Below are 205,880 nucleotides of genomic sequence, written 5' to 3'. Positions count from 1 at the left end.
AGATAAATATTATGGAATAAAAAGGAGATATTTTTTTAAATTATCGTTGTGCTTTACTTAAATCAAACTTTAACTAGATTGAGATTAGGGGTGACAAAATTAAATCTATCTTGCTTAACCCGTCCAACCCATTTAGCTTAACCCATTTCAATCTAACTCAATTCAATCCATTAAAAATGGGTGGATATGTAATTCAAATTGACTCAAAATCTTGTCAAAATATTTTTAGTTTTTTAATTTTTTTTGTATATGTTACATATAGCCACAGTAAAGAAAAAATAATAATTTTATTAGGTACTAAAATAATTAAAACTTAGTAAAATTTGGATTGGATCTTGACTTGTTTCATAATTTATTACCTAATTCATTTTGACCCGAGAAAAATTAGATTTGGGTTGGTTCTTGACTCATTTTTTGTGTCCTTCTTAGTGAGAGACTTAATGAACAAAACTAAATTGAATAAAATGAAGAAGCAGATTGTCACCCTTTTCTTCACGTTTATATTCCTCTTGACCGATGAGTTATCCACTCTATACTTGGATTGAATGAAGAAGTAAAATTGTGTTTCCTTACTGGTTCAATTGTCTCATCTTGATTGCCAAGGTATTCTTTTGAGAAATTAAATTGAAATAATGAAGAGAATGAGGATATCTCATTTTATAGTTTGCTTTTAGATTAAATTTTGTTTGCAAACTATAAGTACTCTCACCACACTTTTTGTGGAATTGAACCCCAACCTTATTGGGTTGCTATATTTTGACAACAACTACTAAATTCTCATTTGATGATATAATTTGGGCAATATCATCTTTTCAAAGTAACTGATTTTAATTTTATTCGATATTCTCCACATCTTCACATTCACACTAGTAGACTCCTCTATTCAAACAGTTCTCAAAAAGTTAATGAAGAGCAATCAAATTCAGGACTATTTAATTTAATAAGCACATATCTATAATTTATAGATTTTGACCAAATAATTTAAATAGTTCTCACAAAGTTAATGTGATACACTAAAAAAATTAAGTTGGCCATTAAGTTGAGAGGGTATTTATTAGTTTTCTTAGAAAAATAACAACGACTAATATACTTAATTAGTTTTGCTCTAATTTTTTTTGTTTATACACAAAAAAGATAAATTGAATTAAATGAAGCAATCTATAAATCAATTTTTCTCTCGTGTTTTTATTTTTTATTTTTTACAGTTGAGCTATTTTCTTGAACAACTGAGTTAGATATTCTAGCATGAGGAGTAAAAAAATAATCTAATATTTACAACTTTTAGGAAGATTAAAAAAAGTATAGATATGCAAAAATATTTATCTTATATATATTTGTGACGGTCCACCCCACTTGTGATATTGTCTACTCTGGCCCTAGGCCCGCGCGGCATTTTAACGTGTCACTAGTTGGTAAGGTCTGCTAACTTATATAACCAACACTCTATTATATTTTTTTGATGTGGGACTTTTTATCTTAAGCATGAGCGTCACATACACCCCTCTATTGACTCAACGTCCTCGGTGAGATTTGCCCAACCGAATGAGATTTGCCTAGACTCAACACTGAGGTTTGGTCTGCCCTACTGAGATTTGCCTAAACTCAGTTGAAATATGCCCACATAGACAAGGCTGACACATAAGTGATTCTGATACCATTTGTAAAGGCCTAGCTTGCTAGTGATATTGTCCGCTTTGGGCCTAGGCTCGCACGACTTTAAAACGCATCACTAGTTGGTAAGACCTCCTTACTTATATACCTAACATATATCCTGTGTTTTGTCTATGTGGGACTTCTAATCTAAAGATGGGGTATCACATACACCCCCTCTATGGACTCAACGACCTCGCTAAGATTTTCCCCACCTCACGGGATTCGCCTAGACTCAATACTGAGGTTTGCCCTACCTTATCGGGATTTGCCTCAACTCAGTTGCAATCTGGTTCGCATTGATAAGGATGACACATGAGTGACTTTAATACCTTTTGTAATTGACCAGCCGGCTAGTGATATTGTGCGTTTTAGGCCTAGGCCTGCACGACTTTACAACGCGTCACTAATTTGTAAGACCTACTTATATATATACCCAATATCTCTCCTGTGTTTTGTCGATATGTGACTTCTTATCTTAAGCTTGAACATCACAATATTATCACTTTTCAACAAAGGGAATCGATTGAACCACATCCTAATATATATAGGTATCCCCGCTACTGCCCTTGAAAACTACATTTGTTCAGTTTCAACAATCCAAGTTTACATTTTGTTATGATAATAATGATATTTAAGAGAAGAGAAAATAACCAAAATGATCCTTAATTTATGTGTAATGCTTTATTTTGGTCCTTAATATATTTTAGTTGATTGAAATGATCCTTATTGTATAACAAAGGTGTTCATTTTGATCTTTAATATATTTCACTTGTTTGAAATGGTCCTTTAATGTATACCAAAAGGTGTTCATTTTGGTGTTTTACCCTAAACCTAACATGTATATAAAAGATAACTTAAATGTAACTATTGACCCTACATGAATAACAAAATTCACCATTGTTGTCTTCTTTGCTAGCTCCAAAGAAAGAACTCCATAAAATCTAACACCATTTTCTCTACTTTCTCTAACAAATTTTACTATAATCTCTTTCCTAAAATATTATTCCATTGACCTAATACCCATTTCTGGTTTAAGTAAGAGAAAATAGTAAATTTTGATAGAGAAAGTAGAGAGAATGATGTTAGATTTCGTGGAGTTTGTCTTTAGAGTTACAAACAAGACAATAATGATGAATTTTGTTAGCCGTGTGAGATCTACAGTTAAATTTAACACTTTTTATATATATGAAAATTTATTATTTAAGTAGTAGGATTTAAAATAGAAAAAGCAAATATGTCCTCCATTTGAAGTGAAAGAGCTTGAATTGTGACACATGTTAGGATGCACCTGAATCTATTGTTTAAGTAGTAGGATGTAAAACAGAAAAAACATGAGAAAATATGTTTTAAGATTGTACCAGTCATTGATTTACATTAATTATAAGTCCTCCACTTGTGTTTGTTGCCTCTTTCCATCCACATTTGTTTGATCATGTGAGCCAATTGATTGTAATATTGCTCATTACTAAAGTTCTGATTGAAGGCAACAGTATCACCATAGTTGTTGTCTTCTTTATTTTCTTAAATTTCATGTCAAGTTAAACTAGACCAACGGAGGGAGTATTACCTAAAAGCAACACAACTTAACATGAAGTCCGTAATTTATTTATTGATTGATTAGACAATCTACATATGGACGTCATACAACCAACTTAACTAGTTTCAAATCACAATGAAAGTAGCATAGACAAAAAAAAAAAAAAGATACAACAAGAACATGAAAAGAACCTACAATTCCATCCAATTGTAGCAAATTCATGTTGAGATTTCATCGTCTAGATCATGATAGGGTGTTCGTTTCCTTAAAGGAAAATATACTGACCATTATGAAGAGCGCATGCACAATTTTGAGCACCAATATCATCTGCAACACAAGGAGGCTTAACGCTTCCATCTTGGTACCACATTTTTCTTTTTTGCACCAAATCAATGAAGAAATCGTCTAATGTTTCTCTTGTGATACTTGGCATAACAATAACATGTGCGATATCCCTCACGCAAGAGAGTTGCCAATGACGAGTAAATTCATGATCAAGAGGCCTCTCAAGTACAACTATAGTGCTCAACTCATTAAGCATGACACTGATATTTGCTTGCTGAAGACAATCTTTCAAATATCTAGCATTGTAGAGGCATCTCTTAACATCTTGTTGTATCCCAATTTGATTTTTTGAGCTTAAACTATACCACAAAAAAATTGGAGTTAAACCATTTCGACTTCCAGAAATTGTGGCATCCACAGAAGCAATGTATTCCACATTTCTCGAGAGATAAGCGATGTGACTTTTTCTTGTTATTTGAACTCCACAAGGAATTGGACATCCTAAGAACTTGTGACCTGATATTGTGACACTCCCAATTGGCTTCTTAAAGCTAATCACCTGTTTTCAATTAATTGAATTCCAAACAATCAAAATTTTACTTTTAATTGTAGTATATATCCTTAAAGTGTTTGCTGGACATGTGTTGGAAAACTCACATTTTTAATGAAAGGGACAATAAGTCCACTTAGTGCTGCATCACAATGGATGTAAAACTTATTATGGGAATAACCACAATCTTCAAGTGTTTGAAGAATAACATCAATGTCATCAACAGCCCCTTTGAATGTAGTTCCTACCATTAAGAAAAAGGCTAGGCTAGAGCTCTAATTAAGAGAATGAGATAATTAATTAAAGAATGAAATAAATATGAATATTTACCAATGTTAATATTTATAATTGCTGGTTTGTCCTTGTTATGAAGCAATTTTGCTCTCAAATCAGAATAATCCATTTCTCCATTTGTTGTTGTGTTGATCATTTCCAAATCTATTCTGTACAATCTTGCAGCTTTGAAGACTGAATAATGAGAATCTTTTGATGTGTATAAGATTCCATTAGGAAGTAATTCTCGCCTACAAAGAAAATATTATTGAGTTAATTTAAAAAAACTAAAAAATTAAGAACATTATTATATTTTACTTTCTGTCATATCAACTCTTAATATTACTAATTTGTCACCATTCACTACAAATTTTGATATTCCAAAATAGCTATAAAGTACGGAATTTTAAAAACTAAATTGGTGATCTTCTTTTTGCAATTTATTATAAATGTGCTAGCACAAACTTATATATGAATGCCTCACAAGACATGTTGGGACCACTAATTTAGCAATTGACACATCTTGATAATATGTAGGGAAATTAATCAAAGCACACAAGACTCAAGTAGATAGTTAGATGTGACTTTGGGCACAATATTATCCATGTGGTTACATATATAGTGTAGTTTTTGTACAAAGACGTATCAATTAACCTCTTTTGAATACATTAGTGTAGGTCCATTTAGGAATTGGAAATGCTAACAATGGTAGATATAGATATTGTAATAACTTAATTGCTGTTAAATATGTTTTTTTTAGAGGTAATTAATATTTTTTTTAAATGTTCCTAAAGTCTATAACAACATTGGATCCAATGACAATGTATTAACTAGTGTAGATAAAGACTTTAATACTCTTTGTTAATGTACATATTTATTGCCGGTAAAAATCGTTTTTATCATCGTGATAGTAGATACTTACCCTATCCAAATTCCATGAAGATTGCCTTCTGTGCCACCATGAGTAACATAACCCCAATATTCATCCTTCTCAATTTCCCATAATTTGGCAAACCAATCCAAAACAGCCACTTCAAAATCTTTTGAATGAAAATCCACAGGGTTTTCCGTGAAAGGATCACCACAATTATTTAAGTGAAATTGCAAAAGTGGAGCTAAAGCAACGTGGTGATCATAACATATGTTCTCTGGAAAACCTAGAGAGACAAAAGGATCAATTATATAATTCACAAATTAATCTTTAATTTTCACATTATAAATTAGTACTACATCTATAAGCCTTTCACGTATTGCATTCGTTTGTAAGGGAATCCCTACGTTTGCTTTCATTCAATGTTTTTGTGTCAAATTTATGAACTAGATAATAATTTACATGAAAGATAGAAGATCAAATGAAGGAGAATAGTAAAATATTACCAAGATGATATTTGACTCTTTGTGTAAGTGTCTTTAAATAATTATCCAATATATCGTCAGGTGAAGAAACACCACTTCCCAACCCAGGCTCTATCACTGCTAGTTGCAATTTCTTTCTTGGCCCTGGTGGTGTCACCTTTACTACTGTCTTGATGTTGCCATTGACAATATTCTCACTTGGAAGAGATGACACTATTTTGCTCATCATTTTAGTGCAAAACTTAGATCACCAAGAGAATGAAGAAATACACAAAAGAGTTTTTAAAGGAGGCTTTTGGATTGCTTGCAGATTGCTTGCTCTTGCTTTGTTCATTTACAAATGAATGCCCCTGTATTTATACTACACACTTTGGGGCTAAAGTTTAAATAAAAATTATACACAAGTCCCTATATATGTACTAGTAGCCCCTCTTTTAGAATTCTGTACAAGTCTAGAGATTTCTAAGGACTTCAAAGAATTCTTCTCGAGTATTCTAGAATCTTCTCCAAACCTCTCCAAGACTCTAAATTCTTCCATAGAGTCTTCATCTATGCTATTACCTGTTGAGATATAATATAAATACGCACATGGTAATATATATATATATATATATATATATAACATTTTGTTAAATAAGACGATCATTTAATTTGACATTACCAATTTCATGTGCTATACACTTTACAAGCTCAAACTCAATCTCAGAGGAAGCTGGAAAACCAGCCTCAATTACATCAACTCCAAGCTTGACTAGTTGACGTGCAATGTCCATCTTTTATGTAGCCGTCATGGAGGCACCAGGAGCCTGCTCTCCATCACGAAGCAGCGTGTCGAAAATTGAAACATAGTTAGGATCAGAGAATTTGTCCAAGCCATTAACAAGAGTGTTCTTAGAATTTGCGTAGAGAGAAGCCATTTTTTTTTCCTTAACTGTGTGCTTGGTGTGGGATTTTTTTATAGGCAAGAAAATAGCAAAACATTGATATCATGTTACAAATAATTTAAGATTATAAACTTTGAAAAAGGTTTGATAGGGTACAAGCGGGGTAAAATAAGCGTGTTGAGTTGAAACTTGAGATATTAAAATGAATTGAAATAGAAATCAGGTTATGTCATGCCCCGCTCAATCTCAATAATTTTATAACCACAATTTAAATTTCAACTCAAAAAATAGAAAAAACAAGTTATAAATAAATAGATAAAGCTTAGAAGATATAAAATAGACAGTAACTCATACCTTCAATATGAGAACACACACTACACGAATACAAATAAAGAGTCTTAAAATGAATTGAAATATGAGACTAAATTGAGCCCAATTGAATATTCTATAAAAATGAATTACGGCTTGAATGAGTTGATATTAGGGATGACAATGGATCAGATGGGGTGGAGGTTTGAGCTTAACCGTGAATAATTCAACCCACCCAGCTCTACCTCACATAGCAATTTTAAAAAAATTTAACCAACCTTTTTGGAGTTTCCCAGGTCTGTTTTTCTAAGCTAATCAATGCTCCCCTGGCTATAGAATTTATAAAAGTTAGAATTTCAGTTCTTTCCTTCTCATTTTGGTTTTCTTCTTTGTTTCAAAGAATCAATTTTGCTTTTTGATATTTATTCTAGTACATCCAATTTTATCTTATTTATCACCTCAATAACTAAACGTTTCTGATTAATCAAATCACTTTTGGCATAAATAATTAAAAGATTTGGACTTAAATCATAAAATGTTAATGAAATGGTAAGATTATGCTTTTTTAGGACTCAAAGGGAGTCATAGAAATGAGAAATTAAAATGATAAATGGTTTGTAATGATTCGGTTGGTCATTTTTGAAACTTTTTGTAAAATAACTATTTTATTTCCGATATCGATCCCGAGTATTTTTTGATTGAGTTTTGAAAGTTGGTTTCTAACTTTGAGTGAAAGTTGTGAATTTTGTAAGTTTTTTTGAGTCAAAAGGCTAAAATTGTTAAGAAGTGAGTTTTAGTGTCTTTTGGAGTTCCGAGTATCGGAATAGAATTCTATCGATTCCGTCAGTCCTGAAATATGGAAATTGGTCTAAGAGAGTTGTCGGTTTCAAATTCGGAGTCTTTTTTAAGGATTTGAGGTCCTAAGTTGGAAATTATTGAAATTTTAGCTCTTGGGTTGACTTTGGTCAACATTCGGGGTTCAAATACTTGGATCAGAATTTTGAGAGTTTCGTTATATTTAGGGGATAATTTTAGGCCTAAGTGAGGTCTTGCTTGAATTTTCAGAGGTTTCAATCTTGATTTAGGCTTTTTAGGCGTTATGTTCATTTTTTGTGACTAGCACAAGTTTCGGGTCAAGGAAATCTTAGATTCGTATTTTGATGGTTCCATTGAGTCCGAAACGTCAAGTTTAGTCAATTTGCATATTTTGTTTGTGTGTACGAGGTTCCAAACAAATCCCGAAGGTCCATTCGATATTTTGAGAGTTGACTAGTTTTTCTAGTGCCCGAATTCTGTATCCTTCACGTTTGCAATAAGCCTTCCGCTTTAGCAACCTTCGCTTCAATGAAGGCGTGATCAGAAAACTAAAGGCTAGCTTTTCTCTGGGTTCGCTTAAGCGGATCCTGGTTCCCAAAAGCGAGACACCCATTTTAAGCGGGGTTCGCTTAAGTGACATGTGAGAGGGTTTGACCTGTAATTTTAGGGTTTTATCCTATTTTCCCCATTTTTAGTTTTGGAAAACCCTTGGAGGTGATTCTGAAGAGATTTCTTGTGCTAAATCATTTGGGTAAGCCTTTGTGATCCTAAAACTTCATTTCATTTTATCATGTATAGATTTTATTATTTTAACATCAAAACTAGAGATTTTGATTGGCAAAGGGAAATGTTATCAAGAACTTAAGTTCTAAAATAAAATGGTGATTGTGAACTGATTTTAATTCTTTTTTTCGAAATGGCTTTCACCAATGAGTTCCAAATGCCTTGGATAAAATTTTCAAGTAAAGATTTTCGAAATTGAACCTCATTTTCGAAATTGAGTTTGTGAGTTGATTTGACCCATTTTTCAAAATATATGATTTGGTGTTGTTATTTCTGGAATCTTATTGTGATTACTTGATTGAACTAGATTGTGTAGCTTTGGACATTTTTCAGAAAGGGAAGACTCAAGTCTTGGATTGAATTTTGATTGAATTGAGGCAAGTGATCTTCTAAACCTTGTAAAACTTATAGAATCTTGTATTTCCCCTCATTGTGTGTGTTGGAGAGTAATGGAAAGGAGGTGATGGATTCATTTATTTCAGATGATTTATCTTAATGAATAAAATGAAATTACGAAAAAGACAGTGTGTTGATCATAATGCTTTGTGAATTGTTGTGGACTCAAATTTGTTGATTGATGAAAAACCTTGATGACATTATTGTTGACTTAAATTGCTTGATTTGTTGTCTTTTTCATATGGTGTGAAATTGCTTATTTGCATGGATTGTTGAACACCGTGATGAAACGTGTGATGATTATGCCAAAGGGAAATGATTTTGAAAAGTGATATTATATAAAGCCAAGGGAAATGGTTCCGACAAGCGACATTGTATAAAGCTGAAGGAAAATGATTTCAGCTAGTGATATTGTGTCGAAGAAAAATGGTTCCGACAAGTGACATTGTATAAAGTCGAAGGGAAATGATTTCGATTGGTGACATTGTATGCTTGTTGAGTACCGTGTTGTTTGCTCATTGCTCCTTGCTTCTATACTTGTGTAGATTCTGAGTCTAGACCCGTGTGATTTTCTTCTTCTTCCAAGGCTTTCAAAGGACTTTGAGAGGCACCTTCGTGTTATTCCGGCGGGTCCTCTTGTTCCTTATTTTATGTTTTGTTCTATTTTAGAGACAAAGACATTCGGAATTGTACTTATCTTTCAATTCTATATTTATATTAGTGGCTTGTACTCGTGACCATCAGGTTTTGAGGTTATGTTAGAATGACTAAGTTTTCCTTTCTTATGTTATTCCTGATTATTTTTTGCATTTATTTCGTATCGTTGGGTTGAGGCTGACTTGTCTTGGTCGAAATTGTAACTCCCCGAAATTTTTTAAGTTAAGACTGGAACCATTCTTCATTTACTTGTAGGATCATTTTGGGTGATTCTTAAATTGCCCATGTGTAAAAGTAAATGCTTTAGTGTGGGAATGATTTTGGATATCAATTAAGGTCACTAGAAACTCCTAGCACAAAGTTGAGTTGAAAGCTTCCTTACCGATTAAGTTTTGATGTAAGATTCAACTTAGGTCAACTTCAAACGACCATATCTCTTAGAATATAAAGAGTTATGTGGCCCATAACCTATCAAATTAAAGGTATTTGAATCTTCTTTCCAACGCCACCAATTTCGCATCAATCCAAATTTTGAGTAAAAAGTTATGACCATTTTTGTAACTGGATACAATGTTGTGATGAATTAGCCGACGGGAAAACATTAAAAAAGGTCATTTTTTGTCTTTTTACCTCTAAGAAAATCCTAAACGAACTTCTTGACTAATTAAAGACCCAAAACAATCTGATTTTAGTCTCTTAATTCATCATTCTCTTCTCTCTTAAACCCTAAGGCAAAACCCTAAGGAAAAATCAAAGTAGAAGACTCTATTCAAGATTGTTTCAATCTTTTTCAAGATTCTTCTTTAAGGTAAGTCTTTCTCCAAGAATTCCATTCTTTTCAACTCAAATTCCTCCATACAATTATGAATCACTAATGAAAATCATAATTCTTGGCCATAGAGTTTCAAGAAACTAATTGAAGAATCTCAAGAAAGGTTTTCTTGATTGTTTAACTTCAAGCTAGGGTTTCTAGGCTTCTAATCAAGTTTTTCTTCAAGATTCTTCAAGAACCTTGTTCTTTTCTTACAGGTATGTAAGGATATCATAGTGTTGGACTAGTTCATCCTCACATCCCACATCTACTTTCAAATCAGTAAAAGAGTAATCTAAAATTCTATCCCTAGATTTGAGTATTCTTCAGATAAGTTGATTTTGAGTTATTGAGTTCTTGATTCTTTTTTGAAATTCTATTCCTAATTATTGAAATGCTATATGTTATTCATTAAGATTCTTTAGTTGATTCGTTCATGTCTATATTTCAACATGAACCCAATGAATTGAGTGTTCATGAGATGAGTTTCGAGTTCTTAAGTCCTTGAGTTCTGAGTTTCCATATTGCTATTAAGATCCCTGATTTGAGTCGTTCATGTCCATGACTCCGCATGAACCCTATGAATTAAGTTATAAATTTTGAGAAGCTTTTTAAACTGAGTTTTGAGGAAGTAAAGATGAGTTTTGAGAAAGAGTTTCTAAAACATGATTAGTATGACAATGGAGTATGCCATCAATGTTTAAGCAATATGATATCTAGATATACCATCAATGTTTACACAGTATGACTTCCCAAGTCATCAATGATCATATTACAATATTATTTTGAAATATTTTTGAGAAAGAGTTTTCAAGTATGAGTATAAGGGGACTATGTATTCCACATACATCAATTTTTACATTGATAAAAGAGAAACTGAGATTTCTAAATGAGTTATGAGTTCAAAAGTTATTCCAAGAGCAGTTACCTCTTTTAAGAGGGTAGTTTGAGCAATTATCTCAATCCAAAGGAAGCGTTATGTTTTTTTTATCTTAAACATATGAGCATGAGTATATATTTTTGGGAATAGTATTGAGCACCGATATAAGAGAGTGTTCAGACAACTTACAACCCCCATAAATCGTGTATGCCAACATGGGTAAATGGTCATACTTTTTAGATGATATATTATTGCTTTTAAGCATAGCTTAGTGAATCCACTTAGTTGAGGTGTTCTATACCTCGACAAGGTATAAAACAGTTCTGGCAGCTTGGGTGAGACGTTGTATCATCACGTAGCTCATAGTGATGGTTGTCGGTTAGAGAATCTCCCAAATAAAGTTAAAGTGTATTTTTATATATCATTTATTATGTTGAGTTTAGAGATGAAAAAGTATTTTGTAAAGCTTTAAATGATTTAACTCATTTATTTCTTTCCATTCAACTTGAGTACATTGTTATCTAGTCCAACCCTTTCTTTCAGTTATTTGTTATTCAACTATATTACACACTCGTACATTCAATGTACTGATGTCATTCAACCTGCATCTTTTAATGATGCAGATACAAGTTATTAGGATCCTCAACAATAGTCTGTTGAGATCATTTCATCCACTCGTCTGCTTATGAGTGAGACCTCCTTGCTTTCGGAGTACTCCAGTTTTATGAGTTGTTAGTAGTAGTTCTCTTGAGGAGTCGTGGGTCTTGTTTCGACACTTATCTTTTAATAGTAGAGGCTTCATAGATAGACAATTTTGGAGAGTCTTTCAGTTTCAGATGAGGGTTCGCTTGGGGACTAGCAATGGTTTTGGAGTGCCGGCCACGTCCAGGGTGTAGGCTCGGGTCGTGACAGAAATAAATGAGTGTCATCAAGTCCATTTTTGGGTCGTGATATTTTCAAACCCACTCCGCCCTGCACTCGCTCTAGACTTTAAGAAGTTAGTTTTAACTTACCCCTCCCTACCCCGCTCTGCCCCTGCATATGTCTAAATCCGCCCTGCCCTAAATATGTCTAAACCCGGCCTGCCCTGCCCCATCCTTAGTTGAGATTGGCCCAATTTAAGTGGTTTGGGTTCTTTAAAACATATCCCCTTCCCGACCCCACTCTAGACTTTAAAAAGTTAGTTTTAACCCGCCCCGCCCCACCCCTTCCCACCTCGTTTCCCCCCGCACATGTCTGAATCTTCTCTGCCTCACATATGTCTAACTCCGCCCCACCCTATCCCATTGTCATTCCTAGTTGGGATTGATTAAATTTAAATTATTTTGAGCTCAACCCATAAAATTCTAGACAAAGTGGATAAATAACCTATATTTAAGTTCATTTTGACACCCCTAGACTAATTTTCCATTGCTCTCCACATAAAGGAAATGATAATACTCCTCCTATATATATGTTTAAAAAAAGAAGAAGTTAAAACTAGACAAATAAAATAAAATAGAGCCGAAAGAAGGGAGTAGTATATGCAACCTATCTAATTAGTTAAAAATACTTACATATTGTCTCATTAATTACAATTTCATATCAGATTTCAAGTCAAATACACCAAGATATATGTATTTTTGCTACCAGTACACTAAAATAGGGAGAGAGGTGACAGAGAGAAAGAGAGAGATGGGCAAGATAGGAGGGCAGCAAGCAAGATAGTATCACAGATACATGTGAATCGCACTACATACATGAATACCAATCAAAGAGAGAAAAGCGGACGAGAGAGGAGAGTTGCGAATGAGACAGGAGAGAGGCCAACGAGAGAGTCATATACATGCAAATTACTTGGATACGATGTATCTATAACAAATTACACTTAATTTTTATATATAGGTTGCCATGATAGTGATTTTGTTAAAAAAAGGAAGAAGAAGTTAAAACTAGACAAACAAAATAAAATAGAGCCGGAAGAAGGGAGAAGTATATGCAACCTATCTAATTAGATAAACATTTCTATCATATTTACTAATTCTCCCTATAGTTCAAAATACTTACATATTGTCTCATTACTTAATAATTTCATACCAGATTTTAAGTCAAATACACCTAGTTATATGTATTTTTGCTACCAGTACACTAAAATATGGAGAGAGGTAGCCGAGAGAAGGAGAGAGACGAGCGAGATAGGAGAGCAGCAAGCAAGATAGTCTATGTATGCACAAATACATATGAATCACACTACATACATATAACTGGAATACTAGTTACAGAGAGAGAAGCGAGCGACAGAGAAGAGTTGCGAATGAGATCGGAGATAGGCCAACAAAGAGAGTCATATATATGCGAATTACTTGGATACGATCTATTTATAACAAATTACACCTAATTTTAACTCCATATAATAGAAAAGCGCAAGATATATGTATTTGAAGTCCAAATTCTCATAAGTTTCAAAATGATAAAAAATGAAGAAAAAAAAGATAGTTAATTACTAAATTAGATCGAGAAATTTCTCTAACCTATCTAACAATACGGATCCACTTTCATGAGAAAAAACATTAGCACCGACGATGGCTTATATATATGCATATGTGGCTGCAGTTTAAGCTTACTATACTCCTCTATCGGCGTATATATATGCATAATTTCAATTAGTATTTAACCAAAAATAAGATAGGATTGAGTTCTCGTATAATCACTCAATTAATACTATTATCTTAGATAATCATATTTTCGTGTTATTCCAATTTTTTAAAATTAAAAAATGACTTTCTGAAATAATAAATGTTAATTAAGTGATCATATGTAAAATTAACTCAATTTTTTTTAATAAGTAAAATATGTTAGCAAGAAGAATTATGAGAGAGATATTGTTACTCGAATTGTGCATCGCATTTCATGCAATTATGATCAAGTGTGCATTCTGAACAATTTCACTTTATGTGGCACCGTTAGATTAAACATGAAATAAAAAAAAAGTAAGACATTTTTGAAATTTTTGGTCTAAAACAATCTTTAGGTATTTGTCTAATTGTAAATCATTTCATTAAGGGTAAAAATGATATTTCAAAGTTAACTCACTACCTTCTTAATGAGTTATCGATTCAACCAATAACTCAATATTAAAATCAAAACCAACCGATAAATTAATTATATTTTTTTTTACAAAATTATTAAAAATTCGTTAATCTAACAATCCAATAATAATAAATCTATAGCATTTTTATCAGTTCAATTTGATTTTCGCTAGAGCCGTCAATATGGGCTAGGGACGTTGGGCAGGTGTGGCCTAACCCGTGATTTGATAGGGCTGAGTTACGACTTTTGGTGCCCATTTAAGAAAAGGGCTTTTTAGCCCAGCCTGAATAAGCATGTCGATTTGTGGGGCTTGAGAAAATAGATAGGGCCGGCCCGTGGGCCAATAAAAATAATCAAAAAATAAAAATAAAATAGAATATTAAAAATAACAAGAGTCTGCACTCAAAATCTGTTTAAAATTTGAAATATTACAATTTAAGTACAAATTATGTTTATAAAATATGTACTACATAAAATAAAAAATTCCTAAAATTTCTAGGGAATCACTAATATTGTCATAGTTTTTGTGTTTTATTATGATCGTTGGAAAATAATTAGGTTAATATTTCAATTTACCTATTTATGTTTGACTTGAAATCAAACTTAATAAATATTATATAGATAATTTTATTTGTATATTTGATGAACACGTAATAACACTAACCTCATGTAATATTATCTTGTCGATATTTATGATAATATTTTAAAATTATAATTTAATTTAAAACATTATAAAATATTTACTTTTAAGAAAAAAGGACTGGCCCGACAAAGCTCGTAGCCCACGTACTTATAGACTGAGCCGACCATTTTCTGGCCCACACAAAAAATAAACTAGCCCGTCAAATTACAAAGCATGTATGATTTAGCTCGAACGGAGTGGATCAGCCATATTTACAAGCTCTATTTTCCGCACACCACTAATTGCACTACGGAAATATCACGAGAATCTCCAAAAAATCATAAAAGACAAAAAATGGCAACAAGCTCTAATTTCCGCGCGCACACCACTAATTGCACTACGGAAATATCACGAGAATCTCCAAAAAATCATAAAAGACAAAAAATGGCAACAAGCTCTAATTTCCGCACACCACTAATTGCACTATGGAAATATCACGAGAATCTCCAAAAAATCATAAAAGACAAAAAATGGCAATGAACCTCTGATGTATGTAGGTCACATGCATGGTTGATATCTCTGATTCTGAATAGTCAATTCCAATGGCCTTATTATATGCGTATATTCCAAAATTTTAAAAAGACATTTTAATTATACGGACATCTTATTACATATTTAATTAATTTTGAATTGATATTATTACATCATATTTCAATTAGTTTAAGATTTTAAAAAGCAAGTGTTACCACACATCAATCATTATGTGAGACGTGTTAATTTAATTTTAAATATATATTTTTTTCATTTTAAGTTTTTCTTTATCTTTTTCTCTCTTACTTTTTGATTTATTTTATTTTTATTACATTAATTTTGATTTCATTTTAAATTCTACTTCATGTTCCACCCTCACTTTCATGCTACCTCCTCCCTCCATTTTCTTTCTTTCTTCTTCTTCACCTCCCACCTTCACCCCACCCCCACGTCAACTTGAATCCCTCCTTCATTGTTTTTCCTTTTCTTCTTGTTCAATCAAATTCCTTTCTTTCGATGACTTTTTATTTAAAAAATCATACTATTTGCTAGACTTTGTTGAGTTATTGATAACAAAACAATCAAAATTTTGATGGTATCATCAATTAATTTAGATTCTTTTCATATAACTTCAAAATTAGAAATGATGATTTTAAAAGAATCAACGAATTTCCCGAAAATTAAAAAAGCTTAATTGAAAAACTCAATGATACCTACTAATTATCTTGAAATCTATTGGGTTTATCAAATTGTTTGAAATGTAAAAAAATACTTAGATATAATTTTAAAATTGAAGAGAGTTAAACTATTAGTAGTAATAAAGGGAGGTAGAGTTGTGGTAAAAAGTGACATTGAAAGTGAGAAGGTTCAGCAGAGATGACAATGATTTTTTGAAGAAAGAAGAAAAAAAAAAGAAAAAAAAAAAAGAAAAACAAGAAAATAAATTTTATAACAAAATAATTGTAAAAATATAATTATATTCGTTATTTTAGTTTGTTCACACTCTTTAAGAGAGAACATACACTCTCTATGCCAGGTGGACAAAAAATAATGTAATAATATCAATTCAAGGTTATTTAGAGAATAATAAGATGCTTACATAATTAAGATATGTTTTTGAAAATTTGAGACAACTTCATGTATCATTTTGTCTTTTCTAAAAATAATAATACAATCTCAGTGCAACACAAAAATAATTGTACACGTTTTCAATACTTAGATTGATTTGGTATAACTAGCATACCATATAACTAGCATACCATGTGAAGGTAGTGAGCAAGGGACCAAACATAGTACATATAGATAAGAGGTAAAAAGTTCTACATATAAAAATACTTCTATTGATTTGCTTTTTTCATATTTTACCTTTTTACATAGTTTCTTAAAAAAACTGGTTCTTTAAGATAGTAGGTTGCCATCAAAATACCACTATATATGTATATATATATATTTAAAATATGACTTATGAGGTATATATAGCTACTTGATTTGCGCATCACATTCCATGCGACATGATAAAGTCAGTGTTTGATTCTAAATTTTCAAATATTCTTGACAAATTAGTTTTGGCTGAAAACAGAATGGATAAAAGGAAGTGAAAAAATTACACAAAAATTAGAAAATATAAAAGAAGAAGACCCTAAAATAGAATTAATTATATTCTCTATAGATAAAGTAAAAATAATTCAAGATAAGTTAGAACTATTATATAGTGAGGATCCTTTACAAGGATGGGAAAAACATAAAACCAAAGTAAAAATTTCGTTAAAAAATAACCTTATAACATAACTGATAACGATCAACAACAATAAAATAACAATATGGGCAAGAACAATATATTAATCGCATACTCAAACATGTCACTAATTCAAGATATGAGTTATAACCCATTAAAAATAAATTATTCTTTTTTACCACGTTCTATATATATAGCTAGAGGAATAATTATTAGTTATTAATGAAGTAATTTGGTATACAAATATTAGTTGAAATTAATAAAGGGTAGGTGTTTTTTGTCACACCCCGAGCCTACACCTGTGGCGGGACTGACACTCGAGAACCATTGCTGGCCCCAAGTGAACCCTTGGCCTGACTAGACTCTCAGCGGAATACTTTAAGCATTAAGAAGAGAATTAAAATACAAGATAACTCAGCTGTCTCAAACTAAACTCAGAATGTTTTAAAAATAAGCATTTAACTTAGCCAAAGTGACAACTCAAATCTGAACATAATCCAATAACAAGATAATGACAATTGAACTAACTAACTGTCGATGAAGCCTCTAAGATGGACGTCGGGACAAGATCCACGACATCCTAATGAACTAACTAATCAAAGCAATAAAAAGGGAATCCTCCAGAAAGTAAGAAGGCTCACCAACTGACTCTGAGTGCTCAGCTGGATCAACGAGGCGCTGGGTGCTGATCCTGGTTACCTGTATCTGCATCATAAAATGATGCAGGCCAAATGGTTTCAGTACATTGAATGTACAAGCATGCGAGGGGAAATCTAAATAACATTTAAGCTTGAACTTGAATCTGAAAGAAACACTTACCTCAACTTTTCTCAACCCATGGATACTCAACTCAATGCAGAAATAAACAACGACAAAGATGCAGTTTATATAAAACATTTAAAAAGTAAGAAATAACTCAATATACATATATACAATAAAGTAATATAACTTTGTGGGAGTTTCTCTAAACGACAACCATCACTATGAGCTATGTGATGATACAACATCTCGCCCACGCTGCGGGAACTGTCCAATAACTTGCCGAGATATAGAACGCCTCAACTAAGTGGCTCTACTATTCTATGCTAAAAAGCACTAAGGAATCATCTAAAAAGTATGAACCTTTTCTACCCAAGTTGCCTACATGGTTTATGGAGACATTAAATTGTTATGAACTCGACCCCACATCGGTGCTCAATACTACTCCCAAAATACTCAGCTCATATGTTTAAAAACAAAAATCTTTCTGTGGTTTGAGGTAATTACTCAAAAACTAGCTCAAAGGCTCTCTTGGAAATCGGTGTTTCCTCTCTTGTTTAAAATGTGAAAACATTTACTCATGTGAGAATATTTAGTCCCCATATACTCTTTTGAAGAAAAGAACTTCTTTTGTTACTCTTACTCAACCCAAACTCAAGTCTTAAAACAAGTTTAAAATATTTGCAAAAGACTTCTTGAAACTCTATGAACTTTCTAGACTTGGCTCTTAACTTTCCTTGAATTTGAATTTACGGATTCAAGGTTGGGATTCATGTTTCTAGATGATTTCTAGATGTTTAGAAGTCATTTGGAGTAGTTAGAATCAATACACTTTAGAAGGACTTAGATGGGCTAAACAATGAAAAACGAGTGGGGGCAGACGACCCATGCGCATTCCTGGCACGCCGCGCTAGCCCTTAAGTTACTGGGGATCATTTCTGGCGCACTGCTAGAGCGTAGCCCCAGCCTTTTTGGTGCAACGGGGCCGCGTCGTGCCAACCTTCCTAGTGCAACGGGGGCATGTCGCGCCAGCATTGCCCCAGGCAAAACTGACGAACTTTTCCCCTCATTTTCTGACCTTAATTCGATTAATTTAGATTCTTTTTCTCAATATCTCTTTGGATTCAGGTACCCAAATCATATACACAAGAATCTAGCTCAAAGTAACTCTAATAATTGACATTAAACTCTCAAGAACTCCTCAATCTCAACCCAAATTCAAGAACGAAAGCAATTCAAGTACACCCATCAAGAACATGCAAACTTCCAATCTTTTTAGGATGAATTCACGCTGAAATAAACATGTTTGGCATGTGGGTAAACGAACCCAGCGTTATGAAACTCTCACATACCTCGTAGGATCAATTCCTTGACGAAATCCTTTATCAATTCGTTACGAAGACGACAAAATCTTGATTTTCCTCTCCTTTCTCCTCTTGAGTTCTTTCTCCAAAAACACTAGCATGAATTTTGAATTGTGCAAACTGAACCAATTTAGTTTTGGCCCTAATTAATTCAGTAAAAGTGAATTAAATCAAGTGTGTATGGTAAAGACCAAAATGCCTCTTAAAATCCAATTTTGACTTTCCTTATCTAGACAACCCGACTTTCAATGGGCCTATCTTCCTCATACGAATTTGAAATTGAGCAAACTCGATGGCGTTGGAAAGATAATCCAAAGATATTTCCTACGGTATCTTATAGATTACATAACTCATCTTGAAATATGAGTTATGGTCGTTTGAAGTTGACCCAAAACTCCAACTTAACATAACTTTTCCAGATTTTTTATTCTTTCCAAAAATGGCTCTCTTATTCTAGCTCTTTCACTTAGCGAGGTTTTACAATATCTCCCCCTCGGGAACATTCGTCCTCGAATGAGATCACTTTAAGCAGACTAAGGGTGTGACATCTAACATCTAGCTCAAACACCTAACAAGCAAAATGTAAATACAACATGCCAACTTAAAATAAAAGCCAAGAAAATGATTAGTACCTTAATTTGGAACTTATCCGGATTCGAAGAGATGTGGGTATCTCTTCTTCATATCCTGCTCAGCTTCCCAAATGGCTTCCTCAACAAATTATTTCTCCACAGAACTTTGATTGGTGCTACCTCTTTTATTCTTAACTTGCAAACTTGGCGATCTAGAATCTGAACAGGAATATCCTCATAAGATAAGCTATCGTTGATACCAATATCTTCAGTAGGTATGATACGTGAAGGATCTCCCATGCATTTCTTCAACATGGAAATATGAAATACTGGATGGACCGCTGCTAACTCTTGTGGTATCTCTAACTCATAAGCTATATTGCCAATCTTATTGGATATTCTGTAAGGACCAATATACCGGAGACTAAACTTCTCCTTCTTACCAAATCTCATAACATCCTTCATGGGTGAAACCTTCAAGTATACCCAATCATCTACTTCAAACTCTAAGTCCTTCCTCCTAACATCAGTGTAAAATTTCTGATGACTCTGCACTGTTTTCAACCTCTCTTAAATAACTTTCACTTTCTCCATAGCTTGATGAACTAAGTCTGGTCCTATCAACCCAGCTTTACCAACCTCAAAACATCTAATATGAGATCTGCATCTTCTCCCATAAAGAGCATCATAAGGAGCCATCTGAATGCTACAATGGTAAATCTTGTTATAAGCAAACCCCATCAGAGGTAGGTGATCATCCTAATTACCCTTGAAATAAATCACACATGCCGTCAACATATCTTATAAAGTCAGAATAGTGCGCTCTGTTTGATCATCTGTCTGAGGATGAAAAGCAATACTTAAGTTCACCTTTGAACCCAAGCCTTTCTTAAAAAAATTATAGAACTGTGCAGTAAATTGTGCACCTCTATATGATATAATTGAAAGAGGGACTCCATGAAGTCTTACTACCTCTTGAATGTTTAACTTGGCATAATCCTCTGCTGAATGGGTAGTCTTTATCGGCAAAAAGTGGGCTGATTTGGTCATTCGATTCACAATCACCCAAATATAATCATGTTGTCTGCGAGACCTTGGTAAACCTGTGCTGAAATTCATATTGATCATCTCCCACTTCCATTTTGGAAGTTCTATATTCTGAGCCATACCACCGGGCCTTTGGTTCTCTACTTTAACTTGTTGACAATTTGGGCATTTAGCAACGAACTTAGCAATACCTTTCTTCATACTATTCTACCAATAAACCTCTCTCAAGTCACAATACATCTTTGTGAAACCCGGATGAATGGAATATCTGGAGCTATGAGCTTCCCCATGATCCTCTCTTAGAGTTCATCCACCCTTGGTACACACAATTTACCTTGATATCTCAATACACCATCTCTCCCTTGTTCAAAAGTCATTACTTTTTGCTTATAGACATTTGCCTTCAATTTAAGCAGAATAGGATCTTGGTCTTGTGTCTCTTTAACTTCAGACACTAATGATGATTCAGCCTCATTCATTACCACCACTACTCCTTCTGTGGAATCCATTAGTCGAACTACTAATTGTACAAGTCTGTGCATATCTTTCGCTAACTCTCCCTTTTTTTCCTCAACATGGGCGATACTACCCATAGACAACCTGCTCAAGGCATCAGCAACAATATTAGCCTTACCTAGGTGATAGAGGATACTCTTGTCATAATCCTTGAGTAACTCTAACCACCTTCTTTGTCTCAAATTAAGCTCTTTCTGACTAAACACGTACTGAAGACTCTTGAGATCAGTGAACACATCCACATGAACACCATAAAGATAATGGCGCCATATTTTCAAAGCAAATACTACAACAACCAACTCTAGATCACGGGTTGAGTAATTCTTCTCGTGAACTTTCAGTTGTCTGGAGGCATAAGCTATAACTTTACCATTCTGCATTAACACACAACCCAAACCAACTCTGGACGCATCACAATATACAACAAAGCCTTGTGCACTCTCTGGTAAGGTCAATACCGGGCAGTAGTCAACCTCTTTTTCAATTCCTAAAAGCTTTTCTCACAAGCTTCAGACCATTGGAACTTCACTATTTTCTGAGTCAATTTGGTCAAAAAGGATGAAATAGATGAGAACCCCTCCACGAACCTTCTATAATATTCAGCCAACCCCAAGAAACTCCTAATATCAATCAGAGATGTGGGTCTAGGACAATTCTGCACTACCTTTATTTTTTGAGTGTCAACTCAAATACCATCACCGGAAACAATGTGGCCTAAGAATGCCACAGACTCAAGCCAAAACTCACATTTGGATAACTTAGCATACAACTCTCTATCCTTTAGAGTTTGGAGGACTATTCTGAGATGGCTAGCATGATAATAGATTAGAATGTCATCAATGAACATGATAACAAACATATCTAAATAAGGCTTGAATACTTTATTCATAAGGTTCATGAACGTTGTAGGCGCATTAGTTAAACTGAACGACATGACCAGAAACTCATAATGACCATAACGGGTCTTGAAAACTGTCTTTGGAATATCATATTCCTTCCCTTTTAATTGATGGTAGCCATATCTAATGTCTATCTTGGAAAAATGGGTGGCACCCTGAAGTTGATCGAAAAGATCATCAATTCTCGAAAGAGGATACTTATTCTTGATGGTAACCTTGTTCAACTGACAGTAATCTATACACATCCTAAGGGAACCATCCTTCTCCCTAACAAATAAGACCAGAGCGCCCCAATGTGAGACACTTGGTCGAATAAAGCCCTTCTCAAGGAGATTTTTCAACTTCTCTTTTAATCTTTCAACTCTGCTGGAGCCATTCTATATGGCGGAATAGATATTGGACGAGTATCGGGAAGAATATCTATACCGAAGTCTATTTCTCTCTTAGGAGGGACTCCGGGAAGATCATCTGGAAAGACTTCTAGAAACTCACTCACAATATGAACTGATCCAATATGAGGTGTCTCAACACTAGAATCATTAACTCAGACTAAGTGATAGACATAACCCTTGGAAACTAACTTTCTCGCCTTAAGATACGAAATAAAACGACCCTTAGGCACTACTAAACTGCTACTCCACTCTATAACTGGCTCATTAGGAAATGGAACTTGACAACTCGAGTTCTACAATCAATGGAGGCATAACAGGCATGAAGCCAGTCCATACCAAGAATAACATCAAAATCAACCATATTTAACTTAACTAAATCAGCCATGGTGCTCTTGTGATTGACGAAAATGGTACAATCACGATAGACTCGCTCAGCTAGAATAGACTCCCTAACAGTGTAGTAACACTGAAGGGCTCAATAAGTTGCTCATGAAGAACATCAAAATTCATCGCAACATAAAGAGTCACAAAAGATGAACTCGCCCCTGGATCTAGCGAAGCATAAACATCAAAGTTAAAGACTTGGATCATACCAGTGACAAAATCTGGCAAATCCTTTTGCTCTTGGCAACTAGTGATAGCATAAAGTCAGTTTGATCCTCCGCCTTCCCCTGAAGTAGCTCCTCTAGATGTGGCTCTGTCTGGTGGAGCAACTGAAGAAGACTGGACTTTATTGCCCCTATTACCATTACCCTGCTTGTTCTTAGGACACTCTCTCATAAAATGACCGTTCTGACCACACTTGAAACATCCAGTGGAGCCATCATGACACATCCCTTTGTGGCTCCTACCACACTTAGCACATGCAAGAGTCTTAGTACCGCCTTGTGCCATACTACCTTGAGAATGCGCAGGTCTAGCTCTGTACTCACTTGCTCTTTGGTACATGTTCACTAGTAGATGATGAAACAGGTCCCTTTTGTTTATGTTGAAAGGAAGACCGGTTCACATTATCCTTTTGCAGCCCGCACTCGTTTCCTAATGTCTTAGCCCTCTTATTCTTAAACTCTTCTCTATCCCTCAGCTTGTCCTCCTCAGCTTTTTGCACATGGATCATTAGCCTTGCTATGTCCATATCCCCTATCAGCATAACTTCCTTGCTTTCCTTGCTTGAAAGACGAGACAACCTAGCAACGATAAACTTATCATGCTCTTTATGTCAACAACCTTCTCTGGAGCATAGCGGAAAAGTTGTGTGAACTTCAAACTGTACTCATAAACACTCATAGACTCATGCTTAAGGGTGAAAAACTCTCGTACCTTTACTTCTCTCAGTTCACGGGGAAAGAAACGCTCCAAGAAAGCCTCCTCAAATATAGCCTAACTCAAAATTGGTGCACCCCAAGCTCTACCCTTCTTCCACTGGTCAAACCAAGTCCTAGCAATACTCTTTAGTTGATATGTAGCTAGTTCCACTCGCTCAACATCGACAACGTGAATAACCTCAAACAGCTTCTGCAGTTCTTCAACAAATTTTTTTGGATCCTGAGTAGTGCTTAAACCAATGAAGCTTGGTGGATTCATCCTCAAGAACTCACGAGTCCCCGAATCAGCCTCTTCATGTTAAGCCTATCTTTGTTTCCCAACTTGGTTGGTCACAACCTGACTTAGCATTCAGATTGCTTCCCGAAATTCAACATTGGTGACCTCTCCTTGGGGTTTCACTTTTGGTGCATTAGGTACCCCTTTCTTCTCAATGTTCCTCCCAGCAGGTTGACCTCAGACAGCTCTTCGTGGAGGCATGATCAACTGAAAGACACGCACAAGAACGAGTTAGAAAGAAACTTTATAGATATTAACTCTATCGCTTGGCATGAATATGAAAGAAGTGAGATAGTTCCTAAATGGTGCAGTCTTTTAATTATAGATGTGACGCGCTTCACACCGATAAGTAGGACTCTACAAACATAGCTTCATAGACTCCCTAGGACTCTTGAACTCTTTCTATGATACCAAGTTTGTCATGCCCCTAGCCAACACCTTGGGCGGGACTGACACTCGAGAACCATTGCTGGACCCAAGCGAACCCTTAGCCTGGCTACACTCTCAGCAGAAGACTTTAAGCATTAAGAAGAGAATTCAAATACAAGATAACTCAACTGTCTCAAACTAAACTCAGAATGTTTTAGAAATAAGTATTTAACTTAGCCAAAGTGGCAACTCAAATCTTAAGATACGCCAATAACAAGATAATGACAATTAAACTAACTAACTGTCTATAAAGCCTCTAACAACTGAGATGGACGTCAGGACAAGATCCACGACATCCTAATGAACTAATTAATCAAAGTAATAAAAAGGGAATCCTCCGAAAAGCAAGGAGGCTCACTAACTTACTCTGAGGGCTTAACTAGATTAACAAGGCGCTGGGTGCTGATCCTGGTTACCTGTATCTGCATCATAAAACGATGTAGGCCAAATGGCGTCAGTTCATTGAATGTACGAGCATACGAGGGGAAATCTAAACAACACTTAAGCTTGAACTGGAATTTGAAAAAAGCACTTACCTCAACTTTACTCAACTCATGGATACTCAACTCAATGCAGAAATAAACAATAGTAAAGATGAAGTTTATATAAAGAATTTAAAACAGTAAAAAATAACTCAATATACATATATACAATAAAGTAATATAACTTTGTGGGAGTTTCTCTAATCGACAACCATCACTATAAGCTATGTGATAAAGAAACGTCTCGCCCACGCTGCCAGAACCGTCCTATAACTTGCCAGGATATAGAACGCCTCAACTAAGTGGATCCACTATTTTATGCTAAAAAACACTAAGGAATCATCTAAAAAGTATGACCCTTTTCTACCCACATTGGCTACATGGTTTATGAAGACAATGAGTTGTTATGAACTCGTCCCCACATCGGTGCTCAATACTACTCCCAAAATACTCAGCTCATATGTTTAAAAACAAAAAACTCTTTCTATGGTTTGAGGTAATTACTCAAAAACTAGCTGAAGGCTCTCTTGGAAATCGGTGTTTCCTCTCTTGTTTAATATGTGAAAACATTTACTCATTTGAGAATACTTAGTCTCCATATACTCTTTTGAAGAAAAGAACTTCATTTGTTACTCTTACTTAACTCAAATTCAAGTCTTAAAACAAGTTTAAAATATTTGCAAAAAACTTCTTGAAAAGTCTCTATGAAGTTTCTAGACTTGGCTCTTAACTTTCCTTTAACTTCAATTTTTGGATTCAAGGTTAGGATTCATGTTTCTGGATGATTTCTAGATGTTTAGAAATCATTTGAAGTAGTTAGAATCAATAGGAAGTGTTAGTACACTTTAGAAGGACTTAGACGGGCTAAACGATGAAAAACGCGTGGGGGAAGATGACCCGGGCGCATTCCTGGCGCGCCGCGCTTGCCCGTAAGTTATTGGGGCTCATTTCTGGTGCACTGCTGGTGCGTCGCCCTAGTCTTCCTAGTGCAATGGGGGCGCGTAACGCGAGCCTTCCTGGCACGACGAGGGCGGTCACGCCAGCAATGCCCCAGGCAAAATTGACAAAAATTTTCTCTCATTTTCTTTCCTTAATTCGATTAAATTTGATTCTTTTTCTCAATTTCTCTTTAGATTCAGGTACCCAAAACATATACATATGAATCTAACCTAAAGTAACTCTAATAATCGACATTAAACTCTCAAGAACTCCTCAATCCCAATCCAAATGTAAGAACGAAGATAAGCAATCCAAACCTTAATCAATAAAGGAAGTACACTTCACACACCGGAACCTACACTATGCAAAAATGTAGAAGAAATAGGAGTTAGCACAAATATGTACCAAGTATGGAAGCCATGCAATAAAATCCTTAAAACATGCTAAAAAAGACAATTTAGTTGAAACACATGCATTTCCCAAGTTTGAGAATCACCATGCACTTTCAATGTAAAAGACAAGTCATAACATATTCATCATATAAATCCTCATAACATAGTAGAACCATTGCTTTAGTAACCCTAAGGTATACATGTGCAATATATGGTTGGCATCTCATAATACCAACCATACTAAGTACCCCTTTGAGGCCACCTTAGTCATACATACCATCCTTATACCTCATTATAGTCAATAGTCATAGATAAGGAATTAGTCATGTACATTAACTTGAACATAAGGAAAGTCATCCATAGCAACAATCCATTCAACATACATGCATACATCATACGTTTTCATAGTATTAGAAACCATCTTTCAAAGTCTACTTATGCAATGTAAAAGTGATGTTCCATACCCCCACTCCTACTAAGTAAAGCTCATTAAGAAGTCATGAGTATAGTTTGTGTTATATTCATAATCTTTTCATGTAAGGAAAAATAGCCTTAATCGACATACATCTAAGCTATATGGAATCCGGTGTCGTGTAACCCCATACCGAAAGAAGGTGTCCTACTTGCCTAAGGTAGAACTAAATGTATAGCTTTTAGGTGGATCCACTAGCTAAATACCTATGTGGGCACATAGTTACGGGATAAGAAGATTGTTTCTAGAAACCCGACCTATTGTATTGGTGGAGGAGCTTTCATCTCATGAGAATAATTTAGATGACCTGGCCTATTGTATAGACGGGAGGGCCTTTACCCCATTTTCCATATCCACTCGGTGCTAAGCATTATTTCCCAAATTATACATAATTAGTCTTTGAATTGCATTTACATGTGTGAAGGAGTATCTTACCCTTCATTCAACACAACCCATAAAATAGCTCATAGATTCATTTAGGTGAGAATAGACTTTCAACCTTAGAATCACCATTAACATGTGAGTAAACCTTTCATATTATGTTCATAGTGTTTTATGAGAATAACCTTTCAATCAACACAACAACATTATCATTATCCTAGACAATTCATACGTAGTCATGTGTAAGGGTAAGGGGAGAATGATCTTTCAACAATACCACAATTTACACAATAGTCATAGGATCTTCAATTTCTAAGTGAATCATAAGTTCGTACTCAATTATCATCAACATGTACAAACCCTCATAATTTATCCTTCAAGGGCCATGAGTCATGTCCCACAATCACACCTAGAACTGCTACAATAGGCATGAATAATAGCATGATTTTAATAACTAAAAGACAATCGACACAATTCATAGTATTCATCTTGCATCAATACACCCAACATAATTCATGAAATTGGGTCATGGGGATATTCATGGATGATGGGGGATTTTATCATAAAACCACCAATAAACAAAAATTTAATCATAATAATAGACAATTAACTCATTGAAATCATTTTTAGGAAGAACCCATGACATAGATTGAAAATCCTAGATTAGAAAAATTTACTAATTTGAAATTGAGAGATTTAGGGCTTCATGGAAGAAAGATTTACATGGATCAAGACCCCCATACCTTGATTGAAGATTTCCTCACGAATTGGAGTTGAGAAGATGAGTTCTTGAGCCCTAGCCTTCAAGTTCTTTGTTCTTCTTCAATGGAGGATTTCTTGTTAGAGAAATATTGTGAGGGAGAGGATTTTGGATATATTTGGGTGTTGTGAATTAATGACTTGAATTGGGTGAATTTGACTTAAAATCAACTTATATAGTACCCCTAAAAATACCCAAAACAGCCTCACTTTAATTGGACTTAAATAGGAAAAGACTTAAATGACCCTCACTTAGTGAATCTGTCCAGGCCTCACGAGCTCCTTCATGAGTCATGGTGAGGACCATGATCCGTGGTCCCCCTCGTGAAGGTTTGGAAGTGGCTAGCCATTTGGTACCTTAGGCTCACAAGCCCAGGGCATTACCACGAGGGGCTCCATGAGTTGTGGTCCCTCTCGTAGTCCTTGAGCCAGTAGCTAGGCTACTTTGTGCCATAAGCTACTTGCTCAAGTCATCTTCACGAAGGGCTCCACAAGCCATGGTCAAGACCACGAGTCGTGGTCCCTTCCGTGAAGTTAATGCAGTAACCAGGATTTTTGGTAGCCATTTTTCCATGGCTAAGGAAGGTTCACGAGCCACCTTCACGATTCGTGGTTCCACTCGTGAAGGTGGGGTAGTGTGTTTCAAGCTAGGGGCAGCCTTGTACTTTGGCTTTGGCTTGGCCCCTTTGCCTTGGCACTTGCCTTTTTGCCTTGACTCTTATTACCCTCGTACTTGACGTTTACCCTCACGTTTAGGCTCTAGTTTACCCTATCATTTTTCGGAGTGTTACAGTTGGCTAGAGATGTTCATAGGTTAGCTAACAGTCTTGTTCGGTTATAGATTTCTGAGGAGAGTGGTCGTTTGATTTCTTTCATAGGGGCCCATTCTTCCTTAGTTGAGCATATCCGTGAGGGCGTTTGATGATGAGAAGTTGTGTCACATTCGAGACAAAGTGTTGAGTGGGGAAGCCAAGGAGGTTGTCCTTGATGCTGATGGTGTCTTGAGGATTAGAGGTAGGATTTGTGTGCCCAAGGTAGGTGAGTTGATTAGACTGTTTCTATAAAAGTACAATTGTTCTCGATATTCTATTCATTTGGGAGATGACGATGTATCATGATTTGAATCAACATTACTAGTGGTGTGGCATGAAGAGGGATATTGCAGATTTGTACCTAGATACTTGACTTGCCAACACGTCAAATTTTAGCACCAACGACCCAAGGGTGTATCTTAGAGGATGTCTATTCCTACTTGGAAGTTGGAATGGATCAGTATGAGCTTTGTTGTGGGTCTAGCTACCACCGTTGGTTGTTTTTGATAGGTTGATCAAGTCCATCCATTTCATCCCGATTTAGTGAAGTATACGACAGAGAAGTTAGCCTAGCTTTATATTAGTCAGATTATGTGACTTCACGGGGTGTCTATTTCTATTCTCTTCGACCGAGGAATATTATTCACTTCTCACTTTAGGAAGGCTTTGCAGCATAGTTTGGATACTTGGTTAGATATGAGTAGAACCTTTCACCCTTAGAAAGATGGTCAGTCTGAGCGGATGATTTAGGTGTTGGAGGATATGCTCCAAACTTGTGTGATTGATTTTATGCTCGATGGGATCAACACTTGCCCTTAGCAGAGTTGACCTACAACAAAAGTTATCACTTCAATATTCAGATGGCCTCATTTGAGGCGTTGTATGGAAGACAGCGTAGATCTCTGACCGGTTGGTTAAATTCGGTTGAGATGGATTCTTTAGATACAAAATTGCTTAGAGATGATATGAAGTAGATTCATATGATTCAGGGTAGGTTGTTGATAGCCTAGAGTCGATAGAAGAGTTATGCAGATCGAAGAGTTCGAGTCGTAGTTTTTATGTAGGATGATCATGTTTGGCTATGAGTGTTAACCCATGAAGGGTGTGATGAGGTTTGGGAAGAAGTAAAAGCTCAGTTCTAGATTCATTGGACCTTTTGAGAGATTGAGCCGAGTGGGAGAGGTGGCCTATTAGTTGGCCTTACCACCTAGCTTGTTAATTTTGCAGCCTGTGTTTCATGTCTCCATGCTTTGGAAGTACGTGCCGAATGAGTCACATATGTTTTTGCTTGCTTGGTTATGTTGGGTCAAGACTTGTCTTTTGAAGAGGAGCCTATAACCATATTGGATAGGCCGGTAGCTTAAGACCAAGGAAATTGCTTCAATGAAGATGTAGTGGAAGCACCATTCAGTTGTTGAGGCAACTTAGTTAGAAGACAGAGTCTAATATGCGTGTCAGATATCCTAGCATTTTGAGTCTTCAGATACTTCCTTTTTACCTTATGTTCGAAGACGAACATAGTTTTTAGTGGTGGATAATGTAATGACTCAATTGGTCATTATTTATTTATTTTTTCATAAAATTACCATTTTACCCCTCCCAGTCTTTTCTGATTGAGTTTTGAAAGTTGATTTCAAACTTTGAGTGAAAGTTGTGAATTTTGTACGTTTTTGATATTCAAAAGGCTATAATTGTTAGAAAGTAATTTTGGTGTTTTTAGGAGTTTCGATTGTCGGAATGAAATTTTGTCAATTTCATTAGTCCCAAAATATGGATTTTTTATAAGAAAGTTGTCGGTTTCATATTAAGAGTTTATTGAGGATTTGAGGTCCTAAGTTGGAAATTTTTGAGATTTTAGTCTTTGGGTTGACTTTGGTCAATATTGGGGGTTCACATGCTCAAATAAAATTTTTGAGAGTTCTGTTAGATTCGGGGGATGATTTTAGGCCTAAGTGAGGTCTTGGTTGAGTTTTTAGAGGCTCTAAGTTAGTCAATTTGAATATTTGGTTTGTGTATACGTGGTTTCAAATGTATCCTGAAGGTTCATTCGATATTTTCAGATTTAACTGATTTTTCTGTGCCTGAGTTTTGTACCCTTTACATTTGCGATAATCCTTCTACTTTAGCGAAGGCGTGATCGCTAAAGCGAAGGCCAGACTTTTGTTGGGTTTGTTTAAGCTAACCAGGACTCACTTTAGTAATGATCGCTTAAGTGGAGCCTGGTTCACAAAAGTGAGGCCCCCATTTTAAGCAGGGTTCGCTTAAGCGACATCTAAGGGGTTTTTAGACTTGTCAATTGAGGGTTTTACCCCCATTTACCCTTGGAGGAAATTTTGAAGAGATTTCTTGTGCTAAATCATTTGGGTAAGGCTTTGCGACCCTAAAACTTCATTTCCTTTTATAATTTATGGATTTTAACATCAAAACTTGATATTTTTATTGGCAAATGGCAATGTTTTTCAAGAACTTGTGTCCTAAAGTAAAATACTAACTGTGAACTGATTTTAATTCCTTTATCAAAATGGTTATCACCAATGAGTTCCAAATGCCTTGGGTAATACTTTCACGTAAAGATTTTTTTGATTCAAACCTCATTTTCCGAATTGAATTGTTGAATTTATTTGACCCATTTTTCAAAATGTATGATTTGGGTGTTGTTATTTATGGAATCATATTGTGATTACTTGATTGAACTTGATTGTGTGACTTGGAAAGGGAAGACTCAAGTCTTGGATTGACCTTTGATTGAATTGAGGCAAGTGATCTTCTCAACCTTGTAGAATCTTGTGTTTTCCTTCACTGTGTGTGTTGTGGACTAATGAGGTGATGGGTTCATTTATTCCAATTGATTGATCTTAATGAATACAAAAGAGATTAATGAAAAAAGGCAATGTGTTGATCATAATGCTTTGTGAATTAGCTCTTTGTGGACCCAAAAATTTGTGGATTCATGAAAAGCCTTGATGGCCTCATTGTGGACTTGAATTGCTTGAATTGTTGTGTCTTTATTATGGTGTGAACTTGGTTATTTGCATTGATTTTTGTGCATCGTGATGGGATGTGTGATGATTATGCCAAAGGGAAATGGTTCTGACAAGTGATATGATATAAAGCCTAAAGGAAATGGTTCCAGCTAGTGATATTGTGCCGAAGAAAAATGGCTCCGGTAAGTGACATTGTATAAAGCTGAAGAAAAATAGTTTCAACTACTGATATCTTGGCGAAGTGAAATGGTTCCGACAAGTGACATTGTATAAACCTGAAGGAAATCGGTTCCGGCTAGTGATATTGTGCCGAAGGGAAATGGTTTCGGCAAGTGATACTACATAAAGCCGATGGAAAATGGTTATGACTAGTGATATTGTACTGATGGGATATGGTTCCAACATGTATTTGATTATTGTGATTTGATGAACTTGATACTTGAGATTGATTACTTGTGATTGGTTTACTTGTTATTTGTGATTTATCTACTTGATACTTGTGATTGACATACTTGAACTTGTTGGTTTTTGAATCGTGGCTATTAGACTCTGATTGTTAAGCGTTGTGATTTATGCATTGTAAAATTGTTAGGTAGGGTTGATTTATGTGCAAGTTGTAGTTTGAGGAGGTTCTGTTGGGATGAAAGGAGTACTCGTATTCAAGCTAGTTTTTCTTTGTTTAGCAGATTGCTTGTTGAGTACCGTGTTTTTTGGTACTTGCTCCTTTCTTCTACACTTGTGTAGGTTCTGAGTTCGGACCCATGTGAGCTTCTTCTTCTATTTCTGAGGCTTTTAAAGGACTTTGAGAGACAGATGCTTGTCATCCCAACGGGCCCTCTTATTCCTTATTTTATACTTTATTCTATTTTAGAGACAAAGACATTGAGACTTGTACTTATCTTTCAATTATATATTTATATTATTAGCCCTTACTTGTGACAACTAGATTTTGAGGTTATATTAGAATGACTAAGTTTTCCGCTATTATGTTATTCCTAATTACTTTTCACAGTTATTTTGTATAGTTGGGTTGAAGCTGACTTGTTTTGGTGGAAATAAACGAGTGTCATCATGTCCATTTTTGGGTCGTGACACTTTCAAACCCACTCCACCCTGCACCCGCTCTAGACTTTAAGAAGTTAGTTTTAACCTGCCCCGCTCCGCCCTACCGTGCTCTGCCCCTGCATATGTCTAAATCCGCCCTGCCTTACATATGTCTAAGTCCGCCCTGCTTGCACCATCCCTAGTTGAGATTGGCCCAATTTAAGTTGTTTGGGTTCTTTAAGACCTATCCTCGTCCCGCCACCACTTGAGACTTTAAAAGGTTAGTTTTAACCCGACCCTCCCTTCCCCTCCCCAACCCGCTTCGCCCCTGCACATGTCTAAATCCGCTCTGCCTCACATATGTATAACTCTGTCCCACCCCACCCCCTTGTCATCCCTAGTTGAGATTGATTAAATTTTAATTTTTTGAGTTCAACCCATAAAAATCTTGGCAAAATGGATAGATAACCTATATTTGGGTTCATTTGGACACCCCTGGACCTACTTATCCATTACTCTCCACATAAAGGCAAGCATAATACTTCTCCTAATTGTATCTCTCTCTTCATAGTATATATATATATATATATATATATATATATATATACTAGAGGAGCATGGCCGTGCCCAACATTTAAGTCATTGAAATTGAACATAATGGCTTGCCCTATGATAAATTATTCCTACTTTTAACATGTATCTTACTTTAGGCTAAATTGAGGACTTTGGAGGTTTGGCAAAAGTTGCAAAGATAAAATATCAAAACTAATGACATTCAATTCATCTGTAAGTAAGAAAAACGGATGTATCAAAGCTAATTCAATCAAATTGAATCAACTATGATAAGGATGAAAAACTTTATATATTGACATGTACTTGCTAAACTCTTGGATGTGAATCGCCAACAAATAAGAGCGGATGTTACAAATTATCAGATTCTTCTACTACTTTTTTTTCACTTCTTCTATGACCACCATTTTGTTAATTTACTAACTCCCAATAACAAAGTTGAACGCCTAAGTTAATTGAGCAAAAGATCACTGCAGTATATGCTAAAAATAACATACTAGTATTACATATTTTAACAATATGTACAACGTATATATACAACTATATGTTGCCTAGTTAAATACTCTACAAGCATTGCTAATAGACATAATAACATACTCAAATCATAACTGCTAATATCTTCAAGTACATCATAGGAATATCCTAATTCAACAGCCACGGTGGTGTGCTGGAGTTGCGCATAGGGGGATCTTGGAAAAACATGGAAATATCAGTCAATTAATCTAACATTTTGAAAGAAGAAAGAAGAATCTAGAAAATATAGTAGCGTAATGACCAAGATACTAAAACAGAATGTTAAAACTATTTTTCTGCCAGATACTTGCTCGAGTAATCAATCTGGAAGTGTCAATTACAAAGGAGAACATATATTCAAATCTTTGAACTGTATATTAAATTGAAGGATGTGTATAATTAAAAAGGTAACATCAGGGAAACTCTGAAATTAATATAAATCTCCGAAATAAATTTTTGCACTTCATCAAAGGCTGGAGAAACAGTAATAGTGAAATAAATTAGTGATATATATTTCGATCAAGCTCACATTTAAAATTTACCATGATCTTTTTCAAATAGCCTGCAAATCAAGGAGCAACCAGAAATAAATGAAGATTCAGATGATATAATCACAAACTCTAATTTTCGTGCACAAGTACAGCACTCGACTCAGATAAGAAGACAAAAAACATTACATGGAGTAAGTTGAAACACCAAAAGTTAAAAGTTTTCTTGCTTGGAAAATTCTGTGACACGGTAAAAGCACAAAAGGAGTCCCGACTTGAAACGTAAAGCTCAAGCTAAAATATGAAATTAAACTAAATATATAACAATTACCTCACTTTCTAAGATTTCGAACTAAGTTTGGGCGGAGAGATTGCAAACGTAGTTATTATACTTCAATATGTTGATTAATTTCAAAAGGAAGAAGCAAAGATTAGGGGGTGAAGCTTTAACATTTGTCAGTCCTTGTAACTGAAACTATTCTAATCGCAATTTGTAAATCATGCATAACAAGTTCATAACAACTTTAAAAGCAACTCATGGGCCTATTATAATATCATCATCATTAGGAGGGAAGATGGTTCAAAACAAATTGAATATTACGGCTACTTAGTGCGAGAGAAGTTATTAGCGAAAAATTAAGAATTACTGGGCCATCTAAATAAAAAAGAACTTCCTATATGTATACTTGCTTGCATCAGTTACAAAGATGAAATGTAAAATGTAAGCTGATATCAACATATACTAAAATTAGAAAACAACAATCTTTAGAACTTGCTAGTTTTTATGTCAAAAAAATTTATTGTTCGTTTAAGACTCGGGGGATTGCACACATTAAGAACCCATTAATTGAATATAGTATTTGTAGGAATGATTCCTCTTTATTTATAATCAACAAATTTGAAAATTCCAATCAAGTCTTTACTCCTAATAAAGATTCAGCATAAATAATGTTAAAATTATCACATATATATGTATAATTTGTTGGGGAAATTTTTTAACTCCAAAAGAAAAAAAAAATGAAAAAAAAAAGATCAAACATGTTACAACCAAACAAAGACACCGTTGCGACCGAGAAAAGTACATACAACCTTAACACAATCTCTATTGTAGTAAAAGAGTATATAAAGCAACACTAACCTGTTAATCTGAAACACTGAAGCACAATTTAGAAATTGCACAAAAAGGAAACAGAAGGACATAAAACCTTCAAGGAGAAGAACTGCAGAAGCTGAAACATCAAAGAAGAAACAAAAAAGAAGTGTGCATAAGCAGACCAAACAAAAGAGATGATTCAAAAAAGTACAATGAACAAACAATTGCAGAAAAAGAAAACAAATCGATGAAAACAACAAAGGAAAAATGAAAAACCTGCCAATTTGAAGCTTGAAGAATCTGAGTTGTAGAAGTTAGCTAAGAGAAGGCGATGGTTCACTTTTGATTTGTCTGATTTCAGTATATATGTAATGGCAATAGTACATACATGCAAATATAAAACCCTCCATGTGTTGAACGACCAATAAAGAGGGCCAGAAAGAGTCCTATAGGAAGTCTCAACTCCCCAATCCCCCAGGGTGAGGGGTGAACTTTCTGTCTGATTCAATCTCATCTATTAGGAAAGGAAAAATAGAGTTTTGTGTGTGACAATTTCCTTAACTGAACTCAAACAGCGAGAATATGTCCTGGACATGGTTAATGTGCATGAGGTTGGTTCTGCAAACAGAATGAGTTACTACATTCAAAATATCTCATAATTTTTTTTTATATAGATGGTGTATTGCATTATAAAAATGATTTTCGTCGCATAACTTTGATGGAAATAGAAAATTAAAATTATTTATATAATATACTTACTAATATGTGTTAATAATTGGTAACCTTAATGCAAGTTGTGTCGAATATGTCTTCTGCTTCCATGGAGATCATTTCTGTAATGATATATGTACATCTTCAAAAGGAAAATAAGAGTATTTGACTGACTGATTGTCGACAACGGTGATAAAGTTAGGTAGGGTCGAGGGATTCATCCAAACTACATACAACAGAAATTTATACTTCATACATGATAAAAAAAAGTTATACATATATAGTAGATGTTCAACACACCTTCTTCATGTTTTGAAGCACTTATTGGAAATCGTAGCAGAAAAATCTTGGCTCTGTCACGATCAATCAATAGCATTAAAAAGAAGAATCAACTACCAACTCTCACACGCACAAGCTTTCCCGAAACAATCGAGCTCCAAAATTCGCATTAATCACAAAGCAAACTAAAGAATATAACTTTCAAAGCAAAAATAATTAGAATTTTATTTTAAAAAAGAAAGTCTAAAATTTACCAAGAACACAACTTTTCATTTTAAGAATATGAACTAACATGTGTGTGCTTTAAAATATACCAAGTCGATCTCGTTTGCAACTACAAATGTAAACATATGCTTTCTCATTAGACTATTTCTGATATGCCTCTTCACAAAAGGCTAACTACATATAAATATCATAAATTTCCTATTCATTTTCATTACCTGCAAGTTTCATTGAATATTTGTTGAACTATAATCATTATTATTAGTTGGAATACTTTCCGATATGAAGCTTGAAAGTTACTTATCTATGTCCATGATAGGAAAATAAATTAAAATAATTTCAAGCAAGAAAACTCAACTGTGCAATCTCTGCTCCAACATGAGACCTCAACCTTAATACACAACAAAATGGGGATTTATGAGTTTAGAAGCAACTATTTCCCCTGCAATGCTAGGTCTAGCACTCAATGCGGGTTGCAATGACTTACAACATAAATTTGGTGCGTCCAACTTTCAGAAATTTTTGAATAAAATTTGAGCAAGAATTGTCGAAACACTCACCTGCAGTAATTTCGAATAGCTATTTCACAATCCCATGTCTCCTGGCAAATATAAAGTTCGAAAAACTTCAAACGATAATAAAGAGACATGCATGAAAAATGATGTGCAAACTATGAATACAAATCAATGAGAGAAGTACTAAATTAGTAATACAAAATAAGCTATGAAACTTTATGCACATTACCCTCCCTGATTCAATCTTCTCAATATAAAAGATCCATAAAATTTTTGAAAAAACCAACTAATTAAAATGAAAAAATCTAACATGTACAAAGATAATGATGAAGAGCTATCCGACCAACGTTGAAGAAGAACAGAGTTGGAGTGAAGAAATACATCAATTTTACATGAAAAACATATAACATACTGAGAGAAAAGAGAGAGAAGTCTAAGAAAAGATGAAATTGTGTTTTGAGTGGAAACTAAATGGCTTTCACAAAGACAAAGATGTAATATGCGGCAAAAGGAAAAGGAAGATGATGAAATAAAATTCATACACGTGGTTGAGAAAGAATATGAAGGAACAAAATGGGCCCAAATTTGTAGTACAATTTACTTTACTTTTGGTACAATTGGTTGATGCTGTGATAGTCTTTTTCTTTGTTCACTTATAAACAAGGGTAATATATGGGTTGTGGTCTGCCTGACCCCTCACCATGATGGTGGTTTTGTTAAAAAAGAAAAGAAAAAAGAATTTAAAGCTAGACAAATAAAATGAAATAGTGCCGGAAGAAGAGAGTAGTATATGCAACCTATCTAATTAGATAAAAATTTCTATCATATTTACTAATTCTCCCTATAGTTTGAAATACTTACATATTGTCTCGTTAATTAATAATTCATACCAAATTTCAAGTCAAATACACCTAGATATATGTACTTTTGCTACCAGTACACTAAAATAGAGAGAGAGGTGAAAGAAGGAGAGAGACGAGCGAGATAGGAGTGAAGCAAGATAAACATTGTATCATAGATACGTGTGAATCACACTACATACATGTATCTGGAATACTAATTACAGAGAGAGAAGCGAGCGAGAGAGGAGAGTTGCGAATGAGACAGAAGAGAGGCCAACGAGAGAGGCATATACATGCGAATTACTTGGATACGATGTATCTATGGCAAATTACACCTAATTTTGATAAATAGGTCGGGGTCTGCCCGACTCCTCACCATGATTGTGGTTTTGTTAAAAAAAGAAAAAGAAAAAGAAAAGAAGTTAAAACTAGACAAATAATATAAAATAGAGCCGGAAGAAGTGAGTAGTATATGCAACTTATTTAATTAGATAAAACATTTATATCATATTTACGAATTCTCCTTGTAGTTCGAAATACTTATGTATTGTATCATTAATTAATAATTTCATACCAGATTTTAAGTCAAATACACCTAGATATATGTATTTTTGCTACCAGTACACTAAAATATGAGAGAGGTGACCGAGAGAAGGAGAGAGACGAGCGAGATAGGAGGACAGCAAGCAAGATAGTCTATGTATCATAGATACATATGAATCACACTACATACATATTTCTGGAATACCAGTTATAGAGAGAAGCGAGCGAGAGAGGAGAGTTGCGAATGAGACAGGAGAGAGGCCAACAAGAGAGTCATATACATGCGAGTTACTTGGATACGATGTACCTATAACAAATTACACCTAATTTTGACTCAGTATATTCAAAATACATATATTTGGCACGCCAAATATATATGTATTTGAAGTCCAAATTCTCATAAGTTTCATAATGATGAAAAATGAAGGGAAAAAAAGATAATTAGGTACTAAATTAGATCGAGAAATTTCCGTGACCTATCTAACAAAATAGGGATCCACTTTCATGAGAAAAGCATTAGCACCGACGATGGCTTATATATGCATATGTGGCTGCAACTTAAGCTCACTATACTCCTCTGAGTATATATATGTATAATTTCAATTAATATTTAACTAAATATAAGATAGGATTGATTTCTCGTGTAATCACTCAATTAATAGTTATTATCTTAGATAATCATATTTTCATGTTATTCCAATTTTTTTAATTAAAAAATAACTTTCTGAAATATTAAATATTTAAACATGATTTTGTAGCCTAATTCATTATATATGTATTTTATCAATGAATCAGGTAAAATACTTCCATTAGCTTTTGCTGTAGTTGATTCAAAGAATGATGCATCATGGAAATGGTTTTTCGAAAGGATCCGAGAGACCTATGGCACAAGAGAAGGTATGTGTATCGTATCTGATAGGCATGAAAGCATTCTGAACGCAACTTCTGTTGTGTATCCAGGGGTGCCTCATTGTGTATGCTTATACCACCTTTGGGGCAATATTAAGAAAAATTTCAGGAAGCACCACAAGGTCCTGAGAAAAATATTTTTTGCAATGGCTAATGCATAAACAATAGAGGAATTCAATCAATACATGGCTGAGACTTATAGCATTGACGAGAGGGTGAAAGAATACTTATTCGATATTGGATATCACAGATGGTCTATTGCACACTCAAATGTTAATAGATTTATGGTGATGACTTCAAATATTGCCGAATCTGTGAATGCAGCTGATAAGGAGGCCAGAGATCTTCTTATATATGATTTGCTGGATTACTTGATGAAGATGATTGGTCGCTGGAACAATACAAATAGAAATGAAGCAATTGCAACAGGCACAACACTCAGCACAAAATATGAACACCTAATGAGGGAGAAAATGAAGGAATCACTGGGAATGATGGTATGTAATTTGTTTGTGATATATCATTTTTTATACATTGCATAAAAGTTGGTGTACTACCTCTAAAAATTATTTTTAAAATGTAGGTTGTCCCATCAACGGAATACTTGTATACAGTTTATGATGGAGGTAAACGTCATATAGTCAATATGCGTGAAAGGATATGCACATGTAGGCAATTTCAAATGGATGTTATGCCGTGTAAGCATGCTTTGGCTATTGTGAGAAAATACTACATGAGTGAATATGAATATTGCTCTGTATATTACAAGAAAGATAACCTATTAAACACATATGAAGTTCCAGTGTATCCAATTCCTGACGAGAGTATATGGGAAATTCCTCCGGATGTTGCAGCGGATATTGTCCTACCACCCAAAGGAAAAATCAAACCTGGCAGGCCACAAAAGATAAGGTACAAAAATGGTGGTGAATCAAGACCAAAGAAGTCAAGAATATGAAAAAATAAAATTAATATCAGTTCATCACTTAATTAAAATAAACAAAGAAATGTACTATTTCAAAAGTTAATCCATAATACCAACTTAACTATAAAAGATCAGTGACTCAGACACTCACAATGGTCAAGACTTAATTCCAATTCCTCTTAATTTCATAAGATATAAGCTAATTATTATAATGCTTTACATGATCAATTTTTTTCATTATTTCCGACGATTTAGATTCACTGGAAATATGTTTCTCTAGTTTCATCTTGCCATAATTCCACAGCAACGATCCAAACTTGATGCGATGTGTATTGACATCAAATTCATTGTCAAACACATTACTACCACATATGAATCTTTCCGCAAACAGAGCAATTTAGATTTTTGTGGTGCAACTTCAATAAATTTTCTCCTTTTGACGTTGACACTCCGACCTTGATCTTCAGGATCAAATGCAATAGATTTTCCTTTTTTGATCTCGTCCAACTTTCTCCTTCTTAGGTACTCCTTTGACCTCTCCTCCTTCAGTCGATTAACAACACTATGATCAACTGTCGGTAGTGGCAAAACACTACGACTTTGAATGTTACAACAGTTTGAATGGGACATAGGTGTTGGAGACAACAAACGAAAGTTAGGCTCACCAACGGGTGTTACCGTCTCGACAAATTCATCGTGTAGTTCCATTTCAGTTGATGAATCTTCCTTCGCCATTTCTAACTACTGTGTATAAAATAAACAATGTACATCAATTACTACCAAATATGAAGCTTACCGAAACTACGTACAAAAATAATCAAATGAAACTCAATAACATTGTCCCTATAAAATTCCTACCTGAACTATGTGAAAAAACAATAATGTAAGTTTATATCAGAAGAAATGCAAAATTTGATACCCAATAGTGGGAACCAACCGTACAAAATTTGATAACTACCCAATAGTGGGAACCAACCGTACTCTATTTTATTTAATAATTAATATATCTATATATATTAATAATAATTATTATTATTATCTTTTCAACTTCTTTTAACTGCTATATATGTGAAAAAAACTTTCATATTTGTAATATTGAAAAAGTACTATTATTTATGTAGTTAAGTCTTAAGGATGGTCTTTCCATGTAATTTTCCCATAAATGAATAGCAATTTTATCAATTCATTTTGAATTTTGCCAAAAAATCATAAAAGCCAAAAAAATGGCAATGAATCTCTGACATCTCTGATTCTGAATAGTCAATTCCGATGGCCTTATTATATGCACTAGACACAATGAGGCAGTGCAAGCACCGATCCAATATTTGCTACTTCGTTTGTCTCAATTTATGTAGGTAATTTATATAATTTTTAAATAATATATGTTATTTTTTTTGTTTCAATTTATGTAGCACATGTGAAATTTCAAGAGTTAATCACATTTTAATATGTTTTTCAAATATTTTAAGTTGTTAATTATTGTGATTTATAGAACTTTTAATGTAATTTTCAAATAATATATATTACTCACTCAATCTCAATACATATGAAATTTCGAGAGTTGATTGAATTCTTAGTACTATTTACATAATTTTCAAATAATATATGTTACTCACACAATTCTAATTACGCAATACATGTGAAATTTTGAGAATTAATCGAATTTTTAATATAATTTTGAATTTTGAATTATAATAATTTTAATATTTTTTTTAAAAAAAATTCAACATTAATTAGAGGTAGTTTTTGTGTTTTATCTTTATTTATATTTTCAGGATATAAGCTCTCTTCATTAAATATTTACCTACTCTATTGAGGTATTTATAATCTTCAAAAAAAATTACTATTAAAACTAAAATAGAAGAAACATAATTAATTTAATCTTGAACATCCAAAATGAAACAAAAAAATAAAAATAATTATTTTATAAACTACGATAGATAATTTGAGATGGAAAGAGATTATTAATATAATATTTAAATGTTTTTTTTTTATAGAACGTCTAAAGCACATGACCTGAAATAAATTTACTAATTATATGACAAAAATATGTTTTCAATTAATAGAATTAGCCTATAAAATTTCTTTTCCTTCTATATATGTACAACATATTTTTGTTTCCAATAGCCTTATTATATGCTTATATGTGTGAAGAAACCGCAGAAAAATAATTCAATCTCAGTACCACAGAAATATAATTGAAGTTCTTTCACCTATGCCACAAATAGAATTCATTTGGTACAACTAGCACAAGTGACCATTATTTATAAATATCTTACCCAAAATTTAAAAAAAAAACATCAAAACTTATAGCTAAAAATCGTACTCCCTTTGTCTCAATTTTTATGTGACACTTTTCATTTTTTGAGACTCAAACAGTTTAAGTTTGATCAGAAATTTGTGCGTGAAATCTGAATTTTTTTGAATGAAATTTATATATTTGTAAACTAGGTAAAAAATAGTATGAGTCACAATAATTGGCAATTCAAAATAATTGAAAATATATAAAAAATTAACAATCAAAAATAAATTTATTTGAATCTCAAAATCCAAAAAGATGCCACATAAACTGAGACGGAGGGACACTGAGGCGTAAGAAATGTTATGTTACTATCATGGAGTTTAAATTTTATGTCTGTAATTACTTGTGCATACAACAATATCATGGTTCCAATAACTTTTCTAATTTTTAAAAAATTTCAGATATTAGAACTTGATCCAAATACTAGTTTTTTCAGTCTTTGGGAACTTGGGATATATATTTGGCAATATATTTGCCAATTAGTGGTAAGTTGTATGTCCAAACAACATTTGTCAAGCTTTTCCCAAATATGTTTGGGGCTAAACAAGTTGTAACACATTACGAATGTGCTAGTACTCCCTTTATGCATTTTATGTGACATCATTTAACTTAAAATGAAATTTAAGAAAAAAAAATTAATATATTTCAAGTCACTTTTTCTATACCATATAAATTATTAGAAATATAGATGTTTACAAAATAAAAAGATGGCTCTTACTCAAAGGCAGATGCAACATGCATGCAATATCTTATTTATTTGAACTATATACTTTTAATGCGGGATATAAATTTATATAATTTTAAAAATTAAAATAACAACATATAGCCGAAAATCACGATTTTGAAAGTACATGAGATTCAATACTAAAGACCTTAAAAATTAAGTTTATACTCACTTTGTCTCTAAATACTTGTCTAATTTTCTTTTTTTTATTTGTCCCTTTTTACTTGTTCATTTTGACAAATCAAGAAAAAACAGTTTTTTTACATATAATACCCGCAATTAATTAATGAAAAAGGTAGAACTTCTTGAAAATCTTAAATTTTTAATGCATCCACTTCATAATTAATAGGGTAAAATGGAAAACTCACTATGTCAATCATTGTTTTTTTAATAGGTGTGTTAATTCAAAAGTGGACAAGTAATCAGGGACAGAGGGAGTACAATTTAAATAAGAAAAACTACCTAACTAGATATACATTACTACCATATATACTTACTTTACCTTTAGTTTAAAAAAATTACACATATTACCATTTTTAATATTTATACCATATATTTTAAAAGATTTAATCATATACAAAAATTTCTTAAATATAGTATTGAATAATTATCTTAAAATTTAAACTCCTTAATTAATGATCCATTAACAATTCTAATTATTTCTATCACATCAGGGTTTCCTTCTCCCAATCCCATTACTCGACTAAATCTTTCACCCCTACCCCCCTACCCACGGCCCACGTCCTTCACTCACCTCCACCATCTTTCCCTCTTTCTTCATCCTCTCAATACATGTTTGCATATCCAAATTTGAAATCTGAATCTTGACAATCAACATTATACATAGAGATTTGTTACGCTTGTTTCATTATTCGCATGTAACTTGATTTTCATCCCTTTCATGTATCTGAGATAGAGTTCTTATTGTTATAAAGTTCAATTTTAAGAAGTTTGACAAATCTGATTTTACATTGTTTGATGTTGTTGTTTCTCAAACTACTTTTATGGCTGACCATTCACAAAATAGGATGTTTTTTGTTAAAGTTATAAAATTCAATTTTAATTTTTTTTACAAAATAGGTTTTACATTGTTTGATTTGTTGTTTCACAAACTACTTTAATGGCTGACCATTCACAAAATCGGATGATTTTTGTTAAAGTTATAAAGTTCAATTTTAATTTTTTTTACAAAATAGGTTTTACATTGTTTGATTTTGTTGTCTCACAAACTACTTTAATGGTTGGCCATTCACAAAATCGGATGATTCTTGTTAAATATACAATACATTAATAATAATATACCAAATGAAACACCTTTTATTTATTTATTTTCTTTCATGAATTTGTCATTACATGGTCTGACTCTACATCCGCCAACATTCAAGTCAAGAATAAAACTAAGTATAGGAACGAACTAATCATAATGGAAGAATTATGTCAAGCTTTACTTAACAAAATAGATACACTATTACACCCAGCTACACATCAAGTGCAACAATATCGATATATATTATTGTCTGAGATACACTCTATAAAACTAATATACATGATAAAAACGTCATTACTCTTACATCTAATTTCATTACTATTAAGAAGATATACATTATATATGTTTCTGAGATACATGATAACAACATTAAGGTACATGTCAACAAAATCATTAATCGTAAATCTAAGATCATTAATCTTAAAAAGATACTACAAAGAAGATAAAGTTTACAATTAGAGAATTATTATGGTTTATGATTTCGTTATTTTACGAAACTTTATTAGAGGTGTTACTGAAAAGATGATGTAACTCCATTTGAATTATTAATTATTCATCAATACTCCTTTCTTTAAGGAAATAAGTTACGCTCCTTAATTAAAACTAATAAATAATGTATCTCGACTTTTAAAACGGACAGATACATATATCTGGTGAGTAATGATACATATATCCAAAATTTAAAAATACAGTATAGAAAATAATATTCCAAACCATCAAAAAGAGAAATATAGTAGCCACTAACAGATCTGCGTGAATCTGGATAGGTACCCCAGTCGGAATCGCAGAAGGCTGTTAAGTTGAAAGAGGAAGAGGAAGAGAAAAATAGTCAAGACTTGGATTATTCAGCAAATAACGCAATACTCGCAAAGCAGCAGTTAAATGTGGTTCACGAGGGTCTTGCTTGTATTGACTGAGATGCTGCACCGTGAAGGAAAGATCAGGCCTTGTGTGAGTCAGGTAATTCAATTTCCCCAATAAATGATGATAAAAAGTTGGATCTGTGATAGGCTTTCCATGATTGGCTAATAACTTGATGGTTGGATCCAAAGGACAAGAGACAGGTTGAAGACGTAAAGAATCAAATTCTCTTAAAAAATCCAAAGTGAATTTCCTTTGAGTAATAATCATGCCTTGAGGTTCTCTAACAACCTCCATTCCAAGGAAAAAATGTAAAAGACCTAGGTCCTTAATCTTGAACTCTGTGTCTAAAAAATTCTTCTAACTATGTAATTCTCCCTCATTATTTCCTGTCAAGACAGCGTCATCCACATATACAACAACACTGGAGATAGATGAACCTGATTTTTTAAAGAAAAGAGAACAACCATTCAAAGAATGACTAAATCCTTTAAAATTGAGGGCAACAGTTAACTTAGCATATCATTATTTGGATGCTTGTTTAAGTCCATAAATGGATTTTTTGAGCAAACAGACATGGTTCGAAGTAGGAGGGGAAACACTAGGAGAAAACTTCATATACACCTCTTCATTTAAATCACCATGAAAAAAGGCATTGTTGACATTTGAAAAATACCCCAATTATACTTCACAGCTGTAGATAATAGACACCTGATGGTGGTCATCTTGACCACAAGTGAAAAAGTTTCATTATAATCCACACCTTCTCTTTGAACATATCCTTTGATCACCAATCTAGCCTTTAGTCTTTCTATACTGCCATCAACATGCTGCTTTACTTTATAAACTGATTTAGAAGGTAATGCTCTCTTACCATCAGGTAATACAACAATCTCCCAAGTTTTGTTAAGTTCTAAAGCTGAAAGCTCTTTGTCCGTTGCTTCTTGCCAACCTGGATGATGAGCAGCCTGCATATAATTGATAGATTCTTGTATATTGGAAGTGGAGTTTAGCATTGCTTGATTGGTGGAAAATAAAGCACTAAAAGAAAAAGACTCAACAGTAACAGGACTCAAGAAACAACTAGAAGAAACATCTGTAAAATGAATAGCAATGCCGACATATGATTCTAAATAAGCAGGTTTATTGTGAGTCCTACTGGATTTTCTTAGAAGAGTCTCAACAATTGGTGAGGGTGCAGAGTTCATAGGAGGAATAATGGAAGTATCATCTGAAAAGGGACTCTAAGACTCAGACACAGGAGAATTAGAAGACATAACCTCAATAGAAAAATCACAACTAGGATCAGAAACTACAACATCATCATCACTAAGATCAGAATAAAGAGTAACAAAAGAAGGATCATACAATTAGGTAAATGATTGGAAGAAGGGAATATCTGTCAGATGATACATGCTTAGCACAAGGAAAAAACTCTTCATGAAAAATTACATCCTTGGAGACAAATATTTTCTTAGTTTGAAGATTTTGAACTTTGTAACCCTTTTTCCATAAGGATATCTAATAAAAACACAAGGACAAGCTTTGGGATCAAATTTAGTTCTATGAGTAGGTAAGGTAGACACAAAACAAAGACAACCAAAATATTTTAAGTGAGAATAGATGGATTTAGTGTTAAACAGAATTTCAAAAGGTGTTTTAGAGTTTAAGACACTAGAAGGGAATCTGTTTATAAGATAAATTGTTGTTAATAAACTTTCACCCCAATAGCTAATAGGAAGATGAGATTGATATAAGAGAGCCCTTGAGGTTTCCAACAAATGCTTGTGTTTTCTTTCTACAATACCATTTTGTTGAGGAGTGTGGACACACGTAGTTTGATGGATGATTCTTTTGGAAATAAAAAAATCAGATTGCAATCTTATACTTCCCAACTCAAAAGCATTATCAATTCTAATTATTTTGACTTTTGTATTGAACTGTCTGTCTACCATCTATATAAAAGATTGAAGGATAGTAAATGAATTAGACTTAGTGCTAAGAAGATATGTCCATGTTGCCCTACTAAAATCATCAACAATGGTAAGAAAATATCTAAAACCATTATGACTAGTGTGTTTATAGGGTCCCCAAGTGTCAACGTGAATTAATTCAAAAACAGAATTAGTAGATATATTTCTTGAAGGAAAAGGTAGCTTAGATTGTCTAGCCATAGGACAAATGATACAAGGAGAAGAAAATTTGGAACAAGATGTAGAATTAGGAAAAAATTTCTTCATATTACTCATTGGCATTTGGCCAAATCTATAGTGTCATAGCTGTTCTTTTACATTGAAATCAAAACAACTAGAACAAGAAGTAAAGACATCTCCTAAAAAAAAGTATAAAAAGAGAAACTATGAAGCTTGGAACTGATAGGACTGTTTGTACTGTTTGTAGAGACTGTTGCCTCACTGGTCTTGAGAATATAGAGACCTTCTTGTTTCTTACCAATCACACTGAAGGGCCCTGCAAAAGCAAACAAGAGTTAGGGGTAAAAAGAATGGACTTTTGAAACTGTTTGCATAACTTGTGAATGGATATGAGATTGAACTTAAAAGAGGGAATATAAAGCACATTTTCTAAAATAAGATGTGAATTTTTTTTCACAGAACCAGAATAAGTTACTCTGACTTTGTAAGAATTTGGAAAGTGACTATTATAGGTTTAGTAAGAGGTGCAATGCTAATAAATAAATTTTATCATAAGTAATATGCTCTGAAGCTCCACTATCTAGTATCCAAGAATATTTATCAATTTTAAGTACACATACATGAGATTTAAGCTTGGCCATACCAGAAGATATCATATTGACAGATGAATCTCCTTGATCCTTTTGATTCATCTTCTGCAACAGTCCTAATAGTTGAGCAACATTCTCTGAAGAGAGACTTTTCACACTTGCAACATATGAATTTCCTTGTTGTGAAGCTTCCCCTGTATTGAAAACATTTCCAGCAATAGGTCCCTTTTGGTACTAAACTTGAAGTCAGCAGGAAAACCATGGATCTTGTAACATTGGTCAATGGTATGCCTTATTTTCTTACACTAATTACACACCAAAGAAGATTCCTTAGAATAGTTTCCTTGATTAAACTTATATTCATTATTTCTCCTTTCCCCTCAATTACTGACTAGAAATGATGCTGAATCTCCTGGATAAGCAGGAGCAAAATGGATCTCTCTTTGTTTTTCATCCTAAATTATAAGAGAGTAGGCCAGTCCAATAGTGGGAAGAGGTGCATATAACAAGATGTTGCTTCTAACACCTAAGAAAGTGTCATTCAAACCCATTAAAAACTGAAGCAACCTTTCAACTTGATGAACCTTAAATCATTTTTCCTTTGCACCACATGTACAATTACAAGAACAAGCAGAGAAAGTGCTTAAAGCATCTAATTCATCCCACAAACTTTTCATTTTAGTAAAATAGGCAAAAATACTAAAATTTCCCCGAACAACAACAATAATATCCTTTTGAAGTTGAAATAACTTAGCACCATTTGCCTGCCAAAATCTATCCTTTTGATCTGACCACAAAACTCTTGCACTTTGAGAGCATAAAACTGATTCAACAATTTCTTTTGAAAGAGAATTTAGTAACCAAGATAAGACCATATCATTGCATCTTATCTAAGCCTTTTTCATTTTCAGTCTGTATCAACTGGAACATCTAGAGATCCATCAATAAATCCTAGTTTGTTCTTTGCTAAGAGAGCAATAATAACAACCTTTCTCCAGCTACCATAGTTTCTACCGTCAAAATCAGTAGAAACAAGGTTTATTCCTGTAACATCCAAAGGGTGAATATAGAAAGCATGTAAAACATCTATTGTTTTGTTAACAACAGATCCTTCAGAACTTTCAGTGATTAGAGTTAGAGGTTGATTTTGAACATTCGGAGCATCAATCATCTTTCAGAAAGCTAAAGAAAAGAAATGAAGACTCAAGAGTTGGAAAGCAAAAGAAAGGATCAGCAGTGCTCTGATACCATGAGAAAATTAAGGCTTATGAGGTATAAAGTTTTCTAATAAATTCTTCACTGTACAATGGCATATTTATACAAGAATGAAAAGCATCTTTTTGTAACTAACTATACAACTGTCTATTCCTAATTGAATGAAGACTAACAAAATAAAAAAAGAAAAAAGAAAAAAGATGTTATGTTGTATCATCAATGAGGCCACACTTGTACACCAATGGGGCCAAATCCATTTGTTCCAAAATTATTTTATATCAATCGGCCCAAATCCTTTATATCCTTTATCTGATCCTTACCTGATATAATCGACATGAAAACATCAACAATTTAATTCACCTTGTTTCTCTCGGCCATTGACTTGAATTTCCAAAAGAGGTCCTCAAGTTGTTTTCCCTTAAAATTATATCCAAGCTATGACAAAATGAAATGAGTGTAGATGCACATTCATATATAATTATCTCATAATTTAATTTGTCCAAGCACTTTGATTTTAAATGCATGATGGCCACTGCACAAAATATTTACCATGTTATCAAATTTATAAATTGTTTGAAATAATAGTATTAGTGTATGATTTGTCTGAAGTTATGAAGTACTCCCTTCATTCTTTTCATTTTATGTCATAATATTTGACCGGACATAAAACTTAAGAGAGAAACATATCTTGAATGTATTGAAAATATACTTGTAATTTGTGATCTTAAACATGTAAGAGTATTTTATGATTATAATAGGGCATCAAAGGTAAAATGAAAAATTAAAAAGTAAAAAATCTCTAATATAGAAGTAATAATAATTCTCTCTCTGAAATAAATAGAAAAAAGTCAATTGCATAGAATAAAATGAAAGGAGCATATAATATCAAACTAAAAATTTATAAAGTAGTATATCTAGAAGGTAAAAACTCAAAAGCCTTATAAATAGTGAAATGGATTTCTCTTTCGACCGTTTTTTATGTTCAATTGATTCACTCACCTTTAAAATAGTAAAAATGTATTCAAAACTTTTGTTAAAGTCCAATAAATGCAAGTACATTGTAACAACCTCCCACACCATTATAGGTAAACTATTAGTGATTGAGACAATTTTTGGAGTAGTGAGTTAAAAAATTTAGGCTAGGCTAGGCTTGGACGAAATCCGAGTGAGGTAAGATCTATGGAAATTCGGGGAAAGGATTGGGGTAGATGTCTAGGTAAAGTCTAAATTCCTTGTTTCTAAGACGTCAAGGAGTCCGTAGGACTTTTCAAAAGGGAATTCAGGTGAATAGAACTCCCAAATCAAACTTGACATGAAGGGGTTAGTTTAGAACGTTAAGGTTTGAAGGTGTGTTGCGAAATAGGCTAATTTTGGAGGATTTCCTAGCCTCTATCCCCGGGAATACTACTATAGCGGGCAACACACCTCTATAGAAAGGGAATTAAGTCCCGCTATAGTGGAAGATCTCGCTACAACGTTGCCGCTATAGTGGGATTAGGCAGCTATGGTGGGGTTAGTCGCAGTTAATATAGAAAATCTTCCAAAATCGCTCATTATTTGACAATTATGTTTTGGAGAAGAGCAGAGAAGACCTTGGCCAAATTTCACCTATTTTCCATCGTTATCATCGGTAAAGGTAAGTAATCACTCCTCTAGCTTCATAATTCGATTCTTAGGTCTTATAAACTATGGTCATTACTTTTGGGGAGGGTTAGGGTTGGTTTAATGGTGTAAAAACCTTGACTTGGGTAGAATTATCATGAAATTGGCCCTGGGATTGAGATTAGGATACAATCCTGGTGTTTTTAGGCCATTTGGGGTTGTTCATGTGGTTATATTGATTGTTCTAGACCAAGAACAAGCTTTTATCATAACAAGGGAAAATCTCAGGTTCAATAAAGCATTCATGTCTTGATTTAGGTAGGTGATAATTTTTTTATTCCTATTTATGTTATATATGCTTGCTAACTGCTTTGTTAGTATTACCTGTATAATGTATGGCTAGAGAAATGGAAGAAGTACAAACTAAAATGTTGTATTGTTCTCAATCTCATGCAATAAATGTGTTTACTTGGTTGTGCAAGTGTGTCACGACTCAGACCGTTGTGATTGGCACCCATACTAACCCTCCGGTAGGAGAACCACTACTACAACCCAACTAAGAAACTTAAAGAAACTAAAGCATTTAAAGATACGGAAGAAGGTTTAAATGACGAATTACTATGGAGTTCCCATAAACTCCGAAAGTTAAAATAAACAACCAAACATAACTATTGCGGAAATTCAACCCCTAGAACCTTAAAGTCATTGTACCAAAACTCTACTAATCAGCAAGTCTAAGAAAAAAAGGGAGTACATCCCCGAAACTAAACATACGAATAAGTCTAATGATGTAGTCTGAGTCCGAAAAAAATTAACTAAACACATAGAGGATCCATGGCAGTCTGAAAGAACTAGCTCACCCTAAAATCCAGTCTCGATCAATGATCCCCTAGCTGAGGTCTATCAGTAGCCGCCTGAATATGCCTTGTACTCAACAAAGAATGAGCAAGTGCAATATCAGTACCGAAACCACAGTGAACTGGTAGGATCACACGGCTACTCCAGTAAGTGAAATACAAGCAAGTAATTACCACACAGTAAACACACATATACCGAATGCATAATTCATTTATAATTTAGAAGCAATATACCATTTCCCAATATCAATGATAGGTAGATACGAATGTATTAATCGCAAGTGGTCCTCTCATGGAACCCACACCCAAACTGTTAGTGTGTCGGAACGTGACACCCAATCCAATATACATGTGTCAGAACGTGACACCCGGTCCAATATGTGTGTCCGAACGTGACACCTCATCCAATATATGTGTCGGAACGTGACACCTCATCCAGTCAACACAACCACAGTCACAATCACAGCCATAGTGAACAGTGCTCATAGTCATACAATCAAGTAATAGGTTCATGACATGCAATAATTCATACATAATCATTTCATTAGATTCAATTCACATTTCCCTATTCACATGCATGCATACATACAATGAAGCAATTAACCGGCATATATCATACAAACAGGAAATCGAACCATCACCTACCTCGAAACCAAGTCTGATTACTCCTAACATACTTGAGCCTTCCCTTTACAGAGTAATTACTCGGATAATAATCAAACTGTCAATTCAAGGACAAACCCAAGATCCTAATACTCATCTAGGGCTTTTCCCACAGTTAAATTCATGCCAAAACCCTCCCCCAACAATAATTACCCAAGATTCTAAGTTCTAAGAATCAAAATATGGATTAGGGGAGTAATAATCTTACCTTTAGCACTAGAAATCATGGGACTTTGTCAAGAAACTGCCCTGGGTTGTCTCTTACCTCTCAAGAACTAAGTTTTGCAGAAAATAATGGAATTAGGGTTTTTCCCTGACTTAAGTCACGACTGGCCCGCCACGTCATGCCCCATCCCGCCCTGGTGGGATTAATCTAGCTCCGGTGGCTTGCACGGAGACAGAACCTCGCCATTTGAGTTCCAAGCTCCCATTTCGCAACGCACCTTCAACCCTTGACGTTCTAAAACTACTCTTTCACGCCAAGATCAGTTTGAGGAGTTCTACTCGCCCGAATTTGATTCCGTAAAGCCGTACATGCTCTGTAACGTCTTGGTTATCCACTTATGTGATCAAATTCATAATTACATCCCCCATTCATTACCAAATTTCCCTAGATCTCACCTGGCTCATATTTCGTCCAAGTCTGGCCTAGGCTAGAAATTTCCAAGTCGCTACTCAAAAGTTTTCTGGCCCAAATTCTTTCCTCATTAACTTTTCCATAACGACGAGAACATGCTGTTACAATAGATACCAATTTACTCATCACTCGTCCCCGATTGATAACCTAGCAAAAACTAACTAAGGTAAGAGTAGAGTAGTACCTGAATTGTTAAATAACTGTTGATACTTGTCTCGCATGTCGTTCTCGATTTCCCAAGTAGCTTCCTCAACCAGACGATGCTTCTATTGAACTTTCACGGACTTCATCTCATTGGTCCTCAGCTTCTGAACATCGCGATCAAGAATTGCAATTGGTTCTTCCTCTTACTAAAGGTCTTTGACTAACAAAACTGAGTCTCACTTGATGATGTAATCTCCGTCACTATGATACTTCTTCAACATGGACACATGAAACACTGGATGGACCCCAGATAGGCTAGGCGGTAAAGCAAACATGTAAACCACTGGCCCTACACAGTCAAAAATCTCAAATAGTCCGATGTATTGAGGACTAAGCTCGCCCTTTTTGCCAAATCTCATCACCCCCTTCATGGGTGACACCTTAAGCAGAACTTGCTCACCAGCCTAAAATGTCATGTCCTTACCTTATGGTCTACATACTTTTTCTGTCGACTCTGGGCTGCTAGAAGCTTAGCTTGGATGCTCATCACCTTATCCTGCGCATCTTTCAGCAAATTAACACCCAAAGGTTTCACATCTCCAGCCTCAAACCACCCTATGGGTGATCTACATCCCCTCCCATAAAGTGCCTCGAACGGTACCATGTCAATGTTGGAGTGGTAACTGTTATTATAGGAGAACTCACACAGAGGTAAGAACCTGTCCCAATGCCCTCCAAAGTCAATCACACATTCCCTCAACATGTCTTCTAACAATTGAATAGTCCTTTCTGACTGCCCGTCCGTCTGTGGATGGAAGGATGTGCTAAAAGTGAGCTGAGTGCCCAACTCTTCATGCAATTTCCCCAAAACTTTGATATGAACTGCGTACCACGGTTCGAGATGATAAAAATGGGCACTCCATGCAGGCTCACTATCTCCTTCACATAAACCTTAACCAACTACTGAGCATTATAGTCTACTCTGACTGGAATGAAGTGGGTTGACTTAGTCAATCTGTCAACCACTACCCAAATGGAATCAAACTTCCCCAAGGTCTTGGGAAGAACAACCACGAAATACATAGCTATATTTTCCCATTTTCATTCTGGAATTGGCATTCACTAAAGAAAACTGGCAGGCCTTTGGTGCTCATACTTTACTTGCGGATAGTTTTGGCACTTTGCCACAAATTCAACTATGTCTTTCTTCATGCCAGGCCACCAATAAAGTCATTTCAAATCTCGGTACATCTTGGTCACACCCGAATGAATGGAATACTGCAAACCATGGGGTTCTGTCAACATCTTCTGAGTCAAGTCATCCACTCGGGGAACACAAATCCTTCCCTTAAAACTGAGCACACCACCAGTGTCAAGAGTCACATCTTATGCTTTGCCATACGTTGTCTTTTTTCAGAGCTCATTCAAACTCTCATATTTAAACTGCTTGGCCTTGATCTCCTCAATGAATGTGGGACTAACCTCAATGCTGGCTAACACCGCACTTTTTTTTTAGATCCCCAACTGCATGAACTTAGACTCCAAGGTTTGAATCTTCTTGGCCAAAGGTCGCTTGGATACACCCAAGCAAGCTAGACTACCCATACTCATCGCCTTCCGGCTTAATGCATCTGCAACCACGTTAACCTTACCTTGATGATATTAGATGGTAATATCATAAATTTGAGTAACTCCATCCACCTTCGCTGTCTCAAATTCTGGTCCTTCTGAGTGAAATGTTGTAGACTACAGTGGTTAGTAAACACCTCACACTTGACACCATAAAGGTAATACCGCTAGATCTTAAGAGCAAACACTACTGATAACGACTCCAAGTCATGTGTCGGGTAATTTCTCTCATGCACATTCAGCTGCCGCGATGCATACTCATCGCCTTCCGGATTAATGCATCTGCAACCACGTTAACCTTACCCAGATGATATTAGATGGTAATATCATAAATTTGAGTAACTCCATCCACCTTCGCTGTCTCAAATTCTGGTCCTTCTGAGTGAAATGTTGTAGACTACAGTGGTTAGTAAACACCTCACACTTGACACCATAAAGGTAATACCGCTAGATCTTAAGAGCAAACACTACTGATAACGACTCCAAGTCATGTGTCGGGTAATTTCTCTCATGCACATTCAGCTGCCGCAATGCATAAGCTATGAAATTATTATACTGCATCAACACAGCACCCAAACCCGAATGTGAAGCATCACATTAAACAATGAAATCTTTACTTTTCACCAGCAGTGCTATAATAAGTGTTGTGGTCAGAAGGGTTTTGAGCTTTTGGAAGCTCTCCTCACACTTGTCAGTCCACTCGAAAGACACCTCCTTTTTGGTCAGCCTTGTCAGATGTGTGGCGATAGAAGCAAATTTTTTCACAAATCGTCAATAGTAGTAGGCGAGCCCTACAAAACTCATAACTTCAGTTACAAAGCTAGGTCGGATCCAGTTCTTGACTGCTTCAATCTCTTGGGGATCTACCATTACCCCTTCTCTTGAAACCACATGCCCCAAAAAGGCAACCGAAGTCAACAGAACTCACACTTGGAAAATATGGCATACAAGGTCTGTTTCCCAAGGACCTCCAAAACAATACGAAGATGGTCGGCATACTTTTCCTTACTCTTCGAATAAACCAAAATGTCATCAATAAAATAACAAAATAATCTAGGAATGGTTTGAACACACCATTAATTAAACTCATGAAGGCGGCAGGCGCATTGGTCAACCCAAACGACATCACTAAGAACTCATAATGCCCGTAACGTGCCTTGAATGCCGTTTTTGGTATATCCTCGGGCCTAATCTTTAACTGATGGTAACCAAACCTTAGATCAATTTTAGAGAAGACTAATGCACCCTCCAACTGGTCAAAGAGATCATCTATCCGAGGCAACGAATGCTTCTTTCAAATGGTGACCCTATTCAACTGTCGATAGTCTATACACATCCTCATACTACCATCCTTGTTTTTAACAAACAAAACCGGAGCACCCCACGGGGAAGCACTAGGGCAGATGAAACTTTTATCAAGAAGCTCCTGGATTTAAGCTTTAAGCTCTCTCAATTCTACCGGAGCCATGCGATAAAAAGGAATGGAGATGGGGTGAGTGCCCAGCTCCAAGTCAATGCAGAAATCTATGTCCCTCTCTGGAGGCATATCATGCACATCAGTAGGAAAAACACTTTCTTGAACTCAGACACTACCGAAATAGACTCAATAGAGGGAGACTCAGCATCAACATCCTGAATATGTGCTAAATATGCCATACACCCCTGCCCCACCAGTTTCCTAGCCTGAACTAAAGATATGACCTTAGCTGGCTTAGGTTTTTACACCTCTTCCCACTCTAACCTTTCCCTACCCGGATCTCTAGAGTTATAGACTTAGCATTACAATTAAGCACAACATAATAGGGGGACAACCAAGTTATGCTTAAGATTATATCAAACTCAGTCATATCTAGATTAACCAAATCAACCCAAGTCTGAAAACTCATAAACAGTACAGAACAAGAACGATAGACATGGGTGACTATGGCAGACTCTCCAACTGGGTAGAAACATGGATGGGGGAATCAAGCACATAACAAACCGCATCATATCCCAAGGCAAACTAAACAGACAATACCTATAACTCGGGGTTCAATCCCTTGATGAATAGACGAATCCTCTCCTTCTCTATAGTCACCAACTGTGTAGCACATCTGGACAAGGAATGAAACTTAGCCTCATAAGCAGCTACAGTCATACCACCCTGCTTTAAGGCCATGAATTCATCTTTCTTGTGATCCCTCAAAGTCTGGGGCACATACTTCTCCAGGAACAAAGCATGGAACTACTTCCAAGTAAGTGATGGCAAGACTGGCGAGCTACATTCCACCTAGGCCCTCCACCACTGCTTAGCCTCACATTGAAGCTGGAAGGTCACGAACTCCACCCCATGCTGATGCATAATGCCTAACTTGTGAAGCCTCTCATAGCAATCTAGAATGAACTCATAGGCATCCTCACTCTCAGAACCATGTAACACATGCGACTTCAGTTTTAGGAACTTAGTCAACATCTCATGCTTAGTACCAGTCATTACATGACCCAATAGGGGACGGAAAAAGTCATTCATACCTAATGCTCCATCCACCTTGGGATCAATAGCATAAATGGGGAGGTTGACTAGAGCTTGAGCCGCCTACACTGTGGGAAGGATTCTAGGGCCGACCAACCCCTTCAATAAAGTCATGATCTGCTGAGTTATCACTGGGTCTAGGGGAGGAAGACATGTAGTCTCATCATGTACATCCTCCTCTGGTCCAACATCCTTCTCGTTTTTTATCTCCACATTCTCTTCTACCTCTTCTTAGGGTGCAGGAGGGGCTTCTTCCCTGGGAACATTCTCAACTGGGGCTTCACCCCTGGCGGGTGCTACCATTTCTCGGACAGAAGAGTGAAAGAGATTAGATACCAATTTGGACACTAGATACCAATTGGAATCAAGTTATAGTACGAATAGAGAAGAAGACAGAGATATTTCCTAAAGTCATGTAGCCTCTCGAAGAAAAGTACAGACGTCTCTGTACCGTTCTGCAAGACTCTACTAGACTCATTTTGGTACAATGAGATCAACGAACCTAGGGTTCTGATATCAACTTTGTCACGACCAAGACCGCTGTGATTGGCACCCTAACTAACCCTCCCGTGGGAGAACCACTACTACAACCCAACTAAGCAACTTAAAGAAACTAAAACATTTAAAGATACGAAAACAAGTTTAAATGACGAATTACTATGGAGTTCCCATAAACTCCGAAGGTTTAAATAAACAACCAAACATAACTATTGTGGAAATTCAACCCCAAGAAACTGATAGTCATTGTACCAAAACTCTACTAATCAGCAAGTCTAAGAAAAAAGGGTTACAACCCCCAAACTAAACATATGAATAAGTCCAACTATTTTGTCTGAGTCCGAAAAGAATGGACTAAACAAATAGAGGGTTTATGACAACCTGAAAGAACTGGCTCACCCTAAAATCTGGTCTCGGTCAATGATCCCCTAACAGAGGTCTATTAGTAGCCACCTGAAGATACCCTGTACTCAACAAAGAACGAGCAAGTGCAGTATCAGTATACAAACCACACTGTACTGGTAGCATCATGCAGCTACTCCAGTAAGTGAAATACAAGCAAGTAATTACCACACAGTAAGCATACATATATCGAATGCATAATTCAATTATAATTTAAAAGCAACATACCATTTACAAATATCAATGATAGGTAGATACAAATGTATTAATCACAAGTGATCCTCTCATGGAATCCACACCCAAACTGTTAGTGTGTCAGAATGTGACACCCAATCCAATATACATGTGTCGGAACGTGACACCCGATCCAGTCAGCACAACCACAGTCACAATTACACCCATAATGAATAGTGCTCATGGTCATACAATCAAGTAATAGGTTCATGACATGTAATGGTTCACACATAATCATTTCATTAGATTCGATTCACATTTCCCTATTCACAAACATGCGTGCATACAATGAAGCAATCAACCGACATATAACACACAAATAGGAAATCGAACCATCACGTACCTCGAAACCAAGCCTGATTACTCGTAAGATACTTGAGCCTTCCCTTTTCGGAATCTTTTAGCTTGTCTTGGTCTAAAACAAGTAATTAACGCAAGGATCAATAAACAAAGCCTAATTTACCCGGATAATAATCAAACTATCAATCTAAGGCCAAACCCAAGATCCTAATACTCAACTAGGGCTTTTCCCACCATTAACTTAGCGAAAACCCTACTCCAATGATAGTTACCCAAGATTCTAAGTTCTAGGAATCAAAATATGGATTAGGGGAGTAATAATCTTACCTTTAGCGCTAGAAACCGTGGGACTCTGTTAAGAAACTACCCAGGTCGTCTCTTAGCTCTCAGGAATGAAGTTTTGTAGAAAAATAACGAAATTGGGGTTTTTCCCCGACTTAAGTCGCAACTGGCCCGCCACGGTAGGCCTTATCCGGCTACAACAGCCCCGCCCTGAACTGGATTAATCCCGCTCCGGTGGCTTGCACTAAGACAGAACCTCATAATTTGAGTTCCAAGCTCCCATTTCGTAACACACCTTCAACCCTTGACATTCTAAAACTATCCTTTCACACTAAGATCAGATTCAGGAGTTCTACTCGTCCGAATTCGATTCCATAAAATTGTACAGGCTCCTTAACGTCTTGGATATCCACTCATATGATCAAATTTATAATTACATCCCCATTCATTACCAGATTTCCCTAGACCTCACCTGACTCAGATTTCGTCCAAGTCTGGCCTAGTCTAGAAATTTTCAAGTCGCTACTCAAAAGTTTTCTGGCCCAAATTATTTCCCATTGGCTTTTCCATAATGACGGGAACATGTCGTTACAAAGTGTGGTTTATATTCATTGTGATTGTGATGTGTGATTGTTGGTTGGCTTGGATACTACGTCTGGCACATACTAATGGTTGGCTCGAGTACCACGCCTGGTACATACTAACGGTTGGCTGGGGTACCATGCATGGTACATGATATATCTTTATTGGCTCATGTACTACGCTTGATACATATTCAGTTGGCTCAAATACCATGCTTGATATGAGATATCTATATGGTTGGCTCGGGTATATATCACGTTTGTACATATTACAAACGGGTGGCTCAGGTATCACGTTAGTACAAATTACTAATGGGTGGCTTGGGCATCACACCTTTTATATTGATTGTTTGTGTGTGAGTGTCGTGAGTGAACTGGATTGGCTTGTTGTGAAACACTTGATCATGTTTGTTACATATGTTATCTGTTTTACAAAGTTGTAGTTACTTGTTACATATGTTATCTGTTTTACTTGTTGTGAAACACTTGTTCATGCATGTTTTGGTACACGACTTTTAGCTTTTAGGGGGTTACTTCTGCGAAAGTTTTGTGATAATGACTTTTATTTATGAAACTTGTTTGAAGGTTTTGAAAATTATTTCCTTTTTGGTGTTGGTTGTATTGTGTGTTAGTAGATAGTTGGATAGTTGGTTCTCCCACAGTGGTTTAGTGTGGGTACCTCTCACGGAGGGTTGAGTCTGAACATACACATTGTAACATATTATAACCTTTACTTGTGACTCCTACATGATATTAGTTTTATAAAGTATAAAAAAATAATCAAATCGAAGCAACATATTCAGTGTAATCTCATAAGTGGAGTTTGGGGAGGATAGAGTATATACATATCTTATCCTTATCTCGTAGAGATAGAGAAGTTATTTCCGATAGATCATCAACTTAAGTAAAGAATTTCAAAGCAACATGAAAAAGAGACTATAGAAATAAAACAGTAACAACAAATAAAGCGAAATGAAGAGCAATACACAAGAGAGAACACTAATGGCAATGCAATAATTGAAGTGTACCGGAATCAATAAAAAATTGAAACCAATATTGATACGATTTCGAAAATTGTAATTTTGATATATGAAATCGAATAACTGAAAAAATTATATGAGATAATTTTTTATAAAATAATCGATTGAACTGAACCATTATCATTTTCAAGAGCATAAGGAATATGCCATTCGAACAAACCAAGAAAAATTCAACCATACCTGAGTTTTCCCAATCTAATACCATCATGTTCACTAGGACGAATTAACCCAACATCTTTAGGAGATATAAACTAGTATGTACCTTTGTTCTTTAATACGCCATCCTAAATTAAGTACATAAAATAACAAAAATGAAGAATGAATTTTATTTAGTCGAGAACATAATGATATTTAAAAGGTAGAAACTTTGTAGTAATATCTAGTAGATTAACAGAATGACCATCTTAAATAACAACAAAACATTGTGTTCAACGATAACAATATCAATTAAAAACACAGAATTCAGTTGTTTGGCTGATAAATAGTTATGCATAAAATGTAAAATAAAAATTAGTATTATAGAGCTTTTTATAGAGAAATTATTAATATTTAGTTATCCATATATTATGTACCTTTATGTTCTATACTTAACAAAATTGAGATGAAGATAAATTTGAGGAAAAGATAAAAGGTAATTTTCTCTTTTATTATTTAAAACTCCCTGCATGTATAGATTTTTTTGCATAAAAATTATAATATTAGTACTACAATTAAACGTTTCTTTTTATAAGTGTTTGTCTTGATATTTTTTAGTTTCTATAGCAAAAATACTATGAAAGAGAACATAAAAAAAAAAAAAGAAGAAAAAAAGGCATCATTAGTTATTACTAGGGGTGTCCAAAATGAGCTCAACTATAAGTAACCCGTCCAGAATTTTAAGGGTTGAGCTCAAGATTCAATCTCAAGTTCTCAACCCATTTAAGTCTTACCTCATTTTAAGAGAATCTTCAATTGAGCCTAATTTAATCTTCAATTTCAACCCATTTTAACACTCTTTATTTGCATTGATATATGTATTTCCTATATTGAATGCATGAATTACTATCTACTTTTTTTTTTAATCTTTTAGGATTTATCTATCCGTTTGTAATTTCTTTTTTAAAAATTTTCTTGAGTTGAAATTCAAATTGTTGTTATAAAAGTTAGATAATAATATGTTTAAATTATTGAGATCAAGTATGTCAAATTGGGCAGGTCATGACCCAACCCAATTTTTAGCCCATTTGAGTCCAACTCATTTTAGTCCAAAGTAAACTTGGGCGGGTTATGATCCAACACAATTTCTATTTCAACTCATTCTAATATATCCGATTTCAACCCAACACAACCAACCCAGCCAACCGCCCATTTGACACCCTAATTATTACCCTGAAATGTTAGTATAGAACTTTATTGTTATATGTTATATTTTACTATATTAGATAAGTGACTTCTTAAAGTTGTTGCATCTTTGATACTTCGATTAGGACTTGTTCCTATTGAATACCTATACTATTTGAAACGTATGGGTATAAACATTTTGTTAATATGGGGTGGGGTGTGTGATACACTGTAACACAAATCAGAAAATCAGCCAACACAAAATTCTCCGAATGTTGATCAAAGTCAATTCAAAGATTAAAATTTCACAAATTTTCAACTTAGGTTCTCAAATCCTCAAAGAGACTCTGAATCTAAAATCGACAATTCTCTTAGGCAAAATTTCACATTTCGGGACTGATGAAATCAATAAAATCTCATTCCGACACTAGAAACTTCAAAAGACACCGAAAATCACTTTTTAACAACTTTGCCTTTCAAACTCAGATCTTACGAAAACCCATAATGTAACTTTTTACTCAAAGTTATAAACCAACTTTCACAGCTTAATCAGAAATAACTCGGGGTCAATATCGAGTGGGAGAAAATAGTAAACTATCAAAAATGACTAACCGGGTCATTACTATAACACCCCCGAAATTTTTTGAGCTAAGAATCGAACCATCCTTCGTAGTGAGTAAGTTTTTACCACGGAATTTAAATTTTTCCCAAGTGTTAAGGTCACTAGATGTAGCACCTTGAGTTCCAAAAAGAACTAAATTGGAAATAGCAAAATCTGAAATTTAGCAAGTTATGTTTAAGTTATGAGTTTTGGGTCCACTTAAAACGACCATAATCCTTAGTACATGATGACTTAGGTGAGCTACAAGATAGCTAATGAAATATCTTTGAGTTCTCTTTCCAATGCCACCGAGTTTGATAAATTTCGAGCTCTGAGGAAAAAGTTATGACTGATTTACTAACGACGCACAAACCTGGCAGCAGCTCTGCGTTACGGAGCCAATACAGACCTCACTGCCTAATGAAAAATTATTCCGACTCCCAGCTCGTTTTATTTATTTCTTAAAGGGTATTTTGGTCCTAAAAACCCTTAGGAAGTCATCTAAATTGCCCTAAACGTATAGAAAAATCAGATTTCATAAATCAAACCCTCTCATCCACTCCAAAACTTCTACACTTAAGGAATTCAAGAAAATCTAAGGCTAGGGTACTTCTTCCAAGATTTCCCTTCAAGTTCTTCAAGAAGATGGTTCTTTCAGGTATGTAAACTATCATAGTGTTGGGTTTGTTCGCCTTCACACCAATCATATTTAATTATATCTGTGAATTCATTTTTGAGATTGAATTATTAAGTTCTTGAGTTTTAGCCATTATTAAATAATTGAGTTCTTGAGGTGTGAGTATTGCAAACAAGTTGAGTTTCTTGATAGATTTTATATGGGCTTCATTGAAATCGTTCTGGGTTTGTTAATTTTTGTGAACTTGATAGATAAAACTACTTCGGGTGCGAGTTGAGTCGACTTTGGGGGAGGCAGAAAAGATCGAGTAAATAATTGCACCTAGGTCTGCATCGCGGAGGCGCTTAAATTTTCAGCATCCAGTCGGTCACCCCCTCTCCATGTCGCGGAGAGGATATGGAGTCCTCTGCCTCAAAAATATTTTAGCAACCAAAAATTTAATTTCATCTCTGCGTCATGCCAGTGTTCTTTAAGTTGGGTCTTCACTCGTTCTTGTGATCAACTATCTTAACCCTCCTAAATCATTGATAGGTCCTACATTCCAAAGCATAACCCTTGAATCCATAATTCAAATTCAAGGTAGAGTTAAAAGTTAGGTCTTGAGAGTTCTTTCGAACATTTTGAGAAAGTCCCTTTGAGTCTTTTTAGGAGTCTTCTTCAACTTCTAGTAACTAGTTTCAAGACTCGAGCAAGTGACTATGAGGAAGAGGAGAATGTATTCATGAGTCCACTTTGTCATCATGAGATCCTTCATATCATGAGCCATAACTCTTGAATTTATAATTCACATTCAAGAGAGAGTTAAGAGTAGAATTCAAGAAAGTCTTTAAGTTCAATTGTGAATCCTTTGAGATAAACTATCGATTTGAGCTAAGTTTTGAGTAAGTAAGTATGAGAATGAGAAGATTCGTATACAGGAGTTCCTTATTGATATTTTGACCCTTGAGTCAAGTCGTTCATGCCCATAACTTCTGCATGAACTCCATCAGTTGAGTACCTTTGAGATGAGTAGTATTTTCAAGTTCTAAGTCTTGAGTATTGAGTTCCTAATCCCCTTTGATATTATATTTCTAATCATGGGACTAATACCTGTTACCCATGAAGTCCTTAAGTTGAATTGTTCATGCCCATAATTCTGCATAAACCCTATAAGTCGACAGTATTGAGATGAGAAGTATCTTTGAGTCCTTGAGTCCTTGAGTCCTTGAGTTGAGTAATTCATGCTCATAATTCCGCATCAACCCTCTAAGTTGAGCATTCTTGAAATAAGTTGTATCAGTGAAGTTCTTGAGTCCTATCTATGGTTATTGAAAATCTTCCATTAGTCTTTCACGTCCATAATTCGGCATGAACCATATTTTAAGAAGTCTTTTACAAACGTTTTAACTTTGTTTTAAGACTTAAGCTTTGATTTGAGTAAAGAGTAAGAGTAAAGTTCATTTCTTCAAAGATTATACGGGAACTAAGTATTCTCAAGAGTTAAAATGTTTTCACATTTGAGCAAGAAAGGAAACATCGATTTCCAAGAGAGACTTTGAGCTAGTTTTTGAGTAATTATCTCTAACCACATAAAAAGTTATGTTTTTAAACATATGAGCTGAGTATATTTTGGGAGTAGTATTGAGCACCGATATGGGGACGCGAATTCAAATAACTCAAGTCTCCATAAACCATGTAGTCTTCATGGGTAGAAAGGATCATACTTTTTAGATGAATCCTTAGTGCTTTTTAGCATAGACTAGTGGATCCACTTAGTTAAGGCATTCTCTATGACGGAAAATTATAGGACAGTCCTGGCAGTGTGGGCAAGATGTTGTATCATCACTTAGGCTCATAGTGGTGGTTGTCGGTTAGAGAAACTCCCACAGAGTTATATTGTATTTTTACATACACACTGAGTATTATTGTATTTTTCAATACATTGAGTTGCTATCTACCGTTTTATAACTTTCCATATATATTGCATCTTTTACTATTGCTTTATCCTCAGTTGCATATTCGAGTTGAGTATCTTGAGTTGATTTGTGCTTCATTGTGTCGAGTACCTTATTGTTGAGTTTCACAGAGTTGAGAACCTTATTTCTGAGTTGAGTATCTTATCATTGAGTACTTCTGAGTTGAGTAAGTTTGAGTAGTTTTGTGTATCCTTGAGTATTCCTTGAGTTGAGTAAGTTTGAAAAAAGGTAAGTATCTTTTCTTTTTATCATGTTCAAGCCTATGTTATGCTTTAGAATTCCCCTTACATGCTCGTACATTCCACGTACCGATCCATTTGGCCTGCATTTTTCATGATGCAGATCCAGATATTTAGGATCATCAACAGGAGCTTCGTTGATACCACATGGAGTTCGAGTTAGCTATGGTGAGCCTCCTTGCTTCCGGAGGGTTCCACTTTTACTTTCAGTTATATCATTAGGTCATGGGTCTTGTCCCAACTTCTATCTTTGTCATTTAGAGGCTTCATAGATAGACAGTAGAGTTTCAGAAGTCTGTTCATTTATTTTGTTAAATGTCTTAAAGACTTAAGTTGCCTATTTTGGGGCGAGTTGAATATAATATATTGTTTAGGGTTTTGTTTTGAGTTAAAGCTTTGTATTTAAGTTTCAGGAATTTTTATTCAAGTTTTAAGCTTTTGCATGCTTAAGTTAGTCTTCTGCTTGTAGTCAGCCAGGATAAGGGTTCGCTTGGGGACCAACAATGGTTCTTGAGTGCCGGCCACGTCCAGGGTGTAGACTCGGGTTGTGACAATTACATTCACTTGGGACCAACAATGATTTTTGAATGTCGAACATGTCAAGGTATGTAGTCTTGGAGCGTGTGTTAGCAACAAATTTTCTTAAGCGTTAAAAATTAACTGCAAGCAAAATAAATAAAAGAAAATGTGATTTTTATTGATGAATCTTGTGAGTACAATTCTATTGTTTTGTTGATTCTTCTCTTCAAAGCTTCTCTGTGATTCGAGGGCCTTCAGTAGTGTATTTCTCAAATGTAGGATGATGTAGACCTCCTTGAGATGTATTTGATCTCCGGGAACGTTGGGAAGCACTTCGTTATTGTAAGTCGATCTCCTGGAAGAACTCCGTTGACCATTCCTTCGAAAAGCTATATAGAAGCTGTTGTAGCTTTCTCCAATTGCAGAATGCTTGTTGAAGAGTTTTTCTTCCCTCTTAGAATATCATGTTCATCCCCTATTTATAGTTTTAAGGGGTGGCCAAGGTTGCTTATGATTGGCCAAATGATGTCATTTTGACTCTTGGCAGATTGTAATTGGTTCTTGCATTTGACTAGGACCACCACCTCATTTGGACACACGGCGTCACCTCGTTGGTCTTAGATGCCTAGTCACTATGACACGTGGCATGGGTTTGAGCTTCAAGGTAAAATGGACCTTGGACTTGAATTTAATAAAAATGGATTGATTTATTTGTAAAGCCCAAATTAATCATCCAACCCAAATAAACATGGATTTAATTCATATGAATTTCATATGAATTAAATCCAATAAAATTTGTGTGTCTATAGTTGCCTCCTACTTCAAGCCTTGTTGAAGTGTAGGGTTTGCCGACGCTTGATTGCGAGACTTGAAGTATTACAAATCCAACAATATCACTCTTAAGGCATTTGCTTGACTTCGTTTCTTGTGATGAAATAAGTTGCATGGTACGGTCATGTGCAATCCCATTTCGATGTGCTCCTAAGGACTTTTGTTATTTCAATCCACTTGAGGAACGATATGAAGGATTCTCGAGAGAGAGATATGCAAATCAATGTGACAAAGTTGTATGAATTTTAAATTCAAAAAACTTTCACCATAGACTTGAATACGAATTTGGACACCAATACTTAGACTGTCACACAATAAGTCCCCAAAGTTGAATTTCAAATAAAAGATCATAACTTGATTTGCTTCTTTTTTGCAAACCTTCAACTTGGAAACAATTGGTAATTAATAATCACACTAAGTTTTCTTTCCTTTGCTTGATTTTGTAAGAATCATTCTTGAAATCTCAAGACTTATTGCTTTCCTTTTGAGTACTAGCAACTTCCATTTAGATGGGTAAGAATTGATATGATTTGCTTCTTCCAATTTTACCAAAGCTGTCCTTGTACAAGAAATAAATATTGTTCAAAGGAACTTCTATATGATTGATCAAAGAATCATTGGAAAAAAATAATTATCCTAACCAAATCAAGGTGTAACTCCAAATTTGGTGTGTTCTTTTCTCAATTTCATGCAGTCCCACCAAAATGTTCTTTTCATGGTGTAAAAGAATTCAAACAATTAACGACTTGATTCTGGAAAAACTAGACTTATAGTACTACGACATTTCCAAAAATCAACATCAAAAACCTTTTGTATTGACAGAAATTGATTCTTTGAAGTTGGTCTTCAAATCTGGAAGTTCTCCTCACAGTTATGCGCAATCTCGCCAAACGTCCCGTTCTCAGTGTAAGAGCAGTCAAAGGATGAGCGACTTGATTCTAGAGAAACTAGACTTGTAGTACCACGACATATCCAAACATCAACATCAAAAACCTTTCGTATTGACGGGAATTGATTTTTGAAGTTGGTCATCAAATCTGGAAGTTTTCCTCACAGTTATGCGCAATCTCGCCAAAATGTCCTTTTCTCGGTGTAAGAGCATTCAAACGACAATCGGTTTGATTCTGGAGAAACTAGACTTTTAGTACTATGACAGATCGAAAAACCAATATGAAAAACCTCTCACATTGATGGGCATTGATTTTTGAAATCAGTCTCCAAATATGGAAGTTCTCCTCACAGTTATGCGCAATCTCGCTAAAATGCCCTTTTCTTGGTGTAGGAGCATTCAAACGACGATCATCTTGCTTCTGGAGAAACAAAATCTTTATTACTACAACATAGCCAAAAATCAACATAAAAAACCTTTCATGTTGACAGGAATTGATTTTTGAAGTTTGTTTCCAAATCTGGAAGTTCTCACGGTTATGTGCAATCTCGCCAAAACGTACTTTTCTTGGTGTGGGAGCTTTCAAACGACAATTGGATTGATTCTGGAGAAACTAGACTTTTAGTAATACGACATATCCAATAATAAACATCAAAACCATCTCACATTGACGGTGCATTGATTTTTGAAATTTGTCTCTAAATCTGGAAGTTCTCCTCATAGTTATGCGCAATCTCGCTAAAATGCCCTTTTCTTGGTGTAGGAGCATTTCAAACGACGAGAGGCTTTATTCTGGAGAAACTAGACTTTTAGTACTATGTAATATCCAAAATTCAATGTCAAAAACCTTCCGTATTGACGGGAATTGTTTTTTGAAATTGGTTTACAAATTTTGCCGTTTTCCTCACAGATTTGTGTCTTTTAGATTTTCTTGTTTCTCTTTCTTGCCGGTAATGGTTGTGGTTGCATATTTATTTATGCATTGACATGTTTCTTAAACATGGGATATTGACGTTCAAGATCCAATTTGGCTGCAATTGAAAGCTTCGTGTTATTGGCAACACCATGTCGAACAAGATTGTTGTGGTGCTGCTCATGTTTATCATGCCATATTGAAGAGTCATGTACTTACTACGTAAATTATCGGAAGTAGATCAACCAAGAAAAATTAAAAACTTTGTGCACTTGGCACCGATGGCTCCAATATTTTTTTCTTTTCATGTTTCCAAAAGAGCCTAAACACCTAGAAGATGCACGAGTTTTTCACACGATCGACGTGGAACCAATCGTCTCATCCTTGCAGTATTGACAGAAAACTTACTCGAGGCATTCACTTTTCTTGAAGCCTTGGTAGAGACAGCTTGCCATCTCCATCTTCATCCCCCTATTCGGCTCCACAAGAGAAACATTTGGAGCGTTTTCATTTCATTTATGGCGAGAAAGCAGATGGCGTGAGCATGGTGAAAAAAACACTTGGTGTAGCCCCTCAAACAACAACGAACTAGATTACGGATAATCTTATGCTTCAAGCTTCAGTGTGGATTGACATCTTCCTTTCAGTTTGTAGAAAATCTTAGACCATTCTTATGACTTCTTCAGAAGTACATGGAGCTCTCATTCCTCACAACTTGCGATTCTGACTTTGCACACCTTTGCATGTATATTTATTTTCAAATGTAGGGGCAATGAAATTGCAAGACACTTGATCTAGCAGAAATAAAACTCAATGTAGATCGATGTTGAACCATTTGATGTATCACTTCCTAAAGGAGCTTGGAGCGGTCAGACCCCCTCTTTGGCAACACTAGAGGTAGTCCTTCAAACTTCAACGAGTAAGTAGTTGGTGGCCATCATCACTGCCTTGTGAAAAAAAAGTTGAGCGTAAACATTCCATTCTTGGCGAGCAAGCACGTGGTGCATCTTATCCCTGAGTCTTGGCAATAAAGAGGCTAAGAGTGACCGCATCCCATCTGGCTTGGAGAGTGATTACTCCTAGCGCCTACGTACCTTGGTGAAGAGGATCAAGTCATATCGTAGTTCAAGATGATGAGTTTATTTTTTTGGGCAGTACATAGTTTATACTCTTGCGGGCCAGGAGTAACATGCAGTTTATGCTCATACCTTAAGGAGTGTTATAACTTGCAGTTTAGGCTCGTACGTCGAGGAGCATTTCAACTTGCAATTTAGGCTCATACGTCGAGGAGCATTTCAACTTGCAGTTTAGACTCGTACGTCGAGGAGCATTTCCACTTGTAGTTTAGGCTCATATGTCAAGGAGTATTTGAACTTGCAGTTTAGGCTCGTACATCGAGGTGCATCTTTTAGTTTGGCTCGTACATTGAGGAGCGTTTCAACTTGTAGTTTAGGCTTGTACATCAAAAAGCATTCCAACTTGTAGTTTAGGCTCGTACATCGAGGAGCGTTTCAACTATCAAGAAGTTAACCTTTGTTGAAATTGAAGAATCCGCTGAATTCTTAGATTCACCAAAGTTGAAGGCAGAGTGAGAAAGTTAGATGCAATGTTGCCCTCAAAGATTGCACTTTTGAGTGTCATTTGAGACTTGCTCTTTCTTGCCATCTCCAAGGAGATGAAATATTTAGATCCATTCAAGGCACTTGTCTTGAACTTGTGTCGAGTGATTGGATCAACATCACTAAAATCAACAAATGTGAAAATAGTAGAGTCCTTGCATGAAACATCATTGATCTTCTTGAAGGCCATTGCAAAGTTGAACTTGTTGTTTTTTTATTTGAAGGAGGAAGTGATGAAGAGCAAAATTGGTCACTGAGCGTGCCAAATTTGTTTGCAACAAATTTTCTTAAGCGCTGAAAATTAACTGCAAGCAAAATAAATAAAAGAAAAATGTGATTTTTATTGATGAATCTTGTGAGTACAATTTTGTTGTTCTCTTGATTCTTCTCTCCTAAACTTCTTCGTGATTCGAGGGCCTTCAATAGCGTATTTCTCGAATGTAGGATGATGTAGACTTCCTTGAGATGTATTTGATCTCTGGGAACATCGGGAAGCACTTCGTCGTTGCAAGTCGATCTCTGGGAAGAACTTTGTTGACCACTCCTTTAAAGAGCTATGTAGCTGGTGTTGTAGCTTTCTCCAATTGCAGAATGCTTATTGAAGAATTTTTCTTCCCCCTTAGAATATCATGTTCATCTCCTATTTATAGTTGTAGGGGGTGGACAAGGTTGCTTATGATTGGCCAAAGGATGTCATTTTGACACTTGACAGATTGTAATTGATTCTTGCATTTGACTAGGACTACCACCTCATTTGGACAGATGGCGTCAGCTCGTTGGTATTAGATGCCTAGTCACTATGACACATGGCATGGCTTTGAGCTTCAAGATAAAATGGACCTTGGACTTGAATTTAATAAAAAGGGATTGATTTATTTGTAAAGCCCAAATTAATAGACGAGAGGGAGTTGCTCGGATGATAAGCACCCCTCACTTCCAACCCGAAGATTGCAAGTTCGAGTCACCAAGGGAGCAAAAAGGGGTGGGAGCTCCTTGGGAGGGTAAAAAAAAAGCCCAAATTAATCATCCAACCCAAATAAACATGGATTTAATCCAAATTTTGTATGAATTAAATCTAATAAAATTTGCGTGTCTACAATGTGACACATACTTTATTCCATCATTTCTACAACATATATACATCTCACTAATAAATTTTTATTCTCAAGTAATCCATAACCTGCCTCAGCGCCAGGCTACTGCCTAAATATAGATGTTTATAAAAAAAAAAAGATGGTTCTTACTCAAGCCTCTTTAGGCTTCTATATAGGCTCCTACCCTAACTGCAATTGTGGAAGCAACATGCAAATATCATATTTTTCTTTAACTCAATCAAGTAACAATTATGACTAATCTCAAGTGTCACATAGATCAATTAAAGGTATCAAGTTCATCAAAGTGCAATAATCAAGAACACTGGACATAAATCCATAGATTTATCACGCACAATATCAATTGGAACTCATGGGAACCGCCCATATTTTACAAACTCACCGAATATGACTTCGACATCAATAACACTCACCGGCAATGACATCAGCAGCAATAACACTCATTGACAATGACCTCGGTTCCAATAACACTCGCTGGCAATGACTTCGGTACCAATAACACTCTTGTTGACAATGACCTCGGCATCAATAACACTCGTCGGCAATAACCTCGACATCAATAAACATCACAAGTCTCATCACGGTGCTCAAAAATCAATAAAAGTAAGCAATTTCACACCATAAGGAAGAGACAATCACCTTAGCAAATCAAGTCCACAATAATGTCATCAAAACATTTCATCAATAATCACATCAGGGTTCATAACAAGACAAATTCACAAAGTATTATGATCAACACATTGCCTTTTCATTTAACCCCTTTTATTCATTAAGATTTATCAAGTGGAACAATGAACCCATCACCCCATTCTCATTACGATCGAACACACACAATGTAGGGAAATACACGATTTTACTAGATTTATAAGGTTTAGGAGATCACTTGCCTTAATTCAATCGACTAGTCAACCCAACACTTGAGTCTTACCCGTCTTACCCTTCCGAACAACGTCCAAAACCATACAATCTAATTCAATCACGTATTCATAATAAGATTTTAGAAATAATAATACCTAATTCAAACACTTTGAAAAAACGGGTCAACACAACTCAAAAACCAAATTCTAAAATTGATATTTAAATCCAAAAACCTTTACTTGAAAACATTACCCAAGGCATTTGGAATTCATTGGTGAAAATCATTTCGAAAAAGGACTAAAAATGAGTCCATAATCACCATTTCACTAAATTCTTGGATTCTTGAAGAAAATCTCAATTAATCATTTCAAACCTTGATTTGAACACTTAAATTCATAAATAATAATGGGTAAACGAAGATTTAAGATTAGGAATCGTCACCCAAATAGCTCTTCTCAAACATCTTGTTCAAAGGCTACAACAAAGCTCCCAAAACTCAAAAATGGTGAAATGGGATTGAAACCTCGATTTTTGGAAGATATTTTGGCTAGGGGCCCTCCGCGAACACGGACCCTGTCTGCGAAAGCAGACGAACATCTCATAACAGAGCTCCGCGAACGCACCCCTACCTCTACGGCCATGGAGGTCAACACATTGACCTCCCGCGAACACGACCAAGTCTCCGCGAACGTGGGGTCCCAATACACTACCCTCCGCAAACGTGGTCAGAAGCTCCACAAACGTGGCGGGTTGACATCGGCAACACAGATCAGCAAATCAACCAACACAAAATCCTCCGAATGTTGATCAAAGTCAATCTAAAGGCTAAAATTTCACAAATTTTCAACTTAGGTTCTCAAATCCTCAAAAAAACTCCTAATCTGAAATCGATGACTCTCTTAGACCAAATTCCACATTTGGGGACGGTTGAAATCGACAGAATTTCATTCCGATACTAGAAACTCCAAAAGACACCAAAAATCACTTTTGAACAACTTTAACCTTTCAAACTCAGAACTTATGAAAACCCACAACTTTTTACTCAAAGTTCCAAACCAACTTTCACAAATTAATCAGAAATAACTCATGATCAACATCGGGAGGGGGGAAATAGTAAACTATCAAAATGACCAATCGAATCATTACATTCACTTGGGACCAACAATGGTTTTTGAATGTCGAAAATGTCCAGAATGTAGGCTTGGAGCGTGACACATACTTTATTCCATCATTTCTATAACATATATACGTCTCACTAATCAAATATTATCCTCAAGTAATCCATAACCTGCCTTAGCGCCAGGCTACAACCTTAATATAGATGCTTATAAAAAGATATGGTTCTTACTCAAGCCTCTTTAGGCTTCTATAAAGGCTCCTACCCTAACTGCAATGGTGGAAGCAACATGAATATATCATATTTTTCTTTAATTCAATCCTCTTAACGCAGAACATAAATTTATTTATAAAAAATTATTAAAACCACAACAAACCTAAGTCTAAACTCGCAGTTTAGAAAGTACAAGGAGTTCAATACTAAGAACTTAAAAGATTGAATCCACCTTAGAGTGTTCAAGAAAATTTAATACATCTATTACTGTAGCACAAAACCCTCGGCCCTTGGCATGTATCTCCAAGTTGTCAAGCAATTTGAGGTTGGATAGTTTCATTTAATATGAATGTTCTTAAATCATCATCGGTTATATTCTGAAAAATTTGTTGTAGAGAAAGATAAATAGGTATAAAACAAACATATAACAACAACAATATATATCGAGTGTGATTTCATAAATGAGATCTCTGGTATTTTTGTGGAGTAAAAAGGTTATTTTTGATAGATACTCAGCTCGTCAAAAAGGAAAAGAATTCAAACTATGAAAATAAGAATATCCAGTAATAAAAAAAAAAATAAGTGTTGCACTATGAAAACATCAACAATTTAATTCACCTTTTTCCTCCCAGCCATTGACTTGAATCTCCAAAAGAGATCCTCAAGTTGTTTTTCCTCAAAATTATATCCAAGCTATGACATAATAAAATGAGTGTTAATGCACATTCATATATAATAATATCATAATTTAATTAGAAGGAAGAATTGCAGTAATATTTTTAGTAGATTTTGTTATTTTAGCTAGAAGTTAAATTATGATTTATTTATTTTTTTATCAAATACCACATGTTCTTATTTAATTCATTATTTATGTTGTGTCATTCATAATTTTAATTAAATACTCCCTCTGTCCCAATTTATACAACTTACTTTCCTTTTTAGTATATATAACAATATTATTATATGCATAATTAATTTTTAACAAGTATAATATATATATACATATCATGTTGCTTGTTGTGAATATATGTTTTGTATTAATCCCAGTATAGACACCACCTAGTACTTCCTCTCCACGACATTTTATGGCCATTACTATCTATATAAAATAGAAATAACAATAATATTAATTAGCTAGAGATAGATTAATATTTTCATAGATATAAATATATTAAAGATTATTCTCCCTCACCTCTTCTAGAGTAGCATTTCCAGCTCTTTCACCAATACCATTGATGGTTAAATCTACTTGTCTTACCCCTACACAAATTCCCTGTATTTCATCGAGGTATGAGAGTCAAACTAACGATATGTATTTGTGGAAATAAAGTACTTTCTCCATTCATTTTTAATTGTCATGTTGTGTTTTTCGAAAGTCAATTTGACAAATTTTTAAAATACATCGTAGAATTTGATTCTAAAAAAGAAAACCATGACAATTAAAATTGGACAAGGGGATTAGTTAGAAGCTAACAAATACATACAGCTAAGGTGTTGGCAGTAGCAAGTCCAAGATCATTGTGAAAATGTACTGCAAGGATAGGAAGTAATTGTGTTGTGTCTTCCATTATGGAAGAGGAAGTGTATGATAGGAAGTAATGGATAACACAAATTTGGAAAATTTTGGACTAATGAATAGGAGAAGAGTATATTATAGACAACGCTTTGTGATATATGAATTCTTGATAAGTTGAGGTTGATATTTCAAAGGATGGTAATGTATATAAGAACCAGTATCAGGAGGGGACTGTAAATCATTTTTTTCTCTATTAGCTGCACAATGCATTTCTATTAATGGTGAGATGCATGGTTTAATTAATGAGGAAAATCGAATATACAATAGTTATGTTGGAATTCCTCTTCATTTGTGATGCACAGAAGGTTTTTCAGTATCTACAAATTTGAGGATATGGAATTGAACTTGGCCAATCTAGAGGACAAGTTAAGATTCAAATAGTTATGTTTTTAGTGGAAAAATATTTTGGAGCTATGTAATTGAAGAACTGTTTTATTTTTGCACCTGATTCGTAGGAAACAGAACACAAAGACGCCTAGAAAAGTTCGTCAGTTGTGATTCGGTTAGCAAGCAGTCTTATTGTTTGAAAGAAATCACAACACAAAGTAGGAGAGTTTGACTGCAAAAACAGTATACTCATACCCCAGGAATAAGGTATACTTTTAGTGCATTATCTAAATGCATTTTAATTTTTTATACGGCATATGAACCGATTCTTATATTTGAAAATTCCAAACTCTATTGGAAACCTTTCCCAAGTTGTTCTAATGCATCTGAACTGTCAATCCCCGAGCCTACACCTTGGGCGGGATTGGTACTCGAGAACCATTGTTGGCCCCAAGCGAACCCTTGACCTGACTTACTTACTCATCGGAAGACTATATGCAATAAGAAAGGAATTCAAATGCTAAACAACTTAACTATCTCAAACTGAACTCATAATGTTTTGAAAATAAACATTTAACTTAGCCAAAATGGCAACTCAAATCTGAATATAAGTCAATAACAAAATGATGACGAATGATCTAACATATGACTGACTATGAAGCCTCTAAAACAACTGAGATGGATGTCGGGATAGGCCCACGACATCCTAATGAACTATCTAATACTGAAAGTAAACAAAAGGGATCCTCTGGAATGCAAAGAGGCTCACCAACAGACTCTGAACTGCTCACTGGATCAACGATACGCTGGATGCCGATCCTAGTTACGTGTGTCTGCATCATAATATGATGCAGGCAAACTGGCATCAGTACATTGAATGTACGAGTATGCGAGTTGGAATGTTAAAAAAACATAGGCTTGAAAAGAATATGAAAGGAACTGAAGAACTTACCTGGCTCAACTCAACTCAACATAACTGAACTCATTTCAATATAAAGCAGTTTAAAACAAGTGCAATATAAAGAAAAATTGTTTAAAACATGATGTCAACTCTGTGTGTATGCAAAGATACAAATAAACTGATGTATATAAAAATACAAAGTACTACTGTGGGAGTTTCTCTAACCGACAACCATCACATAAGAGCTATTGTGATGATACAACGATCTCCCTCAAGCTGCCAGCGCATCCTATACCTTGCAACAGGTATAGGACCTGAACTACTAAGTGGATCCACTAGTCTATGCGAAAAGGATTTATCTAAAAAGTATGACCCTTTTCTACTTATGATGGCTACATGGTTTATGGGGTTGTGAGTTGTCTGACTCTCCCCCATATCGGTGCTCAATACTACTCCCAAAAATATAATAATATTAGCTCTTATGTTTAAAAACATACTTCTTCTGTGATTTGAGATTAGTGCTCAAAACCTTAGCTCAAAGGCTATCTTGGAAATCAAAGTTTCCCCTCTTACTTCATTTAGAAAGCGATTACTTTTTTCTGAAAAACTATCTCGAAGGCCCTTGGGAAATCGAGGTTTCCTTTCTTGTTTAAATGTGAAAAATATTTTAAACTATTTGGGAATACATAGTCCCCATATACTTTTGAAGAAATGGACTTCAAACTTTACTCTTTACTCGTTACTCAACTTGAACTTTGAGTCTTAAAACAAAGTTAAAACATTTGGAAAAACTTTTGGAAAACTCTAAGATCTTCTCTTGACTTTGATCTTAACTGCTCTTGACTTGACTCTTAACTGGTCCTTGAATTGAATTATGGATTCAAGGATTGTGATTTGTGATTGGAAAGATCCCATGATGTTTAGGAATGATTTTAGACAGCTAAACATGAGAAAAGACCAAAAATCGATATCTGAGGGTGGGTCCGCTATGCGGAGAAGCTTTTAAAATTTAGTTTTGAAAACGACTTTTGAGGCAGAACGCTCCGTGACAGTTCCGCAACGCGAAATGAAAATTCTCAGATCTGGGGAATGGCTCCGCGATGCGGAGGCAGTGCCAAATTTTGACCGACGAAATTTCTTCTTCATTTTCCAGCTCTAAACCCCATGGGTTCTTTCACCCATTACATAGAGTCGATTAAATGTTCAAAGTACATCAGATTTTACTCAAAATCGAACCTAAAACTACAGATTCGGATCAATCAACTCCTCAACAAATTCAACGAAACAAGAATTTAATGGAACTTCAACAAATCCATCAAGAACTCAATTTCTAAGCTTTCAAGAACTTAAATTCGCTGAAATAATCATGATTGGCGCGTGGGCGAATTAACCCAACGCTATGTGATTTCACATACCTTGTAGGGATCACCCCAACAAAATCCACAAGCCAAACTCGACGATCTTGACGAATCTTGAACGTTCTTCTCCTTTCTCCTCTTTTCTCGTTTTCTTTTCTCTTCTCTCAAAACCCTAACTCTTTTTCCAAAAGCGTAAACTGACTAAGTTCAGTTTAGACCCTAAGTAATTACCAAAAATGAATTAAAATAAAAGGGTAAGGAAAATACCAAACTACCCTTCAAAAATCCGGATTTGGACTTTCCTTAATCCAACAGCCCAACTTCCCATGGGCATAGCTTACTCATACAAACTCGGAATCGCACAAACTTGGAGGCGTTGGAAAGATCATTCCAAGAAATACACACTCATCCTGATCTAGGAGTTATGGCCATTTGAAGTTAACCAAAAACTCTTTTCCTAACTTAAACAATTTTCCAGATTTTTCATTCTTTCCAAAAAATGACTATTTCCAGTTCATAGTTTCTTCCTAGCTATTTCAATTTGCGAGATGTTACATGAACCAAATCCAACTGAGAGGAAAACTCTATCATAAATATTTGGTTTTAGCTCATTAGTGTTCTGTAATTTTTCGCAAAACCAACTGAGTTGAAGTATGCCACTTTCTATTGGAAATCTCCCAAAGGCAAATATTTGAGAACATCAAGTTTAGTGAAAAACTGCTCGCAACGCTTGGTCATCTTGCAGCTGATCGAGATGTACTTTTCTAACAATCTTTTTACAGGCAAATCCCATCTTGTTTTGGTAATTTACAGTTCCTACAGACACTAGATTAGTCAAAAAAAAACTCAGCGGATAATTATCTTAAAATTTACCTCATATTTGTTGGATAGTTATCTTTAAATTTTAAAGTAATGCAGAACTCTTGTATTTATCTCTAAATGTGGCTCAAGTAGTCTAAATTTATTTTTCTACCGGAAGAAAAACCTTATATTTTGTAGATTATTGTCAAGAAAATTAAAAGAAGGTTCTATTTTCTTAAAAAAAACTTGTATGAGTTCATGAGTACATGTTTATCATTCATCTGCTCTTAACCTTTTATTTTTCTTAAGCTAGTAGTCCTTTATTTCATTTATGCAATATCATAGAAAAATGTTTGTGTTAACTTTAAAACGAATTGCGATTTTGCAGCTTTAAATATATATGAAGATTCCCATAACTTTCGGCAGTAACTTGTATTGGATCTGTTCCAGGTCCTAGAAATGGGTCTTATTGTTATCTTTTAGCAGTTTTATAGGAACTTCTTAACAACTTCAGTTATTTGATTTATTTATCTTTTTGGTAGATTAAATTTTTTTCATAGTTGTGTTGTTTCTTTTGAGAATCAGCTAAGAAATAAAAGCTGAAAGTTGCCATTAATTAGCTCTTAAATGGTTTTTGTTTAAGTTTAAGTTGTTAGAGATGACACCACTTGTATTTGTTTAATCATATCTTCAACAAACCTCCTCACATGCAATTTTAGAATTTTAGAATTGAATTTGCATTGCCTGCATTAATCGATTATAAACTGATAGAGATGTACTTTCTGTCCTCTCTAAATGAAATCTATCAATTAGTTTTGCTTTTCATAGTTAATGACTGAGCTGGTGACCTCACGACAACAAACTGCATGCTTGGAACTGTCTGAGTAGATCAGTCATATATGACGCTACTTTCTATATATTGTTTTTAATGACTATAAATGTATTTTGCTAAGGTGAGCGAGCAGCTCCCCAGTTTCAAGAGTTAGTTGCTTCATTCCACATTGTTTTTGCTCAGGTTTGCTCTATGTCTTTTTCCCTGTACGTCTTCTAGGTTTACTGATAGAAGTGCTGATGGTTTGATCTGGAATTCTGTTTCTGTGTTTGATCTTGCCTCTTAGTTTGATTTATTTCACTTATGTGCAATTTGGCGCGTAATTGGGATAATAGCGTATGTTCTATATGTATGTGTGTGAACTGAGTTTGGGACTTTTTTGTTTCTTATGCACTGCAGGAATTTGCGGTAGTGAGGTTTTCTGTGTGAAGATCAGCTCTCCTCCATGGGCTGGACACAAATTAGATTTGAATTTACTCGAAATGGTTGCTGGACCTGACTCTTAAAACACGGGAACTGCTAACTGTTGGTTCTGGAATTCAAAGAGCCTAAGCAGATAAACTAATAGGACATGATCATTTACATTAATATTATTTGATAGAGGATGTTAATTTTTTCTTCTTTATTTTCATGAAATTGATGTCCAAACAATAACGTGACTGATTTATTATATACACGAAAGCAGATTATTGGTTTTCTGTATAAGTGTTTGATTATTGCCTAATTAATTGTATTGAAATTGCAAATATAGAAAATTAAGAAGCACATATCTATACAAAAAGACATTAAGGACCAGCAAAACTAGTCCTTAAAACCTTTAAGCACCAATTGGTCTTATATGGAAGGACCAGTGAATCTAGTCCCTGAAAATCCAGATTCTTAATAGTCGCAAAATCTCTTAAATCAGGGACCAAAATTTATGGTCCCTAAAAGCATTTTGAGGACCAGTTCAAGGCTGGTCGCAAAATAAAATTAAGGACCAGCTTAGCTATTCGACCACACGTCGTCCTAAATGACTTTTAGCGATGGAGGCTATAGGGACGGGGTGGCGACCAGAATTTCCGATCGCTAATGACTCTTAAGGACCAGAATCTCAGTTTTAGGGCCCAGTTTTCCCTTCATTATTGACCATTTTTCTTGTAGTATATATATTTGTATCACTAATCAAATTTTATTCTCAAGTAATCCATAACCTGCCGCCTCAGCACCAGGCTACTATCTTAATACTCGTTCAACTTCGCTTCTTGTCCTCGAGACAGAGTTTTAATGGAGAATCCGCAAGGGAAATTAATGATGTAACCGTTTCTTTAAGAGCATAAATTTATTTAAAATACAACAAACAAAAGATTAAAAAGTACAAGGGGTTCAATACTAAGAACTTAAAAGATTGAATTCACCTAAGAGTGTTCAAGAAAATTTAATACATCAATTAATTAATGTAGCACAAAACCCTGGGCTTGCTACTGCAACATTAGATAAGCTCTTCCATCAATACGTGACATTTATCTTCAAGTTGTCAAGCAATTTGAGGCTGGATAGTTTCGTCTAATATGAGTGCTCTTAAATCATCATCTGTTATATTCTGAAAACATAAATATATGTAGAGAAAGATAAATAGGTAAAAACAAACATATAACAACAAAAATATATACCGAGTGTAATTTCATAAATGAAATTTATGAAGTGTAAACATATAACCTTATTCCTACTTTTGTGGAGTTAGAAAAATATTTTTGATAAATACTTAGCTTCGCCAAAAAGGAAGAAAATAAGAAAATATGACAACAATATAGGAAGAAAACAAAGCAAATGTGAGCAACAGATAATAATACATATTTAAAAAAAATGTGATACCTAAATAATACTATTTTAATAAGGAGAAGCATAGTGGAGGCCATATTCTCCCTACCTTTCCCATACACATAATACGACAACACTCGTAAATTATTAGTATTACTAGACACAAGTGCCCGTGATATATGTTATTTTTTGTCTCACTTTATGTGACATTGATTGAATTTAGATAGTCAATTAAATTTTAATATGATTTTCAAATATTTTAAGTTGTTAATTATTGTAATTTATAATATTTTTACGTAATTTTTAAATAGTATATATTACTTATCTTGTCCCAATGTATGTAGCACAGATAGAATTTCAAAAGTCAATCAAATGTTGTTAATTATTGAGATTTACAATACTTTCTACGTAGTTTCCAAATTAAATATTACATGTTACTTCTTTTGATTATTGTAATTTATAGTACTTTTTACGTAAATTTTTAATAATATATGTTACTTCTCTTATCCCAATGTAGGTAGCACAAATAAAATTTCAAGAGTCAATCAAATGTTGTTAATTATTGAGATTTACAATATTTCTACGTAGTTTTCAAAATTAAATAATACATGTTACCTTTTTTTATCCCATTTTATGTGACACAGATAGATTAGTTTTATGAATCAATCGATTTTTTTATATGTTTTATTAAATATATTTTAGGGATAAGGGTCTGAAAAATACCCCAACTTTGGTCGGATTTGTTGTTGCGATACTAAACTTTCATAAGGACCTATTACCTCCCTAGACTATTTAATACCGTATTTTAAACATATATATTTGTCCACGTGGACATAAAAAATAATTCAAAATTATAGATAGTAATGTGTCCTTTTGAAATGACTCTAAGAATTCTCTAGACTTGGCTCTTAACTTTCCTTGAATTTGAATTTATGGATTCAAGGATTGTGATTTGTGATAGGAAGGATCTCATGATGTTTAGGAATGTTTAAGATAGTTAAACATGTGAAACGATCAAGAAATCATTGCCTGGAAACAAGTCCGCGACACGGAGATGCATTTAAATATTTGGTCGCGAAATAAATTTTGAGGCAGAACGGTCCGTGACTGCTCCGCGACGCGGGGAAGAATTTTGGGAAAAGGTAGGGCAGGTCCGCGATGCGGACTGGGACACCAGTTTTTCCCGACTTTTTCCTTCTTCGTTTTCGAATCCCAATTCGCCTAAATTCGATTCTTTTTCTCAAATCCTCTTTAGTTTCAGATACTAGTACATGAACCTAAGAATCTAATCAAACATCGCTATAAAATCGACAGGGTTCCATCAAGAACTCAACAATCCCATCAAATCGCAATAACTAAAGCCAATTTCAAGAACATATATCAAGAACATCAAACTTTCAACCTTTTGGAACCAATTCACGCTAAAATAAACATGTTTGGCGTGTGGGTGAACGAATTCAATGCTATGAAAGTCTCACATACCTCGTAGGATAGTATCCTTGGCGAAATCCACTAACAAATCGCAAGAACTTGATGAATCTTGAACTTTTCTTCTCTTGAGTTCTTTCTCCAAAAATCCTAGAGTAATTTGGTAAAGCGTAAACTGATCTAATTCTGTTTATACCCCAATTAAACTTCTAAAAACGAAAATAAAAAAAATTGGGCATGGAAAAGACCAAAATACCCCTTAAAATCCGATTTTTACTTTACTTATCTAGACAGCCCAACTTCCAATGGGCATATCTCCCTCATACAAATTCTAAATCGAGAAAACTCAGTGGCGTTGAAAAGATAATTCAAAGATCTTTCCTACGGTATTTGGTAGCACACCTAACTCATCCTGAGCTAGGAGTTATGGTCGTTTGAAGTTGACCCAAAACTCAAACTTAACCTAACTTAAACAATTTTCCAGATTTTTCATTCTTTCCAAAAATGACTCTTTCTAAATCCAGCTCTTTCACTTAGCGAGGTGTTACGTTCGCTCTTCTTAGGCGTTTCATTTGTAACATATTTTTCTTTAGGCTTTTATATAGGTTCGTACCCTAACTGCAGTGGTGGAAGCAACATATTTTTCTTTAAGAGCATATATTTATTAAAAAATACAACAAACATAAGTTTAAACTCAGGGTTTAGAAAGTACAAGGGGTTCAATACTAAGAACTTAAAAGAGTGTTCAAGAAAATTTAATACATCAATTAATTAATGTAGCACAAAACCCTGGGCTAGCTACTGCAACATTAGATAAGCTCTTCCATCAATAGGTGAAAAGTTCCTGTATCATATAATACGTTCATTTAACAGTAAATCCTTTGCATAAACAGAAATTATAGAACTATCGTTTTTCAATCTGAGCTAATTAATAAAAGAAAACCAACAAAAAAGAAAGAAAGTAGTAGTATTTACATGCATATCTCCAAGTTGTCAAGCCAATTTGAGGCTGGATAGTTTCGTCTAATATGAGCGCTCTTAAATCATCATTTGTTATATTCTGAAAAGATAGATGTAGAGAAGATAAATAGGTAAAAAAACAAACATGTAACAATATATACCGAGTGTAATTTCATAATGAAATCTATGGAGATTGGAGGGTAGGATATAAGTAGACCTTGTTCCTACTTTTATGGAGTAGAAAAGTTATTTTTGACACATACTTAGCTCATCAAAAAAGAAAATAATTCAAAGTATGAAAAAAGAAAATATGACAACAATATAGGAAGAAACAAAGCAAATGTGAGCAACAGATAATAATACATATAAAAAAAACAATGTGATACCTAAATAATACTATTAATAAGGAGAAGCGTAGTGGAGGCCATCTCCCTACCTCTCCGATACACATAATACGGCAACACTCGTAATTTTATTTTTTTAAGTAAGTGTGTATGTATGATGGAAAATATTTTCTACTAGAAAAAAATTTCTTAGAAAATAAGTGAATTTCTAACGTATTTTCTCATGTTTTGTTGGTGAGTAGAAAATACTTCTTAATGTTTGGTTGGTGAATGAAAAATATTTTCCATAACATATCTTTCATTTTTGACTTGAGACTAGAAAATACTCTTTAGGAGGGAGGTGGGGGGTGGCGGTTTGGGGGATGGCTAGGGTAGGGGTAGGGGGTAAGGGTGGCATAAAATTGAAAACATTTAAACCAACCAAACATGAAAACATTGAAAAATGTTTTCCTTCGCACCAAACACACCCTAAGTCTCATCAATAAAACAAAATTGAGTGTTGCACTATAAAAACATCAATAATTTAATTCACCTTTTTCCTCTCAGCCAATGACTTGAATCGCCAAAAGAGGTCCCCAAGTTGTTTTTCCTCAAAATTATATCCAAGCTATGACAAAATAAAATGAGTGTTGTTGATGCACATTCATATATAATAATACTATCATAATTTAATTTATTGAAATCTTAGTATATGTATCATACCTCAAGCATTTTAATTTTCAATGCATGACGTCCACTGCACAAAATATAAGAATGCATGATATTTATTTTAGAAAAAACAAACAAATATCTATTGAATCATATCAATAACAACAAATTCAGTGTAATTCCTCAAGTGGAGTTTGTAGAAGGTAGAGTGTACACAGACCTTACCCCTACCTAGTAGAGTTAGAGAGGTTGATTTCGATAGACTATTGATTTAAGTAAAGCATTTCAAAGCAATTTGACAATAACAACAATGAAATAAAGCGAAAAGAATAGTAATAACAATAATGCATCGTACCGATATCAATAAAAAATCAAAACTATTGAGACGGTTTCAGAAAATGTAATTTTGATTATATAAAATTGGATAACAAAAAAAATAATATGACATAAATTTTATAAAATAATTGACCGAACTGAATCACAACATCATCATGATAAAACAGTGTGTACCTGAGTTTTCCCAATTTAATACCGTGTTCAGTAGCACGAATAAATCCAACATCTTCAGCAGGTATAAATTCATATGTGCCTCTGTTCTTTAATATTCCATCCTAAATTAAGTACGTAGAATAAATTCAAATACCTTTTTAATTAGTTAAATAGGTTTTACATAGTTTTCTTTGCTTTTTATTTTTACAATTAAATTTGGCGCAAATACCATGTGTTCTTATTTAATTCGTCATTTTTGTAGTGTCATCCATAATTTTATTACATACATTTTAAAATTTTGGCAGCCGATTGTTAAAACAAATCTAAAATAAGTAAATTTCTTGAATAGGAACAAGTCTAAAATAAAAAAATTCAATGAAATTTGAAGGACCGCTTTTGTTTGTAGCTAGCGTAGTTCAAAAATGGGGAAGAAGATGGCTCTTAACTAGATCAAAAATTGACATTTGATACCTTTTTAAAATGTCTTACGAACCTTGAAATATGGATGTCGTAGATTCATATTTATTTCTTAGTCTATCTGTTCGGACTCACACTTTTTAGACTTTGTTTCCTCGTTTTGTTAAATAAATATGTCACACTAGGATGATGGGTTAAAAAAAAAAAGAGTTTTGAAATATTGAGTTGATAAATATATATAGTATTAACTAAATAAAATTGACCTGATGAATTCCACTTTCATGAGTAAAAGCATTAACTCCAACAATGACCTTATGTGGTTGTAGCTTAAGCCCATTATACTCCTCTACCTGCATATAACAATATTATTATTATATGCATGATTAATTTTAACAAGTAATATATATATATATATATATATATATATATATATATATATATTAAATAGGTGACACCGCTTAAGATAAATTTTGCGTACGCCACTTTATATATACATACCATGTTGCTTGTGGTGAATATATGTTTTGTATTAATCCCAGTATAGAGACCACTTAGTACTTCCTTTCCACGACATTTTATGGCCATTACTATCTATATAGAAAAAGTACGAATTTATAAGTATAGATATTAATATAATTTGTCCTTATAATTAAAGTTTATTCTCTCCCACCTCTTCTAGAGAAGCATTTACAGCTCTTTCACCAATACCATTGATGGTTACATCTACTTGTCTTACCCCTGCACAAATTCCCTAAATTCCATCGAGGTATGAGAGTCAAACTAACTATATATTATATTCTTATAAATGAAGTACTCCCTCCATCCACTTTTAATTGTCATGTTGCGCTTTTCGAATGTCAAATTGACTAATTTTCAAAATACATCGTAGAATTTTAGTCAATTCTTATCGTTTGACTCTAAAAGAGGAAACTGTGACAATTAAAAGTGGACGGAGGGAGTAGTTACAAGCTAACAAATACATACAACTAATGTGTTGGCAGTAGCAAGTCCAATATCATTGTGACAATGTACTGCAAGGATCACATTTTGGATACCTAATGTATTGGCTTTTATGTCAACAATTAGTTGTGCAAATTCATTTGGTAAATTGCATCCAACAGTATCAGCAACACAAATGCATGTTGCACCAGCTTTAATAACTTCTCCAATAATATGATAAACAAACTCCTTATCAGATCTGACAAAAATAATACATATTCAATTATATACACACCATATGGTAAAAATATAAATATGACAAATATTACAAACCTTGTAGCATCTTCCAAGCTAAACCTAACATGCTCGAACCCGAGACTTCTGGCATAAGCCACCATGCTCCTAGCTCTCTTCACAACTTGTTCTCTACTCATATTCAATTTATACTTCATATGTATATCGCTTGTCGCGATAAACATATGAATCATCGGTGTCTTTGCATACTTCAAACTCTCCCAAGCTCTATCGATATCTTCCTTAGTAGATCTCGCCAAACCACAAATCATCGGTACATAGCCCTCTTCATCCATGTTATTACCTTTTTAGACATAGTATAATTCAATAATTAGACATAATTCACTATCATAGATATATACTATTATTACCTAGACTTTCAAAGTATTACATATTTTATCACTAAATAAGAGTTACTAACGTGTCTTACACTTAGATACATGTACTTTTGCTACCAGATACACTAAAATAGGGAGAGAGGCGAGCTAGATTGGGGAGGGAGGTGAGTGAGATTCATATATGTATTCTAGATACATCTGAATCACACTAGATACATGTATCTAGAGTGATTTGCATGTATCTGGGATACCAAATACATGAGAGAGTGGCGAGGGACATGGGACAGAGGCGAGCGAAATTTGTTATGTATCCCAAATACATGCGAATCCACTTAGATACAATATAATAGTACTATTAAATTTTAAATAAGATGGAGACATAATTCAAGATTACCAATTTTTTGTGCTACCAACTTTACAAGGTCAAACTCAGCCTGAGAGGCAGCTGGAAAACCAACCTCAATAACATCAACACCAAGCTTAGCTAGCTGACATGCAATGTCCATCTTTTGTTTGGCAGTCATGGATGCACCAGGGGCCTGCTCTCCGTCACGAAGCGTCGTATCGAAAATCGTAACATAGTTAGGGTCAGATAATTGAATATTTGAGCAACGGATAGTATATGGGGAATAAACATTATTCCTTTTGATTGGAGGCATAAAATTGAAGACACTAATGTTTTTAGAATGTAATGAAATGTTACTGTTAAAGGAATATATTGTAGAATTTGCGCAGAGAGAAGTCATTTAAAAAAAAAAAAAAAAAAAAATTTGGCTGAGTGCATAGATATTTGGGCTGGTTGTGGGTTTTATAGAAATTTGCAGCCAGTCGCATCTCCAACCTTAAAAATTTATTTTATTCTCTAAATATAGAGTTCTCTATTTTTTTAAGACAATCAACTTCAATTCAATTCTCTATTTTATTTTCTATTAAAAAAAAAAAAATTCCTCCTCAATATTATATTATTATTATTTCTATTTCATTCTTATTTTCTTATTTCATAATATAAATCTTTTCTTTCTTTTTCCCAAATAATTACTTTATATAATTTTTATGTGATATAAATTTTATTTTTGCAAAATTTTTTATTTAATATAAAATATTAGTTTTATTCTAAATTCCTAAATAACATAACCACAATCGACAACAATTATCTGGATCATACCCTAATTCCATTCTTATTTCAGTTGCATGTGATTACATGCAACAAGAACAACGAATAATTGAAAAAAGAATCGACAATCAAAACTGCAATCACAACTACAATCGCAGCAATTCTCTGGATCATACCCTAATTTTTTTTCGAATAGTGCTAAATTTGGAAACGGCCTACCGGATTACTAAATTATTGTTTTGATAAATTAATTATTATGTTATGTATTGTATTGTATTTTATCTTATATTTAAATTATTATTGTATTGTTATCTTGTATTTAAATTATCATCTCATGTATTGTAGTTTTAAATTAAATTTTTCATCTTATCATTTTAATTTTGTGTATTTTTATAGTGAAAATTAATAATAAAATCAAATTGTATTGTTGACAAAAATTAGAAAAAAAATTAAAATACTATTAATTAGGGATGAAAGTAGTATATGTGAAATAATATATTTTTTAAATATTATTTTACATTTAAAAGGAATTATGAATATTAGATATTTAAATAATGACATTATATGTAAAATAATATATGTTAATAATAAAATATTGAAAAAGTGAAATAGAGAGTGTAAATATATAGTAGTTCTCCAAATTTGGAGAACTACTATTCAACTCTCTAAATATGAAGAATAGAGAGTGATATAGAGGGGGGTTGGAGTGCCCATTCTCTATTTTACTCTCCAAATATAGAGAATGGAGAGTAAAATAGAGATAGATTAGAGATGGTCTAAGGGTTACATGGAACAAGGCTAAGATAAACTATAAAATGTCAAAACTAAAAATGAGGGCAAGTTTGAGGAACTGTGTATATGTTTGGCCAATTTTTTAATAGAGTTGTGTTTGGTGTGAAAGAGAGAGTGGGCAAGGGGGTATTAATTTGAGTAGAAAAGATTGGAGCCTAAAATAGACTAACAGAATTATTGTTATATGTATATACGTATTGTAACAATCCATTTCATCCTTACTCCAAATAATTGATTTAAAAAAACATATTTATCTTTTTGAGTGCAACTTGGTGTCCAGGTAGGCAATTGTTTATGAGTAGTGGACTATGGTTAGAAAAACATGTACATAATATAAATTTGACGGAAGAATCATGATTAAGCATGCAGATACGACGTTTGGATGAATAAAATATGAAATTTAGGTAAAAGAGATTGGATTATGTATTAATATGTTATTGTATGACTTCTTTGATAAGTGTTTTAGGTTGATATGACTTACTTGATGAATTACCAATGAATATGTAAATGTGGGTAAAGATAAAGGATTTTCATGAACTTGTAATCTAAGTTTTGGTCATAATTACAATTAGTAGGGATATGGAGTTTTCATTATGAGGGAATGAGGGTGTGGGTGATGTTACATATGTAACATCCCGCCTTAGAAAGAGCTAGAAATAGAAAGAATCAATTTGGAAAGAGCCAATTTGAGAATTTTGCTAAGTTATGAGTTTTGGGTCAACTTCAAACGACCATAACTTGATGATTTAGGTGACCCATAAGATATCAAATGAAAGGACTTGAAATCCTCTTTCCAACGCCACCGAGTTTGCTAATTTTCGAGTTCGGATGTGGGAGATATGACCATTTGAAAATCTGGCTGTTTAGTTAAGGAAAGTTACCCGGATTTAAGAGAGGTATTTTGGTCTTTTCCTTAACCTATCAACTTAAAATGATTTTTGGTATTATTTTGGGGTCAAATCTGATTTGGATCGGTTTTACAAATCCCATATACGCTTAGGGTTTTGAGAAGAGTTCAAGAAGAGGAGAAAAGGCGAAAAGTCAAGGCGTTCATCAAGTTTTCTTGTGAATCGAATGTTGTTTTGCCATGGGTTTAATCCCTAAGAGGTATGTGAGTTCTCATAGTTTTGGGTTCGTTTACCCACACGCCAATCATGTTATTTTCAGCGAAATTTCGTTCTTGAAGTTGAAGAGTTTCAGTTCTTGATTAGTTTCTTGAAGTATTGTTTCCATTCTTCAATTATGATGGATTTGATGATTTCATGAGATAATTGTTGGAGTTTAAGAGTTGTTTTTAAGTAGATTCTTGTGTACTTTTGATGGGTATTCGAATTTAAGCGATTGAGGAAGAAACCATTCGATTCTAGGTGAATTAGGGTTAGAAAACGAGTAAGAAAATTCGTCGAGAGATCTGGACAGAGTGTGGCGCGCCACCCCACCATTGCGTCAGAGAAGTGTGTCTGTAGGTTGGGGCATGGCGCCTTGCACCAGCCAGTGCGTCCCAACTACTACTTTGTAGCTCAAGGGTTGGCCCCCTACGCCACTCAGTGCGCCAAGGTCGTCTGCCCCCACCCTTTCTCCCTCATTTAGTTCGTCCGAGTTCTTTCAAAATGTACCTTTACTCCCCTTTGATTCTAACTATTCTAAATTATTTCTAAACAATTAGAAATCACGCATAACATGAATCATAACCTTGAATCCATAATTCAAATTCAAGGAAAGAGCTAAGAGTCAAGTCTTGAGAGTTCTTTCGAGTCTTTTAAGAAGTCTTTCGCAAATCTTTTAAAACTTATTTTAAGACTTGAGCTGATATATGAGAACTAAGTATTCCCAATACAACATGTTTTTACATTTAAGCAAAGAGGAAACACCGATTTCCAAAAGAGTTTTTGAGCAGTTTTGAGTACCATCTCAATTAAGAGAAAGATTTTTGAGTAATAATCTCAAACCACAGAAAAAGTTATGTTTTAAACATATGAGCTAGTTACATTTTTGGAGTAGTATTGAGCACCAATATGGGGACGAGTTCAGATAACTCAAAGTCTTCATAAACAATGTAGCCAACGTGGGTAGAAAGGGTCATACTTTTTAGATGATTCCTTATTGCTTTTTAGCATAGACTAGTGGATCCACTTAGTTAGTAGGTCCTATACCCCCGACAAAGTATAGGACAATTCTGGCAACGTGGGCTAGACGTTGTATCATCACATAGCTCATAGTGATGGTTGTCGGTTAGAGAATCTCCCACAGAGTTATTTTGTATTTTTATATACAAACTAAGTTACATTGTATTTTTCAATACATTGAGTTGTTATCTACTGTTTTAAAACATTTTCTTATACTTGCATTACTATTATTGCTTTTATATTGAAATGAGTTGAAATTGAGTTGAGTTGTGCAACACCCCGATATTCGAAAGAACTAGAATTAGAAGGAAACCGTTTTTGGAAATAATCAAATTTGGAAAGTTTGACAAAGTTAAGCTAAGTATGAGTTTTGGGTCATATTCAAACGACCATAACTCCTATCTCATGATGAGTTAGGCATGCTACAAGATACCGTAGGAAATATCTTTGAATTATCTTTTCAACGTTGTTGAGTTTGCTCAGTTTCGAGTTCATATGACGGAGATATGTCCATTTGAAGTTGGGTTGTCTAGATAAGGAAAGTCAAAACCGGATTTTAGAAAGGTATTTTGGTCTTTTCATTATCCAATTAATTAAATTCATTTTTGGTAATTAAGTTGGGGTCTAAACTGATTGGATTCAGTTTACGCTTCATAAAAAAATAAGTTAGGGTTTTGAGAGAAGATGAGAAAAGAGGAGAAGAAGTTTAGAATCGTCGTGTTCTTGAAGATTTGCTTGTGGATTTCACCAAGGTTTGATCCCTACGAGGTATGTGAGATCTCATAGCGTTGGGTTAGTTCACCCGTGCGACAATCATGATTTTATTCGGCGAAATAATGTTCTTGAAAGTATAGAAATTGAGTTCTTGATGGATTTGTTGGAAGTTTTTATTGGGTTCTTGATTGTTGAAGTCGTTGAGAAGTTCTTGATATAAATTCATGAAATTAGATGTCGTTTTGAGTATATTCTTGCAGATTTTGGTTATGTAGTTGAATCTAAGTGTTTGGGGAGAAAACCAATTGAATCTAGAGGGTTTAGAGTTGAAAAACGAGCAAGAAAAATTGGGGATTTTCTGGGCAAGGGTCTAGGGTGTCGCGCCAGCCACAACGCCCAACTTGGGGTTCTGATGTTTGGGATCTGGGGCGCCGCGCCAGCCAGTGCGCCCCATCCTCAGTTTTGTAGTTTTGGGTCTAGCGCCCCGCGCCACTCAAAGCGCCAGGGACGCCGGGTCTTCTACCCTTTTCCACTTCTTTCCGTACGAGTTCCCTTGAAACGTACCTATGTTTTCTAGTTGATTTCTACACTCTAAGGTACGTCTAAGCAACATGAAATCATCCATAACATGAGATCATGAGCCTTGAATCCATAATTCAATTCAAGGAAAGTTAAGACTTGAGTTTTCCAAAAGTCTTTTACAAATGTTTTAACTTTATTTTAAGACTTGAGTTTTGAGTTGAGTAAAGAGTAAAGATTGAAGTTCATTTCTTCAAAAGAGTATATGTGGACTATGTATTCCCACAAAGTAAAATGTTTTCACATTTAAGCAAGAAAGGAAACTTTGATTTCCAAAAGAGCCTTTGAGCTAGTTTTCCAATAAAGAGTAAATGTTTTCACTTTTAAGCAAGAAAGGAAATTTTGATTTCCAAAAGAGACTTTGAGATAGTTTTTCAGTAAAGAGTAAAATATTTTCACATTTAAGCAAGAAAGGAAACTTTGATTTCCAAAAGAACCTTTGAGCTAGTTTTTCAGTAAAAAGTAAATGCTTTCACAATTAAGCAAGAGAGGAAACTTTGATTTCCAAGATAGCCTTTGAGCTAAGTTTTGAGCAATTATCTCAAACCACAGAAATAAGTTACATTTTTAAACATAAAAGCTAGTATTATATTTTGGGAGTAGTATTGAGCACCGATATGGGGGAGAGTTTAGACAACTCCCAGCCCCCATAAACCATGTAACCATCATGGGTATAAAAGGGTCATACTTTTTAGATGATTCCTTAGTACTTTTTAGCATAGACTAGTAGATCCACTTAGTAGTCAGGTTCTATACCCTCGACAAGGTATAAGACGACCCTGGCAGCGTGAGGCAAAATGATGTATCATCACAATAGCTTTTAAGTGATGGTTGTCGATTAGAGAAACTCCCATAGAAGTATTTTATATTATTATATACACAGATTTACTTGTATTTTTATATACATCCAGAGTTTATATTGTATCTTTGCATACATACAAATTTACTATTATATTTCTTAATACACATAGTTGATATCAATGTTTTAAAGTTTTTCTTTATAATGCATTTATTTATTGTTGCTTTATATTGAAATGAGTTAAGTTGAGCTAGGTGTGTTCATTCAGTTCCTTTCAAGTTTATGTCTTGTTTAGTATTCCCATCGCATGCTCATACATTCAATGTAATGATGCTAGTTGGCCTGCATCTTTTTATGATGCAGATTCAGGTAGCCAGGATCAGCGCATCGATTATCCGATTGAGCTTCAGAGTTGTTGGTGAGCCTTCTTGCTTTCGGAGGATCCCCTTTTTCATTACTTTATCATTTTAGTTCATTAGGATGTCGTGGGTCTTGTCCTGATATCCATCTCAGTTGTTAGAGGTTTCATAGGCAATTAGTTTATGTTAATTCTTGAGTCTTCCCATTTCAGTTATGTTTGAGACTTGAGTTGCCACTTTGGCCAGTGAATGTTTTTTTTATAATACGTTCTCAGTTATTTTTGAGCTTTTAGTTTACTTTTAAAGTACAATTATGCTGAATTAAGTCTTCCGCTAGTTGTTAAGCCAGGCCAAGAATTCGCTTGGGGCTAGCAATGGTTCTCGAGTGCCAGTCCCGCCTAGGTGTAGGCTCGGGGCATGACAAGTTGAGATGAACTAAGTTGTTTCTTCAGTTCCAATTCAAGCTTAAGACATGTTTAGATTTCTCCTCACATTCTCGTACATTCCATGTACTGACACCATTTGGCATGCATATTTTATGATCCAGATACAGGTAACCATGATCAGCATCCAACGTTTCGTTGATCCAGTTGAGTCCAGAGTTGTTGGTAAGTCTCCTTGCTTCCGGAGGATCCCTTCTTTATTGTCCAGTTATTTTAATTTGTTAGGATGATCGGGGGTCTTGTCCCGACATACATCATAGTATTAGAGGTTTCATAGATAGATAGACAGTTGTTCATGAGTCTTTTTATTTCATTTATTGATGTCTGAGACCTGAGTTGTCATTTTGTCCGGTGAATGTTTTATTTCTAAATTATTCTAAGTTTACTTTTGAGACAGTTGAGTAAAGTTTATCTTTTGAGTTTATCCTCTATTGAGTGAGTCTTCCGCTGATAGTTGAGTCAGGTCAAGGGTTCGCTCCCAGGGTGTAGGTTTGGGGCGTGACAACTTAGTCATTGCTTAGCTATTGAATATGATAAGGGAATAGGGATGTGTATGGTTATTTGGAGTAAGACTTGACTTAGAGTCACACTTATGCTTAAATTGAATGTTTGTTGATTGGTCTTCGAATGTGATTGAACTTGATGATATGAATTTGGATGTTGGAAATTGAATGTGTTACCACTTGGCAAGATCCTTAAATTTCTTGAGATGCAAGTATACTTAGAATTGATCATTGTTTAGTGGATCAAGTATTGTATCAGTGTAGATACTATAATTTTTATAATTATAGAGCGTGTATCACGCTGGTATAATACATGGATGAAGCTGGTTCCTGCAGGTCATGACTATAGACTGAGCATACTAAATTTTTTAGTGTATGTATACACTTTAGTGTTGTTATGTGAGTTAATATTGAGTTTTCTGAGTTATGTGATATGTTGTGTTACTTGATGGTTGTGTGACCTGTAATTTGACATGTTTTAATATGTTGTTGCTATGTGTTGTAGGTCAAAAATATAATAAATGGGTTAATCACTACATATTTGATCTTGTAAAATAAAGGTCGAAGGGTAAGAATGTTCAGTTTGATAAGTGAGAGTGAATGGGGTGGTATAGCTACTTCATGTCAAACTTGTAATTTTTATGTTATGTTGCATAATTTAATCTTGGTGGATTGATGATTCTTACTAATACGTACATTGTACTGATATTACTCTTACTACATTTTTTTGGGCATAAGTGCATTGCAGATTGACTTAAAGTCTCTCATATGAAGCAGCGAGTAATCATCCACTCAACTTATGTGTCTCTCTTTCTGGTGAAAGTATGTCTTCTTGTATTGTTCTATTTAGAGGCTTTTATACATGTCTAGATTAGGTATTGGGAGTTGTTTAGTTAGTCATATTTACTTATCAATGTTTTGGGGTTTCATGAATTTTTGCATTATAAATTTATATGTTATTATTTAAAAGATCTGCTACTAATATTATAGCATATTCTTGATCAGGTGGTAAAAGTTCATCTATCTAGTTAGAAATAGGATAGGTGTTTGTTAGATCATGAGATCGTATAAATTTTGTATTTTGAAGACTGACAAAGCTGCATGGAACAGTTAGTGGTAACGTGATTTTTATTTACCAAGTTTGACTGGGACAAGGACAAAGAAAATAAAAAGAGTATCCGCAATAAAGTAGGAGTTCTACGCGTGAGCTTCTAAGTTCCAAGCGGAAGAGGAAGTCGAGTACAAGGGAGTCTGAGTTGAAATAGGGTTTGGATTCAAGTCCAAATCTATAAATAAGGCAATAACTTCTTCGAGAAAGAGCGCGCATTTACATAGAGAGTCAATCAAAACATTGCCAAAGAGAGTTTGAGAGAGTTTTGAAATTTACTTGGGGTGCTGCGAGTTGTGAGGTAAAGTTGTAAATTGTAGTTAATTACTATTGACTGCAAATTGAGTGTTGAGCGTAGGACGAGTCTAACAAGTTGAAGCAACTTGGAAGACTTTAGAAGACTTAAATCGGACTTTTTTTGTCTTGGGTAGTTAGGAATTAGAGTTTATAATTCTTTAGATTACACAGGTGTGTATTCATTGTGTTATTTGAAGATTGTGATAAATAATACAAAGTTGTGAACTGTTTATTATTTTATAGATTGTTTACTACAACCTTCAAAACAGTAAAGAACAAGTAGTAAGTATATGTTCCTTTACAGAATTAAGGAGGTCATAATTCCAACAAGTGGTATCAGAGCAGGTTATCTTAATCAAGAGTCTAATAACTCAAGATAAATATCACTATGAATTTTGCACCTCCTCTCAGACATGGTCAAGGGCAACATATCAACAACCACCATTATTTAATGATCAATACTACTCATCGTGAAAGACAAGGATGGAGGACTTTATCCAAGCCGAAGACTATGAACTATGGGTTAGAATCATTGATGGGCCTTTAGCCCCTACTGTTAAGGATAATGAAGGAAATAATGTTCCAAAACCTAAGGAACAATACGGAGAAGCTGACTACAAGAAGTTGGGAAAAAATGCAAAGTCCAAATGCATTCTTGTATGGGACTAGGACCTGATGAGTTTAATCGCATCTCAAGTTGTACCTCCACGAAATAAATATGGTATACTCTATAGAATGCTTATGAAGGCACTACTCAAGTTCAAAAATTCAGAATTGCTAAGCTATGCTCTGAATATGAAGCCTTCAAGATGAAATCTGGAGGATCACTTCAAGACATGATCAACAGATTCACTACTGTAGTAAACGAGTTAATTTCCTTGGGGAAAATATACACCACTGAGGAACAGGCAAACAGAGTTCTTAGAACCTTGCCTAGATCATAGGAAATAAAAGTTACTGCAATTAGAGAAGCCAAGGATCTAACCAATATGACCTTGGATGAACTGGTAGGAAATCTCAAAACTTATGAGATGAATGTTGACAAAAGAAGTGAGGGAAACAAAGAAAAATATCTTGGATTCAAAGCAATTGAAAGTGATGAATCAGATATAGATGATGAAGATTTAGCACTGATCAACAGAAACTTCAAGAAACTCTTCAAAAGGGGCTTGAACTCTGGTAAAAAGGCACTACCCACCAAAGAGAAGAGTACAGAGAAACCATAAAGTGGAGGATGCTTCAAGTGTGGTAAAATTGATCATCAAATTAAGGATTTTCCTATGTGGGAAGTAGAATGGAGAAAAGAAAGGGATAAAAGAGAGAAGAGGGAACTCTCAACCAAAAGAAAAAACAAAGAGAAGGAACAAGCTATGTATGCAGCCTGGGGAACATGTTGAGATATGTATGAAAAAGATGATGATGACATTGCCTTGATGGCCATAGAAGAATCAGAACCTGAACCTGACTCAAACTCTGAAGAAATGAGGTAAACCTTTTTTATCTCAAAGATAAGCTAATGAAGTTCTCTAAGAAAATATTATCTTTTTAATGCTCACATCTATAGTCACAATTCAAGAACTAGTTAAAACCAAGAATCAAATGCTTGCCTCCCTAACCAGTTTAAAATTTGAGTATATAGATTCGGAAACACTCAATGCTGATCTAACAAAAAAAAAAGCTTTTGTCACAGAAAGTTCAGCAACTAGAGTCTTGGAATCTGTCCAATAAAACTGAAATTTTAAAACTCAAAGAAGTAGGTAAGGACAAAATTTGTCATAAATCAAAAGATGAACATGAAGTTAAAAGGCTCAAAAGTGAATTATGTTCTGAAAGAGAAAACTTAACAAAAATGAGACTTGAACTAACTAGGACTAAATATGAGCTTGAACAAGCAAATAAGTGGACCAAATCATCTATGATAGTATCACACTTGGGAAATCACAATCGAAATAAAAAAACTGGAATAGGCTTTGATCAACCCATAATTGATAATCCTTTGTATGCATCATTTGTGGTAACTCATGTCACTCTAAGATCAATTGCCCAAAATCCAAAGTCTCCATTAACAATAAAACAAAAAGCACATATAAGACACCTCAAAGGAAAAGGTACACTAAAAAGAAATCTAATCTACCTAAATGGATACATAGAGATCTCATTCATTCTTTTGATTTTAGTAAAGGACTCAAGTTAATCTGGGTGCCTAAAACAACCTTTAAAATTCTTTCAGGAAAAAGTGAGAGAAAGCAAGCAACATTGGTACATGGACAGTGCTTGTTCGAGACATATGACTGGAGATACATCACAATTTTTCTCACTTGAAGAAGGAAGAGGTGGAATGGTAGCTTTTGGTGGTGGAAAAAATGGTCAAATCAAAGGTATCGAAAAGATATGAAGATTGGATGAACATTCAATAGACAAAGTATATCATGTAGAAGGTTTGAAGCACAACTTGCTAAGTATATCTTAACTATGTGACAAGGGGAACGAGGTAATATTTTCATCAACTGATGTTAAAGTTATTAATCTTAAAACAAAGAACGTTGTTTAATAGGGAAACGAGATAAACATGTATACACAGTAGACACCTCAAGGATTTCTGATGAACACTTAGTATGCTTACGTGTGATGGACAGGGATCCCTTACTGTGGCATAAACATCTAGGTCACGCAAGCCGTGTACAACTAAACAAACTTATCTCTAACGAATTGGTAATAGGACTTCCCAAAACTAAGTTCAAGGATGAGAGAGTTTGCTAGGCTTGTACTCTAGGAAAACAAGTTAAACCATCATTTAAAACCAAATATGCTATAAGCTCAACCAAGTCCCTTGAGCTAATACACATGGATTTATGTGGACCTATGAGGGTTAAAAGCAGAGAGGGAAAATATATGTGTTTGTTTTGGTTGATGATTACTCTAGGTACGTTTGGACACTCTTTCTAGCTTCTAAAGATGATTCATTTGAAGCCTTTTGCTCCCTTATAAGAAAACACCAAAATAAGTTTGAAAAACAATTGATCTCAATTAGGTCTGATCATGGTACTGAATTTAAAAACTCAAAATTTTCTCAGTATTGTGACCTTCATGGAGTTGATCATAATTTCTCCGCTCCTAGAACCCTACAACAGAATGGTATAGTTGAAAGAAAAAATAGAACCCTCCAAGAAATGGCTAGAACAATAATGATTGCTAACAAAATCACTAACCAGTTCTGGGCTGAAGCCATCAATGCTACATGCTACACTATATATAGATGTATGTCTCGACCCTTGCAAGATAAAACCCCTTACGAACTATTAAAAGGTAGAAAACCCAACATCTCACATCTAAGAATATTTGGATGTAAATTCTTTATTCATAATAATGGAAAGAATCTATTAGAAAATTCAATGCAAGAAGCGATGAAGGGATTTTTCTAAGTTACTCCACACATAGCAAACGAACCATGTGTGTAGAAGAGAGTATCCATGTTGTATTTGATGAGTACAATGCTATGTCCAATCTGAACCTGAAGGAAAATGATGAACCATCAGAAACCCTTCCCACGAGAATAATGAAATCATCACCCACTCCCATAATGACTAAGATGAGAACTCAAAAAGGGTACCAGAAAGAGATCAAACAGAGCTGAATGATGGTCAAGATGTAGGACAATCGAACTTGGTCCTAAAAGATTACAAATACCAAGGATCACACCCTTTGGAAAACATACTTATTGATCTCACTTCCGGAATAACCACTAGATCAGGTCTGAAAAACCATTGTGCCTTTAACGAATTCTTATCCATGGTGGAACCAAAGAAGATAAGCGAGTCTCTTCAAGATACAGACTGGATAATAGCCATGGAAGAAGAACTAAACCAATTTGAAAGAAGTAAAGTTTGGCATCTTGTGCCTAAACCGTTGAACAGAACCATAATTGGAACAAAATGGGTATTTAGAAACAAATTAGATAAACATGGTACAATAACAAGAAACAAAGTTAGGTTAGTAGTTCAAGGGTACAATCAAGAAGAAGGGATAGACTACGATGAGACATTCGCACTTGTGGCAAGACTAGAGGCAATAAGACTGCTCATAGCATTTGCAGCTCACATGGAGTTCACCTTGTATCAGATGGACGTAAAAAGTGCATTCCTCAATTGGTTACTAAAAGAAGAAGTGTTAACCCCTTGGCTTTGATAACATTGACTATCCTGACTATGTCTACAAACTTGATAAGGCTCTTTATGGGTTAAAACAAACCCAAGGGCATGGTATGATAGATTGTCAAAAATTCTCCTAAGCCATGGATATTCAAGAGGTAAAATTGACAATACACTTTTTCTCAGAAACAAAGAAAAGGATTTACTGATTGTACAAGTGTATGTTGACGGCATCATCTTTCGAGCCACAAATAAGGCACTCACTAACGAATTTGCCAATCTTATTAGCAATGAGTTTGAGATGAGCATGATTGGAGAGTTGAACTACTTTCTGGGCCTCTAAATAAAGCAAACACCTACAGGTACATTAATTCACCAACAAAAGTATGTCAACAAACTGCTTAAAAGATTCAAAATGAAAGATCCTAAACAAATAGATACCCCAATAGCTACAACAACAAAATTAGACCTGGAAGGAACATGATCTATTGTGGAGCAAAAATTGTATAGAGGTATAATTGGGTCATTACTGTATCTTACAGCCAGCAGGCCTGATATTGTGTTTAGTGTGGGATTATGTGCTCGGTTTCAAACCAACCCTAAAGAATCTCATCTCCAAGCAGTTAAAAGAATTCTTCGATACTTAAAAGGAACCACTGATTTAGGACTATGGTACCCAAAAGGGACTAATTTTGGATTGGTAGGGTATGTCGAGCCTGATTATACTGGTTATCTAGTAGACATGAAAAGTACGACTGGTATGGCTCACTTCTTAGGTTCGTGTCTAATCTCATAGGAATCAAAGAAACAAAATTTTGTTGCATTATCTACTGCAGAAGCTGAATACGTAGCAGTTGCCTCATGTTGTGCTCAACTACTATGGATCAAACAACAGTTTAGTGATTTTGGTCTTAGCATTGAGTGTGTCCCAATCTTTTGTGATAACACAAGCACAATTAACATTACAAAGAATCATGTCCAACATAAGAGAACAAAACATATAGGTATACGTCATCACTTTCTAAGGGACAATGTAGAAAAAGGTCAAATTTCCATGAATTTATGTACTACTGAGCAACAAATTGCTGACATCTTTACTAAGGCTTTAGTAAGGGAACACTTTGAAAGGAATAGGTTGGAACTAGGGATGATGAAGATCAATTAACTATATCACAAAGGAAGGACTCATTATAAGATCATAATCACCATATTATGTTGAAAGTATAAAAACTCATAAACTATAAAATATGTTTTACAATTATTCAGGTAAGAAGGAGTATTTGGAGCAAAAACGAACATGCACACCAAGGAAATATTGTTCAGGTATGTACACTAACTATTGCTTTACAACTTAAGAAAAATTGAAAAAAAAGAATCGCACATACCTATTCCTTTCCCACGTGCCAAATAGACAATTATGCCTAATCTATCAAAAAAGCCGCCAAAACTTCAAATCAGGTCCCATCCCCAAGAAAACTCTTCAACTTCCTTCCCATAGATAAAAAAGGCAGAAATCCTACCATCTTCCTAAACCTTCTTTCATAAAGAAACCCATTCCCAAACCCTGCTCCTACTCGAAAAAATGGCCTCACCATCTCAAACAAACCTCGAGTTTGCAATTGTTCCCTTTCAAGAACTACCCTACTATGTTTACTCTTCAGAAGTACTGTACATTGATGATCTGGGTATCTCATACAATGCAAGCCTCATACAGGAAATCAACAGTACTATAGGGGTTTCATCGAGTAAGGGGAACGAACTCTAAATTTGTCTAAGGTAGTGTGTAGGGGGAACACTCGAAATCGACTCATTTAACTGATGATGATACCCCTATCGCTCATTTTATCCCCAAACAACTAAGGTCATGTCTTCGCAAAATCACGAGAAAACACGCTGCTCACTCCATGAAAGAAAACACTGACGATGTTCAATCCACATCTTCTGAAGTGTTTCCTGTACGGTTGACTAGGTTGGTGAAACGAACTTTGGAAGAGCAATTCATTCTTTTATCGGCCAAGAAACCATGAATCTCTAAAAGTAAGTCTTCTTCTCAGACTAAGACTATTGACATCCCTGATGACCCATCCGAATCTGAGAAAACCAAAAAAGGTAAAAAGAAAGTATCTTCAAATGCTCATAAGAAACAGGTTCGAAAGGGTAAGGTAAAACAGAGTCATAACTCAGTGGATAAAATTAACAAGAAATTGGGAAAAAAGAATAGGGAAGTGTCTTTTGTTTCTGAATGGGAAAATCAGTCTGGGAATGAGGGGTCCAAGCAAACATGGGGGAGGGTGAGGTATTTGAAAACATTGATGATAATCTTGACAGTCGTACAAAAAGAATTCTAAATTTCACAAGACGAAGTATGATAAGGGGTAGGGTGATTACTAGTTTTGGAGGTGCTAAAATGAGGGAATTACTGAGTATCTTACACGCTCAAGGGTGGATTGACTTGTTCCCTCAGGGTAACATAAGAAGGAAGATGGGTAAAGATGAAACTAAGTAGTTTTACATTAATGCCACTAGGTCACCCTCGTCTATTTCTAGTGTAGTTAGGGGGAAGCACATAAATCTTACTCCTGATATTGTTGCTCAGATGTTGGGGGTTCCTAATACAAGGTGGTGTCGTTACGTTAAACGAATCTAGCCCTCTTTAGATGGTCTACCTAGTGCTCTTGATATTGTTCGCAAGTTTTTCAATGACCCTACCGTGGAAGATTACTCTAGAGTTGACAAAAGGGCTATGCTTCCTTTACATAGGTTGTTGTTTGATGTGGTGCATAAGATCATTTTACCTAGGAAACAAAAACTTACTTAGATCTCACTTTGATGGAACTCTTGCTTTCGAGGCATCCCATTAACCTGCCGCAGTTGATGTTATTTCACATACATTCTATCTGTGTTGAGGACAACAAGTTGCACGCATTAGGATATGGATTTTGGTTAGGCGAGATCTTTGAGTATCTTAAAGTCCCTGTTAAGGTGTGGGAGGTGCAAACAACAAAGGATGTTCTTGGTACTGTAAATCATGTTGATGTACATGCTCCTTAGAGGGGTGCAAATGCTCCTATGCAGAGGTTACGAGCTCAGCTAACACTGAAAGATGAGGAAATTACTGCACTCAGAGTATCTCATAATGTTGCTATGGATCAGCTGCATGTCTCCTATGGACTCAAGCATGCCAGGTTGGTGGAAGAAAATGCAAAGTTGAAAGAGGATTTGGCTAAGTCTTAAGCTGCCCTTGAAGCTGAGAAATCCACAAATTCTGCAAATCTAAAAGGCCTTTTAGATCTATTCAAGTCTACTCCTCTGTCTGCCTCTCCATTAGCTACTTCTTCCTAGACTCCTTAACTACTCAACTCCTTATAGTCATGTGTGGTTTTTGCTTTTCAGTTTTTTTTTAATGTGGTTTTAGCAGGGTTTGTACATTTCTGACTTTATCTCCCTAATGTGGGATGGCTTGTTTTGCTGTGGAACTGCCTAAATTCTGAATAGTTGTATTTCCATTTTTAGCTAACTGTGTTTTTATGCTTCTATGGTTGATTATCACTTGGATACTATAGTTCTTTATATGCAGGATTGATTGATGCCAAAAGGGGAAAGTGTTTTGAACTCAACTGTGACTTTGTGTTCCATGCTTTATCTTTAAACTAACTGGTTCAAATAGGTGTTTCTCATCATCAAAAAGGGGAAAGTTGTTAGATCATGAGATCGTATAATTTTTGTATTTTGAAGATTGACAAAGCTGCATGAAACAGTTAGTAGTAACGTGATTTTTATTTACCAAGTCTTACTGGGACAAGGACAAGGAAAATAAAAAGAGCATCCGCAATAAAGTAGGAGTTCTACATGAAGCAGGAGTTCTACACGAAGTAGGAAGACTACGCGTGAGCTTCTAAGTTCCAAGCGGAAGAGGAAGCCAAGTACAAGTAGAAGTCTGAGTTGAAATAGGTTTTGGATTCAAATCCAAATCTATAAATAGGGCAATAACTTCTTCGAGAAAGAGCGCGCACTTACATAGAGAGTCAATCAAAACGTTGTCAAAGAGAGTTTGAGAGAGTTTTGAAATTTACTTGGGGTGCTACGAGTTTGTGAGGTAAAGTTGTAAATTGTAGTTAATTGTTATTGACTGCAAATTGAGTGTTGAGCGTAGGACGAGTCTAACAAGTTGAAGCAACTTGGAAGACTTAAATCGGGGTTTTTTGTCTTGAGTAGTTAGGAATTAGAGTTTATAATTTCTTAGATTACATAGGTGTGTAACCATTGTGTTATTTGAAGATTGTGATAAATAATACAAAGTTGTGAACTATTTATTATTTTACGAGATTGTTTACTACAACCTTCAAAACAATAAAGAACAAGTAGTGAGTACGTGTTCCTTTACAGAATTAAGGAGGTCATAATTCCAACAGTGTTCACACGATTCTATAATTTTAATCATGACACCTACACACATATATTATAAATAAAATTATTTATATCTTATCATCTTTTAGAATTGTGCAGAGCGCACTAATGTAAAATATAGTTCAAATTCATAAAGTTATCCAGTTATATAAAAGTCAAGAAGTTGAAATATAGAACTGTTGCTTTGTTCCTTTGCTGTTGAGAATAGGAAATAGAAATTAGGAATTAGAATTATGGCAACTAAAACTAATAGAGTTGTGTGCTAGAATGAAAATGTCATGATTTTGGATCTCGAAATTTTTTTGGCCAAAATAAAAGTTATATGTATTTTAGTATATTTTTATTATTTGATGCATCAGAGAATTGTGTCCTTAAATTGAACATCAAATTAAAGAACTTAACTTAGGAAAAAAAATGAAAACGAATAAAATTGTTTCAATCAAATTTTTCAATATTTATGTCCATCTCTAACTAAATCTACTCGTAATTGATTATTACAAGACTCGAACGCGATATTATTTTTTTTGTGTGTTTTGAGATGGTAACACTAACTAATTTTAACCAAATTACATATGAACCCTTCTAAGGTTTAATTAACAATTGAATGTGAAAAAGTTCATTCATGCTATTCTTTTTCCCTCATAATTAACTTACGTTCCCATAAGAAAAATATTTGACAAATAAAATTTTGTTTTAAATATATTCTTTTTAGTATTAAAGAATGTTATTAATTATCTGAGAAAAATACAAAATCTCAGAGAACAAGAAACAGAGTAACAAGCTACCCATTAATCAAAACAAATTCTATTTTTTCTCTGATTATAAAATGTCAAAAACATAATGGTTATATTCATCTTACAATCTAATTTAAGTCTGTACAAATACTAATTAGCTCTATTGAAGCACTAGGAAAGAAACACATACACATTTTTAATTGTAGTAAGGGGTTATTGAAGGGGACTATATAATAATCCCCCTGTCCCTAATTACTTGTCCACTTTTGAATTAACACACCTATTAAGAAATCAATAATTGACATAGTGAGTTTACCATTTTATCCCTATTAATTATGAAGTGGATGAATTAAAAACTTAATATTTTCAAGAAGTTCTACCTTTTTCAAAGTAATCAATTGAGGGTATAATAAGTAAACAAAATTGTTCTTTCTTGGTTTGTCAAAATGGACAAGTAATTACGGATAACTAAAAAAGAAAATGTGGACAAGTAATTAAGGACAGAGGGAGTAGATTTGTGCTTTAAATATAGTTAAATCCTATGAGAAGTGAGCCTTATTCTAAATCAAATTATTCTTTCCATGCCTAATCAATTAAACCTAACTTGTTGAAAATTTTACCACTCACTTAATAGGATAAGAAGGACAACTGGTTTACCCAGGGATGCCAGTACCAAATTTTTCCACACCTCCACCATTAACAGAAGGAGAAGAAACGAAATATGTAATCTTAAAGGATGATTTTCACGACCGAAAGTACATCTTAGACGTGACATGATGTATAAGACTCTGAGAGGCCCTATACAAGTCATTTGACATATATATACACAATATAATAGACAAAAGTATTAAATCTCATATGAATAGAAGAGTTTGACATCTAAAAGCGGAAATCTCATAGTCATGAAAAGTCATCTAGTACATCAAAAGAAGTGTTCGGGACGTAACCCACCCATCACGTATATCATTAGAAAAGTAAAGACATAAGAAAACAATAAAGGCCGCATGATCCTGGAGTATGTGGACTCATCACGTCTTCAAATCCTCAAGAAATCACCAACTAGCCACAAGCGGAGGGAGAGGAAGCGTCACACCCTAGCTACATTAGTGAAATAATGTAGGCACACATATGCATTAGTACATGAAATGTATTAAGTATGATGAGGGACATGCATAAAAATACAAAATATGATCATAATGGGACATAATCGAAAATATAATGTTCATGTAGTGATCTAGTGGCAAAACCGTACCCCACTCACGATATTTATAACCTGGATTGTATTTTTGAAATGATGCATTTTATAATTGTGTAATTTAAGAAAATTCATGAATTGAACTTTTTCATTTTTACAAAATGGATCGAATTCGTTGGTTTTAATATTTTCCCTCGCCAATTAACTAAAGGACTTTGTCTATTTCTTATGAAGCACTTATATTATTCTTTTTGTAAGTTGTCACTTGTAATTATGAACAATTGTAGCCAAAAAAATTGTATTTAGCTATGAATTTTTTTCGTAGCAAATAGTTCAATTATTCACTACAAATTTTAAGTCGTTTTGGGTCCAAAAATCAATAAATTGTAAGACAAAAAATAATTTGTCATGAATTAGATACATTATTAATGACGAAATAATGTGTCATCGATAACTTTAAATTCGTGACTAACACTACTTAACAAATGGTGCCAATTAATTTTTTGGTGGAAAACTTTAGTAGACGAAACTTTACTACGGATTTTTATGTTTCGTCACTAAAAGTATGTGTCTCATATATTTAAGCACGAAAAGTAAATTTTGTCAATAAAGCGAATAATTAGTGACGAATTTGATATCGTAGCTAATAATTTTGTAGCTATATATCATATTTGTTGTAGTGTGACCAAGCTAAACATATATAAGCCTTTAAATAAACATCATAAAACTTGAACATGGTCGATGTATCTTAGATCATAAGGAAAGCTTCATAAAACCTTTGAAAATAACTTAGTTCGTTTAGAGGGATATTAGTTTTAATCAACAATAGACCATGTGAGCTATACCATGAAATTCGATGTAACTTCCATATCGAGAAGGGAGAGTCTACTTGTCAAGGTAGAACTCCGTATAATATCATATGTTATATGTGGATCCACTAGCTAGTCCACTTAAGGCATTCCTACGGGGGCAAGTCGTTTGGAACTAGAGGTTGCTACTAGACACTACCATGTTTGATCATCCACCTTAAAGTTCTCTCGGTGCTAAGTTAGATCTCAACGGAATAGTAATTTTCATAAACATATCATCATACATTGGAAAACACAATTGCATTATCAATCCAAGCTTAAAACATCATAGATTAGCTCATTAAATCTTGAATCAAGCATATATGACAAAACCTCTCACCAAACCATGTTTCCTTAATATGTGAGAAAATCCTTTCACAATTTCTTTGTTGCTTATATTCTAGCAAGTAGCAACCTGGATCATTTTATGTATATGATTATGGAAGGCTACTGAAAAATACTCAACTATATGTATATGTGCTTTTGATAAGAGATTTTAATGATACTTATTCATGGACTCCAACGGTTAACCCTTAAGATCTTTTACTATGCATATGATCTTGAAAATCTTTTACTAGGTGGTGTCCTTTACTTACTCAGTACATTCCACGTGCTAACGCATACTTTTCTCTGTATTGCATTTTTTTATGATGTAGATTATGATGCATGTTCTCAAACTCGTGGCTAGTGGGGTGCATCAATTTCCATCAATAGATGGTAAGCCTTCATTCTTCGAGGAAAATTTATTCATAGTTCATAGTTTATATTATTTCTTACCAGTTGTGTAGAGTAGCTTGGGGATTTGTCTCAGTTGCTCATTGGTATTTGTAGAGGCTTCATAAATAGTCAGTCAATCTGTCGTATTTAGTTTTCAAATAAATGTATATTTTAGTCACAATATCTTTTAGTATTTGTTTATGCTATATGAGTTCACATATGTATTAGCTTTCACATTTTCTATAAGTTTGAGTTGTATGTTTTATGTCAGGTCAAAAGTTAACTTGGAGAAAATTAGTAGTTTCAGGTACCGTGTTACGTTTAGAGTGTAGACCTTGGGTATGACACTGATTCTGTGTAAGCCGTTATGGCGACCGACATTTCGCTATAGTGGGGCATTTGAGCATCCATTATAGCGGTTGTGCAGGTGTTATACCGATTGTGCATGCGCTATAGCGCTTGTGTAGGTGCTATAACGGGGTAAGTCGGGGTCTTATGTAGAAAAGTCCCAAAAATTCTTATTTTTTGCAACTTCAATCTTGTGCTCGAGAGAAGTGATTTAGGGTGGTTCCTACTTGATTTTCCCCAAATTCATCGGTAAAGGTAAGTTCAGTACTCCCCATCTTGTAAAATGATTCTTAAGCCTTAGAATATAGGATATTGCTCTTGGAGAGGGTTTGACTTGATCTAATGGTGGGAAAAGCTTTGGATTGGGTAGAATGATCATAAACTGATCAGGGTTAGGATTTGTGTATAATTCAGTTATTGTTAGGATAATTTTGATTACTTGCGGTGTTTTATTATTTGTTCAGACCAAGGACAAGTCAAGGCATTGAAAAAGGGGAAGCTTGGGTTCTTTAGAGTTTCAAGAATTGATTCAAGGTAGGTGATGATTGTGCGTTTTTCAAGTTATGTATGTATGCATGTCTAATACTTTATAGTTTCACTCATGTGATGCATGTTGGGGAAAACATAGGGAAGGATATGAAATGACATCAAGTTGATAATCTCATGCATTTACTTAGGGTTTCAAGTGTTACTATTCATTGTGAGTGTGATTGTGCATGCTTTTTGTGATTGTCGGTTGGCTTGGGTACCACACTAGTGTAGGAATACTAACTGTTTTATTTAAAAAATAGATTTAGACTGGTTTCGAGTCGTCACTTAATTTTTTAAAAAAATCAAGAAAACTATTATTTCAAAAGATTAAAACAGAAATCAATTGAAATTATTTAAAGGAGTTCAGGATTCATATTAGCCTTTCGGGAAGGATTTGAAAGCACCCGAAATGTCCGCTAACACGCGATTATCCGATAATTAACTATTTGACTAAACGGTTTTTAAAAAAAAGGCATGCTTAAACGAGTTTAAGAGATAGACAAATTTTAAGACAAAATCATTTATAGGTGAAAGGAAATGATATAAGGGATATATTAAGTAAAATATTTCAAAGTAAATCAAGTAATAAAATAAGTAAAATTATTTTGCCTTTAGAAAATCTCGAAATGACTATCTTTTGGGGAAATCGAATTAGGAAAATCTTAAAATTGACTAGCAAATAAACAATTAGACAAATATGAAACAGATAAAATAATGAGAGTGAGTTTTGGGCCCAAGTTTGATTTTCTGTTCGCCTGGGCCAGTACTTGGGCCTAATTTTTATTTTGGGCCTCTTAGCCCATTTGCACATGTCCTAAAACTAGCATATGATACTAAAAATAAATAGGCCTTTGGCCCAATTATAATACAACACAAAACTGGAATTTCGGGAGGACTTTTGGCCCATTTTCGTGACTGTATACAGTGTATACTGCTGCTGTATATCACTGTATATTCTGCGTATTTCACGTATACGGAGTGTATACAGCCTTTAATTTCGCTCCGAACACTTGCATTTTCTGTTTTCCAGCTTTGTTCAGCTTTCCTTTCAACCCCTTGATCCACTGATGAAAGGTTGACTTGAGAGGAGAGTAGATTGGGCCTCTGTGGCCCACTTTGAAATGCAAAAGAGATTGAAAAAGAGTCCGGTGGATTCACACGAAAGAGCATGCAATAAAGACAAATATGAAAATTAGCAAATCGATACTACATTTAGAATTGAAGTAAAGGAAAGAAAAATGAGATGTAACAGTGCTATTACTAACAAAGGCAAATACAAGAAACAAGACCAAACCACCTGATGAAGCTACCCCTTTTGATATATTTAGAATGAAACAAATTAGAAGGCAAACAAGGACTAACTACAAATGTTAACTTAAACAAAACTTTCAAATGGCATTTCAAGACAAACATTCGTTCCATTAATTCTTGATCAAGAGGAAATAAAGAAAGATACATCTATTTGGCCAGAGCGGAAAGCAACAACAATCGAGACTCTAAGCCAAAACAGTGACGATCCAAGAGATGTGCATTAGTATTATGCAACACATGTACGGCTTTATATTTGAGCTAAACTAAGCACCTTAACTTCTTAACCCAAGCAGCAGCTGCACTTTAAGCAAGATACGGAAATTTATGTCATTAAACTGATAATTAATACATGATTAAGAACGTCTAAACGACTAAACTCAAGAGCAATACTAATTATGGACAAATATGGACCAAGGCAGACTGACAACAGTTGAAACCCCAAAACAGAGGAAAGAGCAATCAGCGAACATAATCAGATAAACACAAGAAATAAGGTAACTTTGCTGGAAGATTTCAACATTTTAAAGAATCACATGAGAATTAGCAGTAATCAAAGAAAAGGAACAGAATACTAAACTACCCATCCAAATTTCAGCGAACAAGCAACGAACAAGGATTTCTATCGATTTAAACGCATAACCAAAAAATAAAGAATGATTAGAGGTTAACGAGGCAGAGCTAAGAGGAGAGATTTTACCTTCTTCCAGGCAGTGAACTGAGACGACGAGTTGAAAAGCTTTCCACCACCACGTGAAAGGAACTCCAATGGAAGTTCCGGCGAAAAAGAACAGAGAGCTTAGGACGAGAGCTCCAGATTCGAAGCTCTTAACTCAATGACTATAGAAGTCGAAATTTCTCTTGAGAGCATATATCACTGCATTTTGCCCCTGTTCTAATGAGTGCCCTCTTTTTTTTTTAACGAATCTATTCCTATATGTAATTCTAGTCACTGTTTCTTAGATGAAATCCAAAGAAAATGAAACTTAAAAAATGAAATTTCCCCCCTATGAATTATCTCCAACCTTTTTTTTTTTTTTTTTGTCTACCAGCAAAAAACCCGCCCAAATAAAGAAGAAGAAAGACGCTTAAATAGAGGAGATTTTAGGCTGGAAAAAGGGGGGGAAACGAAGGGGAATTGGGGTCCATTCCAAATTTTCAAATTCGAATTTCTCCCTGGAGGACAAGGTTGCTGCTGGACCAGTACCAATTTCATAACGGAACTTTGAGGGGGAGTCGTCCGAGAGAACAAGGGAGACGCACGAGCAAGGCTGAGGCTGCTGGGTCGTTTTTCTGGACTGGTTTTTGCAGCGTACTGCTGCTGCATTTTTTGGGTTATTCGCAAGGAAGAAGAAGATGCTGGCAGTGGGTCGGTTGGGTATTGGTGTTGTAATGTATTTGTTGTTGTATGTAATGGATTGGAATTGGATTATTGTTGAAAAATTAAGGGAAATGGGCTGCTTAATATGAGGAAATGGCATTGGGCTACTGAATAATGGGCCTGATTTAAATAGGCCCAAAATGGGTTTGAAAATGGGTTTGAGGCAAGGTGAAAAGGGTTATATCTTGGAGTTTAAGAAATAGCCAAATTGAGTTAAATTAACAAATTTGGCTAATAATTAAATATGACAAATTAATATAATTAATTAATGAACTTCTTGATCTTAAAGAAATAAAATAATTAACTTAAAAAATAATTAATTTAAAAAATATTAACTACAATTTAAACTAAGCTAATTTAATTAAATACTTACTAAAATTAAAATAATTTTGAGATGATTTTCGAAATATTTATAAAATATACTAATTATATACAAAATTATATAAAACATATATATTACTTAAAAATTATAAAAATGATAAAATCAATTAAAAGTAACTTGAAAAATATTTTGAATTTTATAAAGTCAATTATTTCAATTCGTTTGGAATTTAAGAAGTTCGAAAATTAATTTATATCGGGGAGGGTCAAAATTGGGTGTCAACACTAACGGTTTCCTCGAATACCATGCCTAGTAAGAATACTAACACTAGTTGGTTTGGGTACCACGCTGGTACACTTACAATTTGTGTGTGGATTCCGTGGGAGGATTGGGTATAAGTATTTATGGTTCCATGAAAGGACTGGTATGTGTAATTGTGATCATATGGAAAATCTTCCAATTATTGGTTGATTCATGAGGATATTGTGACTAGGAGTCTATGTGTTCGTGATTGTTGTTATAAGTGTTGACCCATGTTTACTATGTTGTAGTTGTTTGCTTACATTCGTAGTTTGGAACTGGCTGTGTGATCCTACCAGTACATTATTGTTGTGTACTAATATTGCACTTGCTCTTTTCTTATTGAGTATAAGACATGCGCAGTTGATACGAGGCCACAGTTGAGACACTTGACTTCGAATCCAAGGGCGAGCTATTCTTCTAGGATGTCATGGGTTTCTCTACATCTTCTTGTCCATTTTTCGGACACTGATTTTAGACTATTAATTTTATGTTTCCTAGCATTTGGGGTTGCAACCCCATTATTAACTAATTAGAGTTTGGGTACTACCACTTTCAGTTTCTAGGGGTTGATTCATAAATGTTTTGACTTTTGATTGAGTTTATAGAAACTCGATCCTTTATCAAATTTTAAATTTCTTAGTTGTTTTTTTTCATAATTTAGTTTTCATAACTTATCTTGATGAATTAAGTTGGGTTAGTAGTTGATTCTTCCACCGAAAGGTTAGTGGAAGATATGCATATATGTGGCTGCAGCTTAACGTCAGTTCCTCACAATATATAACCTCAAAAAAATAATAAAAGTTTATCCTCCCTCACCATTTTCACCAATGCCACAAATAGAACACGTTTTCAATACTTAGAATTGGTACATCTAGTAAGTAAGGGACCATTATAATTAGCTTACCAAAATATCCTAAGAGCTTTTGGATTGTGGTCTTATTTTAGCAGTTTTATACTCCCTCCGTCCTGTTTTATGTGGCACTTTTTAAATTTCGAGGTTCAAATAAATCTATCTTTAACCGTAAATTTTTCATAGATCTTTTAAACATTTTGAATTATAAATCATTGTGAATTATAGTACTTTTTACGTAGTTTACAAATATATAAATTTCATTTAAAAAAAATTGAAGATTCTATGCGCAAATTCCCGGTCAAACTTAAACTGTTTGACTCTCGAAAAACGAATAGTGTCACATAAATTGGGACATAGGGAGTAGTATTTATTTTTATTTTCAAGTTAAAATAACAAAATAAATCAGAAGTCACAATTTAAAAATCCTACTAACTTTTATGATTAAGTGTGCATTATGAACATATATATGCTAGCTGCTATTTTTTCTGTTTCATTTTATGTGGCACTATTTAACTTGATATAAATTTATTTTTTAAAATTAATATATTTCAAGTTACTTTTGCTATAATGTAGAAATTATTAAAATATAGATATTTACGTTAAAAAGATGGCTCTTACTCAAGACTCTTTAGGATATATCTTAACTCAATTCTTCTAACACGGATCATAAATTTATTAAAATTACAACAAATAAAAGTCTAAACTCATGGTTTAGAAAGTACAAGAAGATCAATACTAAAAAGTAAAAACTTTAAAAGATTGAACTTATAAAATTAAAATGTTGAATCCACACCTTAGAGCCTTTAAGTAAATTTAATACATCGATTAATGTAGCACAAAACCCTTGGCTGTTGCAACATTAGATAAGCTCTGCCATCAATAGGTGAGAAGCTCCTGTATCAAATAATATTTCCATTTAACAGCAATCCTTTGCATAAATAAATATTATAAAACTAAGTTAATTAATTAAAGAAGACCAGTAAAAATAAAGAAAGTATTATTTACATGTATTTGTGTAGTCATCTCCAAGTTTTCAAGCAATTTGAGTCTGGATAGCTTCATTTGATATAAGTGCTCTTAAATCATCATTTGTTATATTCTGAAGAAAAACATAGATGTAAGAAAAGATAAATAGGTGAAAAACATACAATAACAACAATATATACCTAGTAGAATTTTATAAGGTTTATGTAGGATAGGATATACGTAATCCTTACCAGGGTGGAGCTACACTACTGTTAAGGTGTCATACTTTGTCTCTACACTTCTCCACGTTAGTAGTATTATTTGGTAATCGCGTTATTGTACGTTCTTCTATATATATTACTATATGTTTCTCACATTTGCTTAGTTTCTTAAACCTCAAATCTTTAATTTCTCAAGTAAACTTCATCGATATAAAAAGGGATAAGGCACAAGTACCCCCTAGACTATGACCGAAATCCCAGAGACACACCTTAACTATTCTAAGGTCCTATTACCCCCCCCCCCCCCCCCCCCCCTAAACTCATTTTTTGTGTAATTTTGTACACCTTTTGACTTATGTGGCACACTCCGTGACTCCACTTCAGTGAGGCGCGTGGGAGATGTTTGGAGGCCACGTAGGACAAAAAGGTGTACACAATTACAAAAAAATAAGTTCAGAGGGGTAATAGGACCTTAATTTAGTTAAGATGTGTCTCTGGGATTTCAGTCATAGTCTAGGGGTACTAGTGCCTTATCCCATGCATAAAAAATCACCAACAATATAATTTACCTTTTTACTACCAGCCATTGACTTAAATCTCCAAAAGAGGTCTTCAAGTACTTTTTCCTCAAAATTATATCCAAGCTATGACAAAATAAATTGAGTATTAATACATATCGATATAAAAATATCATAATTTAATTGTTGAACTCTTAGAATATGTATGTTACCACAAGCATTTTGGCTTTCAATGCATGACGCCCACTGCACAAAATATTCACCATGTTATCAAATTTGTCAAAGGTAGAATACAAAATTCAAAATTTAAAAGATTTCAAATATAAATGAAATAATCATTCTCCCTTAAATACTTTCTAAAAAAAATATTATCAAATAAAATAAAATGGAAGGAGTATAATAAATATGTAAGTCGACAAGAAAAAACATGAACAACTTGTGTCACAATATGCCAATGTCACTGCAATAAAAGAATTATTAGATTTAGATTGAATATCTTTTCTCTTATACGATTTAAATTTATCTTATTGAATTCTTTATTAGATTCATTTTTTTGAGTTTTATCTTATTTGATATCTTTACACATATGTGATTTTTTTTTTTTTTGTCTTTAGTTAATTTTCTTTACATTATTACTATAGAAGAGTTGAATGAATTTCTCTTTTGATCATTTTTCATGTTCTTTTAATTTCATCACTTTTTAAATAGTAAAAACATCTTGAAAGCTTTTGTCAAAATTCAGTATATGCAAGTATGCATTGTAACATGTTCTTAACTTTTACTTGTGACTCTTACATAATATACTTTTTTTTAAAAATTAATCCAACAATATCAGGAACAACATACATCGTGTAATTTCACAAGTGGATTCTGTAAAAAATAGAGTGTACACAAATTTTATCATTAACTACCTTATAAAGATGAAGAGGTTGATTTCGATATCGACTATCGACTTTAAGTAAAACATTTCAAAATAACTCAAAAAAGAGACTACATAAATGAAAGCAGCAACAACAACTAAATAAAGTGAAATAGAGAGTAGCACACATGCAAAAAAGAACTAAAATGATAATGCAATAATCGAAGATCAGACTCTTATTATTGACTTTTCATTATTTGCACGTAATAGCTCATTCTCTATATTTTTTTATGCTCAATCTTTTCGTCGGTAGCTGGGCTCCGGGGCATTACTACCACGGCTACTAACGACCCAAGCCCAAAGAAGGAAAAGAATGGACTAAGGCGAGGAGTTCATTAGCCATACATAGTTAAGGAGGATGGGGGTCGTTCAACCACTTGACTGTAAGGAGAGGGTCGTTTTCGAAAGGCTAGAAAGTGGTCACCGGTGGCCAATACCTTCTCGAGACTATCGAACCTGAAATCTACGACATTATCACAGAAAGAAAACATGGCTAGTAGATAACTATTTTCTTATTGTAGAAAGCGAACCGTACCAATATATATTAATAAAAAAATAAAACCACTGAGACGATATATTTCGAAAAAATGTATATAAATTTTGTAAAATAATCGATTGAAATGAATCATTGAGAACTTTAGGAGCATAATAAATACATAATCGAACAAACAAACAAAGAAATCCAACAATTGTATCACAACATCATCATAATAAAACAATGATTGTATGAAAATAAATAAATCAATGCGTACCTGAGTTTTCCCAATTTAATACCATGTTCACTTGCACGAATAAATCCAATATCTTCAGGAGATATAAACTCATATGTACTTCTGTTCTTTAATATTCCATCCTAAATTAAATACGTATAATTTAATAAAAAAAGAAGAATGAAACTTTTTAAATTGAGAACATAATGTTATTTAGAAGGTAGATTTTACTCACTCTATCACAATTTATATGACTTATTTTCATTTTTAGTCGGTTAAAAAAAAATGACACATTTTTATATAAGGTAACAATTTAACTTTAAAATGTTCATTTTACCCCTAATGAATTGATTTATATCCACACAAATTTCTATCATTCATTTTAGACCACAAGTTTAAAAAGTCTTTCTTTTTTTCTTAAACTTCGTGTCGAGTCAAACTACCTCACATAAAATGGGACGGAGGGAGTAGTAGATTTTCTTATTTTAACTTACTCAAATTATGAATATTGTTAATGACTAAAATAGACATTGTAAGGCCGGGTAGTTTAGTCATTGCTGCCTAAGGTTGTTAATTAGGCTAGTGTCCAATAGTTAGGATTAAAAATTAGTTATAATTAACTATCTCCTAACTACTAAAATGTATATAAATACACATGTACTCCAAATATTAAAATAGATTTTATAAAATTTGATTTCATCATCTTCTTTCATCTCTTTATGAATTCTCTTGGGTTCTTACCTAGATATTTTAGGGGTCGTTTGGTAGGAAGTATTAGGAGAAATAGTCCATGTATTATGTATGGTATTATATAGTACTATGTATGGTAAGAGTTTGGGCCTATGTATAACTAATTCATGGATTAGCTATACACCCTATATGGTATTAGAGGATGTATTACTAATACCTTCTATTTGGAGGTATTAGTAATAAATAGAATTTAATACCATGGGATAAGTCTATGTAAAGACAAAAATATCCCTCAAATCATTTTAATCATTTTGTTTATTTTCTTGATTTTATGTTTTATATTTGTATTAGTAAATTAATTTAAATAAATTAGCATATAAATTATTAGAGAGAGTTGTTTGTTACTAAATAAATTCAATACAATTTTTGAAATGTGAATTTAACATATACTAATTAAAAGGTAAATATATCACCACATGATGTTTCTTAATTGAATGTATAATAAATGTGTGTGTGGTTTTCTAATTATTTGTATTTTGAACAATTTATAAAATTGCATACATATTAAACTATAACTTGCAATTTTTATGTGTAAATGTAGATGGTTTACTCAATTTTACTAAGTATTGTTTACCGTCTTATCGGTTTTAAAAGTAGATGATTTATCTTTTTTAAATTGAAAAAGGTCATTTTGTGAGTGCTAAATTTATTAAAATGACAATTATTTATCCTCAAATAATTCAAGTGAAAAATAGCAATCATGACAACAAAATTGTTCATCACCTAGCTAGTTAGAAGGTCATAAAAAAAATAACATTGTCCGGCAATTATCTACCTTGACCCAATTACATAATAATACAAGGGTATAATTGGAAAGAAGATTTTTATAGAGTTTTAATCCAAACACAAGATGAAGTAGGAAACAATGAACCAAACACTTGATAAAAATAAACTCTGCATTACTAATCCCTGCATTACTAACCCCTGTGTTATTAATCTTTGTACCAATTGTGTGTCTTTGCAGCAGTTTCTAAGGTACATAGATACTCAATTTAATCAAAAGGTGAAAATTATCAGGTCTGATAATGGAACTGAGTTTGTTAACTCAGCCTATGAGATGATCTTTAAAACTTTAATTAGGCATAATACACCATAACTACTAAGTGTATATAAATATAAATCACGTTGATGTACATTATCTATTCACTCATCCAATTTTAGAAAGAAAAAAAATGACGAATGTGATTTATTTTTTTCAACGACAAATCAATTAAATCAAATGATAACTTAATTTTTATTTTTTTTATCAATTTGATTTGATTCGTTGACTTGACAGATTAACATTAACTTGCACTCTACCTTCACATGGTATGTTGGCCTATAAAACTTGACAGATTAACAAAGTCTGGCACAATTGAGATTTAATTTAAGGCTGTTGGTCGATCTTCACCTGATGAATTCCACTTTCATGAGAGAAAGCATTAACACCCACAATGGCCTTATGTGGTTGCAGCTTAAGCCCACTATACTCCTCTACCTGCATATATATGTATAACAATATTATTATATGCATAATTAATTTTAACAACTAAAAAATATATGCATACCATGTTGCTTGTGGTGAATATATGTTTTGTATTAATCCCAGTATAGACACCACCTAGTACTTCCTCTCCACGACATTTTATGGCCATTACTATCTATATAAAATAGAAATAATAATATTAATTAGCTAGAGATAGATTAACATTTTATATATATAAAAATAATTAAAGGTTATTCTCCCTCACCTCTTCTAGAGAAGCATTTCCAGCTCTTTCACCAATACCATTGATGGTTACATCAACTTGTCTTACTCCTGCACAAATTCCCTGAATTTCATCGAGGTATGAGAGTCAAACTAACGATATGTATTTTTAGAAATAAAGTACTTTCTCCGTTCATTTTTAATTGTTATGTTGCATTTTTCGAAAGTCAATTTGACTAATTTTCAAAAGGGAAAAGGGTCAAATATGCCCCTAAATTATTCGAAAAGGTCTAGATATACCCCCGTTTAAAGTTTGGCTCACTCGTGCCCTCGCCGTCCAACTTTTCGTCTAGATATGCCCTTATGGGCGTTAAATGCCAAATGGAATTGTCACGTCATTTTTACATTACCACGTGGCATTGGAAAAGGGTCAAATATACCCCTAAACTATTTGAAAAGGTCTAGATATACCCCACCCCCCCTTTTAAATAAACTACCCGACCTGTTTTCAACAATTTTTAAATTTTTTTTATTTTTTTGCGGTAAATCCCGAAAATGAGTAATTGACTAATAAAAAATAGGAAAAATATGAAAAAAATATATAAAATTAACGCCAAAAATTCGCAAATAAATATAATAACCTTAAATTCAACAATTTCAACAATTTTTTTCAATAAATCACGAAAATGAGTAATTGATTAATAAAAAATATGAAAATGACTTTATGCTGAATTTTTAGGTGATATTTTTCATATTTTTTATTAATCAATTACTCATTTTCGTGATTTATCGAAAAAAATAAAAATTTAAAAAAATTGTTGAATTTGTTACTATATTTATTTGTGAATTTTTGGCGTTAATTTTATATACTTTTCCTATTTTTTATTAGTCAATTACTCATTTTCGTGATTTACTAAAAAAAATAAAAATTTAAATTTTTTTGTTGAAAACGGGTCGGGTAGTTTATTTAAGGGGGGGTATATCTAGACCTTTTCAAATAGTTTAGGGGTATATTTGACCCTTTTCCAATGCCACGTGGTAATGTAAAAATGACGTGGCGATTCCATTTGGTGTTTAAAGCCCATAAGGGCATATCTAGACGAAAAGTTGGACGGCGAGGGAACGAGTGAGCCAAACTTTAAACGGGGGATATATCTAGACCTTTTCGAATAGTTTAGGAGCATATTTGACCCTTTTCCCTTTTCAAAATACATCATAGAATTTAATTGTAAAAAAGAAAACCATGACAATTAAAATTGGACAGAGGGAGTGGTTGGAAGCTAACAAATACATACAGCTAACGTGTTGGCAGTAGCAAGTCCAAGATCATTGTGACAATGTACTGCAAGGATCACATTTTGGATACCTAATGTATTGGCTTTTATGTCAACAATTAGTTGTGCAAATTCATTTGGCAAATTGCATCCAACAGTATCAGCAACACAAATGCATGTTGCCCCAGCTTTAATAACTTCTCCAATAATATGATAAACAAACTCCTTATCAGATCTGACAAAAATAATAATAAGTGTATATACACCATATGGTAAAAGTATAAATATGACAAATATTACAAACCTTGTAGCATCTTCCAAGCCAAACCTAACATGCTCGAACCCAAGACTTCTGGCATAAGCCACCATGCTCCTTGCTCTCTCCACAACTTCTTCTCTACCCATATTCAATTTATATTTCATATGTATATCGCTTGTCGCGATAAACGTACAAATCATAGGTGTCTTTGCATACTTCAAGCTCTCCCAAGCTCTAGCGATATCTTCCTTAGTAGATCTCGCCAAACCACAAATCATTGGTACATAGCCCTCTTCATCTACGCTATTACCTGCTGAGATATAATATAAATACGCATGGTAATATATATATATATATATAACATTTTGTTAAATAAGACGATCATTTAATTTAACATTACCAATTTCATGTGCTATACACTTTACAAGCTCAAACTCAACCTCAGAGGAAGATGGAAAACCAGCCTCAATAACATCAACACCAAGCTTGACTAGCTGATGTGCAATGTCCATTTTTTGTTTAGCGGTCATGGCAGCACCAGGAGCTTGCTCTCCGTCACGAAGCGTCGTGTCGAAAATTGAAACATAGTTAGGGTCTGAGAATTTGTTCAAACCATTAACAAGAGTGTTTTTAGAAGTCATTTCTTTTCCTTTCTAAAATTGAATGAATGATGAATACATAATTGGGCTTAGCTTTTATAGGCCAACTTACCATGTGAAGTTAGTGTACAAGTTAATATTAATCTATCAAAGTCAACTTGCACTGACCAATCAAATGAAACCTCTGTTAAGTTGGTTTTATAACAGTAATTTTGATAATTGCACTTATAGCTATAATTTTGTTTGCTTAATAGGATAAGTATATACAAATTTGTATTTATACATTTTAAATTTTTTCAAAACTCCGTTTATATATTTCGCTTATTAATATACGAATAATATAATTTATTATTATTTTGGAAGAGTAGTTGCTTAGCAAGAAATGTGATATTGAGAGATTTGGTCACATGTATGGTTGATGTCTGATTCAGATCAAATGAACTCCAAATTGATTTGGCGTTGAAAAAATAAATCACGTTGGACAGAGGGAGTATTCATTATTCTTTTCTGGAATTGACACACCCCCACTCTCATGTCTATTTTTGTATACCATGTGTAGGAGGGATTGATATGGTATTATATATATCGAATTATTATATTATATTAAATTTTTTAATATTGTGATTTTGAAATTATGATATTTGGTGTGGTATATATATATACTAACAAATATGCAACTTAGTATTAGTATAAACTAAATGTTTAAAATTTAAAAAATTGACTACGATATTTTGATTGAAATATATTTGAATTGTAATTGATTAAAAAAATGAGTTGTTTGTACTTTATTTTGCATATATATTTCTACATATGTAATGTGTTAGTATGATACAATTGAAACATTTTTATTTATTATCGAAGTCATAATATTCTGTTATACGAGTATATTATAGTTGAAACTGAACAAATTATGATTACCAATTTACCATATCGTTGAATAACGAAATCGAACTTCAATATATCGAATCATACCAAAGTATAGTAATGATATAATATTTTAAAAATTGAATACTAAAATTATGATATCAAAACTTTCAAATATTGTACCGTATCATACCATGTCCACCCCTAACCACGTGTGTGTAGATTTGCATCTTAAGCAAAAGTCATATCCTAATATTTATAACTCTTGGCTTAGGGATTCTTATGTAACTATACTGCCAACAAAAATCGTTGTATATATGTGTAATATATCGATATTATATAAATAGTGTATCATCGGGTATATATGATATATAATTATATATCAAATATAAATATAATATATTACCACAGTTCAATGTAAAATAAATATAGATCATTAATAAAGTATCATATGTATATCACTTGTCGAGATGAACATATGAATCATCGGTGTCTTTGCATACTTCAAGCTCTCCCAAGCTCTATCGATATCTTCCTTAGTAGATCTCGCCAAACCACAAATCATTGGTACATAGTCCTCTTCATCTACGCTATTACCTATTGAGATATAATATAAATACGCATGGTAATATATATATAATATATATATAAAAAAAAATATATAATATATATATATATAACATTTTGTTAAATAAGACGATCATTTAATTTAACATTACCAATTTCATGTGCTATACACTTTACAAGCTCAAACTCAACCTCAGAGGAAGCTGGAAAACCAGCCTCAATTACATCAACACCAAGCTTGACTAGGTGACGTGCAATGTCCATCTTTTGTGTAGCCGTCATGGAAGCACCAGGAGCTTGCTCTCCATCACGAAGCGTCGTGTCGAAAATTGAAACATAGTTAGGATCAGAGAATTTGTCCAAACCATTAACAAGAGTGTTCTTAAAATATGGGGAGAGGTAGCCGAGAGAAGGAGAGAGACGAGCGAGATAGGAGAGCAGCAAGCAAGATAGTCTATGTATGCACAAATACATATGAATCACACTACATACATATAACTGGAATGCTAGTTACAGAGAGAGAAGCGAGCGAGAGAGAAGAGTTGCGAATAAGATCGGAGATAGGCCAACAGAGAGAGTCATATATATGCGAATTACTTGGATACGATCTATTTATAACAAATTACACCTAATTTTAACTCCATCTAATAGAAAAGCGCCAGATATATGTATTTGAAGTCCAAATTCTCATAAGTTTCAAAATGATAAAAAATGAAGAAAAAAAAGATAATTAATTACTAAATTAGATCGAGAAATTTCTGTAACCTATCTAACAATAGGGATCCACTTTCATGAGAAAAAACATTAGCACCGACGATGGCTTATATAAATGCATATGTGGCTGCAGTTTAAGCTTACTATACTCCTCTACCGGCGTATATATATGCATAATTTCAATTAGTATTTAACCAAAAATAAGATAGGATTGAGTTCTCGTGTAATCACTCAATTAATACTATTATCTTGGATAATCATATTTTCGTGTTATTCCAATTTTTTAAAATTTAAAAATGACTTTCTGAAACAATAAATGTTAATTAAGTGATCATATGTAAAATTAACTCAATTTTTTTAAATAAGTAAAATATGTTAGCAAGAAGAATTATGAGAGAGATATTGTTACTCGAATTGTGCATCGCATTTCATGCAATTATGATCAAGTGTGCATTCCGAACAATTTCACTTTATGTGGCACCGTTAGATTAAACATGAAATAAAAAAAAAGTAAGATATTTTTGAAATTTTTGGTCTAAAACAATCTTTAGGTATTTGTCTAATTGTAAATCATTTCATTAAGGGTAAAAATGATATTTCAAAGTTAACTCACTACCTTCTTAATGAGTTATCGATTCAACCAATAACTCAATATTAAAAATCAAAACCAACCGATAAATTAATTATATATTTTTTTTTACAAAATTATTAAAAATTCGTTAATCTAACAATCCAATAATAATAAATCTATAGCATTTTTATCAGTTCAATTTGATTTTTGCTAGAGCCATCAATATGGGCTAGGGCCGTTGGGCAGGCGTGGCCTAACCCGTGATTTGATAGGGCTGAGCTACGACTTTTGGTGCCCATTTAAGAAAAGGGCTTTTTAGCCCGGCCTGAATAAGCCTGTCGATTTATGAGGCTTGAGAAAATAGATAGGGCCGGCCCGTGGGCCAATAAAAATTAATCAAAAAATAAAAATAAAATAGAATATTAAAAATAACAAGAGTCTGCACTCAAAATATGTTTAAAATTTGAAATATTACAATTTAAATACAAATTATGTTTATAAAATATGTACTACATAAAATAAAAAATTCCTAAAATTTCTAGGGAATCACTAATATTATCATAGTTTTTGTGTTTTATTATGATCGTTGGAAAATAATTAGGTTAATATTTCAATTTAGCTATTTATGTTTGACTTGAAATCAAACTTAATAAATATTATATAGATAATTTTATTTGTATATTTGATTAACACGTAATAACACTAACCTCATGTAATATTGTCTTGTCGATATTTATGAAAATATTTTTAAATTATAATTTAATTTAAAAAATTATAAAATATATACTTTTAAGAAAAAAAGACTGGCCCGATAAAGCTCGTAGCCCACGTACTTATAGATTGAACCGACCATTTTCTGGTCCACACAAAAAATAAACTAACCCGTTAAATTACAAAACATGTATAAATTAGCTCGAATGGAGTGGATCAGCCGTATTGACAGCTCTAATTTCCGCACACCACTAATTGCACTACGGAAATATCACGTGAATCTCCAAAAAATGGTAATGAACCTCTGATGTAAGTAGGTCACATGCATGGTTGATATCTCTAATTCTGAATAGTCAATTCCAATGGCCTTATTATATGCGTATATAAAAGACATGTGACACCTCAAGTTATTCCAAAATTTTAAAAACACATTTTAATTATACGGACATCTTATTACACATTTAAATAATTTTGAACTGATATTATTACATCATATTTCAATTAGTTTAAGATTTTAAAAAGCAAGTGTTACCACACATCAATCATTATGTGAGACGTGTTAATTTAATTTAAAATATATTTTTTTTCATTTTAAGTTTTTCTTTATCTTTTTCTCTCTTACCTTTTGACTTATTTTATTTTTATTACATTAATTTTGATTTCATTTTAAATTCTACTTCATGTTCCACCCTCACTTTCATGGTACCTCCTCCCTCCATTTTCTTTCTTTCTTCTTCTTCACCTCCCACCTTCACCCCACCCCCCACGTCAACTTGAATCCCTCCTTCATTGTTTTTCCTTTTCTTCTTCTTCAATCAAATTCCTTTCTTTTGATGACTTTTTTATTTAAAAAAATCATACTATTTGCTAGACTTTGTTGAGTTATTGATAACAAAACAATCAAAATTTTGATGGTATCGTCAATTAATTTTGATTCTTTTCATATAACTTCAAAATTAGAAATGATGATTTTAAAAGAATCAACGAATTTCCCGAAAATTAAAAAAGCTTAATTGAAAAACTCAATGATACCTACTAATTATCTTGAAATCTATTGGGTTTATCAAATTGTTTGAAATGTAAAAAAATACTTAGATATAATTTTAAAATTGAAGAGAGTTAAACTATTAGTAGTAATAAAGGGAGGTAGAGTTGTGGTAAAAAGTGACATTGAAAGTGAGAAGGTTCAACAGAGATGACAATGATTTTTTGAAGAAAGAAGAAAAAAAAAATAAGAAAAACAAGAAAATAAATTTTATAACAAAATAATTGTAAAAATATAATTGTATTCGTTATTTTAGTTTGTTCACACTCTTTAAGAGAGAACATACACTCTCTATGCCAGGTGGACAAAAAATAATGTAATATTATCAATTCAAGATTATTTAGAGGATAATAAGATGCTTACATAATTAAGATATGTTTTTGAAAATTTGAGACAGCTTCATGTATCATTTTGTCTTTTCTAAAGATAATAATACAATCTCAGTGCAACACAAAAATAATTGTACACATTTTCAATACTTAGATTGATTTGGTATAACTAGCATACCATATAACTAGCATACCATGTGAACACGTTTTCAATACTTAGATTAATTTGGTATAACTAGCATACCATGTGAAGGTAGTGAGCATACCATGTGAACACGTTTTCAATACTTAGATTAATTTGGTATAACTAGCATACCATATAACTAGCATACCATGTGAAGGTAGTGAGCAAGGGATCAAACATAGTACATATAGATAAGAGGTAAAAAGTTCTACATATAAAAATACTTCTATTGATTTGCTTTTTTCATATTTTACCTTTTTACATAGTTTCTTAAAAAAACTGGTTCTTTAAGATAGTAGGTTGCCATCAAAATACCACTATATATATATAAAATATGACTTATGAGGTATATATAGCTACTTGATTTGCGCATCACATTCCATGCGACATGATAAAGTCAGTGTTTGATTCTAAATTTTCAAATATTCTTGGCAAATTATTTTTGGCTGATGTTTTACCATGCATTTGACTGTAAATTTTGGGAGAAATATTTGACTATTTAAAAAAACTGATTTATACCCATAAATTATAAAAATGATTAAAAATATCTTTAAGTTTGTATTGTCATTTTATAATGAACATGTTTCGTTAAAAAATAACCTTATAACATAACTGATAACGATCAACAACAATAAAATAACAATATGGGCAAGAACAATATATTAATCACATACTCAAACATGTCACTAATTCAAGATATGAGTTATAACCCATTCAAAATAAATTATTCTTTTTTACCACGTTCTATATATATAGCTAGAGGAATAATTATTAGTTATTAATGAAGTAATTTGGTATACAATATTAGTTGAAATTAATAAAGGGTAGGTTTTTTTGTCACGCCCCGAGCCTACACCTGTGGCGGGACTGACACTCGAGAACCATTGCTGGCCTCAAGTAAACCCTTGGCCTGACTAGACTCTCAACGGAAGACTTTAAGCATTAAGAAGAGAATTCAAATACAAGATAACTCAGCTGTCTCAAACTAAACTCAGAATGTTTTAAAAATAAGCATTTAACTTAGCCAAAGTGACAACTCAAATCTGAACATAATCCAACAACAAGATAATGCCAATTGAACTAACTAACTGTCTATGAAGCCTCTAACAACTTAGATGGACGTCGGGACAAGATCCACGACATCCTAATGAACTAACTAATCAAAGCAATAAAAAGGGAATCCTCCAGAAAGTAAAGAGGCTCACCAACTGACTCTGAGTGCTCAGCTGGATCAACGAGGCGCTGGGTGCTGATCCTGGTTACCTGTATTTGCATCATAAAATGATGCAGGCCAAATGGTGTCAGTACATTGAATGTACAAGAATGTGAGGGGAAATCTAAACAACACTTAAGCTTGAACTTGAATCTGAAAGAAACACTTACCTCAACTTTTCTCAACCCATGGATACTCAACTCAATGCAGAAATAAACAACGACAAAAATGCAGTTTATATAAAGCATTTAAAAAGTAAGAAATAACTCAATATACATATATACAATAAAGTAATATAACTTTGTGGGAGTTTCTCTAAACGACAACCATCACTATAAGCTATGTGATGATACAACATCTCGCTTACGCTGCGGGAACTGTCCTATAACTTGCCGAGATATAGAACGCCTCAACTAAGTGGCTCTACTATTCAATGCTAAAATGCACTAAGGAATCATCTAAAAAGTATGAACCTTTTCTACCCAAGTTGGCTACATGGTTTATGGAGACATTGAATTGTTATGAACTCGACCCCACATTGGTGCTCAATACTACTCCCAAAATACTTAGCTCATATGTTTAAAAACAAAAATCTTTCTGTGGTTTGAGGTAATTACTCAAAAACTAGCTCAAAGGCTCTCTTGGAAATCGGTGTTTCCTCTTTTGTTTAAAATGTGAAAACATTTACTCATTTGAGAATATTTAGTCCCCATATACTCTTTTGAAGAAAAGAACTTCTTTTGTTACTCTTACTCAACCCAAACTCAAGTCTTAAAACAAGTTTAAAATATTTGCAAAAGACTTCTTGAAACTCTATGAACTTTCTAGACTTGGCTCTTAACTTTCCTTGAATTTGAATTTACGGATTCAAGGTTGGGATTCATGTTTCTAGATGATTTCTAGATGTTTAGAAGTCATTTAGAATAGTTAGAATCAATAGGAAGTGTTAGTACACTTTAGAAGGACTTAGATGGGCAAAACAATGAAAAATGAGTGGGGGCAGACAACCCAGGCACATTCCTGGCACGCCGCGCTAGCCCTTAAGTTACTGGGGCTCATTTCTGGCGCACTGCTGGAGCGTCGCCCCAGCCTTTCTGGTGCAATGGGACCGCGTCGTGCCAACCTTCCTAGTGCAACGGGGGCATGTCGCGCCAGCATTGCCCCAGGCAAAACTGACGAACTTTTCCCCTTATTTTCTGACCTTAATTCGATTAATTTTGATTCTTTTTCTCAATATCTCTTTAGATTCAGGTACCCAAATCATATACACAAGAATCTAACTCAAAGTAACTCTAATAATTGACATTAAACTCTCAATAACTCCTCAATCTCAACCCAAATTCAAGAACGAAAGCAATTCAAGAACACCCATCAAGAACATGCAAACTTCCAATCTTTTTAGGATGAATTCACGCTGAAATAAACATGTTTGGCACGTGGGTAAACGAACCCAACGTTATGAAACTCTCACATACCTCGTAGGATCAAATCCTTGACGAAATCCTTTATCAATTCGTTACGAAGACGACAAAATCTTGATTTTCCTCTCCTTTCTCCTCTTGAGTTCTTTCTCCAAAAACACTAGCATGAATTTTCAATTGTGCAAACTGAACCAATTCAGTTTCGACCCTAATTAATTCAGTAAAAGTGGATTAAATCAAGTGTGTATGGTAAAGACCAAAATACCCCTTAAAATCTAATTTTGACTTTCCTTATCTAGGCAACCCGACTTTCAATGGGCATATCTTCCTCATACGAATTTGAAATTGAGCAAACTCGATGGCGTTGGAAAGATAATCCAAAGATATTTCCTACGGTATCTTATAGATTACATAACTCATCCTGAAATATGAGTTATGGTCGTTTGAAGTTGACCCAAAACTCCAACTTAATATAACTTAAACAAATTTCCAGATTTTTCATTCTTTCCAAAAATGGCTCTGTTATTCTAGCTCTTTCACTTAGCGAGGTTTTACAATATCTCCTCCTCGGGAACATTCATCCTCGAATGAGATCACTTTAAGCAGACTAAGGGTGTGACATCTAACATCTAGCTCAAACACCTAACAAGCAAAATGTAAATATAACATGCTAACTTAAAATAAAAGCCAAGAAAAGGATTAGTACCTTAATTTGGAACTTATCCGGATTCGAAGAGATGTGGGTATCTCTTCTTCATATCTTTCTCAGCTTCCCAAATGGCTTCCTCAACAAACTTATTTCTCCATAGAACTTTGACTGATGCTACCTCTTTTGTTCTTAACTTGCGAACTTGGCGATCTAGAATCTGAACAGGAATATCCTCATAAGATAAGCTATCGTTGATACCAATATCTTCAGTAGGTATGATACGTGAAGGATCTCCCATGCATTTCTTCAACATGGAAATATGAAATACTGGATGGACCACTGCTAACTCTTGTGGTATCTCTAACTCATAAGCTATATTGCCAATCCTATTGGATATTCTGTAAGGACCAATATATCGGGGACTAAATTTCCCCTTCTTACCAAATCTCATAACACCCTTCATGGGTGAAACCTTCAAGTATACCCAATCATCTACTTCAAACTCTAAGTCCTTCCTCCTAACATCAGTGTAAAATTTCTGATGACTCTGCACTGTTTTCAACCTCTCTTGAATAACTTTCACTTTCTTCATAGCTTGATGAACTAAGTCTGGTCCTATCAACCCAGCTTTACCAACCTCAAAACATCTAATATGAGATCTGCATCTTCTCCCATAAAGAGCATCATAAGGAGCCATCTGAATGCTACAATGGTAAATCTTGTTATAAGCAAACCCAATCAGAGGTAGGTGATCATCCTAATTACCCTTGAAATAAATCACACATGCCGTCAACATATCTTCTAAAGTCAGAATAGTGTGCTCTGTTTGATCATTTGTCTGAGGATGAAAAAGTCGTACTTAAGTTCACCTTTGAACCCAAGCGTTTCTTAAAAAAATTATAGAACTGTGCAGTAAATTGTGCACCTCTATATGATATAATTGAAAGAGGGACTCCATGAAGTCTTACTACCTCTTGAATGTTTAACTTGGCATAATCCTCTGCTGAATGGGTAGTCTTTACCGGCAAAAAAGTGGGCTGATTTGGTCATTCGATTCACAATCACCCAAATATAATCATGTTGTCTGTGAGACCTTGGTAAATCTGTGCTGAAATCCATATTGATCATCTCCCACTTCCATTTCGGAAGTTCTATATTCTGAGCCATACCACCGGGCCCTTGGCTCTCTACTTTAACTTGTTGAGAATTTGGGCATTTAGCAACGAACTTAGCAATACCTTTCTTCATACTATTCTACCAATAAACCTCTCTCAAGTCACGATACATCTTTGTGGAACCCGGATGAATGGAATATCTAGAGCTATGAGCTTCCCCATGATCCTCTCTTAGAGTTCATCCACCCTTGGTACACACAATCTACCTTGACATCTCAATACGCCATCTCTCCCTTGTTCAAAAGCCATTACTTTTTGCTTATAGACATTTGCCTTCAATTCAAGCAGAAAAGGATCTTGGTCTTGTGTCACTTTAACTTCAGACACTAATGATAATTCAGCCTCATTCATTACCACCACTACTCCTTCTGTGGAATCTATTAGTCGAACTGCTAATTGTACAAGTCTGTGCATATCTTTCGCTAACTCTCCCTTTTCTTCCTCAACATGGGCGATACTACCCATAGACAACCTGCTCAAGGCATCAACAACAATATTAGCCTTACCTAGGTGATAGAGGATACTCATGTCATAATCCTTGAGTAACTCTAACCACCTTCGTTGTCTCAAATTAAGCTCTTTCTGACTAAACACGTACTGAGGACTCTTGAGATCGGTGAACACATCCACATGAACAGCATAAAGATAATGGCGCCATATTTTCAAAGCAAATACTACAACAACCAACTCTAGATCACGGGTTGAGTAATTCTTCTCGTGAACTTTCAGTTGTCTGGAGGCGTAAGCTATAACTTTACCATTCTGCATTAACACACAACCCAAACCAACTCTGGACGCATCACAATATACAACAAAGCCTTGTATAATCTCTGGTAAGGTCAATATCGGGCAGTAGTTTGCCTCTTTTTCAATTCCTGAAAGCTTTTCTCACAAGCTTCAGACCATTGGAACTTCACTGTTTTCTAAGTCATTTGGTCAAAGGGGATGAAATAGATGAGAACCCCTCCACGAACCTTCTATAATATTCAACCAACCCCAAGAAACTCCTAATATCAGTCAGAGATGTGGGTCTAGGCCAATTTGCACTACCTTTATTTTTTGAGTGTCAACTCAAATACCATCACCGGAAACAATGTGGCCTAAGAATGCCACAGACTCAAGCCAAAACTCACATTTAGATAAGTTAGCATACAACTCTCTATCCTTTAGAGTTTGGAGAACTATTCTGAGATGGCTATCATGATAATAGATTAGAATGTCATCAATGAACATGATAACAAACATATCTAAATAAGGCTTGAATACTTTATTCATAAGGTCCATGACGTTGTAGGCGCATTAGTTAAACCGAACGACATGACCAAAAACTCATAATGACCATAACGGGTCCTGAAAACTATCTTAGGAATATCATATTCCTTCCCTTTTAATTGATGGTAGCCATATCTAATGTCTATCTTGGAAAAACGAGTGGCACCCTGAAGTTGATCGAAGAGATCATCAATTCTCGAAAGAGGATACTTATTCTTGATGGTAACCTTGTTCAACTGACAGTAATCTATACACATCCTAAGGGAACCATCCTTCTCTCTAACAAATATGACCAGAGCGCCCCAAGGTTAGACACTTGGTCGAATAAAGCCCTTCTCAAGGAGATTTTTCAACTTCTCTTTTAATCTTTCAACTCTGCTGGAGCCATTCTATATGGCGGAATAGATATTGGACGAGTATCGGGAAGAATATCTATACCGAAGTCTATTTCTCTCTCAGGAGGGACTCCGGGAAGATCATCTGGAAAGACTTCTAGAAACTCACTCACAACAGGAACTGACCCAATATGAGGTGTCTCAACACTAGAATCATTAACTCGGACTAAGTGATAGACACAACCCTTGGAAACTAACTTTCTCGCCTTAAGATACGAAATAAAACGACCCTTAGGCACTACTGAACTACTATTCCACTCTATAACTGGCTAATGAGGAAACTGGAACTTGACAACTCGAGTTCTACAATCAATGAAGGCATTACAGGCATGAAGCCAGTCCATACCAAGAATAACATCAAAATCAACCATATTTAACTTAACTAAATCAGTCATGGTGCTCTTGTGATTGACGAAAATGGTACAATCACGATAGACTCGCTCAACTATAATAGACTCCCCAACAGTGTAGTAACACTGAAGGACTCAATAAGTTGCTTATGAAGAACATCAAAATTCATCGCAACATAAAGAGTCACAAAAGATAAACTCGCCCCTGGATCTAGCAAATCATAAACATCAAAGTTAAAGACTTGGATCATACCAGTGACAAAATCTGGCAAATCCTCTTGCTCTTGGCAACTAGTGATAGCATAAAGTCAGTTTGATCCTCCGCCTTCCCCTGAAGTAGGTCCTCTAGATGTGGCTCTATTTGGTGGAGCAACTGAAGAAGACTGGGCTTTATTGCCCCCATTACCATTACCCTGCTTGTTCTTAGGACACTCTCTCATAAAATGACCGTTCTGACCACACTTGAAGCATACAGTGGAGCCATCATGACATACCCCTTTGTGGCTCCTACCATACTTAGCACATGTAGGAGTCTTAGTACCCCCTTGTGCCATACTACCTTGAGAATGCGCATGTCTAGCTCTGTACTCACTTTTACTCATTGGTATAGGTTCACTAGTAGATGATGGAGCAGGTCCTTTTTGTTTCTGTTGAAAAAAGACCGGTTCACATTATGCTTTTGCAGCCCGCAGTCTTTTCCTAATGTCTTAGCCCTCTTATTCTTAAACTCTTCTCTATCCCTCAGCTTGTCCTCTTCAACTTGTTGTACATGGATCATTAGCCTTGCTATGTCCATATCCCCTATCGGCATAGCTTCCTTGCTTTCCTTGCTTGAAAGACGAGACAACCTAGCAGCGATAAACTTATAATGCTCCTCATGTCAACAACCTTCTCTGGAGCATAACGTAAAAGTTGTGTGAACTTCAAACTGTACTCATAAACACTCATAGACTCATGCTTAAGGGTGAAAAACTCTCGTACCTTTACTTCTCTCAGTTCACGGGGAAAGAAACGCCCTAAGAAAGCCTCCTCAAATATAGCCTAACTCAAAATTGGTGCACCCCAAGCTCTACCCTTCTCCCACTGGTCAAACCAAGTCCTAGAAACACTTTTTAGTTGATATGTAGCTAGTTCCACTTGCTCAACATCGACAACGTGAATAACCTCAAACACCTTATGCAGTTCTTCAACAAAATTTTTTGGATCCTGAGTAGTGCTTAAACCAATGAAGCTTGGTGGATTCATCCTCAAGAACTCACGAGTCCCCGAATCAACCTCTTCCTGTTGAGCCTATCTTTGTTTCCTAACTTGGTTGGTCACAACCTGACTTAGCATTCAGATTGCTTCCCGAAATTCAACATTGGTGTCCACTCCTTGAGGTTTCACTTTTGGTGCATTAGGTACCCCTTGCTTCTCAACGTTCCTCCCAGCAGGTTGACCTCAGACAGCTCTTCGTGGAGGCATGATCAACTGAAAGATACGCACAAGCACGAGTTAGAAAGAAACTTTATGGATATTAACTCTATCGCTTGACATGAGTATGAAAGAAGTGAGATAGTTCCTAAATGTTGCAGCCTCTTAATTATAGATGTGACGCGCATCACACCGATAAGTAGGACTCTAGAAACACAACTTCATAGACTCCCTAGGACTCTTGAACTCTTTCTATGATACCAAGTTTGTCATGCCCCGAGCCTACACTTTGGGCGGGACTGACACTCAAGAACCATTGCTGGCCCCAAGCGAACCCTTAGCCTGGCTACACTCTCAGCAGAAGACTTTAAGCATTAAGAAGAGAATTCAAATACAAGATAACTCAACTGTCTCAAACTAAACTCGGAATGTTTTAGAAATAAGCATTTAACTTAGCCAAAGTGGCAACTCAAATCTTAAGATACGCCAATAAAAAGATAATGACAATTAAACTAACTAACTGTCTATAAAGCCTCTAACAACTGAGATGGACGTCAGGACAAGATCCACGACATCCTAATGAACTAATTAATCAAAGTAATAAAAAGGGAATCCTCCGAAAAGCAAGGAGGCTCACCAACTTACTCTGAGGGCTTAACTGGATCAACGAGGCGCTGGGTGCTGATCCTGGTTACCTGTATCTGTATCATAAAATGATGTAGGCCAAATGGTGTCTGTTCATTGAATGTACGAGCATGCGAGGGGAAATCTTAACAACACTTAAGCTTGAACTGGAATTTGAAAGAAATACTTACCTCAACTTTACTCAACTCATGGATACTCAACTCAATGCAGAAATAAACAATAGTAAAGATGAAGTTTATATAAAGAATTTAAAACAATAAAAAACAACTCAATATACATATATACAATAAAGTAATATAACTTTGTGGGAGTTTCTCTAATCGATAACCATCACTATGAGCTATGTGATGATAAAATGTCTCGCCTACGCTGCCAAAACCGTCCTATAACTTTCCAGGATATAGAACGCCTCAACTAAGTGGATCCACTATTTTATGCTAAAAAGCACTAAGTAATCATCTAAAAAGTATGACCCTTTTCTACCCACATTGGCTACATGGTTTATGAAGACAATGAGTTGTTATAACTCGTCCCCACATCGGTGCTCAATACTACTCCCAAAATACTCAGCTCATATGTTTAAAAACAAAAAACTCTTTCTATGGTTTGAGGTAATTACTCAAAAACTAGCTGAAGGCTCTCTTGGAAATCGATGTTTCCTCTCTTGTTTAATATGTGAAAACATTTACTCATTTGAGAATACTTAGTCTCCATATACTCTTTTGAAGAAAAGAACTTCATTTGTTACTCTTACTCAACTCAAATTCAAGTCTTAAAACAAGTTTAAAATATTTGCAAAAAACTTCTTGAAAAGACTCTATGAAGTTTCTAGACTTGGCTCTTAACTTTCCTTTAATTTCAATTTTTGGATTCAAGGTTAGGATTCATGTTTCTGGATGATTTCTAGATGTTTAGAAATCATTTGGAGTAGTTAGAATCAATAGGAAGTGTTAGTACACTTTAGAAGGACTTAGACGGGCTAAACGATGAAAAACGCATGGGGGAAGATGACCCGGGTGCATTCCTGGCGCGTCGTGCTTGCCCCTAAGTTACTGGGCTCATTTCTGGTGCACTGCTGGCGCGTTGCCCTAGCCTTCCTAGTGCAATGGGGGCACGTAATGCCAGCCTTCCTGGCACAACGAGGGCGGTCACGCCAGCAATGCCCCAGGCAAAACTGACAAACTTTTTCTCTCATTTTCTTTCCTTAATTCGATTAAATTAGATTCTTTTTCTCAATTTCTCTTTAGATTCAGGTACCCACAACATATACATAAGAATTTAACCTAAAGTAACTCTAATAATCGACATTAAACTCTCAAGAACTCCTCAATCCCAATCCAAATTTAAGAACGGAGATAAGCAATCCAAACCTTAATCAATAAAGGAAGTACACTTCACACGCCGAAACCTACACTATATAAAAATGTAGAAGAAATAGGGGTTAGCACAAATATGTACCAAGTATGGAAGCCATGCAATAAAATCCTTAAAACATGGTAAAAAGGACAATTTAGTTGAAACACATGCATTTCCCAAGTTTGAGAATCTGAAATGACCCAAAAAGTTCTTAAAAATGTGCTTCGGAAGTTACCGGAAACTTGTTTAGCTATATAAAAAAATCCGTTTCATTTTTCGAAAATACGACTTCATATTCTTGTTTAGGGGGTCAAATTGAGTGGGAAATGGGTCTAACCCTAATTTTAGAGCAACCGTATCAAGATCCGAAATTTCCAAGTGAAGCCTTTTTCGAGGGTCTACTTTGGAGGGTCATATCTCCTAACACACAAATGATTGGGTGGCCCATAACATATCCATGGAAAGCCCTTTGAGTTAGCTACCTAACGCACTTCGTTTCACCTCATTCGGAGTTCGGACGAAGAAGTTATGCCCATTTTCGTAAAATCTATCCGGCAGAAAATGCAATTTCCAGTGAGCGTTTTTACTGTTCACCCGTCTCATTTTTTTTCTAAGTGTTGGATCATTTTTTCCAAAGGGCATATGTTATTTCTTATATACCATTAGTTCAATTACCATCTCTAAAACATTTCCCAAAACACCTCTCCCATATTTAGACACATTTTCTCTCAAGATTCTCTCAAGAACCCTAATCCAAAACCTTCCTCAAGATTGAAGAGACTCTTGCTCCAAGTTCCAAGCTTCCATTGAAGACACTCTCAAGACCTTCATAAGAACTCAAGGTATGTGGTGTTGAACTCATGGGTCCTTCCACCCATAGTGCCTAGACTCTATTCTACTCACTAATTCATGGTTTAAGTTAAGATTCATAAATTAGTCTTGTTCTTTGTAATAATTTCCTGCACATTGAATTTTAAACATGAAAAGTGATTGTTTTGAGCATGTTGTGACTCTAGAACTTGAATCTAAATTTGGAATGGATGTGGAGATTTTCATGTGGTATTGTGGGTGTTAAAAGGTGTTGTTGTAGGTTGTTCACTGGTTTGGCTGCATAATTACTACCCTATTTACCATGCTCTTTGATTCCATTACATGCCTTCAAGGTGTTTGACAAAATGTCCAACTATGGAGAATTGATGAATCGATGCTTTAAAGCTTGAGTTATGAGATGTATGGCAATCCAGAGATGTGTTGATGACAAACTAAGCTTGTGTATATGTTCATTCCATACGTGAGATTGCATTAGAGCCTAATGGGAATTTCTTATATAAAGTGTTGCATGACCATGCCCGGTCCGGGGGAAAAGAACCGGACAACCATGTGAGAGGTTTATATCTCACCACCTAGGATGCTTGGGGTGTGACCAACATCAACCATGTGAGAGGTTTATATCTCACCACCTAGGATGATTGGGGTGTGACCAACATCAACCATGTGAGAGGTTTATATCTCATCACCTAGGATGCTTGGGGTGTGACCAACATCAACCATGTGAGGGGTTTATACCTTGCCACCAGGGTGTCCGGGTGTGAACGGCATCCCCCATCCTAAGTTGGGGTTATAGATTGGTTGGATCATGCATACACATATGATATCTACTATTAGTATAGATTTACTTAAACATGTTTTGACTTCACTTTGATCATGCATCCTCATATTGTTATTCATAATGCCTATGAAACTATTTCTTGTATTTCGATTGTGTCTTTGTCTATTGTTGTGTTGCACCCCCCATACTTAGTGCATTCCAAGTACTAACACATATTTTGCCTACATGATGTCACCATGTAGGGACCGGAGCTACTCTTGAACCTTCTCTCCATTCACGTGGCTAGTACGGTGCTTATCCGAGTTTGTTGGTGAGTCCTCAATGATTCGAGGGCTATGTTATGTTTCCTACTCCTATGTTTTGAGACTTTAGCTTGCAATTGTATTTTGACTATGAGGGGAGCCGGTAGTATGTCATGGCCCCCGTCCTATCTATGTATGTAGAGGTGTGCGTTGGACAAGAATTTTGTAAATGAGCTTGACTCTTGTTTTATGATGTCATTTTGAAATGGTTTGCCCTTAGTCCCTATTTCCCGTTAATTAATGTTGAATGTGCTTTCGCGACCGATGAAGTGTGATGACAAGTTTGAGAGGCTTGTTTGGGGTTCCTTCGGGTTCCTCATTCGCCATGTCACATCTAGGCCCTAGGCCTGGGTCGTGACAGAATCACCATGCACTTTCAATGTAAAAGACAAGTCATAACATATTCATCATATAAATCCTCATAACATAGTATAACCATTGCTTTAGTAACCCTAAGGTATACATGTGCAATGTATGGTTGGCATCTCAAAATACCAACCATACTAAGTACCCCTTTGAGGCCACCTTAGTCATACATACCATCCTTATACCTCATTATAGTCAATAGTCATAGATAAGGAATTAGTCATGTACATTAACTTGAACATAAGGAAAGTCATTCATAGCAACAATACATTCAACATACATGCATACATTCATACATTCATACCTTTTCATAGCATTAGAAACCACCTTTCAAAGTCTACTTGTGCAATGTAAACGTGATGTTCCGTACCCCCACTCCTACTAAGTAAAGCTCATTAAGAAGTCATGAGTATAGTTCGTGTCATATTCATAATCTTTTCTTGTAAGGAAAAATAGCCTTAACCGACATACACCTAAGCTATATGGAATCCGGTGTCGTGTAACCCCATACCGAAAGAAGGTGTCCTACTTGCCTAAGGTAGAACTAAATGTATAGCTTTTAGGTGGATCCACTAGCTAAATATCTATGTATGCACATAGTTACGGGATAAGAATATTGTTTCTAGAAACCCGACCTATTGTATTGGTGGAGGAGCTTTCATCTCATGAGAATAATTTAGATGACCTGGCCTATTGTATAGACGGGAGGGCTTCTACCTCATTTTCCATATCCACTCGGTGCTAAGCATTATTTTCCAACTTATACATAATTAGTCTTTGAATTGCATCTACATGTGTGAAGAGTATCTTACCCTTCATTCAACACAACCCATAAAATAGCTCATAGATTCATTTGGGTGAGAATAAACTTTCAACCTTAGAATCACCATTAACATGTGAGTAAACCTTTCATATTATGTTCATAGTGATTTATGAGAATAGCCTTTCAATCAACACAACAACATTATCATCATCCTAGATAATTCATACGTAGTCATGTATAAGGGTAAGGGGAGAATGATCTTTCAACAATACCACAATTTATACAATAGTCATAGGATCTTCAATTTCTAAGTGAATCATAAGTTCGTACTCAATTATCATCAACATGTATAAACCCTCATAATTTATCCTTCAAGGGTCATGAGTCATGTCCCACAATCACACCTAGAACTGCTACAATAGGCATGAATAATAGCATGATTTTAATAACTAAAATACCATCGACACAATTCATAGTGTTCATCTTGCATCAATACACCCAGCACAATTCATGAAATTGGGTCATGGGAAAATTCATGGGTGATGGGGGATTTTATCATAAACCACCAATAAACAAAAATTTAATCATAATAATAGACAATTAACTCATTGAAATTGTTTTTAGGAAGAACCCATGACATAGATTGAAAATCCTAGATTTGAAAAATTTACTAATTTGAAATTGAGAGATTTAGGGCTTAATGGAAGAAAGATTTACATGGATCAAGACCCCCATACCTTGATTGAAGATTTCCTCACGAATTGGAGTTGAGAAGATGAGTTCTTGAGCCCTAGCCTTCAAGTTCTTTGTTCTTCTTCAATGGAGGATTTATTGTGAGAGAAATATTGTGAGGGAAAGGATTTTGGATATATTTGGGTGTTGTGAATTAATGACTTGAATTGGGTGAATTTGACTTAAAATCAACTTAGATAGTACCCCTAAAAATACCCAAAACGGCCTCACTTTAATTGGACTTAAATAGGAAAAGACTTAAATGACCCTCACTTAGTGAATCCGTCCAGGCCTCATGAGCTCCTTCATGAGTCATGGTGAGGACCACGATCCGTGGTCCCCCTCGTGAAGGTTGGGAAGTGGCTAGCCACTTGGTGCCTTAGGCTCACAAGCCCAGGGCATTACCACGAGGGGCTCCATGAGCCGTGGTCAAGACCACGAGCCTTGGTCCCTCTCGTAGTCCTTGAGGCAGTAGCTAGGCTACTTTTGTGCCATAAGCCACTTACCCAAGTCATCTTCACGAAGGGCTTCACGAGCCATGGTCAAGACCACGAGTCGTGGTCCCTTCCGTGAAGTTAACGCAGTAGCTAGGACTTTTGGTAGCCATTTTTCCATGGCTAAGGAAGGTTCACGAGCCACCTTCACGAGCCGTGGTATGGACCACAATTCGTGGTTCCACTCGTGAAGGTGGGGCAGTGTGTTTCAAGCTAGGTGCAGCCTTGGATTTTGGCTTTGGCTTGGCCCATTTGCCTTGGCACTTGACCCTTTGCCTTGACTCTTATTAGCCTCGTACTTGACGTTTACCCTCACGTTTAGGCTCTAGTTTACCCTATCATTTTTCGGAGTGTTACAGTTGGCTAGAGATGTTCATAGGTTAGCCAACAATCTTGTTCGGTTATAGATTTCTGAGGAGAGTGGTCGTTTGATTTCTTTCATAGGGGCCCATTCTTCCTTAGTTGAGCATATCAGTGAAGGCGTTTGATGATGAGAAGTTGCGTCACATTCGAGACAAAGTGTTGAGTGGGGAAGCCAAGGAGGTTGTCCTTGATGCTGACGGTGTCTTGAGGATTAGAGGTAGGATTTGTGTGCCCAAGGTAGGTGAGTTGATTAGACTATTTCTATAGAAGTACAATTGTTCTCGATATTCTATTCATTTGGGAGATGAAGATGTATCATGATTTGAATCAACATTACTAGTGGTGTGGCATGAAGAGGGATATTGCAGATTTGTACCTAGATACTTGACTTGCCAACACGTCAAATTTTAGCACCAACGACCCAAGGGTGTATCTTAGAGGATGTCTATTCCTACTTGGAAGTTGGAATGGATCACTATGAACTTTGTTGTGGGTCTAGCTACCACCGTGGGTTGTTTTTGATAGGTTGATCAAGTCCATCCATTTCATCCCGATTTAGTGAAGTATACGATAGAGAAGTTAGCCTAGCTTTATATTAGTCAGATTGTGCGACTTCACGGGGTGTCTATTTTTATTCTCTCCGACCGAGGAATATTATTCACTTCTCACTTTAGGAAGGCTTTGCAACATAGTTTGGATACGTGGTTAGATATGAGTAGAACCTTTCACCCTTAGAAAGATGGTCAGTCTGAGCGGATGATTTAGGTGTTGGAGGATATGCTCCAAACTTGTGTGATTGATTTTATGCTCGATGGGATCAACACTTGCCCTTAGCAAAGTTGACCTACAACAAAAGTTATCACTTCAATATTCAGATGGCCTCATTTGAGGCGTTGTATGGAAGACAGTGTAGATCTCCGATCGGTTGGTTAAATTCGGTTGAGATGGATTCTTTAGATACAAACTTACTTAGAGATGATATGAAGTAGATTCATATGATTCAGGGTAGGTTGTTGACAACCTAGAGTCGATAGAAGAGTTATGCAGATCGAAGAGTTCGAGTCGTAGTTTTTATAGAGGATGATCATGTTTGGCTATGAGTGTTAACCTAGGAAGGGTGTGATGAGGTTTGGGAAGAGGTGCAAGCTCAGTCCTAGATTCATTGGACCTTTTGAGATTTTGAGCCGAGTGGGAGAGGTGGCCTATTAGTTGGCCTTACCACCTAGCTTGTTAATTTTGCAGCCTGTGTTTCATGTCTCCATGCTTTGGAAGTACGTGCCGAATGAGTCACATATGCTTTTGCTTGCTTGGTTATGTTGGGTCAAGACTTGTCTTTTGAAGAGGAGCCTATAACCATATTGGATAGGCAGGTAGCTTAAGACCAAGGAAATTGCTTCAATGAAGATGTAGTGGAAGCACCATTCAGTTGGTGAGGCAACTTAGTTAGAAGTAGGGGTGTGCATCGATCAATTAGGTTCGGTTTTATGTATTATCGGTTCGGTTTATCGATTTTCGATTTTTAAATACGCTAAACCAATAACGAACCAATAAGATAATTTTTTATCAATTTTTGATTTATCGGTTTTGGTCCTTAACGGTTCAGTTTTCGGTTTAACCAATAAGAAAATGCTTATAAAACAAATATATGGTTTCTCTAATAAATTTGACACGACAAGACAATAATGTAACTTTACAAAAGCTCATAAAATAGCAATAATAATAACAAACATGAAAAGAACTCTACATGTGTAAGACAAAGAGAAATCAAGAGGAATATGGTTCTTACTTTAGGTTTTGACGATTTGTATAATGTAAAGTTGTGAATTCAAAGTCACAACGAAGTATGAATTGATGGTTAAATGACAAAGACATAACTATTAAGATATTGAGATTAATATTTACTAATATGTATGTATATGTAAAAGTAGTAAATTACTATAGTCTTAACTCTTAATGGGTTATCGGTTTACCCAATAACCCAATATTAAAAACCAATACCGAACCGATAACCCAATAATTTTTTTTATAAAACCATTAAGAAACCGTTAACCCAATAACCCAATAATAATAAACCAATAACACTTTTCTCGGTTCGGTTTATCGGTCGGTTCGGTTTTTGCACACCCCTAGTTAGAAGACAGAGTCCAATATGTGTGTCAGATATCCTAGCATTTTGAGTCTTCAGATACTTCCTTTTTACCTTATGTTCGAAGACGAACATAGTTTTTAGTGGTGGATAATGTAATGACTCAATTGGTCATTTTTTATTTATTTTTTCATAAAATTACCATTTTACCCCTCCCAATATCGACCCCGAGTCTTTTCTGATTGAGTTTTGAAAGTTGATTTCAAACTTTGAGTGAAAGTTGTGAATTTTGTAAGTTTTTGATATTCAAAAGGCTATAATTGTTAAAAAGTAATTTTGGTGTTTTTAGGAGTTTCGACTGTCGGAATGAAATTTTGTCAATTTCATTAGTCCCAAAATATGGATTTTTTTATAAGAAAGTTGTCGATTTCATATTAAGAGTTTATTGAGGATTTGAGGTCCTAAGTTGGAAATTTTTGAGATTTTAGTCTTTGGGTTGACTTTGGTCAATATTGGGGGTTCACATGCTCGGATAGAAATTTTGAGAGTTCTATTAGATTCGGGGGATGATTTTAGGCCTAAGTGAGGTCTTGGTTGAGTTTTTAGAGGTTCTAAGTTAGTCAATTTGAATATTTGGTTTGTGTATACGTGGTTTCAAATGTATCCTCAAGGTTCATTCGATATTTTGAGATTTAACTGATTTTTCTGTGCCTGAGTTTTGTACCCTTTACATTTGCGATAATCTTTCTACTTTAGCGAAGGCGTGATCGCTAAAGCGAAGGCCAGACTTTCGCTGGGTTTCTTTAAGATAACCAAGGCTCACTTTAGTAATGATCGCTTAAGCGGGGCCTGGTTCACAAAAGTGAGGCCCCCATTTTAAGCAGGGTTCGCTTAAGCAACATCTGAGGGGTTTTTAGACTTGTCAATTGAGGGTTTTACCCCCATTTATCCCATTTTGAGTTTTGAAAAACCCTTGGAGGAAATTTTGAAGAGATTTCTTATGCTAAATCATTTGGGTAAGGCTTTGTGACCCTAAAACTTCATTTCCTTTTATAATTTATGGATTTCAACATCAAAACTTGATATTATTATTGGCAAATGGCAATGTTTTTCAAGAACTTGTGTCCTAAAGTAAAATACTGACTGCAAACTGATTTTAATTCCTTTATCGAAATGGTTATCACCAATGAGTTCCAAATGCCTTGGGTAATACTTTCACGTAAAGATTTTTTTGATTCAAACCTCATTTTCCGAATTGAATTGTTGAATTTATTTGACCCATTTTTCAAAATGTATGATTTGGGTGTTGTTATTTATGGAATCATATTGTGATTACTTGATTGAACTTGATTTTGTGACTTGGAAAGGGAAGACTTAAGTCTTGGATTGACCTTTGATTGAACTGAGGCAAGTGATCTTCTCAACCTTGTAGAATCTTGTGTTTTCCTTCACTGTGTGTTGGGGAGTAATGAGAATGAGGTGATGGGTTCATTTATTCCAATTGATTGATCTTAATGAATACAAAAGAGATTAATGAAAAAAGGCAATGTGTTGATCATAATGCTTTGTGAATTAGCTCTTTGTGGACCCAAAAATTTGTGGATTCATGAAAAGAAAAGCCTTGATGGAAAGCCTTGATGGCCACATTGTGGACTTGAATTGCTTGAATTGTTGTGTCTTTCTTATGGTGTGAACTTGGTTATTTGCATTGATTTTTGTGCATCGTGATGAGATGTGTGATGATTATGCCAAAGGGAAATGGTTCTGACAAGTGATATGATATAAAGCCGAAGGGAAATGGTTCCAGCTAGTGATATTGTGCCGAAGAAAAATGGCTTCGGTAAGTGACATTGTATAAAGCCGAAGAAAAATGGTTTCAACTATTGATATCTTGGCGAAGTGAAATGGTTCCGATATGTGACATTGTATAAACCTGAAGGGAATCGGTTCCGGCTAGTGATATTGTGCCGAAGGGAAATGGTTTCGGCAAGTGATACTACATAAAGCCGATGGAAAATGGTTATGACTAGTGATATTGTGCTGATGGGATATGGTTCCAACATGTATTTGATTATTGTGATTTGATGAACTTGATACTTGAGATTGATTACTTGTGATTGGTTTACTTGTTATTTGTGATTTATCTACTTGATACTTGTGATTGACATACTTGAACTTGTTGGTTTTTGAATCGTGGCTATTAGACTCTGATTGTTAAGCGTTGTGATTTATGCATTGTAAAATTGTTAGGTAGGGTTGATTTATGTGCAAGTTGTAGTTTGAGGAGGTTCTGTTGGGATGAAAGGAGTACTCGTATTCAAGCTAGTTTTTCTTTGTTTTGCAGATTGCTTGTTGAGTACCGTGTTTTTTGGTGCTTGCTCCTTTCTTCTACACTTGTGTATGTTCCGAGTTCGGACCCGTGTAAGCTTCTTCTTCTATTTCTGAGGCTTTTAAAGGACTTTGAGAGGTAGATGCTTGTCATCCCAACAGTCCCTCTTATTCCTTATTTTATACTTTATTCTATTTTAGAGACTAAGACATTGAGACTTGTACTTATCTTTCAATTCTATATTTATATTATTAGCCCTTACTTGTGACAACTAGATTTTGAGGTTATATTAGAATGACTAAGTTTTCCGCTATTATGTTATTCCTAATTACTTTTCACAGTTATTTTGTATAGTTGGGTTGAATCTGACTTGTTTTGGTGGAAATAAATGAGTGTCATCATGTCCATTTTTGGGTTGTGACACTTTCAAACCCACTCCACCCTGCACCCGCTCTAGACTTTAAGAAGTTAGTTTTAACCTGCCCCGCCCCGCCCTACCCTGCTCTGCCCCTGCTTATGTCTAAATCCGCCCTGCCTTACATATGTCTAAGTCCGCCCTGCCTGCACCATCCCTAGTTGAGATTGGCCCAATTTAAGTGGTTTGGGTTCTTTAAGACCTATCCTCGTCCCGCCACCACTTGAGACTTTAAAAGGTTAGTTTTAACCCGACCCTCCCTTCCCCTCCCCAACCCGCTCCGTCCCTGCACATGTCTAAATCCGCTCTGCCTCACATATGTATAACTCTGTCCCGCCCCACCCCCTTGTCATCCCTAGTTGAGATTGATTAAATTTAAATTTTTTGAGTTCAACCCATAAAAATCTTGGCAAAATGGATAGATAACCTATATTTGGGTTCATTTGGACACCCCTGTACCTACTTATCCATTACTCTCCACATACAGGCAAGCATAATACTCCTCCTAATTGTATCAGAACCAAATGGTATCAGAGCCAAGTAACTAAATCTAATAATGGTGCTAGATAGAAATCTAGTAAAACCTTTATGGTATGTAGAATATGAAACCTTAATAACAATATTAAAAGTCATGAATAATTTAGAAGAAGACCTAAAAAGAAAATAGTCTCTATAATTGCTCTTAGAATTAAAAAAGAGGAAGAGAGACAAGAATTAATATATAATTCATATAGTTTTCATAGCGAAACTAATATGATGGATACTTCTGATTATTACTTTTCAGAATAAAAATGAGTTTAAAAGAAATTTCAGAATTACTAAAAGATCTAATAGAGAGTAATAAACAATTAACCTTACGGTTAAAAATGATAGAAATAGAAATTACCTATATTAAAGATAATCTTCCAGGAAGAATAACCAATATTATAGAAAAAACAAAAAAATTTGACAAAAAGGTAAGTCAAAAATACATTAAAGAATTACTATCTAAAAAACAAGCAAGTGGAAACACTTATCAAAAAGGAAGTATGGATGAAATATTAATCCAAAGATTTCTTGAAAAACAGAAGCTAAAAGAAAAAGATTTATATGATCTAGAAACAAATCTAGAAAGTAATTCAGAAGAAATAAATTCCAGATTGGAAGAAAAGGAAGAACAAAATGCTGAATGAACTAGATGAATTAGTTTATTCAATGGAAGATCTAAGTCTTTCAGAAGAATTAAAAATATTCATGAATAAAGGGGAAACAGGAGGACCCCAAGGAAAATTTGAAGCATCTACTTCAATGAAACAAGAATGGCAAGAGCCAGAAAAGGATAATAGAAATTTTGCTAATAAAGCAAAAAAGGAAAATGATTTTTCAAAACATTTTCATAATAATGATAAAGCAAGATTTATGCCAAATAGACTCCCAACAGGAGATATTGGAGCACAATTCTTAGATCTCGAATGCAAAAGAGATCCAGAAGATAGCTTAGACCTTTGGTCTCAAAACATGCTCCTATACTTCCTATTAGGAAAAGGAAATTATACAGATGAAGAAAAATATATCATCATGATAAATACTTTCATAGGAAAGGTAAATGACTGGTTTTCAGGATTAACTGAAGATGCAGAAAAAATAAACAAAAATGATACCTTAGAAGGATTAAAAAATTCAGTACAAGAAGGTATATCAAACCTAAAACAATACATAGCAAATGAATTCTTTGGTGGACAGGGAAATACAAAAGAAAATAAAGAAATAATAAGAACTATTGCAAAAGAACAATTAGAAAAATTACAAATCTGTAAAATGAGTTATATTCAAGAATACACTTGTGAATTCGAAGAATATTACTATAAATTATTTGATAGTGGTAAGGAAATGGTACCTTATCTAGAAAAATACTATCAAAAACTACCAGGCTTCTGGGCAAAATACTTTAGAGAAGAATATGAAAAAGAAAATAAAAAAGGAGACACTCTTGGTCAAAGAATAAGTTTCTTAAAAAATAGACTTAGTCAACTTTGTATGTCTCATAACATCCAAAGAAAAGCTAAAAGAATAAATACACAAATTTACTGTAATGACACAAAAGCATCTACCCAATGGGGATGTGATGATAAACCATATAAGAAAAGAAAACAACCCAAAAAAGGGTTAATAAAAAGGAAAAACTTCTCTAAACAGAAGTATATACCTAGAAAAAAATATTATAAAAAGAAGAAAGAATTTTCCAAAACCAAACCAGCAGATAAATGCAAATGCTATAATTGTGGAGAAGAAGGCCACAAAAGTTACGAATGTAACAAAAGAAGAGTGAAAATCTCAAAAATAGACAGAATAGAGATTGATTCAGACCTTGAATCAATAAAATCTATAGAAAGCGAAGATTTCTTTGAAGAAATCTATGAAGAATATTCAACCAGTTCAGAAGAATCTGATTAAATGAATAAAGAAATAAAAGAAAGAGATGATTCTGTTCAAATTCTAGAAACAGAAGAAGATCATCGAGGTTATGCTTTAAAAGCAACCTTTGATGGAGAAACATTTAAAAGAATCCAAGGATTAAAACTAAATCTTAAAGTAGAAGATAATCTACTAAGCAGAATGCAAAGAATGTTTGCAAGAGATAAAATCTCTTATCATGAATATAAGGAGATAGAAAAGGTAATAGAAATTACCCAAACAACAGGAAAACATAAATTAAACCTGTTAACTAAACCTATGATAGATCAAATTCTAAGAAAAATTTCTGAAAGATAAAGAAAAAAAATGAATTATGTTCATTTAGGAGGAATCCAAATATTAGTCAAATCGACTTTTAAAGAAGGAATCAACTGTCCGATAGTAATAAATCTGTCAGATGAAAGATTCATAAATGCAAGAGAAGGAAATCTTGGTATAGTAGAGGGAAACCTAGCCTATACAAAACTCCTATTCACATACTATCCAAAGTATTGTATATCACTCAAAGATGCTGATTTTAATGACGCATTGAATTTACATTTTCAGATCAAAAGAAATGATCTATTCAAGCCAGGTAATCATATAATGAGTATATATTACCAAGCATTGTACACAGTTACGAATTCAAACTATGGAAAAGTGTACAAAAATAAAGGAATGATTGAGATAGATCAAGAATGTGCAGGAATTGCAAGAATAGTTGAAGCAGAAGTTCAACAAGCCCATATTCCAGACGAATATGAAATTCGATTTGGAAAAACGCAAGAAGTAGGAAGTACTAGTACCCCTAGACTTTCAATAGAATATGGAAGAAATTCTATTAGAAAAAGTATATCTAATAGATATTCTTTAAAAATTGAAACTCCAAATATAACAAAAATAAAAGGAAGAATCTTCAATGGAACAGAATGGAAACATCAAGGAACCTTGATACAAACAGGAGCAACTGCTAATCATGTAAAAGGTATCCTAATAGATGGATTACGGGTATACGAAGGTGACATTATACCTATCAGACCTTTGAAGGTAATAACTTTAGTTGTAAAAATATGGTAGATTTACCAGTACAACTAGAAACTATAAGGATAACAGTTCCTTGTTACATTACCAACCACGAAAGTGATCAAGAATGAATACTAGGAAACTTATTCCTAAATAAATTAGAAGATTATAGCATTGGGAAAAATGGAATAGAAATGTTATATAAAGGTGAAACTTGTTTCATACCAAAAATATAAATGCCAAAAGAAACAATTTTCAAAGTATCAGTTTTCATAGAAATAACATTCTATGATACAAAATTAACTACATGTTGACAAATAGACAATGGATCTGAAGCAAGTCTAGCAAAATCTTTTTTACTAAAAGATTGGGACATAAATAAAAATAATATCTCTATGATTGGCATCACAGGAGATAAAGAAAAACTTTCAAAATCAAAAGAGAAAGTAGAAATAATCTTAGGATCAAAGATTGTCTCTATAAATAAATTATTTGCTTATGATAAACTGGAAACAGATTTATTATTAGGAAATGATTTTATACAACAATTTCAGGACTATCATCAAACTATATATATGATAAGCCTAAAAACTCCTTGCGGACATTTCATCAAAGTCCCAAGAAAGCAAAATCCATATAATCTTGAAAAAGATAATGGAAGTTTTAAAAGAAAATACTTAGAGAATCTAAGAAAAATTACTTGTAAGTGTCTTAATCTAGAAAAGATTAAAGAAAATTTACAAAAATCATATGGAGAAAATCCATTAGAAAAATGGGAACAAAATCATAAAAGAGCAATATTAACTCTAAAAGATCCAGTATAATTATCAGAGTTAAACCCATGCTCTACAATGAAGATGATAAAGTTGAATTTAAAATTCAAATAAAAGAATTACTCAATCTAAAATTAATAAGAATGAGTAAAAGTCCTCACAGTAGTCCAGCATTTATGGTAAGAAACCATGCTGAAATAAAAAGAGGAAAAGCTCGAATGGTAATAAACTATAAAGAGCTAAATAAAAATTGCATATTTGATGGATATTTTATCCCAAATAAAAATAATCTAATTAACCTTGCAAAAGGAAAAACATATTTTTCAAACTTTGACTGTAAAAGTGGATTTTGGCAAACAAAACTAGCAGAAGACTCAATACAGTTAACTGCTTTTAGTATTCCTAATGGACATTATGAGTGGTTAGTCATGCCTTTTGGATTAAAAAATGCACCACAAATATTTCAAAGAAAAATGGATAAAATATTTTCTGAAAAGGAATTTCTCATTGTCTATATAGATGATATTCTAATATGTTCTAAAACATATGAAGAGCATTTAAAACATCTAAAAGAATTTTCAGAAATTTGTTTAAATAATGGAATTGTGTTAAGCCAAAAGAAAGCTGACATCAATAAAAATGAAATAGAATTCTTAGGAATGATTATTTCAAAAAATGGAATTGAACTCCAATCACACATATCTAGAAAGATAGTGGAGTTTCCTGATAAGTTAACAACAAAACAAGAAATTCAAAAATTTCTAGGTTGTTTAAATTATGCAGGAGAATTTATTCCGGATTTAGCGAAAAAACGGAACATTCTGCAAAAATTAATTAGAAAATCCAATAGACTTGGATGGACAGAAGAACACACTCAGTGTATTAAAAGTCTAAAAGAAGAATGTGCTAAATTACCAAAACTCAGATTACCAGAAGATAGTGATAATCTAGTTTTACAAACAGACGCATCTGATTATCATTGGGGAGCACTTTTGCAAACCGATTTAAATGAAATTTGCAGGTACACAAGTGGTACTTTTAATGATGCAGAAACAAGATATTCCACTAATGAAAAGGAATTATTAGCAATTGTTAGAGGAATCCGAAAATTTTCCGCTTTTCTCTTACCAAAACAATTTGTTATTAGAACTGATAATACGCAGGTTTCAGGGCTAATATTTAATAAGCTACCTTCCGAACCACAATACAGAAGATTGCACAGATGGCAGGTGTTATTATCTTTCTATTCATTTTCAATAGAATACATCAAAGGAAATGATAGTTTTCTTGCAGACTTCATTTCAAGAAATGTCCAATATGGACAATCAGACAAAAATCCTGGTAAACAGGATATATGAAGGAATGAAGAAAGTGGAGGAGTCCATTGATGAAAAAAGCCAAAAGCTTTTTAAAATAAGAGATGAGCTATCAAGGCTGTCTGAACAATCTCGGATGTTACAATCTGAAATAAATCAGCTTAGTACAGCTCAAGCTGAAAACATGAGAGAATTTCTACTCCTATGTGAGCACCTGGACTCACGTCCTTCACAGAATTCAAATCTGAAAGGGAATATTAATCCCAACAAAGTGGCAGGAGATGTCCCACTAGCGCCTAGCGCCAAAAACATCTCAATGGTAAGCACGGATATGCCATCTACATCTAAGGATGAAGAAAAAAGCCGAGCAAATGAAGCTACATGCTCATCATCAGCGAAAGCTGAAAGAATTATATCTGGAAAACCAGAAAATAAAACTAACCAAGTTCCATCTGGAACAAAAGTTTTTTCTTCTTTTCGGGTTGGAAAGCAACACCTGAAGGAAGAAGAGTATCTAGCCTTTACTAGATATATCTATAATCTCCCAGAAGAAAGTGGAGAAACGTACGGTGTTTTAGGAACAACAAGTTTGTTTCCTAGAATATCAACTTTTCCTAATGGAATTCCGGGCTTTACAGCTCAATTATTCGAGTTTGGGTATTTAGATAGGGTATACACAAAACCAGATCTAAAAGAACTATCCCAACTACCATCAAAATTGTTTGAAGCAATTAAAAATTTCGCCCAAGGCAATGGAGTTTATTGCAGGTTCTTCAGCATATCAATGGAATGCCAGGATTTGCAAGCATACTATCCTACTCTCAATTACATTTCAATTGAGAAAATTAAAGATTTTAATGTTAAGGCAGCTGGAGTTGATAGGAAACTTCCCCACCTTAATAAAAAATGGATTCAAACAAGAAGAGCATTAGGGATAAAAGCCTTATACGCTATTCTAACCAGATTTTACAAAGAAGATTGTAGAGTCATTGATCAAGACAGTGATTGGGTCTTGATTACTAAAGGCAAAACTAAGTCCAAAGAACTCAAGGAGAGAATATTGGACATCGAACTTCATAGGCTTGGAGCCACTGAAGAAACTTGGAAACTAGCATGCAAAATGCTAGATCATGATCATGTCTGATGTAGCATAAAGAAGGAAGACAAAGAAGATGACGTAAGCATTTACGTCAAAGAGCAGAAAAGAAAAGAAATCCTCAAAAACAAAAAGAAGGGCCCATATGTCGGCCAATAATTCAAAAGAAGACAATGGAGCGTCCATTCTCTTATCAGAAGGAATCTTTGGTCCCCAGCAATCAAATAAAGCTAAGGACTAAAAGATAAATATGTAATAATTTAGGGAAGTCCCTAAATAATTTCTTTTTGTATTAAGTCCCTCCTTATATCTATAAAAGGAGAGGAACTTCATACGGAAGAAGGAGACTAGATTTTTCCAAGAGAAACCCATCTTAGAAAACATGTTAGGTACCTTCCGAGAGATGAAGTGTTGTGAGTAGTACTTCTCCTGCCAGGGAAAAGTATTTTCTTATTATGTTGTAAGTATAGTATGAGTATGTATGGGGTGTATGTAAAAATTATAATATGAAATAAACAGTTGGTTTTTATACCTCTCCTCTTATAATTCTATAAATAGTCTTAAGTGAAGGTTGCGATCTTCAGCCTTAAGGAGGGACAGTGTTGAAGTAACCAAAGACTGAGGTCATTAGGGTGAAAAACTGTTCATGGCCTGGAGGGAGAACTTCTGAGGAAGTGATTGGACTATTCACCGAAGAAAGAAAAGAAAGGTATACACGCAAACTTTTTATTCTTGTTGTAAGTTTTACGTACATACTATATGGTGCATATACTTTACGTAGACATAAAGGAAAATACTTAGTACCTATAGGGAATTAAAATAATATTGAATATCTCATGATTAATTTTATACATGCTATTTGCATATCATGTTAAAACATAATTTTAAAATCATGCTATTTGCATAATGAAAAATATTCAACAACCTTTGCATAGCATAAGAAAAAGAGCATGGAAGCATAAAAAAGCCTTATTTCACATGAATAAAGCAATCAAAGAAATGGAATTAGTATATGAAAATGCTAGTCATCCATATGAAACTTTAATATTTTCTATAAGAGAAATGAAAGCATATAGAGCTCAAGAGTATTTTGAATATCAAAATGCTCTATCTATTTTAAAAAATTATAGAATCTTCACTGCTTAAAAGCAGTATTTACATTCCACTACCCTGTTTAGATAAACAGCGAGAACCAAATGGTATATGGCCATGTCCAACATTTAAGTCATTGAAATTGAACATAATGGCTTGCCCTATGATAAATTATTCCTACTTTTAACATGTATCTTACTTTAGGCTAAATTGAGGACTTTGGAGGTTTGGCAAAAGTTGCAAAGATAAAGGGTGTGTTTGGTAAGAAGGAAAACATTTTCCGGAAAATGTTTTCCAATTTTCTCATGTTTGGTTGAGCTAAATGTTTTGGAAATTGTTTTCCAAATCAACTCACTTTCCTCAAATTTAAGGAAAATGACTTCCCTTCTAAACTTAAGGAAAACATTTTCCAAAACTCTCTTCCAACTTCAAATTACAATTATTTTTTTGTTGAAAAAATCAATTTATTTTGTCCCTACCCTCAAACCACCCCCCAAAAAAAATAAAATTTTAAAGCTTGTTTTTAAATTCAATTTTTTACCCCACCCTCACCCCTACCCCCACTCCCTCCCAAAAAATATTTAAAATTGTTTTTAAAAGATATTTCTAATTTCAATTTTTTATTTTTTTACCCCCCACCCACTACCCTGCCCCCCCCCCCATCAACCCCCAACCCCCTTCAAAAAGAAAAAAATTTAAGTTTGTTTTTAAAAAATATTTTCAACTTCAAATTTTTATTTTTTCATCCCGATCCTCAATCACCCACCCCCCTCTCCGGTCACCCTCCCCCCCCCCCCCAAAAAAAAAATTGAGTTTGTTTTTAAAAAATATTTACAAATTCAAAATTTCATTTTTTCACCCTACCCTCGACCCCCCATCCACCTCCTACCCCGCACCCACCCACCCCTAACCCCCTACCCCCCAAAAAGAAAACAGAAGGACATAAAACCTTCAAGGAGAAGAACTGCAGAAGCTGAAACATCAAAGAAGAAACAAAAAAGAAGTGTGCATAAGCAGACCAAACAAAAGAGTTGATTCATAAAAGTACAATGAACAAACAATTGCAGAAAAAGAAAACAAATTGATGAAAACAACAAAGGGAAAACGAAAAACCTGCCAATTTGAAGCTTGAAGAATCTGAGCTGTAGAAGTTAGCTGAGAGAAGGCGATGGTTCACTTTTGATTTGTCTGATTTCAGTATATATGTAATGGCAATAGTACATACATGCAAATATAAAACCCTCCATGTGTTGAACGACCAATAAAGAGGGCCAGAAAAAGTCCTATAGGAAGTCTCAACTCCCCAATCCCCCAGGGTGAGGGGTGAACCTTCTGTCTGATTCAATCTCATCTATTAGGAAAGGAAAAATAGAGTTTTGTGTGTGACATTAGAGCTGCTTCAGGACAATTTCCTTAACTGAACTCAAACAGCGAGAATATGTCCTGGACATGGTTAATGTGCATGAGGTTGGTTCTGCAAACAGAATGAGTTACTACATTCAAAATATCTCATAATTCTTTTTATATAGATGGTGTATAGCATTATAAAAATGATTTTCGTCGCATAACTTTGATGGAAATAGAAAATGAAAATTATTTATATAATATACTTACTAATATGTGTTAATAATTGGTAACCTTAATGCAAGTTGTGTCGAATATGTCTTCTGCTTCCATGGAGATCATTTCTGTAATGATATATGTACATCTTCAAAAGGAAAATAAGAGTATTTGACTTACTGATTGTCGACAACGGTGGTAAAGTTAGGTAGGGTTGAGGGATTTATCCAAACTACATACAACGGAAATTTATACTTCATACATGGTAAAAAAAAGTTGTACATATATAGTAGATGTTGAACACACCTTCTTCATGTTTTGAAGCACTTATTCTGTCACGATCAATCAATAGCATTAAAAAGAAGAATCAACTACCAACTCTCTCACACACAAGCTTTCCCGAAACAATTGAGCTCCAAAATTCGCATTAATCACAAAACAGACTAAAGAATATAACTTTCAAAGAAAAAATAATTAGAACTTTATTTTAAAAAAGAAAGTGTAAAATTTACCAAGAATACAACTTTTCATTTTAAGAATATGAACTAACATGTGTGTGCTTTAAAATATACCAAGTCGATCTCGTTTGCAACTACAAATGTAAACATATGCTTTCTCATTAGACTATTTCTGATATGCCTCTTCACAAAAAGCTAACTACATATAAATATCATAAATTTCCTATTCATTTTCATTACCTGCAATACAGAATGGCAGTGCACTCAAAGTTTCATTGAATATTTGTTGAACTATAATCATTATTATTAGTTGGAATACTTTCCGATATGAAGCTTGAAAGTTACTTATCTATGTCCATGATAGGAAAATAAATTAAAATAATTTCAAGCAAGAAAACTCAACTGTGCAATCTCTGCTCCAACATGAGACCTCAACCTTAATACACAACAAAATGGGGATTTATGAGTTTAGAAGCAACTATTTCCCCTGCAATGCTAGGTCTAGCACTCAATGCGGGTTGCAATGACTTACAACATAAATTTGGTGCGACCAACTTTCAGAAATTTTTGAATAAAATTTGAGCAAGAATTGTCGAAACACTCACCTGCAGTAATTTCGAATAGCTATTTCACAATCCCATGTCTCCTGGCAAATATAAAGTTCGAAAAACTTCAAACGATAATAAAGAGACATGCATGAAAAATGATGTGCAAACTATGAATACAAATCAATGAGAGAAGTACTAAATTAGTAATACAAAATAAGCTATGAAACTTTATGCACATTACCCTCCCTGATTCAATCTTCTCAATATAAAAGATCCATAAAAATTTTGAAAAAATCAACTAATTAAAATGAAAAAATCTAACATGTACAAAGATAATGATGAAGAGCTATCCGACCAACGTTGAAGAAGAACAGAGTTGGAGTGAAGAAATACATCAATTTTACATGAAAACCATATAACATATTGAGAGTAAAGAGAGAGAAGTCTAAGAAAAGATGAAATTGTGTTTTGAGTGGAAACTAAATGGCTGTCACAAAGACAAAGATGTAATATGCGGCAAAAGGAAAAGGAAGATGATGAAATAAAATTCATACACGTGGTTGAGAAAGAATATGAAGGAACAAAATGGGCCCAAATTTGTAGTACAATTTACTTTACTTTTGGTACAATTGGTTGATGCTGTGATAGTCTTTTTCTTTGTTCACTTATAAACAAGGGTAATATATGGGTTGTGGTCTGCCTGACCCCTCACCATGATGGTGGTTTTGTTAAAAAAGAAGAGAAAAAAGAAGTTAAAGCTAGACAAATAAAATGAAATAGAGCCGGAAGAAGAGAGTAGTATATGCAACCTATCTAATTAGATAAAAAATTCTATCATATTTACTAATTCTCCCTATAGTTCGAATACTTACATATTGTCTCGTTAATTAATAATTCATACCAAATTTCAAGTCAAATACACCTAGATATATGTACTTTTGCTACCAGTACACTAAAATAGAGAGAGAGGTGAAAGAAGGAGAGAGACGAGCGAGATAGGAGTGAAGCAAGATAAACATTGTATCATAGATATGTGTGAATCACACTACATACATGTATCTAGAATACTAATTACAGAGAGAGAAGCGAGCGAGAGAGGAGAGTTGCGAATGAGACAGAAGAGAGGCCAACGAGAGAGGCATATACATGTGAATTACTTGGATACGATGTATCTATAGCAAATTACACCTAATTTTGATAAATAGGTCGGGGTCTGCTCGACTCCTCACCATGATTGTGGTTTTGTTAAAAAAAGAAAAAGAAAAGAAGAAGTTAAAACTAGACAAATAAAATAAAATAGAGCCGGAAGAAGTGAGTAGTATATGCAACTTATTTAATTAGATAAAACATTTATATCATATTTACTAATTCTCCCTGTAGTTCAAAATACTTATGTATTGTCTCATTAATTAATAATTTCATACCAGATTTTAAGTCAAATACACCTAGATATATGTATTTTTGCTACCAGTACACTAAATTATGAGAGAGGTGACCGAGAGAAGGAGAGAGACGAGCGAGATAGGAGGGCAGCAAGCAAGATAGTCTATGTATCATAGATACATGTGAATCACACTACATACATATTTCTGGAATACCAGTTACAGAGAGAAGCGAGCGAGAGAGGAGAGTTGCGAATGAGCAAGGAGAGAGGCCAACAAGAGAGTCATATACATGCGAGTTACTTAGATACGATGTACCTATAACAAATTATACCTAATTTTGACTCAGTATATTCAAAATACATATATTTGGCACGCCAAATATATATGTATTTGAAGTCCAAATTCTCATAAGTTTCATAATGATGAAAAATGAAGGGAAAGAAAGATAATTAGGTACTAAATTAGATCGAGAAATTTCTGTGACCTATCTAACAAAATAGGGATCCACTTTCATGAGAAAAAGCATTAGCACCGACGATGGCTTATATATGCATATGTGGCTGCAACTTAAGCTCACTATACTCCTCTGAGTATATATATGTATAATTTCAATTAATATTTAACTAAATATAAGATAGGATTGATTTCTCGTGTAATCACTCAATTAATAGTTATTATCTTAGATAATCATATTTTCATGTTATTCCAATTTTTTTAATTAAAAAATAACTTTCTGAAATATTAAATGTTAATTAAGTGATCATATGAAAAATTAACTCTAATTTTTTTAAATAAGTAAAATATGTTAGCAAACAGAATTATGAGAGAGGTATTGTTACTCAATTTGTGCATCACATTTCATGCAATTATGATTAAGTGTGTATTGTGAAAATATGGTTCAGTAATATATCAATAGCATTTTTGTCAGTTTAGTTTATTGATTGATTGAATTTTTCACACCCCTAATTATGATTAAGCGTGCATTATGAGCATGCCTAGCATTCCTTTTGTTTCATTTTATGTGACACCATTAGATTTGACATGAAGTTTTTAAAAAAAAAGCAAGATAATTTGTGATCTAAAACAATCTTTAAATATATTGTACATCATTTCATTAAGGATAAAAAGAAAACTTCAAAATTAATCACTACCTTCTTAATGAGTTATTGATTCAACCAATAACTCAATTTTAAAAATCAAAACTGAACCGATAATTCGATAATATATTTTTTTTTTTTATAAAATCATTAAAAAAATTGTTAATTTAACAACCCAATAGCAATAAATCAATAGCAATTTTATCAATTCATTTTGAATTTTGCACACCACTAATTGAATCTCCAAAAAATCATAAAAGCCAAAAAAAATGGCAATGAATCTCTGATGTCAGTAGGTCACATGCATGGTTGATATCTCCGATTCTGAATAGTCAATTCCGATGGCCTTATTATATGCACTAGACACAATGAGGCCGTGCAAGCACCGACCCAATATTTGCTATTTCGTTTGTCTCAATTTATGTAGGTAATTTATATAATTTTTAAATAATATATGTTTTTTTTTTGTTTCAATTTATGTAGCACATGTAAAATTTCGAGAGTTAATCACATTTTAATATATTTTTCAAATATTTGAAGTTGTTAATTATTGTGACTTATAGAACTTTTAATGTAATTTTCAAATAATATATATTACTCATTCAATCTCAATACATATGAAATTTCGAGAGTTGATTGAATTCTTAGTACTATTTACATAATTTTCAAATAATATATGTTACTCACACAATTCTAATTACGCAATACATGTGAAATTTTGAGAATTGATCGAATTTTTAATATAATTTTGAATTTTGAATTATAATAATTTTAATAGTTTTTTTTTTGTAAATTTCAATATTAATTAGAGGTAGTTTTTGTGTTTTATCTTTATTTATATTTTCAGCATATAAGCTCTCTTCATTAAATATTTACCTACTCTATTGAGGTATTTATAATCTTCAAAAACAATTACTATTAAAACTAAAATAGAAGAAACATAATTAATTTAATCTTGAACATCCAAAATGAAACAAAAAAATAAAAATAATTATTTTATAAACTACGATAGATAATTTGAGATGGAAAGAGATTATTAATATAATATTTAATTATTTTTTTTGATAGAACGTCTAAAGCACATGACCTGAAATAAATGTACTAATTATATGACAAAAATATGTTTTCAATTAATAGAATTAGCCTATAAAATTTCGTTTCCTTCTATATATGTACAACATATTTTTGTTTCCAATAGCCTTATTATATGATTATGTGTGAAGAAACCGCAGAAAAATAATTCAATCTCAGTACCACAGAAAAATAATTGAAGTTCTTTGGTACAACTAGCACAAGGGACCATTATATATAAATATCTTACCCAAAATAAAAATAAAAACATCAAAAGTTATAAGTTAAAAATCATACTCCCTCTGTCTCAATTTTTACGTGACACTTTTCGTTTTTTGAGAGTCAAATAATTTAAGTTTGATCGGAAATTTGTGCGTGGAATCTTAATTTTTTTTAATGAAATTTATATATTTGTAAACTAGGTAAAAAGTAGTATGAGTCACAATAATTGACAAATTCAAAATAATTGAAAATATATGAAAAATTAACAGTCAAAAATAAATTTATTTGAATCTCAAAATCCAAAAAGATTCCACATAAACTAAGATGGAGGGACACTGAGGCGTAAGAAATGTTATGTTACTATCATGGAGTTTAAATTTTATGTTTGGGGCTAAACAAGTTGTAACACATTACGAACGTGCTAGTACTCCCTTTATGCATTTTAGGTGACATCATTTAACTTAAAATGCAATTTAAGAAAAAAAAGTAATATATTTCAAGTCACTTTTTCTATACCATATAAATTATTAGAAATATAGATGTTTACAAAATAAAAAGACGGCTCTTACTCAAAGGCAGATGCAACATGCATGCAATATCATATTTATTTGAACTATATACTTTTAATGCGGAATATAAATTTATATAATTTTAAAAATTAAAATAACAACATATAGCCGAAAATCACGATTTTGAAAGTACATGAAATTCAATACTAAAGACCTTAAAAATTAAGTTTATACTCCCTTTGTCTCTAAATACTTGTCTAATTTTCCTTTTTTTGTTTGTCCCTTTTTACTTGTTCATTTTGACAAATCAAGAAAAAATATTATTTTTTTTACATATAATACCCGCAATTAATTAATGAAAAAGGTAGAACTTCTTGAAAATATTAAATTTTTAATGCATCCACTTCATAATTAATAGGGTAAAATAGAAAACTCACTATGTCAATCATGGGAAAAAGGACGAATTTACCCCCGAACTTTAATAAATGGTACGTATATGCCCTCCGTTATACTTTGTGTTCACATAAGTCCCTGCCGTCCAATTATAGGTACACATATACCCCTCTCACTAACGGTTCCTAATTTTTTACACGTGTCTTAATCCTATTGAACTACCCGTTTGACCCTTTTTTTTAACCCATAACCCAACTATCCGCCCCATAACCCAATACCTACCCAATTTCCTCCAAAAGGAATCCTAATTAAAACATCCAAATCTACGGCATCAACGTAAAAACAAGTGCCGTCTCTCCGCAACGTTTTCGGCCCTTTATAAAATAGAGTTGGCATCTTTTGGAAACGCAGCCAAATAGCTTACAATTGTACATTTTCCGTCAAAACCAAAGAAAACCTCATTTTGTTGTTCTTGTGGTGAGAGAAACCCATACATAAATCATGTGTGGTGGTTCTATAATCTCTGATTACATAGACCCTAGCCGGACTTCACGCCGGCTCACCGCCGAATTGCTATGGGGTCGTTTCGATCTCAGTAAGAAGCAAAAAAATCCCAACAATTATCACTCTAAGCATTTGCGATCTGAAGTTGTTGACGACTTTGAGGCAGATTTTCAGGACTTCAAAGAGTTATCTGATGATGAGGATGTTGAAGTCGATGTCAAGCCATTTGCCTTCCTCTGCTTCCAAACACTCAAAGAGTTCTCTTCTAGTTTTTTTTCTGGCTTGAATTGAGATTTTGTGTCTGCTAGTGAAGTTATTGTTGTATTATTTTGAATTTATTCAAGTGGACAAAATGGTTAACTTTGGAAATGAGGGATCTAAGATGCTATTTTACTTAATTAGCTAAAAAGAAAAGAAAATTAAACTAATAGGTCTGATTTGAGGGAGACGACAGATAGATGAAAAATTGACTACGAAATTACGACCAACACACGATAGATTCGACGAAGACAAGGTGGAATCGACCAACAAACTGAAATCGACGAAAGAACTAGGCTAGGTTGTGAGAAACGGGACCTTTAGATTTGGGTGTTTTAATTAGGATTCCTTTTAGAGGAAATTGGGTGGGTATTGGGTTATGGGGCGGATAGTTAGGTTATGGGTTAAAAAAAATGATCAAACGGGTAGTTCAATAGGATTAAGACACGTGTAAAAAATTAGAGATCCGTTAGTGAGAGGGGTATATGTGTACCTATAATTGGACGGCAGGGACTTATGTGAATGCAAAGTATAACGGAGGGCATATATGTACCATTTATTAAAGTTCGGGGGTAAATCCGTCCTTTATCCCTTGTTTTTTTAATAGGTGTGTCAATTCAAAAGTGGACAAGTAATCAGGAAACAGAGGGAGTACAATTTAAATAAGAAAAACTAACTAGATATACATTACTACCATATATACTTACTTTACCTTTAGTTTAAAAAAATTACACATATTACCATTTTAAATATTTATACCATATATTTTAAAAGATTTAATCATATACAAAAATTCCTTAAATATAGTATTGAATAATTATCTTAAAATTTAAACTCCTTAATTAATGCTCCATTAACAATTCTAATTATTTCTATCACATCAGGGTTTCCTTCTCATCCCATTACTCGACTAAATCTTTCACCCCTACCCCCCCCCCCACGCCCCACGTCCTTCACTCACCTCCACCATCTTTCCCTCTTTCTTCACCCTCTCAATACATGTTTGCATATCCAAATTTGAAATCTGAATCTTGACAATCAACATTATATATAGAGATTTGTTATGCTTGTTTCGTTATTCTCATGTATCTTGATTTTCATCCCTTTCATGTATCTGAGATAGAGTTCTTATTGTTATAAAGTTCAATTTTAAAAAGTTTGACAAATCAGATTTTACATTGTTTGATGTTGTTGTTTCTCAAACTACTTTTATGGCTGACCATTCACAAAATTGGATGATTTTTGTTAAAGTTATAAAATTCAATTTTAAATTTTTTTACAAAATAAGTTTTACATTGTTTGATTTTTTGTTTCACAAACTACTTTAATGGCTGACCATTCACAAAATCGGATGATTTTTGTTAAAGTTATAAAGTTCAATTTTAATTTTTTTTACAAAATAGGTTTTACATTGTTTGATTTTGTTGTCTCACAAACTACTTTAATGGCTGGCCATTCACAAAATCGGATGATTCTTGTTAAAGATACAATACATTAATAATAATATACCAAATGAAACACCTTTTATTTATTTATTTTCTTTCATGAATTTGTCATTACATGGTCTGACTCTACATCCGCCAACATTCAAGTCAAGAATAAATCTAAGTATAGGAACGAACTAATCATAATGGAAGAACTATGTCAAGCTTTACTTAACAGAATAGATACACTATTACACCTAGCTACATATCAAGTGCAACAATATCGATATATATATTATTGTCTGAGATACACTCTATAAAACTAATATACATGATAAAAACGTCATTACTCTTACATCTAATTTCATTACTATTAAGAAGATATACATTATATATGTTTCTGAGATGCATGATAACAACATTAAGGTACATGTCAACAAAATCATTAATCGTTAATCTAAGATCATTAATCTTAAAAAAATACTACAAAGAAGATAAAGTTTACAATTAGAGAATTATTATGGTTTATGATTTCGTTATTTTACGAAACTTTATTAGAGTTGATACCGAAAAGATGATGTAAATCCATTTGAATTATTAATTATTCATCAATTACTCCTTTATTTGAGGAAATAAGTTACGCTCCTTAATTAAAACTAATAAATCATGTATCTCGACTTTTAAAATGGACAGATACATATATCTGGTGAGGAATGATACATGTATCCAAAATTTAAAAATATAGTATAGAGAATAATATTCCAAACCATCAAAAAGAGAAATATAGTAGCCACTAACAGATCTGCGTGAATCTGGACAGGTACCCCAGTCGGAATCGCAGAAAACTGTTAAGTTGAAAGAGGAAGAGAAAAATAGTCAAGACTTGGATCATTCAGCAAATAACGCAATACTCGCAAAACAGCAGTTAAATGTGGTTCACGAGGGCCCTGCTTGTATTGACTGAGATGTTGTACCGTGAAGGAAAGATCAGGCCTTGTGTGAGTCAGGTAATCAATTTCCCCAATAAATGATGATAAAAAGTTGGATCTGTGATAAGCTTTCCATGATTAGCTAATAACTTGATGGTTGGATACAAAGGACAAGAGACAGGTTGAAGACGTAAAGAATCAAATTCTCTTAAAAGATCCAAAGTGAATTTCCTTTGAGTAATAATCAAGCCTTGAGGTTCTCTAACAACCTCCATTCCAAGGAAAAATGTAAAAGACCTAGGTCCTTAATCTTGAACTCTGTGTCTAAAAAATTCTTCTAACTCTGTAATTCTCCCTCATTATTTCCTGTCAAGACAGTGTCATCCATATATACAACAACACTGGAGATAGATGAACATGATTTTTTAAAGAAAAGAGAACAACCATTCAAAGAATGACTAAATCCTTTAAAATTGAGGGCAACAGTTAACTTAGCATACCATTATTGGATGCTTGTTTAAGTCTATAAATGGATTTTTTGAGCAAACAGACATGGTTCGAAGTAGGAGGGGAAACACCAGGAGGAAACTTCATATACACCTCTTCATTTAAGTCACCATGCAAAAATGCATTGTTGACATTTGAAAAATACCCCAATTATACTTCACAGTTGTAGATAATAGACACCTGATGGTGGTCATCTTGACCACAAGTGAAAAAGTTTCATTATAATCCACACCTTCTCTTTGAATGTATCCTCTGATCACCAATCTAGCCTTTAATATTTCTATACTGCCATCAACATGTTGCTTTACTTTATAAACTCATTTAGAAGGTAGTGCTTTCTTACCATCAGGTAATACAACAATCTCCCAAGTTTTGTTAAGTTCTAAAGCTGAAAGCTCTTTGTTCATTGCTTCTTGCCAACCTGGATGATGAGCAGCCTGCATATAATTGATAGATTCTTGTATATTGGAAATGAAGTTTAGCATTGCTTGATTGGTGGAAAATAAAGCACTAAAAGAAAAAGACTCAACAGTAACAAGACTCAAGAAACAACTAGAAGAAACATCTGTAAAATGAATAACAATGCTGACATATGATTCTAAATAAGCATGTTTATTGTGAGTCCTACTGGATTTTCTTAGAAGAGTCTCAACAATTGGTGAGGGTGTAGAGTTCATAGGAGGAATAATGGAAGTATCATCTGAAAAGGGACTCTAAGACTCAGACGCAGGAGAATTAGAAGACATAACCTCAATAGGAAGATCACAACTAGGATCAGAAACTACAACATCATCATCACTAAGATTAGAATAAATAGTAACAAAAGAAGGATCACACAATTAGGTAAATGATTGGAAGAAGGGAATATCTGTCAGATGATACATGCTTAGCACAAGGAAAAAACTCTTCATGAAATATTACATCCCTGGAGACAAATATTTTCTTAGTTTGAAGATTCAGAACTTTGTAACCCCTTTTCCATAAGGATATCTAATAAAAACACAAGGACAAGCTTTGGGATCAAATTTAGTTCTATGAGTAGGTAAGGTAGACACAAAACAAAGACAACCAAAATATTTTAAGTGAGAATAGATGGGTTTAGTGTTAAACAGAATTTCAAAAGGTGTTTTAGAGTCTAAGACACTAGAAGGGAATCTGTTTATAAGATAAGTTGTTGTTAATAAACATTCACCCCAATAGCTAATAGGAAGATGAGATTGATATAAGAGCCCTTGAGGTTTCCAACAAATGCTTGTGTTTTCTTTCTACAATACCATTTTGTTGAAGAGTGTGGACACAAGTAGTTTAATGAATGATTCTTTTGGAAATAAAAAAATCAGATTGCAATCTTATACTTCCCAACTCAAAAGCATTATCAATTCTAATTATTTTGACTTTTGTATTGAACTGTCTGTCTACCATCTGGATGAAAGATTGAAGGGTAGTAAAGGAATTAGACTTAGTGCTAAGAAGATATGTCCATGTTGCCTTACTAAAATCATCAACAATGGTAAAAAAATATCTAAAACCATTATGACTAGTGTGTTTATAGGGTCCCCAAGTGTCAACATGAATTAATTCAAAAACAGAATTAGTAGATATATTTCTTGAAGGAATAGGTAGCTTAGATTGTCTAGCCATAAGGCAAATGATACAAGGAGAATAAAATTTGGAACAAGATGTAGAATTAGGAAAAAATTTCTTCATATTACTCATTGGCATTTGGCCAAATCTGTAGTGCCATAACTGTTCTTTTACATTGAAATCAAAACAACTAGAACAAGAAGTAAAGACATCTCCTAAAAAAAGTAGAAAAAGAGAAACTATGAAGCTTGGAACTGATAGGACTGTTTGTAGAGACTGTTGCCTCACTGGTCTTGAGAATATAGAGACCTTCTTGTTTTTTACCAATCACACTGAAGGGCCCTGCAAAAGCAAACAAGAGTTAGGGGTAAAAAGAATGGACTTCTGAAACTGTTTGCATAACTTGTGAATGTATATGAGATTGAACTTAAAAGAGGGAATATAAAGCACATTTTCTAAAATAAGATGTGAATTTTTTTTTCACAGAACCAGAATAAGTTACTCTGACTTTGTAAGAATTTGGAAAGTGACTATTATAGGTTTAGTAAGAGGTGCAATGCTAATAAATAAACTTTTATCATAAGTAATATGCTCTGAAGCTCCACTATCTAGTATTCAAGAATATTTATCAATTTTAAGTACACAGACATGCGATTTAAGCTTGGCCATACCAGAAGATATCATATTGACAAATGAATCTCCTTGATCCTTTTGATTCATCTTCTGCAACAGTCCTAATAGTTGAGCAACATTCTCTGAAGAGAGACTTTTCACACTTGCAACATCTGAATTTCCTTGTTGTGAAGCTTCCCCTGTATTGAAAACATTTCCAGCAATAGGTCCCTTTTGATACTTCTTAGGTTTAGTAAACTTGAAGTCAGCAGGAAAACCATGGATCTTGTAACATTGGTCAATGGTATGCCTTATTTTCTTACACTAATTACACACCAAAGAAGATTCCTTAGAATAGTTTCCTTGATTAAACTTATATTCATTATTTCTCCTTTCCCCTCAATTACTGACTAGAAATGATGCTGAATCTCCTGAATAAGCAGGAGCAAAATGGATCTCTCTTTGTTTTTCATCCTGAATTATAAGAGAGTAGGCGCCTGTCCAATAGTGGAAAGAGGTGCATATAACAAGATGTTGCTTCTAACACCTAAGAAAGTGTGATTCAAACCCATTAAAAACTGAAACAACCTTTCAACTTGATGAACCTTAAATCATTTTTCCTTTGCACCACATGTACAATTACAAGAACAAGCAGAGAAAGTGCTTAAAACATCTAATTCATCCCACAAACTTTTCATTTTAGTAAAATAGGCAGAAATACTAAAATTTCCCTGAACAACAACAATAATATCCTTTTGAATTGAAATAACTTAGCACTATTTGCCTGCCAAAATTTATCCTCTTGATCTGACCACAAAACTCTTGCACTTTGAGAGCATAAAACGGATTCAACAATTTCTTTTGAAAGAGAATTTAGTAACCAAGATAAGACCATATCATTGCATCTTATCTAAGCCTTTTTCATTTTCAGGTCTGTATCAACTGGAACATCTAGGGATCCATCAATAAATCCTAGTTTGTTCTTTGCTGAGAGAGCAATAATAATAGCCTTTCTCCAGCCACCATAGTTTCTACCGTCAAAATCAGTAGAAACAAGGTTCATTCCTGGAACATCCAAAAGGTGAATATAGAAAGCATGTGAAACATCTGTTGATTTGTTAACAACAGATCCTTCAGAACTTTCAGTGATTAGAGTTAGAGGTTGATTTTGAACATTCTGAGCATCAATCATCTTTCAGAAAGCTAAAGAAAAGAAGTGAAGACTCAAGAGTTGGAAAGCAGAAGAAAGGATCAGCAGTGCTCTAATACCATGAGAAAATTAAGGCTTATGATGTATAAAATTTCCTAATAAATTCTTCACTGTACAATGACAATATTTATACAAGAATGAAAAGCATCTTTTTGTAACTAACTATACAACTGTCTATTCCTAATTGAATGAAGACTAACAAAATAAAAAAAGAAAATAAAAATAAAGATGTTGTGTTATATCATCAATGGCCACACTTGTACACCAATGGGGCCAAATCCATTTGTTCCAAAATTATTTTATATCAATCGGCCCAAATCCTTTATATCCTTATTTGATATAATCGTCATGAAAACATCAACAATTTAATTCACCTTGTTTCTCTCAGCCATTGACTTGAATCTCCAAAAGAGGTCCTCAAGTTGTTTTCCCATAAAATTATATCCAAGCTATGACAAAATGAAATGAGTGTAGATGCACATTCATATATAATTATATCATAATTTAATTTGTCCAAGCACTTTGATTTTAAATGCATGATGGCCACTGCACAAAATATTTACCATGTTATCAAATTTATAAATTGTTTGAAATAATAGTATTAGTGTATGATTTGTCTGAAGTTTTGAAGTACTCCCTTCATTTTATTTTCATTTTATGTCATAATATTTGACCGGAAATAAAACTTAAGAGAGAAGCATATCTTGAATGTATTGAAAATATACTTGTAATTTGTGATCTTAAGAGTATTTTTATGATTATAACAGGGCATCAAAGGTAAAATGAAAAATTAAAAAGTAAAAAATCTCTAATATAGAAGTAATAATAATTCTCTCTCTGAAATAAACAGAAAAAAAGTCAATTGCATAGAATAAAATGGAAGGAGCATATAATATCAAAATAAAAGTTTATAAAGTAGTATATCTAGAAGGTCAAAACTCAAAAGCCTTAAATATAGTGAAATGGATTTCTCTTTCGACTGTTTTTTATGTTCAATTGATTCATTCACCTTTAAAATAGTAAAAATGTATTCAAAACTTCTTTTAAAGTCCAATATATGCAAGTACATTGTAACAACCTCCCTCACCATTATAGGCAAACTATTAGTGATTGAGACAATTTTTGGAGTAGTGAGTTAAAAAAATTTAGGCTAGGCTAGGCTTGGACGAAATCCAACTGAGGTAAGATCTATGGAAATTCGGGGAAAGGATTGGGGTAGATGTCTAGGTAAAGTCTAAATTCCTTGTTTCTAAGACGTCAAGGAGTTCGTAGGACTTTTCAAAAGGGAATTCAGGTGAATAGAACTCCCAAATCAAACTTGACATGAAGGGGTTAGTTTAGAACGTTAAGGTTTGAAGGTGTGTTGCGAAATAGGCTAATTTTTGAGGATTTCCTAGCCTCTATCCCCGTGAATACTACCATAGCGGGCAACACACCTCTATAGAAATGGAATTAAGTCCCGCTATAGTGGAAGATCTCGCTACAACGTTGCCGCTATAGTGGGATTAGGCAGCTATGGTGGGGTTAGTCGCAGTTAATGTAGAAAATCTTCCAAAATCGCTCATTATTTGACAATTATGTTTTGGAGAAGAGCATAGAAGACCTTGGCCAAATTTCACCCATTTTCCATCATTATCATCGGTAAAGGTTAGTAATCACTCCTCTAGCTTGATAATTCGATTCTTAGGTATTATAACATGTGGTCATTACTTTTGGGGAGGGTTAGGGTTGGTTTAATGGTGTAAAAACCTTGACTTGGGTAGAATTATCATGAAATTGGCCCTGGGATTGGGATTAGGATACAATCCAGGTGTTTTTAGGCCATTTGGGGTTGTTCATGTGGTTATATTGATTGTTCTAGACCAAGAACAAGCTTTTATCATAACAAGGGAAAATCTTAGGTTCAATAGAGCATTCATGTCTTGATTTAGGTAGGTGATAATTTTTTTTATTCCTATTTATGTTATATGTGCTTGCTAACTGCTTTGTTAGTATTACCTGTATAATGTATGGCTAGAGAAATGGAAGAAGTACAAACTGAAATGTTATATTGTTCTCAATCACATGCCATAAATGTGTTTACTTGGTTGTGCAAGTGTGTCACGATTCAGACCGCTGTGATTGGCACCTATACTAACCCTCCGGTGGGAGAACCACTACTACAACCCAACTAAGCAACTTAAAGAAACTAAAGCATTTAAAGATACGGAAGAAGGTTTAAATGATGAATTACTATGGAGTTCCCATAAACTCCGAAAGTTAAAATAAACAACCAAACATAACTATTGCGGAAATTCAACCCCTAGAACCTTAAAGTCATTGTACCAAAACTCTACTAATCAGCAAGTCTAAGAAAAATGGGGTACATCCCCGAAACTAAACATACGAATAAGTCTAATGATGTAGTCTAAGTTCGAAAAAAATTGACTAAACAAATAGAGGATCCATGGCAGTCTGAAAGAACTGGCTCACCAGAAAATCCGGTCTCGATCCCCTAACTGAGGTCTATCAGTAGCTGCCTGAATATGCCCTGTACTCAACAAAGAATGAGCAAGTGCAGTATCAGTACCGAAACCACAGTGTACTGGTAGGATCACACGGCTACTCCAGTAAATGAAATACAAGCAAGTAATTACCACACAGTAAACACACATATACCGAATGCATAATTCAATTATAATTTAGAAGCAGCATACCATTTCCCAATATCAATGATAGGTAGATACGAATGTATTAATCGCAAGTGGTCCTCTCATGGAACCCACACCCAAACTGTTAGTGTGTCGGAACGTGACACCCGATCAAATATACATGTGTCGGAACGTGACACCTGATCTAATATATGTGTCGGAATGTGACACCTTATCCAGTCAACACAACCACAGTCACAATCACACCCATAATGAACAGTGCTCATAGTCATACAATCAAGTAATAGGTTCATGACATGCAATGATTCATACATAATCATTTCATTAGATTCAATTCACATTTCCCTATTCACATACATGCATACATACAATAAAGCAATTAACCGGCATATATCACACAAGCAGGAAATCGAACCATCACCTACCTCGAAATCAAGTCTGATTACTCCTAAGATACTTGAGCCTTCCCTTTACAGAGTCTTTCAGCTTATTCTTGGTCTAAAATAAGTAATTAACGCAAGGATCAATAAACAAGGCCTAATTTACTCGGATAATAATCAAACTGTCAATTCAAGGACAAACCCAAGATCCTAATACTCAACTAGGGATTTTCCCACAGTTAAATTCAAGACAAAACCCTCCCCCAACGATAATTACCCAAGATTTTAAGTTATAAGAATCAAAATATGGATTAGGGGAGTAATAATCTTACCTTTAGCACTAGAAATCATGGGACTCTGTCAAGAAACTACCCTGGGTCGTCTCTAACCTCTCAAGAACTAAGTTTTGCAGAAAATAATGAAATTGGGGTTTTTCCCCGACTTAAGTTGCGACTGTCCCGCCACGTCATGCCTCATCCCGCTCCGGTGGCTTGCACGGAGACAGAACCTCGCCATTTTGAGTTCCAAGCTCCCATTTCGCAACACACCTACAACCCTTGATGTTCTAAAACTACTCTTTCACGCCAAGATCAGTTTCAGGAGTTCTACTCGCCCGAATTTTATTCCGTAAAGCCGTACATGCTCCGTAACGTCTTGGTTATCCACTTATGTGATCAAATTCATCATTACATCCCCCATTCATTACCAGATTTCCCTAGACCTCACCTGGCTCATATTTCGTCCAAGTCTGGCCTAGGCTAGAAATTTCTAAGTCAAGACTCAAAAGTTTTCTGGCCCAAAAATCTTTCCTCATTAACTTTTCCATAACGACGGGAACATGTTGTTACAATAGATACCAATTTACTCATCACTCGTCCCTGATTGATAAACTAGGAAAACCTAACTAAGGCAAGAGTGGAGTAGTACCTGAATCGTTGAATAACTGTTGATACTCGTCTCACATGTCCTTCTCGATTTCCCAAGTAGCTTCCTCAACCGGACGATGCTTCTATTGAAATTTCACAGACTTTATCCCCTTGGTCCTCAGCTTCTGAACATCACGATCAAGAATTGCAATTGGTTCTTCCTCTTACTGAAGGTCTTTTTCTAACAAAACTGAGTTTCACTTGCGGACAATTTTGGCACTTTACCACAAACTCAACTATGTCTTTCTTCATGCCAGGCCACCAATAAAGTCATTTCAAATCTCGGTACATCTTGGTCACACCCGAATGAATGGAATACCGCAAACCATGGGGTTCTGTCAACATCTTCTGAGTCAAGTCATCCACTCGGGGAACACAAATCCTTCCCTTAAAACTGAGCACACCACCCGTGTCAAGAGTCACATCTTATGCTTTGCCATACGCTGTCTTCTTTCAGAGCTCATTCAAACTCTCATATTTAAATTGCTTGGCCTTGATCTCCTCAATGAATGTGGGACTAACCTCAAAGCTGGCTAACACCGCACCTTTTTTTTAGATGCCCAACTGCATGAACTTAGACTCCAAGGTTGAATCTTCTTGGCCAAAAGTCGCTTGGATACACCCAAGCAAGCTAGACTACCCATACTCATCGCCTTCCGGCTTAATGCGTCTGCAACCACGTTAACCTTACCCAGATGATACAGGATGGTAACATCATAAATTTGAGTAACTCCATCCACCTTCGCTGTCTCAGATTCTGGTCCTTCTGAGTGAATTTATGTTGTAGACTACAATGGTTAGTAAACACCTCACACTTGACACCATAAAGGTAATGCCGCCAGATCTTAAGAGCAAACACTACCGATGCCGACTCCAAGTCATGCGTCGGGTAATTTCTCTCATGTACATTCAGCTGCCGTGATGCATAAGCTATGAAATTATTATATTGCATCAACACAATACCCAAACCCGAATGTGAAGCATCACAATAAACAATGAAATATTTACCTTCCACCAGCAGTGCTAGAATATGTGTTGTGGTCAGAAGGGTTTTGAGCTTTTGGAAGCTCTCCTCACACTTGTCGGTCCACTCGAAAGGCACCTCCTTTTTGGTTAGCCTTGTCAGATGTTTGGCGATAAAAGCAATATTTTTCACAAATCGTCGATAGTAGTAGGTGAGCCCTACAAAACTCTTAACTTCAGTTACAAAGCTAGGTCGCAATTCTTGACTGCTTCGATCTTTTGGGGATCTACCATTACCCCTTCTCTTAAACCACATGCCCTAAAAAGGCAACCGAAGTCAACCAGAACTCACACTTGGAAAATATGGCATACAAGGTTTGTTTCCCAAGGACCCCCAAAACAATGAGAAGATGGTCGGCATGCTCTTCCTTACTCTTCGAATAAACCAAAATGTCATCAATAAAAAACGATAACAAAATAATCTAGGAATGGTTTGAACACACCATTAATTAAACTCATGAGGGCGGCAGGCGCATTGGTCAACCCAAACGACATCACTAAGAACTCATAATGCCCATAACGTGTCTTGAATGCCGTTTTTGGTATATCCTCGGGCCTAATCTTTAACTGATGGTAACTAAACCTTAGATCAATTATAGAGAAGACTAATGCACCCTCCAACTGGTCAAAGAGATCATCTATCCGAGGCAACACATGCTTCTTTCAAATGGTGACCTTATTCAACTGTCGATAGTCTATACACATCCTCATACTACCATCCTTGTTTTTAACAAACAAAATCGGAGCACCCCACGGGGAAGCACTAGGGTAGATGAAACCTTTATCAAGAAGCTCTTGCATTTAAGCTTTAAGCTCTCTCAACTCTGCCGGAGCCATGCGATAAGGAGGAATTGAGATGGGGCGAGTGCCCGGCTCCAAGTCAATACAGAAATCTATATCCCTCTTCGGAGGCATATCATGCAAATCAGTAGGAAACACTTTCTTGAACTCAGACACTACCGAAATAGACTCAATAGAGGGAGACTCAGCATCAACATCCCGAATATATGCTAAATATGCCATACACCCCTGCCCCACCAGTTTCCTAGCCCGAACAAAAGATATGACCTTAGCTATCTTAGGCTTTTACACCTCTTCCCACTCTAACCTTTCCCTACCCGGATCTCTAGAGTTATAGACTTAGCATTACAATTAAGCACAATATAATAGTGGGACAACCAAGTCATGCTTAAGATTATATCAAAGTCAGTCATATCCAGAATAACCAAATCAACCCAAGTCTGAAAACCCATAAACAGTACAGAACAAGAACGATAGACATGAGTGACTATGACAGACTCTCCAACTGGGTAGAAACATGGATGGGGGAATCAAGCACATCACAAACCGCATTATATCCCAAGGCAAACTGAACAGACAATACCTGGAACTCGGGGTTCAATCCCTTGACGAATAGACAAATCCTCTCATTCTCTATAGTCACCAACTGTGTAGCATGTCTGGACAAGGAATGAAACTTAGCCTCATAAGCAGCTACAATCATACCACCCTGCTTTAAGGCCATGAATTCATCCTTCTTGTGATCCCTCAAAGTCTGGGGCACATACTTCTCCAGGAACAAAGCATGGAACTGCGTCTAAGTAAGTGAGGGTAAGACTGGCGATCTACATTCCACCTAGGCCCTCCACCACTGCTTAGCCTCACATTGAAGCTGGAAGGTCACGAACTCTACCTCATGCACAATGCCTAACTTGTGAAGCCTCTCATAGCAATCCAGAATGAACTCATAGGCATCCTCACTCTCAGAACCATGTAACACAGGCGACTTCAATTTCAGGAACTTAGTCAACATCTCATGCTTAGTACCAGTCATCACAAGACCTAATAGAGGACGAAAAAAGTCATTCATACCTAATGCTCCATCCACCTTGGGAACAGTAGCATAAATGGGGAGGTTGACTAGAGCTTGAGCCGCCTACACTGTGGGAAGTATTCTAGGGCCGACCAACCCCAACAGTAAAGTCATGATCTGGTGAGCTATCATTGGGTCTAGGGGAGGAAGACATATAGTCTCATCATGTACATCCTCCTCTGGTCCAACATCCTTTTTTATCTCCACATTCTCTTCTACCTCTTCTTGGGGTACATGAGGGGCATCTTCCCTGGGAACATTCTCAACTGGGGCTTCACCCCTGGCGGGGTGCTACCCTTTCTCAGACAGAAGAGTGAAAGAGATTAGATACCAATTCGGATCACCAGATACTAATTGGAATCAAGTCATAGCGCGAAAGGAGAAGAAGACAGAGATATTTCCTAAAGTCATGTAGCCTCTCGAAGAAAAGTACAGACGTCTCTGTACCGTTCTGCAAGACTCTACTAGACTCATTTTGGTACAATAAGATCAACGAACCTAGGGTTCTGATATCAACTTTGTCACGACCAAGACCGCTGTGATTGGCACCCAAACTAACCCTCCCGTGCGAGAACCACTACTACAACCCAACTAAGCAACTTAAAGAAACTAAAGCATTTAAAGATACGAAAACAAGTTTAAATGACGAATTACTATCGAGTTCCCATAAACTCCGAAGGTTTAAATAAACAACCAAACATAACTATTGTGGAAATTCAACCCCAAGAACCTGATAGTCATTGTACCAAAACTCTACTAATCAGCAAGTCTAAGAAAAAGGGGGTACAACCCCCAAACTAAACATACGAATAAGTCTAACTATTTTTTCTGAGTCCGAAAAGAATGGACTAAACAAATAGAGGATTTATGGCAACCTGAAAGAATTGTTCACCCTCAAATCTGGTCTCGGTCAATGATCCCCTAACAGAGGTCTATTAGTAGCCGCCTGAAGATACCATGTACTCAACAAAGAACGAGCAAGTGCAATATCAGTATACAAACCACACTGTACTGGTAGCATCATGCGGCTACTCCAGTAAGCGAAATATAAGCAAGTAATTACCACACAGTAAACATACATATACCGAATGAATAATTCAATTATAATTTAAAATCAACATACCATTTACAAATATCAATGATAGGTAGATACGAATATATTAATCACAAGTGGTCCTCTCATGGAATCCACACCCAAACTGTTAGTGTGTCGGAATGTGACACCCAATCCAATATACATGTGTCGGAACGTGACACCTGGTCCAATATGTGTGTCCGAATGTGACACCCGATCCAATATATGTGTCGAAACGTGACACCCGATCCAGTCAGCACAACCACGATCACAATCACACCCATAATGAACAGTGCTCATGGTCATACAATCAAGTAATTGGTTCATGACGTGTAATGGTTCACACATAATCATTTCATTAGATTCGATTCACATTTCCCTATTCACAAACATGCGTGCATACAATGAAGCAATTAACCTGCATATAACACACAAATAGGAAATAGAACCATCACCTACCTCGAAACCAAGCTTGATTATTCCTAAGATACTTGAGCCTTCCATTTTCGGAATCTTTCAGCTTGTCTTGGTCTAAAACAAGTAGTTAACGCAAGGATCAATAAACAAGGCCTAATTTACCCGGATAATAATCAAACTATCAATCCAAGGCCAAACCCAAGATCATAATACTCTACTAGGGCTTTTCCCACCATTAACTTAGCGAAAACCCTACTCCAACAATAGTTACCTAAGATTCTAAGTTCTAAGAATCGAAATATGGATTAGGGGATTAATAATATTACCTTTAGCGCTAGAAACCGTGGGACACTGTAAAGAAACTACCCAGGTCATCTCTTAGCTCTCAAGAATGAAGTTTTGTAGAAAATAATGAAATTGGGGTTTTCCCTCGACTTAAGTCGCAACTGGCCCGCCACGGTAGGCCCTATCCCGCTACAACAGCCCCGCCCTGATAGGATTAATCTTGCTCCCGTGGCTTGCACGGAGACAGAACCTCAGAATTTGAGTTCCAAGCTCCCATTTCGTAACACACCTTCAACCCTTGACATTCTAAAACTACCCTTTCACGCCAAGATGAGTTTTGGGAGTTCTACTCGTCCGAATTCGATTCCATAAAGTTGTATAGGCTCCTCAACGTCTTGGATATCCACTCATATGATCAAATTTATAATTACATCCCCATTCATTACCAGATTTCCGTAGACCTCACTTGACTCAGATTTCATCCAAGTCTGGTTTAGTCTAGAAATTTTCAAGTCGCTACTCAAAAGTTTTCTGGCCCAAATTATTTCCCCATTGGCTTTTCCATAATGACGGGAACATGTTGTTACAATGTGTGGTTTATATTCATTGTGATTGTTGGTTGGCTTGGATACCACGTCTGGCACATACTAATGGTTGTCTCGGGTACCACGCCTGGTACATAATAACGGTTGGCTCTAGTACCATGCATGGTACATGATATATCTTTATTGGCTCATGTACTACGCTTGATACATATTCAGTTGGCTCAAATACCATGCTTGATACGAGATATCTATATGGTTGGCTCGGGTATATATCACGTTTGTACATATTACAAACGGGTGGCTTAGGTATCACGTTAGTACAAATTACTAACGGGTGGCTTGGGCACCACACCTTTTATATTGATTGTTTGTGTGTGAGTGTCGTGAGTGAACTGGATTGGCTTGTTGTGGAACACTTGATCATGTTTGTTACATATGTTATATGTTTTACAAAGTTGTAGTTACTTGTTCATATTTTGTATAACTAGTGAGTTGGCCGATGATCCTACCAGTTCACTGTGGATTTTGTGTATTGATACTGCACTTGCTCTTTCTTTGTTGAGTACATAACATATTCCAGTGGCTCCTTTGCGACCACAGTTGTGACTCTAGCGTTTTCTAAATTCAAGGGTGAGCTGCTTCTTTCGGGCTGCTATGGATTCCTCTGTTTTCTCTGGTCCCTTTTCCGAACTTTGACTCTTTTTGTTTTGGGGTTGCATCCTCGTATTCTAAATTAAGAATGCATGTTTTGGTACACGACTTTCAGCTTTTAGGGGGTTACTTCTGTGAAAGTTTGGTGATAATGACTTTTATTTATGAAACTTGTTTGAAGGTTTTGAAAATTATTTCCTTTTTAGTGTTGGTTGTATTGCTTGTTAGTAGATAGTTGGTTCTCCCACAGTGGTTTAGTGTGGGTACCTCTCACAGAGGGTTGAGTCTGAACATACACATTGTAACATAGTATAGCCTTTACTTGTGACTCTTACATGATATTAGTTTTATAAAGTATAAAAAAATAATCAAATCGAAGCAACATATTCAGTGTAATCTCGTAAGTGGAGTTTGGGGAGGATAGAGTATACACATATCTTATCCTTATCTCGTAGAGATAGAGAAGTTATTTCCGATAGATCATCAACTTAAGTAAAGCATTTCAAAGCAACTTGAAAAAGAGACTATAGAAATAAAAACAGTAACAACAAATAAAGCGAAATGAAGAGCAGTACACAAGAGAGAACACTAATGACAATGCAATAATTGAAGTGTACCGGAATCAATAAAAAATTGAAACCAATATTGATACGATTTCGAAAATTGTAATTTTGATATATGAAATCGAATAACTGAAAAAATTATCTGAGATAATTTTTTATAAAATAATCGATTGAACTGAACCATTAACATTTTCAAGAGCATTAGGAATATGCCATTCGAACAAACCAAGAAAAATTCAACCATACCTGAGTTTTCCCAATCTAATACCATCATGTTCACTAGGACGAATTAACCCAACATCAGGAGATATAAACTAGTATGTACCTTTGTTCTTTAATACGCCATCCTAAATTAAGTACATAAAATAACAAAAAAGAAGAATGAATTTTATTTAGTCGAGAACATAATGATATTTAAAAGGTAGAAATTTTGCAGTAATATCTAGTAGATTAACAGAATGACCATCTTAAATAACGACAAAACATTGTGTTCAACGATAACAATATCAATTAAAAACACAGAATTCAGTTGTTTGGCTGATAAATAGTTATGCATAAAATGTAAAATAAAAATTAGTATTATAGAGATTTTTATAGAGAAATTAGTAATATTTAGTTATCCATATATTATGTACCTTTATGTTCTATACTTAATAAAATTGAGATGAAGATAAATTTGAGGAAAAGATAAAAGGTAATTTTCTCTTTTATTATTTAAAACTCCCTGCATGTATAGATTTTTTTGCTTAAAAATTATAATATTAGTGCTACAATTAAACGTTTCTTTTTATAAGTGTTTGTCTTGATATTTTTTAGTTTCTATAGCAAAAATACTATGAAAGAGAACATAAAAAAAAGAAGGCATCATTAGTTATTACTAGGGGTGTCAAAAATGAGCTCAACTATAAGTAACCCGTCCAGAATTTTAAGGGTTGAGCTCAAGATACAATCTCAAGTTCTCAACCCATTTAAGTCTTACCTCATTTTAAGAGAATCCTCAATTGAGCCTAATTTAATCTTCAATTTCAACCCATTTTAACACTCTTTATTTGCATTGATATAATGTATTTCCTATATTGGAGCGTGTGTTAGCAACAAATTTTCTTAAGCGCTGAAAATTAACTGCAAGCAAAATAAATAAAAGAAAATGTGATTTTTATTGATGAATCTTGTGAGTACAATTCTGTTGTTCTGTTGATTCTTCTCTCCAAAGCTTCTCTGTGATTCGAGGGCCTTCAGTAGTGTATTTCTCAAATGTAGGATGATGTAGACCTCCTTGAGATGTATTTGATCTCCGGGAACGTTGGGAAGCACTTCGTTGTTGTAAGTCGATCTCCGGGAAGAACTCCGTTGACCATTCCTTCGAAAAGCTATATAGATGGTGTTGTAGCTTTCTCCAATTGCAGAATGCTTGTTGAAGAGTTTTTCTTCCCTCTTAGAATATCATGTTCACCCCCTATTTATAGTTGTAAGGGGTGGACAAGGTTGCTTATGATTGGCCAAATGATGTCATTTTGACTCTTGGCAGATTGTAATTGGTTCTTGCATTTGACTAGGACTACCACCTCATTTGGACACACGGCGTCACCTCGTTGGTCTTAGATGCCTAGTCACTATGACACATGGCATGGGTTTGAGCTTCAAGGTAAAATGGACCTTGGACTTGAATCTAATAAAAATGGACTGATTTATTTGTAAAGCCCAAATTAATCATCCAACCCAAATAAACATGGATTTAATCCAAATTTCATATGAATTAAATCCAATAAAATTTGTATGTCTACAGTTGCCTCCTACTTCAAGCCTTGTTGAAGTGTAGGGTTTGCCGACACTTGATTGCGAGACTTGAAGTATTACAAATCCAAAAATATCACTCTTAAGGCATTTGCTTGACTTCGTTTCTTGTGATGAAATAAGTTGCATGGTACGGACATGTGCAATCCCATTTCGATGTGCTCCTAAGGACTTGTTATTTCAATCCACTCGAGGAACGATATGAAGGATTCTCTCGAGAGAGATAAGCAAATCAATGTGACAAAGTTGTATGAATTTTAAATTCAAAAAACTTTCACCATAGACTTGAATACGAATTTGGACACCAATACTTAGACTGTCACACAATAAGTCCCCAAAGTTGAATTTCAAATAAAAGATCATAACTTGATTTGCTTCTTTTTTGCAAACCTTCAACTTGGAAACAATTGGTAATTTAATAATCACACTAAGTTTTCTTTCCTTTGCTTGATTTTGTAAGAATCATTCTTGAAATCTCAAGACTTATTGCTTTCCTTTTGAGTACTAGCAACTTCCATTTAGATGGGTAAGAATTGATATGATTTGCTTCTTCCAATTTTACCAAAGCTTTCCTTGTACAAGAAATAAATATTGTTCAAAGGAACTTCTATATGATTGATCAAAGAATCATTGGAAAAAAATAATTATCCTAACCAAATCAAGGTGTAACTCCAAATTTGGTGTGTTCTTTTCTCAATTTCATGCAGTCCCGCCAAAATGTTCTTTTCATGGTGTAAAAGAATTCAAACGATTATCGACTTGATTCTGGAAAAACTAGACTTATAGTACTACGACATTTCCAAAAATCAACATCAAAAACCTTTTGTATTGACGGAAATTGATTCTTTGAAGTTGGTCTCCAAATCTGGAAGTTCTCCTCACAGTTATGCGCAATCTCGCCAAACGTCCCGTTCTCGGTGTAAGAGCATTCAAAGGATGAGCGACTTGATTCTAGAGAAACTAGACTTGTAGTACTACGACATATCCAAACATCAACATCAAAAACCTTTCGTATTGACGGGAATTGATTTTTGAAGTTGGTCATCAAATCTGGAAGTTTTCCTCACAGTTATGCGCAATCTCGCCAAAATGTCCTTTTCTCGGTGTAAGAGCATTCAAACGACAATCGGTTTCATTCTGGAGAAACTAGACTTTTAGTACTACGACAGATCCAAAAATCAACATGAAAAACCTCTCACATTGATGGGCATTGATTTTTGAAATCAGTCTCCAAATATGGAAGTTCTCCTCACAGTTATGCGCAATCTCGCTAAAATGCCCTTTCCTTGGTGTAGGACCATTCAAACGACGATCAGCTTGCTTCTGGAGAAACAAGATCTTTATTACTACAACATATCCAAAAATCAACATAAAAACCTTTCGTGTTGACAGGAATTGATTTTTGAAGTTTGTTTCCAAATCTGGAAGTTCTCCTCACGGTTATGTGCAATCTCGCCAAAACGTCCTTTTCTTGATGTGGGAGCTTTCAAACGACAATTGGATTGATTCTGGAGAAACTAAACTTTTAGTACTACGACATATCCAATAATAAACATCAAAACCATCTCACATTGACGGGGCATTGATTTTTGAAGTTGGTCTCTAAATCTGGAAGTTCTCCTCATAGTTATGCGGAATCTCGCTAAAACGCCCTTTTCTTGGTGTAGGAGCATTTCAAACGACGAGAGGCTTTATTCTGGAGAAACTAGACTTTTAGTACTATGTAATATCCAAAATCAATGTCAAAAACCTTCCATATTGACGGGAATTGTTTTTTGAAATTGGTTTACAAATTTTGCCGTTTTCCTCACAGATTTGTGTCTTTTAGATTTTCTTGTTTCTCTTTCTTGCCGGTAATGGTTGTGGTTGCATATTTATTTATGCATTGACATGTTTCTTAAACATGGGATATTGACGTTCAAGATCCAATTTGGCTGCAATTGAAAGCTTCATGTTATTGGCAACACCATGTCGAACAAGATTGTTGTGGTGCTGCTCATGTTTATCATGACATATTGAATACTCATGTACTTACTACGTAAATTATCGGAAGTAGATCAACCAAGAAAAATTAAAAACTTTGTGCAGTTGGCACCGATGGCTCCAATATTTTTTTCTTTTCATGTTTCCAAAAGAGCCTAAACACCTAGAAGATGCACGAGTTTTTCACACGATCGACATGGAACCATTCGTCTCATCCTTGCAGTATTGACAGAAAACTTACTCGAGGCATTCACTTTTCTTGAAGCCTTGGTAGAGACAACTTTCCATCTCCATCTTCATCCCCCTATTCGGCTCCACAAGAGAAACATTTGGAGCGTTTTCATTTCATTTCTGGCGAGAAAGCAGATGGCGTGAGCATGGTGAAAAAAACACTTGGTGTAGCCCCTCAAACAACAACGAACTAGATTACGGATAATCTTATGTTTCAAGCTTCAGTGTGGATTGATATCTTCCTTTCAGTTTGTAGAAAATTTTAGACCATTCTTATGACTTCTTCAGAAGTAAATGGAGCTCTCATTCCTCACAACTTGCGATTCTGACTTTGCACACCTTTGCACGTATATTTATTTTCAAATGTAGGGGCAATGAAATTGCAAGACACTTGATCCAGCAGAAATATAACTCAATGTAGATCGATGTTGAACCATTTGATGTATCACTTCCTAAAGGAGCTTGGAGCGGTCAGACCCCCTCTTTGGCAACACTAGAGGTAGTCCTTCAAACTTCAACGAGTAAGTAGTTGGTGGCCTTCATCGTTGCCTAGTGAAAAAAAAGTTGAGCGTAAACATTCCATTCTTGGCGATCAAGCACGTGGTGCATCTTATCCCTGAGTCTTGGCAATAAAGAGGGTAAGAGTGACCACATCCCATCTGGCTTGGAGAGTGATTAATCCTAGCGCCTACGTACCTTGGTGAAGAGGATCAAGTCATATCGTAGTTCAAGATGATGAGTTTAATTTTTTGGGCAGTACATAGTTTATACTCTTGCGGGCTAGGAGTAACATGCAGCTTATGCTCATACCTTAAGGAGCATTATAACTTGCAGTTTAGGCTCGCACATCGAGGAGCATTTCAACTTGCAATTTAGGCTCATACGTGGAGGAGCATTTCAACTTGCAGTTTAGGCTCGTACGTCAAGGAGCATTTCCACTTGTAGTTTAGGCTCATATGTCAAGGAGTATTTGAACTTGCAGTTTAGGCTCGTACATCGAGGTGCATCTTTTAGTTTAGGCTCGTACATCGAGGTGCGTCTTTTAGTTTAGGCTCGTACATCGAGGAGCGTTTCAACTTGTAGTTTAGGCTTGTACATCAAAAAGTATTCCAACTTGTAGTTTAGGCTCTTACATCGAGGAGCATTTCAACTATCAAGGAGTTAACCTTTGTTGAAATTGAAGAATCCGCTGAATTCTTAGATTCACCAAAGTTGAAGGCAAAGTGAGAAAGTTAGATGCAATGTTGCCCTCAAGGATTGCACTTTTGAGTGTCATTTGAGACTTGCTCTTTCTTGCCATCTCCAAGGAGATGAAATATTTAGATCCATTCAAGGCACTTGTCTTGAACTTGTGTCGAGTGATTGGATCAACATCACTAAAATCAACAAATGTGGAAATAGTAGAGTCTTTGCATGAAACGTCATTGATCTTCTTGAAGGCCATTACAAAGTTGAACTTGTTGTTTTTTGATTTGTAGGAGGGAGTGATGAAGAGCAAAATTGGTCACTGAGCGTGCCAAATTTGTTCACAACAAATTTTCTTAAGCGCTGAAAATTAACTGCAAGCAAAATAAATAAAAGAAAATGTGATTTTTATTGATGAATCTTGTGAGTACAATTATGTTCTTCTCTTGATTCTTCTCTCCTAAACTTCTTCGTGATTCGAGGGCCTTCAATAGCGTATTTCTCGAATGTAGGATGATGTAGACTTCCTTGAGATGTATTTGATCTCTGGGAACATCGGGAAGCACTTCGTCGTTGCAAGTCGATCTCCGAGAAGAACTTCGTTGACCACTCCTTTAAAGAGCTATGTAGCTGGTGTTGTAGCTTTCTCCAATTGTAGAATGCTTGTTGAAGAATTTTTCTTCCCCCTTAGAATATCATGTTCATCTCCTATTTATAGTTGTAGGGGGTGGACAAGGTTGCTTATGATTGGCCAAAGGATGTCATTTTGACACTTGGCGAATTGTAACTGGTTCTTGCATTTGACTAGGACTACCACTTCATTTGGACACATGGCATCACCTCGTTGGTATTAGATGCCTAGTCACTATGACACATGGCATGGGTTTGAGCTTCAAGATAAAATGGACCTTGGACTTGAATTTAATAAAAAAGGATTGATTTATTTGTAAAGCCCAAATTAATAGACGAGAGGGAGTTGTTTGGATGATAAGCACCCCTCACTTCCAACCCGAAGGTTGCGAGTTCGAGTCACCAAGGGAGCAAAAAGGGGTGGGAGCTCCTTGGGAGGGTAAAAAAAAAAGCCCAAATTAATCATCCAACCCAAATAAACATGGATTTAATCCAAATTTCGTATGAATTAAATCTAATAAAATTTGTGTGTCTACAATGTGACACATACTTTATTCCATCATTTCTACAACATATATACATCTCACTAATAAATTTTTATTCTCAAGTAATCTATAACCTGCTTCAGCGCCAGGCTACTACCATAATATAGATGTTTATAAAAAAAAGACGGTTCTTACTCAAGCCTCGTTAGGCTTCTATATAGGCTTCTACCCTAACTGCAATTGTGGAGGCAACATGCAAATATCATATTTTTCTTTAACTCAATCAAGTAACAATATATTATGACTAATCTCAAGTGTCACATAGATCAATCAAAAGTATCTAGTTCATCAAAGTGCAATAATCAAGAACACTGTAAATCCATAGATTTATCACGCACAATAACAATTGGAACTCATGGGAACCGCCCATATTTTACAAACTCACCGAATATGACTTCGACATCAATAACACTCACCGGCAATGACATCAGCATCAATAACACTCATTGGCAATGACCTCGGTTCCAATAACACTCACTGGCAATGACTTCGGTACCAATAACACTCTTGTCGACAATGACCTCGGCAACAATAACACTCGTCGGTAATAACCCCAGCATCAATAACACTCGTCGGCAATAACCTCGACATCAATAAACATCACAAGTCTCATCACGGCTCAAAAATCAATAAAAGTAAGCAATTTCACACCATAAGGAAGAGACAATCACCTAAGCAAATCAAGTCCACAATAATGTCATCAAAACATTTCATCAATAATCACATCAGGGTTCATAACAAGACAAATTCACAAAGTATTATGATCAACACATTGCCTTTTCATTTAACCCCTTTTATTCATTAAGATTTATCAAGTGGAACAATGAACCCATCACCTCATTCTCATTACGATCGAACACACACAATGTAGGGAAATACACGATTTTACTAGATTTATAAGGTTTAGGAGATCACTTGCCTTAATTCAATCGACTAGTCAAACCAACACTTGAGTCTTACCCATCTTACCCTTCCGAACAACGTCCAAAACCATACAATCTAATTCAATCAAGTATCCATAATAAGATTTCGAAAATAATAATATAATACCTAATTCAAACACTTTGAAAAAACGGGTCAACACAAACCAAAAACCAAATTCTAAAATTGATATTTAAATCCAAAAACATTTACTTGAAAACATTACCCAAGGCATTTGGAATTCATTGGTGAAAATCATTTCGAAAAAGGACTAAAAATGAGTCCATAATCACCATTTCACTAAATTCTTGGATTCTTGAAGAAAATCTCAATTAATCATTTCAAACCTTGATTTGAACACTTAAATTCATAAATAATAATGGGTAAATGAAGATTTAAGATTAGGAATCGTCACCCAAATAGTTCTTCTCAAACATCTTGTTCAAAGGCTACAACAAAGCTCCCAAAACTCAAAAATGGTGAAATGGGATTGAAACCTCGATGTTTGAAAGATATTTTGGCTAGGGGCCCTCCGCGAACACATACCCCTGTCTGCGAAAGCAGATGAACATCTCATAACAGAGCTCCGCGAACGCACCCCTACCTCTACGGCCACGGAGGTCAACACATTGACCTCCCGCGAACACGACCAAGTCTCCGCGAACGTGGGGTCCCAATACACTACCCTCCGCAAACGTGGTCACAAGCTCCACAAACGTGGCGGGTTGACATCGGCAACACAGATCAGCAAATCAGCCAACACAAAATCCTCCGAATGTTGATCAAAGTCAATCCAAAGGCTAAAATTTCACAAATTTTCAACTTAGGTTCTCAAATCCTCAAAAAGACTCCTAATCTGAAATCGATGACTCTCTTAGACCAAATTCCACATTTGGGGACTGATGAAATCGACAGAATTTCATTCCGATACTAGAAACTCCAAAAGACATCAAAAATCACTTTCTAACAACTTTATCCTTTCAAACTCAGAACTTATGAAAACCCACAACTTTTTACTCAAAGTTCCAAACCAACTTTCACAAATTAATCAGAAATAACTCAGGATCAACATCGGGAGGGGGGAAATAGTAAACTATCAAAAATGACCAATCAAATCATTACATTCACTTGGGACCAACAATGGTTTTTGAATGTCGAACATGTCCAGAATGTAGGCTTGGAGCGTGACACATACTTTATTCCATCATTTCTATAACATATATACGTCTCACTAATCAAATATTATCCTCAAGTAATCCATAACCTGCCTCAGCACCAGGCTACAGCCTTAATATAGATGCTTATAAAAGGAGATGGTTCTTACTCAAGCCTCTTTAGGCTTCTATAAAGGTTCCTACCCTAACTGCAATGGTGGAAGCAACATGAATATATCATATTTTTCTTTAATTCAATCCTCTTAACGCAGAACATAAATTTTTTTATAAAAAATTATTAAAAACACAACAAACCTAAGTCTAAACTCGTGGTTTAGGAGTTCAATACTAAGAACTTAAAAGATTGAATCCACCTTAGAGTGTTCAAGAAAATTTAATACATCTATTACTGTAGCACAAAACCCTCGGTCCTTGGCATGTATCTCCAAGTTGTCAAGCAATTTGAGGTTGGATAGTTTCATTTAATATGAGTGTTCTTAAATCATCATCGGTTATATTCTGAAAAATTTGATGTAGAGAAAGATAAATAGGTATAAAACAAACATATAACAACAACAATATATATAGAGTGTGATTTCATAAATGAGATCTTTGGTATTTTTGTGGAGTAAAAAGGTTATTTTTGATAGATACTCAGCTCGTCAAAAAAGAAAAGAATTCAAAGTATGAAAATAAGAATATCCAGTAATAAAAAAAAATTAAGTGTTGCACTATGAAAACATCAACAATTTAATTCACCTTTCTCCTCCCAGCCATTGACTTGTCTCCAAAAGAGGTCCTCAAGTTGTTTTTCCTCAAAATTATATCCAAGCTATGACATAATAAAATGAGTGTTAATGCACATTCATATATAACAATATCATAATTTAATTTGTTGAAATATTAGGATATGTATTATACCTCAAGCATTTTGATTTTCAATGCATAACGTCCACTGCACATAATATCAACCATAGTATCAAATTCCTAATTGAACCGTACCAACAATAACATATCCAGTGCAATTCCGTAAATGAAGTATATGGAAGGTAGAGTGTATACACAGATCTTATCCCTACCTCGTAGAGACCTTCGACTTAAGTGAAGCATTTCAAAGCAACATGTAAAAAGAAGACTGATAATAAAATAATGTGTACCTGAGTTTTCCCAATCTAATATCGTGTTCACTACCACGAATAAATCCAACATATTCAGCAGATACAAATTCATATGTACCTTTGTTCTTTAATATTCCATCCTAAATTAAGTACATAGAATAACACACACAAAAAATAAAAAAATATGAAACTTATTTAGTTGAGAACATAAAGCTATTTAATTAGAAGGAAGAATTGCAGTAATATTTTTAGTAGATTTTCTTATTTTAGGTAGAAGTTAAATTATGATTTATTTTTTTTATCAAATACTGCATGTTCTTATTTAATTCGTTATTTTTGTTGTGTCATCCATAGTTTTAATTAAATACTCCCTCTGTCCCAATTTATACGACTTACTTTTCTTTTTAGTATATATAACAATATTATTATATGCATAATTAATTTTTAACAAGTATTATATATATATACATATCATGTTTCTTGTTGTGAATATACGTTTTGTATTAATCCCAGTATAGACACCACCTAGTACTTCCTCTCCACGACATTTTATGGCCATTACTATCTATATAAAATAGAAATAACAATAATATTAATTAGCTAGAGATAGATTAATAATTTCATAGATATAAATATATTAAAGATTATTCTCCCTCACCTCTTCTAGAGAAGCATTTCCAGCTCTTTCACCAATACCATTGATGGTTACATCTACTTGTCTTACCCCTACACAAATTCCCTGTATTTCATCGAGGTATGAGAGTCAAACTAACGATATGTATTTTTAGAAATAAAGTACTTCCTCCATCCATTTTTAATTGTCATGTTGTGTTTTTCGAAAGTCAATTTGACAAATTTTCAAAATACATCGTAGAATTTGATTCTAAAAAAGAAAACCATGACAGTTAAAATTGGACAAGGGGATTAGTTAGAAGCTAACAAATACATACAGCTAAGGTGTTGGCAGTAGCAAGTCCAAGATCATTGTGAAAATGTACTGCAAGGATAGGAAGTAATTGTGTTGTGACTTCCATTATGGTAGAGGAAGTGTATGATAGGAAGTAATGGATAACACAAATTTGGAAAATTTTGGACTGATGAATAGGAGAAGAGTATATTATGGACAACGCTTTGTGATATATGAATTCTTGATAAGTTGAGGTTGATATTTCAAAGGGATAGTAATTTATATAAGAACCAGTATCAGGAGGGGACTGTAAATCATTTTTTCTCTATTATCTGCACAATGCATTTCTATTAATGGTGAGATGCATGGTTTAATTAATGAGGAAAATCAAATCTATAATAGTTATGTTGGAATTCCTCTTCATTTGTGATGCACGGAAGGTTTTTCAGTATCTACAAATTTGAGGATATGGAATTGAACTTGGCCAATCTAGAGGACATGTTAAGATTCAAATAGTTATGTTTTTAGTGGAAAAATATTTTGGAGCTATGTAATTGAAGAACTGTTTTATTTTTGCACCTGATTCGTAGGAAACAGAACACAAAGACGCCTAGAAAAGTTCGTCAGCTGTGATTCGGTTAGCAAGCAATCTTATTGTTTGAAAGAAATCACAACACAAAGTAGGAGAGTTTGACTGCAAAAACAGTGTACTCATACCCTAGGAATAAGGTATATTTTAGTGCATTATCTAAATGCATTTTAATTTTTTATACGGCATATGAACCAATTCTTATATTTGAAAATTCCAAACTCTATTGGAAACATTTCCCAAGTTGTTCTAATGTATCTGAACTGTCAAGCCCCGAGCTTACACCTTGGGCGGGATTGGCACTCGAGAACCATTGATGGCCCCAAGCGAACCCTTGGCCTGACTTACTTACTCAGCGGAAGACTATATGCAATAAGAAAGGAATTCAAATGCTAAACAACTTAACTGTCTCAAACTGAAATCATAATGTTTTGAAAATAAACATTTAACTTAGCCAAAATGGCAACTCAAATCTGAATATAAGTTAATAACAAAATGATGACGAATGATCTAACATCTGACTTACTATCTATGAAGCCTCTAAAACAACTGAGATGGATGTCGGGATAGGCCCACGACATCCTAATGAACTATCTAATACTGAAAGTAAACAAAAGGGATCCTCTGGAATGCAAAGAGGCTCACCAACAGACTCTGAACTGCTCACTGGATCAACGATACGCTGGATGCCGATCCTGGTTACGTGTGTCTGCATCATAATATGATGCAGGCAAACTGGCATCAGTACATTGAATGTACGAGTATGCGAGTTGGAATGTTAAAAAAACATAGGCTTGAAAAGAATATGAAAGGAACTGAAGAACTTACCTGGCTCAACTCAACTCAACATAACTGAACTCATTTCAATATAAAGCAGTTTAAAACAAGTGCAATATAAAGAAAAATTGTTTAAAACATGATGTCAACTCTGTGTGTATGCAAAGATACAAATAAACTGATGTATATAAAAATACAAAGTACTACTGTGGGAGTTTCTCTAACCGACAACCATCACATAAGAGCTATTGTGATGATACAACGATCTCCCTCAAGCTGCCAGCGCATCCTATACCTTGCAACAGGTATAGGACCTGAACTACTAAGTGGATCCACTAGTCTATGCGAAAAGGATTTATCTAAAAAGTATGACCCTTTTCTACTTATGATGGCTACATGGTTTATGGGGTTGTGAGTTGTCTGACTCTCCCCCATATCGGTGCTCAATACTACTCCCAAAAATATAATAATATTAGCTCTTATGTTTAAAAACATACTTCTTCTGTGATTTGAGATTAGTGCTCAAAACCTTAGCTCAAAGGCTATCTTGGAAATCAAAGTTTCCCCTCTTACTTCATTTAGAAAGCGATTACTTTTTTCTGAAAAACTATCTCGAAGGCCCTTGGGAAATCGAGGTTTCCTTTCTTGTTTAAATGTGAAAAATATTTTAAACTATTTGGGAATACATAGTCCCCATATACTTTTGAAGAAATGGACTTCAAACTTTACTCTTTACTCGTTACTCAACTTGAACTTTGAGTCTTAAAACAAAGTTAAAACATTTGGAAAAACTTTTGGAAAACTCTAAGATCTTCTCTTGACTTTGATCTTAACTGCTCTTGACTTGACTCTTAACTGGTCCTTGAATTGAATTATGGATTCAAGGATTGTGATTTGTGATTGGAAAGATCCCATGATGTTTAGGAATGATTTTAGACAGCTAAACATGAGAAAAGACCAAAAATCGATATCTGAGGGTGGGTCCGCTATGCGGAGAAGCTTTTAAAATTTAGTTTTGAAAACGACTTTTGAGGCAGAACGCTCCGTGACAGTTCCGCAACGCGAAATGAAAATTCTCAGATCTGGGGAATGGCTCCGCGATGCGGAGGCAGTGCCAAATTTTGACCGACGAAATTTCTTCTTCATTTTCCAGCTCTAAACCCCATGGGTTCTTTCACCCATTACATAGAGTCGATTAAATGTTCAAAGTACATCAGATTTTACTCAAAATCGAACCTAAAACTACAGATTCGGATCAATCAACTCCTCAACAAATTCAACGAAACAAGAATTTAATGGAACTTCAACAAATCCATCAAGAACTCAATTTCTAAGCTTTCAAGAACTTAAATTCGCTGAAATAATCATGATTGGCGCGTGGGCGAATTAACCCAACGCTATGTGATTTCACATACCTTGTAGGGATCACCCCAACAAAATCCACAAGCCAAACTCGACGATCTTGACGAATCTTGAACGTTCTTCTCCTTTCTCCTCTTTTCTCGTTTTCTTTTCTCTTCTCTCAAAACCCTAACTCTTTTTCCAAAAGCGTAAACTGACTAAGTTCAGTTTAGACCCTAAGTAATTACCAAAAATGAATTAAAATAAAAGGGTAAGGAAAATACCAAACTACCCTTCAAAAATCCGGATTTGGACTTTCCTTAATCCAACAGCCCAACTTCCAATGGGCATAGCTTACTCATACAAACTCGGAATCGCACAAACTTGGAGGCGTTGGAAAGATCATTCCAAGAAATACACACTCATCCTGATCTAGGAGTTATGGCCATTTGAAGTTAACCAAAAACTCTTTTCCTAACTTAAACAATTTTCCAGATTTTTCATTCTTTCCAAAAATGACTCTTTCTAATTCCAGCTCTTTCACTTAGCGAGGTGTTACGTTCGCTCTTCTTAGGCGTTTCATTTGTAACATATTTTTCTTTAGGCTTTTATATAGGTTCGTACCCTAACTGCAGTGGTGGAAGCAACATATTTTTCTTTAAGAGCATATAGTTATTAAAATATACAACAAACATAAGTTTAAACTCAGGGTTTAGAAAGTACAAGGGGTTCAATACTAAGAACTTAAAAGAGTGTTCAAGAAAATTTAATACATCAATTAATTAATGTAGCACAAAACCCTGGGCTAGCTACTGCAACATTAGATAAGCTCTTCCATCAATAGGTGAAAAGTTCCTGTATCATATAATACGTTCATTTAACAGTAAATCCTTTGCATAAACAGAAATTATAGAACTATCGTTTTTCAATCTGAGCTAATTAATAAAAGAAAACCAACAAAAAAGAAAGAAAGTAGTAGTATTTACATGCATATCTCCAAGTTGTCAAGCCAATTTGAGGCTGGATAGTTTCGTCTAATATGAGCGCTCTTAAATCATCATTTGTTATATTCTGAAAAGATAGATGTAGAGAAGATAAATAGGTAAAAAAACAAACATGTAACAATATATACCGAGTGTAATTTCATAATGAAATCTATGGAGATTGGAGGGTAGGATATAAGTAGACCTTGTTCCTACTTTTATGGAGTAGAAAAGTTATTTTTGACACATACTTAGCTCATCAAAAAAGAAAATAATTCAAAGTATGAAAAAAAGAAAATATGACAACAATATAGGAAGAAACAAAGCAAATGTGAGCAACAGATAATAATACATATAAAAAAAACAATGTGATACCTAAATAATACTATTAATAAGGAGAAGCGTAGTGGAGGCCATCTCCCTACCTCTCCGATACACATAATACGGCAACACTCGTAATTTTATTTTTTTAAGTAAGTGTGTATGTATGATGGAAAATATTTTCTACTAGAAAAAAATTTCTTAGAAAATAAGTGAATTTCTAACGTATTTTCTCATGTTTTGTTGGTGAGTAGAAAATACTTCTTAATGTTTGGTTGGTGAATGAAAAATATTTTCCATAACATATCTTTCATTTTTGACTTGAGACTAGAAAATACTCTTTAGGAGGGAGGTGGGGGGTGGCGGTTTGGGGGATGGCTAGGGTAGGGGTAGGGGGTAAGGGTGGCATAAAATTGAAAACATTTAAACCAACCAAACATGAAAACATTGAAAAATGTTTTCCTTCGCACCAAACACACCCTAAGTCTCATCAATAAAACAAAATTGAGTGTTGCACTATAAAAACATCAATAATTTAATTCACCTTTTTCCTCTCAGCCAATGACTTGAATCGCCAAAAGAGGTCCCCAAGTTGTTTTTCCTCAAAATTATATCCAAGCTATGACAAAATAAAATGAGTGTTGTTGATGCACATTCATATATAATAATACTATCATAATTTAATTTATTGAAATCTTAGTATATGTATCATACCTCAAGCATTTTAATTTTCAATGCATGACGTCCACTGCACAAAATATAAGAATGCATGATATTTATTTTAGAAAAAACAAACAAATATCTATTGAATCATATCAATAACAACAAATTCAGTGTAATTCCTCAAGTGGAGTTTGTAGAAGGTAGAGTGTACACAGACCTTACCCCTACCTAGTAGAGTTAGAGAGGTTGATTTCGATAGACTATTGATTTAAGTAAAGCATTTCAAAGCAATTTGACAATAACAACAATGAAATAAAGCGAAAAGAATAGTAATAACAATAATGCATCGTACCGATATCAATAAAAAATCAAAACTATTGAGACGGTTTCAGAAAATGTAATTTTGATTATATAAAATTGGATAACAAAAAAAATAATATGACATAAATTTTATAAAATAATTGACCGAACTGAATCACAACATCATCATGATAAAACAGTGTGTACCTGAGTTTTCCCAATTTAATACCGTGTTCAGTAGCACGAATAAATCCAACATCTTCAGCAGGTATAAATTCATATGTGCCTCTGTTCTTTAATATTCCATCCTAAATTAAGTACGTAGAATAAATTCAAATACCTTTTTAATTAGTTAAATAGGTTTTACATAGTTTTCTTTGCTTTTTATTTTTACAATTAAATTTGGCGCAAATACCATGTGTTCTTATTTAATTCGTCATTTTTGTAGTGTCATCCATAATTTTATTACATACATTTTAAAATTTTGGCAGCCGATTGTTAAAACAAATCTAAAATAAGTAAATTTCTTGAATAGGAACAAGTCTAAAATAAAAAAATTCAATGAAATTTGAAGGACCGCTTTTGTTTGTAGCTAGCGTAGTTCAAAAATGGGGAAGAAGATGGCTCTTAACTAGATCAAAAATTGACATTTGATACCTTTTTAAAATGTCTTACGAACCTTGAAATATGGATGTCGTAGATTCATATTTATTTCTTAGTCTATCTGTTCGGACTCACACTTTTTAGACTTTGTTTCCTCGTTTTGTTAAATAAATATGTCACACTAGGATGATGGGTTAAAAAAAAAAAGAGTTTTGAAATATTGAGTTGATAAATATATATAGTATTAACTAAATAAAATTGACCTGATGAATTCCACTTTCATGAGTAAAAGCATTAACTCCAACAATGACCTTATGTGGTTGTAGCTTAAGCCCATTATACTCCTCTACCTGCATATAACAATATTATTATTATATGCATGATTAATTTTAACAAGTAATATATATATATTAAATAGGTGACACCGCTTAAGATAAATTTTGCGTACGCCACTTTATATATACATACCATGTTGCTTGTGGTGAATATATGTTTTGTATTAATCCCAGTATAGAGACCACTTAGTACTTCCTTTCCACGACATTTTATGGCCATTACTATCTATATAGAAAAAGTACGAATTTATAAGTATAGATATTAATATAATTTGTCCTTATAATTAAAGTTTATTCTCTCCCACCTCTTCTAGAGAAGCATTTACAGCTCTTTCACCAATACCATTGATGGTTACATCTACTTGTCTTACCCCTGCACAAATTCCCTAAATTCCATCGAGGTATGAGAGTCAAACTAACTATATATTATATTCTTATAAATGAAGTACTCCCTCCATCCACTTTTAATTGTCATGTTGCGCTTTTCGAATGTCAAATTGACTAATTTTCAAAATACATCGTAGAATTTTAGTCAATTCTTATCGTTTGACTCTAAAAGAGGAAACTGTGACAATTAAAAGTGGACGGAGGGAGTAGTTAAAAGCTAACAAATACATACAACTAATGTGTTGGCAGTAGCAAGTCCAATATCATTGTGACAATGTACTGCAAGGATCACATTTTGGATACCTAATGTATTGGCTTTTATGTCAACAATTAGTTGTGCAAATTCATTTGGTAAATTGCATCCAACAGTATCAGCAACACAAATGCATGTTGCACCAGCTTTAATAACTTCTCCAATAATATGATAAACAAACTCCTTATCAGATCTGACAAAAATAATACATATTCAATTATATACACACCATATGGTAAAAATATAAATATGACAAATATTACAAACCTTGTAGCATCTTCCAAGCTAAACCTAACATGCTCGAACCCGAGACTTCTGGCATAAGCCACCATGCTCCTAGCTCTCTTCACAACTTGTTCTCTACTCATATTCAATTTATACTTCATATGTATATCGCTTGTCGCGATAAACATATGAATCATCGGTGTCTTTGCATACTTCAAACTCTCCCAAGCTCTATCGATATCTTCCTTAGTAGATCTCGCCAAACCACAAATCATCGGTACATAGCCCTCTTCATCCATGTTATTACCTTTTTAGACATAGTATAATTCAATAATTAGACATAATTCACTATCATAGATATATACTATTATTACCTAGACTTTCAAAGTATTACATATTTTATCACTAAATAAGAGTTACTAACGTGTCTTACACTTAGATACATGTACTTTTGCTACCAGATACACTAAAATAGGGAGAGAGGCGAGCTAGATTGGGGAGGGAGGTGAGTGAGATTCATATATGTATTCTAGATACATCTGAATCACACTAGATACATGTATCTAGAGTGATTTGCATGTATCTGGGATACCAAATACATGAGAGAGTGGCGAGGGACATGGGACAGAGGCGAGCGAAATTTGTTATGTATCCCAAATACATGCGAATCCACTTAGATACAATATAATAGTACTATTAAATTTTAAATAAGATGGAGACATAATTCAAGATTACCAATTTTTTGTGCTACCAACTTTACAAGGTCAAACTCAGCCTGAGAGGCAGCTGGAAAACCAACCTCAATAACATCAACACCAAGCTTAGCTAGCTGACATGCAATGTCCATCTTTTGTTTGGCAGTCATGGATGCACCAGGGGCCTGCTCTCCGTCACGAAGCGTCGTATCGAAAATCGTAACATAGTTAGGGTCAGATAATTGAATATTTGAGCAACGGATAGTATATGGGGAATAAACATTATTCCTTTTGATTGGAGGCATAAAATTGAAGACACTAATGTTTTTAGAATGTAATGAAATGTTACTGTTAAAGGAATATATTGTAGAATTTGCGCAGAGAGAAGTCATTTAAAAAAAAAAAAAAAAAAATTTGGCTGAGTGCATAGATATTTGGGCTGGTTGTGGGTTTTATAGAAATTTGCAGCCAGTCGCATCTCCAACCTTAAAAATTTATTTTATTCTCTAAATATAGAGTTCTCTATTTTTTTAAGACAATCAACTTCAATTCAATTCTCTATTTTATTTTCTATTAAAAAAAAAAAAATTCCTCCTCAATATTATATTATTATTATTTCTATTTCATTCTTATTTTCTTATTTCATAATATAAATCTTTTCTTTCTTTTTCCCAAATAATTACTTTATATAATTTTTATGTGATATAAATTTTATTTTTGCAAAATTTTTTATTTAATATAAAATATTAGTTTTATTCTAAATTCCTAAATAACATAACCACAATCGACAACAATTATCTGGATCATACCCTAATTCCATTCTTATTTCAGTTGCATGTGATTACATGCAACAAGAACAACGAATAATTGAAAAAAGAATCGACAATCAAAACTGCAATCACAACTACAATCGCAGCAATTCTCTGGATCATACCCTAATTTTTTTTCGAATAGTGCTAAATTTGGAAACGGCCTACCGGATTACTAAATTATTGTTTTGATAAATTAATTATTATGTTATGTATTGTATTGTATTTTATCTTATATTTAAATTATTATTGTATTGTTATCTTGTATTTAAATTATCATCTCATGTATTGTAGTTTTAAATTAAATTTTTCATCTTATCATTTTAATTTTGTGTATTTTTATAGTGAAAATTAATAATAAAATCAAATTGTATTGTTGACAAAAATTAGAAAAAAAATTAAAATACTATTAATTAGGGATGAAAGTAGTATATGTGAAATAATATATTTTTTAAATATTATTTTACATTTAAAAGGAATTATGAATATTAGATATTTAAATAATGACATTATATGTAAAATAATATATGTTAATAATAAAATATTGAAAAAGTGAAATAGAGAGTGTAAATATATAGTAGTTCTCCAAATTTGGAGAACTACTATTCAACTCTCTAAATATGAAGAATAGAGAGTGATATAGAGGGGGGTTGGAGTGCCCATTCTCTATTTTACTCTCCAAATATAGAGAATGGAGAGTAAAATAGAGATAGATTAGAGATGGTCTAAGGGTTACATGGAACAAGGCTAAGATAAACTATAAAATGTCAAAACTAAAAATGAGGGCAAGTTTGAGGAACTGTGTATATGTTTGGCCAATTTTTTAATAGAGTTGTGTTTGGTGTGAAAGAGAGAGTGGGCAAGGGGGTATTAATTTGAGTAGAAAAGATTGGAGCCTAAAATAGACTAACAGAATTATTGTTATATGTATATACGTATTGTAACAATCCATTTCATCCTTACTCCAAATAATTGATTTAAAAAAACATATTTATCTTTTTGAGTGCAACTTGGTGTCCAGGTAGGCAATTGTTTATGAGTAGTGGACTATGGTTAGAAAAACATATACATAATATAAATTTGACGGAAGAATCATGATTAAGCATGCAGATACGACGTTTGGATGAATAAAATATGAAATTTAGGTAAAAGAGATTGGATTATGTATTAATATGTTATTGTATGACTTCTTTGATAAGTGTTTTAGGTTGATATGACTTACTTGATGAATTACCAATGAATATGTAAATGTGGGTAAAGATAAAGGATTTTCATGAACTTGTAATCTAAGTTTTGGTCATAATTACAATTAGTAGGGATATGGAGTTTTCATTATGAGGGAATGAGGGTGTGGGTGATGTTACATATGTAACATCCCGCCTTAGAAAGAGCTAGAAATAGAAAGAATCAATTTGGAAAGAGCCAATTTGAGAATTTTGCTAAGTTATGAGTTTTGGGTCAACTTCAAACGACCATAACTTGATGATTTAGGTGACCCATAAGATATCAAATGAAAGGACTTGAAATCCTCTTTCCAACGCCACCGAGTTTGCTAATTTTCGAGTTCGGATGTGGGAGATATGACCATTTGAAAATCTGGCTGTTTAGTTAAGGAAAGTTACCCGGATTTAAGAGAGGTATTTTGGTTTTTTCCTTAACCTATCAACTTAAAATGATTTTTGGTATTATTTTGGGGTCAAATCTGATTTGGATCGGTTTTACAAATCCCATATACGCTTAGGGTTTTGAGAAGAGTTCAAGAAGAGGAGAAAAGGCGAAAAGTCAAGGCGTTCATCAAGTTTTCTTGTGAATCGAATGTTGTTTTGCCACGGGTTTAATCCCTAAGAGGTATGTGAGTTCTCATAGTTTTGGGTTCGTTTACCCACACGCCAATCATGTTATTTTCAGCGAAATTTCGTTCTTGAAGTTGAAGAGTTTCAGTTCTTGATTAGTTTCTTGAAGTATTGTTTCCATTCTTCAATTATGATGGATTTGATGATTTCATGAGATAATTGTTGGAGTTTAAGAGTTGTTTTTAAGTAGATTCTTGTGTACTTTTGATGGGTATTCGAATTTAAGCGATTGAGGAAGAAACCATTCGATTCTAGGTGAATTAGGGTTAGAAAACGAGTAAGAAAATTCGTCGAGAGATCTGGACAGAGTGTGGCGCGCCACCCCACCATTGCGTCAGAGAAGTGTGTCTGTAGGTTGGGGCATGGCGCCTTGCACCAGCCAGTGCGTCCCAACTACTACTTTGTAGCTCAAGGGTTGGCCCCCTACGCCACTCAGTGCGCCAAGGTCGTCTGCCCCCACCCTTTCTCCCTCATTTAGTTCGTCCGAGTTCTTTCAAAATGTACCTTTACTCCCCTTTGATTCTAACTATTCTAAATTATTTCTAAACAATTAGAAATCACGCATAACATGAATCATAACCTTGAATCCATAATTCAAATTCAAGGAAAGAGCTAAGAGTCAAGTCTTGAGAGTTCTTTCGAGTCTTTTAAGAAGTCTTTCGCAAATCTTTTAAAACTTATTTTAAGACTTGAGCTGATATATGAGAACTAAGTATTCCCAATACAACATGTTTTTACATTTAAGCAAAGAGGAAACACCGATTTCCAAAAGAGTTTTTGAGCAGTTTTGAGTACCATCTCAATTAAGAGAAAGATTTTTGAGTAATAATCTCAAACCACAGAAAAAGTTATGTTTTAAACATATGAGCTAGTTACATTTTTGGAGTAGTATTGAGCACCAATATGGGGACGAGTTCAGATAACTCAAAGTCTTCATAAACAATGTAGCCAACGTGGGTAGAAAGGGTCATACTTTTTAGATGATTCCTTATTGCTTTTTAGCATAGACTAGTGGATCCACTTAGTTAGTAGGTCCTATACCCCGACAAAGTATAGGACAATTCTGGCAACGTGGGCTAGACGTTGTATCATCACATAGCTCATAGTGATGGTTGTCGGTTAGAGAATCTCCCACAGAGTTATTTTGTATTTTTATATACAAACTAAGTTACATTGTATTTTTCAATACATTGAGTTGTTATCTACTGTTTTAAAACATTTTCTTATACTTGCATTACTATTATTGCTTTTATATTGAAATGAGTTGAAATTGAGTTGAGTTGTGCAACACCCCGATATTCGAAAGAACTAGAATTAGAAGGAAACCGTTTTTGGAAATAATCAAATTTGGAAAGTTTGACAAAGTTAAGCTAAGTATGAGTTTTGGGTCATATTCAAACGACCATAACTCCTATCTCATGATGAGTTAGGCATGCTACAAGATACCGTAGGAAATATCTTTGAATTATCTTTTCAACGTTGTTGAGTTTGCTCAGTTTCGAGTTCATATGACGGAGATATGTCCATTTGAAGTTGGGTTGTCTAGATAAGGAAAGTCAAAACCGGATTTTAGAAAGGTATTTTGGTCTTTTCATTATCCAATTAATTAAATTCATTTTTGGTAATTAAGTTGGGGTCTAAACTGATTGGATTCAGTTTACGCTTCATAAAAAAATAAGTTAGGGTTTTGAGAGAAGATGAGAAAAGAGGAGAAGAAGTTTAGAATCGTCGTGTTCTTGAAGATTTGCTTGTGGATTTCACCAAGGTTTGATCCCTACGAGGTATGTGAGATCTCATAGCGTTGGGTTAGTTCACCCGTGCGACAATCATGATTTTATTCGGCGAAATAATGTTCTTGAAAGTATAGAAATTGAGTTCTTGATGGATTTGTTGGAAGTTTTTATTGGGTTCTTGATTGTTGAAGTCGTTGAGAAGTTCTTGATATAAATTCATGAAATTAGATGTCGTTTTGAGTATATTCTTGCAGATTTTGGTTATGTAGTTGAATCTAAGTGTTTGGGGAGAAAACCAATTGAATCTAGAGGGTTTAGAGTTGAAAAACGAGCAAGAAAAATTGGGGATTTTCTGGGCAAGGGTCTAGGGTGTCGCGCCAGCCACAACGCCCAACTTGGGGTTCTGATGTTTGGGATCTGGGGCGCCGCGCCAGCCAGTGCGCCCCATCCTCAGTTTTGTAGTTTTGGGTCTAGCGCCCCGCGCCACTCAAAGCGCCAGGGACGCCGGGTCTTCTACCCTTTTCCACTTCTTTCCGTACGAGTTCCCTTGAAACGTACCTATGTTTTCTAGTTGATTTCTACACTCTAAGGTACGTCTAAGCAACATGAAATCATCCATAACATGAGATCATGAGCCTTGAATCCATAATTCAATTCAAGGAAAGTTAAGACTTGAGTTTTCCAAAAGTCTTTTACAAATGTTTTAACTTTATTTTAAGACTTGAGTTTTGAGTTGAGTAAAGAGTAAAGATTGAAGTTCATTTCTTCAAAAGAGTATATGTGGACTATGTATTCCCACAAAGTAAAATGTTTTCACATTTAAGCAAGAAAGGAAACTTTGATTTCCAAAAGAGCCTTTGAGCTAGTTTTCCAATAAAGAGTAAATGTTTTCACTTTTAAGCAAGAAAGGAAATTTTGATTTCCAAAAGAGACTTTGAGATAGTTTTTCAGTAAAGAGTAAAATATTTTCACATTTAAGCAAGAAAGGAAACTTTGATTTCCAAAAGAACCTTTGAGCTAGTTTTTCAGTAAAAAGTAAATGCTTTCACAATTAAGCAAGAGAGGAAACTTTGATTTCCAAGATAGCCTTTGAGCTAAGTTTTGAGCAATTATCTCAAACCACAGAAATAAGTTACATTTTTAAACATAAAAGCTAGTATTATATTTTGGGAGTAGTATTGAGCACCGATATGGGGGAGAGTTTAGACAACTCCCAGCCCCCATAAACCATGTAACCATCATGGGTATAAAAGGGTCATACTTTTTAGATGATTCCTTAGTACTTTTTAGCATAGACTAGTAGATCCACTTAGTAGTCAGGTTCTATACCCTCGACAAGGTATAAGACGACCCTGGCAGCGTGAGGCAAAATGATGTATCATCACAATAGCTTTTAAGTGATGGTTGTCGATTAGAGAAACTCCCATAGAAGTATTTTATATTATTATATACACAGATTTACTTGTATTTTTATATACATCCAGAGTTTATATTGTATCTTTGCATACATACAAATTTACTATTATATTTCTTAATACACATAGTTGATATCAATGTTTTAAAGTTTTTCTTTATAATGCATTTATTTATTGTTGCTTTATATTGAAATGAGTTAAGTTGAGCTAGGTGTGTTCATTCAGTTCCTTTCAAGTTTATGTCTTGTTTAGTATTCCCATCGCATGCTCATACATTCAATGTAATGATGCTAGTTGGCCTGCATCTTTTTATGATGCAGATTCAGGTAGCCAGGATCAGCGCATCGATTATCCGATTGAGCTTCAGAGTTGTTGGTGAGCCTTCTTGCTTTCGGAGGATCCCCTTTTTCATTACTTTATCATTTTAGTTCATTAGGATGTCGTGGGTCTTGTCCTGATATCCATCTCAGTTGTTAGAGGTTTCATAGGCAATTAGTTTATGTTAATTCTTGAGTCTTCCCATTTCAGTTATGTTTGAGACTTGAGTTGCCACTTTGGCCAGTGAATGTTTTTTTTATAATACGTTCTCAGTTATTTTTGAGCTTTTAGTTTACTTTTAAAGTACAATTATGCTGAATTAAGTCTTCCGCTAGTTGTTAAGCCAGGCCAAGAATTCGCTTGGGGCTAGCAATGGTTCTCGAGTGCCAGTCCCGCCTAGGTGTAGGCTCGGGGCATGACAAGTTGAGATGAACTAAGTTGTTTCTTCAGTTCCAATTCAAGCTTAAGACATGTTTAGATTTCTCCTCACATTCTCGTACATTCCATGTACTGACACCATTTGGCATGCATATTTTATGATCCAGATACAGGTAACCATGATCAGCATCCAGCGTTTCGTTGATCCAGTTGAGTCCAGAGTTGTTGGTAAGTCTCCTTGCTTCCGGAGGATCCCTTCTTTATTGTCCAGTTATTTTAATTTGTTAGGATGATCGGGGGTCTTGTCCCGACATACATCATAGTATTAGAGGTTTCATAGATAGATAGACAGTAGTTCATGAGTCTTTTTATTTCATTTATTGATGTCTGAGACCTGAGTTGTCATTTTGTCCGGTGAATGTTTTATTTCTAAATTATTCTAAGTTTACTTTTGAGACAGTTGAGTAAAGTTTATCTTTTGAGTTTATCCTCTATTGAGTGAGTCTTCCGCTGATAGTTGAGTCAGGTCAAGGGTTCGCTCCCAGGGTGTAGGTTCGGGGCGTGACAACTTAGTCATTGCTTAGCTATTGAATATGATAAGGGAATAGGGATGTGTATGGTTATTTGGAGTAAGACTTGACTTAGAGTCACACTTATGCTTAAATTGAATGTTTGTTGATTGGTCTTCGAATGTGATTGAACTTGATGATATGAATTTGGATGTTGGAAATTGAATGTGTTACCACTTGGCAAGATCCTTAAATTTCTTGAGATGCAAGTATACTTAGAATTGATCATTGTTTAGTGGATCAAGTATTGTATCAGTGTAGATACTATAATTTTTATAATTATAGAGCGTGTATCACGCTGGTATAATACATGGATGAAGCTGGTTCCTGCAGGTCATGACTATAGACTGAGCATACTAAATTTTTTAGTGTATGTATACACTTTAGTGTTGTTATGTGAGTTAATATTGAGTTTTCTGAGTTATGTGATATGTTGTGTTACTTGATGGTTGTGTGACCTGTAATTTGACATGTTTTAATATGTTGTTGCTATGTGTTGTAGGTCAAAAATATAATAAATGGGTTAATCACTACATATTTGATCTTGTAAAATAAAGGTCGAAGGGTAAGAATGTTCAGTTTGATAAGTGAGAGTGAATGGGGTGGTATAGCTACTTCATGTCAAACTTGTAATTTTTATGTTATGTTGCATAATTTAATCTTGGTGGATTGATGATTCTTACTAATACGTACATTGTACTGATATTACTCTTACTACATTTTTTTGGGCATAAGTGCATTGCAGATTGACTTAAAGTCTCTCATATGAAGCAGCGAGTAATCATCCACTCAACTTATGTGTCTCTCTTTCTGGTGAAAGTATGTCTTCTTGTATTGTTCTATTTAGAGGCTTTTATACATGTCTAGATTAGGTATTGGGAGTTGTTTAGTTAGTCATATTTACTTATCAATGTTTTGGGGTTTCATGAATTTTTGCATTATAAATTTATATGTTATTATTTAAAAGATCTGCTACTAATATTATAGCATATTCTTGATCAGGTGGTAAAAGTTCATCTATCTAGTTAGAAATAGGATAGGTGTTTGTTAGATCATGAGATCGTATAAATTTTGTATTTTGAAGACTGACAAAGCTGCATGGAACAGTTAGTGGTAACGTGATTTTTATTTACCAAGTTTGACTGGGACAAGGACAAAGAAAATAAAAAGAGTATCCGCAATAAAGTAGGAGTTCTACGCGTGAGCTTCTAAGTTCCAAGCGGAAGAGGAAGTCGAGTACAAGGGAGTCTGAGTTGAAATAGGGTTTGGATTCAAGTCCAAATCTATAAATAAGGCAATAACTTCTTCGAGAAAGAGCGCGCATTTACATAGAGAGTCAATCAAAACATTGCCAAAGAGAGTTTGAGAGAGTTTTGAAATTTACTTGGGGTGCTGCGAGTTGTGAGGTAAAGTTGTAAATTGTAGTTAATTACTATTGACTGCAAATTGAGTGTTGAGCGTAGGACGAGTCTAACAAGTTGAAGCAACTTGGAAGACTTTAGAAGACTTAAATCGGACTTTTTTTTGTCTTGGGTAGTTAGGAATTAGAGTTTATAATTCTTTAGATTACACAGGTGTGTATTCATTGTGTTATTTGAAGATTGTGATAAATAATACAAAGTTGTGAACTGTTTATTATTTTATAGATTGTTTACTACAACCTTCAAAACAGTAAAGAACAAGTAGTAAGTATATGTTCCTTTACAGAATTAAGGAGGTCATAATTCCAACAAGTGGTATCAGAGCAGGTTATCTTAATCAAGAGTCTAATAACTCAAGATAAATATCACTATGAATTTTGCACCTCCTCTCAGACATGGTCAAGGGCAACATATCAACAAACCACCATTATTTAATGATCAATACTACTCATCGTGAAAGACAAGGATGGAGGACTTTATCCAAGCCGAAGACTATGAACTATGGGTTAGAATCATTGATGGGCCTTTAGCCCCTACTGTTAAGGATAATGAAGGAAATAATGTTCCAAAACCTAAGGAACAATACGGAGAAGCTGACTACAAGAAGTTGGGAAAAAATGCAAAGTCCAAATGCATTCTTGTATGGGACTAGGACCTGATGAGTTTAATCGCATCTCAAGTTGTACCTCCACGAAATAAATATGGTATACTCTATAGAATGCTTATGAAGGCACTACTCAAGTTCAAAAATTCAGATTGCTAAGCTATGCTCTGAATATGAAGCCTTCAAGATGAAATCTGGAGGATCACTTCAAGACATGATCAACAGATTCACTACTGTAGTAAACGAGTTAATTTCCTTGGGGAAAATATACACCCACTGAGGAACAGGCAAACAGAGTTCTTAGAACCTTGCCTAGATCATAGGAAATAAAAGTTACTGCATTAGAGAAGCCAAGGATCTTAACCAATATGACTTGGATGAACTGGTAGGAAATCTCAAAACTTATGAGATGAATGTTGACAAAAGAGTGAGGGAAACAAAGAAAATATCTTGGATTCAAAGCAATTGAAAGTGATGAATCAGATATAGATGATGAAGATTTAGCACTGATCAACAGAAACTTCAAGAAACTCTTCAAAAGGGGCTTGAACTCTGGTAAAAAGGCACTACCACCAAAGAGAAGAGTACAGAGAAACCATAAAGTGGAGGATGCTTCAAGTGTGGTAAAATTGATCATCAAATTAAGGATTTTCCTATGTGGGAAGTAGAATGGAGAAAAGAAAGGGATAAAAGAGAGAAGAGGGAACTCTCAACCAAAAAAAAAACAAAGAGAAGGAACAAGCTATGTATGCAGCCTGGGGAACATGTTGAGATATGTATGAAAAAGATGATGATGACATTGCCTTGATGGCCATAGAAGAATCAGAACCTGAACCTGACTCAAACTCTGAAGAAATGAGGTAAACCTTTTTTATCTCAAAGATAAGCTAATGAAGTTCTCTAAGAAAATAT

The 205,880-nt window shown here is 34.4% G+C and overlaps 3 protein-coding genes across 3 annotated transcripts; 1 reads left to right on the top strand and 2 right to left on the bottom strand.

Annotated features, from left to right (window-relative positions):
• Nucleotides 1-3,443: 3,443 nt before the first annotated feature.
• LOC125835390 (histidine decarboxylase-like) lies at nucleotides 3,444-6,571 on the bottom strand. Its single transcript, XM_049514513.1, has 8 exons — nucleotides 6,454-6,571; nucleotides 6,316-6,366; nucleotides 6,103-6,215; nucleotides 5,676-5,895; nucleotides 5,221-5,455; nucleotides 4,356-4,549; nucleotides 4,133-4,269; nucleotides 3,444-4,034 (listed from the first exon to the last, which is right to left on the bottom strand). The coding sequence occupies exons 1-8, from the start codon at nucleotides 6,569-6,571 to the stop codon at nucleotides 3,456-3,458; spliced, it is 1,647 nt and encodes a 548-aa protein (XP_049370470.1). The 3' UTR covers nucleotides 3,444-3,455.
• Nucleotides 6,572-39,862: 33,291 nt separating this feature from the next.
• Nucleotides 39,863-40,635, top strand: LOC125835389 (uncharacterized). Its single transcript, XM_049514512.1, has 2 exons — nucleotides 39,863-40,174; nucleotides 40,261-40,635. Exons 1-2 carry the CDS (start codon nucleotides 39,863-39,865, stop codon nucleotides 40,633-40,635), a joined length of 687 nt encoding a protein of 228 aa, XP_049370469.1.
• A 40,429-nt stretch (nucleotides 40,636-81,064) lies between these two features.
• On the bottom strand, nucleotides 81,065-196,106 carry LOC125835379 (2-isopropylmalate synthase A-like). The gene is made up of 11 exons (XM_049514504.1): nucleotides 195,909-196,106; nucleotides 195,216-195,480; nucleotides 194,999-195,141; nucleotides 120,366-120,436; nucleotides 119,114-119,194; nucleotides 118,931-119,023; nucleotides 118,774-118,860; nucleotides 85,404-85,504; nucleotides 84,948-84,981; nucleotides 84,778-84,852; nucleotides 81,065-81,295 (listed from the first exon to the last, which is right to left on the bottom strand). Exons 1-11 carry the CDS (start codon nucleotides 196,036-196,038, stop codon nucleotides 81,230-81,232), a joined length of 1,146 nt encoding a protein of 381 aa, XP_049370461.1. The 5' UTR covers nucleotides 196,039-196,106; the 3' UTR covers nucleotides 81,065-81,229.
• Nucleotides 196,107-205,880: the final 9,774 nt, after the last annotated feature.

Source organism: Solanum verrucosum, unplaced genomic scaffold, assembly GCF_900185275.1.
Source record: "Solanum verrucosum unplaced genomic scaffold, falcon-dt-bn FXZP01000127.1, whole genome shotgun sequence".
NCBI lineage: Eukaryota > Viridiplantae > Streptophyta > Magnoliopsida > Solanales > Solanaceae > Solanum > Solanum verrucosum.
This window is presented reverse-complemented; position numbering and strand designations above follow the sequence as displayed.

What these genes read in the sequence shown, in the direction of transcription:
- LOC125835390 (XM_049514513.1), bottom strand. Translation starts at nt 6,571, where the DNA reads ATGGCTTCTCTCTACGCAAATTCTAAGAACACTCTTGTTAATGGCTTG. An exon ending in CCTTAGAAATCTCTAGACTT is followed by an intron (nt 5,896 to 6,102) that starts GTACAGAATTCT and finishes TGGTGATCTAAG; the next exon opens with TTTTGCACTAAAATGATGAG. An exon ending in AAGAGTCAAATATCATCTTG is followed by an intron (nt 5,456 to 5,675) that starts GTAATATTTTAC and finishes TTGTCTCTCTAG; the next exon opens with GTTTTCCAGAGAACATATGT.
- LOC125835389 (XM_049514512.1), top strand. Translation starts at nt 39,863, where the DNA reads ATGGCTGAGACTTATAGCATTGACGAGAGGGTGAAAGAATACTTATTC. An exon ending in AGGAATCACTGGGAATGATG is followed by an intron (nt 40,175 to 40,260) that starts GTATGTAATTTG and finishes TTTAAAATGTAG; the next exon opens with GTTGTCCCATCAACGGAATA.
- LOC125835379 (XM_049514504.1), bottom strand. Translation starts at nt 196,038, where the DNA reads ATGACTGCCAAACAAAAGATGGACATTGCATGTCAGCTAGCTAAGCTT. An exon ending in GTTGGTAGCACAAAAAATTG is followed by an intron (nt 195,481 to 195,908) that starts GTAATCTTGAAT and finishes ATGTCTAAAAAG; the next exon opens with GTAATAACATGGATGAAGAG. An exon ending in TATTCACCACAAGCAACATG is followed by an intron (nt 118,861 to 118,930) that starts GTATGCATATAT and finishes ATATATATGCAG; the next exon opens with GTAGAGGAGTATAGTGGGCT.